The sequence below is a fragment of the Nasonia vitripennis genome, chromosome 3 (genome assembly GCF_009193385.2).
Source record: "Nasonia vitripennis strain AsymCx chromosome 3, Nvit_psr_1.1, whole genome shotgun sequence".
NCBI lineage: Eukaryota > Metazoa > Arthropoda > Insecta > Hymenoptera > Pteromalidae > Nasonia > Nasonia vitripennis.
Genome location: NC_045759.1, coordinates 3,864,478 through 4,108,301, shown reverse-complemented (window position 1 = coordinate 4,108,301; position 243,824 = coordinate 3,864,478). Strand labels below are relative to the sequence as shown.

Below are 243,824 nucleotides of genomic sequence, written 5' to 3'. Positions count from 1 at the left end.
TGAGCCTAAATTATTCGTAGATTTTCACCGCGCCGACTCTAAAACTCCCGTATCGAATTTCATCACATTTGGCCGAGAGGAAAAGAGCAGCGTTAATCCGTGGCTACGCGCGCTGAAACATTCAAAGGCCGAGAAACACCCGCGAGCATTAAAAATTGAAAGGTCTAATAGCGCCCGACTCGCGCATATACATGTATACCTATATGTATAATAGAGTGATTTGATGAGCTGCTGCTGCAGGCGTTATAGAGCAGCAGCAGCAGCAGCAACAGCAGCAGCGTCAGAGAACCGGTGGCTTATACACATATACAGAGTCGCCCCCGGCTTCGCGTCTCCCTTTCCACTGATGCGCGCGTTTCTCGCTCCTCTCGATGAATTCATCTCTCTCTCTCTCTCTCTCTCTACTGGAACTGCGGCTCTCTCTCTCTCTCTCTCCGGGAGACAGCGTCAGAGAGAAGGATAAAAGCCCGCTCGATATTCGCGCGCAGCTTCACAATTGCTGAGGGTGCTGAGGAGCAGTCGAGCTCGTCTACGGAACAGGAACAAAAAAAGTAGAAGAAGAGGCGAGGCGAAAAGGTACAATAAAAGCGAAATAGTAGTCGATCATTTCAATATAATATACGATACTTTATTCTTACGTTGGAAGATATCTTTTCTCGTACAATGCGGCGAAACGCAGTCATCTTCGGTAATTTTTTTTCCCTTCTTCTCTCTCCTTTACAGAGCTATATAACTATGTATATAGTATATCATTATACGTGCGAGCGCGATAGCGGTGCGGCGCTTCTTTAACTTTTTTGTTTCTTTCTTACTTTCTCTCTCTCTCTCTCTCTCTCTCCCTGCACTCACGCACAAACACACAAGAAAAAGACAAAGTATAACAATAATAGCGAGATACGATACAAATGAAAAATGAATGATAGTCCGATGTGGGCGGCGGGCGGGCTCTGGTTAAAATTAATATTTACAGTTTACACTGCGCGCTTAATCGTTATTATATACTTACAATACACACTATAACGTTATATTTACATCGAACGACGCTCAATCGTTATTATGACATATTTTTATTACAAAAGGACAATGGCTAGAGATGCGTGCAATACACGAGTAGATCTATGTATATTATATGTATAATTTCTCTTTTTTACCCCTGATATGACTTAGCTTATAGGCTCGCACACACTTTCCTTTACACTCGCGCTCGCAGACTCACTCTCGCACACAAATCACAAGCACTCCCTCTATTTGTAGCGTGTATCTGTGCGCGTATATATAATATATATATATATATATATATATATAATTGTGCACACATGGCTGTGTATAATTTTCGCAGAAGTGCGGGCGGGTATGTCGTGAGCGACGTGATCCTAATGAGTCGAAGAATTGAGACGTCCCCGGCGCGAGGTGTCTCATTCGGCTATTCTGGCCACGTTCGCTCGACGTCGCCATTGCTCATTCAAATTCTCGTATCTTTATAAGTATATATAACTGAAACGCGCGAGAAGTATAGTCTAGGCGCTGAGCACTCTTCGTCGGACTTGAATGACCAGTAGATCACCAAGGTTTTTTCTACGTATTTTTCCCTCCTGAACACGAATTTCGAGGGCTGGAATGCCCAAAGGTGGTAAGGTAATTTGTTATCAATTAATATTAAACAAAGTTATGTTTTATTTCAAGTATATCAACCCCGCTCTTATAAGCTTTTCTGAAAAAGGCGTTGTTTTCGAGTAAAAGAGTACTAAAATCCGGTCAAAATCGCGATTTTTCTCTCAATTTTTACTCGAAAACGAGGCCTTTTTCAGAAAATCTTATGAGAACATTTTCGATTTAGAATCGTGCAAAGAATCTAAAAAAAAAATGCTATCTGGTTGAAATAACACAATGTTGTTGAATATTATCAATTAATTTGTTACCAACAAATTACCTGACCCCTTTTGGGCATTCCACCCTCAAAATTCGTGTCCAGGAGGCAAAAATACATGGAAATAACGTTAGTGATCTACTGGCCATTCAAGCGGCAAGACTAAAGCGACTTTCGCGCGCGCGCTCTCTCTCTCTCTCGAATTACTACATACGGGGCTAATGGATACACGTGGCGTACGGCCATTAAAATAGTAAATATTTATAATTTCTGTCGCGGAGATGGCCAAGAGGATAGGACGAATGAGAATCGCGCGCGAGGCGACGCGGCGCACGTACGTCCGTCGCGCGTTCGTCATCCCTTGGCATCTCTGCGGTCTTCTCGCACTGTTCCACAGTTCCCCGATGAATTATTATTGCACCAACTCGCGTGCACCGATGCTCGAGCATGCGGAGGCTATTCAAGCGCACTGCCTGCCGCTGCGCTGCTAGGCCATCGCCTGGTACTTGTGCTCCGGGAGGAGGTACTCGGAGCTCTCGTCGCCGAGTCCGGTACCGGCGGCGGCGGCGTTGAAATGATGGTGCGACGCCGCGAGGCTCATGTTGTGGTGGTGGTGATGGTACTGGCCGTGGTGGTAGTTGGCCGCCTGGGAGTGCACGTGCGAGATCTGGCTCTGGTAGTCGCCGTAGCCGGCCGAGCCGTAGTGGTTCTGGTAGGCGTTCGCGTACGCCTGTCCGGCGTTCCACTGGCTGTTGACGGCGGCAGCGCTGCCCGGGCTGGCCGTCGGCGTCCAGGCAAAGTGCGAGTAATCGACCTGGGGCGCGTGGTGGTGGTGGTGCAGCTGGTTGGCGTAGTTTGCGCTGCTGAGGTGGTTGTTCGAGCCCGGGGTCAGGGGCGGCGACGGCGTTGTTACAGTGCTGCTGGCGTTGCTGATGGCGCCCGGGGTCGCTCCGAGTCTCGGGTATCCGGCGGCGACGGGGTTGTTGTTGCTGCTGCTGCTCGCGACGCTCGGCGTCGTCGTGGAGACGAGCGGCGAGTTGGGCCCGGGAGCCTCCTTGGCTCGCGGTGGCGAGCAGGGCGAGGTCCGTCTCGCGATCGCTTGAAGGCTGTTGTTGTTGGCGGCTGCCGCGTTGAGCTGCTGCTTGTTGTTGCTCGCGGCAGAGGCGCTGCTTTGGTTCGTCTGGGTCCGGCCTGCGGATTTCTGCTCGTTCAGGTTCTGCTGCTGCTGCTGCTGCTGCTGCTGGGCCTGTTGCTGCGAGGCCTGCTGGCGGACCTTGGCTCTTCGGTTCTTGAACCACACCTGTAACACGCCGAGAGAAAGAGGGCGGGCGGACCGTTTAGATTAGCCTGTGCAAACATAGGTGTGCGTGTGTGCGTGCGTGTGTGTGCGCGCGCGCGTCGCGAGTACAGCGCATCGGGAGTCAGAGGCCTGCGGGCGGATATGGGCGTAGCGTTTCATCAAATCACGCTGCAGCGACAACAAACAGTGGTAATGGCACACGGGATCGGCGAGCGGGGAAAAAGAAATAAGCGCACGAGGAGGACGGCGACGAGCCCCTTGTGTGTATACGTATGCGCGCCGCAACTGCACCCCTGTAATCCTCGGACAATACCAGAGCGGGCGCGCGCGCGCGTGTGCGTGTGTGTGTGTGCGATGTGCGGCCGAGGGTGCGATCCGTCCTTGTTATTGTTACGGCATTGTCGTCGTTCTTATTATCGTCATCTTTATTATCGCTCGCAAGCGCGCAAGCGCGTTCGGGCATCAATCTGTATTTTCTCTCTGCCTGCCTGCCTGCCTGCCTGCCCCCGTTTCTCGCTTTCCAAACTCCGCGCGACGAGGAGGTGCGAACGAGACTATATACGCGACAGCTGTGTGTTTTGACATCGCACGGCCCCCGCGCGATCGTTTTTTCGCGGAAGAAGCGCTAGATAAAACGGCCCCGACTCGCTGCCTCTGCACAGTGTATAGAGAGCAGCCGCAAGAGAGAAACGCAGCTGCGCGACTTTCTCGACGTCGACGCGGCGGCGACACACGGGGGCTATAATCCAGGAACAAATCAACTGCGCTGCACACGTATACGTTTCAGAGAGCAGAGCGGACGGAGAGGGGAAGTAGCGGAGCGTTTTATTCACGTATAATACTCGTGCGGAGCGGAGCAGAGCAGAGAGAGAGAGAGAGAGAGGCAGGCGCGCCTATCTGCCTCCATAACCGCGTTACACAGACGCTTTCCGCCGGCCGCGTGTCTACACTACACCCTTTCTAGTTGCGCGCTATTCAGAGCGGCTTAACTCGACGGCGCGCGCGGGCCGCGCCGACAGATTTTCCCTGCTTTTGTCCTATTTTCGCCGCGTCCTCTCCTCTCTATACTCCTCGTCGCGCTATATCTTCCCTCCGTGTATAGTGGGCGCGCGAGCGTACACCACGTATAGGCCCACTTTACGTCTGAATTTTCGAGGGAAAAAGTATATAGAAAGAGAGAGAGAGAGAGAGAGAGAAATACTTTTTCGACACTTTTCACGCTCGACTGGGGATAAAACTGGCCCGCTCGGCTGCACCGACGACGACGACGACGACGACGACGACGACACACAATGCCCAGACCGACTCATTCTTCGCCAATTTGCCATTGTCGTGTGCGACCGGCCTCCCGAAACCGTACACTGTGTGTATACTTTACACTGCAGCGTGAAAAAGAAAAATACTCGAATGCCACGACGAGCCATCAAAACACCGAGTGCAGCGCCTGTCATCGCTCCTGTATGCTGTCACTTTCGGCCCTCTCGGTTTTCCCGGAAAATTGCCTGCGCTCTCTTTCTCCCGTGATATTTTTACACGTATTTTCACGCGTGTCATATTCTCGTAAAAACAAAGTCACGTGCAGCGGTACGGAAAGCTTCTTTATAACTCCGTGCGAAACGGAGCGATAATTGAGGCGAGGCACAACGACCCCCGTCTATACACATATATAGATATATGCGTATAGAGGAGAGAAGGAGAATAACGATGATCAATTTGATATCCGACGACGCGACGGAATCAAAGTGCCGGGGCAGCGGCTGTTACGGGAGATTAGCAGTAGCGGCGAGCGAGCCCCCCTCTTATACACTTTTAAATCACGTCGTTGCGTTTTATGCAAATCGAATTTAATCGCACTGCGCGCGTTATAAATCGCGACTCCTCTATAACAAAATTATCGGACCCTTTTTTGCCCAATTTGCCGGAGACACTTTGAAGTCGCTCTTTCTGCCGGGGCTGGATTCGATTGTACCGTGCGTGCGCGCCTGGCATTGGCTATTTTTCCGACCGGGTTAACCGCGCGGTATATAAATGCTTATTTGATAACGAGGGAATTACATTATATATTTTCGGATCGCTTATGCTGGAACGATCAGAAGCGGATTCTTATTTTTCGCGAAAGAAGAAGTTACGGGATATAATTTAGACGTCAGTTTCCACATATACCGACTATATGGTGTGTGTGTGTGTGTGTGTGTATATATGCAGAACGCAATAAGCCGCGGTCGTATAATAATGCAAAAGCCGTCCGACGGCCGCAGCCGTTTACGATCGCGTACGATACTATACAACGCACACTCGGGTTACGATATATTTTTACGGAAAAATATCCTTCGGAAAAATCCGGCAAGCGCTGCGACATCCCCTCGCACTATACGTCAACGCGGCAATATATCACATCACTCCCTCCCTCTTTCTGTGGAAAGTCAAAAAGTGACCGCGGCTAAAAGTCGGAAGCCGTCGGCAATCATTTTTTCCTCTATAATCAAGACAAATGATCGGCTTAAACGCACGCATCTATAGAATAGGAGAGTCAGAAAAAAAAAAATCCCGGCGAGATCATAAAAATTCATTCCACACGGTTATACAGCAAGGGCGGGTGTTATTTTTTCCGTCGGGCGCGCTTGCGCAGAAAGTTCGGGGGCAATCGCGACGATGGAGCTGTTAGAGAGAGAGAGTGAGAGAGGAGCAATAAAAGCGTCATCGCGCGCGCGGCGGCCGCCGGAACAATGGCGCATCGCGCGAGGGTCGTCGTCGTCGTCGTTCTATATCTATAAATATCGTAAATCCGGTGGCGAGTTGCGGGCGCACGAAATAACGCCCCTCTCTATATAAGTGTATTTCAGCGCTACGGATCCACGCATGACTTGAGCCGCCGCAGAAATTAGTCAATCGACAGATATTGCCCTTACCGTGGAATTTATCGGGGAATATTCGTTACGCGATGCGATGTTGCGTGGAAAGCGTAAGAGGAAGAGAGTAAGTGCGCTTACCTGGACTCTCGACTCGGGTAGGTTGATCTTCAGAGCGACCTCCTCTCTCGCGAAGATGTCGGGGTACCTCGTCTTCAGGAATAGAGCCTCGAGGACGTCGAGCTGCGCTCGGGTGAAGGTCGTTCTCTCGCGACGCTGCTTCCTTTGGTTCATGCCTGCAACGAGAGAGAGAGAGCGGAGGGAAAATGGTTAGACTTATAGTATACAGCACAGTAGATATATATATATACGTATACGCGGCGATAGCGTAATTTTCAATGCGCACAGCAGCCCCCTTCGCGAGAGTTGCCGTTGCTGCCTCGTTTTCGGGACCCACGTAATCCGCTTAGGGGGTATGCGCGAGCGGAGAGAGAGAGAGAGAGAGGACGAGTTCAATCCCAGCTGCCGCTGTGGTGTATCGAGCCGACGGTCTTTCTCTCTTGGTATATGGCAAAAACTCGCGGCTCGTGCGGAAAAAGTCGAAAAATTAAAAAATTAAAAAATTTATACATCCCGGAGATAACCGCTGCCAAAGTATCTATTAGACGCGATACGAGCTGAGAGAGTCCGGTAACTGGATATCATCGTAACCGAATTTCAGCGACGGATAAGCGAGAAAAAGTCAGTCGCGCGGTAGGTTCCTGTATAATCCCCGCGCGTTGCACATCCGGCTCAGCGAGCGAGTCTCGTTTTTCAACGACACACACCTTGTGCCTCTAGACTTGTATAATATAACAAATACCGCCTCCTCGGATCTTCGACTGCTCGGCCGCAGCCGATTCTCGAGTGTGTTTACCCTGCAATTAGCCCGCACGCGCCGCACGTGCTGCTCTCACACTCCCCCGCTGTTCTCCCCATCATGAATTCATCGCGCCTCATTGCGATCGATTCCCCCGCATCGGAGTTAAGTGCGTGGTGTGATGCAGCCCGATAGTATAGTAGCGCGAAAAGTGCCTTCGGCCCACTCCCCCCCCCCCCCCCCCGACCCCCACGCTCGCGCGCGACGAGAACAAACATTGACACGCGAAGAAGCTCCAACAAGTGCTGTGTGTAGCAGTGGCGTCTATATATATAGAGGAGCGCGGAGGTAGCCATGGTAACGAGGAGAGGGCAGTTGCGGAGGCTGCCGGCAGCCTGATAAGCGGCTTATACGCGCTCTCTCGACGAAGCCCCGGCCGCGCACTCGGTCTGGCTTCGTTCGATCTATACGCTCTACGAGCCCGCGTAGATGGATACACATAATGGCAATGATAATGATAATAATAATAATAATACACACACACGTCTCGTGCGTCCAGCGGTACTTACGGTACTCACCTTGAGGAAAGGTCGCCACCATGTGCGCGTCGAGCGGGTGACCATGGGGGTGAGGGTGTGAGGTTAGAAACGGTCCGGATAGCCCGGGATGATGACTCGGTCCGTGATGCGGATGGCCCATGCCGATCTGATGATGAGCCGCTGCCGAGTGACTCGGGTGATGGTGCGATACCGCCTGGTGATGGTACTGCGAGCCGACGACCGAATTCGGGGCCCCAGCGGCCGCCGCCTTCAGGTAGCCCGCCATGTAGCCCGCGAGGCAAGCCAGCTCACCCGCCACTTTTGCACGAGAGTCTCTTGCCGCGCTTACCTCTGCTTATCTCTCGCTCGCACTTAGCCTTCTGTCTCTGCTTCTGCCTGCGGACTCACTGGCCCTCGCTGCGAGCTCCTTTTCTCCTGGAACAGAGTGGAAGAGGCGAAAAATTGATATTTGCGGTGATAACAGCTGATACGACGTTAAGGGAGCACGCGAGTCCTATATAGGTTATACTCGTTTCCGAGTAAACACTTGCCGAGAGTCGAATATAGAGCACGTGCACAAACGCGACGGAGCACTTTGATCAATCAACGCTCGCGGCCGTACGACAATGTTGTTGTTTTTCAATGGGGGGAACCCGCGCTCGGCTGTATATTTATGATTGCAAGCTCCGAGAGTTTGCTTATACGAATACGAGCGTGTGTGTCTGTGTGTGTAGCAGGAAAGTCTGCCGGAAATTTTGCAATGACTTGCCGCGAGTTCCCCGAAGTTCGTGTAAACTCACGCGTGTATAGGACAAAGAAAAAGGATTTACGAGACGGTTTCGAGGCCGTCGCAGAAACTGTACAAAGAAATAGCCTCGGCTTCTAACTTACTCGCTCTCGAACTCGGAAATTCCAATCTCAGTCACGCTGTCACGTGTCTCTCCGGGTATGCATATATAGATGTATACAACGACGAAGCCTAGCCGAGCTCTGCACCAGGAAGTCTAACTGGACGGCGTCTCCTAGTCCAGCTCGTCGGCTCGAAAAACGCACACAACAACGACAACAACAACGATAACAACAACAGCAACAACAACAAACAACACTATACTGCTATACTCGGTTGAGGCACTGCCTGAGTCGAAAGTATATATCGGGCGCACAATATTCACGGCAACTCTCTCGTCTCTCCGGACTCTCGGGTGGATGTAGAGGGCGAGCGAAGGAACTCACTCGGCCTCTGCAGACTCGAAAATCGAACTGGCAAGTGTCTCGGCAAGCTGGCCCCTAAATACCTTTTCCGGGCCCTTTCCCCCCTCTGTCCCGCTCGAGCGAGGGTGGGGTAAGTGCGTATACCGTTCGAGAGAGAGAGAGAGAGAGAGACTACCTCTCCTCTCTCTCTGCGGTTCCTCGCAAAGCGGCGGCAACGGCTTGAGTGTATATAGGACGTTTATGTAGGTATAGGAGAGAACAATGCGAGGCCCCATGCGGAGAGAGTGCAGCGCGCCAATCATCAAGTTATAGCCGACAGAGAGAGAGAGAGAGGGGACGCGGGGGGTCGGTAATGCCCCGATGCCAATCGTTGTCGCGACAGAAATTGGGAAATACCCGGTGCGGCTTGCACCTGTGCGACGCACTTGCTCCTTCGGGGAAAAATCCATTAAACGACGAGACGAGAGTCTACTGCATATATATAGGTATATATCAACCGCGAGAGAGGCGTATTCCGCTCTTCACTTCCTTCCTGCAACGCGCGCTTGCGCGAGTTCCTGCCTACTCACCCCGCAGGCTCCGCCCCGCAACGTCTGTACCTATATACTAGAGAGAGAGAGAGAGAGAATTTCCCGGTGTGCCCTTGACGCAGTGTGCGAGCGTTATATTCTCTTTTTTGTTCATAATAAACAGCGGACGAATTTATAGAGGAGAAATTAGGAGGTTTATAGAAGCTGTGCGCGGTAGCCGGCCGTAGATCATCATTAGAGCTCTCTCTCTCTCTCTCTCTCTCGCTCGCGCTGCACGATAATGTATGTGCGACCGCCTCTCTTTCCGAGCGAGCGAGTGCAGGCCATATATCGACTTTCGAATGGCCGCGCGCGCTACCAACAAAGAGAGCTCCGCGAGACATCCTCGGCATGGGCTCTGTATAGTGTCCTTGCTGCCTTGCTGCAGAAGCTCGAAAACAAAAAAGGAGCAAAAGCCTATCTACCTCGGCTCTCTCGAAACGACCAATAACAATAATCGCGTTTCCGCGAGCAAAACAACCCGCATAAATTATCGCCCAGCTCGCGCGAGGGTATATATCGGGGGAGGGGGGAGGGGGGGATTCCCCTTTCGGGATATCGGTATATACCTTTTTGCCTCGACTTCTTTATTTCGCCGCGCACGGCTCGCAAACAGGAGCGAGTCGAAACGATTCCTGCGGCGCGTCAAGTTATAAGAGAGAGAGAGAGAGAGAGAGAACTTTCTCCTCGCGCGGCTGTATCCAGAAAAGATAAATATTGTAAACGTCGTTTACTCTCTGACGGGTAGTACCGTTATAATACAGCTGCCGCTGCTGCAGCGATGCGGGTAAAACCGGAGGACGCGTCGAGAGGCAGCTCATTATGCATAACGATTTTTAATTTCGCGGTTATACACACGTCGCGCTGTATATCTTCCGACATTCGTGCATTGTACGTATAAATTATTATTATTTTGTGCTGAAGAATTGTTGGGAAAAATGGGCGGCGGTCTACATTCTACTGGTACTAGGAAAATCGGACTAATTTCGAGCTTATAATTTATAGCTATAAATTGCTGCGAACCTTTGCACTAATGCGCTGCGCACGTGCACCTTGCGCGCGCACAAGCCCAATAATAAAACAGGGGATTCTTACAACCGTCTGGTATAATTAGAGTCTGGCGCCGATAGGTTTAGAAGCGCAGACGAATCTCGCTATAGAATAGAAGTATGGTACTTTACTCCCACTGTCGTATACATGTACACCTGTGCAGTGTGCCAGTTTGGCAGACAGGGGATTATGGACGGTGCGCGCGTTCGATGAAACTTTCAGGTCGAGGCTTTTTTTAGTTTAGCCCTCGTTTATTGATAAAATTACGTAATGCAATATTAGCGCGCCTCCCGATAGATTGTAGTTTGACGGTGAGATTTTATATGTTGCCGCCTACAATAAAATGCAGCCCTATATAACTGTTTGAATGAAGGAAATTATCGAAAAGTAAATATATCCCTGAAAAATAGTCGAAATCCCGAAATAATATAAACTAAAATCCATCCATCCAACCGACAGTAGACCAAGTCCGTGATCTCCCGGCTCACGGGCCATATATATCTCATCGTCGTATACATCCCTGCCGGTCACAATGTATAAGTACAAGCAAGGCCTATCGGCGGCGAAAATCTCGTCGCCAGCCAGTCGGCGAGAGGCCTGTGGGGAAAATCGATCCGACCACTTCGTGCGGTATACTCGGAAAAGATCGTTTGCGCTCGGTATTAGTGCCCGCAGTTGGTCTCGTTCTCGAAACACAAGATTATGGTGTTGTCCGCTCGTCCCGCGCAAATCCCGACCATATTTCCCGTGCGGTAGATCGAGGTGTCGTAAATAACGTGGGCGCCTTTGCAGGTATACATGCCTCGTGCGACGGAGAAACACGTTCTCAGCTGCGGTTTGAAAAACTAGCGAAAACTCTCGCTACGTACAAGATAAACTCGCGCGCATCGTATTAGCGTTCGATACGAGCGCAAGCGCACACGCGCTGTCAAACGCGATCATCCTTGATATCGAATCGAGCGCAGCCTCGTGTTTTTGAATTATTCAAACGATCCGTTCATAGAGCTTGTCGCTTATCTTTTCTCGAGAGCTGCGTCGCTCGATTAACATGTTTCAGATGCTCGCGATTTAGAAACGCGTGCAGTGTGCAGCGCACTGAACGCACATTCCGATATATATATGGGAATTCAACATTGGGGAAGATGAGCCATGCGCTTCAACTTTATCCACTTAGAGTCTGAAGGCGAAATCCAAAAATCTGTACGGCTAGGATGGAATTATCAGAAGAGAGCTTTAATTTGAGGGCTGCTGAGCTGAAAATAGTTTCTTAAGCCAAAACTTGTCTAGGCTTGAAATTAGTAAAAAATCACGAAGAGTCAGATGTTTTACGATAATCTGCGATTTTTCTCTCTTTTTTTTTAAATTCTTATAACTTTTGATCCGAGCTGATATATATATAGCTGATTGTAAAATTGAATTGCTAATCCAAACTTTTAAACGAAAGTAGAAGAAAGGGACTACAATTTGAGCCCCGGATGGTCGAAATTGACTACTGGGATCAAAAGTTATAAGGATTTTAAAAATAAGAAAGATCGCTGATTTTCGTAAAATATCGAAAGACTAGACAACTTTTGACCTAGGTAACCATTCTTAACCCCCCCAATCCTCAAATTAATTCTTTTTTTTAATACTTTGATTCTATTAAAACACATTTTTGGATTGCGCCTCCTGACAAAAAGTGGCAATTTTCTGGTTTTCCTTAATTTTCCCCGTATTAAATTCGACCAACTTTTTAGGTTCTTTAGGTCACCCAGAACCTGAAAAAGCTTGGGTTCCCGCGATTACGAAATACTTATTTTTTTGCCGGGCACTTTAAATGTATCTAACAAAATATCATAATGAAGAGGCTGTGGGAAAAACTAACAAATTACCCGAAATTTTACTGTGCCAATCCAGTAAAAATGCTGTAGATGGCGCGGCAGCCCAGTGTTACTGTATGCTAGCACGGTAATTTTGATCCTTAATTTCTATGTAATTTTTATTGTAAAATTCTTTCCGTGCACTCAGTGTCTGAAGGCGCAATGAAAAAATGTGTATTACTAAGTTCGCTTCAATTTGAAGGCTGGTGGATTAAAAATGGTGGCCTGGGTAAAAAGTTGTATAGGCTTCAAAATTGCGAAAAATCATGAAAACTTGAAGTAATAAGCTTTAATTTGAGCCCCGGATGGTTGAAATTGACGGCTGGGATAAAAAGTTATAAGGATCTTAAAAATGGGAAAAATCGCTGATCCAAATTTTCATAATTTTTCGCTATTTTCAAGCCTAGACAACTTTTTCCCTAGGCAATTATTCTTAACTCAACAGCCCTCAAATTATAGCTCTCTTTCAATACTTCGATTCTAGTAATGCACATTTTTCAATTGCGCCTTCAGACACTGAGTGGGTAAAGTTGAACCGCATGGCTAATCTTTGTTTATTTTTTAATTCCCATAAGAGAATTTAAAGTGCCCGGCAAGAAAATAAGTATTTCGTAATCGCGGGAACCCAAGGTATTTCGGGTTCTGGGTGGCCTAAAGAACCCAAAACAGTTGGTCTGATAGGTGTGCCCTCAAATTTCAATTTCGTTCACTCAGACCTCCAAAAGTGTCAGATTTTTTCTGGATTTGCACATATAAACGAGATGCTTTTACATAACGCGGTATCTATCCTAGGAATTTCGTATACATTCCACGACGGCGTATGCAAATTCCGACGAGACTGCCGACCTCATCTTCTCTCTCTCTCTCTCTCGGGATTAATTAATCGGCGAATTTGTCACTTTAAACAGAAGTATCCCGGTTAAAAACGAGCTTCATAAATAATCGGTCGCATCGTTGCTTATACACACCGAAAAAAAAGTCAGCGCTTTCCTAAACGTCGCACGCATGCACAGCAGGAAAACAGGTTACATGAGTAATATACTCGGAAAAATAAAAGTACGCCTGATGTTCGTGAAATATCGCGCGGACACAAAGGATATTTCAGAAATCGCGGGCTCTCTCTCTCTCTCTGAGCGATAAATGAAAGGAAGAAAAAAATGCGCCGCGTATACGGGAGCCATACGGGATTATGCGCGTTATATAGCGCGAGAGCATCTCGCTCGGGGAACGGATTAAAACACAAATCACTCAAATAAAATATTAACTATACGGCCTTTATGATCGCGCCGGCGGACCTGTAGCCGCCGCGCAGATGAGCGAAAATATATATTCGATTTCTCGATCTGCTCGGCTCGCAGCTCGTCTGACGTGTTAATTAAATTTTTCGGGTATATATGTGCAAGATAACAATGATCGGAGATAGCATCGGTAGCTATAGCTTCTGCATATAATACGTCTCTCGGTCCTCGAAAGTCGGCGAAACTAGGAGGTTCTATATATACACAGCGGAATTACGTTGTATATGACTTTAGAACGGTACTTTTATTAAGGTGCTTGCATAATTACGTCCCTTTGGAAATAGCTTCTGAGCAGAAGGAGCTGGGGCTACCTATACAGGTACGAGAATTGCGCTATAGCCTATTTTGAGGTCATCTTTTATTGCCGGTTTTATATACCCGAGAATACTATATATAATATCGTGCCTGCATATTGTTCGTTGCGTCTCCTCAAGCGGCGTAGCGCAATAATCACTCGTCTCGGCCCGACGATCATACCAGCGAATCGTTCGAATTTTCTCTCATCCACGCAGCGCGCGAATAATAGGTCTTAGAGCGTGTACTAGAGAGTCGAGAAGCCGTCGTCCTCTCCGATCATCGTCGTGCTGTACAACGACGTATATAATACTCGCTGGAAATCCGAGTTAAGCGTGTCTCCGGAGGGGGGCGAAAAAAAAAAAATACCGAATCCTTCAGCGCTCATAATACCCCCGGCCCACAAATATATCACGATCTGTTTACTCAGAGAAAGATCGGCGAGGCTAAAATCCCTATGTCTGGGTACCACGCTTCCTTCCGACGGGGAAAACCCAAGCGACGGCGGGACACGGTCTCGTTTCGCCGGCTGCTCTCTTATGTTAGATATATACCTACGCTCGTTAAGTAATTTGTCCTTTTCCCTGTATACAAGCCTCGGGCATTGTTCCGCGCGCACCTCTGCAGCAGCGCCGGGTACGATTATCGCGGCGACGGACGACCACGGGATCATCGGCCTGTCCGGGACGTCTACGGACGTCTACTAGTAGCTATATATATATATATATATATATATATATATACACGGGCAAACGCGCGCAGTTGGAACAGGTTGCATACCTGCGCGCGACAGTTCTTGCTATGCGCGCTCTGCGGAAACAGTTAAACTCTGCGGTGGTAGCAAACACCATCAGCGCTAAGCCACAAATCCGGGCTTAACCCGGCACGAGAGAGAGAGAGAGAGACAGAGAGCTTATGAATGAAATTGGTCAAAGTGCCCATAGTCGTATCGCTGCACGCGAGACGATGACCTTCCGGGAATCAGACTTTTCCTCTGAGTCGCGCATATATACTTTGCAGGAGCGTTTGTAACAGTCGCTCGTCGATCAAGCGGCGGTATATAGCGATGCAGGGCAAACACGAGGGAGGGTAAAAATCGAAGCAAAACTAAATTACACGCCGACGGCAGCCAGCTATATAAACACGTCAGCGAGGCCCATTGTCGTTTTTCGGGGCCATTGTTATAGACTATGGCAGCCTCGGGAGGCTGATGCGATGCGTCTCTTGTGTATATATATAGGTATACGTTTTGAGGAGTAAGAGAGGAAACGCTCGGCATAGCTGAGAATAAGAAGACGAAAAAGAGGAGCTGCCGCGAGATCTCGTTCGATGAAGAAATAATCGAAAATCCAAGCCGAGAGAGGAATATCACTTCTGTCCGTCCGTGCTCGTATATGCGTGTGTGCGCGTGTGTGTGAGAACCGTCAAGCTGTCCGCGCGGCCGCGAGACAGCTGAATTTTTAATTCGAAAAAGAAAGAAGGAAACTTTTTTCTCTCTCTCTCGCTCACGCAGTTATACACGCAAGAGCTGCGGAGTCGAGTTTTTCCGTGCCTGTGAGCATCGCGCATGTAAGCACCTATATATAGGTAAGAAAAGTCCCATCTCTCGTCCCGTCGTTGGCGGCGGCTGCGGGATTTCCGAGGGCAAAGAAAGCTTTGGGGAGGATTATAAGAGTATAGTCGAGATAGAGGGGCGATCTCTTCGGGACGATCTCTCTCTCCGGGTTCGACGCCTGCGGTGCCAGGCTACATAAGGTTAAAGGACGCGCTTGGCCGACTCTTTTCACGGCAGCACGCTGCACTACTCGCGCACTTTTGTGGCCGATCTCTCGTCGCGATCGTGAAATATTCCGCCGCTGCCGCCGCCGCCGCCGCCGCTTTTAGGGGACATTAGCCACGGCTCACGCCTCGTCGCTCCCTCTCTTTCGTACACACGCATACGCGCAAGTATATAGCGGCGGGACAAATTTCGACGCTGATTAGGCTTCTTCTCTCGCGGTTATCGGCCCCGCTCTTACACACAATCTCGATTTCTCGCGCCGCGTATATGCGCGCAGGTATATATAGAAGCGACCGCTGTCGAGAGAGAGTGAGAGAGAAGGGGGAGGAGGAGGAGGGAGATGACACATGGGTCGAGTCGTTTGGCCGGTTCGGAGCACAGTAGCGGCAAACAGGCATAAATATAAAATATGTCCCTCCTTTCAGAGCGCTCGCTCGCTCGCTTGCGTGCGCCGTGAAAAATAGAAAGAAGAGAGCAGAGAGCCGCAACGATATCCCGCAGAAATATATATGCCCGGCGGAGGGAGCGAGAAACAGCTCAACACCTTTGTATAACCCCGCGCGCGCGCGCGCGCTGACTCGCGACACATTCCAGCAAGCAGGCCAATTTCTGTAAATAAAAATATACGCGAGCGACTCAGCTCCGAGAGATGGCTGTATATATATATATATATATATATGCTATATAAATGAAAGAGAGGCCGAAACCCGTTTGCCGCCGAGCTTATTATATTCAGAAGCGCGTGCAGCAGCAGCCGAAAAAGGGAAAAAAGCCGACAATACAGCGGTAGGCAGTGGAATGCCGAGAAGAGAGAGAGAGAGAGAGAAACTCGCCGCCGTCGTATAGTGAGCTAGAGAAGCGAGGGCGCGCGGTAAAAGTACCCCGAAAGCGCTAATTGCAGTAGCAGTAGGTATATACAGTGGGCAGGGCCCGAAGAGCCGCCTGTTTTCCTCGCTGGACAATGGGCCCGATTATCGCTCCGTCCGGGGGGTCGCTCACCTATTTTGCAAACTCTCGAGTATCTACAACTCCCCACTGTCCTCTAGCCGCGACGCGAGTCCTGCGTGCGACGACGCACAGCTGCGGCTTAGCCCCCCGTAGTCTCAATGACGTACATCAGCACTCACCTCTCAGCGTTTTCACTGTTACAATGCTTCGCTCTGTATCCGGCCGTGTATGTATGGTTCAGCAGCAGCGGACGCACTCTCTCAGTCCAGTGCAAGCGAATATATATATATATATATATATATATTATACTGATGGGCCACACTCGCGACTCTCTTCGCCTCCTCTCTCTCTCGAGAGAGAGAGATGCGAGTATTGCGTAATAAAAGGACGCGAGACGCGCACGCGGCTTCTGCCTCGTACGAGGATAGCCGATCGACTGCTGGTCGATCGAGCCCGGCCAGAGAGCGCGGTGCACACGCACATACACACACGCTCTCTCTCTCTCTCTCTCTCTCTCTCTCTCTCCTTCAGCTGTACAATAGCGCGAGCTGCTTCTTGGTACCGCCGTGACGAGCGCTGCCGCTGATACAGACACTGCTATACTGCAGCCCCGCGAGTCAGCTCGTAGCTAACTCGCGATCGAAGCAGCAGCCGCGTCTACTCTGGACCGAGAGATGGCCGTCGGGGCCGCGAGTCATTGGCTGCGAGCCGCGCAGAGACTCGAGGCGTGACTCGCTGGCACCGCCCATTTTCCTATATATATATATACATACAATCTGCCCCCCCCCTTCTCTCCGCGAGCCCGATATATACGCGTATATATGTTTTATATATAAGCGCCTTGCTATATACGTATAGCGAGAGAGAGAGAGGAGCCCCGCGGGCCATTAGCATTTTTTTCGAGAGAGCGCGCACCGCGCGGAGGATTATAGAGGGAGAGAGAGAGACGGAGTCTGCTGCTGCAGAGAGAAAAGTGGGCTCGAAAACTGTCACTCGACACCCGACTGCCAGAATCGGACGAGAAGTGTCAAAAAGCTGTCAGTGGGCCCCTGCTCACGCGCGCCTCTCTGACAGGCCCTCTTCTCTTCGTTTCTCTCTCTCTCTCTCTATACACACACAAACACGCGCGCGCGCGAGCATTATAAGCACGTAGGTGGGCTAGTTTGCGCATTTGACACCACACGGCTAATAAAAACAGCCAGTATATACCCACACGGAGGAATGCGGAGCCCCGACTTTTGCTCTCTCTCTCTCTCTCTCTCTCTCGTCTTATTTCTTTTTCCCGCTGATGCAGCTCTCGTCTTCTCCGCGGCTCTTTTTTTTCACATACACGCCCGAATCGACGCTCGGGACTAGTTCACTTTGTTGATTTTTTTTTTGCTTTCCAACGCGCCATTACCCCCGTATACTCGCGAGCATCACAATGGCTGGGAAGGAGGCCGAACAAAGCCGCCTCCCTCTACAGCGCACAGCGCGGCTGCTATAGATATATACACCTTTTTTTCGCCGTACTAATACGTCGCTCTACAGGTATAAAACGCGCGCATAATATACGAGCAATGCTCATCATCTTCGACACGCTCGATTGCCTATCGTAACGAGCGGCGCTTTATACATGAAAGAGACCAATCATCCCATTAAAAGTCCATATAATAAAAGAGCGCCGGGCGCGTGCAGCCCGCCGGAACCCGTGTGTGTACACACACGCGCCTGCAATCGGGGGCGTATACCTGCGGACACACACGCGCACACCCACACCCACACACACACACACACATATATATACGCGGGACTGTAAGCGGATTAGCCGGCCGCGCGCTCTCGCGATGTATACAGATATATACAGAGAGCTGCGGCTGTGTATAAAATATGCAAACAAGCGAGCGCTCGTAGATGACGGCCCGCCGATAAGAAACGCGCGAACGGAGTAGATGTGTCAAGCCCGTACACCCTTTTGGCCTTGCCTGCAGCTCGGCGATGCTCCGCTTTTCGGGCGATCGGACAGCTTTTTTGCGCTAAACGGACGTTTCCGCTTCGACGTGTGCGTGTGCGTGTGTGTGTGTGTGTGTGCGCGCGCGCGTTGTGTGAGAAAATATATAACGCAGAGAAGAGCGAGTATATGCTGACTTTTTCTCTTTATTTCTCAGCTCATTCCGTACAACAGCCACTCGGTCAACTGCCTCAGCTCCGGGCCGTGCTCGCAGTCCGGAGAGTCGGCGAGAATCTTCTTCAGCGACTCCTTCTCCGATGCTTCCAGAGACTCCGTTGGGTTCAGCGCGGTTACCAGCATGCTGGGAAGACTGACGTCGTAGTAGAGGAAAATCTGCGCAGAGGTGTGAGAGGAAGATGAGAATTTTTTTTAAATCTAACTGATTCGTGTGGAAACGAGATAGACCGATTTTTTTGCGCATAGGCGCAGAGATAAGGCCTCTGCGGCCAACCTTATACGCGCCAAATTAAGCTTGCGATCATTCTTCCTGTAGCTTTCGTTACAAACGATCAGTTCGCTGATGATACATAAAGTCCCACCAGTTATACAGAGTAGCGCTAATGCTTCAAAGGTATACAGACCGATGTAGAAGTAACGAGCCTAATACTCGATCCATAAATCGAGCTAATCCGACTCATTAGTAAATATGTATAGTGTGCTTGTATCGGTTAACTATATACGGGCTATTTGTACCTAGATATACGCTTTTTTTATAAACGTCTTTTAGCAACCATCCGACGTGTAAACCTTTTTTCATCGTAAAAAAAAAACAGTTACCTTGTTGAAAAAATTATTGTACACTAGGCATGGGCTCTTTGATCGAGGAAAAACACTGTACATTCCAGCGCAGAAAGCTCGCACTGGCTCCTCGAATTGAAAGCGGACGCTGTTTCTCTGTTGATCGAGTATATAAGTTTGGCCATCCCAAGTACACGCAATTATTTCGTCCGCTCCGTCTCCGGTAACGTCCAATGGACACAAGGCCGATATGTGGTGATCTACTTGCATCGACCTGCGATCACAAATTTCGTTTATTTTAAAAATACAATTTTTGCGGAGAATAAAAGTTTCAAAATAATTTTGTCTTTAGAACATGCGTTGGAAATTTCGTTTGATAAATTATTGACTCGTAAATGACAGATTTTTAAAAATGATAGCCGGTCGGTAAAGAAGGATACTTCCTAATGACATTCGTAGTTTTTTTTTTTTTTTTTCTAAAAATCAGTTATTCACGTGTCGTTATAGAAAATTTAAAAAACACACTACCAAAGTATTATCTCGTCCTTGACCAACATTATGGTACCATCGAGCGTAGCCAGGGCATACGATTTTGAATTGGACCAAGATTTATTGTCTTCCTTCACATTAGATTGCGTATTTACTGTCTGCTTGTGGTCTTCGAATTTGGCGTAATCATCTCTTTTGATCAGATTTTTATCACCGAGGTCCGAAGTTTTGAATGAAGAATGAAAATGACTTTGATCTTTCTTGCTCTCGAATTCTCCAAAAACGATATTACCGCCAATAAGATTACCGTCCACCATATCAACTCCAGACTGCCTATCTATGTCTGTTTCATTGGCTGATGCGATTTCCTCTTGGAAATCTTTTGAAGAAGTCGATCCGAGTAAATCTTGATCAGTCGATGTGCATTTGACATCATGATCAGAAAAATTTGATATTTTAGGTTTGAGGTTTCCTAATATTTCAGTTGATATATTGGGATTCCTCATTCTTGAAATGCCCAAGGTTTGATAATCAACACCACTAGCTGCTGCTTCACTGTTGGTATCAAAGCAATCATCATCCAACTGACAATCATCTGCATTACACTTGATTCTCATAAAAGTTCCACCTGGCTGAGCAACCAACAGTGTTGGTGTGCCATCAGAATCATCTTGTAATGTAACAGTTCCAATTTGATTTGCACATTCCCATTTATTTAGTCCTATCAATTTTCCAGTGCCCAAGTCTGCATTACTGGACCACCTATAAGATCTCACTACTCTGTCTGTTAAGCCAATTATCATTTCATTAGCACCATCTTTATCTACATCAGCTACTAAAACTACTTTTGTATTTGTTGGTATCCTCTGAACATGAACACATTTCATTTTTCCAACTGAGTCATCGGATCGATTTGAATTTATTCTATGATCAAGAATGGCGTTCTCAGTTAAATTCGTTAAATTCAGAGTACCTGTAATTATTCATGGTGAATTATTATTCCAATTGATAGCCAAATTTACAATGAACACTCTAAATGGCCTAAACGTACCTATTTTAAGTTTTGCAAAATTCTGCTCAAAATGTTCTCCATTGTCAGAACCACTTCCTTCAGAATGTAATGTATTTAGACTTGGGTGAACAGAGCGTGGGCTGTAGTAGATGTGTACCCATCCATCCCCACAGATCACAATTAAAGCATTTCTGCCACAATTGAATATATCGCCTATAGCAACGCTGGTTATTAAACCTAGGCCTGTTATTTTTTGCCATAACTCCAAACCCTGTGAAGAAAAGTTATTTGATTAGTCAATTTGATATAGATAATACTGAGTACAAGTGGTAAAAAAATCTTATATAATACCTTGAAAATGTACAAGTCACCCTCTGCAGTTCCAACAACTAGCTCATTGTCACCATCATTGTCAACATCACCGATTGTTAAACCATGTCTAAACAATGTTCCAGGCACATCCCATTGCAATCGCTTTACAAAACATACTGCCCTCATTTTGTTGATTTGAAAAACTTATTAGGCTGCCAAAGCACTTGAACTATTCAGTGGAGTTCGATCATCGGGTACAAAGTTATCCAAATTTTGCCATCGACTTGGTGGCCATACAATGCATGTAGCTTTTGCTGTTATTATATCCAGTGGAATTGGTCCAAATGTATTTGAATCCATAGAGTGTCCCGTATGATCTCCCTCAACCCAGCATTGCTCATCCGGAACCTGGCCATGAAAAAAAAAAAATAGTTAAAATGCCACGACCAGTACTAAGAAGATTAATATAATTTTACTGCTGATCTGACCTGAAGTATTTGTTTTCTATAACCTATTGTATGTATAACGTCACCAGATAAACCAATGACACGTTTAATGAGTTTTTGATTTGGAAACTTTGGTGATTTGAATGTGACAATATCTCCCCTTCTGATATTCTTATCGCGCACAACCCAACGATTTAAAAAAACGTAATCTTCTTGTTCCAAGTCAGGATTTAATGCTGGTTGCATTGAAACTCCCTCAACTCGAGCAACGTAACCGACTTGATTGAAAAATAAAAATCCAACCGGCACACCTATAATTATGCTACGAAGTGTGGACGAGATTCCCATTAAATAAAGAAAATTCGAAAAAAATTGCGATATGCGATACAATTTAAAGTTTTGGACTTCGAAATTTCAAAATAAATAACATAACCTGTTCTTGAGAAAATAGCACAAGATAATTTTGAATTGTGGGGTGAACGTGAAACCAGTGGTGGGCCTGTATTATACGCCGTGTCGTAAATCGTATTTACGACGCGTCGCAGACGTCGCGTAATTTACCCATAATATATTTAATACGCGCGTATCATACGCGTATGAATGAAAAAAAGCAAAATTTAAATTCAAATTTCAATTCTTGAAGAATCGAATTCTAGTAAAACAATTTTTATAAAAAAATAAATGTTTAAATATGAATTTTTGTCAAAAACTATTTATTATAATCAATAATGGTAATACAAAATTACAATAATAATATTGTAGTCTATTATAACTAAAATTATTCATTAATTTTCAATAAATAATATAATTCTAAATTTTTATTTTAGCTGATGCTTGAACTAGAATTCTTGTAGGAACTTAAACAGACAGAAAATAAACTCTATGATGCTTAGAGGTTATAGTTGATTTAAAGAGCTACGAGCTCTACGATTAGAAAAGCTGCTTACCTATATAGGTTTTGTAAACGCAGAAGCTCCGAAACACGTACCTACTACATATATATGTTTTGGAGCTGACACTACTGACTCAAACGCTTGTTATTATGGTCGTCTTAGCTCTTGTTTACATGTTTTATCTTCTTATTTAATAAAGAGACTTACTTTTTATTCAATTCTCATAAATTGTGTATCTAAATTAACTTAATTTGTTGTTTGCGACGTCTACGACGCCATTACGACATATATCATACGCGTCGCATTGAATGATACGCGTATCGCGTTTATTCTCACGTCTTTTACCCACCACTGGGTGAACTGCAGCGGCGAGAAGTGAGAATTGTCAAGCAGCTGTCGAAAATCTAAATCTTCGGTAGCCGTAGACTATATACCTATATATAATACCTATCAATGGCGTCAGTCATCAACATGTCGACGAATTTCTACGTTCTAGTCTAATATTCGTTGATTCTACATATACCTACTTGGACGAAGCGGAACTGCAGACTTTCTTCCGCCGTAAAGTGGCCACGATACTATTTCGAACCGTGAATTTGAGTAACAATAACTGATACATAAAAGTTGAAGGTTATCCGAATCTATTATTTAACCTAGAAAAAATCTGTGTACTTTGTTTACTTCTGAAAAGCATCAGTTTAGCAAATACAATAGCTCGAGTGTACTGTATCGTGAAATAATTCAGACCCGTTTACTAGCTGCTTCAACATGGATTACTTTGTGGCAAACAGTTCTTTAGCTCCAGCGCCAATGGGCATTCAAAGTACTGCTGGTGCTGTACCAATAAAAAATGACAAAGGTATGTATATGGTCTCAACAGAGTAAGTAGTCATGATTGAACATTTTGATTATGTTTTGAAATTACCTTGATTTTTTTTTTATCTGTCTACAGGAGAAGTTAGCATGAAAAAAGTGAAGGTTCACCGATATGTATCCGGCAAACGGCCAGAGTATGCTCCAGATGCAAGTACCGATGGAGAATCCGAAGAGGATGACTTTTTGGACAAAAGACCGTATCAAGAAGAGGATGTTTCAGAAATTCGGGAAGATGAGGAACAGATAAAAACAAGAGAGATAGATGACCCACGATTACGACGTCTAACGCGTGTAGATCGATTAAGAGAAAATGATGATGATATCAGAGTAGAAAGACGAAGGCATATTCAAGAGCCAGAAGTTTTAGTTGCTGACATTAATGAAAAATCAAGAGAGCGCATTAAGCTTGATAGTTCAGAATCATCAGAAGATGAGGAACTATCTGATGAAGAAATCGAAAGAAGGAGAGAAGCTTTGAAACAAAGAGTGTTGTCAAAAAAAGAAGCTGAGGAAGAATTGGTTAAGGAGGAGGATGAAGAAGAGAAATCTGGAGATAGTTCTGAATCTAGTTCAGAATACGAGGAGTACACAGATTCTGAAGAAGAAACTGGACCTCGGTTAAAGCCAGTTTTTGTCCGTAAAAGGGATCGAATAACTGTGATGGAAAAGGAAAAAGAAGCACAAAAACAAAAACAAGCTGAAATGGAGGCCAAGAAATTGGTAGAAGAACGTAAAAAACAAACTCTACGAGTAAGTAAAGTTTTATACAGGCAACATACATTTTTTTTATTACTTAAGTAATGATTAAATTCATAACACCTTTTATTTTTATTCCAGATGGTAGAAGAGTCCATCAGAAAAGAAAGCCAAGTTAGAAGTAGTCAGTACGAAACAGAAGGCAACATTAATGATGTAGTTACTGATGATGAAAATGACGAGTTGGTATATGAATCATGGAAATTACGGGAATTAAAACGTAACAAACGAGATCGTGAAGAACGGGAAGCGTATGTATTTTTTTGTATTTATTTAAACAACATTTTTTCTTGCAATTATTAAATCTGGAATTTGTCATATTATTTCAGGGTCGAAAGAGAAAGATTAGAGATTGAAAGGCTACGCAACATGACGGAAGAAGAACGCCGGCAAGAAGCTCGACTCAATCCTAAAGTTGTCACTAACAAAGCAGCTAAAGGAAAGTATAAGTTCTTGCAAAAGTATTATCACCGCGGTGCCTTTTATTTGGACAAAGACGATACAATTTATAAGAGAGACTTCTCAGGAGCGACTCTTGAAGATCACTTTGACAAAACTGTTTTGCCTAAAGTAATGCAAGTGAAAAACTTTGGTCGAAGCGGTAGGACCAAATACACACATTTGGTTGACCAGGATACAACGCAATTTGACTCGCCTTGGATATCCGAAACTGCCCAAAATTTAAAGTTCCACAATAATCAAGCAGCTGGCGTGAAGCAAGTTTTTGATCGTCCGTCGCTGAAGAAAAGGAAGGGAGACGATTAAAAAGTTTAATATGCTGTGAAGGGGAAGAAAACAGAAGCGTTAGTTGTAAATAAAATTTTAATTCTTAATGATAATAAATATAGCAGTAACGTTTTATAAAACATCACGATTTATAAATGTTTGCTTAATTATTTTAGAAAACTAAATTTCATAGAACCAATTGTTCATTCAGTTCACGGTACACAAAATATTGCGTTTTGTGTTCATAATAGTAACGGAAGACAAGAACATATTATGTATTAGAGAAAAAAAACTAAATGGTTTTTCTAAATTTACACTGCAAAGCATTTTTTCTCTCTTGTATATAAAAGTCTATTATTTATGAACATGAATAGTAACATAGTTATAGATAAGGCATATTCTGAGTACAATTTTTTTTAAGTGTGTTTTTCAATTGACAATGTTTATAACAATTAAATTATCTTTAATAATACATTCCAATAATATAACATTCACACGTATTTTTCACACTCCATGCGCTTAACAGTATTTTCGATACAGTGTGCGTAAAATTCGCTTTTACGCACGCTCCGCGTGCGTTAAAGCACATTTTCCGCCCCTGTATAAAAAAATAACGTTCGATACACGTGCGAAAAGTTGATTCTACACTCGAAATATACTATTAACAATAGCATGCTATAGTATCACATTTGTACATCATGAGTACAGCATGGTTTAGCACTTTAAATATACATAAAATAGGAAACAGACATGATTTTTAAAACCTTTTTTAAAATAAAGTTAAGGATAAATCTTACAAAAAAGTACAAGATTCACGATTTTTACTGCAATATTTAGTATTAGGGCCTAGAGGTATTAAATCAGCAAAAAATTGATGCATAGCGTATTCTTATGCTATTTTCTACTGTATATAAGTATTTATATGTATATAGCAGAACCATGTCTGTTCCCTATTGTATACAAAATAATCAACATACGGAAGTCCTACATTTTGTGCATGTTTAAAAATACAAATATAGTGTTTGAAGAATAAATAACTATTTTGTCCTTAAATATGCAGAAGGTGTAAGACTACTTTTTTAGGATCACTTTAAACTTATGCTGTTGATAGAATCCTAATATAGAAATTTGCAATAAGCATGAGTTGTGTTAGTTCTTATAACGTAAATATTTTAAAGCTTGTTTTGAGGCAGCGCATTTAGCCAATTTTTTTGTTGGTCCGAATCCATGGAAGAACTTTTTTTTGCCATTCACAGTGACCGTTAGAGTGATCATGATTGTAGACGATTTTTCCACTAATTGAGCCAACCTAAGAGTGATACACATTGTTATAAAGCATTTTAAAAGATTATTTATTGAATATCAAAATATTTAAACTTACGAGAATTTTGGGTTGGCGCCTTGAGTTTCGTGAATAACTCGAATAGGCTGCTTAGGTACATTTTTACTAAATAAATCTATAAGAGATACCAATAAATTTTTAATTGCAATGAGAATGTATGATGCAAAAATTATATTTCAAAACGTGACAACATACCAATTTCATTTTTCATCAAGTTATAAATAACTTGCCATACAACTTCTAAATTCTTTCCCGAGTCCAAGAAAATGGCTCCTATCACTGATTCGTATATGTCTCCCAAAACCTTGGGGACATCAACATGCTCTGCCATATTGCATTCTTCTTCTTCTAACAGTACCCACAACAACTGATAAAAAAGTAAATTTATAGACATTAAAATATAAAAACTCAAAATTTTCGTGACTTTATAATTACCTCGTCATCTATCTTATAATTTCTATTTTCTTGAAATTTGACGAATTTGTCGATAAGGTCAAATAGTTTTGGGGCCAATGCTAAAAGAGCAGTGTGCAAACCGTAACGTACAGCTAAACAAGCGAAAGTTATGTTGTTAACCAATGCAGATCTTAGGTCTGTTAGTTCACCAGGACTTAAATTGCCACAGGTTTCATAAATATGAATAGTTAACAGGAAATCTATAAACAAAATATTATAAAAGACTTTAAATAGTCAAAAGTGATGTAAGTTTTGAATGTTGATTTACATACCAAGCACAGCATCTCCTAAGAATTCTAATCTTTGATAAGATGCTGTCTGTCGATTTGGCATATATGATGGATGTGTAAATGCCTATAACAGTATTTAATATTATTCTAAAAATAATCATAGCTTTAAAAAATGGTTAACTTACTTGTAGTAAAAATGCCCGATTACGAAATTTGTATCCAAGTCTTTCTTCCATTGTCTGTGCCCATGGTATATGTACATTAACATCGCCATCGCCTAATTGAGGATTTTCTACTTCTGAATATAAATACTGGTCTACATTCAGACTTTTCGGCAATATTTCAAACCATTTTAAAATTTGTAAAGCGCCTTTTATACCCAAATGCTGAAATGAAATTTTTTCAAATAACGATCAATTAATGATAAATTAAAATTATTGGTACTATATTATACAATAAAAACACTAACAAGTAGGTATGTGCCTATTAATGCCTCAGTACAATCTGATACCGATTTATCCGAGACTACTTGAATACCGAGAAAATGTTCCATCCCTGTATGCGTCACCTTTTCATCACTTGGCCATGCGAGTACTTTATCTTGCATCATATCAGTTGTATTATTTGAAATGCAACCAGAGAACCTTTCTGCGGCGGGTACACGAATTTCGTAGAGTATATTTGCCGAAACCTAGAATCGACAAAAAGGCAAACAATGTGAATATATATATATATATATATATATATATATATATATATATATATATATATATATATATATATATATATATATTTCATTAAATTAATTAAAATAAATTTGATTTAATACAGTTTTTTATCTCTGTAAGTACCTTTTCAGCTCTTAGAATTTGCTGCAAGACTTGATGTGCAGCATATGCAGGAGTAACGAAATTACCAGTCGGTGCAAAATCTTCTACGTGCATCCGACCGGCGATGTTTTTTTGCTTGCTGCAGTAAAACAGATTCAAATTCCCGACTAATTTTCCTTTAAGATGAGTTAATGGACCCTCTCCACAGGTCGGATAAGCTTGATATAAAAATAGTGAGATTGCAAACTTTAGGAATGAATCTCCTAGAGTTTCTACTCGCTCCAAATTGAAAACGTCATTTTTCACTTTTGTAGTCAAGCTCTAAAAAAATATTACACAGTTCATATGATCAGTACGTATTTGAAATGAGAAGAATCAGAAAAAATTTACTGAAATTTTTCTTACCTGCAAAATATCAACAGGACTTGGGCCGTAAGGATTGCTGCTTGTCAGCATTTTTAAAACTGGTGCGGATACTTTCTCCGGAGTAATGTACAAGCTTTTCACAGCATTTTGATATTTCTACAACGCAAATTGTACACGATTTATAAAAGCTAAAATACTTTAAACAAAAATATGCATAATCTTACGAGATTTTTGGTGTCTTCAGGTGTAACGCCGGACATGAATTGACAGTAGTACTCAATATCAATAAGCTGAATCTGTTGAGCGTTTCTATCAAGATCTGTTGGTTCTTGTTCTTTACTCCAGGAGTATGAACTTCTTTCTTGGCTAAGTACTAAAGTATAAAATAAAAACATGTTCTTATTTAGAAGCATTTAAACACTGCTAACAACATTTTAAACGATGGTAATTTTATTTTAACGTGCAATTTTTATCAAACAAAATATAAATAGAAAAGATAACGTACTATCCACCTCTAAAGAAGTATCTGGCACTAAAAGGTTTTCAGCTTCCAGATCTTCTTCATCCATGAGACTTTCGTCAAAAGTAGTATCACTATTTGATTCAGAATTTTGTGAAAATTGATCTACAATTTGCATGGGTTCCCACTTTTTTCCTGCTTCTAAACTACTGATGTGAAGCTGCGCTTCATGAGCAATTTTGACTCTTAATTCTTCTGCAGCAATCAATTGAGAAATTCTGTGTAAGATTGATGGAAGCGTTGTTGCCTTGAGCCAATACAGAGAAGGAAAATCAATCCTATCACAAAGTTCTGGTACCAAATGTTCCTCGAAATCTTCAGTGAGACTTGCACGTTTTCTCTTACTCAAATTAGCTTTTATACTTCTAAAAGTTGAAAGAAAAACATAAATAATAAATAATAAATGTTAAAAATGTAAAATTTATATAATCTTACATCGGGACATACCTTGGTTTTGTACAATTAATTTTGCTAGAAATTGGTTTAACTTCAAGCATAGGTTGTGCTGGATTCTTTATTTCTATGTAATGCCTTTCTTTAAAGTAATGTACATAAGAATTATAATCTGATGTTGGAAAACTTGACTCAGCCTTTAAATATTCACAAACTTGAGTGACGATGTACATGTTTGATGCCCTATAATTCGGAGTGACAAGTGCCAAATCATACTCCGATTCTTTTACCACTAGGTTTTCACTTGGCGATATAGATGCAATGATTTTGTAACGATTAACAATATCCCAGTTAATTTGTCCCCTTTCGTTTACTACAAACATTTTGAATTTATTATATTTATGGATATACTCCTGATTACAACCTATAGATTTTATTGTGTATACTTACTGGGGACAACCAAAAAGTTATTTTCCATATTGCTAGCATCGAAAATCATAAACTCTTTTATCACTTTTAAAATTTTGCTAAATACTAACGTGTGGAACAATTTGAGTTGCTCGATTTCCATTTCAGTCAAAGATTTTAACTGATTATTACTTTTGATATTTATTTGTAAATCACCGATATTCATAAATATTGGGAAACTCGGAATTTCCGGTATTTTTTTTGCCGAAAGTATACCATAAGTCTGTGAATTGGACAATAAATTGTAAAAAACCAAATGCCTATTGTCATTTGGCCTCGGATAATTCGGTTTCATATCAATGATATGCAAATACAGCGACTCATTTGGCTTTGGAAAAGCTGAGCATAATGCTTCTGGATACTGCAACAGAATAACTTTATTAAATTAAATACTACTTAAAAAAACTTTTTTACTTGTACAAGAAATATTTACGATTAACTCATGGTGTCGCTTTTTCGAGTTTGTTCCAGGCATACCATCTGTAGTGTCTTTATCAGCTACATAATACGGAAACAAATGTTTGGTATGCAACTCAATGTCTTCAGGTTTTCTAGGCTTTAAATGATCGTTTAATTCGCCTATTTCATATAATTTAATACACGCTTTCAAAGCAGCTGATCTTTTAGCAATGTCTACTGATTGCATGACATCCCCAATAATAGTGTCGTTTAAAGGAGATATTGGAGGTAGAGTTAATAGAACCTGAAATTCAATAATTCACTGCTATAACAAATGAAGCATACTTTCGAGAATAATTCTTACCCTATAGGCTGACGGACTAACATCTTCTTTGACCCATGTTGGTGTTAACATAATGAATTTAGATTTAACGAGATTTGCACAATATTCGTTAATAAGAGATATGGCTGATTGCTCAGTTATTACACTTATGGTTCCATTTGCATCTTTTACGATATATGGCTGTATAACGTATTGATATAGAAGTGCATCAACATCATTATTTGAAGGTTTTATACGATAATCAGATTTACCATGCAAAGCCTGGAAAAAGCATTAGAAGTTTATTTTGATTTGTTGTTTTCATGCGGGATAAGTATTAATAAAATACCTGTCTTAAGAATCGTTCCGTTTGTTGGAAGGAGCGATATCGACTGATGTAATCATCTTCACTGGAAGCCAGAATGATAAAGTGACTTGTTGAATGGCGGGCCCTTCCTTTACTTTGTATATAGGCCCGGAAGTCCATTGGAGCATAGTAACGTACAATTAATGTACATGAAGGTATATCCACACCTTCATCAACAACATCTGTAGCTACTACACAATTGGCTACGCCATTTCTAAATCTATATTTTGGAAGTGATCACATATTTGTAAAAAATGTTATACACAATCAAAGCTTTAAATTGTAAATGTTTTAATCGCTTACTTTGTAAGAACTTCATCATTCCATTTAGCAATACACACCGTTTCTCTAGCATTTTTATAAGGATTATTGCTGTAACCAACCATATACTGAGGTTTTAAAAATTGGAAATCCTCATCGCAAGAACTTAATTTCTGTAAAGATATAAATTGAATAAAATACAAATTGAACTATCTAATTTACTTTTAAAAACATACCGATAAAAGTTGGTACAAGACTTTGGCAGTGAAACGTCTTTTCACAAAAATAATGCAGCAGAAGTTTCTTTTATTTTCCATATTATTATAAAAAGTTTTTAAAACTTCCATAAGCTTAAGTACTTTTGATGATGAAAATCTAAAATAAATAATTTTGTAAAATTAAATAAATAACTGATGATTGTTATTAAATTTAAGAAAATATACCTCTGAATAGTATCAGGCAATTGCACTTCATTCATTGCATCACTCAATAGTTTTTGTATTTTCACTAATTGTGTTATTATAAAGTCAAACATTGCAATAGCTTCCTAAAATTTAGTATGCATAAATTAAATTTAAAAAAATCACCAATTTGATATTCTAATAATAATAATGTATGATACAAACTTTTTCATCTCCAAATCTTTTGAGGCATTCTAGTTGTATAATGTGCTGTAGCACACTTTCACTTCCACCATACAAACCCATGTCTGTGAGGTGTTCTTCAACATCACTCAATATTCTATTTAATTTTATAGTTTTAGAAACAGGTTTAAAAATCATACTGCTTTCTGGATTTTCCATTCTATTGGGTAAAACAACTTGTTTTAAAATAGATGAAGCGTACTCTACAATAGCAGATATTTCATTCAGTAGACTGATTTTGTGTGGGGTCTCATAATATTCCACAAATTCTTTTGGATTCGTAGCATAATCTGTAACGTAAGCTAATGACTCAACTGTGATAATCTTTGCTTGGAATGTAACTTCTAATTCCTGTTATACATAATTATTACAATTAGAAATTTTATTTGAAGTATAAAATAATTTAATTCATGAGCATTTGAAATTTCATACCCGCAGAGTTGTTTCAATTTTACCTAATGGCACATTAGCATTGAGTAATGAAGCAGACATGGCTAGTACCCTAGGTAGCTTTTCTTTAGGATAATCTTGAAATCTTTGCATTATCTGTCTCATCGGATGATCTTTCACAGCTCGATGACATTCATCAAAAATAAGTAAATTTATTTTATCCAATGATATATATCCATGTGTTAAAAGGTTCAAAAATATTTGTGCAGTCATGACCAAAACCTGTAAGAAAGTTGAATAATGAATATTTAAAAAAAAAAATTCAATGGTTCATAAAACATTGCTCCATTTTGAAAATGCAGACCAAATCCATACCTGATTTGTATTAATTTCTTTGCGCCATTCTTCTTTTGACCAAAAATCTACTCCCATGTCTCCGCTGTATCCTTTGCAAACCAAGCCTGTATGCCGAGTTAGAAAAGCTGTCTGCTGTACCACTAATGCCACAGTATTGACAATGAATATTGTCCTCTTACCACCTTCTGTATATTGTCTGAAAATTAGTATTTTCAAGAATAAAATAATTGACTTTCCATGATTTTTAAAATAGTATGAACATTGCTTATATACCTCTGAACATCTCCACTCAACCTTTTCACTAGTAAAACTGCTATATACGTTTTACCGCTGCCAGTTGGCAAGTACAGAATACTGTTCTGTTCAATGGTTTTTTCGTACAAATATATTTGATAAGGCCTTGCCTTAAACTCTTTCTCTGGAGTTTGATCCATCTTGAATGATGTATCATCGATTCTGGCACTATTAGAGTGTCAAGACTGATTGACTTGAAGGGCCAACAGGAAAATGATGCAACAACGCAGCAAAGCTGAATAAGGTATATAAATCAAGTGAAAATTCAGCTTAGCATGAAAAATGTTGTTCAAATCGAGATAAAGTTTCAATACTACAGAAATGACAATTAGGGTCTACTTACTTAATACTTACAAAAATCGTCTCACCGGCTTTTTAATTCGGAGTATTCCTCAGGAATTTATGCAGCGCAGACTGCTCCGGATGAACACGCGCCTCCTACGTGCAGTCGTACACTGACAAGCTATCGTGTCTCTATCTTGGATCGTGAAGCTTGCGGGATTCCCTCTTTTGCAAAATGCATGTGTAAACTGCACACACCACGTCAAATTGCATCTGCTGATCCTGCGATTTTGCACCAAGTCGACGTTCTATCAAGCTACACAATGCAGGTCGGGACGAGTTTTATGTTTCCCGATTGTTTTCTGCCAATCCAGTCCCTGCTGCTTGCTCCGTAGTTTCTTGGAAATTAAAGTAAGCAGTATACCGTCAGCCGGCATATATGTTTAGTGTTTTGTTTCTGCAAAGAATCTGATGAGAGCGTCCATCCAACTCGTGGCCCGCACGGCTGAAGTACGCCACGGGGAAAAGTCACTCGATCCTAACCTGTAGCGGCTGTAGCTGTCAAGTTGGGTCGTCGATGAACTGTCAAGTTGGGTCATCGATGAACGCGATCTTCTGCTACGGAAAGGGAAAGGGAAAGGCCCTTTCTGCCTCCCGCGCATGAAATTTGTTATTAAATTGATACTTCTGTACAATTATTCTGGAAAGTGTCCGTAGAGAAATTGTGACGTTATATTTCTTTTTTAAAATACTTATGATAGCCTGATGACTGTAGTTCTTGATTGATATACTTTTTCATTTCGAAATCAATTATTAAAACAAAGTGACAAATCTATTTTTTAAAGGTTCATTTAGATAATAAAAGTAAATGCAACGCTCGTATAAGGAATTTATTACATCCATAGGTATACGATCGATCTCAAGATTTTATAATTACTTCTACAGCCTCCAAATACAAGACCGTTAGCAAATTTCTCGCGTTCGACTTTTCATGCGCGGGATGCGCTGATGCGCAGAAGCCAGAAAGGGCGCAACTTACACACCTTTCCCTTTCCGTAGCAGAAGATCGCGTTATATCAGCCTATATTTCGTATAGGTGGCGAATTCGAAAAAACATTCGGCTGTTCGATCTTAAAGTTTTCTCCCCACCCGATATCAAGAAGACATATAAGCACAGCTTTCACGCGCGCCAAACTCTATCATACTTCTATTCTGGAACTAGAGGACGTTATCAGCGAGTCTGTTCATAATATTTTGCCTTCGATGTTAGTGGAGAAAATAGCTCGTCACACAGTTGAGTGTGAAGAATGTGAATTAAAAAGAATTGTTAAGAGCCACGGTGGTTCAGGTATGGCTAAGCTTTGGGTTTGTAAACTCGTACGTTTCGGACCGAAGTCCCGCACCCATCATCAGTTCATTTCTGAGTTTTTTTGTTGTACTTTAAGATTCCAATAAACGCCCACTCAGAGCACCATTCTGAGTCCTGCTTGCACATTAAACTAACTTATGCTATTTTTCCCCGATCAAAGACTACTAAGAGCTATTCCCAGATCACGTTGATCAACGTTCCGTGCATTCAAATCTCGCGCGCGTCTCACGCTACAGCTTAGAACGTATGCGCATGCGCGAGTATGACGTCGCAAATAATTGCAAAATATTGCGATGCTGTATACCTATATATAGGTATACAAGTCGCAAGATGTGCGGGCGCACTACAGTTTTTTTTTTTTTTTTCATATTGTACGCATATGTAGCGTACGCGCACAATGTGTTTCAAGAGTGTTTACTTGGGTATATAAGATATCTATGAAAGATACAACTAGATACGAGGTATTTATTTCGAATGCGTTCGAATTAACGTAACTGATAAAACATGTGACTGGAAGGACTGCATTCCAAAAGTGTAGAAAAGCTTATTTTTCTTTGCACTAATCATTTTTACATCAACAAACATGTTGAGACAACTTTGTAAGTCATATCCACTTTGTGCCAAATATTCTACAAGTCAACTAGCATCAAAACCTACAAGCAGAGTAAATATTTTCATCATTATACATATATTTTTCAATTTAGAAGTCAATAATTAATTGAATATTTTTTTTGTCAGTTACAAATGTTAAGGAATAAACTGAGAGAGGATGCTAATTCTTCCATGCTGGTAGATACTTTTGGGCGTTATCACACTTATCTCAGGATTTCCCTTACAGAACGATGTAATTTGAGATGTAAGTTTTTAAATATTTACTTTGTTTTAGGTTACTTTAATAATAATCATTTAGAAATAATTGTAGATGGATTGTCTTAATTATTGTTTTAGGCACGTACTGTATGCCAGCTAATGGCGTTGAACTTTCTAAAAAAGAAGATATTTTAAAGACTGATGAAATAATTAAGATAGCTGAACTTTTTATAAATGAAGGTGTTAACAAAATTCGACTGACTGGTGGAGAACCAACAGTTAGAAAAGACATTATTGATATTGTTGGTAATGCAGTTCAATGGGTCTACTTAATTTTTTATCCCGTATTTCTTAAGCAAAATATAATTTGAAATTTGTTTTGCTCAGCACAACTCAAGAGTATTAAAGGTCTTGAAACTCTTGCGATGACAACAAATGGCATTACATTAACTCGTCAGCTGCCAAAACTACAAAGAGCTGGTTTAGATTTACTTAATATTTCTTTAGATACTTTAAAACCAGAACGCTTTGAAAAATTTACTCTTAGAAGAGGTTGGATGAAAGTTATGGCTTCTATTGACTTGGCTATACAGCTAGGATACAATCCTGTAAAGGTATTTTGTTTAATTAATAATAGAATTCACAAAACAGGCAACAATTTTGAACCAATAAAATATATTATATTCTTATCAGGTCAACACTGTGATAATGAGAGACTTTAATGATGATGAATTAGTAGATTTTGTAGAATTAACAGAGAACAAACCAATTGATTTGAGATTTATTGAATACATGCCATTTTCTGGAAATGAATGGAATACTGAAAAAATGGTATCATTTACAGAAATGAAACAAATTATTAGAAAAAAATATCCTGAGTTTAAAAAGCTTCCTGATAAACCTAATGACACTTCTAAGGTAATCAATCAATTGCTTTATGAAAATGATATTATTTTAGCATATTCATACTTATTTTTCTGATATTCACATTACAATGCAGGCTTATCATGTTCCTGGATTTGTGGGTCAAGTAGGATTTATCACATCTATGACGAATAATTTTTGTAGTTCCTGCAATCGCTTAAGAATTACAGCAGATGGAAATTTGAAGGTATGCCTGTTTGAAGGTAAAGGAGAAGTATCTTTGAGAGATGCTCTGAGAAATAATGCAACAACCGATGATTTACGCACATTGATACACAATGCAGTACTTAACAAGAAAAAGCAGCATGCAGGTATGTTTTAGTGATCAATAAAATACTTTTTTATCAATATTATATCGTGTATAATAATAAAAGTTTGATCAGTTTGATTGTACATTAGTTTAGTAGGTTGTTTATAGCTCTTTCTATTAATTTGAAATGTTGCAGGCATGCTGAACCTTAGTCATATGGAAAATCGACCTATGATCCTCATTGGTGGTTAATGATAATTGTTGATTTATTTGTTATACACGATATTTTATTAGATGAAATTTTGGACTTATTTTTGGTATGTTGTTGATTATTTGTACAAATATTAGAAATTGCATATGTGTAATTTGTTATAGTTAGAGTTAGAAGAAAAGAGAAACGTACTGCAGTACCTGCTAATAAACTATTCGATTGTACAATTACATACAATCCAATGAATTTTATTGCAAAAGGCTTCCACATGCAGAATCATATTATTAGATTGTATTCATCATTGACTCATGTAGATGATAAAGGTAAAGCTAGTATGGTAGATGTGGGATCAAAAAATCCGAGTAGCCGTACAGCTAATGCCCGAGGCTATATACACGTTGGGCCTGTAGTTAGTCAATTAATATCAGAAAATAATATCAAGAAAGGTGATGCATTAACGATAGCACAATTGGCCGGAATTATGGGTGCAAAAAAAACTTCGGAATTGATACCATTGTGCCATCCGTTGGTGATTAATTGTGTCAAAGTTGACTTGAAATTAAACGAAGAGCTACACAGAGTAGAAATAGAAGCAGAAGTTAAATGTACTGGCAAGACAGGTGTAGAAATGGAAGCTCTTACGGCTGTGAGTATCGCGGCTCTTACCGTGTACGATATGTGCAAATCGGCAGTGCCTTCGGATACGATGCACATATCCGGAATAGAATTAGTTTCTAAAACCGGGGGCTTAAGAGGGGACTTTTTTAGAACAAAATGAACTATGATTGTTGTAGTAATTGTCTTTTTTACTAATCAGGATGTTTTAATATACATTCCAAATGTTTCTTTATATGCAATGTAACAATATTTTAGATACTTAATCAATATACAATCTGTTAAATCATTTATACAAAATATATTTTAATAAAAAAAAAATTGTTAAAAATGGAAAGGCTACGTCAATTTCTTTCTCGAAGGTTCCTCGTGAACTCGTACTTGCAGAACCGAACGTGGACCGCATCTCCACACATTTCCGCTTTCGTCCACAATATTTGCACTAGCAGTGACTTGATACTGACCTCCGGTTCCAGCTCCGGTATTCCCGACATTGCTCATGCAAGGATTATTATTCTGAGCACCCAAAGAGAGCAGAAATTCGCACGAGAAAAAGTCGCGATGAGGCACTACCGTTTGTTCGAGATCACTGATGTTATTATCCTGAAAAAGAAAGCATCAGTGTAAATACAAACTGCAAGAATGAAACAAATAATTTTTAAACAGTCGAGCTCCTCATACCTTTCTGTCCGTGTTATTCTTGGAGGGTGGAGCCGTGGAGATGTTGATAGAGATAGCAGCAACGGACCGGAAGAGCGAAGCTCTTTTCCCGTGCCTAAGAACGCCTTCGACCTTAAGCGATAGTTGACTACCCTGAGGCACGGAGACGGGCTCGCCAAGGACTCGAGGCTGCGGCCAGACGGACAGCTTGACGCTCGTCGTCTGCAGGGTCTGGAAGAAGTAGCGTGGCACGGGCAGCCGCAACTTGCTGCTGGCCAGAAGTGTGACTTGTGATATCAGGCTACCAACCCGCAAGTGGCTTATGCCACTGGTCATGCGGCTCGAGGTCTCGTTGTCGGCGTCGCCTGCTGGGGCTAGTTCCTGGATCTGACTGCAGCATTTGGCCAGCTGCTGCATCTCTACCGTTTCGCCAAAGTGGAAGCTCGCCTCTGTGCTTGGGAAGTTTGTTGAGACTGGAGGCCCGCCACAAACCCTTTGAACGCTGTGTGCTAACAGCAGACACAACTCTTGCAGACTGTAAGGAAGTTTTTGTTAAGGAAAACCCTTTCAATCGTCATTTTTGTCTAGAGAACCCGATTTAATCATTGTACAAGAATTTGAAGGATACGCTCTTATGTTGTTCAGAGAGCCTGGATCCGCGTCAAATGCAGACTGGTATAATTTTTGGTAGTTCTCGGCACAAGTCCTGAGTTCCAACAACGACTTGCGTAGCTATTAAAAAGAAATACGAATTATTCATTGAGTTTGCGACTAAACAATCTATTTCGAACTTGAATTTTGAATCCTCGAAATACCTGGCTTGTTACGCGCCCGTATCTTTGTAATTCGTCTTTGGCTGTGTGAGCTTCGTGAGCAGCAATAGCATAGGGAGGCGCTGTGCACAGAGATCTGCATGAATGTAACAACTGTACCAGAGTTTGCAGAAATTCGCATCTTAGCTTCGAATAATCACAAGCGAATTGCAAACTTCGCAGAGGTGTACTGGCAGCTTTGAAAGAAGCGCACGCACTCGCATATTGAGCTATGGCTCCGTTTAATTTTTTAACAGTGCTATTGTCTGCCGAATCATCTCTTAATTAAAATAAAGGATGGAAACGTTAGTTCAATATCTAATTTTTATATGCATTGGAATAGAGAAATATTATTTAATACTTACAACAAGCAGCTCTCGGCACTTGTTAATAATTCCAAACCTAGTAACCAAAAGTGAAGTTGCTCAGAAGCAACTGCCTCCTTGAGATCCTTAAACAGACGAGTTGCGATTTTGTGGTGTCCGTACCTTGTGGCTCCGCGAGCAATTCTGTATTTGTTCCAATCATCAATAGATTTAGTCACTGAATCAATGGCTTCTAGACATTCAGGATTCCATTCGTAGCCACTGGCTATCATTTGGAAAAGTAACGTACAAAGCATTACTTTTGTATGGGCGTGGGGCGTTTGTTTTAGTTTCATGAGAATATCGGGAAGAAGAGGAAGCAAAATATTATCGCCCAAGCTACCAATAGCACCTAAAGCTTCGCAAAGCGCAACAGCTTGATTATCACTATGTTTGCTCTTGGCACTGGTATTAATGAGAGTGGAACCAATTGCGTCAACGAAAATATTACAATGTCCACGCTGAACTTGACAAAGTTTAACTGCCAATTGTAAGCAAACTTTAAGTTGATATATGTATTTGTCATCTAGTGTCAGAAGCATTATTAAAGATTCCAAACAGGACACTACATCCTGTATGCAGTACACTGGTAAACCTTCTTCATAACTAGAAAAAATAAATATTTTTATTAGAGTTCTTTTTAAATAACTAGATTACGATTATGATGGGACGAAAATTGTTTACCAATAACAAGCTATTCTTGCCCAAATAGTAATAGCTTTAACAGCAACAATGGGATTTGGAGAATAGCATGCTTTTGAACAAAGTACTATAAGCGGGCTTCCTTCTACCATGTTAGCATCACACGTTACAGGACTCTCACTTAGAACCTACGAATATATTATTATTTTTATTCTGTAATTATGATATTATTTTATATATTCAAATTGAAATCTATAATACCTCAATAACGTTCAACGATCTAATGAGCAAATTTTTATTTCCAGCACTATCTTGTAAGAGACTAGTTGTACTATCTAAAAAAATTCAAGAAAAATCAATATAAAATAAATAGGAAAGAATGTCATATTTATATTTTAAATTAAAAATATTACCAATCAACTGTTCCAATGCTCCTTGTGGCCAGAGATGAGCTCCCTTCTTAGCAAGATTGTGTAAAAGTTGGAGAGCGTGTGTTTTTATTGAAGATCTAGGGTCTTCAAGTAAGTAACGCAAAAGTAATGTCACTTGTGCTGGTACATTGATCAAAGTAGCAGAAGCCAAGGTAGTTGAAGCACTCAGTGTCACTCGTACAAATTCATCAGCAGGATAGCTTTCAAGCAATTCCATGCACAGTTCATTTGCCTTTGATGTTTGGTTAATCATGATCAAAGTATTAGTTAATTTTCTTAATGTGAATTAAAAAGCTAATGAAACATTTTTGCTTACCATTGATGCAGTAGAAATATCATGATGCATGTATTGTAAGATAGGTATGAGTTGTAATTTCATTGATGCTGGAGTAGCTTGACCTCTGATCATGTCGGAAATTTTACTGCACATGAAAATTGCAAACAACTTTGATTGGGCAGCAAACATTTGAGCAGCATAAATAGCTGCTTCAACTTGAACCAGATCATGGCAATCCAAGGATCTTCGGATACTGTGGTGAACCTTCAAAATGCAAAAAAGTTGATAATGATTACAACATACAGTTTTTATTTTACGTAAATTTATTGAAATATTACTTTACCTGTTTTCTCTCTGCTATTATTCTAGCAACACTGCCCAAGGTTCTCAAAGTCAGTGCTTTTGCCACAGGGTCATTAGAGTGCATTACACTGTAAATTCTTCTGACAAATTCATCAATATTTAAAATTTTATCCAGATGTTTTTCGCTTTGCTGACAAACGCGAAGTACCCATACTCTCAAAAAGTTGCTACCCACACGAAAAACATCCGCTAGTTTCAATAGAGACGAATTTATCAATATTGGAAATGGATACTTTTCAAACAGCCTAGGAAATCTTACAATGGCTTCGCATTGCTCTCCTATTTTTGTTGAACGTAATCCTATAAAGAATGAACATTTAAAATTAATATTGACGAATTAATTTACCCAATAAATCAAATTATCAGTGAATGAAAATTATACCTTTATCAAGTTCAATAAGAGCTGAATTTGCATCCTGCTCCGGCTCCCCAATAGTTGAATCATTGAAGGCATTCATTCTTACATTGATCATTTCGATAATTAATTTCGAAAAAAGTTATAATTCTTTCCTATATTCGGTCACTAATTTTTCACGAACACCACGTGCTACGAAGTTAATCTTTTGAGGCTTGTGTACCCATTGTGAACCATTGACCATTTGTAAACAAACATTCATTGACTTGTGTTCACGTTTAGACACTTAACCCAAAAAAAAGCATACTAATAAGTGAAACGAAAAAAATATCGTTTTCTTCCAATCATCATGTTTAACATTGTATTTATACAAAGTTTATATTTTTAATAAACTGAGACCGGCAGAGAAGAACGTCGAAGATGTTTCAGAAAGTCGTCGAGTTTCAAGGTGCAAAGTGCAATGAACAACTAATAATATATAATATATAAGCAACAGACGACCGCGCGCGACTATGATGCGGGCAGCCTTTATTAGATCTGATCTGCGCATGCTCCATTATATATATGTACCGCGAAATTCAACAGTGTAGTTTCTATCTTTTATTCGCACTTTTGGCACTAAAAGTAATTTTTTCATAATTATTTGATGAATGAGAATTAAACCAAGCAACTACAGAATAGAAAAAATAATTATTTCTATTCATCTATAATTTACATTGAATTTTAGTTGTAAAAATTAGCTTTGGTAGTACGAGAAAATACTTTCTCAGAATCATCGCTACAACAAAGACAAACAAAAGATATGACGTCGAAGCGAAAGCCTATACCTATATATGCAGTATCGAGAAGAGATCCGAGGGTGATAATAATGACTGCTGAGCGGATTCGAATCTGGCGCCACCAAAGCTAGCAGACCCTTGGCAACACGGGGAGGGTGCGCTGCCCCCGCTTGTGCCCATTTTGGCGTCGTCAGCCGTTCGCGACGACCTGCGGCTGCACTTATATATATACAGTGTATATATCTATATACATATATACACATACAATTAGGACGTTCGGCCAGGGGCAATTAAAGCTCCGCTGCGGTAGCGATAAACGCAATCAGCCTCGTCCGAGAGTAGTGGCTAATCGATTGCGCGTTGTCGAAATTAATTAACTAAAGTAGCGTAGTGTCCGCGGGTGAGTCAGAAAGAGAGAGAAAGGAAAGGTGACATACGCAGTTATGACGAGGACGAGTCAGGTCGCGGACTACCGCAGCCACTTTTTCATCCAGTGCAACGCCGACGAGATAAGCGACGAGCGTCATGCCGTCGAGTCGCTCTCGCAAAAAAGCTCCGTATCTCTGCGTAGTTTTTAAGGAAAATCTGTATTAATCCTCGTTGCACCACCGACGACGCATTGATATCCTCAGCCACTGGTTGCTCGTACAAAAGCTGTGGAGAAGGTTGTAATTTTCATTCTTCACAGCTGGAAAAATGAATGTACACCAGTTGCGTTGAGTTTGATCAAGTGTAGGTTTGAGAAGGACAAGCATCAGCTGAGCTCATCAGAATGTCTGGGGGAGAGAGGAAGAAGCGTGCTGGGGACCGAGGACAGGGATGGGAGGAAGCTGGCGCAGAGTTTTACCAAGAGAGTTATCCTGCTGCTGCTATCGAGGCAGATCTACAGCAAGCACTGCAAAGAGATCCCTCGCATATAGCAACTTTACTGCCAAGCAAAAAGTCACGCGTTGGTAAGTTGCCAAAAAATGTTAGATTATAATTAAACTTGATTGTCTAATTGTGTGGATTAGTTAAGTAATTTGCTGACTAGTTTGTGAAAATGATGATTACTAGAAGAACTGCTTCTAAGAAAGAATTCTTATCTCTGCAGGATTATAGTTTGATAAGCAATATAGCGATAATGAATAGTTTTCTTGAGGCTGAAAGTACTATGCTTTTATTTGTTCTATTTTAATTTTTTGTACTATTGTTTAATGTGTATTCTTTTATTTAGCTACCACTACTGCAAAGCGGGTAAGGCATGAGCCTCGCACTACTTTAAGAAGGCGGACAAGCACACGTTCAAGATGTGCAACAAGTACAGCCAGGCGAATGTCCACAAATGTTCAAGATGCAGCTGTTTCTATGTTACCTGATCTCTCTGAAAATTTGTCTAATGAAGAACGCACATGGGAGGAGATCATGCAAATCAAAGCAATGCCTGTTTGTATGGCACAAAAAATTCAACTAAAAAATCAATTACAAGTAACGTTTAATACTTTTTGATCCGGAACTCATAGTTACTTGATTTATTTTAATAAATTTTTTATGTCTATTTCTAGAGCGCAACAAAGCTACGTCTACAAGGTTTTGATCAGTTGAAGTGGCAGCGCAGAAAAGCATGGCAAACCTTCAGCATAAGGGCCAAAGAAGCATACTCCAAAATGGAGCTTTGGAGCATGAGTCTCAAAAGGATTGGTGGCAACTTTGGCATGGGTATTGTTGCCTACTTCCTCTTCATCAAGTGGATACTATTTCTAAATTTCATCCTATTTGCCATCATCGCAGTATTCCTTATTCTACCTACTATTTTATTGGCGCCTATGCGAGTCGAAACGTGCGCCTATATCAACAATACAGACACAATATGTTGCCCAGAACTATATAGGAACAAGTCAAAAGAACATGAAACCTTCCTGGATTTCTTCCAGGGTAACAATCTCTTTGAATACAGTCTTCTATTCTATGGAGCATATTCTTCTTCGAGTATTCCTAGTGAAGAAGATAGTTTCTATTACGATTTACCTTTGGCCTATATCTGCGTCATGATGACTATTTTTGCTATGAGCCTGGTAGCTATAGTCAGATCAGCAGTGAAAGGCTTTCGAGAAAGAGTTGTGGAAGGTGAAGGGCAGTTTTACAGATATTGCAATCTCGTTTTTGGAGGCTGGGATTACTGTATCAATAACGAAAAAGCTTCGGAAACAAAGCACAAGGCATTGTACAATGAGATAAAGGTGATGACATAAACACTCCATTATTTTATTCTCGAGGGTGGCCTCTTGAACGCATATTTAATTTGTAATAAGTCTTCAATGATTTAATGTTACAACATTTTATCTTGCAGGTTCTTTTGGAGTCGGAAAGATTCGAGGAAGAACGGCAGAATCGCACCAGAGAAGAGAAATTCAAACTGTGCCTGGTTCGTGTCTTCGTGAATGCTCTGGTGCTTCTGATACTCTGCTCCTGCGGCGTCTTCATATTTTACATCATTCGTTTCTCTTTCGACCAGGTTTACTCAGGAAGTAACGCGACCGAGCGTCCGAAATTTAGCGAGCTAACGATGGAGTCGGTCAACCAAATATTCTTTGAATTTCTGCCATATATCTGTATAGTCCTGCTCAACGTCACCGTGCCGGTTCTCTTCCGGCATCTAATCAGTCTTGAGAATTACAGTCCGCCTTTCGTTGTCAAAGTTACACTGTTTCGAACCATATTCCTCAGGTTGGCCTCTCTGGCAGTTCTTCTTAGCAGTTTTTACATGAGAATTGTGGGAAGCGTTGACGAGGATCAATGCACTAATTCGACGCGTCCTCTGTGCTGGGAAACTTTTGTGGGACAGCAGTTTTTAAAACTTTATATAACAGATCTTGTAGGTCAGTTCTTCATGACGTTCTTCGTCAACTTCCCGAGATCATTTATAGGAAAGCATTCCGAAAGTAAATTTTTACGATTCATAGGTCAACAAGAATTCGATTTGTCGAAGCACGTATTGGATATCGTTTACTTACAGACCATTTGTTGGCTGGGTGCATTTTTCGTGCCATTTTTACCACTGTTCGCCATTGTAGGCTCATTTTTGCTATTTTACATCAAGAAATTTGCCTGTTTAGTTAATTGTAAGCCATCGAATCAAATCTACCGTGCTAGTAGATCTCAATCGCTCTTTATGTTTATTCTACTAATCTGTTATGTACTCATTTTAGTTCCAATAGGATACTGTATTGTAAAGATTAGTCCATCTAAATCTTGTGGACCATTCAAGGGTCTTGACTCATCATGGGCCTTGTTAGTGGCTACGTTTTTGCAATTACCTATCTGGATTCGATCAATTCTATCCTTTGTAGGCACTGCTGGCTTTGGAGTTCCAGCATTTCTTGTACTGATCTTATTACTGTATTATTACTATGCAGTATCAATGGCCAATAAGAATATGGTAACGGTTCTAAAAAATCAACTCATTTTGGAGGGACATGACAAGCAATTTTTGCTGAACAGACTGAGCGCTTTCATTAAACAACAACAAGAACAAACAAAATATCATCAAGATCACAGCGATTTTACGTAGATTAATTTCCTTTAATTATGTATATATCTATACAGGGTACATACATCATTATTATGTAGCTAAATGCACATTTGCACTTTTTGAGCTAGTCACTTTTGTTAATAATTCATAAAAAAAAGAAACAAGAAAATATATCTCAAATAGAAAATCATTCTACTGCTTATGGATTAAATTTGATATAAAAATGAATAACCACATTGCTGCTAGGTAGTTAATTATGATCAATCATATATTTTATTAGTTTTAGTATGTTAAGAGATTTATACTGAATTGAATTATTTCAATTTTATTCCTTAATGCACATAATTAAACTTTGGATATAAAAATCTAAAAAATGTATACAATTTATATAACAAAGCAGAAAGTACTATTTGTATTTCACTACTTTAAGTTAAGCGAAATCATTTTTTGTATTTTCTTACAAGGATATTTTCCTACAAATCAATGCCATAAACAAAGTTCAAAAATGAGCATATCTATTATTTTTCTATTTTTATTTAACAAATGCTATTTGTTATTGTTAATAAACAGTGATAAACCGTTAATAGTTTTAATTTTGAGTAAAATGTATGTACAATAGGAATTTCAAATGCTTGTACATAACTTTTTTTATGCTATTATCACATGTAGATTTAATTGTTTTAGATGTAGAATATGTTTTCCAAATAAATCAGTATTCTTAATGTTTTAGCAAAATTATAATATATAAAACAAGACTGTACTAAGACAACAATATATATACATATATATCTCCTTAAAAATTTTTGAAGTATTTTACATGAATCTTGAAACCTCTAGCACAAGTGTACAATTATAAATCTGCTTAGAATTTTGTAGTATTAAAATAATTGCTGTTTGAGATTGTTTAAAAATAGTTTTTTAGAAAGCCATAAAATGATAAAAATGCGATATATAAGATAAATGATGAAGAATTTTCATGTGTCTTGTTTTTACGCCATGGCTCAGAATCAATAAGACATTTGTACTCTAGCTATCCATGATGCTCAATGTCATTAGCTTAAAAATACACAAATCATTTATAAATAGTATGCTGCTTTAAGAGTAAATGTTTCTTTGTGCTTTATAGTGTAAATATAGGATTTTTAAGAAAAAACAGGATGTAGCAAAAAAAAACGGTCTAATATTAACCAATCATATATAAATGAATTTGTAAAACAAGCAGGTAATGCACAAATACTGTGTATTTGCATTCGATCTCTTACATTTTATCTCAAGTGTACACAATACATTGTCCGACAATGCTGTGAGTAGCTATAATTTTTAGGCTGTTATAACAAATATGAAAATGCTCGAGCAAATCATTCATGTTTCAAAAAATGTCTCTAGTGAGATTAATAAAACTTGACTTTCTATTGCTCTTCAAAATTATTCTGCTTATGGAAGTTGATAAAAATTTTAATCCAACAAGCAGACGATTTGAAATATAAGTTATCATAATCTTCTTCTATGAAATGAAGTGTAATAGCGTTTGTAATATTGTAAGCCTATGGATATAACAATTTGTGTAGAAAATGTCATGGTATAGTAAGAACTCTATAACCAATTTCATATTATTTATAAATAATTTTTAACACTTTATTGCGATTTATAAAAATATATTTGAAAATATTATTGAACAATTTAATAACATTTTATAATTATTATCCATAGATACGAAATAAAAAATTATTATCTATAAAAGATTGTCTTAATTTCCTTAATCAGTCATTTGGAAGTACTTTCATCACTATCTTCTGTTGAATGCAGCTGTTAAAAATAATATTTCATTATTGCAAGCTATGAAATATAAAAAAACTAGAGATATAAATTTTATATAGTGGAATTTGAAAATATACATACTGCTTCTGCGATGTCAATCCAATCTAAAGCAGATATAAAAGGATCGTTTTTTGTTGGTATTTTGTCATAGTTCCAATAAGTAAATTGCTTGAACGTGCCAGTTGCATAGATATTACGCTCTGCATCATCATTGTCAGGTTTTTTATATTCATAGAATGTTACACCCGTGTATCCCTCAGGTACTGAAATTATTTTCCCTTGGAGCGGATAGCCTCTGAATGATGATTTTAAATCTGGAAAATAATTGTATTTTTCTATTAACGACTGAATTGAGATGCAAAGAAATGTGTACAAGAAATATTGTCTCGATGATATAATTACAGCAAAGAAGTATGAAAAAAAATAGATAAGTAAAAGCTTACGCTCATCATCGATGTTCTTGATGTAAGGTTTGAAATAAGTAGCAACATTGGCAGTGTCATCGCAGTAAATTTTGCAAGGTACAGAGTGCAGCTCAGGATCTTTCGCTGCCGTCATATCTTCCTTTTTTATATGCAAGTGAATCGACATTTTGCCGTTAACTATAAGAGACAAATTATCTTGGCTTGTTTACACCACACTTTATCTTTGGCACAAACTGTAGCGCGAATGCGCTGGCACTTACTATGCCTTAAATTCACTAACTGCCGGTATATCTATATTCTGCTAAATTTCCCGCGTAAAAGTCTCAGCTCCCTGCGCCATGCTCCCATATTATATTAAGTAGTTATATTATAACATGTATTTATTGAGGTATTTTTTTTATATATACTATATTAAAATAATTTATATAGTATGAATATAAGGAACATACGTTATAAGTATAAGCTAAAAGGGGAGAAAATATAATATTATCTGAATAAATCTGAATGTTTAAGTCTACAAAACCAAGGATTTTGTCATATATAGGGGTACGCAGATAATAGATACACCCGCACACTCGCCTCATGGGAAAAGATCGAGCGAGAAAGCCTCGATCGCGGGGCGCGAAGAACGACCGAGGGCCCTGCAGTGCACGTATATTATATACTAACACATATGCGTATACCTGTCGCGACTCGCGGAGCAAGAGAGAGATAGAGAGCAGACCGCTGGTACCTACAAGTTCCAACGGGGGGAGAGAGAGAGAGGTATAGTGTAGCAGCCTAGCCAGCACCTATATAGGTATATATATACAATAAGGGGAGAGAGAGAGCCGCCGAGAGAGTACAGGTGTTCGCGGCGGCCGGCGACGACGACTCGCGCCGTCTGCCGGAGTACAGCTCCTCAGTGTCGGCCCTGCGCCGTCCGCGTATACACGTCCACCGGCATTCTCTCTCTCTCTCTCTGTGTGTGTGTATATATAATACATACATATACAGAGGTGTAAGCTTATAATCCAACGCCGGCGCGACGCATCGCGCTCGCATACACGCAAGTTTGATCGAAGAACGCAGTGCCAGTATTATCGTTATTATTTCGCTACACATTCGGAACCTCGCGCGAGCGTCGTATCGCATACTTATGCAGCTGAAGATGATGGTTTGCTGTGAGAGCTGTGATTGCGAAGCGTTATAGTGTGCTGTACGTAACAGCGGAGAAAGAGGAGACGCCGGAAATCGCAGTTGGGTATTATGCTAATCAGACGGCGCTCAGAATGCGGGAGGAAGAGCTCGAGATATCACTCAAGGTATGGGTTTGCTCTGTTTCTCTTTTTTCTTTCGAGTGCTTTCACGTGTAAGTAATAAGTAAGCTTTGCGCGTTATTGCCCCGTCGGTTGGCAGGGACTCGTGATTTTCGAAGTCGAGTGCGTTGTTCGGGAGATCGTGACACGAGATTCTTCGGGAAATAATGATGGGACTGTCAAACGGAGAATTTATATTTGGAGTTTTGTGGTGAGACTCGGGCGCCAGCTGACACGCTTGGGGATTGCATGGGAAGTCGTTGGATCGCTATATATCGACGTTGTATTTAGTGAGTGCTTTGATCGTTTCTCCAAAAACTAAGTGATTGTAACTGTTTGCGTTTTGCGGACAAGGGCTGAAACGGTTGGCTAATGCGACATTCGAATTTGCATTCTATTCTGCGTTTTTTGTCTCAACGACGAAACGCGATCGTTTCTAAGAACGACTGTCTGTGAAGTTTTAGCGGAAAGTACAACGTCGACGGGACAATTACAATCAAAATAGGGATACCACCCATAGTTTTGATCGAAAGTTTCACATACCCACACAGAAGAACGTGTTTCAAAAACAATCCATCAATCTCTCTCTCTCTGATCCCGCCTATAAAGTGTCGCCTACATCCTCATACCTACGAGTGTTGCCCGAGGCAGCGATAGTCTGTCTCTCGGGAGCATCGCTCTACAGTCGCGCGCTGGTGTATATATAGCGAAGGTACACACCACAACGATATATCTGTGCGTACATGCACTATACGCAGGGAGAATCTCTCGGTAGTGCAGTCGCGAGTTTGTTTGCCGACGCGGCCACGAGGTTGAGGCCCTTTCCAGCGCTCTCGCGTCCTTGCGCTCGCCCATCGCTGCTCGCTTGATGCGCACTCGCTCTTTTCGTTCTTCGAAACCTGCCTTTGCTGCTGTTTATTAAGTTATTGATGATTCTGTCTGTTTGGAATAATATTGTAATAGACGATAATAGACTTTGATAATCGAATGATTTCGAAAGCGACTCGATGAATTTGTTAAGCCTGTCGGTGAGACCGTGGAAACCGTCGACGATTCGTCGCGGTTTTCAGAAAACGCCTCGCCAACTTACATCGGTATAATAAAACTCGAATCGTCATCCCAGTTCATATTTTCACAGCGAAACTCGCCATTGATTCGGTGATTAATTGATTTCTCAACGTACACTCCGCCAACGGAGAGTATCGATTGCTTCTGCCTCGCAACAATGACACTTCGACATTGTCAACGTTACAAATATACTTATCCAACGAAGAAGTTCGATAGAACTCGCTCTGACAAAATAGCCACCGAATCCCCTCGTATAACCACTACTGCGCATCGCATCGCATCAGGGAGAGGATCGGCGGTGGCGGCGGCGACAGAGGGCAATCATACTACACTCGCGGCAGCGCTTAATAACGGCAATATACTGTCTATACGTATCAGCGCACCGAGAGAGCAGCCGCGCAGGAACACACAGCTCCTTCTTCATATATATATATATTCCCTTGTACCACTGCTTCTTCCTCTCTCGCGCGTGGTATGCGCGCGTTAATTCGCTCCGGCTCGACTACTCCTCTTCTTGCCGCACTTCGGTATACGCGTATCTATCCGTGCGTGTATACCTTCTTCGCGATGATCTGAGCACCGCTATACACGCGCGCTTGGGTGTAGGTATCCGAGTTTTCGCTTGTTTTATTTATTTATTTATTTTTTTTTTTTTTTGTGGACTTTTTGGCTGACGATTTTCTGGCGAGTGCAGGCGTAGCGGAAGCTATGTTTAGCGATTTAGCGATACGGCACATGGGAATGATTTCGCTTTATTCGGATGATGGACTAATTAGAGACAGGTTTCAATGGGTTAAGATGATTTTTTGCTTTTCGTTTTTGCGCTGTACACACATCCGTTGCCGGGGTGTATTCTTCCTTGGCTTTGAGTCTAATCAAAAATTTATTTTCCGCGATAAGCGTCGGGTTTCAAGCATAGGCTGTTATCGAATTAATTAATTTAGTATACTCGGTACTTCCCTATAAACAGGTAGTAACGATCCGGATTCGAGAAAATTACGTCAGTAACGAATCCGAGAAAGAAGCGTAAAATGGAATAAAAGAAGAGCGAATTGGGAAGCCGTCTTGCGGGAAGTTCAGCGATACGTTCATTAACGTGCGTGCGATTCGGAAGTTTTACGACATCTGGGTATGATGGCGAGCAGCCGGTTTCTCGTTTACAGCCACCGCGAACCGAGCGCAGTTTTGCGATTCGGTGATTTTCGCAAATTAAAACAGCTTTTTTGGCTCACTTCTTGTTCTCTCTCGAATTTTATTCGGATTCGAAAAGCATCGGCTCCAGATAAAGTTTATCGCGATCGTAAAGTATACGAAAAAAAATTTAACTGTTTCGAGGATTCAATTACGTTTACAAGATTAAGTAAGACCTGACTATTTTTTCTACATGTGCTCTCATCTATAGAACGCATTCCGGGTCAACTCTTACGACCCTTGCAACGAAGTATAATCGCTAATGGCAGGTATAACAGTAGTATACATCGAAAATGTGCAAATCACCATGTAACATTTGACGTGCAAACCTTGTTCCTACTTTCACGTGAAAGGCTGTAATGTAATGCTAGTTAAAAGGAGTTCAGGGTTATACTTCTCATACGTACGTCAGTTGAAGTACTGACACAAAAGATTAGCACTGGCATATTACTGTTATAACGATGTGCATTAGAGAAATGAAAAAATAGCTGTTATATGCCAGTCAATCGATCATCGATGATTCATCATTGCGTTAAATAAGCGAGAAAAGCGCGACTACAGCATTTCTAAACTCCAATAAAAAATTCACGGCGATAGTTTCTTGTTCAGCTCGAAAAAGCTAATCCTACGTCATCTAAAACTCAAAGGCAACTCACCGGGGCAAAAAACCTCAATCTCTCTTTTTCCGCGCAGCGCGCGCGACGTCTCACCGGATTTTTCCAGCCGCATCGCGGAATTTCGCTCGCGCCCCGGCATTATCTACATAATACTCTTTCCCGCAGATATTCACACGATTAAGCCGTGTACGCATCGCGTAATTAACCGCGCATGGCGAACCGCTCGTTTTTGATAATCTGGGCCCCAAGATCGCGCGCGGCAATTCCGCGTTCGTTATAATAATGCCTGTCGCGCGCGAGCGGCTGTAATTAGAATTGAATTGAAGCGCGCACGAGGACCTGTCGATATAGGTACGGTTAGTACAAGCATATAGCCGTGGAAGAAAGTCGCGATGCTTTTTACCGTGCGCGCCCAGCTGTTTCTTCGAGGCGAAGTTCACGTCTGCGCGTATTAGAAGTACCGAACAATTCGCACTTTTTCTGCCTTTTGCTTTCTTCTCTCTCGAGCTGGTGATGGTAATGGGAACGGGTAGTTGAAAGTCGAATCGTGCATGGTTTATTGTGCTAATATTGAGAAAATCATTGCTTTTATTCGTTCAAAGATCGAAAAATTATTAAAAATTGACCTCGAAAAAGCTTATAGGGCGTGTACATAATTATTATCTGGTTGTACAAGAAAACTTTTATCTGTATCGTATAAAATGCTCCGAATCATATTTGTCATGATGCTAATATTTAATTTGCGTCAGGTATTCTATACGAGAATGGATATTCCGGGTGATGTTCAACGCTAAAAATTATATCGGTTATTATACTTATGCTTTCATTTCGTAATGTTTTGATTTTTACTATATACAAAAATTAATGTAGAAGTACTCACTTGAAAGTCAAAAAATCGAACTTCCGATATCTGCCATTTTGATCTAATTTTCTCAATCTTCTCATATCGAAACTGGATAATTGGAAATCGAAGACTTCGATATTCTCTTTAATATGGTTTGGATTCCTACTCTTAGGGATGGCGACGATGTTTCTTTGCAGTTTGTAACGTAGCACGATTTGAGCAGGAGATTTTCCATATTTTCTGGCTATGCCCTGAACTACCGAATGTTCCAGAACTGGTGGCATGCCACCTGTCTGTCGTTTCCTTCGTCTTAAATGAGTTGTATCAGCTGATCCGAGAGGACTGTACCCTGTGATAACAATACCCAATTCTTTGCAAAGATCATATAATTCTTCTTGTTGTATATAAACGTTTGTTTCTATCTGAAATGTGCGCAACCGCCGTGAATAATGTTAAACATTAAAAATATCCTTAATTTTAGTGAGTGATATGATAAAAATATTTACTTGAAGATTACTAGGTTTGATTTCAGAATTTTCCCATACTCTTAGTACTTGAGTTTTGTTGAAATTACTCAATCCAATCGATTTTGCTTTGCCAGCCTTTACTAACTTTTCCATTTCCTACATAATAATATTTATATTTGAAAGATCCTTTTTATAAGTAAATAAATAAAATGTAAAACCTATGCCTCACTTTCCAAACAGCAATATGATCTGTGCTCGTATCGAGTGCATAAGTTCCATTTTCATATTTCAAGTGTCGAAAATCAGGTGTCCTTTGAAGTGTAAATGGCAAATGAACTAAATACATGTCAACATATTCAAGACCTAAGTTGTTTAGAGTCATTTCTGCGGCCTCTGCCACATCTGAGGGTCGATTAGCTTGAGTAGGCAACTACATTAACATTCTAGAAATATCATTGAGCTAAAAATATAAATATTGAGTGCTAAAATAGTAATCCACTAACCTTTGACGTTATAAACAGATCTTCGCGCTTTCCGCCTGTAGAAAACCATTCCTTTAAAGCTTTTCCGATATCCTTTTCATTTTGATAATCAAATGCTGTATCGATATGTCTGTAACCATTTTTGAGAGCGGCCGGAATGGCAATTTTGACATCTTCTGAAGTTAACTAACAAACGTGAAGAAATACAAATGAATAATGTTAATACTTTAAACATGCGTTATTAATCGCATTATTATTATTTTTTTACCAAATAAGTGCCAAATCCAAGTACAGGTATTTCATTGCCATCTATTAATGTTCTAGTCGGTACAGTTACACCATAACAGTATTGAAAGATTAATAAAAAATAAAAAACACAAGTTTTCAGTACCATTTTAGCAGTTACTAAAACGTTGCATCTAGTTTAGGTAAGATTTTTTGATCGCGAAGAGGATTATTTAAAACTTTGAAAATCGTGCGCCACTGATCTCCTTATATAGCTAGCCAACTGCCAAAGTTGAACATTATCGTAAAAGCAGTATAATAATGCGTGTTTAAGAAAGTGTAAACAATCTGATAAGATTACAAATAATCGTTTTTATCTTATTGATTTTTGTTTTTAGGCACGACCGCGACACGGAAGTGCCTTATAGTTTTATCATCGAAAAATTTGTGAGATGCGATATCTCACGCAATTTTCGACCGATTGGACTGAAATTTTGGGAGGAGTCACAATTTGTTCAATTTTTGCGTGTTTTTTGAATAAAAATTTTGGTGTTACACGGTTATCTCTGAGAGACTCAATCGGGCTAAAAATTTGTGTGCGAACTCCCCTCGTAATAGTAAGGTGTCGAATTTATTTTGGGCTTAATCCTGCGTGTATACGCAGAATGCGGTCACATCCAAAAATCGCTAAATACGGTTTTTCGGCTCTAACTCGAATTCTATGCAATCTACAAAAAAAAGTTAAATAGAAAAGTTGTAGATCTCGAAGAAATACAACTTTTTCCTATTGACGATTTGAGGCTATACATTTTACATAAAAACCTTAATGTAAAAGTTGTAGATATTTTTAAAACACAACTTTTACCATGACAAACATTTTTTCAAAACGCTTATACATAAACAACAACCCTAGAAACAATTTTTGATACATATAATTGAATAACGATTTCGGTGTGACACGCCCTATCTGGCCCAAAAGCTTTAATTGATTGCCTGACGCTCGCGCCAGTAAGGCCGCGTGTGGTGCGGTAGTTTATTTCAAGGCAAGAATTTCAAGCATTTTAGATATTTAAATATAGTTAGTTTTTGATCGATTTGAATTTATAATTTCGATTAATACATGTATAGAAAATATGATGTTGACAATCGATTCTCTTTATTTCTATATGTTGTACAATGTTCATAGATGGAGAAAGAACTGATTAAATCCAGCTTGAAACGTGCAGGCTCCTTCGATAAAGCTTATTAAGTTATTTAATTAATTTTCAGTGTGGCGTCAAAATAAATAAAATTGTGCGTGCGTATGCAGTATTATACATAAATATTGAATACGCAAACATGCTATTTCCTTGAACTGCTTTACATTACATTTTGAATTCAGAAATGTTACCATGCGACATTGCGTGGCCGTGAAAAATATATTTATTCATTTTCCGTTAATTATTCAAAATTCGAGCTTTAATATAAATAAATCCTATACGATGTAAACTAACATCTCTTTTACTTTACTCGCATCGCATAATACAATTGCGTGTCCAGAGTTAAGTCCTTCTATACTGCAGTATGAGGTAATAAAGAATACATAATTCGTTTCTGTTTCGAAATCCGTTGACAAACCCATCACATCACGATATGTGAGTTCAATAACCTGCAGCAATTACGTGTAGCAATAACTCGTACTTGGACATATGTCGATCGAAGAAGTATACGCGTCTGTACAAAGCTCTTGGGACTCGTCAAGAATAGACAGAGTAATGTTCTGTATTAAGATATCGATTCTTCTGTATTCAAAGCAAACCGCACAGTATTGCGGCTGCAGTGGTTCGCTCGATTATGCACACGTAAGGTATAGAATGACGCAGACAATGCGTGCAACTTGTTCATCCCTGCGGTAAAGAATAATATCGAGTGTATTATTCCATTCTTAAAGAAGACTAACTTATCACTTTTTTCAACTCTCTTTCTCCGAATCCAGTAAAAGTATTCCAGCAAGATACATTCATTAAATCGTAAATCTCAAAGTCCATATATCGCTCTCCACAGGTAAATAAAAACTCAGCAGTAGCAGCAGTACGTTCTTCTCTATATACTACTCATAAGCTATATGAGCTTACGCTCTTGGTGTCACCAACATGAATTCAACGCAGCGATCAGTGAACTCTCTCCCATAAGATCTTCTCTCATAGCTTTCTCGTGTACGCACATCGTATAGACCTGACAAATACACTTGGCTTCTAATCATCGATACGTGTAGAAACTCTGGTGCACATGAGACGACCGGTTTTGGATGATGCGCTTCCGTGCATCCTTGGACGCACAGCATCGGGTGACCCACTTATGGTGGACCGTTACGCATCACTCGTGCTCTTCGTTTTGGGCGCGACTCCATCGTTCGGTATTCCCGTACAAAGTAACGTGAATCTACACGACGACGGTATCTTCTCCCTCCTTTTTGAAGAGAAGAGCAATGAAGCTTGAAAATTTATAAGCGAGCTTGATTGGGTTCGTTAATTTTTACGCCGCCGCGGCTTGAAGTGATAAAGAGCTCATGTGGTTTTGGCTCTTTTTCAGGTTTGTTATCTTCCTGTCGGGTGATTTGTGATGATTAGCGCGTGGCGTCTTTTAGATCATTTGTGATGTATGGTGAAACTTGATCCGGAACTTTTTTTGATTTTGAATTCGGGTTCGTATTTAATGTTTATTTCACTTGTACATATGAAGTTTAAAGTACGAGCGACTCTTTTCTACGTAACTTTTAGGATGTAACTGAATATGCTATGAATTCAATTTAATCAATTTACGAGCTTCTGATATAGCTCGATACATCGTTGAACGACTCTAAGACGTCCACGCGTTTCCCATGTAACTTTCTATGAGATAGCGTTTCTTCGCGATTACCGATTCTAGAATCTGGTTCTAAGTAAGTTATCTGCGCAAAAGTTGCCTTCAATGTAATCTCCGTATGGGTGATAAAGTTAACACTGTAATGGACCTGTATGCCATTTGAAGCATCATTCGATGACAAAATTAATCCACCTTGAATAAATAATTATATCCATCGCTATTTCCAGTCGTGTAGCTACACGTAAAAATAAATACCTCTGCAGGCACTGCTTTCATTCTTCAACTCAAATCACACGCCATACCAGCTCGATCTAAAGGATATAATTTGCAAAAAGGAAGTAAAAGGCAAAGCGTTTCATCAAAATCGACTCCTGTGCAATAATGTAATCAATCCTTATCGGCATTTCCGGCGGGCTTCATTGAAAGGAACGACGCGTCGTGAGCATGCGATCATCATAGCCGTCGGGATAGGAAAAGCGCGAAAAAGCCGCTAAACGACACGGTTGGCGAGAGCAGCCGCCGTGACGCTTCGAGTGTCAACAGGAAGACGAGGATTGGACGCTGGCGGGTATATTAAGTCGGTCGAGTGTCCAGTCGCGTGTTGGTCGAGCTATTTAACTTCTCGATTTTCATTCTATTAGCTGTGAGAGCACGCGTTGAATGTGCGATATGGCTTGGATTTGTTTTCAACACTAATATGAGAAATTTTGTATCTAATTTTAAGAAATATTCATACATATCAAAGGTTCCATCGTCGGTGAATTTCCTATACAAATCTCCTAATATATAGCCACAATAAAGAACTATCCGAGATCTGCACACTCGCTTTTAACAGAAGCGAATCGTCCCATAAAAATTACCGATTACCATAATTATTAGCCCCGCGGGCTCGTATACGGCGTGCAAAATCTATGATATTTAATTATCGCGATAAGTGCGCGCGCGAGCTGCACATGCTCGAGACCGGTAAGAGCATCGGCAGAGTCGTAACGTTTCTCTGTACAGGCGCGCAACTTAGCAAGAAATTCCTTTACGATCTCGACAATTTTAAGCTTGATTTTATCATAAGAAACTCTCCGCAGGCGACTGCGCATCGGCGGAGGAAAAATATATAACTTTTTAACGAGTCGAAGGCACGAGCTGTATAAGAGGAGGCTTATAGAGCCAATGGTGGAACCGGTTATATCTTCGTATGCCGCGTAGTGTACGTACGCATACGTATGTGTATAGCGACGATAAAGCAACACAGGAAGAATCCGGTCGGTGCATTTGTCAATTAAGTGGTAAAAGGCCGTTTCTTATTGCTTTGCTTTCGTTCCAGGTGGTGATAGTCGGCAATGGTGCGGTGGGCAAATCCTCCATGATCCAGAGGTTCTGCAAGGGCACCTACACCCGAGACTACAAGAAGACCATTGGGGTTGATTTTCTCGAGCGGGAGATCGAGTAAGTTGAATTGTTCTTTAAACTGCATTGTCACGACGCTCTATGCTTTCTACCACGAAGCCTTAAATAATTATTTCGATCTACTTGTCACTTAGCTATTTAACGAGTTGTACCCACGCCAAGTTCATCAACTCGAATAAAAGCGTGTCGCCGCAGTCTCTCGGCACAGCAAAGCAGAAACAAGTCGAGCGGAATGCAGAGCGATAAGCGCGTTGTTAAACGAGCGACGATTCGTGCAAGGCTACTTTACCACGGATTAGAATTTCACTTTTATTGATATTATAAACGGCGCTAGAGTGAGCAACTTCATTTTCCGCGAAACGAAGGATAGAACCTATATATATATATATATACACACACACACGTTTATAAACTTTGTTTTTTTAAAGAGAAATGATCCACGACTGCTTTCGCTTATAAAGTAGATACTTGCACGGGAATGACGATTAGAAAGTATCTACGCATGAAAGATGTATACCAAACTCATCGACGATATTTTTAGTAAAGTCGAACGTAAAAAAACGATAAATTTCACATTTTATGCAATTAAAATTTAACGCGATAAATATTGAAATTTATAATAAGGCGACGACTCGCTTAGTCACCTTGATGCTCGGTAAAATCGGTACTTCGTTACGAACTATTAGATTCCAGTAAAGAAAGTGCTGAGTAAAGAAATCAGTGCCGACTTTATGGTGATTAAGTATAAAACAGTCTTACTAAAGCTAATTTGAACAGCTAATAAATAACTAATTTTATTTTTTTTTTATAACCCAAGCTATCTACACCAAACGAAAAAAAAAATCGCAAACTTTACTCTCAACTGCATAAAACGAAGCATATAATAAAGCCCATATACGCGACGCGAGATTCCGTGCGTAACAATAACGCTGCGAGCTCGTCTCGTTTCCTCTGCAGCTCCGCGCGGCGCGGCTCATTTGCGGGGGGTTCCCCTATACGCGCTCGCGTCATGAGAAAAAAAGCGCGCGTTTTATGAAGCGGCAGGACGAGCTGCTGCGCTGCGCGGCGTCGTTACTTACTTGTCATACGCATATATGCCCCTAGAGCCAGACTCTCTCTCTCTCTCTCAAGGCGCCGTTAGGTATGTAGTCGAGGAGGGAAAACTCTCGGGGGTCATTTGGTAGCTGTTGCTGCTTCTTCTCTTGCGCGCGATTTTCTTCACTGCACCTGCCTCGCCGTTTCCGCGAGCGTCGGTGCACTGCACCACTGACTCGCCGGAGGAATGTTTTAATCTTAATGCGCCGACGCACTTATTCGCGCTCCTGCTGGATTTATATATAGGATAAATTTAGGTTTAGAGAGAAGATGAGCTGCTTTACACTTGACGAATTTATGGAGTACGTTGGGCTATATACTCGGCTGGTTTATTAGTATAAATGTTATCCCTCAATGGCCGACAATGGCGTGCGGGATTGATATCAAATTTTTCCCTTTCTAATAACCATATACGCGGGGTACTTCCTTTCTCGGATGTGCGACATTACCGATGCGACGTTTTCACAACTTTTACTTCTGTTCCAGTTAAAGTCTCGGGCGAATTTAACGAAAATGCGTACACGCCTCGGCGTCGCGATGCTATATAATCTTAATCAAATAAGATAAAATATAAATTGATATTTTCCCTCGTTACAGAGTCGACGGCGAGGACGTGCGACTGATGCTCTGGGACACCGCCGGACAGGAGGAGTTCGACGCCATCACCGCGGCTTACTATCGCGGCGCCCACGCTTGCGTCCTGGCCTTCTCGGCGACCGACAGAGATTCCTTCGATGCCATTCCCTCCTGGAAGCTCAAGGTTTGACGTTTTGCTTTACGTTGTGTGTCATGTGGGCTTAGGCGCGAATATATTGATGAAATAAGTCGCTAACAATAAGTTGAATGTTGAAAAATCACATTTATTCAAGGAAGAATCGTGGGTCAATTGTAGACCTTTCGGCAGGTTCTGCCCAGTCGACGGTATCCAGGAGGGCAGATTCGCTCACTGTTCTTTTCGACGCCCTTACCATCGATCTCGGCGAACGAAAACGCGAGCAGGAGACTGAACGCGAAAAGCGCTATCCATTTGAAATCCATCTTATAGCCGATATTTCCTGCAGAGAATTATCCAATATAAAAACGATTATTGATCAACTCGTCACTTTCTATAAATGCAATATAAGTCTAAAACACTCACTTCGACGTCCTCGAAAGACTCTGGGTCGAATCTCAGCGTAGTCGCGGTATTTATAAGAACGGAAGACCGACGCAATTGTTACGTCCTGCCTCGGCGTTAGTCGGAAACGCGAGCGCGAAATAATCGTTTTCTTGATAATCCTTATACACATATATACTCGCGCTCGCGCACGTTCTTCCTCTTAGTCATCTCTCGCATATACTCTCCGTTTAATCATCGTCGACGCACCTACTTGCGGTCGACGCTTATCATTTCTTTTTTTTTTTCATCAAAAAAATTCGAACGAGACTTAGTCGTCGGGGAGAAATCGATAAAGCAATAACGCGTAAGAGTCGCACGCTCGAAGGAAAAGCGCGCGAGGAATCCATTCGCGGCGGCGGCGGCTCTCCTTTTTAACTCTCTCGCGCGCGCAGAGTTTCGAGGTCGCGTATACTGTCACGCTGGATCCCCTTCTTCGACTTGTACGCACAGACGCGCGTTAGCCGAGCTGCGAAAAGCCTGTGCGGTAAACTCGGTCGTATGTTCCTTCTTCGCAGGAAACTCGAGGAGGGGAGGAGAGTTTTTGCTCTGGTGCGCCCGTGACGTCGGGAACGTCTACAGCCGATTTCTCGTTGAGACATTTTGTCGAATGATCGAATTTTCATATTGGAGAAAGGATCGCGATTGTCACCTGCTAAATGTTAGGAGGAAACATAACCGAAAACAGGAATTCTATACGAGCGAATTTGCATAGCCAGTTGTTCATCTTATCGTATCGCAGTATACCTATATACATTATCCATACACATTCACGCATACGACGTCGTAACGAGTAGTCGCGAAGCTATAAATGAAGTCGCTGTATCGAGTTTTATCGCAGTTGTTCGGTAAAATCGAAACTATCTACTACTTCTTCGGTATAGATGCCGATAAGCCGCTGTGTATGTACATTTGTCTGGCATAACCGTTTCGATATAATTCAAGCATTCGTAAGCAACAGTGTGATTCGAGTGTGAATTAATGCGCTCGTTTTAGTATTTATTCACGTTGTGTTGTTATTTATAGGACTCAGTCACGTGTGCGCAAAATGTTTTTCAAGTGGATAATGCTTTTTCTCTTAGCCCTCACATTCACCCTGTCTTGCGCGCAAAATTCCACGCAAAGCAAACCTAGGGGCAGATTTCCATTTCTGCGCAGTCATGCCATCATAAGAGTGGGCCGACGATGTCCCAGTGGCAATCGAATGGTTCACGGAGTTTGTAGACAAGTTGTCAATTAGATATTTGTTATTGTTGTAGACACTACTGTACGAATAAAGTTTGTATACTTTTTATGCATCGTAGTAACATTTTTTTAAAGTAATTATTGCTATACTTAGTTTTATATTGACTTCGAATACAAGATTAAAAATATCTCGACACGAAATGTACCAACTCACAAGGTTAACACAAATCTGACCTCTTCTTTTTTTATCGCGAGCCTAATCGCTATGCAATGCCAAAGACACATTTACGTTTTTTAACTTACGTATTTCATCGATGCTTCGATACAATAAATGATCTAGCAATTAAAATAGTTAGTAGAGCAAAAACTAACCGATGGGGAGTAGCCTTAATGGAGTTTCTCTCACGTACTCGAAAAGAGTTCTGAGAAAATACAGGAGTCGTGTACATGGAAACTGGCACTTGAAAGAATGAAATCGAGACTGTAAAAAGTAGTTCGTCGATGTAAAGGTACGAAAAAGCGTAGGAACGATGATAAATTTAGTCAAGTTTCGGATACTGAGTATAGTGAAAGTAAATCGCGGATATAAAAACACTTGTATGCAGCGAAAAAAGTACTCGCAATTAATGTACTGTCTTACCTTTCATTCAAGCGAATTCAATCGATTAATCATTGTTCACCTTTAGCGGTGTACGAATTAGACGTTTTCAACAACGGGATTTCCCATGACCGCGAAGTTCATAGTATCGTTTGACGCAAGATTCGTAGCGATCCGTCATGCATACAAAGTCAAAAGCCATTTACCTCTTTTTCCTGAAGCTCTCTGACGTGTTTCTGCAGTTTTACATTCTTGTATAAATACACCAGCAGATATCCTTTCTACCGTAGTCAGTCCAAGAACCTCGAAGGTATCTCTACTCCATATCCATCGTCAGCAGCCGTAACGAGTATCGAAAACGTTTATTTTGGAGATTTTCAAGATCGACAAGATGAATTTCAAGTGCGTCCTGTTGTTCCTCGTGGCTGTGATGTTCGCTTTCGCATCGGCATTACCTCGTGGAGCAGCAAAGCTACCTTTCTTCCATAAACACCAAGTTATCCATCCAAATCCACGATGTCCTAGTGGATACCGGCTGAAAGGAAGTGTTTGTCGAAAAGTCGTTTAGTGCGTATGCATCGACTGACTGGAAATAGCTAACAGTGCATAAGGAATAAAGACTACTGCCATATACGTATTAATCACCACATGTTTTTTTACGAATTGTAATTTGCATATCTACCATCAAAAGTTTTGTATTTCATTTGGTAAAGACATCACTGAGTTGCTCTAAACTACTTCGATGAAAGTCAAAGCTCAATGTCACACGTGAATCTTTTTTATTTATACTGTAAATAAAATTATGTATGATCAGCATAACTGTGGACACATCAAGAAAAGCTAAGCATCTAACGAATACTAAACTGATTAAACTATCAACATACCAAACATTAAATAAAAATTTTCAATAAAAAAACTTTAATCTATAAGGAAAATGTTGCTCGCCTGTTATTACAACTCAGACATTAAAAACGTTCAAGAATATATACATGTATCTAATCCTGTTGATTATATGCTCATAAAATGTTGCAGACTTGAAATTTCAAACTCGTTTGCAATTTTTTTATTTCCCCATGATCGCAGCATTATCAATGAAGTAATCTTTCCTTTAAAAATCAAGATAGAAAACATCCAGACAGTAATTATACAAAATCAGCTTCCTCAACACATAATACACCGTTTCTCTGTTCGTGATTTTCGTATAAATAGCAAGCTTTTAAAAACACAACGTTCAGTCTTCGACAGACGCTTGAGTATAGCGAAGCTCCATTCCTCTTGAGAAAAGAACACTTTTTAAGAAGTTCTTTCGTTTAAACCACAATACAAGGTATTGCTATAACTTTTACACTAAACGTGTTGAATTGTATTCGGTCTGTTGACCTATTATTGGTGTTCATCATCAGGAGATCAAAATGCAGTTCTTCCGGACACTTCTTTTGATCCTGGGACTAGGATTTTTACTTGCCCTTACAACGGCTGCAAGGCCCCAAGACATTCACAAGCAAGATATAATCAAGGGCAATCCACGATGCCCGCAGGGCTATAGATTAGTAGGGAATACCTGTCGTAAAATTGTAAAAAATTAATGAAATAAAAAACCTTCCCTCGGTACCTGCTTTTGACGTTTTAATTCAACACCGTAAACTGTACCAGCGTATGAATTCCAATAATTATATTAATAATTTTAAATTCCAATCATTTTTGAAATAGCACAGTAAAGAAAAGATAGATTACATACATAACGAATGATGGCTCGCTACATCTAAATATATATCGTCAGACGACTCTTGATGAGTACTGCGGAGGATCTGATTGAGGGTGAGTGTCAGAGTGTCATCCGAAAAAAGTTTGCGAGCCACACAGCGCTGTCGTACCCGTGATTAATGATTCTCCAGGATCTTTACCGCAGAAGCCTCGTACAAACATACTTCACATGTATACGAGAGCCCCTTCGTACATGGACACGTTGTTATTACAAACACGGCATATAATGTTGTTTTCGTAACTGTAACTACATTTATACCGTAATGAAATTACCTGTTGGAAGCTGCTGAGTGTCTACAGCTTATCCATCTCGTGAATTTACGATCAGGTATCTTTAGACTTCCGCGGAAAAACTCACCGATAAAAGTAGAATAATATAATTTTGTCTAACGATGTGTTTAACAAGGCAGTTTGTTTTCATGCCAGATATTATTCTGTGTTCGCAGGTGGAGAACGAATGCGGGGAAATCCCAACAGTTTTAGTGCAGAACAAGATGGATTTGATCGACCAATGCGTCATTGATCCGTGAGTAACGACAGTTTTCTCTTTATTCTGCAAATTTATAACAGCAGAGAAAATTCTTAAAATTCGAATGTTTTTTCCACAGAGATGAAGCGGAAAGGCTCGGTAGGGCGTTGGGCTGCAAGTTGCTGCGCACCTCAGTCAAAGAGGACGTCGGTGTTATGAGCGTCTTCCGACACCTCGCCTCGCGCTGTCTCTACGAGATGCGCAGATACGAAGAGGAAGAGGACTTCAGGATCTACTCCTGTGGCCCGAGATCGCCATCGGTCATTAGTGAGTTACTTTTTGATTTTGTTTGACAAAAACAGCTTTTTATTATCTTTCAATGCACAGATATTTTAGAGAATACTGTTTATGCACAGTGAATTTTCATCGAACTTGTCAATAGAGCGACGTCCAAGTATGCGCGAGAAACATAAATAGGAAAATGAGTAACCAAGTCTAATAACCGTTATAGTAATCTTCAGATGAAATCTTACCTTCCTTCGATTATGAGCAGGTTTTGCTTGAATATAAATCACGCTTGACTTAAAAGTGTATGAAGTTTATTCATTAACTAAATTTTATAACATTCTCAAAAAAAAAAAAAAAAAATGAAACACGTGTAACATCGTTATCATAAGAGATCTCTGATGATGATAGCTTCTATAGCCAAGTGCAAAGTGCATTAACACGCAATTTGAACAACTTCACGCCATTTACACATTTCTTTGGCTTCGAAAATAGAATCAGATTAAATCAAGCATTGATCGACGAGCGTCGGACAGTATACCCAATTTTTTGCCTCCGACTTTTTGCGCGCCGCAATTTTATTCCTTGCCATGGTCGATAGTGTACTGGCGAGTCGTTAGCCGGGACAGTAAAGGCTGGAGTGACCGCAGTTTACGACTCATAATCCGTATAATTGGATGCGGTTCGATACTTTAAAAGCCTGGGCTGTATATCGTACTATGCGTATATTTTAAAAATCTGATAAGACACGACGTAATTTAGTGCTTCGTGTATGCAGCTCATGCGAAAGTCTAAAAGTTACAACAATTTCGCATGAAATGCTTCATTGATAAGACTTGCACGATTATTGATGCTAGAAAATTTTCAAATTAACGCTAGCTTGTATTGATGGTTATATTTTTGCAAAACTGCGTGGAAAAAGGTTTCCTGTGCAGAAAATTACTCCAAACTACCTCGCTCGAATAAAAAATTCAAATGCTTGCCACCTTGAAAGAAAATTCAAATAAGCAGAAAAAAATACGTGAAACGATCCTGTAATTAAATAATCTCGGAGAGGAAAAAATCGAAATTGCCTTTGTATAAGGTTTTCGTAACACAGTTTGCGACTAATTCGCGACGGGCGACAGGACAAAAATCGAAAACGTGCCCCGACGCTTTTTTGTCGAGAGTCGAACGACACGCGATGTTGAACACTGGGAGCTCTTTTCGCGCAGCGATAAAATCGCGACCACTCATTGAAAAGCCGGTAGGAAAAAATTAGCGGTGACTGTAGAGCTTCGATCGTTAGTTCTCGGTCAAAACGATGAGGCTTCAAATGTGTAGGCGCTAATTAGTTTTGCGTTGAGTTTAGGTGTGAAATTTGTTGTATTCTTGTAATTATCAAAAAGAGAAGTAAATTAGGAATTTAAAGAGAAAATTTAAAAAAGTACAGTATCATAGGAGTCAGATTGATATGGTTTTTCACACTTATAAATATTCAATAAAATGTAAATACCCATCTACTATTCATGTATTCAAGCTGTTGTGCTATACCGGTTGCAGGTGTATTAGTCACACTATTCACATTTCGTCGAATGCATATACATATTTCTCTCAAACAGCCTGATTCCATTTGACAATCTCTGGCCTCAATTTTGCCCTCTTGTCTCGGTAATGAGAAATTCAACGTTTGATGAATTTTGTTTGATCGTGCGACCTTTTCAAGTCATTCTTCGTTTTCTCGATCAGTTTTTCTGGCCCAGAAAAAAACGAATATATTCTATAATGATAACGTTTTCATTCACTTAAAAATCGCTTCACGAAACCGACAATTTGCATAGAACAGATCCTCAGTTACTATACAGTTAAAAAATTAACTCGAGAACCAGGTCTTGATTGCACCGCCCGCGCATGCATAGCTAAATACTTTTCAGATTGCAAAATTGCCCACGCAGATACACCTGATACACAAGCACACCAGCAGACACTGTAGGAGGCCATCCTAAAGTCTCGCATACAAATAGAGCACATATAGTTCAAAGCATAACATTAGAGCCTTGCGTTCTCAGCACACATATATAACACTCTCGAGGGCTAGGGGATGGAACGGTATAGATGTTTTCGGCTGGTCACGCAAGCCGACTCTCTCTCTCTCTCGTTATATCGAGATCGCGGCGTGTGTCCGGCAAATCTGGGCCATCGAGATTAGGGAAGGAAGCTTCGTAGTTCCTTTTTGAATCGCCCCCGCAGTGCTCAGCTTGAGATACTTGCTCTGCTAGACTTCTTACTCTTTGCAAATTTTGTATGATGTATGGCTTTTTTTATATACTGTGATCTAAATATAATTTATTTATATTTACTTTTTTTTCAGGTGCCTTCAGTCCGAACGGATCGACGGGTGGCAGGAACCTTGGAAACGGCACAATCGTCCTCCGGGCCACTGGCAAAATGAGGCATCACAAAAAGAAGAATTTCGTAAAAAACGCCTGTCGACTGTTGTAGCCTCTGGTGTATCAACATTTGAATCGACTGTGTCGTCGACGCGCGTAAAAAAGAGCGACTGTAAGCGATCTGTAAATATGTAAATACGCACCGTTTTCTAGGACTGACATACGGAAAAGGAGCTTCTTTTTTATTATATAACAAGATATATAATAACTTTTCTTTTCGATATATCAGCCTCGGTGTGTATAGGTGCTCATTGTTTCTATGATATTTATGTAACTGATTGTAATCGCATCAATGATGTTTGTACGAATGCGAATGTTTGATTTTTATAAATATAGGGTACTGTACGTGCGCTCTTTACAAACGTCAGCGCTGTTATTAACCAAATACATTAGTCACTACAAAACCAATTTTATAGCTATTAAATTTTGTATGATTTTTTGTAATAAATATGTTTATGTACTGACAAAGGGTTTCGGCTTAATTTTAATGCCATCATCGATAAATAATGAACACTGTGTACATTAATTAATTTATTTGACATTTTATTCATTTATTTATCTGTACTTACATCTTTTAATTTCGATCCAACTAATATTTGAGCCAATAAAATTGCTGATATAACCAGTTCAGAAAATGTAGGCTATTTTTCAAACGGTTATAATAAATAATGGCACATAATTTGAAACATACATCTAGTTGACGCATTATTTGAAATGATAACTGTCTTTTCCTTATTGTTAATGACATGGCTTTTTTAAAGGGTTTTTTGTCAAAAAAGGTTGATTTTTAGCATTATTACGTGATGTTTAGAAATTATAGGCAAATGTGACGCAAGTATTTACATTTTATTCAGAATTTGGTTGTTCAAAAATTAGAGTATTATAATTTTTAGTCTGATAGGAATGTTTTCGTGAAATTCATACCTTTTTGTATAGTAATCGGCTAAGGTGCAAATTTAGCATTTATTATTTAAAGTATTTTTTGCATGTACTAATTTTGAAGTAAAGTTGCAAATACCGTTGTTTAAAACTATTACTATTTACTTTTCTTACATGATACAAAATTCATGAAAAAAATTGTTCGTTGATAGGTACGTACAGGTAGCTATAGTCATAAATGTTTACTGGGTATTGTATATATAGATTCAAGGTTATATAAGCAGCATTAGAGTGGTCGAGTTTTAGGGCAAGTTATATGAAATTTCATATTAATTACAATATTTTCAAGCTAATAAATCCTTTACATTGGCATTATGATTTTGTATTACGTTGTCAGACTGACCTGCAGCCTTAGAAAGGCGCGCTCATCAACATTATATTATCCGTACCTCGATATTTGTACTAAATACAAAATTATTGAAAATTTGTTGATTGTATTAAATTTTTAAAACCACTCTCAAAATGAAAGCATATTTTTTTGACAAGAAAAAGTTCAAGTATATCAAAATATTAGCTTATAAGATTACAGTTTTTCAAAATCTAATTATTCTATCAATCATATATAATTTTCATCTTTGGACAAAGATGATAACGTTGATATTATTAATCTAGTTTTTTGTTTAACTTCAAATCAACAAATAATGATGTACCTTTAAATACAAGTATTTGGTGAATGTTATTAATTTATTTTAGAAAATTTATTTGACACATTCTTTGTATGAAGCCAAGCTAATAGATTATAATGTATGTTGTACAAATAAAAAATCCTGTATTTGGAAGTATTTTGATTAGTCATGTAACGTTTTCTCATAAAAAAAATAACATCAGAAGTTTGTCAGCAACATACTTGTGAGGAATGCACTTAATCAGGGCGTTATAGTCGCATCATTTTTTGCTACTCGTTTCTTTTCTTCATCTTTTTTTTAGCAGCACTCATACAGTAATCATTTTAAGTATTAGATGTAAGTGTAAGTTGAAGCCAAGACTTTAAATTTGCTGTATACTTAATGAATTAGCATACAAATCAATGTCAACTAATATACAAATATTATAGAATTAAATACAAGTGCTGTTAAAATAAAAATACTTTGTAAACACTTTGACATCGTTTTAAGACGTTTTGTTCAAGCTTTATCAATATCACATCCTGGTCTAGCAATTTTATAGCACTGATGCAGCGGCTTGAACATAATTATGAATGTTTATCCAAAATGCATACAAGTTTAAGTCTTGTTCTCAAACTAATAATAATCTACTCCAGCGTAATGGTATGAACTTTGTCAATATAGTCTAACAAGCCTTGCAGTCTTTTCTTGATTCTTTTCTGATCATCCAGGGTGCACCCTAAGATAGCTGTTTCAAAAGTTTTGTCAGAGTGTCCCATGCCTTGCGATGAACATGCATTCATAAAAGATGCACAGCGCTGCCTTGTTCCACTAGGATCATTGCGAAGACCAATAACTAAGCTATCTATAAGTCCATTTACCTATATTTTGAGAAAAAAATGTGTTTATTTTTTCATTAAGATAAAATGTAAATTATTTAAAACATCAAAGTTAATTACCTGATGCAAAGCATCTTGTTGTGTATGATCGCGTTGAACTTTAACAAGAACATCAATGGTTAAACATCTCATAGAGAGCCTCTCAGCATATCGTAGTACATCATCCCGGTCAGCTGAAAGCACAAATCAATCGCATCATAATCAAAAACAGAAGCTATTATCAAAGCCATCTCTGATAAGGTGGAAAATGATACCAACATACTCAGTTAAGGCAAACGATGAATAATGAAACGATTCATCATTAAATCACATTCAGCCATGTTCAAGTAGAAGGATTATGAACAGATGATTTTTACTATATCATTAATACTCGTACAAAATTATGATTATCAACGTAATTGTGTATCGGTCACATAACCTCGAAGAAACGTCAACGAAAGTATACAAAAAACGTAAATAAATTTTCAAAATTGCTAGAAAAAAAATGCTCGAGGTTTAGCGATTCTGAAAAAAAAATCATAATGCATCTCGACAAAAGGAAAATCAGCAAACACTAATGAGACATAGGTAGTTCTTGAGCTATTTAACGGTCAATGCACCGGCTCAGCCTACAATAATAGCGCAAAGTCGCAAGCGGCCAGGTGTAAAGAGAACAACAACAACCGAGCATTGTATTTACAGCTTGTAAGCATGGATTCAGACCTAAAAAAATTCCAATCACCCTTTCGTGCGTGTGAATTTGTACTTGAGATGCGATCGGTCTCGAGAGAGACTTCTCGACTTTTCAAGAGAGAGAGAGAAAGACGGAGAGAGGTTATGATGTAGAAGGTTCGCGAAAATACGAGAAAGAGCTCGCGGTGCGTAGGTGGCCCGCGCGAGTTGTGATGTGTACAGTTGTACACCTACTCACGCAACACACGAAGTGAAAAAGTTTGAAGATAAAAAACAAGGATCGTATTCGTTCTATTTGTCTCGTCATTCGGGTTGTTGCTCCGCATCCATATCCTACACCCTGTAAATAACCGAATTAACCAAGACGCGACACTTCTCCGAGTTTTTGTCACAATCGATGAGCAACTTCAGAAGGTGAAAAACCACACATCGAGCACAACATAAACGTTTGAAATCGTTTTGTCGCTGCACACGAGCAAAGAAAAAGAAGCCAACTCACTGTCTTCGAGCTCGACGACGACGTCGTTGTTACGAAGCGTATCGAGGGTGGTCAGCAGTGTGTCCTTTTCCTCCTCGATCCTTATCGCGTCCTTACGAAGCTGCTCGACGTGCATCTCGATCCTGTCGAGGATGCTGACGAGTCTGTCCTTGGGCTTTCCGCCACCGAAGTCGTCCATGCTCTCGATTATGTGAGGCAGCGGACTACTGATAGAACCGCTGCCGGCACTGCCGCAACGTCCACCCTCTTGCTGCTGTTGTTGATCCACTAGGTCCGCAATTTTGAAGCGGTTATTCGCTCCTTACGAGCTTCGCTGACTGAGGATAAGGGTTAGGATTGTGTAAGTACGACGTTGCTGCTTACTCCTGGTGAAGACTTTCCTTGCCGAGCTGTTTCTCGACAAGCCGGCTGCGGTCGTGCGCTCTCTCCCTCTCTCTGCGTGTGTACACTTTGGCGAGGAGGATGACGAGCTCAGCTTTGTTTTACAGACTGCAGCAGCTGACGGTCGTCGACTGAGCGAAACCGCCGGTACACTCGTTGTTTTCACTGCGTTTTCAAGTGTTCTGGAGGTTAGTTCGGGAGATTGACGATAGATAGCGCCAGAAAGGTAGCTGATGACGGGATTCACGGGGTTTCGAGTGAAAAATTAGAGTTTACCTCTAATTCTGAGTAATTTTTTTGGGAAGCTAGAGAACGCAACGAATTTCTGCCTCACTAAAATTATAAGATGACAAGCCCTACTAGTAAAACTGCAACCAGAAACCTACGCATACATGTAGAGTGGTCTCTTTGTTGTACTTGTCCTAAATATCCGGTACTTAAGTATATGGCGGTTAAACGACGGAATCACATTACTCGGCGCATAGTTTTGGAGTTTTTGGAGTTTCTCACTGCGCATTTTTTTAGACCTTCGATTTGTTCGACGCTGTTGTCGAGGACGCATTTTAGTAATTTTCAATAAGACAATTGTATGCTTTGAGTATATATTTACAGCCGTCGTCTTAAAATCTTAAAAATTCAATGAAATTTCGTTTAATTTCTTCACAAGCTACAAACGATCGAGAATATTAAAAATTCGAATTGGTCGCACCGCAAAAGAAGGCCAGAAGAATTCCATAATTTGTTTAACTATGAGAGTCCATATTCGTCTGTTATTATACTTACCGATCACAGAAAAGCACAAGGACAAAAGCTTCGCTGTATACCTATTAGGCGCTCTCTGCTGAAGTGGCCTTGGCTTTTCTGCGCATGCGCGCATTCGAAGGTCACGCGAGCAGCATATCAGAACAGCCGCGGTCCTGCGGATCTCATTTGATTCTCGATCGCTGAAGTGACTGCACCGACAAGTGAAAAGTGATGCGTGCTTAGCCTTTTTATACTTTGACAAAATTTGTGAGCCTGTGAGCTTACTGTTAGCGTTGTGAACAGCCTTGTCAGACTGTACAGTGAAATAGAATTCATGATTTTAAGTGTCGCGTTGTCGGTGTCCCCATGTTTGAACAAAAATCAACCATCGTCGAGGTGAGTCCCTGAATTTTAAAGAAGAAAGCTGATCAAAACTGATAAATGACCTTCTACACTTCCAGCGACTGCACGCAGCACACCCCGAGCTCTACGCCGAAATGATCGGGGAAGCGAGAACCATTCGCGAATTGCTCGAGTACAACCGTCGAGGCAACACCGCGCTCCACGAAGCTGCGGCTCTGGGCAACGTCCAGCTGGTGATTCACCTACTCGAGATGAGCTGTCCCGTCGACGCCAGGAACCAAGATTTCGAGACGCCGTTGATTCGAGCGGCCAAACACGCCGAAAACATAAGCGAGATATCGAGGGTGTTTGCCGTGTTACTCAAGGCCGGAGCCAATCCTCTGATTCGAGACAAAGACAAGCGACGAGCCGTTGACTATTGCTTGGAGAAGGAGGACTTGGAGAGCGCGAGGCTTCTGAGGTGCTACAGTCATAATAGCTCCCTCTGTCAGAAGGTGATTTGTTTACCTTTACCGCGTACACATGTCTTAATCGCGGTCGACTATAACTGTTTGAAAATGCTATTGCAGCTGCTTTTCGATACGATCTTCTTCGACAACTGGAGCCTGCTGAAGAGGATCGAACCCCTCTATTCGCGCACGATGGTACTGGAGTATCGAGACGAGAACGGCGACAGTTTCTTGTACTACTCGGTCACGGCGGGTAACGTCGAGCTGACTCGCTACTTCCTGTCCTGCGGGGTAGACGTCAACGACGTGGGATTTGTCAGTGGACTGACGCCCCTCGTCTACGCGGCCAAGTCTCATCGTCGCACGTGGAAGTCCGAAATTATTAAGATACTGCTCGAAGCCGGGGCTGATGTTACGGTAACCGATACCAGCGGTTACACCGCGCTTCATCTGTGCGCCAAGTATACGAGGGGAGACACGGAAAGTGTCAGGCTCCTTCTCGATGCTGGTATGGATGTGAACAGTCAAAAGGAGGTGTGTGTCTTGTGATCGTCATTTTTCAAGAGGATGCAACGTGCAGCAACGTCTATGTAATATTTGCAATTTTCGTTCTAGTTGTCTCGAATGAGGACGCCTCTTCTCGTGGCTTCCAAAAGGGGCAACATCGAGGTGATGCAACTGCTGCTCGAGCGCGGTGCCGATCCAAAGCTCTCGAGCATCGACGGCGAATATCCTCTGAACTCGACTATAGCCGTTCTCTACCACACTGGACCCGCTCACCGTCGAGAGGCTCGCGTTTACCACAACATCCTGGAGCTCTTGCTGACTTGTGGAGCTGATCCCAATCAGTTCACAGAGCCCAATAAAAACGGCCACTCTTTCAACGCCTTTATGCACATCCTCAGCGTAGGCGACGTCCGACAGGTTCAACTGTTTCTCAACCACGGCGCAGACCCCCGATTAACGGACAACCACGGCCAGGCTGGACTACACTATGCCGCGCACAATCTTGACTCCGATGTCCTCGAGCTTCTGCTCGACTTCTTCGGCGCCGATTGCGCCAAGGAAATGCGACGCAAGTCCCAGCCCGGCCACACCGTCCTGGACATCGCGGTGAAGAAGAAGCATCTGGACAACATTCGGCTGCTCTGCGAATCCGGTGCCGATGTCAACGCCGTCTCGAAGGACGGTGAGACGCCTCTGCTCTACCTGCTGACCCACAAATCCAAAGGAGTCGAAGGTCTCGTCGACCTGTTGCTTTGGTACGGAGCTGACCCTTTCGCGAAAATCACCACCGGCGAGACGGCCTACCAACTCGCTCTGAGGCTCAACAAGCGGATACTCACTGAGCTTGTTCTCCGATACGCTCTGTTGAAAGTGCTCAGACATCTCTACGAGGCCGCTAAAAGCTCTCGCGAAAAGCTGAAAGACCTGGACGCCGAGACTCTTCGAGCTCTGACTCAGGAGGATCAAGTGGCCCACAGCTACTTCGTTAAGTGCGCCGAGGAGCTGAATCGTATGCAAGACATGGTGTTCTACGACAAAGTTAGCTTCCTGGACATACTGGCCTGTAGTCACCGTCGGCTGTTGAGTTACGTCAGGAACGCCGAGCTGGTGTCGGCTTTCAAGAGCTGCATGAATTCGATAGAGATGAAGATTTTCGGGGACGTAATTTGGAAGAGGTTCCACGAGGCCGTGACGGAGATAAAAACTCTGATTGTCGCGACGGAGGTTCTCAAGAAGCAGCTGCCGGTGGGTAATTGCGATCTGGTGGTAGAAAAAATCCTAAGTTATTTAAGTAAGAGGGAATTGAAAAAAGTCGTGCAGGATCGGATGATCCTTTACAGGGACTACGTTTTTAATCCTATCATTAAGCATGTGGTCGAACAGGGCGAGAGATGAACGGTTCATATAGTAGAAATATTGAAAAATGTATACTTACTTTGTTGTTTACATTGTGTCAGATTATGGATGAATGTAAGTCACGTTCAAGACAGAACATCTAATTATGTTTAATGAATTTTTATACCAATGATTTTTATATCTATATTTTATCATTTTTATACATATATTATATTTTTAAGATAAAAATATATATTATTTTAAAAAATTCAAATTTTATTAAATGATTATTCCTTATAAAAATTACACATCAAGCGATTTTGTTCAATGCCTTTGTTTCTGCACTTAAACTGCACGTGAAGATATAGAATGTTAGGTAAAAATACCACTGGTTTTTATATTAAATGTACGCTTTATTTTTATCCTTTTTGTCCAGTATTTATGTAAGTAACAATGAAAATGTCTTAAGCGCTATTCATTACTTTTTCTAGAATAATGGCTAATCCAATACAATAATATTAATAATCGATAGTAAAAATAATCTTTAATAAAATAATAGCTGTAGTTCAATACCCATTTCCTTAAATAGTTATTATAATTTAATGTCTCGCAGATGCGAAAAATATAGTTTTCTTTTTTCCGACAAAAACGCAAAACACTAGTTGCTCCGTTATCTTCGCTTTACACAAGTTATGTTTAAACGCATTTTTCTACGTCGGAAATTAACGGATAAAACAACAGAAATGCTCCATTCGATTTTGGCAAGGTAAATGCATTTCATTTTGTTGCAGCGAGAGAAGGTGCTTGTAAAGTTTGTCTCTTATACAGTCGTCCTGCAAAAATACGGCATTTCGCATTTTCATCGGAAAACGAACAAGAAAGATTTACTAAAATTGTAAAATCAGTGTTTAACTAAACAAAACTTTTTTCAATCAAGTGTTTACTTGTAATATTCACGCAGATTAATTTGTGCTTTGATCATGAGCACTGCATGAAATTTCGACGACAGTTTTACTTACAGCGCTTGAATTTCTAGGCAATTTTCAAAGTGTCGAAAAGAATCTCTTTATACGGAGTAAAAAATCATGAAAAAACGCAGTGAAAAATAAATACCGATTGTGAGATAAACGTATGTACACACAATTAAAAGAAATTCTTTGCCGATGAATTTACATTAACACGCAGCGTGAATATAGTTAAATAATTGATACTCGCAAAGTAAGGAAACTATCGAATATTATTAATAGCTATAATTATTCATTCGCTATACACCAAATAATCACCGTCCCATTTTCTCAATCGCTGTTCATCATTACCTTTCATCGCGACGGTCTCCGTCCATTAATGTCAAAAATGGATAGTCCGAGTACGCACGATACCGTAAAATAATAAACGTATTGACTCTTGCCGTCCTCTTTATATCGTTATTTCAGATTGACCGAGATAGACATGGTTTATGTCATCTGTTAAAAGACAAGAATTTGAATTTTCGCCTTGCAAAAGTCTCGATATCGTCGAAGATAAACTATACAACGTATATAATAATCATACATTATAGTTGAACCCGTTCCGCAGGGCGATGCGATGCCGAGGTTTAATTCGGCACACGCGCCCTAAAATATATATATATATATATATATATATATTCGTCATTTGTGTATACGCTATTTACTTTATAATCTGTTTTATATATAATATACCTTTTTCTCTCTTTAATTCACTTTGAAGATTCATCTTACATCTGCGTATGAGGCTCGCGAAAATACAAAGAAATCATAAAGAGAGAACGCGGCGCCTCCTCGTCTGTGTGTTCTCCTATATCTATAATAATTCTACTTTGACGCTCTCGCGTACGCTACAACGCGTACTATTTTGTTTTTGTGTGTTTTGCCCTTTTTCTAATTATAGTCTTCAATTTTTTGCTTGATGCATTGTAATTACAAACGTTGCAATAACGGACAAAACAAATAGCTTTGAGTGCGTTAATTTTTTAATGCTGGTATTGACGCATACAATGCTTAATTCAAACCGCGTCTTGGCACAAAGTTAACTCAACTACTGAATTGTTTTCATTCTAGTTTGAATGAGACTACTGTAATATTTAAAAAAGAAAACTTGAATAGTAAAACACTTGTCAGCCAGAATGTTAGTTTTTCGATAGACAAAAGGTGCAGTTCGTTAAGCGAGTTAACTTAATTCAAGACCGTCAAATCAATGCAAATGTATCTAATGCTAGTTGCGTGCTCTAGAAGTTTCTCTTTAAAGGTAATTTATTATCAAGTATATAAACAGAAAACTGTAGCTTTTTATCTAAAACATTAATTAGTATTTAAAAAGTAAAACGTTATTCGGTTTAATAAATAAATAAATATGAAAGATTTTAAGTATTTATTAATCTACTTGATCAAACATTAATTTAAACATATATTAACTAAACTCTTGAAAAATAGCAAAATTTTGTATCATAATAATTCATTATGAAAAATTCAATTTATTTAATTTGATTGCAGATTAAATACAATATAATAATAGTAATAATAATATAAAAATACAATATATAAAATAATTAACATACTGCTAAAACTATTAAGTTGCAACAGATCGTACAAAACGTTTCTGTTTTGCTAAGATTTTAGTTACAGTTTTATGTTAATAATGTGGCGTAAATATTACGTATTAACGTCTTCATTTGCTGTGTGATATGAGTTGCTTGTTTTAACTCCAAGATTTTTCATAAATGGTTCGATCGACCCATTTTTATTTTAATATAAAACTATTCCTTCGTTTTATTCGTATACAAAAAATAGCTACACCAGAATTTCATTTTGGTCAATACTTTACAAGATACAACAATTTTTGTTGATGTCGTCTTATATTATTTATATATCTTTTTCTTTAGCACAATAAATCGGGTCAAAAAAAAATAATGATTTTGAATTTTGTTTCTGTATAAATTTTTACATCGTTTCTGCCTTAATTTGCACAAGATTACGTCGATAATAGCAGACGTACAGTTACCTTAGAAATCGGTTTTACAATATCTCTTACATCTTACTTCGAATCTCAAAAAACAGCGTTTAGTAATTTATAGAAAACTACTGCGCATCTTAACTAATACAACATGGATACTGTAATATATATATATTTATATTCTGTAATCATAATCTTGCATATGATCGTATATACTTCATTAGACATGCTACAACCACCTATTGCGATATATACACAATTAAACTTATACATTTTATACAGAAACAAAATTCTCGTTCTATATTGCGTACATAAGAAAAATCTTTAACAAATAAGCATACAACAAGAACCACGGGTCCCTTCATATAACCAATCTACATTCACGTCAGACGATTATTCGGTCTCACCATTTACTTCCAGTCGCACGCAACTAGCTGTTATCCATCCCCACACGCGCAATGATCAATTCTATATTACATTCGAGATTCTCTCGCACGGACCTAGCAGCCAAGCTATATCTCGTCGCAACTATGTCCTTGGGTCGCACTTACTTCACCCTCGTCGCCGGCGCTTCGATCACGAGCATCGCTAATGTTGTTGCTGTTGCTGCTGCTGTTGTTGTTGCTGTTGTTGTTGTTGCTGCTGTTGCTGCTGCTGTTGTTGCTGCTGCTGTTGCTGCTGTTGTTGATGATGAAGCATCGTCATGGCACCAGTTTCGGCCGCTGTAGGCAAGACGACAGTCGATTGCTCGCTAACCTGTATCTGGTGGATCTGTGCCTGTGCTCCTTGGCCCACCTGATGAGGTTTCAAAAAATGCATGACGCGCTTGATTAGTGAGCGTATCATGGCGTACAAGCGGAATGTTAGTAATGTTGCGAAAATGGTTTTGCGGAAAGAGTGCAGATAAAATATAATTGAGAATTCGTTCATCAGATGTGAACGGCGCTAGTAACATGCAGTATGCAATAATAGGATAAGAAGCAAAAATGAACATAGCGATTATCGAATCAATGTACTCACTTGAATTTGAATCTGCTGAACGCCCTCGGGCACGCCCTGAGCTTGCTGAAGCTCTTGCTGCTGTTGCTCAGCCTGCTGCTGGGCTTGTTGTTGAGCCTGCTGTTGAGCTTGCTGCTGAGCCTGAGCATTGTCCGTATTTCCAAGAGGATCGCTCTCCTTGGCGCGCTTTGCCAGATGACTTCTCGCGTGCTTTCGCAAGTGGTCCTTGCGATAAAAAGCTTTACCGCACTCTGTGCATACTTCTGTCTTCTGACCACTGTGGATCACGAAGTGCAGATTCAAATGTTCTTTCCGCTTAAATCCCTGTTAAAAAAAATTGTTGATTTAGTGATTTATTTTTCAGGCAAATAGATAATTGCTAGGAACTGCAAGAAAATATGTACCTTCATGCAAACAGAGCATATAAAAGGCCTGTCCGGGTTGTGTCCAAGCTTGTGCCTCTCAAGATGCTCTTTTCGCTTCAGTCCAGCTCCACAGATGTCGCAAATAAACCGCCTTTCGATCTTGTGGCCGATCAAATGCTGCTCAAGCAGCTCCTTCTCGGGATAAGCCATATTACATTGAGGACAGCAAAACAGTGTCGTACCATCCAGTGCCGTGACGATGCTCACCTGCAAGAGCAATAATTAGATAATTGGCCATTTTGCGTCCTTCATCGATACTGTTTGATGGACATTGCACAGAAACGTTACACAAACAAAGGTATCTACATAAGCTTCACTTACATACTTTTCGAGACTCGAGAATAAAAAGGGTGAGGTAAACGGAATTAAAAATTTGGTGAGTTAAGTATGCATGACACTAAAGTAATAAAATATATATACAGCACTATGGTATAGTTACTATAATGCAGTAAAGAAATAATAATATAAAAATTATTTGTAGGGTACCATTATCAAAATGTAGCTTTGTAAAGTAATTCATTGCTCGATTTACTCTTTATAAGCAGGTATAATAAAATACTATCAGCGTGTCAAGTCAGTTATTTTTTAAAACTGAAAATCAAAAGGCGTGACAATTATTTAAAAGTGTGATAAATCAAAAGTAAAATTAAAAAAGAAATGATCTAATGCCATATGTTAATGTAATAAATTCATAATTTATTTGTCTGATCGGTAATAATTTAAACCACTGGACTATGAATCATTTTCTTTCATAAAAAAAACCCTATATATTATCAATGTACTGACAAAGTTTGAAAAAAGATTATTTTTATATCAAAAAAAGAGAAAGAACTCCAAAAAGTAAAAGTTTACATAGTCTCAGTGTATCGCTTACCAATAAACAAAAATCATACCATCTAAGATAACTTTGTGACGAAATAAAGATGTAAAAGAGAGAACGAAACATAATTCAAAAGGAACGTTCATTCAAGCGTTATAAAGAAGTATTTCTTAAAAAAACACAGCTGTACCTTAAAACGTCTACTTTTGGAGTTTTCGGGTAAATCGACGTAGCTCATCTGTACCATCGCAAGAGTGTGTCAATGTGTCAAAACAAACAAAAAGAGAAAAGACGGATTGAAAAATTTGTGTCTCTCATATGAGCTCGAATGAGAAATGCGTTTAGGGGGCTGTTCAATGTAAAATCATCGTTAAAAAAAATCAATAAAAATTCTGTCAATGAACTGTTAATTAATTGTTAATAGTACTGAAGGCAAGAAAGGCTTGTTCTACAAATCACAAACGATTGAAAGTAAAAGTTCCTAAGCATACAACTCCAATAAACCAACCTACAAGTTCCCATCCTTAAAAAAAAAAACGCAATAACCACCAACTCGAAAGATGATTCCACGTGGAACGGCCCCAGACTAAGCGTAAGAGCGCATGCAATCTCAGCGTCAAAACACCTTCTCTCTTATCTCAACTCGTCCGTATGACTCACCTGGCCTGGTTTGGGCTTCTTCGGCTTGGGTGGCTTTTTCTTGTACTTCTTCTTGCGCTTGGGCTTGACGCCAGGCTCGGCACCCGCTTCCTCGACAACATCGGGTATGATCTCAGTCTCTCCACCGGCGACGGTGATTTGCACGGTCTGGCCTTCACCTGCCGCAGTACCAGCTTCCAGACCGTCCGCGCCGAGAGGACTGGATTCGATCATCGCCTCGCGTTTTATCGTCTCCGCCGAGAACTTGAGGAAGTGCTGCAAGGACAGTGGCAAAGTGCTTGCCGGCAGCCTGCAAAAAATTGTCGCGAAAACGTTAATATCAAATTTTTTACGACAGCTCTGATTGAAAAGGAGATGAAAAAGATTTCAGTAGAGAGTGTTTACCTCGACAAGTACTCGGCGACCGAACCACCGGAGGCTATACTGGGCCATGTGCCCTGCATCTGGGCGATGAATTCTTCGCCGCTCTGGTTACCCTGGTTCTTGACGCCTCCTCGCTTGATCAATGCAACTGGCGTCGTGCCTGCCTCTGTCTTCACCTCGGTCTCCTTGGCTTCCTCGATGCTCTCCCGCAGAATCAAGTCGTGCGGGATTTGCGCCACAACAGTCAGACCCTCCGGCGCACCCGGCAGCTGCACCGTTTGCTGAATCGTCTGCTGAGCCGTGGACGTTGCCGTCGACGTGCTCTGCGTCGTCTGCTCGGACCTGATTTTTTTTATAAGTATACGTTTTTAACAGAACGTTTACACCTTTCATCGCAGTATTTTCGCGCGCATACTCACGTCTGCGTGGTAGCAACGGTGTTCTGCGGCTGAACCTGGATCTGCACACCCTCGGTGCCCGGCTGGCTGTAAGCAACAGTGAGCACAGTGGCAGCCCCTTGAGGGAACTGGCTCAGCGATATCGGAGCCAGGTGATACTTGGGCTGCTCGTTGCTGCTGCCGCTTTGCGAGACGTTGGGGTTGACCACCTGAATCTGAACCGTCTGCTGTTGTTGTGTGCCATCTTTACCGGGCACAGTGATGGGCAGAGTAATGATCTGCTGCTGCTGATTACCGGCGCTCTGAGCAACGGTGAAACCATTGGGATCGACTGGTCGAAGGTAGTGTACACCACCTTCGCCGCCTGATAGGACGCCGACCACTTGTCCTCCCGTCGTCAAGTTCTGGGCGAATTTTGCTGTGGCGAACTGGTGAACCGTCCCCGTGGGCAACGAGCCCGTGGTGAAGCCCGGGAACGGGGTGAAGTTCATTTTGGCGTACTGCTGCTGCTGCTGCTAGTTTAACTGGTGAATCCTTTCAGTCAGTGGGCCTGGAATCGAGAAAAAGGCATTCTTGTTAGATTTTCATTATATTTCGGGGCACGAGTTGTACACGCACGCTTGACTCTCGAAAAGAGCGTCATCCATTAATATCAGCGACGGCATGTTCGGTATCAGTCGGTAGCCGCGAGTACCCTCCTTGCTCGATGTGCCCTCTCCCGAAAGCGCGAACGGAGCAAGATAGAGAGAGAGAGAGAGAGAGAGAGAGAGAGAGAGAGAGAGAGCAGAGGTTCCACCTCTTTTGGATCGTCCGGTTTCCTCCACCACCGGTTTTTCGCGCCTCGTCCTCCTCTCCACGTTTCCTCCCACGCGACGTTGTTCCCTTCCCTTTCCGTTTCGCGATGTGCCTACTTTTCTCGCCGTCTCTCTGTGTACTTATACGCATGTGAGAAGCGTTAGATACATGTATCCTCGCTTGTTGTGATATTAAAGGCAAAATCGTAAACAAAAGTCCAACGTCCCGGCGTCGTCGGCTGCCCTTACGCGAGCCCATTGCGCAACGAACTCGAGTCAATCCCTCTCCGTCTCCTCTCGCTTGACCTTGACCCCGTGAGTGCATTGCACACGCGACAACACCTTCCCCCGTGTACGAACGCGGCATCAGCTGTTCAACAAGTGCTCGTTCTCTCTGTCTCTCTCTCTCTCTCTCTCTCTCTCTCTATCCTTCCCCCAAACTTTTCCGGTGTGACCAACGCGCGCGTCTCGGGTGGGGGTCTTCTCTCGCGCGAGAGAGAAGGGCACGTCGTCGTCGACGGGGGGTGGGGTTCCGCGGTGCGCGCGGGAAGGGAGAATAAGTAGCTCGACACACACAAACACACACACACATATATATATCCGGCGGACGAACGAAGAAGAGAGAGGGTGTCCGGGTGCGAGAGAGGGAATCCCCCATTGAGGGGCGGGGGTGAAGAGAGAGAGAGAGAGAGAGAGAGAGAGAAAGTCAATTGGGCGGGGGTATCTATATATAGCTGTGGGGTTGACTCGGTCGAGCGGGCTTTCGCCCATACGGCGCGGCGACCGCGCGCCAGTCAGCTGGAGTGTGTTCGGAGCTTTGACCGTAAGACTGCTGTTGCGAGACGGTGTCGGGTGGAGTAAGGTCGATCGAGAGAAAGGTCAGATTTGTCGAGGGACGAAGCACATTCGGAGTAAGTTGTGGCTGCCTCCCGAGGAAGATAACGAAAGGGACGGCAAACCGCTGTGTCTGCAGTCGTTGGCCTCGCACGTGACTACTACACACTATATAGTACACGCACGCACCGAGTCGCGGCGAAGAGAGGGAAAGAGCAGCAGCAGCGGAAGCGAAGAACGAGGTGGGGTGCAGAGAGCAGCAGCAAAGTTCGCGATCGCGAGAGAGTAGGTATGGCACAGCGAGGGAATCCCCCACTTCACCCCCTACTCCCCCCATCGGAAGCTTTCGCGGGTGAGCCGGGGGAATCCGGTCTCTCTCTCTCTCTCTCTTTAGTCTGCTCCGATGCACGTGGGGGGATACACCGCGGGATGGGGAGAGGGAGTCGCCGACGAGATAAAAATAGATGGAGAGAGAGAGAGTTGGGTAAACGATTGTTGCAGCTGCAGGTCGGAGACAGAGCTTTGTCGGTACATCGCCTCGATTTGAAATTTCGAAGCACCGAATGAATCGAGCATGTAAGTATTAGCAAGCCGAAACCACGGCGAGCTTTCGCCTCGCGCACGTGGGCATCGTCATATCAGAGAACAGCGACAATGACATCGCACAAAGGAAGGGATAAGTACGCTCAGCTCTCTAACAGTTCGCCACTGACAGGGGGCACGTCCGCCCCACTCCACTTGGCTCTCACTCTACATATACATACCGCGATATCCCTACGAGACGAGAGAGAGAGAGAGAGAGAGAGAGAGAGAGAGAGAGAGAGAGAGAGAGAGAGAGGCGGTGGACGACACACGTAGGTGGCAGAGAGCGAGAGAACTACTGGGGGGTGCAGCATTGGTGGGGGTGGGTGCAAGGGATTACCGTGGAGGGGACCTTTCTCTCTCTCTCTCTCTCTCTCTATCTCGACTACTGTGGGGAGAAAAAGCCGCGGGGAGAGAGAGGTGCCTATGGAGCTTGTATACATGTATAGGTAGAGAGAGAGAGAGAGAGAGAACGGAAAGGAGTCGGGATGACGAGAGGAAGGAGAAGAGAGAGAGAGAGAGAAGACGATGAAGTGGGGTCAAGGAGATAAGGAGCACTGCTGCGGGTGGGAGTCGCGTATAGTTTTCCGAGACGCGAGACCAGTCCGCGTGTCATGCTGCTGCTGCGTTCTACAACGTGCTCTCGCAGCCGTACGTACAGAAGCTTTGAGAATTCTGTGTATACAGTAGGTTTCGAGCTTTCGATATCGATATTTTATTCGTCCTCGTTGCTTTCAATCTTCGTACTTCGACGTTTACGATGAATGAGAAAAAAAGTCAAGCCCGGTGTATGCGGAAAGCGCGAGTAAAACGAGAGAGCTTTAATATTATCGTCAAAGTGACGGCAATATAGCAGCCGGACGGGAAACGTATGAATGAGTGAAAACCGAGTATGGAATATAAAAGCACTCTGGCTACATATGATACGAAACGCAAGTACATCAAAAGAATTTTTTTCAATCTTTTTTTTTTTTTTTCTACTTCGAGCAACTCGCGATATGCAGTTTTATAATCGATCAATGCCGCAAGCGAGCGCGATGCTCTCGCCCATATCCGATTACGGAATAACCTCGACTAATGAAAGCGATTAATCCTGCGGGGCTATGCGCCCTTTGAGCAAAGTTACACGTGGAATTCCGATAACCGAGTTTACACGCGAGAGCAGCTTGGCTCGTTAATGCTGAAATTAATAGTCTAGTGCTAAAAGACAGCGAATCCTGCGTAAACAAAATAAACCGACACACACACAGACACAAACAAATTAAACTCATTCATGCCCACAGCTGACAGCGCATAGCGGCAGCGGCGAGCACACTCCTCTCTCTCCTGACACCCACCCACCACCACAGTCTCTAGCCCACCACAAAGCTGCAGCAGTCGACTGCACAGTCCCTCACTCCTCGGGGTCCCCCACCCACCTGCGAAAGCTCTAAAAAAAAGTCCTCTCTCTCTCTCTCTCTCTCCACTCCCTGCTGACTTTGCCCTGCCAAGTTCAGCCTCCCCCTCCCCTATAACCAGTAGTAGCACGTGTATGTCATCACCCCCCACAAGCAACGGCAACGTCTGGCTTCTCTCGTGTGAAGCAGAGAGTAGAGTATAGTACCACCCTCGATCTCTCTCTCTCTCTCACACACTGCGTCTCCCTCTCTCTTTGGTCGTCGCCTCTGCCCCCTTCTTTTCGCGGGTCCAAGGCAGGGGAGAGCTGCCATCGGCTGGCTTGCTCTGGCCTAGAAGCCGGCAGTCGAGCCGCTATGCGACGCGGTGCAACCGAGGAGCGCGAGCGCGGGGTTTCGCCCCCCTGAGACTTTTCCTGTTACTTGCTTTTACGCGTATACCCGTCAACCAACCGCCCCGGGGGAGAGAGAGAGAGAGCTGGCTCGAGGGTGACTTCGCGGCTCGGAGATGAAGTTCTCTTTTTCCTTTCATTTTTTTTTTTTAGTTTCTTTTAGATGTGAGGGGTTTGAGAGGAGAGTTTGTTTTAGCGTGAATGTCTACTCAGCTTTGTTTTTAACGTGGATACATATCTTTATTTCAACTTTTCAGATTTTTACATTACACAACATCTGCTTGGAAAGCAGCGAATGATGGATATTATTTTTTAACTGAAATTTTATTTATTGGAGGCCTCCCTGACGCTGATACGTAATTCCGGGGTTGTTTTCTCTCTACAAAAACAAATCAATTGCGTATTATCATACTTAAAGTATATATGCGCTGTCTATACATATATATATATAATCATCCCTCTTCGGTTGAACGGCTACGTATCACGACAAGTAGCCGCGACGCGAATGCAACGAACTCGAGCTATCGCGTGTGCCCCTATGAATCGTCCCTCTAATCGATGCCGAGTAAACTAATCTCCCGCAGTCGTTCGAACTTCAGCTTCTAAACTTTACGAAAGCCACACGAAGTAATCGCAGAGCAGTGACAGTTCGGGACGAGTCGACGCGACGGTTTTTGTGACGGTCACGCGCGCACTCTCGTCATACACACACTCTTGCCACATCACTCCACACTCGTTACACAACATACAGGCGAGCATTCGACACTCCTCGAAACGATGTAATGCCACGTATAGCATTTGCCCAAAACATCAAAGTAGAGCACTATCAGCCGGGACAGCAGCTCTCGTGCATCGGAGCAGAGCATGTACAGCAGAGCGCGTGCATCAGAGAGTGGAGGCGAGCAGGCACAGCGGATCACGAGCAGACAGAGAGAGAGAGAGAGAGAGAGAGAGAGAGAGAGAGAGAGAGAAGCGGGAGGGGGACGGGGTAGGGAGCAGCGTGTCGGCGGCAGGGAGAGATCTAGAAAAAGAAGGGAGCCCCGCCACCACTGCAGCAGCGGTAGCGGTGTGATCCCCCAAGAGGGAGGCTCTCCTTCTGCTTCCTCACTACGGACAAGGGAGAGAGAGAAGCAACAGACACATAGAGCGAGAGAGGAAGGAAGGAGCGTGTGTATACGTGTACGGACTACCTACTGCTGCTCCGGGAGGCAGTAGTCCAAGCTAACGCCTCGGCTGCACAGCCCGTGTGTCTGCGGGTCGCTGCTATGGCCGCCTACAAACTAGGCCAGCAGCGACGCTTCGGAGAAAGCAGCCGCGAGATTTTCTCTCGAAAATCCACTGTAACTGCGTGTGTGTGTGTGTGTGTATGTGTGCGTGCGGAGAAGTGTGTTTGCTTACGTTACCATCGAGAAAGACAGACGTATCCTCTGTGTGTGTACACCTGCTGCAGCTGATAAGTCGTTCGCTGTATTAAAATAATGCGGCAATGTTAAGACCTCGACGTCCGCAACTCTGCAGCGTAGAAAACGGAGCTCTCTGCTCCGCCGTGGCGGCACTCGCAAGTGTTCTCGTTGCCGAGAGAGAGAGAGAGAGAGAGAGGAGAGTTGTTGGACGGTCTGCGCATGCTCAGACCGAACGAACGAACGAACAACGCGAACGACTGTGTGTGTAGACTGTAGAGTGTAGTCTTTGCGGCAATATGGCGGCGGGGTCTAGACTGTGGAGTTGCTCCGATGACACGAACTAAGCTTGTGGATCGTTGATGATGATACTGTTGCTCCGAAATAGCGCGGGGATGTGTTGGCGGGAATTTTCGGGCGATATGCAGGGCGAGCAGCTGACTTTTATGGGATCATCAGCTGTTACTCGATCACTAGCTTTGATTCATTTTTTTTTTTTCAGTTAATCGGATAACTATATATGCAACAAAGGAACAGTCATCAAATAGACGTTAAATAGTTAACGACTGCTTCGGTAGAGAAACACGAGATCGATAAAAAAATACCAAGTCGGAGAATGATTCACGCGAAAAAAAATAGAAAATTTCCATTATTGGAGCTCTAGAAATATAATATCCAGCCGATACGTCAATATTAAATTTCCATCAAAGGCTCGAACATTCCATTCCATCAAGCCAAGAAAAAAAAACGCACATCAATCTCCATTGAATCCACGCTTGCAAATCCCCTCACCGTTACTATACGCGCGCATTCGTCATATTAAAACCAGTCGTCCTGCCGCACGAAGACCAAGTGCCAAGATTCTCAACGGTATTATCACACGTACGAGTGTATATAGCGAGAGAAAGGGTCCGTTGACCGTAGCGACGTCGTCGTGCAGTTTTCGGTGTTCAGGTACAAGACGGTTTCTCTTCCGGCCTTGGATCGAGGCTAACGATTGCGCGATAGAACGGAAACGAAAAAAAAAAAGTTCACTCCCCGGAATCATCGTATAGATGAGCTAAGATCTTTCTTCTTCGATTCGAAGTTGCTTAATTGAACGGGTATCAACGGGGCTCAATTGCGATCGTACGGCGTGTGACGAGCGCAATTGAGCAAAAGTGTATATTCCGAGAGCTTAAACGGGAAACATCGAGAAGCAGTTAATTTTTACTTTTTAATTTAAATGAAGTTACACTTGCGCGTATAGGCACGTGGTACAGAAGAAGGAAAATGAAGAATGGCTTCTTGACTAAAATCACCAAACTGTAACAGTTGGAACTGTATATCGAAAAATGAACGGAAGGCTAGAAATTTCGCAAAATCTATACGCGAACGGGACGCACACGTGCATGTGGCGCGCGCCAGATGTACGCAATTTCATGCGGATATGAACGCGACAGCTTTGCCGTATTATGCACGTATATACATAGCGACGGTGAAGAAGGGCGCGTATTACGTAAAATTATTATTTTATCGATTTGCCTCGTGGAAAAAAGAACTGCAGGTCTCGATTTATTATACGCTACGTCCGACGCGCGTTTCATGGAGAAAAAGCGCCGCGTATAATACACGACGGGTTATTTTCGATGCGATGCAGCGGCGATTGATTATTCCGTTGGGTTGTATCGCGTGTCTGCCTTATTTAGAACGTTATAATTATAAGCCGTTTTAAAAATATTCTACAGCGATTTATGTAACCGTTACGATCGTTAGCGACGGTAGAGTAAAAATTTTTCGATGACGAGCCGAGTCATCGAAGAGATAAAGGCGAATCGAAACAAGGAGTCAAATAATGCGTAATAAGCAGTTCTGATTAGATTGCGAGAAATCAGTCTCGACTGTCGAGAGCCGAATATATTCGCCTCGAAGCTGTCGAAGCCTTCGTTGTTTTTCATCGAGCTCTAATGTACAGCGAAACGCCAAGAATACATATATTTACAGTTTATTCTGGGTCAGGGCTGCAACCCACACCAGCAGTGCAGTTTCACGTATATTTTTCTTTTCAGAGATGAAATATAAATGAAATACACGCCGGGCAAATATTTATCCGAAATAGGGATAACGATGACTAAAGCTAGTCCCCGTCACAGCTGACTAATCGCGCGAGCGCTGAATTTGGCGACTTTTTCTTTTGGAACTTCGAATATACGTGCGTCAGTCTTGAAATAGAAATCCCCGAGATAAGGTCACCAGAGTGAGCGAGGATTTCTCCGATCCGATGTCGAGTGAAATTGAAGCAGTGCACGAAAACCGAGAGAATTCTAGAGCGACAGCTAGAAAACGTTTCCTTTTTAGAATCGCTCGATTGGATGTATAAGCGATGATAAAAGTCGTTTGACATAATCTGCGGCATTTTATCTTGTTCGCTCCGTTGCGGGTAAAACCCGGCGCAGCTGTCCCGTGAAAAATCATATTTTATTTATACCGTCGAGCAGCAATTAGGTTCATTTCTCGACTATGACTTTCTAAAATCCTCAAAATAAGTAGCTTACGCGGCGTGAAATCTTAAAAAAAAATCATAATTTTACTTTATACACCTCGATAGCAAACGACAAAAAAAAGCGGGAAAGAAGAAACTTCCTCTCAGACGCGCACATAATGAGCCGAAACGCAGAAAGGGTTTCGCCGGTAGAATAGACAACAATAAAACAGCCTGCCGTAGTATTCCCCCCCATCGGCGTTCCCGCAACCATCGCTGCACGGGAGAGGGAAGCCGAACGCACACACACACACACAATACAAAAGCGTCGACGCCGGCCAAGCGCGTTAACAGTCCGCTGGGCGTTGGCTGTATATTCTTTAATGTTTCACTCGTGTGCATATGTATACAGAGTAAAAAGAGACATGCAACGCATACGCGATCTTGACTGTGCGTAACAGAGCCGGACTTTGTTATCAGCGAGACGAGCAAACGCGGGTAAAGTGCTGTCTTTCGGAGAAACTCGAAAAAGTGTACACGTCAGCTCTCTGCGTGTGTATGCGACGGCCATCATGAAAAACGTTGCTGTACACGTCGCCCCTTTCACGCTTTCACGGCTCGAAAATCCAAGCACACACGCGCGTTACATTCACCGAACACGATTTCACGTCGAACCTACGTTTCCTATTATTTCCATCGTCAGTAACAATAGACGCGAGTGTAAACACCGGAGTACCGAGAACGAAGGCAACAAACAGTTCAGCGTAAAAGGGTCGTGCGGCGAAGCTCGCGGCCGATATTCCAAGAAGAGTATTGCGAACGGCCATTTATAGCCTCAGAGAGCAGGCAGCGAGAGAATCGACGAGCGGCGATAAACCAATATACTTTCGTCCCTATCATAAAGAAGCCCGAACTTTTCGATTGCATAACACTGGAGTTTCCAAAACTGCATCGCACGCAGCTTCGGCTGCGGATGAAAACGTCTCGTACCTATATACACTCCGATCTCGAGTAGGGCCGCGGATCGAGTGTGTGTGCACTGTGCAGTGCGAGAGAAGCGCGCGTACCGTCGGGGGGCTGTTGTTTACACCCCCACCTCGCAAAACACACGCGGCGGCGGCGGCGAGAGAGAAAAGAGAGGGCCCGCGCGATAGCTAGAGAGAGAGAGAGAGAGAGAAGCCACCACCACGCTATTTCCAACCCCACCAAGGGAGCGAGGTACAGCTCCTTCCTTCTTTCTCTCTCTCTCTCTCTCTCTCTCTCTCCTTCTACCACTCTGGTCCGTGATACCTCCACGCGGCTGCTTCTCTCTGCTCTCGTACAGCGCGTACACCCCACCGCGCCGGAGAGTTGTCAAAAGCGCGCCGGATTTTAGTCGCCGCGGGAGTAGAGGATGATGCGCCGGAGGGTAGCGTACTCCGCGAGACATAACCTTAAAAGTGCTCTCTTACCTGCGGCCAGGAGTTAAACACGCGCGCACGATTCCCAGGACTTTCTCCGCGCGTGCACACATTCACAGCGGCGTATAACGATCACAGAGTATTTTCCATTGTTTCTTCGAAAATTAACGATGATAACTGTTGAAAACGAGCAATGATGATTTTTACGTATGAACGTCGGAACTGGAGAGAAATTACACCAGCGAAGAACCAACACCGCGAGCGTTTATGATGTGGCCAGCGAGGCGAGCGTGGCTCTTCTGCGGCAGCACCGCTCGCCTGCACTTTTCTCTCCTCGCGCTATAGCTGGCGCTACTTACGCGACTCTCTATACACCTATATAGGTAGACTGTAGAGAGACTGCTGTTGTGTGCGAGTGAGAGAACGCGCGCCAGAGGCTCGTTTTACGGTGAGTCGGCTACATTCTAACGGTACCGCTGTACCTGCGGACGTGTGCACTCGCACAGATGCTTACGGACTTTTTTTTGGTTTTCAAGTTAATTTCAATTAATTGGTTGCCAGGCGAATGCGAGCATTCTTTTCGAGGCAAAACTGGAGCTGTTGGAAATGCTCGATTATTAATGTGAATTATCGTACTTGACACGGTTACCGCAAAAAAATGTGTACATATAATTTATCCATACGCCTATCGATCAATCGCTATCTCGTCGAGCTCGAATGCAATTAGATCTCGCTCAGCGCAGTGGTAGACATAAAGGTGCTGTATACAAGTACACCCATGATAAAAACCCAGCCAAATGGCCCATTACTTTCGCATTATTCCCAAGCCCACCTATACCTATATATAATCCAATCGACGCGCGGAAAGCGTAATACACCGCAGCACTGACTCGATACGTCAAAATGTATATAAATACTAAATGATACGCGCATGCGCTTTCTCGTGCAAACAGCGAAATTCTTGTCAAAAAAATTTCCAGGAACTACCTACACTAATGCTGCGATAATCCATCCATCATACCGAGGCACACGCAGTCGCGTATCATTCAGACGTCGTTATCACAGCCACGAACTCCTCTTATCTGCTGGTCGACGACTTTCCCACACGGGTTTTATATATATATATAATCAAGTATCCCACTCTTCCGGGACATGCTCGTACCGCTCTTTTCTCATTCGAGTTTACCTGTCTTTTTTTTCGGGTTCGTCGGCCCCGCGGCGGTGAAAAAGAGGGGGACAATGTATGGCACATACGCGGGAGCACGAGAAAGGTATAGGTAGATCGGTGTATACGTGTATAAACGCGCGCGCACACACACACACACACACACACATGCACGGGAGTTTTCGTGCACGCGTTTTCACTCACTTGCTGCTGCAGCGGTAGAGCTATAGATACATGTATTGGTATCTCTCTCTCTCTCTTGAATTGCTTGTGATGCGGTTCCTCAGCCCCTACTACGACGACTTCAATTTCCACCTCTCCAAAGGATGACCAACGCGCTTCGCCAGCCGCACAATACTGTGTCTGCGCTGGCGCGTGAACGGACGTAGCTGCAGATGGCTCTGCTAACTGCTTTCCCGCCGTTATTAGGAATGTTATAACACGCAAGCTGAGCCTAGAGGGCGTCTTTGTTCCCAGCCCCATACCCGTGTTAAATCTCTATATCTATATATATGCTCACGGACACGCTCTTGCATGTGTGAGTTAGGTCACGTGATACACAGACACACACACACACACACACACACACACACACACACACAAAAGAGCGTGCCCGTGAGCATACATATAGATATACATTTAACACGGGTTTGGGGCTGAGAACCAAGACGCCCTCTGGGCTGAGCTTGCATGTTATAACACTCCTAATTGGGCAGTCCGAAGATGTGCGGTGTCGAGAGATCGAACGGATATGGCCTCGAGATGTCGTGGCGGGAGATTTGAATTTCGAGTTACGGTTTGAGCTAAAAGTAGGATTCTTGAGATAATGCAGGGCTCACATATGTTGGCTCTGTGAGTCTGGTCGGGTGTCTGATAAGATTCCAAGTGATATTTTTAGATCTATAATCTGAGCCGAGGTAACCGTAACCGAAAGTTCTGTCTTATCTCTGAGCTCGTTTTATACAAGTTGTATGAAATTACGAAAATTAGTTATAAATTTCAAAAATATATAACGAGAATATGTAGTAGTACGTTGATTTTCGATATTTTATTTTTAAAATAATCTTTCAAATTAATTTACAAATTAATGAGACATAATTGGTGTACTTTATCACTTATTGTAATTTTTAATCTAAATGATAATTTTAGTAGACAAAATACATTTTCTTCGCCTAGCCACTAGAAAATATTCTACACAGTCACAGATTCTTTTTCAAATAAATCACACTTTATCATTAGGATTCGTGTCATGCTACTTCATCGAATAACATTTCTGAATCTTGGCATGATTTATCCTTAGTATCGAATATTCTTGTAAGAACTTCTGAGTGTATACTGTGATTTATTGTTATTATTTGTATGAAATATGAGAAGCGCGAGTTTTCAATGTTTTTTATATACGCAATATTTTTAAGATTCTGCAATATTCGCAATAAATAAATCAGCAATCACGATGTTTAAAATAATAACGTTTCGAGACATTTTGTGCCCTGATTTCCGTCGTCATTCATTTATCGTTCATAAACTAAAATCCAATTGGCAAGCCTTCCGAATAAATAAATGCATTGAGAATTTTCTAGTCTATACAAATCCATTTATCTAGATGATTATACCAACAACTCGAAAGTTGTCAATGCAATTACAAAATTGTATTGCTTTTTAGTGTATGACGGAATGATTTGTGCATTTCCCCCAAAATCACATTAAGAAATACACTTGCACTTTCGCACTCATCGATAAAAAGCGATTCATCACTGGCTCAACAAATGAGCTTGTACTTCTTTTAAGTCACGTCATGGCGAGCAACGCAACGTCAAATACTTAATAACAATCGCATTCAAGAGTTCCTAAGCAACAAATCGAACACTATAATGGGTCTGCAATACCATACTCGTTAATTCTTACATTACTATAATAACTATGATATTCGAATAGATTTTACATGATTTTTTTTTTTAATAATTGTACACTTAAAATTTTAAAGAAGTTTTTTCATTTTGGACTGATTAAGATTTCTTTAAACAAAATTGACGTTTACTGTATTAAAATCTTTGGTTTTTAATAAGTGATTTGGAATTCATCTTGTTCAATGAGTGATTATAACAATAATCTAATAATCAGAAATGAAATAAGTTAATACGTATTACATGTACAATAGAAAAAATAAACTCATTCGTAATTTTTAATATACAATGATCAATGAAAGTTAGGAATCTGTATTATAACACAAAACTTCTTTAACAAGTTATGTGCTAAAATGATTTTTATCTTGCTAGCTGCACATCAAGAAGCTGCTTAGTAGCTGCTGCATGTAATTCTCTATCTAATGTACAAGCACTTGTAATTTTATGACTTTTTTTAGATTTTTTTAGTTTTACATATACATTTGAAATTTGTTCAAAAATGACACATTGAAATTTGTCAATTAAGCAAGTGCAGATTCACAGTTACTTTCTCAACTTAATAATTAATTAGTTTTATATAGCCTAAATTGAAATTCGTTCATTATGCACAAACACATCCACAACAAAATGCGCCTGCACCCGTAATGTCAGTCATAGTGTTAGCGCCTAGGTTCACAGATGTCAATAAAGATTTTCTGTTCTTTGCAGGCGCTCCATGTGTAAGTTATACAAAAGTTTGTTGTTCTCGTAGTAGAAAGGATTGTCAGAGGCACTCAGATCTGGCCTGTATTCCATTGTGTAACTGCTATGACTGGAACTGTAGCCGTCACAAGACGAGGAACCTTGTGATGGCTCTGAGTGATTTGGAGATGGAACAAAACTATGGTTGTTCCCATTCCATTCCAGGTATTCGGATGAACCTTCCTGAATTCCCATATTGTTGAGGTGGAGATTATTTATCCTCTTACTCAAAGGCATGAATTCACCGCTCTCCTCTTCCATGTCACGACCACGTTTTCTGGGAAGAAGAAAGAAATAATGAGCTACTGCAGTTGAGAAAATAATTCGCAATATAAAAGTTGAATCAACAAGGACTTAATCATCATTTAATCAGTATTCAGACAAAGACTAGTCATTATCAAAATTTCTAGGACATTATCAACAAAGAGTTTTCTGTCCTAAGCTTATGATAAACTTATCTGGTTGGAAGCATAAACAATGGTTGCAAAAAATATTCCATAGAATTAAATGTGATGCCGAAACTATCTAAACCACATTGATAAACCTAGCATTCGTGTCATAGATAAAATGTATGTACGTACACTTTGTACTATTGCAAAGATAATTGAAATACTTAAAACATACTTCAGAATAGTTAGATAAAAATCTTTGGCCAAGCCAGTGATAGTACGTAGTTTATCATCTCCAACGCTTTCCTCTAAAAATTCTAAATGGAAAATCATCTTTACCAACAAAAATGTGCCATGTCTAAACCAGCATGACTATTAACTTTACATAGATGAAAAAAACCTATGATATAACAAATTGTCAGCCAGGTTACATCACGTCAACACAAGCAACAACTTGTCCAAGTGTCAGTCCCAGTATCAGCATCTGTGATGAACATTCAATATGCTGCTCTCAAGTGTATAAACAAAGCCAGACAAGTCCTCACAAAAAATAACAAAAATCGATGATCTCTAAATTCAAGGTAAACCCGCTCCAAAACTCCGATCCTGTTAGAAAACTGAAAAGTCAACGACTCGATATTCGTTTCCTTTGTCCATAAAAATCGTCCTCGCCCAGAAAATCTTTTCCAGTCTCTAGCACGCATTCGTTAAAAAGTCGAAAAAGGAGTTGCTCCCAACAATCGCCATGTAGTAAATAAGAACTAACCTGTTAGCCTGAGTCATTTTCGCTTCTCGACGAATCAGTACAAACAAATCCTCAAAAAGTTCTTTGCGCTAATTGAGTCACTTGGTCGTCTGCATGTTGGCCGTCGTCCTCAGAAAATCGGAACAACGCGTTTAAAGAGCTGCTGCTGCTGATGCCTTTCCTTCTCTCTCCACCTATATAATGCAGCGTAGTCACACTGCACGAGTATAGAGTCGATAGACGGTGTAGCTCCGTCTCTTTCCGCTACTGCGTTGTTGCCTGTACAGCTGTCCTCTTCTCTCTTGTTCAGCTCGCGATGCCTTTCTTTTTCTCTTGGGGGACGAAGCACAGCCCATATGATATTAGAGCCGAGAACTGCTGCGTGTGCGTGATGCGTAGGTAGGTATAAGCGTATAGGTCGGCTTTTGCTCTGGGTAAGAGAGAGAGAGAGAGAGAGAGAGAGAGAGAGAGAGAGAGAGAGAGAGAGAGATGGAAGAGGACGTGATGCGACTCGACGGTGCAGGCTTTTGATGGTGTATTTTTGGAGAATTTGGACCTGGGAGCGATGAGGAGGAGGGATATAGAATTTTACGAAATTTGGACAACCTTCGGTTCGTGGTGTGAAGAGCCGATTGGGTTTATATACCTGGATGTGATGATTTTGAGAGGATGCGATATTGTGTGAAGTTTTTGTTTCGGAAGGAAGGATTTTGTTGCTCGAAATGAATTATTATATAAATTTAAGCGAATACCCGGAATGTTATTGTAAAATTAAAATTTATTGTTGCATAAAAGTTGAGAATTTAATTTTTAGAACATAAATGTAAATTTGTCCATTTATATGTTAAATGCCGACTTATGCAAAGTTGGAGATAAGCGCGGATAAAGAAAAAGCAACACAAAGAACCTCAGATTTCCCTCTGCGCGTCAGTCCTGCCTCATAAATTATCTCGCTATTGGTTGGTTTAATTGAAAACTTTCTAGATTCATCATAAAATTCTTGGTAAAGATACCATTTTCATAATTTAACTAAAAAATTAAAAAACCATGGCACCGTTTGCAGATAACAAAATTTAAATTTCGCGCGCAAATTCAACGCAGCAACAAAGAGGGCGCTGATACGTCAGCTAACTTCATTACCGTCAGGGGGTCATTCGCGACTGCGCCGAACAACTGACTCTCTCGCAAGATGGCGAAGGTGTGATCACACGGAGAGCTGGCTTTTTCTTCAGATAATCAACAATATTTCCGATTAATAATTTCTGAATAAAACCGTTGAAAACGCTCAACGCCGAAGAGCTACGAAAGTACGATCTAAAGATTGTAAGTATTCGTTGCTGCAACGATTCGGTGGAAATGTATGGTAACCGTCTCTAAAGTCAACATTTACAGAATTTCAGGTTCGCCGAAAAAGAGAATCGCATCACGTCGTCCTGTGTCGGTGTAAGTACTTGCATCAATATTACACTTATAATTGTTGCTCAATCAGCATCCGACAATTGATTATCACGAGTGCGTGACGTAATAGTTTCGATGATACGACAATCAAAACAGTATGATTCATATATGTTTCTAATTTATGCTTCGGTATGTGTTAGACGCCGAGAGAGAAGCTACATGTCGGTGTATTGGGGAGACATAGGGATTGATAAAAATACTTTTGCGACACACACACAATGGCTATCAGAATTCGGTTCGTACACTTTCCTCTTTATTTGCAGTGACTGATGCCGAAAAGGCAGTTGCAAATTCGGTATCGTCTTCTAAGCTTGAAAAAACATTCTATAAAACGTACGTATACTTTATTATCACCGTCTGTTTGCGAGAGTCTTTCGAGGCTCGATAAACTCGCATCAGAGCTATATGTGGGCACAAACGGCGAATTGTTTGCATTTTGTTGTTTAACCGAAATCGAGGGGTTATCTATATGCCGCTCGGGTTCGCTGTTTGCTCGGCGACATGCGTTTGCTCTTATACGTGCGCGGACGAGTATGGAATTGGATTTGGATTTCGGTAGCTCTACTACTTACTCTGGGTAAGAAATAGTCTGATGAAAAATTCGATTTTTTTCAATCGATAACCCCCCATTAGCTCTCAAACCAGGCAAGTCTTCAACTATTCGACTACCTATATAGTCATCACTTGCAAAACGTCGACTTATTCGAAGCAGCCCGAGTTTAACTTTGGACCGGCTACATCGTCGCGCGACAAAACAACAGCCCAGAAATAACCCAACAGCAACAATCCTTATAAGGCCCTCCTCCCGTGCGATTCTAAAAAAAAAACGAATTTCGTCAGTAATTAATCGTGTCAAGTTCGCCCCTGCCAAACTATGCGCGCAACGAGTCTTGAAATCTGCACGTAGCGTATATATATATATATATATATAGGTGTATATAGCCAGTGCGTAGTGCACCGCGGAAAAGGTTGATGATTCATCGCTCGCGAGACGCCTGCATGTGTCGGGTACATACGCGCGGCTGAATCACACTCGGCTTCGCGGTAACGGCCGCGAAATTCCAAGGAGCTCTCTCGCCGGGAGAGATGGACGATGGCTCGATGATTGAGGTGATTCATCGATTCGTCGATTCCTCGTTTTATAGTGCATGATAGAATTTCGTTAATCAGTAACTTTAAAACGAAATTCTACTGGTTCGGCCGGAAAACTAAAAAAAATATCCGGTCTCTAGATTCAGAAGAGCGGTAGGCCAGAAACGCATCGACGTAATCAGTCCTGCCTTATCTCGGAAGCGAGTTACTTCATCGCCTCCTCTCTCGTTCTCGCTCGCGACATTTGATGCCTTTTTAAGGCAGCTCTTTTCGCCGGCTGCGAATGTCACGCACAACGGCCTCGCCTCGATGCTGTTTTTAAACCGATTTCGTTTTTGGGCTGCGCGTGTGCGCGATTTTTATTTTCTTCTGTTTGCTTGACAAATTTCTATTCAATTTCATTAATTCGTCTAGTATGTAACGTGACGTGAATTCATAATCATTTACACCACACCTATTGTTTTTTCAACAGTGTATTAACGTCCACTAAGCTTGCGTGATCATTGCATAAAATCGATCGGAACGCCAAACCCAATCGCACGTAATTCGGTTATCAAACGAATCGCTCTAAAAGTTCCACCGGCCGAAAGATCCTTTTAAGGCTTAAAAATTCAGGGGCAGCGCATTACCATGATAATAAGTAAGAGCATCGCGTACACACGCGAAGGAGAGAAATCGAGCGTCGACCTCGCTCTTTTCGCTCGGCACACGCGTGACTCATGCCGCCGAAAATTTACTCTTCCCTCGGGGCCTTACGATCACGCGACCGACGCTGAAATGCAACGAGTGTAGATGGTGTTCGATTTTGGACGATATTCCAGAGGGAAATTCAAATTTCAGGAGCGCAGCACGTTTCCAAATGACGAAGCGTGACTCGTCATCGATGACTTAACGCGGATTCTGTTCTGCATACCCAAAGCCACGAGCTTATCGAACTCATACAAGTTGTTCTATGGAAGTTTGCTCGTCTGCAAAAATAAATCAGATCAATGAATCACTCCGATAACTGCGTGCACCCTTATCAAGCGTTAAATATAATAAAATGTACAGGAATAGGCTTCCTCTTTGAAAAAAAAAAAAAACGATTACATTGAATAACGCGAATGACACAGGAGGGAAGGAAGTGACTCAAAGTGGATTTCCAGATTAGTCAAACGGTAAAAGAGAGTAATCGCGCCGATACTGCGTCGCGAAAGTGCGCGAGGCGGTTTCTTCCTTTCCAAGCGATTATTCCGCACGAGAGCTCTCGTGTATGAGTGCTAAAACAAGCTTATGTTAAATTATCGAAGAAACCCCCGCATAATAGCCCGCATCGGCGAATATCCTTCATCCCGTAACATCAGCTGGTCAAGCATCGGGCCTTTAAAAGCCCCCTTGACACGCATTTCGTATATGGCAAAATCCTCGCGTCTCGCGGCTATAATTGGATAAAAAACGCCGCGATGATCGGCTCGCCTCGCGCGGCAGCATACATTCATACGGCCGAAAAGAAAAACGTTTAAATCGCGACTCGCGCCGTTTATGGACTTGCGCGAGCTTTTTTTTTTAAGGGGTTCGATGCTTCTTTTTTTTAGCGACGAGACCAGCCGGTGCCGTGTGCGTCATGTGTCTGGCTGGTGCTTGATGGGGTTGGGGGTGGAGGAGTTTTTTTGTTGTTGTTGGCTCGCGATTTTTCGACGTTAGAGTTACAAAGTGGGAAAATGTTTGCTTGGGTTAAACAGCATTATGGGACGATATACACTAATTGAGCATTGTGTTACGCGCAAAAGAAAGAAATTCGCACTATCGGGCGTTACCACTTGTGACTCATGTGGGAGATAAACGAATATGCACCTTCTTCGTGAGATATTCAGTTTTTATTGTCGTCGTGCAGAAGTGTATCGTAAAAAAAAGCATCGAGTATATGATTCATTACACGGCTACTGTCTTCGAAAGACAATAAAACGACGTTTAATTTAACTCAACGAGACATTAGTCACTTTGTAAACACTATTCGCAACTATTGTTAACCCTACCATACCGATCCACAGGCATAAGTAATCGATACTCGCGAGCGATTCATCTCCCCATAATCGCCAAACAGCCGATCCCAGAGCGGAGTCTCGCGAGAAGAGTCGGGAATAAAAAACTAGGCGCAGCGCATCGAATAATCGCGCGCGCGTGTGACAAACGATTCCGGAAGTCGATGTGTCGATGCCCGTATTTGGTTATGTCGACAGAGGCGGAAGCTGGGATGGATGGAGAACTATGGTACTGCATCGCACCCCGGTTCGATCGCTCGTTGTGTAACGTACACGGCTTTATGTTCGGCTATGGGATCGGTATGTAGTGCTTGGCCATATGCTGATAGGCTTTGATTCTACTTGCTCGCCTCGCGTTTTAATGTATCGGAACATATTGTTGATCGGTGATCGATTAGCGCTTATGAGGAGGAGCTTCTGGGTCAAGGATCGGAAAATCGGGTTTTTGAAGCGAGGCTACTCTTTTCTATGAAATTCGCTTGCGTAACCATTGGGCTGCTGTGATTTCAGGAAAACGTTACGTCTGCCGACCGAACTATGAAATCCCTTAAAATACCTAACCGCGCAACTCTCGCCTAACGCTTACTTAGCTAATTACAATCTCGGCATTGTCAACCTCACGACATTGTCCCAGTCTGAGCTCCTCTGCTCTTTCAACATGGAAGTCCTCCTCCAAGCTAGCATCTACTACAAAAAAAAAGTCAAAGCATATCCATCCTTTCCATGTGCTCATCAAAAAGCGATTATCTGGCTTTATCAGCCTCAGGACGAAGGATACCATCATGGTGTCCTATGCAGCAGACGATACGAGCTGAGCACAGAGAATGGAATATATATATATATATATATATATATATATATGGGAAAGAAGAGGGGAATTCCCGTGACACGCCCGCGCCCGGCTGCTGCTGTCCGGAGTCAGTCGCTCGATAACTTCGTGAGTTCGTTCTGCATGATGGGGGGAAAGAAAGTAAGGCTGTGTATACTTTTGTGTGTGGAGGGTTCGACGCTGCTGGTTTTTTATTCGAATGCTGCGCTGACGTTCGAATGAGTTTTATAGTTCTTCTTTTATGCTTTTGAAGGGGTAGGAAGAGTATTTAAATCGAGGAATTCATCGAGTATAGTTGAATTTATACACACGTTCTACAATTACACAACGCACATAATCGATTCCAGGCGTGATCCTGCCTTATCTATAAACACCTCCAGCGTGAGCTATATAAACCGTCGAATAAACCCCGTTAAATCATCCTCTCCCAGCTCGGCGCTGTCACCATCCAGAGCAATTAGCTTCCAGCGCGCGAGCACACCAGGACTGCAGTAATCAATCAGAGCCACCCCTCGCAGTCTCTCTCCTCTCTCCGTGAATATACTATACATGCTTACTTAGCCACACACACACACACATACGAGAGCGCAGAGTTCGATCCCCCCGGAAACACCAGGGTCAAGCTCGCGCAGAATCCGAAAATTTCGTCTACGAAGCTCTACGGCCTTTCCCTTGAACCCTGATGGCTCGTTCCTACCCCCCCCCCCCCCTTGCGTTGTATTGAGGCTCATCAAGGTTCGAAGCGTGGGAGAGAGATATGCCTGACGAAGCTCCTTTTTTCCCCTGGTATATCTCTGATGTGGGGGAGGTGTGTGTGTGTACCTATATTTCGATGATTTTTCTTCTTTGTTCAAGCATCGCTTCAAGCTTCTGGAAAAATCTTCTTCTCCAAATGCAGCTTGTTTAATCGATATATATATAGAGAAAACCTCCTCGGAACACGAAATATCCTCCATTATATTCGACTTAAAAAATCCTCCAGCCATATATATTCGCAGGACTCTGAATCTGAATACCTCAAACCGGGCGTGCAAAAAGCCGAGAATTCAATTGAATAAACCAGTCCCAGCCATCGGGCAACAAAAAAGAAAAAAAAAATCGCCCACCTCCACACATACGCTGCTGGGAGAAAAATATAAAAAGGGCGACTTGCAGTGAACGTCCTCTGGCTATATCGTGCGTCGCGGGGTGACTCATGCCGAGAGAGAGAGTCGGAGTCGCCCCCAACGTGGCTTTTGGGTGTGGTGCAGCCAGCCAAAGCGTGAGAGGAGAGAGAGAGAGAGAGAGTAGCGTACGATCGATCCGAGACTACCACTGCAGGATGCTGCTGCTGCTGCTGCTGCCGCCCGGCCGGCCGGCAGCGGCAGAAGCAGCCTGGAAAGTGAAAGGAAATGTATATTCGCGTCTGCGGGAGTGAACAATTTTTGGATTTTTTTAGAGAAGCTTGACAGGATGTGTTAGCGATGATTTCTCTCGACGCGATTAGGGATATTTAGATTCGATTGAGAGGTTTATTTTTGTGCTTTTGTTTGTGCGAGTTTCTCTCGATTTGAGAGAGATCTGGGATTTGTTTTGACTCTGTTAGTCAGCCTACTTATAGGAGTTATCTCGCTGATTGACGTCGAAGGAGGCGTGATTTTTAGGCTCGATTTAGTGTATGAAATAATTATTTTTCAACGAATATACCGAGAATAATGTCATAGCTTATCTGCCCAGATGTAATCGTTTCGTCTGAAGAGCCTTTTCTATATCGAGTATTGTTACTATGATTCAAAGCTTCTATCGATTAGGGAAGCGAACCCTTCTTCCTAATAAAACATAGGGCTCTTTTCCTTCTCCTGAAACAGTATTGACTCTGCACTCATATCCAGCACGAATATTACCATCCGCCATACGATGACATGAATCTGAATAGTTATAATCTTATCACTCGCACAACAACTAATCGTCAAATTCCTCATCGCTGACTAACCACCTCCAAAATCGATCGTCCATGCCCCCAAAAACCCATTCAGTTTTCCTCAATAAACTCGTCTACACACAACAGCTTCTATTCATCAGCGATAGCCTTACGTAAACGCCTATATTTTCCCGGCGATTAACTTTTCCGCGTATTCGAAACTAACGCTCACCGACGTACTTCCTGGTCCACACACGCCCATAATACAGACATAGGGCGTGACGCGCATCCGGTTTTTCCGAAATGTCCTCCCGCCGCAGGTACCGCCATGTGCATGTCGACGCGCGCGCGCGCGCGCGCATGTGTGTGTTCTCTAGATAAGATACACACAGAGGCTCATCTGATGCGATATAGACGGAGATCACTATCTCGAGGAGCTGCGCCGCGGACACGTGCGTCTCTGGGATTGGAGAGAAGAGAGACGTCATGTGTATCGCTCTTTGTTCCTGTTTGACGATGAAAAAACGTCCGGTGCGTGGGTGGAAAGCTTGATCGCGCTGTTTTTTGAAAAACGATTTTAAAGGCGGTACACAGGAACGAGCTTCGAACGCGATTATCGTTATCATTAGTCACCGGCGCATACAATAGACTTTCTCTCTAGCGAATATTTCGGCAAACCCATTACGCTTCATCCCTCGAGAGCCAAACGAGCCGAAAGCACGCGAAGAAAACGCGACGATGACCTCCGGCTCGTGTGTCGCGATCCTTATCTTCCGGGAGAATTCGGAGAGTTACGACGAGTCTATAACTGCGTGTACTGCATAATCGACGGCATGACAATGCCGATCGCGATGCGATAAGATAACGCCTCTCTCTCTCTCTCTCTGAATGTGTATACCTATACATATACGTTCCGTCATGCTTTTCCTCGAGTCGATTATTCCGATGTGATGGCTTTAGTGAAGATAGTGTTGGAAGAATAGCGTTTAAGGTTCGATGCATTTTTCATTGATTCGTCTCGCTTGTTTCCTTGTTGGCGTGGTTTTATGCGTGGGAAGAAGGATGTGAAGGATGAGTCTATCTTTCGCGTGAAAATTTACGACACGGATTGTGACCAATAATAATAATAATATTTACTTCGACGATATATAATTGAGTATTGTAAGCTATATGAAAGTACGAATTTGAATAGCACGTCCAAACGTATAATCAGAATGTAATGATCTAATCGCTCGGAATATTATCATACTGGGTTATTTGATAAGGCGTTAAATCTCAATTACCGGTCGATGCTATCGATACCGAGTAAATAACGTACGGTATAATACTATCTTTTTTTCCAAAATTTTCGAAAATAATCGCAAACCTAATACGACCCTCTAAAGCTAAACGACGTTGAACGCAATACTAGCTCGAAGGTCTTCCCATGGAGTATCGAATTTTCGGCAAAAGCCTCCGCTGACTCATCGCCACATCCATAGGGTCACCGGAGATCTGCGACGCCGTTCGGATGTCGCTTCGGTTTTTCGACGAATCGAGCACGTTTAACATGGGCGTCGGCAGCCTAATTACCGCCTCGATGTCGTCGTCGTTATTCAATTACGCCCACAGCGTAGGTGTACAGACAGTATCGTTTCGAGAGACGATAGAGATCGGTATAATCGGCTCATCGAGTCATTGTTTGGCGAACGTAAATAAAGTGGCAAAACTACGCCGCACAAAATTTTAAGAGAGAAAACTTTCTCCACCCACGCATACAGTCGTCGCATTATACCTACGCACTGCGAATTTTCACGACAGTCGCTCTCCTACGTCCCGCGTAAACAATCGACAACAACAGCAGCGGAGAAACTTACAGAAGAAAAGTGAAATTCAGCGATATGTACACACACACACACACACGGAGAAGAAATCCAGTAGTCGTATGTACCCATGCGTCGAGCTCTATTGGAAAATCGTCGCGGGGAAAAATTAGGCCGCGCGAGACTTTCCGGCATATCGCTGCGCATAGTTTGCGCGAGTTTCGCTGTGGATGCGTCAATCGGTATATCGCTTATATATTTCGTCTGGAATGTACAAACTTGGACTAAAAGGAATGTTTTATCAAGGCTGAAATTCACCAGGAAATATCGTGCGTTGCTTCTATAGATAGCCGCAGCGCTTATTAAAAACAAACGCGTGCATTTAATAATCATCGCTTATATCGAGTTATGGCAGCATTCCTTTGCATTACGTACCGCTACTAGCGTCACTCACAAGCAGGAAGATAAATTTCACATTGCGTCACTCGATTAGTCTCAAAATAGACTATATTTCCGAAGAAGCCTCTCGAACGTGGGAGAATTTTACAAAAAAAAAAAACAAAAAAGAAGAGACAAATTACAATGGCAAAACACCTGCCCCATAACTCATCAACGCGTATTCGGCGGTGGCTATAGCAAAATCCAGCGCAGCATCGATAAAAGAAACGAGTATTATATAGTACAGTGGCACGAAGTGGAATCGATGATGACGACGAGTTGAATTCCACGAGGAGGAAGAGGAGGGCCGAAGAGCGTGGAATATAACGGCTCGACAGGTGGCAGGTTGAGAGCAGGTTCTCCTTCGTCTTCTTCTCTTCTCTCTCCTCTTCTTCCGCGTGATCTGTGAGAGAGAGAGACCCGTTTTTCGCCTTGCGGATAGCCAGGATTTCTCTCGCGCGTATGGAGAAGTGCGAGAGCAGCTTCTTGAGTTTTTGGCGTTTCCATAAACTATACATCGCATCATCACCCATATATCAAAAGGCGAGTCTGGCGTTTCTCGATTCACACACCACTTAAAGTGTCGCGATACAATATAAACTCTCCCAGCTAACCCATAGAGAACACATGCTCACACACACGCACACACTCGACGCAGCGTCGTTTCCCACGACCTCCTCGTGATTAACATTGCAAATCGTTAATTACACTCCGCGCATCCGGCTCCCTTCATTTTTCCCATAAAAGCGAGATCGCGAATCCTTCAGCGCTGCAGGTATTGTGTATGTATACTGTTGTCTTCGAAAGGTCGCGGCGAACTTGAACTTGGCAGGAATGTGGAGCGTGATGCTCTCTCTTGGCTGTCGTCGCTTTGATTCGTGGCCCAGACGATGATGCGTCGTCTGCTGCTGCGGGTATTTTAGTACAGAGAGGTTGAATGGCTCGTTGTGCTGTCGTTAAATTATTAGTACTCTTTAGAAGGCGTGATTTTTTCGATGTAATTTAAAAAAAAAGCAAAATTTAACACTTATACAGCTATACATAATACGAGCGTCTTCTTTCTCCTGCAACGAGTATACACGTATACATACACAGCAGCAGCAGCAGCTCGCATTCCTCCGTAATTTATTCGCCGGCAGAGGAGCCGCTGGCATTGTCGGGCCCGAGGAATTTCCTTCGCGCTGCTTTTCCTTTTCTTGTGGATGTATACCGCGAGGATTTCTCGGGATGTCTCGTATTAGACACACACGCGCGCGCGTGTACTCACGGCTTTGTTCGCCTGATTGCTGATGTTTTCGCGAGTGACTTCCAGTGTTTTCTCTAATTGAAATGTTTGTATTACGGATTTTCTGGATTTAAAATTTTTCGAGAATAATCTCGAGCACAATAAAGCCTCCGCTGATATTTTCTCGAATACCTCTCCAATATACATAGCGAAACTCCTCGGGGAATACAACTTCTAACCCGCCGGCAAGTCGTCCGCTATAACCGGCTCTAAACTTTTTACAAAGAAGCCGCAGCTCTCCACCTCCTCGCATTTAACGGCAAACTTTCGACCCGCAAGCACCGCTGCACATCCTTCGCTAATTTTCCTCATTCTAGCTCGCGCCGATAAGCTTCACCGCTGTAATATTGTAGATAGAAAATTCGAAAAATAAGGTACGACCAAGATGGCACACAGTGTAATATCGTGCGCTTGCGTTTATTGCTCTTTAATGGGCCACTCCTCGTAAACTTGTCATTTGTCGGCGAGGCTCAGTTGTAAAAGGCGCATCGTCGTCGTAAAGGCCTTCGATGAGCGTATATTGTATATACGTACCATGTGTGTGCGTGTGCAGAGGAGACTCGAGAGAGCCGGAAGTCGCGTAGCCGTCTCTTTTATTTCGCTTACATTATACGCGCGCGCGCCTTCTTTATTTCAATTCGAGCCTGTCGTAAGGATTTTTTTCGAAGAGAATTTCTCTCTCTCTCTCTCTCTTAAAAATATAAAAGCGTCTGATCGATAAATAGATAAAGAGCTCGCAGCTTTCGTCTCTCCTGCATAAGGTCGTTCGCCAATTAGAGAGAGTCGCGCGCGTTATCGCTTTGGCTAATGCGCACTCTCCTTCGAATCTGGAACGACGGGACGCTCGAGCGACGTTTCGTCTATTTCTTTCTTTCTGCATGATGTTGCCAAGGACGCGTCTTTTCATTTCCGATGCTTGATTTATTTTTCTCTAACATCGAAGTCAGTGTACAAAAATCAATCCCCCGCGCGAAACAAAAGCCTCGTCCCCCCCCCCCCCCCCAACGCCCCGTAAAACTGCTTATTAACCCGTGCCTTAAAATTCCACTCGCGCGAACCCGAGGCATCGAGAGAGACAGAGAGCAATAAAGAGCCCTCTCGTAAAGTGCCTCTGGCGATAATTTTTCCGTCCATCCGTCTTTCCTTCCTCTCTCTCTCACACACTCGCTTGTGGCAGAGAGAGAGAGAGAGAGAGAGAGAGAGAGAGAGAGAGAGAGAGAGAGAGAGAGACCGCAGAGACTCGCTCGGCAGTTCGTCATTTCCGATTGACAATTTACCGAGTGTGCTGTGCAGTTTGTATGTATATAGTAATATTCGCGTGTCGCCTCTTTCTTCTTTACGACTGCGGAGGTCCTCCCCCTTTCCAGAGTCGTATTTATTTTCGTACGTCCTTTGAGGGATGGAAGATTCCTGAGAGACTACGAGCTGAGAAAGCTTTGCTTATTCTTTAGTGCAGCTTTCGCTTTCCTTTTTTTTCGTAAACTCGACATGTATGCATCAGCCGTTTTCTCGCTCGTTTCGGAGCGATCTTGAAAGGTTTCGTTTGTGGCTTGTTCGTTCGGCGAAGCGTTTATTTGAAATTAGAGTGCATTCTTTGGAGAACTCTCAGAGTGAGAGCTGTACAAGTGGAATACATCGTTTTAAGGCTAACTATTTGGATGCAGCTTTGTTACCAAAAATAAATCCATCCGGTACGAGTCACCCAAGTCCATTCAATAACAGAAGATTCGAAGATCCTCGTCGTCTCCCCCTTTCTCCCTCGAAACACAAGGCCTTTTTCATTGAGCCCGAAGCAAGAAGAATTTCCCTCACAGACAATTCATCGTCGGATTATCTCGTTAACCGCGTCGCAGAGGAGAGAAAAAGTAATCTTGCCCCGAGTCATCATCTTCCTTCATCGAATCACGTCGTTTCATCTCTCTTATATCCGTTCGTTCATTCACGCCCTTTACCCACAGCAGAGCTTTTTTCTTCATTCATCGCTGAAGGTTCGTGTGTAGACCACGTGGCCGAGTATAGTACAACTGACAGAAGCAGTAGCGAACGCTAGAACGGGTTTTTATCGCGTTTTTGTGCTGATTCGATCTGGAAATGTAGGCTAGAAAGGTCAAGTCTGATCGGTTCGGCCTCGTTGACGTCTGTGCGCTTTTATCGAATTCGCTATTTTTACTATATATAGAGGTTGATTGATCGGGTGTTCATTTCGAGATAGTTAGCGCTTTGATGATGATTCGGTTATGGTTGGTCTCGTTTAGGTTGTAATAAATGCGACACCAAGGTCGGTTTTTAATTCAATTTGGTGCTTCAGCTTTTTCTTCAAAATAAAAGCAACATCGTTCTGCAATCGATAAAGAATATGGAACCGCACTCTTCGAGCAAACATATATGGTCCTCGCGAAGAACACTGTCCTTATACGTTTCACAAGGTTCGCCACTTGTACGCGCGAGAAAGCTCCGCTGCGTCACGAAAACACAATTACAATCTTATACAACTTGCATCGTTACTTAATTTAGCCAAGATTCTGCGATAAACGTTGAAAAATTTCACATTGCATAAAAACGCGTTTTCACCTTCTCCCCTTATATTTTTAGCCATATCATAACACCTTGAACAGCTGGAGACGAGCGAGCAGCACTTCCTATCCACAGAAGCGCATCAGCGGATGCAATAAAGAAACGAAATAAAACGACGTCCAGACTCGGACAAAGTACATTCTGACTCGCCCCGTGGCCTTGAAAAGTTATAAAACGAAGAATCCGCGAGGTGCAGTATAGTCTTCGATGTAGCGGAAGACGCGCGACACATACACACGCGTGTGGAGATCCCCGAGGCGTGACAGCAGCGGAAACGTGGCTATTTCCAACGAAGGCGCGTTTCTCGAATTCTTAAATGCGCCGTTAAAGCGTGTACAAGCTGCTCCTTTGTTAGGTGCGGGTAGGTCTGCTTCTGGGATTTACTTCGCGCGTGATTAGTGTGGTACATCTGTTAACGCTGCCATGTGATTGTATGAGGGATTTGTGGATGTTGAGAGATTCTTTCTCTTGGTGCAGAGGTTATTTTTCAGGGTTATTAGTGTGAGGATGTTTCTGATTTTCAATTTTGAAATTGAATCGAGCGCCACCTAGCGACGATTTTGCAAGCACGAGAATCTATCGGATCAACAATAGAATTGTCTAAGAGAATCTTTACGCGTGACAATTGACAGAAGAAACAGATATCACTCCATTCGAGCAAAACAACAATCCTCACTTTTGATTCACAAAGCGTGTGACTTTACACACCTCCGATCCATCAGATGAAAACCAAGTTTATTAACAGAAAAGAAACCCATTGAATCCTAGTCTACCGCTTTGTCTTACTCCACTTTCCTCTCTAAACCTCAACGACGCGTACATCCATCACATCACCTAAATAGCAGAGCTGCTGCGTGAGAAATATGGAACAAACTCGTTTTCTTCCATAAGTATACATACAAAAGATCGCTCACGCATCAGGTCCATAAAACGCACTATTCGCACGCGTCTCAGCTGTGCACCTACTCACGCGAACGCGTAACTCGCGCATAAGTATACGGAACTCTTGAGTGAAATCTTGATATGCTCGCGTCGCTGCTCCGATTTTCCATGCTAATATAGAGAAAAAAACGAGCATTCCAGGAGTGCGCAGCATGTGGGTCGAGTTTTTGCGACTCGCCGCTAGGGGGAGGCTCCCAAACACGCGAGCGGATCGCTAATTGACGCGAGAGCCAAGCGACTTTTCGGGAAGAAAGCTGTATACTCACTGCTGTGTGATATGGTGGTGAGGCACGCGAGGCTCGTTACTGCTCTATACCTATACGTATTGGCTGTGACAGGTGGCTGGATTCGATTTTCCCGTGGAAAACGAAGATTTCTCATTTTAGGTCCCAGTTAGGCTCAGCGTGTAAAATATCCATAAAAAAATGTTTCCTCGTGACGTAATACACAGAATCCAGCCTCATTTATGTAGAGCAGGCCGCTGACGTCAGGTAAATCGAGAAATAAATACACGCATCGCGCAAAAGGAGAAACTCGCGCGCGATCGAATAAGGCATCGTACTCTCATTTATTCTCATTTTCGCATTATAATGAAGTCGTTTCACCCGACGCGATATCGGCGTCTCTTCTTAATTTTTTTTTCACTCGTCTCTCCGAGCTCGCGCGATTCCCTCCGTTTAAAGCGTTAACGACACGGAATATATCGCGTCTTTCTCTTTTTTGCGCGCGCGCGCTTTTCATTTTAAGTGCAACGGCTTCCATTCGGTGCACGAGCTGCGGCGATATGTGTGTATGAATACAGTTTCTATAGAGAAGGAATTTGCAAGTTTTACAGTTTTGTAGCGCATCGACGTGACGAAATGCTTGTGAAGTTTATAGTGTGCTGTATCGGGCGATTCGTCGTTTTGCTGCGGCTGGAATTATTTTGCTGTTTGGGTGAAGCTTAAGGAAAAATAAGATTTTTGTTGCGCGTTGCTTGATATAATTTTACTCTGAAAATATATGCACACTGCAGTATAGTTTAATAACCTTCCGTCAGTAGGCGCGATTACGAATCATTTTGCTCGACTCAGCGTGACAAGAGGTCATCGACTTTGATGCTTCTCGTACGAAACGATTTTTCAAAAGTGGTTTTACTCAAACAAATAATCAGTCTTCTCTCAACTCAGCTCTATCAGTTCCAAAAATAGTGCCCGCATCAGTCATTTAAAACACTTCTTCCTTTTCCAGCGACATACACACAAGCATAAGCGGATCTCAGGGATGCTCCGATGGAAGCCAAGGCAGAAAAGTATTAGGACCACTCACACAGCTCACTCTCTCTCTCTCTCTCGTTTAGGTATAAACGCTTCGCTATACCTGTATATAAGACACACAGCTAGACGTGCGCCTTTATTCATGCGCCAGTAGACTTAGGCCAGGCCAAGTGCAGCGATCTCATTACTCTCTCGAAAGTGGGTCGAGCCAAGCGCTGCGGCTCTATACATACGTGTAACGTGAGAAAGATAAATGGATGACTGTGTGCTCGAAGACGTTCGTCGTGATTTTGCGTGTATTAGGGAAGCTTAATCGTCGGCTGACGATTTTTGGGACGATTTATGTTCGGTTAATCGACTGGATTAAACGTCGCTCTCATTGTCGTTTGTTAAACTAGTTTCGGTCGTTCCGTTAAGTCGATAAATACAAGATTTTCGTTCGCGGTTACACAGATAAGATACCGGACGATGTGAAATATTGTTGTCGTAATAGCCGCGCGTGTATCCCTAGATCCATAATCTTAATTTGCTCGATATTTAGCTTAATAGATAAAGTATTAGTTCTCTCGCACTTTGTCCAGCGAAGCCGATCGTTTTACACTATACTTAATTGCTTAAAAGCTGGTAATCAGCTAATTTTACAAGCGAGATTAAAAGCCGCGACGTGATTAATAAACTTATGTAGGTTTACGCTCGCGTTTAATCTGCTTCGCTAGAAAAAAAACCTTGTACGATCTTTGAAATAAAAAAAAAACGCGATTTTACGGTAAAACGGAGAAGGATTGTTTTTAGACGCGATCCGCAACCGATCCACTTTCAGAACAGCTTTCGAAAATCCATAGAGCTTTCGGTGTATCGCGCGACCATAAGAAAGTCGGACGATGTGCGCGCGGACAAAGTCAAATAAATCTGCTTTGATGTATACAGCCAACGTGTATGACTAAAAAAGGCCTGACCTACTGAAAATTTTACGGATCGATTGCGAATTCCTTTGGCGCATTTACCGAGTCAGATCGAGAGGAGAGTGAATTTTTTAAATTCTGACCTATTCAACCGCTCGGAAGAGACGAGTGTCGGTGGAAGCCATAAAGGGAAATTACTAATTATAGCTCCTCTGTATCCAACAATAAACCGTCCGCCTATTGAGAAAAAAAAAATGCTCGTCAGAGAAAATCGATTGCTCTACGAAGTTCAATGTCGTCTCAGCGACCGAAGCTTCTACACATGCTACACTCTCGTAGGCGGCAAGTTTTACGCGCTGTATACAGTCACGTATTGCCCATAAACACGCGATAGTTCATTGCGCTGCAGCAGCCCTTGCGCGGGGAGGGTATTAATTAATGCGCTTAATCGGGACGCGATTGGCGCGTTCAAGTAGACCGTGAACTTGGCGTGTGGCGGCTTGAATTAATGCGAGGCGCACGTGTGCATGTAGGTTTCTCGCGGCTACGGTGTCCGGTGCAAGAAAATGGTTCATTGAAAGTTTGAGATTTTTTCTGTCTCTGAAATTATAAATTATAAATAGTTGTCATGATAAAAATGTAGTATCCTCGTCGAAAGCGAACCACAAGTGGCGCGAGATTACAATTTCCGAGTCGAAAAAAAAGACCCAACCGATTGCTGTATAAAATGTCCGACCGCAAATCGCGACACTTTGTTGCTCTTCGCTTCTCTCGGCGATACGACGCGTCCGTGAGATAGCAGTATTTTTCGAGAAAGTTGAATTTTCGAAATTAACGTGCCAGCGAAGTATCAAAAAAATAATAGTAAAAAAATCAAACGATAATTTTTCGTATATTTTAAAGCTCACGTTTTCCTATGATTATCTCGTCTGTGCGAATTATCATTAGTCAGGGTCGTATGCAAACGATATGTGTTTTATAAATTGTATCGGCTCGCGAATTGAGGCGATAAAATTTTAGGATTTATTGGACGTTGTCCCTGATTTATCGACTGATGGATCGAATTTGCGTCGATTCTCATTTGAATGAAAATGCACAACTGCGCCGCATGACAATGAAGAGTAAAATAAAAATCAAGGCTGTAACAGAAGCAGTACTGAAACAAACAAAAAATGGGTCGCCACGAGATGATAAAAGCCGCCGAATTCAATGGAAATCAAGGTCGGAGTCGTATAATAGGCGAATCCACGCGACTCGAGGTCGTTGGACGGGCTGCGCTCGTTTCGTGTTTATGAAAACGTCGTGCGCTGCTGGCGTTGCGGTTTGAAAGGTGCTCGCTTTGTGCAATTAGAAAAGTTTGTTGCGATGCTTCGGAAGCGTGTATATTACCAGTGTTATCGTTCTGCGGATGCAGCGACGACTGGCTTTTTAAACATTGATTAGTGCGCTGGCCTGACGTTGTTTGAAAAACACTTCTATTCATCATCGTAGTGCGATTTCGTTGTCGCTTTGGTATAATGTTCTTTGTTAATTTCGTACTTGATTGCATTGACGGTAGGATATTTATACTTCATTTTTCCAAGCGATCGAGCACTTTATCTCCAAAATTCGCACAGGAAGCTCGCTTCATTCCAGCCGAATGCGTAATCTCCACATCAGGCGCCAGTGCACATACGCCTGTCCCACATTTTGTCAAAGGCATCGTCGTACGTACAAAAATAACGCGCACAGAGCGCGGCGGCTCCTTATAAAAAGTAAAAACTCGAGCCGATTTTGGAATCGAACTCGCGATCCTGGGCCTTGAGAGGAACCGGCGATCGGAGTCAAGAGCAGCAGTGTATGATGTAGTCAGGGACGTCTGACAATGTTTTGCAGTCGATTTATCAGCGATGCAGTACACAAGGAGCTGCTTGAGTAGTCCGGAGGCGATATCGCGTTTTCTGGGAATCGCGGAGAGATGCAAGGTCTATTTGAATTTATGAATTGGTGGATTGAGATTTTTTTCGGTTGTTGTATGGTCGATTGGGTCTAGCTCTGAGGTCTGATTATGTGTCTATTCTAGGAGTTGGTGTGGTAATTGAAAGATATATATATCGATTTTTTAAATCACGCGTGTTCTCTAATTCAGGGCAATTTTTGCTTATCGTCAATACACGCGAGTGACGTAACTTGATTCATTCATCGTTGTTAGCTGTTCTGAGAACTTGACGAAACTTGTAATTGATTCAAAACCAAATCGGTTAAGACTCTCTTTGTGCGATTAATTGTTCATCGGTATGTATATAATAAGCGCCTCCTTTCTCATACAAATTTTGTTTATACTAAATCACTTTAATACAATAATACATCAGTGTTAATATTGATCTCTCCAAGTGTCCCTCAGCCTCAATTGAAAAACACATCCGACAATGTTGCATAAAGCGTATACACTTCCTCAGTGGTGCGGGTCAACCGCGCTACGTTAAATAAAATGAAATACGATGCTAAAATGAATCGTGACGCAATCGTTTAAGAAGCAACAGTGTATCTTGATCACTGAAAAAATTGTTTTCCCGGCTGTACATCGATTTTTGTACTCCAGACGCTTCGAAATTTTCTTCTTCTCAGTAGCATAGTTCTCGCCGAATAGTTTTTATCTCTAGATCCCGTCCTCGCTTGGCTAAGCGCTATCTGATGTAGCTTACCGGTATAATACTATACACGGCCTACCGGTTGGCCACCTGTTCTGGGTCAGCCGGCTCAGAACTGCAAGGTCAGCACCGCGTGCGCTTGGATCGAGGAGAATCCGGTGTCCCTCTACGCGAGCAACTGGACGATCAATGGATCGCGATTTTATACGTGATTTTTGTGTAAAATATTCTATTCAGACAAAACCTGTTGAATCTTCATCGTTACTTGAGACAGCTCTCAGCATCAGCCTTAAATAACCTTAAAAGCGCAGCATATTCAAAAATGCAAACCCAAACGTAGCAAGCCTTAAAAAAAAATAAAATAATAATAAAAATAAAATAACTCGTTCCCCAAACCTCGACAGCATGCAGTCATCGCCACTAATACACCTCTCGATCGCCATTGGCGGAGAAGCTGTTCGCGGCGAAATCAGACATGCACCTACTGCACAATGCACACGCTATACTATATTTATACGCACACGCGGCCTCAGTCTCGAAAAGCGCAAAACAAAAAGTAAAAGAAGAGCCAGAAAAAGAAACCCCCCCACGTCACACGCATACCAATATATACTTGTATACGGAGAAAGGCCGAGGCATGAGCGGACTTTGCGATTCCGAGTGACCTCATCCTGATGTGTTGTACGTATACATCGACTAACTCATATCTGGGTGTGTAAGTATGCGTGTGTATACACAGCTGAATTATGCGAGAGGAATTCTTTCCGCGCGAGCTATATATAAAACGCACATAGTCGAGAGAGTGACGAGAGAAGCCGATCATTAGATTGCCTTGAATCATCGATGATTGTGTGTACACTTGCTGTACGCGTGAGTGTATAGTTGAGCTCTTATCATCGACGCTATTAGACTACGGGTGTATTTCAGCTTTGCGTTTCACGAGGATGATGATGCTCCGATGCTAACGTATGTGTTTGTGAAAAGGAGTGTGACGTCGGAATGTGACGAGTTGAACTTCTCTATGAAACAAAGATATCCAATTAGTTTAGTTCACATAAGAGCACATAATCACCTATAACATATTCAGTGTCAGCTGCATCATCGGTCAGACCTGGAACTTCATCCGCACACGTTGTATAAGTCATCATCTAGTGAGTAGAGAAAGAAATCAATTCCCTCGGCGCGAGATTCGATCCGAGGCCAGGTCGGTCGCGATTTTTCACGATAAGGTCAATCGATTCCTTCGCCTCGTGACTGACTTTTTGCCGACGCGACGCGCGATCATTCCCGTATTACACACACTTTTAGACTATTAGCTGTTTTCGTCGCGTCGAGAGAAGCTACGTAATCGCGAGAAAAGGAAGATGTGATCGGGTGATTTTTGTTTTTTAGTTAGACCATGGCTCGTCGTATCTGTTATGGTCTCTCAAACGAATTTCTTAATCCAATCAATTTTTTCTCCACCTTCATTAAGTGCTATCGATATTTCATCGCTGTGGATGAAAAACACACGTATTCAATGGGGTTTTTTTTTTCAATCTTCGGTAGCTTAATTTTCTAAAATCTCATTAACGCAAGCAACAAAGTTTCATACACCATGTTACCACGTGCGAGACCTTCAAGGAGCCTCGCAAAAGCCCATCGTCCGAAATCCGGCGTTTTTAGCCTCCCCCTCGACGTCGTCGCGTATGACTCACACAGTAACGTAAATGTGTGTAACGTTCGTCGGCGCTGCTGCATTTACACGACCAGAGACCCCCTGACAAAACATATGTGAAGCAGCACAGATGCCCGACGCGATGCCTCAATCAGACGACGCGCGAGTATGTACTGCTCGGGATTAAAGAAGAGAGGAATTCGAGGGTCTGATTTATATCTGTGCTCTGCGTTGGTTGACTATACGAAGAGGATCGGATGTAAGCGGGGTGTCCCGCGCGTTATTGTTGTGGGAGACGTTGCCTTGGATTTTTGGAAATTTTTCATTGATAAGCCACAATCTTTCGTCAAAAAAAAAAAAAAAAAAAAGAAAAATCCGAAAAAACTATAGTAGACTCTTCATCCGGTCGAGCTTGCTTTGTACGAGCTTCGTTCACACGCGGTTTTGTCAACGGCCTATACGAAAAACAGATGCGTCCATCTCGCTCTCACTGCTATTTTTGGGCCCTCTCGAGCTGCTGCGACGTTTATTTTCATGGGGCCAGAAGATGAGTAGAGGAATAAGCCTTGTTTGCCTGCTACATGATTTTTCGGAAGAGTTTCGAGGGGGTCGCTTTCTGTGTTTGTAGCTATATTTTCATTGAGCGAACATGTGTAAGAGTGTGGCACTTTTCCGGAGTGTCATAGGTGAAGTATTCGATTAAAAATATTCAAAATATTAAAAAAAATTCGGCTCTGGTATTTCGACCAAACAAAGTCGGCTACACCCTCGAAATAATCCACGCCAGACTAATGGCTTAACCAGCGGGTGACTCACCGGTGCAGCTTGCGAATAAGTCGACGTCCAAATATACCGTCCAAAAACTATCCACTATATATATAGTGTATTCCTCACACTAATCAAGCCTCATTTTCGCATCGTCACTCGCAATCGCGCCAAAATCACTATACCAAAGTATACTTATCAAACATCAGGCAAACTCGCGGCCCCATATACGCGACAGTGATCGAAGAACCGCAAGTTCCAATGGCCCGCTATCCCGCAGAACAGCAGCAGCTGCTCGTCTGCCGGACGACCTTGACGGCCAAATAAGGACACCCCTCGCGGAAAGGTGGCCTTGCGTAAGGCCCCCGCACACGCGCCTAGTGGTATTATAACGTTCGATTTCATTTTGAAACAAAATTGCGCCCGCTAGCTCGAGTCTCTCCGTATGTGTATATAACGACTATGCGATGGCGATCGTCGCGCACGTGAGCCAGCGAACTTTGGCGTTATATATATATATATATATATATATATATATATATATATATATATATATATATATATATATATATATATATATATATATATATATATATATATATATATCTTAGTCATCGCGAAATAGAGGCGCCGAGGTTCGCGACTTTTTAGGGGCAACGACGTGGAGGAGGCGGAGGATGATGCGTAATGTTGAAAGTGAAATTCGCGCGCGCGTGAGGCGAATTTTTGTTTGCGAATATTTTGTAGGTGGTGTACTATATAATAAAGCGCTGCTGATGGTGGTGAGAGTTGCGTCGAGGGAAAGCGAGAACGTTTTGCAAGGATACGTGATTTGAGTGCAAGTCTGCGGGTTACGGGAAGTTTGTTTGTTTGTTGGTTGGTTTGGAGTGTGATTTTCCAACTGTTTGCTGTGAAAATTAACGTCGTATGCTTGAGAAGCTTTAAATCTACGGTTAATACAATGTAAAAACTCGGAAAGCTTGAATTTAACAAAATCCTCCTCCTTAAAAAAAAAATTCAATCCACTCGGAATAAAACATTGCACGATAAACCAGCCTCAGCAGCAACAGCCTCGACTTGTATATATATATATATATATATATATATATATATATATATATATATATATATATATATATATAACTACGGGTGCACGTCGGGCTCATCTCAGCGTCTGCGGACGGGCGAGAGAGAGAGAGAGAGAGAGAGCAGGTGCGCCGCGCGAAATCAATACCGGAATACGCACACACGCGGCCCCGACGTACCGCAGGTTCAACGCACCGCGCCTAAGGAGAAAGAGAAAGAGGAAGACGACGTAAGACGGGAATATGCTTCCTGCTGATGCTCAAGCTTATGTTCGAGCGGAGAAAATTATTTAGCTGTAAGATGTGCTGATGTCTCTGGGCGGATAATTCTGATTGCGATTTTCGGCATTTTTCAGCTTTACAATATGATGGGGTTTTTGCTTGATTGATACTTTGTATTTCAATTTAAAGTTCTACGCAACGTACGTAAGTTTTCCCAATGTAAAACTATCTTATTAATTTGAAAATAAACTCAAGCGAGCAGAGAGTCTCGCGGTAATTCCCTTTTACAAACTCCGAGAGGCCACTAGAAGTCGGCCTACGCTTCGTGCTGGCGAAGTAGAAGACGAAAAAGGAGGTCGAAAAATTATATTATCGTCGACGACTGAATAGAGCCGAGGCGCCGATGCTCCGCAGTATAGTTCGCGCGGATAATCTGGATATAATTGGTGGACTTGCGGATGGCTTCCACTGTAACGGTCTTTTGATAATAAAGCGCCGAGAAAAGAGAGACTCCTTTTTCCTAGTATTTCAAAACTCGGGGCTGTAATTGATTTTTGTTCGTGTGTTAATCAGAAAAGCCAAATCTGCAAAAGTCATACGTATGGCATTTAGCGACCGCAGTGGTACGCATATGGATCTCTGTATATGAATATGAGTTGGTTCGATCCACAATCCTATAAATTCACATTTACAGCCCATATCGAGTCCTCGAAACGATTAACATATATAAATTCCGTGTCTCGCGGCTCGATTTCCAAGGCGATCGTCTTTTACATCGCGGAAGCGCGTCGATGCTCGCGAGACATTGTTCCATTTGGAGATCGTTGCCCAACTTTCTCCGTACGAGGAGAGCGCCAAGCGCGCGTGTGCTCTTCGATGACGTGCTCGCGTAATTTTATAAAAATACGAACTGCACGCCATGACTCGCTCGACGTTTTCTCGCTATTTTAATTGCCATATACGCGCTCGCGTCTAATGGACTAGGATTTCGTTGTGTGTTTTTTTTTTTTTTTTAGATCAGATGTACAGCGAAACAGAAAATTATTCCGTTTACAAGCTCGAAGCGATCGATTTAACTGTACGCGTCGTTATGTATAACAAGTACGATTTTTGAATAATTCTCGACGCTCTGCCTCGGAAAACTTGAAAAGACAAAAGCAACGCCAATCACGCTTCTCTCGGCCACATTGCACGGACGAAAAATCCTGGGGAGAGCTGCAGCCACACACACACACACGCGCGCGCGCGCGCGCGTATTATACCTTCTCTCTCCCTCTTTGACATTCTCTCGCCACGTGCTCTCGAACTCTTTTTCCCCTTCTGGCAGATCGATCGATTTCCAGCGAGCATTGCACCGTCGACGTCGTGTGTGTGTGTGTGTGTGTAGGTGGGATGACGCGAGAAGCGCCGAGAAGCTGCTCGAAAAGTCGATGGGGATGCTGGAAAGCGAAGTGAGCTGCGTTGGGAGATGAGAAATTTAGTCGGGTTGTATACCGCTTACTGAATTGATTCTATCAAAGTAATATAGCCCGAAAAAAGGTGATAATCTCAGAACGTCAAACATAGTCCAAATCTTTTCTCAAGCTCGCCAGCACCACGTCGCGCCCTTGAATCTATTTTCAGCGACAAGCTCCTTCGCAGGCCAGGGCGACCCTCCAACTCACTTTCTTCTTCTTACTCCTTCTCCAGCGTGGCCCTCCTCTGACGTATACGCGTGACTGTGTAGGAGAGCGCACGTGCTGCTCTTTTGTCGGGATTTCACGTCGAGAAATTTTCGAATGAAAATATTGCATGTATGCTGCTATCTAGTGACGTCAATCCGTTGAAGCTTCGACGTGATTCAATTTTCGCATAAATTCTCAAACATCGAAGCTATCTCAAAACGTCCAATTTTTTCGATTTAATTATACTCTAAATACACAGACTCCACTTTCTCTCTGTCCTTTGATTATAGGCAAAGTCAAGAGAGAGAGAGAAGGAGCCTCAGAAGCCGGCACAAAGAACCGCGATGGCGAGAACCCCCGAATAGTCTACAGTCTTGTGTGCTCATATATATATGGATGTACACAGGTCCTATCGGAAGGAGAGTAAGAGAGCGCAGAAGAATCGCACACGATGAGATACCGGATAAGGATCTCAAGTTCGAGCCGCCTCTATAGAAAAAAAAAACAATTTTCTTTTTTCTCTCCGTCACAGCTCTCCGATGCAAGTGCAATCTTATTAGATTCAAATTGGCCTCGAAACGACTGCAAACGGGGCATAAAATTGTGATACGTTTCCCGACACGTTTAAACAGCCGTTTCCGGCTCGTACAAACACGAGACGCGAGACGAGTCCACGAGCTTTCTCATCTTATTTTCATTGCTAATGCAGCGCTCTTGGGAGATAGGCGAGTTTGGCCTTATGCCAATCCACCGACAACGAAGCGCGACTCTATACGTTCCTCTGCGCCTTTCTTCCAGGTCTCTGCAGCGATTCTCGCTGTGATTATTTACATTTACGCAAAATTTTCGAAGAAGAAAAATACTCCCCAGCGATTCTCCATACATTCTTCGAATCGCTTTCGTCTCCCGCATCGTAAACGCCGAAGCCACTCAGGTATACACTTACAAAAACGAGCCACCTCCTAGCTATATACAATGCGGGCAGTTTTCGGTTTCGGCGAACGCTGTGTGGCAACGATATCGTATTTCGAACTCTTTAAGCGACGATGCGATGCTCCGCTGTTGGTAACCTTCGATGATTTTTTTTTTGTTTTTTTGCAAGTGCCGATATAGGAAAAAAGTTATTATTCAAGGATTTTTCGTTTTTACCGTTCCTTTTTGCGAATATTGTATAAACGTCGTGACGCGCTTGTGGTAAAAATGAGCTGAGGTATGCCAGCGATAATACGTGAAAAATATTGCTGGCTTGATAAAGAAATACGTGACATTATTAATTAATTATAAATTTCTGCTTGGAGACTTATATCGAGGTTTAATTTTGTATTCAAATGTGAGACAATGTAGTTAATTGGGAAGATTGAGTTTTTGAGGAAGAATTCGAATTAAAAAAGTTCCGGGGTACAACAGGATGGACTATGCTCGCGAAGGAATTTGAATCGTGTACGAAGGCAAGATAAACTTCGTTGAAAAGTCCAACTGAGCTTTCCAGGATTCGTTTGTTTTGAACTTGTGATTTATTGAAAAAGACGAGTAATTTTACCTAGTACATATAGCGTTGTTGTATTATCCGTTACTCCTAATCACACCAAGGAAACACAGGCGTAGAATAACGGTCTAATTAGTTGCGCAATTTGGTTATAAACGAAAGTTGCTTATTACGACAGCAGCAGCTTCAAAAACACTTCTAAATGAATAAAAGCCAGTAGTTAAGCCACAGCTGCACTACACACTCTGCATGAATTTTTAACGAAAACTGCTGCCTCGGCTAGTCAAAAGTTTAATAAAGATAAGTTCGTAACGAGTTTCACTGCATATTACCCAAAAGAGTCTCTCAAAGCTGACTTAATGAAAAACTCTCCTCCTATAGATCGAGCTTTCACATAAAAACCAACCAAAAACTACCACACATACATAGCCTCTCTCCATATCTATGACCAAAACAAAAACAGACCTTGAGACGATACGCGCGTTTGAATTTCGCGGGGGCGCTCGTGAAATTAGCGCTATATACACACTCGAGATGCGCACGAATTCATTGAATAACTTGGCGCTCGTGCCAATTTTCCCTCTCTTTGCCCTCTCCGTCGACGTCGTCGTCTTATTACTCTAGACGCGACTTATTGATTTTGTTACTCGCGGTTTCTCTCTCTTCGCTGGGACGGCGAGTGTGTGAGTGCGTGTGTGTAGACGCGAAGAGCGAAGAGCTTATCTGTTTGTGTGGATTGCGCGATTTATCGCCGCTGCAGGGATGTCGGACGTTTATTTTGGCGGCTGCGGCTTGTTTTTCGAGCCGATGGTCATTAGCTGTTCTAACGATGATTTCGATGTAGTGCCGATTAATTGCTGTAATCCGACACGCTTGACTTTGAGATATTGCGATTTAATTGATTTTGGGTGAAAAACAAAAATTCTAAGGAATTTAATACGGTTACTGATAGTACTACGGATTTTTTTTTTATCTGCGTACGTATTGGGTGACACAAATATGATTCTTTGTGTGTGCCGTCGCGCCGACGTTTCGTTATCAGCACGAGTCTCCCTATCATTCTGCAATCACACGGGAGTCATCTATACTCACACACACCCACTATCTCCGGCGGAATAATATGCCAAAGTCCAGTTTGGCGTTGAAAAAAAAAAATTGATTCTAGTGCTTTTCAATTTTCGCTGAAAAATTCAATTTGTATTGCAAGTTATTATTATAGCTTATTTCATCAATGTCAAATTCACCCCGATGACGATAATGTCATAAATATTCAAGCGGCAGTTACAGGCAGCAATGTAGCTCGATTATTTGCAAAAACTCCGACGATCAATTCAGCGATTATTAATTTAACAAGAAGCGCACACAGTTTAATCGAAACTGATAATACACGAAGTTGAACAAAAAATTGTAATGCGAAAGAGAAACGCCGTCCAGTAGACTGGCAGTGATTGGAGCTAAAAAGAGATAATGAAACGAAACAAAGGAAGTGTATCATTTATGATATTTCAGTAACAACCGGATAGATCTAAATCAACGAGAAGCGCTGCACCCTAATTAAACTCGATCGCTGCGAATCAGCGAAAATTAGACGGGTTATTTATCGGGAAGCAACAATCGAGCCTCGCTGTATGCAAAAAAATTAATTCTTCGAACAACAAGCCCGATAACGCGTGAACAATGCCAACTAAAATATTCCATCGATCGTCCCCGCGACGGGCGAACGAATCAATATAATATAAATCCAACCGCGACCGCCCACTCATAGTTACATAAACCACCTACTAAACACTACCCAGCGCATCCGAAAATTCGCCAAACGAAGGAATAAATAATCTCGCTTCCTCGTTCGGTTTTTTTTTTCGCAACGCAAGACACGCGCGTGATCAACAGCGAGACACACACACACACGTTCGCATAACCTCAATCTGCATCGCACAACCGGCGTGTGTACGAGCATAATACCCCTCTCCTCTGTCGTGACGCAGAGACGGAGAAACTCGTGATCGATCTCTCTCGCGCTTTTTTCTCCCAAAAACGGAGGTGTAATGATGATATTGGAAAAAAAAGGAAGCAAAATTCAAAATTCCCCCGAAAATTCGCAGAGCTCCAAACGGCCGTTACGCTATCGCTAATCAGATGCCCGGCTCTAGGTGGTGCCAGCTCACCGCATCACGTATCTATACACACACACGCGGGCGCTTATATATACTCACACCTACAGCGCTGAGCTCGCTCAGCTATAGAGATATACGGCGTCGTTGTCCGCGTCGCGATATCGTGCAGTTTGAAGCGGCATTTGGAGAATCTAGCCGGCAGCCGGCCGGCCGACCAATCGGAGAGCCGCGTTCGTTTTATGCCCATATATGGCAAGAGCCGAGCGTCGTGGCTGCTACGTAGTGGGAGAGCACAGCCGCAGGGGAAGCTATATAGACACTCGGAGCGCGCGAGGGGAAGCGAGACACGAGTGTATTATGCGCCGCGCGCGGACGAGTCCATGCCCCGGCGTTTCTCGTCTCCGCTGCAAATTTTTCACTCGATAACCTTTTTCCTTCGTGATCGGCTCGAAAATCGATGCTACGCCAAGTTGGGATCCTCGCGAAAATCCGCGAGCCCGATCTGACAGCGTAAAAATCGAGAAATAGCCACGAGGTCCTGGCTCGGCGAGAGAGAGACGGTTCCATAGGGCAAACCCACGAGTGCGAGAGAGAGAGAGAGAGAGAGAGAGAGCGACGGTGGACGAGTCCAAGGAGACTCTCGCCGGTGGTATAGCTATAGCTTCTCCCCCTCGCCCCCCCCCCCCACCTATGCGGTGAGAGCGCGGCGAGAGGATCCGGCGAGTCGCGCGCGAGCCAGTGTGCCGAGAGCCCCCGAGTACGTCAGCTTCAGCCGCCGTCTCGTCCTTCCTCATCTTCTCACGCCGTTATACACTAGCGAGCCGATATCGCTCTTCGAGTTCTACTTCTTCGCAGAAGGTAAGCCCGTGTGTCTCCTTCGAGGATTTTTCTCGCGATGTATACAATTTTTTCTCTCGACATTCGCCGACGAGCTTGATAAAACGTATACAGTCGCGACGTGGCAGGATGTCTGCGAGGGAGAGAAAACGCCGGCTTCGCCGCAGCCGCCATCATGGCAGGGCGTTGCTCTTGCACGCGTGGATGTAGCGCGGCGTATGCGACTTTTTCGACGACGTCCTCGTTTTTGGGACGAAGATTCGTATGGCCGTGTTGGTTTGGAATCGCGCGGTTGACGAGGATTTTTTCGATATTTTTCCGGAAAAGCGCCGGGGCGTATTTCGCACGGGTTTTCCGGTAACGCAGAGGAGGGCGCCGATGATTTGACAGTTGTGCGAGTTTCTTTTGTCCGTTTGTGCAACGCGCTGTATGCTGGGATGGAGCCGCCCGGGGAAATTTTATGGCCTGGTCGTTAAGAATTATCGGGGGAGTTTCGACATTGTTTTCGGTTTAAGCTGATTACGGCAGCTTTTATTGCTTGTATTGGATTATTCGATCGTTTTATCGCCGGTTATATGGACTTACGCTTGTGACTCGGGGCCGGATTTGAATTTTTGTAACGAGTTTCTCAATTATTTAACGCGTCGGTTCATTGCTGTTTAACATAGTTTTTATTTAAACGCGCCACACACACACACACGCACGCGGAGAACGCGCTAGGCCGTTTAGACTACTTAAGCTTCAACAATTAGAGATTAACCTAAAAATGACATTCTCAATTGACCCATGAAACTGTAAATAAAGCTAGCGTGCTTTCATTGTTAATATTATTTTAAAATTTTCAACATTTATTTTCGAGGTTATGTACGCCCATGCAATCAGCAGTTCGTATATTGATTTACAAATTTAAATCCTAGACGACAAAATTCACTGAGCCCTAATAATAATGCCTTGGCCGACAACAAACGCAATTCCCAGTATACAATCATTACACAGTCAAATTCTCCCGTGTCTGGCCATCTCACTACCGCGTTACCGTTGGCCGGCGAGATACTTATAGCAGGTTGTTGCGGCGTGTGCTCTGCAGAGATCAGGTGGTTTTCTTTCGCAGGTGGTCGCCGCCGACGTTGTCTATTATTAGACGCATAGCGTCTTCGCGTATATAACAGAACCACCGGAGAAAGAGAGAGAGAGAGAGTCGTTATACGCGCCGAGGAATGAAGCTTTCCGTTCGGGTTCCTGCTGCCGTAGCCTGATATATATAGCTATACACGCAGACGCACAGTGAGAGGAGTTTCACCCTTTTTTATATCGCGCTCGTTTTGCGCCGGCGAGCAGCTAATGAGGAAGCCAACGCGCTCGGCTGCATTCTTTCGAATATAATACGTGTACTCTGTATATATATATATATATTTTTTTTTTCGTTCCTTCGTATAACGCACGCGTTTAAAGATTGAATTTTTGAAGCACACGTAACGTGTTTACACGCTCGGACGAGTAATTGCGAGCGCCTCGTAATTAAAGAAAGATTAGATTGAGTCAGTCGGCGTAATGACGCGAGCTTATTAGGCCCCGGACGCAGAATGAGTTTGGAACGATTATAAGAGTGAAAATTTCGCTCTGTTGATTCTGTAGTACGCGCGTCATGCACTTTGCGTTTCGTTTCCTTCTTTTTTCAATGGACGTCGGAGCTGAAAAGGAATTTTTTGGGTTAGGTCGTAGGTGAGAGCGTGTACGTGCATCGCGTGCACTTTAAATAGTGCAGCTTAGAATGCCATGAAAGAGAGGGAGTGAGAGAGACTTCATTCATCCTTTCCTTGGCCGAGTTAATGAGTGCCGAGGGAGGGGATATGTGCACTCGCTGTTATAGCGGTGATCTCGCTAATAGGTTTTTACATTCGTGCCTGTTGTTAAATTTCGCTGTTTTAATTTGTATTATTTATCGATGCATTTTAACTCGAATTCAAACATTAAACAAATTTTTTTTGACACTCCGCCCAAGTAATGTGGGAAACGTGCACACTCCTCTCGCACCTGACTCAGAATTTCTCTGAGTTTGGAGAACAAATTTACATGCACTCGTGGTAATCGAAGAAAAACCTCATTTAAATTGCAAACAACGCGGAGAGCGGCTATTCTAATTCCGATTTCCTCTATTAAGCTGCGGCAGGAAATTTCCCACAGTGTACAGGCATTTATCCACGTGCTCGCCGGTGCATCAGCCCTTTACACTCGAGGAGATAGGAATGTCTTACGGGTGTGTGTTCGACGCAACGGGATGCGTCTTCGCTTTTTTTCGAGGAGTTTAACGGGATTGACATCGCTTGACGGTTAGGCGTTTGTTGGTAAACACATATAGGGTAGAATGTTTGTAGTTTTATTTTTGAACGTTACTCGTGCGGTCGACTATTTTTTTAACCTTCGATTGCGCGTGGATATGTCTATCGATTCGTTATCGGAGATTTTTCTTGTTATCTCAGGAATTCGAGAAAAGGTGAGCGTGATGATACGAAGCCTTGACTCGGTAATATTGATTTATTCGGTTTGTACAACTTTATGAATTACGTCAGAGTCGAAAGATGTTTGAATAGTCGAATTGAGTCACAGTTTTTGTGAAATTCGAATAATCATCCATACAAGTTCGAACTTCACAAAAATACTTACGCGTAATTAGCGACTTCTTTAATGCAACAATTTAGAGTCTTGGAACAGCAAACGCACGTCTGTTTCATTTAAAAACCAGAAGCCCGCGAAAATTCACTTCCGAAAACACTGTACAGCCTCGCGCGTGCGCACGCCTCCGGAAAAACACGTTCGCGAGAGTCGAGCGAAAAAAACACAGAAATTAGTCATCAATGACACACACATGTTTTACGTAAACGACAAACAGCTGATACCGCTGTTTTACATTCCTAAGATGAAAATGCAAATAATTCGGCCATTAACGAGCCCGGGTTACATAAATATCGGGGGCGCGATGAATTTGCGCTCCGCGCGATTTGATACCAAAATTAAATGCAATTGTTTAATTCAATGGCGAATTCTTCGGTAAATGATAAATTCCTTCATTCAAAAAGCCAAGCAAACATCTGAAAAAACCCGCTCCTCGCATGAAATCATCATCCTCGATAACGCATCGACAGCAGAAATCTGACGTCTACGTGTCACACACTCGCGCACGCGTCAAGTTCGAGGAAAAAGCATCAGCAGCAGCAGCCACCCTCGCGATAGGTTATGTTATCTCTCTCTCTCTCCTCGTCGCCGTCGCCGTCATCATCGCGAGCATATACTGTACCGGCCGGAGAGTAGGGGAATCAGCTCTTCCCCTACTACGGCGAGTTCTCTTCCATATATGGTAAAGAAAGCCAGGATTGGACGAGGGTTGGCTGCCCTTAGCTCGCGGTGGGGGAGAGCCGGGCGGCAGGAGGGGGCCGACCGCCGGCGCCTCGCGTATAACACCTCGCGGTTCGCCGGCCCGGCCGACATTCTCGCTGTGGTGCTCGACCAGTGCTGAGAGTAGTTGTTCGCTGTACATATTTTTTTTATACACTTACACAGACACACGTCGCGGCGTCTCTGCCTACCTTTTGTACTTTGTTATCTAAGAAGAGTAAGTTTCGAATTTTACTACTGGTGATTTTTTTTAAGGAGAGAGAAATAATCTACGGTTTTTTTATGGTGTGACAAAATTGTGTGGTCGTTTCAGTGACATAATACGAGAGAACCCGTACAATAGTATATATCTTGTGTGGGCAGCATCGAGTGCAAAGTGGGTGTGGAGAGAGATAGATAGAGAGAAACCACTTGCGGCGAGGCTTATTTGGTTGTGACACAGTGATTCCTCCTTTTGTGTATATACTTTCCTTTCTTTTTCCGCGAAACGGCAGCGGTGTTTCGGACTTTCGAATTCGAATATGGAAGGACGAGACGCCGCCGCCACCGCCACCGCCTTCGCCGTGAGTCAAGCGAGCTTCCATTTTCTACGCTACGGGCGTCTGTGCGCGAGGACTTCACCGCGCGCTGTGATTTTTCAAAAAAGTTTCATCAGTTTTTTCACGAATACAACACGATTCGCTCGTGACAGCCGTTTTTTTCTCTCTTTGACATTCAGTGAGTTTCCGTATTTACAGTGTCGTGGCATCGCGTTATGCTCCGGAATCTCGCCGGCCGCCTCTGTTCTCCGAAACGTTTAAAAATTCAAACCGCAGAACTCACGGCTCTAGTCAAGTCCAACTCGTAAAATCGGCTGACCCCATCTCTCTCTCTCTCTCTCTCTCTCTCTCTCTCTCTCTCTCTCTCTCCCCTGCCATAGAGCCTCTATTCCATCGTAAAAAATCGGTCTATTTCGTAGTATTACCTCTCCTTTGTCGGACTTCCGGCAAAAGAGAAGGATTTCTCTCCGCGCCGGCTATCGACCGTTGGACGCCGGGGTTGGGCGGGGCAGGGTGCGGTTTTGTGCCGCCGCCGCGAGCGACGCGCCTAGAAAGTTCCGAGACTCACCGCTTGGAGAGCCTCGTGGCGAATCTCTTCTCTCTCGCGCATCTGCAGAGCGTAATCCTTTCGTTTCTCTCGTGGGTATACCCTTGAAATTCGCACCGGCGGCTCTGCGGGAAAGGTATATCGAGAGGCGTCTTGTCGGCTGCCATTTTATGGTACGGGATATCACGTGACGTGGAGATGAGGTGACGGTTGCTCCGACGCCGGCCGCTTTTTTTTTTACTTTATCGTCGCGTGGAGTATTCGGCCATTATTTTCGCGTGGGTGGCGGTGATAAGGAACTTATCGGAGATTCATTTTTTTTTAAGAATCTGGGATAGGATCGATTGTAATTGCGTGAATCATCCGAAAGTATTGTAGGTCTTTTTGTTCTCTGAAGGAGATGCTGTTTCGATTTTTTTATTGGGAAAATACGCGCGTTTGGGAGACAGGATGATTTGATGAATCATGATTGTTGCAGTTGAAAAATTACTCAGCGAATATTTAATTTCTCATATTTCTTACTGATATATGGTCTATAAAGATTTATTGCAAACTTTGTCTCAAGTTAATTGCAGAGTAATCGAAAGCATTTATCGCGGCTGTTTGAGTTGCTGATAAGGAGCTTCTACCAGGCCGACGGTTCTTTATTTTAAACTTGCGTTAGTTATATACTGAGCAAACCAACGATGCTCCGCTTGAGTAATCTCGTATTCGATGACCCAATTTTTCACCTGCAAACCGAGCCTTGATCTTAAACGTGACTCGAAAATTCATCATGATAATAACGAACATATATACTAAAGTCTTGTTTTCTCTTCTGTTTACAGCTAAACCCACAAACTCACAATGTGCGACGACGAGGTTGCAGCGCTCGTAGTTGACAATGGCTCCGGTATGTGCAAGGCCGGATTCGCCGGTGACGACGCGCCCCGTGCCGTCTTCCCCTCGATCGTCGGCAGGCCCCGGCACCAGGGTGTCATGGTCGGTATGGGACAGAAGGACTCGTACGTCGGTGATGAGGCCCAGTCCAAGCGTGGTATCCTCACCCTGAAGTACCCGATCGAGCACGGTATCGTCACCAACTGGGACGACATGGAGAAGATCTGGCATCACACCTTCTACAACGAGCTGCGAGTTGCCCCCGAGGAGCACCCAGTCCTCCTGACCGAGGCTCCCCTCAACCCCAAGGCCAACCGTGAGAAGATGACCCAGATCATGTTCGAGACCTTCAACACGCCGGCCATGTACGTCGCCATCCAGGCCGTGCTCTCGCTCTACGCTTCCGGTCGTACCACCGGTATCGTCCTCGACAGCGGTGACGGTGTCTCTCACACCGTGCCCATCTACGAGGGATACGCCCTGCCCCACGCCATCCTTCGTCTCGACTTGGCCGGTCGTGACCTTACCGACTACCTCATGAAGATCCTCACCGAGAGAGGATACTCCTTCACCACCACCGCCGAACGTGAAATCGTTCGTGACATCAAGGAGAAGCTCTGCTACGTCGCCCTCGACTTCGAGCAGGAGATGGCCACCGCTGCCTCCTCGTCCTCGCTCGAGAAGAGCTACGAGCTTCCCGACGGACAGGTCATCACCATCGGCAACGAGCGCTTCCGTTGCCCCGAGGCTCTCTTCCAGCCTTCGTTCTTGGGTATGGAAGCCTGCGGTATCCACGAGACGACCTACAACTCCATTATGAAGTGCGATGTCGACATCCGTAAGGACCTCTACGCCAACACTGTGCTTTCCGGTGGTACCACCATGTACCCTGGCATCGCCGACAGGATGCAGAAGGAAATTACGGCTCTGGCCCCGTCCACCATGAAGATCAAGATCATCGCGCCGCCCGAGAGGAAATACTCCGTCTGGATCGGTGGTTCCATCCTCGCCTCGCTCTCGACCTTCCAGCAGATGTGGATCTCCAAGCAGGAGTACGACGAGTCCGGCCCGTCCATCGTCCACAGGAAGTGCTTCTAAGCTGCGACGCCGCTACCCGACACCCGAGCTCGGCGTTCCCACTCACACACGGAGAGAACACGCGAGACGAGAGAAAGAAAGAGAGAGGAGATATTGCAAGAGACACGAAGAGAGAGATTGCAGCGAAGCCAGCGCCTTTTTCGATCATCATCTTATCCCCTTTCGCATCCTCCCCCACACATCAACGTACACTCATACACAAAAATCACACATCCTTGCGTCATTACTGTCATTCCCCTTCCCCCTTTACCCGCTCCTTTCCAAAAAAAAAAAAAAAAAAAATCGGAGAGAGAGAAAAAGAGAGAGAGACACACACGAGGAGAAGAAGAAGAGGAGCCTCTGTCGAAGGCGTACCAATGCAGCACCATGCATTTTCGAAGCGCTGGCTGGCTCTCGAGTGTGGTCGAATCCTCCACGGCATCCCGGATGAGGAACAACCACACTGCGGCGTGTCGTCATCTCGAAGAAGCATCAGCAGCGGCAGCCGACGCAGAGGCGCATCATTCCTATTTCTTATACATTCGCTCCGTAATTGATAAACAAAAAACAACACTTTCGAACAAGCTGAGCAGCCGCTCGTTTTAGCTAGGAACCTCGCGTACGAGTTGTGTATTTAAACCAGCAGAAAGGAAAAAGAGGAAAAATGTGTAAACGATGGCCAAAAAAGGATTAAACAAAATAACATGCATACCTTTGAGTTAAACACAAACACTAAACACGAGCATTGTATAAGCTGCGTTTTCGATTCTTTGTACACGCGCGTTTGTTTGTTTGTTTTTTTAAGGAGAGAAATTTTTTAGCTTTTCTTTTTTTTTTGTTTTTCCGCGTCGTCGCGAGGGCGCAATCATTCCGGACAATTGGTCGGGGGGCGATCCCTCCCGGCCTCGTCGAGATCATTTCCTATTTTATACGGCTACAACACCGAGTTATCGATGAATATTAAGGAATAATGAAGATTGAAAAAAAAGAATAATAATGATTAAAAGGCGAAAACAGAGGGTAAGTGGAAACGAGGCTCCTACTCCAGACTTTTTTATTAATCGTATTCTCAAACTAATATGTAAGAAACAGAATATGCATGCATGATATGTGTAACCAGCTCAATATGAGATGAGAGAGAGGAGCCTCGTTTCCACTCGGACACTTGGAGTGTCCGTACCCCCGCAAGCGTAGCCAAAGTATTATAATTTATTCCCATTGTATTGTGCAAGACCACTCTCACGTACACACGACGTAAAGACTACTACTTTAGACTTATGGGATTATAAAAATAAAAATCTGAAAAACACGCATTGTATCTTGCTTCTTATGCTTATTGAAACAACGCTTTTCTTATAAGAAAAAAAAAACATACTTCTTCATTCACACGTAAAAGACTCTCTTTAACGTTATTCTCCCTTAATGATAATCCTTGATTTCTTTTTCTCTGTCTCGTTGAAAAATGTCGATACTTGCGGAAGATCGAAGACAAAAAAACTTTGTAATTCACGGGATAATTCATCTTTATATCGTTTGATAAATCAAGTCGTTAATTTTCATTTCCGTTACTTTTACCTTTCTGGTTAATTAAGATTTATTTTTCCATATTGATAATTATTATTATTGTCTCTCGTTTTCGAGGCACACACAACACACTTTGTAATAACTACATCCCCCTTTCATTTTGTCATTCATCTATTTGTAATTTATAAGACTCGCGGTTGAACGTACGATAGTTTTTATCTCTAAGGATGATATATATCGATTAGGTTTATACTTTCGATTCAATAAAAGTTATTTTCAATTAAAATACTTGGTTTTCTGTCTGCTACTTATATTCATATATTTTGTGCATTTTAAAAAGTTAAACTTAGCTTTACTTTGTGCCAATATTTTTCTTGCTCGTATATTTCGCAACTTTGCTTAATTTTATCAAGTCTCTCATTAGATACCATTCGAATCATGTTTTCTTGCAAATTTCGATAACGCGGATCCTTACCTTAATTTTGCAATAACGAGTCGATGAGATGGAGGAGATGCGTAAGTATTTTCCGCTGTTGCTGTGCTCGGCGGTGGCAAAGCTGGCATCAAAAGTAAAAACCGTTGCCTCGTGTCAGGAGAACATGAGAGCTGGACGTCGAGTGTCAACGAACTTTAGAAAGTATATGCTCAAGAAGAAGGAGAAAAAGGACTTCCCTTTGCTTTTACCTACTGCAGGAGAATTAGCTTTTTTATAAACAAATAAGAATTATTAAAATGATTTAGTAGAGTTCAAAACTGCCAAAAGATTACAAATCAGTTCATGAAATAAGTTAATTTTTTAATCCGTTTGACAATTTAAACGATTGCAATTGCTTATAAATTTGCACAAAGTTCCGATTGTTAAGAGAATCGCATTCATCTGAATAAATTATCAAGTAAATGCACATTATCATATAGATAAAAATTATACGCTTAAAATTTTTATTTATCAAACATTACTGACTAATAATCGAGTAATCCAAGAAAAGTTCCCATTATTCAGGCTAAAACAAAGAAAATAATCTCCAAAAGCCTAAGTAATGCATCAGCTCAAGCTCACATCACACACGTACGCAGATCAGCTGTTCGCTCTCTACAAGAGTGCATGCAACCTCCTGCATGCTCCTGATCTCCGGCTCCTATCGACAGATTTCGACACTCGCCGCGCAACTATGGTCGGAAAAGTATATACTCTCGGAAGCTCTCTGCGCGATAAACGACTTCTCGACTGGCTCTCGGCGCGTCGCGTTTAGTTCTCGCGAGAATCGTCTGTCGTTTCTCTCGTAAAAAAAAAAAAAAAACGTTCTTCGCACAAGACTCGTCGGATGATACGATTCTGGTCGTTTTTACTGCTGCAGCGGTTGGAAAATGCCCGAAATTAGCAGCGGCGAACAATACTCGACATGGGTAAGTTAATTCTAACGAGTTTTCCATTACACTTATGATTTTGAGGTTCACTGCCTCTGTGCAACACGTCACAGCGTATGTTAGCTTTTCTTTGTCTATTCCGACAGACAGACTTAGAACTGTTGCGACGACAATGGGGTTGATGGACCTTTTTGTTGTTGGGCTTTTGTTTATTCAAGTGGCGTCTTTTTTCTGGCCTTTCGCGATTGATATACGTATATAGAGAGGCGTCAGAGAAAATCCATGTATGCATAGGGCTATCGAACACTTTGTTCTTTTTTCTCTGCTCCACTATTGGCAGCTGTTGCTCATTATTCACTGACGTCTGCTCCGAAGTAGTTTTATATTATTGTTGGCTGTGACGAAGCCTGGAATAAACGCTTGAAGAGTTTGGTATCCTCGAAGTTTATCTTCTTCGAGAGACGATATAACCTTACTTTTTCGGTCGATCTGATAATGTATTTATTTATCTACGCTTCGGAGCGATTACAGCGTTTTTCCCGCTTGCAATGATATAATTTATTTGTTTAACCGTGGGGTGAACTTGTCGATTGTCAGCGTTATCTGTGGAATCTTGAGAATTGAGGAGAATATGCCAGGTAATCAGCTGTTTTTTGTATACAACAAGTGACAAGTATACAAGGAGCTTCAAGGATCTGTCAAATTCTATCATACTGAAATATTATAAGAGATTACGACGAAAAATTGTCAAAAAAAATATATATATAATCAACAATTTTCTTACAACAATTTTTAATTTTGAAGGTGGGACTAGTCTACGTATTCAACCTAATCGTTGGTACTGGAGCTCTAGCGCTCCCAGCTGTCTTCAGTCGAGCAGGATGGCTCCTTGGGTCAGGAGTGGTTTTGATCCTGGCATTCATAAGGTTAGCGCTGAATATTTTATTTTAAAATAATTATGTTATGGTCACTCAATACACTTAATTTTACAGCTTCATTACGGTGACATTCGTTATAGAAGCTATAGCTTCTGCAAATGCCATAATGACGTGGAGGAAGATTCAACAACGTAAAAGAGTAGGTCTCATCCAAGACTCGGCCTTCACTGGACCAGAGTTGGAGGTTTCTATACTTTGACTCGATGCAAACCCAGCTTTATTTTGTTTCTTTTGTTGTTTTGCTTAATTTTTAAGTTACTCCAGTTTTTTCGCTCCCACAACCTAGCATCTGGAGTTACGTAGAAATGTTCTTTTGGTATGTCTTACTCATACATACTTAAAATTTTCAGGCAATGCAAGCTATTGGTGAGTCTGGGCTCTCCAATTCAGACTCTGAAGATACACCTCTAGTGACTCCAGCCCCAAGATCTCCAGAGCGTGCTGGTTCAACGTACCGATACTACGTTATTACCGAAAAAATTGAGATGGGCGAAATGGCCTCTATATTCTTTAGTAAAATGGGAGTGACGCTATTCTATATTTGCCTTGCCGTTTATCTCTATGGTGATTTGAGTATTTATGGAACGGCTATCGCTAAATCTGTAACCGACGTCGCCTGCACGTATTTACCAGTTAATTACACATGTAATGAAACTATTCCTGATTCTGAACTCTGCTGGCAATCCTATGGTCTCAATCGAATGGATGCATACAGATTATTTTTGGTAAATAATTTGTTTTTCTGAGATTCACGAATGCTTTATTTATACCACGATATAGAGTAATTATTTAAACATACTTTTTTCAATTAATTTTCAGACATTATTTGTCATGTTCCTGGGTCCATTCGCCTTCTTCAATGTTCAAAAAACAAAATACTTGCAATTGTTGACGTCTGCTATGAGATGGATGGCTTTTATGATAATGATTATCTATGCTATAAGAAAGTTGATAGTTGATGGTCCGGAAGGAAAACCACGAGAATCCAATTTTTCTGGTAATATTTAAAACCAAAAGATGTATTTATTCATATTATATTGTATTACAAGCAACATTTTTTTCTACAGAACTGCCTGGACTGTTTGGTGTATGTGTTTACTCCTTTATGTGCCATCATTCCTTACCTGCCCTGGTAGCACCAATTTCAGACAAATCCAAGCTCAATAAGTCGTTGAGCTTCGACTTTATACTGATCTCCTTTTTCTACCTTTTACTAGCTCTCACAGGTGCTTTTGCCTTTGAGCAATTAGACGACCTTTATACCCTCGATTTTGGTCCTAGAAACTGTTCATACGGAGAGAACTTTTTCATAGTCATTATCCAGTACTTCCTTGCTCTGTTTCCTGTGTTCACACTCAGCACCAGTTTCCCTATAATTGCCATAACTCTCAGGAATAATCTGCAGTCCTTGTTCCTAAAAGAAGGTGAAACTTACAATTTGTGTCTACGTAAGCTTTTATTCCCAGTGATGGCAGTATTTCCTCCATATTTGATAGCGATGAGCACAAAGAATCTTTCTGTATTGGTGAGCATAACAGGTTCGTATGCAGGTACTGGAATCCAGTATTTGATACCCATCTTCTTAGTTTATAATGCGAGGAAGCAGACTGCCGAAATTATCGGGCAGGGTGTGATTAATAAATTCGCCAGTCCGTTTGCAAGCACTCGATGGATTATCTTTATTTTTGTCTGGGCCGTTGTTTGCATGATGCTCGTATCTCTTAACTTCATTAAAAAGCATCTATCAGCTAGCTTGGAAAATTTTTGGTAAAGTAGAAATTAATAGAACAGGATTAAGAGCTATGACAAAAATTGTAATAGGGTTTTTCTATTGAATTGTCACAATAATTACACAAGAATTTTACGATACAAGCAGATGATGACATATCTAAGTGTTGGTTTGTACCAATTAGATAAGAAAAATATATATTTATGAGTCTGTTCTATATAATTACAATTTTTGTCATTCTTGTTACAACGCACAGACGAAAAATAGTTTACTTTTACTGTGATAGGAGATACAGTGAGAAGATTGAAAAACTAAGACTAGATCCTTCGGGAGATACGAGGGTATGTAAGAAAAAGGGGCGTTCTATGCCTTGCAACAAGGCAAATCTATAATTGTTAATTTTTGTCAAACATCTAAAAAAACATCACGCTTGCGCGTAATGTCACCGACAATAAACTACATAAAGTCTTAAAAGTGGCTTTAAGTGGGCCAAATCGTATATTCAAAACGTATACGTCATTCTTGATTTTTTATTTGTAAGAGTAATGTGAATTATTGTATTATTTATCTCCATTGAAGTGTAACAAATGGACTGTGTATAATATTAGACGTTGCATTAAGGAATCATGTCTTAAAGTTCTATCTGATCTGAGAGCAGAACTGAAATTGCGCAAAAAGTAGGAGAGATACAAATTTACTTGATTATGATAACTAAAGCAGTTATATACTAATTAGAACATTTATTGATTGTTTAAAAAAAGTGAAATATATTTAAAGATGTAAAAATTTCTTAAGAAAAGTGTAATATCAGAGGGAATCAACTTCAACTCCTACATTAAGTTATGATTTCGATGAGGTCGATTCGATGCTTAATAAAATATGAAATTAAAAAAATTATATTTGTTCAATACAATCAAAAATGTATACTAAGGAATTTTTTCATCCTTAATTACTGTGAATGTAATGATTTACCTGCTGTAAATTGCCTGATAAGTTAATGCGAGTATAATTATTATTGAGAGGAAATACCGAAATTTCATATAACATTTTTCGAAACTTAATAAGTCTGATATGGCTATTGTATACCTAGAATATTTATCTTTAATTATACTCTTTTTTAATTGACGTACTATGTCGCATTGTAGTAAATTTAAATTTAAATAATCTTTACCGAATGGTAAAGAGATTACGTTTCCATAATGTTTTTAAAGTATGATAATTTTTTAATTTACTTATATTGTTCCTTATGTTTGTTTGTTATTTTTATATGCTATTTATATGAATACATTCCGTATTCACTTTACATTAATTTAATCTTCTGATGAATTTAAAATTCTCGAACTAGAATCTCATCTGTTTAATCAATGCTAAAATTAAAAAGAAAAGTATAAGTAAATTTGTGAAATGCCCATGCCCAAAATCAATGTCGAACAGTGTGATTACGTTTGCTGTAAACGTACATAAGTAAACCCATTCGAGATTGCGTATTTAGAATAAAGCGTGTATTTTCGAACAACGAAAGTATCTAATATTTAGCGAGAAGTGTATATTGTTATAAAAGGAAAAAAAAATGAAAAAACAATAAATCTTTTTGACTGAATCACTGGTGTATTTTCTTTTAATGTATTATATTCCATCTTACAATTGATATAGACTCAAAAGCGTTCACAGATCTTAACACGAATAGACTTCTTTTCAAATACTCCAACAAGACAAGGTAGCACAGTAAAATTTCCAATAAGCTCCTTCTGCTCGATACATTACTTTTTACATTATCAAACCGATTCAAACCTTTGAATTAATTAAAAAACACAAACATATCGTAGGACAACAATAAATTGGTATTATTGTATCATTTGAGCAGAAGGTCCGATATTTTCACATTTATCACAAACAGTCGCTCGTGCGGTGAGCCCAAAATAATATGACGACACAATGTGTGATGATAACTGATGTTGGTCGATATATAATATAACGTCGAGAATTTGAAATATCTTATTCGCTAGAATCTTTGTCTTTGCTTATCGCTTAAAATACAAACACTCACAAGAAGAAAAATATTTATTCGCATACAATGCACATGCGAAGTAATTTAAGTGTGCAATGAACGAAGCTATTTACAATCTAAGCGGAGTGAGCGTCGATGAAAGAACGAAGTGTATAAATCATATGGATATAATTCACGCGATGAATAGAGGAAAAGGCAAACAAAAGAGGTACTCGAAGCGCGACTTACATCGAGTCGTTGCAATTATTTTACAGCGTTTCACAGCTGCCGTCTTGCAGTAGCAAAAATATTTTACCTCTTTTTGCTCCGTTTCGTGGTGTTGTGCCTTGAACAATTGACGAATCAACTGGAACTGAAATTCCTTTTTATTTTACGCTTTCTTTTAGTCATTCTTACACTTCGCATGATAGATTACAGTAGTTTGATTATTCATATGTGGTAGCTTGTTTTTAAGATTGGCACTTTCGACCTTAATTAATAAAATACTTTTGTTACGTACGATGTTTATTGATTGGGTTTATGTAAATTTTTATGAATTTAATGCGATCATGAGCCAAGTTTGCAAAATTAAAAAAGCGTAACAAAAATCATTAAGGTGTGACTTAAAAGCAGATAGAAGAATTGTATGCCCCATTCAAACGAGAAAGTTAAACGTTTATACTCTGGTGTGTGTATGATCATTTTATTTACTTTTTTGTTTGACATCAGTCTTATCTTGTACTACTAATCGTCTTCTCTTTTTTTAAATCGTTATTAATCTTAGTACCTAATACTTCTCGGTCATTTTCTTTTACGTACTTGTAGGAGATATTTTTGTTTTGATACGCTAAGTTCCTGCCGATGCACCATATTCGCGCATCTCTTTTATTGGCCACCTCGATAATTTCCCCAAATAGAACGTCAAGTTGGTTTTAAAAAAAATCACTAAGGTGACTCAATCTTTTCAAACTTACTCTTAAAAATTACTTTATTTACATTAAAATATCTACGTTAAGCCTGAGAAAACTAAACTCTTGTGTAATATGTGTGTAGGTCTGAAGTGATTTTACGCATGTCTTATTATTCTTAGGCAATTTTAAACTTATCTTAGCCGATGCAGTGCGTTTGTTTCTCGTAATTTATTACCCTCTAATTTTTAGTTTTCTTCGCCTCTTCGCTCTATATATTTACAAAATTCGTGAATTCACTTGAACACATAAGAAACACTTTGTAATTTTCTTTTAGTGCTTTGTAACCGTTGAAAGTTTTCTTTTTTTTTTAACTTTTTTCGCGGTTTGTGATGTATTTTGAAACCAGTGCGATAATAGTGGTAAATAACTTTGAACGTATGTATATATTCAGTCGCCGTAATACCGCCGAGGAATACAACGAGATTTTTAGGTATACTTCATCGAGCTTGTTGGCACTCTATTTTAGCCTCCTTCAAAGAGGAATAACCGTTTAATGGCAAAGTAAACTTTGCTAAATTTGTTTAACAATCAGACTACAATTTGTATACATATAAATATCTGGTCAATTTCAATCCGTATATAATACAATGCTCTAATCCTAAATTTGTTCTAACTCGTCGAGTGATTCTTACACCTGCTGATTATGTTTACTTTGGTCTTTTCCAATAAAAGTAGGCAACGTTTCAATAATTTTCTTTACTCTATCAATAAAACCAAACCTTTCGATCCATTTTTTGAATACGAATTATTAAACGGTTATTCCCGTTTCTCCTCCATAACTCACAGATACGCACGATTATGATCATATCAGTTTTGTGAAGCCAATATTTAAAAAATGTCTACGATAATAAAGTTTCGACGATCCCTACAGAATCTCCAGATATGATTTTCACAAAATTCAATTCACTCCATCGCGTTTCTCGAGTAATTCTCGGCATGCGGACACTTCTCGTCCTCGTGTCCGACGCACTCGATCACCGGGTCGTGCGAACTGTCCCACATCCCGGGTCCGCACTGTTTGCACAGACCAGCCAGTGTGCAGGGAAGCCTGTCCAGCAGGCGGAAGTGATGCAGTAGACCGCGAGCTTTGCGCAGGATCACAGTGCCGTCCATGTACATGGCTAGCGAGCTGAAGTGGAGCAACATCTCGTCGGTGCGCAGGTCTTGGGCTACCACGTCGTCCGCGTAGACGCACATTATGGCCAGGCAGAGGAACAGGTGAAAGTGATCGGTCAGGTAGTTGACCCAGCAGGCTTCCCACATCGTCAGGGCTACGTCCATCGGGAACTCGCGCTTTAGGCAGCTGTTTGTTCAGAAAATCAAGATTATCTTGAAATTGTACTGTAAAAAATAGTTATATCAGCTCGAAAATGAAAGGAGAATCTCACAGAAGTATCCATCGATGGCAGAACAGGAGTTCGAGTGCATCCGCGTGCTTCTCGAGGTGCGCGTAAAAGCTGGGCACCATGATCCTGAGCAGCTCACGGAGGTAGCAGAGGTTCCGGTCCATGTCGACGTCCGTTGGGGTACAGACCGCGACCGATCGCTGCATTAGCCCGGCGAAGCACCAGAAGGCCTCTTGTTCGTCGTTCAGTTCTGCCAGTAACGGCGACAGCAGATCCGACATGCCTTGAGTGTAGCCGAGACACGCGTTGTACACCGCGTAGTTCAAGAGGATGTTTCTGAAATCAATCGAAAGGATCAAGTCATAAATAATTTTCATAGCTCTTTAGAGCGCTATATAAGTTCAACCCACTTCATGACCTCGATGTTCGGATTATCCTCGCCAGCGTAATAAGGATTACCCCGATCCGTCCTGACCACGTCTTTCTCGACAATGCAAACGACGTTCCTCCAGAACTTATCCGCCTCCTCGGGGTTCATCGTCTCCCTACGCCTCTTGATCTCCTCGTACTCCTGCCTCCTTATCGCGTCGATCTGCTCGCGATCGTCGTAGGTGCTTTGGTACGAATAGCAGTGAAGTAGGAACGGCCAGACGAGCTTTCGAAGCGCCGGCTCGAGACCTCCGAAGAATATTCCTTTGCGTAACGCCAAGTCATCCTCGACCTGGCCACGTTCGTTCAGTAGATCCTTCCAGGCTAATGAAGTGATCATCGGGACCTGGCCTTCCTCCGGATGAAGCTCGTCGCGGGTCACTTCGGGACGACATACCATGAAGTGCCTGGAGGAAAAAATTGACCGATCGTTAGATAGTATAAGAGAATTGCGACGCTTGCAGCAGCCTGGTACTCGTGCGCAAAGTTACGAGTCGTTATTACCAGAAAGACTTTTGAATAATTTGTTGCAAAAGGTCTACTTAACCTGTAAGGCAAACTCTCCTCGGTATCGACATTCAAATTAGGATTGAGCAGCTGATGCCACTGGTGGAGCGTAGCCGCGAGCCTGTCGAGTCCACCGTGATGAAAGTGCAGGATCTTGTACTGACTTTCACGACTGGCTACAACCAGCTGTCCAGAGGTGCACTCGGGATCGGCGAAAAATAGTCGCAGCGAACGCATCTGTCCCAGATCGACGGAGAAACGCCTACAGCGATGCGCTCGGCGAACCGCAACGGGCGAGGCCGTCGCGCTTTCCGGAAAGGCCAGGTTGTGCTGCAGCGCCAGCAGCTCCGGAGTCCGCATCCACGTTGGGATTTCTTCTGAAACCAAAGTCTACTTATTAAACGACGATTCAAAATAAACAAACTCTCCCATCCACTCACCATCGTTCGTGATAACGATGGAGAGGCTGCAGGTCGACGTGAGCGACATGCTCCGACTCTTGACGCTTATGTCGTCTCCGTCCTTGACTCTGTCCTTGACCCCGTTGACCTCCTCGCTTCTGGAGTCTGTGGAATCCGACCTGATGAACTGTATACTAGTCGGTTGGCTTCTCCTGGCGCAGTCGGAGGTCGGCTCCTTGGCGATGCTACCGACGCCGCCGTTTCTCTCGATCGAAAGCTCTTTCGGACTGGCGTCGCCGTTGCTCGCCGCCGGCTGACATGCTATGGGCGGAGGAGCTTTCGTTCCGCCTGAGCAGACTCGCTCGCAGTCTCTGCAGTTAACCGGCTCCTTCGCCTCCAGGCAGCCGTCCAGCTTGTCCGGGATTTTCCTTTTTCCTGCGATCGATCAGCGAATTACAAATCGACGCTTCTAGAGCTTTTCGAGAAAAATACTAACCAGGCTCCTCGAGCTGCGGCTCGTTCTCCTTGGCGGTTCCCAGTCTCCTGGATTTTTCCAACGTACTGGGGTGTTTCCTGAGGGTACTGTTGGGTATCCAGCTGAGGTGCAGAGTCGGCGTTCCCGTCGGCTTGTCGAGCTTGCAGGTGACGGTCATGTAACCCGGATGATGAACCACGTCGCACTGCTGGCGCAGCAACGTCGGCGGGTGCACGCACACGTTGTTCTTGCAGAATAGCGTCTCGCCGTCCTGGAAATATGTCGATCTTCGGATATAGCTATGCTATTTTACACGGGCATGAATAGGCCAACAAAATTTCACGCACCTGATACATGGCCCTGAGACTGTCCTGGCAGCTCTCCCCGAGGATGTAGCTGCTGGCCTTCTTTAGTATACTCGGCAGCGGCATAGCGCAGAAGCTCAACTCGCAGCGCGTCTCTCGCGCCACTAAGGCGCCCTTGTGCAGACCGCTACTACCCCCGCTGATGCCTGCACCACCGAAGCCGCAACTGTCTTGCTGATGTTTTGCCATCGTTCACGATAATCCATGTCCTTGCGCGCGCGCGCGCGCTTTCTCTGCTACCTGCGCTTTTCCTATTTTCAAGAAGGAAGAAATTATTTTCAATATTTTTTTTGTTTATTATTGGTAAATTTTAGTGTTATCGAAGCGATTGTAATTAAAAGACAATTTTTCTATAGATTTTCAATGCTGACCGTTTCCACTGCGACTGTACAAGAATAGCACTGCTAGCATATCTCGTTACGTAACAGCTGAATGTCTATAGATACGAACAAAAGCTTTGTGTATTTTCACTCTGAATTCCAACCGACTGTAAAACAGAGACCCCATCTCCCTTTCACTCCGTTCGAAGCCCACCAACTTCGCGAACTGGATATATATATATATATATATATATATATATAGTCGATTAAAACTCTAGCCGACGTCGTTCGGAAGACTCTGACTATCGCGGGGTCAACTCTCTCCGCTACTGTTTCCGCTATTACCACCGCTGCGATGATGATTGCGCGATCGATGACGCTCATCCCTGCAAACGTCATTTGGCGTAATAACAATATATACGCTTATAATGGCGTGGCGCCAGAAGCTTTTCACAGATCTTTAGCGATCGCGTCGTCTGACCGATCCCGGAACGTTACTACTTGTTTTTGTTTTTTTCTATAAACTCTTCCAGAACATTCAAAAGTACTCGAACATCTTGACGATGGCGACGATGCCCCACTCTCAGCCAACATCATTGTCGAAAAAGAATAGAATAAAAAAATAATCCACTTCAAACGACCAAGTCCGCGCACGAACTGAAGGAAGCGCGCGTGGAAAGAGAGGGGAAAAAAAAATAAAGAAATACCGATTCCGCATCGCCTTATCGCCGGCCCAATTAGCCCCGATCCATAAGTTTATTACACGGCTGTACTCACACACACACACACATGGCTGGCCTACTTCCAGGTTGTGCTCGCATGCGAGATTTCAGTGTATGTTTCGTTCCTTAGCTTTCGTACCTATACATACATACAATATGGCTTATTCGAGGGCGTCAGTCGCAGACGATAGACTAGTTCCTGTCTGGCTGTGTATATAACGTATACTTGTACTTGCAGGCTTTTATCGAGTTACGCGCGGCGGATGTGATTTTTGGGAAGACCAGTGCGTGTGTATGATCCGCGATATTTCTTATTTTATTTTGGAAATATTTTTACACACTATAAATGATGTTCTAATTGAGTTTAAATCGCCGTCAGTTTTATTTACAAAGCATCACCCAGCATAAAAATAAAAGTATACTGGCCAAGTCGGCCGTAAAAACCGTGAAAAACGAGGAGGGAGCCGTAAAAAAAAAGTCAGTACATGTATAGATAAACACGGACGCGGTGTAAACTTTCTTAAAAACCCAACTCCCTCTCAGCTCACACACACACACACATACACACACACGCGGGCCTAACGCGGCGCGCAAGTAGATATCCGGCTCGACGTTGAGGGATTTCGTCGTTTCCTCTGCACCCTCTCCGCAAGCTGCACCTATCCTCGTGTTATATATTTATATTCTATCGACTAGCGCAGCAGCAGCAGCTACGGCCGTATAAGCTTCGGATATCTCTTTTTCGAACGTGTCTGCTGGTGCACGCGCGCGAGATCCAGTTCACCCGGTGCGCTTGCGAACATACCGCCTGGAAAATTCAGAGCCGATGCGGCATCGCCGTTTTATTGTCCGAGTAAAAATAAAATCGACCCTTGTATCTCGCTGCTTTTACGGGATTGCGCATAACTTTATCAATCCTGTATTTATTTTCATCGATGGGGTCGAGCTTGGGTTTCGATTGAAAATTTTCCAACAACAGCCTCAAATTTCAATAAAGCTCTCTATAGTAAGCGAAAGCTCCGAAAATTCATATTCGCGCGACTCCCAGGCGCGCGAAAATAAGTCCCAGCGCGGTAATAATCAGCATTTATTCCCTTCCAAATTGACGTTCTTACACGCGGACCCTCCGGAATAACGCTCTCAAGGCTTTCGCCAGATATAGCTATATAAGCGACGCCGGAAAACGATAGCTGAGCACGTATAGTCGCTTCGCAGTAGATAATAACGCCGTATAAACACACACATACACACGCGCGCGCGCGCGCGTATCGAATTTACGGCGTCGAGCTTTTTTTCCCGCGAGCGACGGCTCAAAATTTAGCGTGGGTGGTATTTTCTTTTTGTTTGCATAAGGGGGAGGGGGATGACGCGTGGATGTAGGTTATATATATATATATATATATATATGAGAATTTACATAGGAGGGGTTGGCAGTGCTGCAGTGGAAATTAGCATATAGCCAGTATTCTATGCTGAATGAATTAGAAAACGGAGCATTTTAATCGACAGAATAGGAAATCCTCCGCGTAATCCCAGCGATGCCGTTACGACAAGCGCAAGCTATATACACCACATATAACTAATACTCTTTCGCGCTGCATGAAATTACAGAGCCGATGTGCTGTCAGCCGACAGTAACGAAACCTGACGTTAAATCAATTTCGCCTTGTTCGAAGCGATTTTATGTAAGCACAACAACAACAACGGCAACATAAGGTTACCTATATACATAAACAAGGAAAGCTTCATCGCATCAAAACGAACCTCGACGATCCACATAATCCTCGAGGATCTCGTTACTCCACCCTATAATACTGCAATACGACGAAGACAACGACAACAACAACAACACTACACCACACTGGAGTTTACACAGAGAGAACAGAGTCTGTCTCGGGAGATCAATACATTCGGCCCCCTGCGAACGCGACGGACGGCGAATCGCGACTGCCGTGTTCTACTCTACTACTGTAATACTCGCCGCTGCGCTTCTCTTTCTCTCCTCTATAAGTATATATACATTATACGCTCTGCGCTTCGACTCTGCGTGGACTTATTGATCGGCCGTGTGTATATATATATATATATATATATATATATATATATATATATATATATATATATATATATATATATATATATATATATATAGTCTGCCAACGCCAGGAACTTACGCGGTTATTCGACTTTTCGCGCGCTACCCTCTCGCTTGCCGTATAAGTTAATTTTTTTATTGCTAATGCGACATTTTCGCGCTGAACATTTAAACTTAAAGTGTTCGTAAGTCGCGTCGAGGAATTTAAATGAGCTTGTGCGCATTCTTACGTTAGTTATATATATATATATACTCCTTTGTTGAAGAAATTTGAAATGTTTGTTTGCGCGAAACAAGCTATAGATGTATAAATTTAGCCTAAAACGTTCTCGAACGTATATGTACAACATTGACTGGTAAAGGTTAAAACGTATACTTTCTCGGATACTTTCTTAGATGACCGATCGCGTTCTACTTAAGCTGAACGACACATCGAAGCGATGTACTTTCTTTCGATCGATAGATTTTCCGGCTGATCACTTTATTAAATCTGGATTAATGCCGGATTATTCAAATGTACGTTTGAATTTTGGAAGTTTTCCGATGAAGCTTTCTATGTTTACTCGACCAAATCATACTGCAGCTCATTCGCATTGATGTCTACTACCTATATATACAAGACATTATTCGAGTCACATCGAAGTGCACTTCGCCATTTCCCCCAACCATCAATCGTTTCGGAATTTGCGCGCATTCCGCGAATACCCGCGAGATAATAAACGTCGAGCGTTTTATATCGATGAATTGAATAATTCAAAAGACGCTGTCAGGCGAGATCCTTATATCGAGAAGCAACAAGTTGCCGAGCGTAGAGAAAAAAAAAAAGAAAATAATTTTTACCAATAAAACTTATTTTGAAACGAGCAAAATTCCATCCTTTTAAAAGACTTCAAAACGCAAGGGCGATGACGACAAGGTCGAGCGTGGAACGAAATATTAAATAAGGCCAAAGTCGATAAGGGAGTACGGGAATTATCCGTCGTTCGCTTATAAGTAGAGCAAATGTCCAACGTGTCCCACAGATAGCGATAGTTTTAGGTGTAAACCAGCTGCAATTTCTCACGCTGCTAGATTGGCTTTCACCGCCACGTTTCTCGGCTTTCTCAAGGGGTATGTAACGCAGCATGATTAGTTTGACAATTTATTTGGGCGAGTTTGAATAATTTCATTTGAAAAATAAGAAGATGTAAAAGTGTGAATAATTGAGTAATTGTATGATAAAGAGAGAGAGAGAGACATCTATTTATAATAAATTATTTAATGATTTATTTGAAAAACCTATAGTGTTGATTTTTGTGTTGTAATTTATAAAATTACTCCCTTTTTTCAATTGAAGTCTCATTCAATTGTTAGAAAATCTATAACGCTATCTAAATGAAAAAAATTTGACAGCACAACTACTTGTCAATGAGAAAAGTCTATATACAACGCGTTCACTCGCCTTGGCTCAGTGATCATCCACTTCGACCATGATCTTGTGATCGTTCGCCAGGGCCATCCCCGACTTCGGTCCCCTCTTGATATACGTAATCGTAGAGTAAGCCGAGAAGTGGAAATCCTCTTGCAAGTACCCGTTGACCAGCAGGTACCCGACGACGGCTTCGCCAATCTCTCTGGGAAACTTTGGCGTAGGAACACTGGCTACTCTCAAACTGGCGGCTCCTTTATTGTACCAAGCGTCTAAGAGCTTGAGAGGAGTAAGTCTCTGCTCGCTTTGCACAGCCTTCTGCATGATTTGGTAGAGGTGTCTGCAGGAAGGACCTATGTCCATTTCCTTCTTCTTCTTAGCTTTCTTGCAGTGATCGCACATCTCCTTGCAGTCGCTTTTCGCCCAGGTTTCCTCGAAATGCGTAGCTATGAGGCTTCTCCTGCAGGAGCTTTGATCGAGACAGTAGTTCAGAATTTTGTACAAGTTCTGCAGTCCCACTTTGTCCTGGAATACCATAGTGCTGAGCTTGAATACGTCCATGAGACGATACAGTAAGATGCAGTAGGATTTTTCTCCGTCTCGACCAGCTCTGCCGCTCTCCTGGTACAAGTTCTCCATGGACTTGGACAGGCAGTGATGGATGACGAAGCGGACGTCGGGTTTGTCGATACCCAAACCGAAGGCTATCGTTGCTACTACGGCTTGGTACTCGCCGGAAAACCATTTGGAGTAGACCTTGGTGCGGTACTCGGGCTCCAACATCGCGTGGTAGCAGCCGATTCGTAGACCGCGAGCGCGGAGGTCTGTGGTCAGTTGCTCGGATTCTTTGATCGTTGTCGTGTAGATTATGCCGGATTTACCTTCGAATCTGGAAGAATTTCGATTATGTAAAATGTGCTGTTGATAAATTTTATTTCTTGGCAGAAGAGTTGAATTTTGAATGGCTTACCTGTTTTTTAAGAGGCTTACTATCATCTCCAGGCATGCCTCTTTGTCCGATGGCTTTCTTCGAACCTCATAAAAGAGATTAGGTCTATTAAAGGATGCTCTAAGTACTAGACAACCCTGAATGTCCAGCATTTTTTGAACATCAACGATGATTTTGGCTGGAGCTGTGGCAGTGAGACCGAGAAGAGGAACATCAGGAAACATGGACTTCAGAATTCCTAGGAATTTGTAATCAGGCCTGAAATCATGGCCCCACTGACTGCAGCAGTGGACTTCGTCAATAGCGAAGCGATCCAGTCTTTTCATCTCAAAAGCTTTCTGGAGTTTACTCATAAATCTGTTTGACTTTGCCATGTACTCTGGTGTCACATAAACCAGTTTTAGATCTGATTTATTGTCAACTAATCCCGTCATTATAGCTTTTACATCTTCTTTTGGAGCTTTGGCACTTAGCATCTTGGCATTCACTTTCAATTTGTGCAAACCATTGAGCTGGTCTTCCATCAAGGCAACCAGAGGTGACACAACTATTGTCACACCTTTACCTATCACAGCAGGCAGTTGATAGCACAAACTCTTTCCACCGCCGGTCGGCATGATCAGAATCACATCTTCGTTTGACATGGAGGCATTCATAGTCTGCAGTTGCAAGGGCCTGAGCTCTTTAATTTTGAAGACATCTGTCAGTGCTTTCTTAAGATTCTTTGACCAAGGGAATTTTTCCAAGTCCCAGTTTTTCTTTGATAGGTTGAAACTCTTTTTTAGAAGAGCGTTATCTTTTAGTTTTTGCTTACGATCTAGCAGGACTTTCTTGCGGTCTTCCAACTTCTGTTGTTCTGTTTCTATCTGCCTTAATTCATAGTCAATTGCTGCTATTTCATCCTCTTCAGTGACTGTAATAATAATGAAGAAATGTTTAAAGAATTATCATCACTAAAAGTGAAAAACTTTTTTTTTTAATAGTGCGTTTAGAGTAGAGTCAAACTCTATGTATATCTTTGATTTAAATGCCAAAATATTTCACCTTTGTACTCCTCATCATCGATGACGACGACGTCCTTGGAACTTCCCGCAGACATCTTAATCAGATTCACAGCACATTCATCACATAAAAATAGACTTTACTAATAACTAATCTAGTCTTACAAAAGTACAAATCGGCGTGTTTACATTTTTCTTAGGTTAGAGTTCTCCACCGCCACACCATATATTCCAAAATATATATAGGTATATAGGTACTTGACTATAACTTATCAGCTGATTGTAGTGCAAGAGAACCGGCAGCGGTATTTTTCGGCATCAGTGCGGCTCCGAAGTAAGCTAAGTTTCACAAAACAATGATTATTGCATTTGTTTATTGACGAATCAACCTCTTTAAAATTTCCTTTCCGGTCCTACTCTTTAGTATATTTATTTTTCGCAATCCTCAAAATCATGCTGAAAACCACTCTCTCACTCTGCTCGTCGCGACTAAAAGCTGGGCTGTGCAATGTTTACTTTAATGGTACAGGCAATCTTTCTTGTTCTGAGCAATAACTTTATCTAGTTTTTTGCTTCTTTTGTAGCGTCTTTTAACTAAATATAATATAGTGTTTGAATTGTTAATATAAGGCTGCGATTTGATTGCAGCAAAACACATTCCAATATCAAGGATCAGAAGACTTATCCACAGTTCTTGCGTTTCTGTAGATCATAACAGGATGAAGGTCGAGATTCTTCCTGCTCTTAAGGATAATTATATGTATCTGGTAAGTTATATGTATTTTCTCAACAAAAAATTAAGAACAACTTGGTGTGAATCAATTAACTTCATTTTCTATACTCTTTTAGATCATAGATGAAGATACTCAAGAAGCAGCTATCGTTGACCCAGTGAGTCCAGACCAAGTACTAGCTGCAGTCAAAGAGAATAACTGCAAACTGACCAAGATACTGACAACGCATCATCACTGGGACCACGCAGGTGGAAATAAGTGCTTGAGTTGTTCAGTACCTGATGTACAAGTCTACGGAGGAGATGATAGAATTGATGCATTGACTTGTAAAGTTGGACATGGCAGCGTTATCAACTTGGGAAATTTGAAAATTGAATGTCTTCATACACCCTGCCATACCCGTGGACATATCTGTTATTATGTAACTAAAGATTGTGCTGAGCCAGCTGTTTTTACTGGTAACGAGATAAATGCTCTTTTAAAATTAATTTTCACGTAGAAGAAATCATGTAATTTCTTTTTTTTGTTTAAATTACAGGTGACACTTTATTCAGTGGAGGCTGTGGAAGATTCTTTGAAGGAACAGCTGAACAGATGAACAAAGCTCTTAATGAAATTTTAGCTAAGCTTCCAGATCAGACGGTATATACTAATATTTGCACTACTTTGATAGATATCAATGTCAGTATTCCAATATATTGAATGAGTATTTTAATATTTTAGAAAGTTTACTGTGGCCATGAATACACTATAAATAATCTGAAATATGGACGCCAAGTGGAACCAAATAATCAAGCACTAGTAGAAAAATTGGAATGGGCTTGCTGTCGCCGTAAGAACAATCTTCCAACTGTACCAAGTACAATTGGAGAAGAGAAATTGTTTAATCCATTCATGAGAGTTTGTGAGCCTACTGTTAAGGCACATACTCAGAAGTGTGATCCAATTGATGTAATGGCTTCCTTAAGATCAGAAAAAGACAATTTTAAATGTTAAATCTGAATCAAGAACGGTTTTTTAAAATATTTTTTATTATTATTAAATTCTTTTGTAGCTTAAAGCAATATACAGAAAAAGGTAATAAGTATGCAAGCTTTATATAATTATGAAAATTACGGAGAATGTAACGTTTACGTTCAATAAAAATCAAATTTATTTATATTTCAAATTTCTTTTTATCAGCGCAGTATCCGCGGGAAATTTAAACACAATCATCAATCATGCTTGCACAGACGAATATATAAGATCATTAGAAAATATCAGAATCATCCAATCGCCAATGTCCATCATAATGTATCATGTAGATGCAAAATATCGCATCGCAATAGTGAAAGAAAATAGTCACAAGTTCAATTTTATCAAGTAGTAGCTCATATATAAGCAATCAAGGAAGCGCTACAGACATAGGTTATAAATCTATATTCTGCAACAGAGAGTGCACAAGGTCAAAATGCGGCAATGGTCTCAGTGACGAAATGCGTTGCTTGCGCGATAACGCGGCGCATTTTTTCTCATTATCAAGGTGTCAGCTATTTAAGACGTGATGTTACTTCCCAGTTCACAATAAGACAGCATTGATAGCACAGTGTCTGCAGTGATTCCACTATTTTTTATCAAAGCGAATTTCAAGCGTTTATCAGAGTGTATTTAATTATCTTTGATATCACAAATATTTTGTTATTGTTTTCTGTGTAAACACTTTTTATGAATATTACTACAGTTTATTGAAGTGTTTAGAGCATTTTGACAAAATGAGTGGTAGCTTCAATCCTACAGGTGTGAGAAAAAACCCAATAAGTATTATTTATAGACATCAATTATTAGACCTAAAAAAACTCATTGACACTTGTTGCAGATCACCAGCATGTACGATACAATCCTCTCAAGGGAGAATGGATTTTGGTTTCTCCTCACAGAATGAAACGACCTTGGGGTGGACAGGTGGAGCCGAGCAACGATGAAGAGATTCCTGACTATGATCCAAAGAATCCACTCTGTCCTGGAAATACTCGAGCTAATGGAGATGTAACTTAAATTTCTTTATTCAATATTATTAGAAGACCTTGGCGAGTATATTTGAATCATCATCAAATGAAATATATTTCTAGGTAACTCCAAACTACGAACGTACGTATTCTTTTACAAATGACTTCCCAGCACTTCTGGAAAATGTACCAAATCCTCCAGAGTACGATGATGAGCTGTTTCAAATGGGTCCTGCAAGGGGTACTTGCAGAGTCATGTGTTTTCACCCAAAGTCAAACGTAACAATAGCTCTTATGAAGGTTGACGAGATTAGGGAAGTAATCAAGCAGTAAGTAAAGTTACTTATATTCTATTTTAAAACTACAACCTGCAGATAGTTATATTTTTCATTATTTTGATAAGGTGGATCAATGAAATGATAGAATTGGGAAAGAAGTGGACTTGGGTACAAATTTTTGAAAATAGAGGTGCTCTGATGGGTTGCAGCAATGCTCATCCACATTGCCAAATTTGGGCCAGTTCTTTCTTGCCTAATGAGGCTAGAATTAAGGATCAACAATTGAGGGATTACTTCAGTCGCCATAAAGTACCTCTACTCTTCAAATATGTGAAAAAGGAAATTGCAAAAAAAGTACGTAGTCATTCTTCAATTTTTGTGTAAATGACAAAATTGGTGATTTTAAAATAAATTTTAGGAGAGGATAGTCTTAGAAACACGTGAATGGGTTGTTCTTGTACCTTTTTGGGCTGCCTGGCCTTATGAGACTATGATTTTACCAAAAAGACAAGTTACAAGGATGCAAGAGTTAACAGATGATGAACAAGAAAGTCTAGGAGCAGTTATGAAAACTCTGTGCACAAAGTATGACAATTTGTTTCAGTGTTCATTCCCATATTCCATGGGCTGGCATGGTAAAAAAACATTCTTTAAATTTTTAATGTATTAGAAGGTAGAACTGGAATGAAGTATGTAAAGTAAGCATTTGTAAATTCTATTCATCCAGGAGCCCCTACTGGTCCAGATGTTACAGAGGAGTACAAGCACTGGACTTTCCATGGAATATACTTACCACCATTGCTTCGTTCTGCAACAATAAAGAAGCACATGGTGGGATATGAACTTTTGGCACAGGTTCAAAGAGATTTAACTGCTGAACAAGCGGCCGAGAAATTGAGAAGTGTACCTTCGTTTCACTATAAATATCCGGATACAAGCTTATCATCTGAAGAATTGTCAAAATACATTTAGAATTATCAATTGGTTTACAAACAACAGGGCCAAAAATATTGTATCATACTTTTGTGTAATTAACTTATAGACTAGTATTTACAAAATTGTACAAAGTGTAATATAAAAGTATTCTGGCAACTCTGATCCATTCATTAATAAATAGGAAATTCGGGGTCTATGTTGCGAGTCCATGCGTGAATTCCTCCAGCTATGTCTTTTATTTGTACATCATGATTTGATAGAGAATCTTTTAATATTCTCACTGCTTTTTGAGAGTCATTTCCACGACGACATAGAACAAAAACTAGAAAAAAAGGCAAAAAAAATTATTATTTAAATTTCATAAATTGATAAAAATTATTGAAAAATAAATAAATTGATATTACTATCAGAAACTTCTGATCCAGCCTTATCTAATTCTTTCTTTATGGTAGCCAAACTGTTCTCACTCCTTATTTTCGTGAAGGGAATGTTAATTGAGTCTTCTAAGCTACACATTTCAAACTCTTCTTGAGATCTTACATCTACTAACAAGTAAGGCTTTGATGAAATTTTGCTGAGCTCCTTATACTCATTAACAGTTATCCTTTCATTGGCATTTAATATTTTTAAATTTGGATTCTTATCATTAGCCTTTGCTCCACAAAATTCTTCATAATCAATTAATTTGTGTATTGTAGGATTTGTACCACAGACTGCACATTCTAGGTTTTTTTGTCTTAACTTCAAATTCCTAAAAGTAGTTTCCATTCCATCGAACATCAACAATCTTCCGGAAAGAATTCCAGGCATGTTAAGAATTATCTTCACTGCCTGCAAGGCTTGCATAACACCAATTGTTCCAACAACTTTAGAGAAAAGACATATATGTAAGGGAGAAATTTTCAAATAAAAGAAAAATGAAAAATTATAAATAAGCATTCACCAGCTCCTAAGACACCGCTGTCTCCACAGTTGTTTACAGTTTCTGGTGGAGGTGGTTTTGGAAAAATACATCTGTAACAGGGACCTGAATAATTGTACACAGTCAGTTGGCCTTCGAATTGCAATGCTGATCCAGAAATTAGTGGTTTGCCTGCTATTACACAAGCATCATTAAGTAGATAGCGAGTGGCTACATTGTCTGTTGCATCAAGTATCACATCATATTGTCTTACTATTTCCAAAGCATTACTGCTATGAATCTGAAGTTTGTATGGAGTGATTTTAATGTTGTCATTCAACCTAATGAAAAGAAAATTGATTACAAACACAGATTTTTTGTAAATGAAAAAAATTGAATAGGCACCTCTGAAGAGATTCTGCTGCAGCACCAACTTTTGACGTTCCAATATCTAGGGTCGAAAAAAGTAGTTGTCTGTGAAGATTAGTGATTTCTATGTCATCGTAATCAACGATGCCTATGTGCCCAACTCCAGCTCCTGCTAGATACAACGCAGATGGACAGCCCAGTCCTCCTGCTCCAACTATGAGCACCGATGCATTTTTCAACTTCACTTGTCCTAGAATATATAATTGTTAACATAAACGAGCTAAACGCGAATATATTATTAAAATTTTTTTTCCATCAATTGGCAAACCTTTGACACCGATGTCAGGCAGAAGAATTTGCCTACTGTATCTCGCGATTTCTGCATTGTTCAGTCCATGCGACTGCAGTATTTGTTTTTCGCGCCGCAACTTGGCGAGGTTAGCCTCCTTCTCTCGCAATTTTGCCTTCAAACTAGCTATCTCCTCCAAAAGACTTTCCTCGCTCATGATCACAAGTGCAAATGTCTCACAAAAAATGCTATAAAAGAGATATATAAACTTGAACTTGTAAAAAATATCTGAAAAAGCGTCTCTACGTGCTTGGAACACGTTGTTCGCGAGGCGAACAGCTGATCGCTGCCAGTGCAGTCTGTGTGCTCCGAAATCATACTATATCCTACAGCTCCAAAAGTCACTGGAAATTTTGTTGCTTTTATCATCGTTCTTATGTAATAGCATTGTTTTGCATGATGAAATATTTCACAAATTTAGCATAAAACCATCCCCATTATGTTTTAGAATTGATAATTGATACAACATGGAGCGCAAAAAATTGCTCCAAAATGAATAAGCTCGCATTATTTCAAAATTTTAATAATAAAATGTCGCTTTTGTCACGTTTCCAAAAAATTACCGAAATATCGATTTCGTCAATTCCGACTACAAAAATAATGATCAGAAAAAGAAAAAAAAATCGAAAATCTCCCGCCATCAGAGCCGGCCAATGGCGTCGTCGGAAAACGCGGCCGCGCTCGCGCCACCCATAAGGCACAACAACAAAGAGCGCATCAGCGCCAGTCCGGCAAGAATAAGCGCAAATCGTCCGTTGCCGCCCACAACCTCATGTCAGTCTCCACTCCATTCGAGCATCAGTCGCTTGGTAGCCGTCGTCGCTCGCGTGCGTCCACACCACACCGTACCGTCGTGTGCCTTCATCAATTAACCAACATCGCATTAGCCATCGTGTGTGCTCAGACTCCTCTTGCTTGCGCTGTTGCGTTGCGCTGCATATAAACGAGTCGTGTAATTATGTCCGCTCAGCTGAGCGGTTTTCGGCCGGAGGGGATGAGCTACTCGTCGTCCTAGGAGAAGCCCCTTCGACAGTCTAGATTATCATCGTGTGTATGCCTATATAGATATACGGAGTCTCGCCGTACGTAATACTTACACTGTGCCGTACAGTAGAAAGAGAGGAATAGACGAAGACAGAGTGCTCGTGTCTGTGTGTTGTGGTTTTCGCGCAGTGGACGATATATAGTGTGGCAGATATAAAGCAGTGTATATCATCAAAGTTGCCTCAAAATGGTGGAACCGATCTTCGACTATCAGTTTCGCCTGATTCTGATCGGCGACAGCACCGTGGGCAAGAGCTCGCTGCTGAAATACTTCACCGATGGCAAATTCGCCGAGGTAACGTATCTCTTTGCCAGCCAGAACTTATGTACGACGCAAAAGGAGAAGACACGCGCTTCATATTTTCTCTATACTATACGATGTTTTTCGCTCAACTTGAGCTCTTGATGTTGTCGTGTCGTTTCTTTGTGCTCTTTGTTTATTCGCCCGTTCGAGGGGGGGTCGAACCGGGGTTTTGGGTTAGGGTGCGAAAATGCGAGTTTATTAGGGTTAAGGTTAACGAGCTGACTAGAATAACATTCCCTGGGTGATGGCTGTTGGGGAGACCAGGTATCCATGTGGGAAATTTTGTAAATAACAAAGGTTGACTGGTGTGTTGTTGAGTCATTGGGTGCAATGACAACGGTGTTGCTTCGAGCTCCAGGAAATGCTCTCTTGCAGCAGTGATTTCGATGAGGCTTTTGCAAGCTGCAGGAAATAATATTTGAGCGTTATAAGATACCCTTTCTGATTCCATCGCAAGATTGCGTTTTTACCGTAGACTAATGAATGATGACTGGTTCATTTTAGAGAGAAAGATTTGTAGATAATTGAAGGTAATTAATTAGCTACATTCATTCATATAGTAATAGTAAGTAATATTTCCATCACTGCCATAGCCAAGATAAACTTTTGCAGGTCGCACACTTTGCTACTTTCTCCTCTGAAACTAATTTCACTGTCCAGAGAAAATATTCGACAAGTTTCTTAAAAGATTTCCATCCATTAAAAATAAATTGACATTAGCTGTATTATCTCAGACTTTTAGTACAAAAACTTTAGAGCAAAAGCCTTATCAGCATTGCATTCGATAGCAATTGTAATGACACACGTTGATACAAGCAAAATCCGCATTACGAGTATTTCCAATGTAACACAGGCTATATTTAGCCATGAAGCTGAAGTTAAAGCGCACCACAAAAGAATCCCCAAATTCCAAACACAGATCTTATCTATTTTTAGTCCTACAGAGAAGACAAACACTCCAAAATATACCGCCTTATCACCCCAATTTATCGGCCACGAAAATAAAACCGTAATCTCCCACTCAAACTATCCCTCCGAAAATAGTATAGGTTCACTTACAACCAAAGTCATAAAAACAAATCCTTATATTTTTTTAGAAAATAAAATCCACACGACACGCTGCTCATTCTCACATACGACTCGCATATGCATGTGTGTGTATACGCGAGAGTTTCGTAAATGAGACTTTCGTTGCCTTGACTATACCACTAGTAGAAGTCAAGACGTAATTTCCACGCGCGCGTTTATACCTTTTTACGTGAGAAAGGCGACGACGAGGCCTTTATTTTAATGTAAGTGTATAGTGAGCGCTATTTGCGTTGTTGCTGCGCGTAGGTCTCGAGGATGAATGAAGCGAACTGTCGAGGTCATTGAATCTGTGGTCGGCAATTTCATGTGCGACGTAGTTGAATTTTTAAATTAGAGCTTTTGTAGTCGATATTTTTATTCGGTGTAGATTAACAAATGAGTAAATTGTTTGCAAGTCATCATATTAACGAAAATAACTTTTGTAAATCAATTGGCTCGAAGAGAGCCTCGATCTGTGACAGAAATTTCTCTATTTTTTCCACAATCTAATGCGCATTTGCGCTACGAGCAGAGAAAGAACTATCCGAGATCGAGTTCACTGTGGTACAGTTATGCGTCTAGTGGTAGTAAAGTGATACGGCTCATTTGTTTAGGAGCATCTCTCGCTTGCTCTCTCGACACTTGCGAGCGGAATACGATCCACGAGATGCTGACGTTTAAAAACCATCGACGTTCTGTTAACTTTTTGATTGGCTCTTGTTTCCTTCGGTTTACAAAGTGCGTCTCTATTGATAAAAAAAAATACGGATAGAATACTTTCAGAGACGGTGTTGAGATAAGGAAGTGTGTTGGTAAATAGAGAAACAATTAAGGAGTATCAGTGATTGATAAGATCTGTGGATACAAATTTTTAGTTGATTTGCGATTTCTTTGTTGATATTTTATTTTTTTTTATGTGTAGCCTGAGGCTTCGGTTTGAAATAGTCGTTATACTTGACAAATTTGTTGAGAAATACGTGCACGAGCACGGCTTTATATTTTAAGCATTTTGCTATTAAGGGAAAAACCCCACACCCAGGTAATGCAATAAACCTTTCTCCCGCTGACCGTTTCGAGACGCGCCGTCCCCGGTCCGCGGATTAGGATGTGTCCAGATGTGCAATAAAATGCTTCCGGACCTTTTTTTATATGCAGGCGAAATATGCATCTAAGCTGCAGTCCTCTGCGTATGCAGCCCTCTGCAGACTGTAGCCCTCAGTTCAGCCCTAGCACTCGACGAGGAAAGACCTCTGTCTCTCGAGTCTGCTCTGCGCCAACATTTTTCTTACAACTTGTATTCCTTTTGATATAATAAATACTGATATTTTTACTCTAAAATCGATTGAGTTTATTTTGCTTGATAAATTCAATAGGTTATGGGCCCAGGACGATTCCTACTGCGCATCAGTATTTATTGACAAGCCACGCTGGCTTAGCAAATAGAAAGTATTAAAAGTGTTAGTGTACTTGTGTCTCCGTTTAATTGCAAGCATCCTTTTTCAGTCACGATGTCTGACAAAGAGAGCTTAGAAGTTACAAAGCTTGAAGGTTCGAACAACTACACGCAGTGGAAGTTCGAAGTGCAGATCGCGCTAGAAGGTAAGGATCTATTCGGCTATGTAGACGAAACGGAGAAGAAGCCAGGAGCGGATAAAACCGCCGAACTCAAAGTTTACAATAAATCGGTATCGCGCGCGAAAACGATAATATTGTGCTCCATAAATCAGAAGCTACGATGCAACCTGATTAACTGTACGTCTGCGAAGGAAATGTGGGACAAGTTGAGCGAATTGTACGGCGATACAAGTGCTGACGCCAAGCAAGCTGCTTGGAAGAAATTTTATGCATTCCACATTACCGAGGACGAGACAGTGAGAGTGCAGTTAGAGCGATTCGAGAGCACTGTGAAAAAGTTAAATGAAATCGATAAGAAGCCTTCCGAGGAGGCTATCGTATCGAAATTGCTCAGCAGTCTGCCAGAAAAGTTTGAACTTTTCACGGTAGCTTGGGAATGCACGCCCAAGAATGATCAGACGCAAAAGACGCTCATAGCCAGATTAATCAAGGAAGATAATCGGCTTGCCGAAAAAGAAGCGACAACGCTTGCGCTTCGTGTGAAAAACGCATCGCTGAATGAAGCAAAAAGTGATGTGAAAAAGAAGACGCGCTCCAAGAAAGACATTGCAGAGTTAAAGAAAAGAACTCGCTGCGGAGTGTGCAAAGAAAAAGGCCATTGGGCACGCGAGTGTCCACAGAAAAATTCAGAGAGAAGCGATAATAGTGCAAAAGCAGTGAAAGGAACGACCGCGCTCGTTTGTGATATCACTTCCTCGTACCAGTGCATAAGTACAGAAAGTGGCAGAGACTACTTCATTGCGGACACGGGTGCCGGAAGACACATGACTTTTCGGAAAGAATTTTTCTCTGAAATCAGGCCAAATCCAGTAGGCAGTGCAGTGAAAGTTGCCGATAATCGCTGCATCGACGCGCCCGGAGTAGGTACAATTATAATCCAAGAAAGGCTTAATGGAGTTTTATATGAGCGTGAATTAAGAGATGTGCTCTACGTGCCCGATCTTGGCTGTAATCTGTTTTCTGTCGGATCAGTAAATAGAAAAGGCTTGAAATTTACCTCTGATAATAAGGGTTGTGAGATTCGTGATAAGCAAGGGAATCTCATCGCACGGGGAATCTCTCAAGGCAATATATTCCGCATGCTGTTCAAGGTAAAAATGTCCACTGAGTGCAATGCTGTACGAGCAGATGGACAAGGCACGCTAAATTTGTGGCATGCACGGATGGGCCACGTGAACGTTCGAACTGTTAAGCAAACGTGCGAACGGCTTGGCATCGACGGAATTTCCAAGGAAAATTTCGAGTTTTGTGAGGGGTGTGTGCTAGGCAAGCAGACCCGAAGACCGCATCCGAGCAGCGCATCTGAGAGTAATTACGGCCCAGGAGAAAAGATACACAGCGATGTCTGTGGGCCCGTAAATGTGCAGTCCCCAAGCGGCACACGTTTTTTTATCGTGTTCAAAGATGAGAATACGAGCTTCAGAAAGGTTTATTTCCTGCGCCATAAATCGGAAGTGTTCGACCGCTTTAAGACATTCGAGGCGTTCGTGTCAACGCAGCTAGGGACGAAAATAAAAGTACTCCACACGGATAACGGCACCGAGTATACCTGCGAGAAAATGCAGAATTTCCTCAAAGAAAAAGGTATCATAAGCGAATTTTCGGCCCCCTATATACACGAACAAAACGGACGCGCCGAGCGCGAGATCCGTACACTCGTCGAGAGCGCACGTTCGATGCTGCATGCAAAAAAGGTGCAGATTAAGCTATGGCCAGAAGCAATAAACGCGGCTTGTTACCTGCTGAACAGAGTAATCTCTAAGCCCGGAGAGATGCGCACTCCATTCGAAAAATGGTTTAAGCGGCCGCCCGCGATAAAACACTTCAGAGTTTTTGGATCGGTCGCATACCTGAACGTACCTAAAGAAAAGCGCCATAAGTTCGATCGGAAAAGCAAGCCGGTCATCTTTGTCGGTTATGACGGGGATTCGTCTAATTACCGCCTTTGGGACGAAGCGTCTCAGAAGATTAACATAAGCAGCGACGTTACTTTCAACGAGAGCGATGCACCGAGGACCGAGGACGACGCCGAGCCAGGTACCTTCAAGATTGTGTTTGGTTTTGAGGATGAAGAAGAAGAGCCAGCTGAACCGCGCATTGATAATAACGCAGATCAAATGATTGATCCAGACATGCCAGCTGATCAAATCGCCCCTGACATTGAGCCTGCAGCCGCCGAAGAAGATGCTCAAGAAGGACGACAGCTGCGCGACAGACGTCGAATCCAAGCACCAGACCGATATGGCGTGCCTATCGCTTACCTCGCCGATGTAAAAGAGATGACTTTTGACGAAGCTACATCAAGCGAAAATGCTAGCAAGTGGGAGTGTGCCATGGACGAGGAAATGCAATCCCTTCGAGAGAACAACACATGGACACTGAGCACTTTGCCCAAAGGTAAGCAAGCTATAGGTTGCAAATGGGTTTACACCGTAAAAAGTGACGCAACTGGTAATGCAACGAGATATAAAGCAAGACTCGTAGCAAAAGGTTTCAGGCAACGCGAAGGAATTGATTACTTCGACACTTTTGCGCCAGTTGCTCGCTATGAATCGATTAGGATACTTCTCGCAATAGCTGCAAAATGCGAATACGAGATAATGAAGTTCGACGTCAAGACTGCATTCTTGAACGGCGAACTTCAAGAAGAAATCTACATCGAGCAGCCACCAGGTTACAAGGACAAGAACCAGCCGAATGCAGTACTCAAACTACATCGAAGCCTCTACGGACTGAAGCAAGCACCGAAGTGCTGGAACGAGAAATTCACGAGATTTCTCAAGGAATTTAATCTCGTGAATATCACAAGTGATAAGTGCGTGTTCGTAGGACAAGTGCAAGGTTTGGATGTGTATCTCGCGGTATATGTGGATGATGGTTTGCTTATGAGTGAGAGCGAGAGTGCGATTATGAGTGTGCTTGAACATCTGCAGAGTAACTTAAAAATAACTTTTGGTCGGGCAGATGAATTTCTCGGTTTTGAAATTAAACGCGATCGCGCTCGACGCCTCATAAAGATTAATCAGTCAGGTTACATTGAAAAAGTTCTAAAAAGATTCAATATGCATGAAGCGAACTCTTCCAGTGTACCTGCTGAACCAGGTATGTTTTTGCTAAAACATACAGGACCGATCGACCCTAAAATACCTTATAGAGAGGCAATAGGATCGTTATTGTTCGCGGCGCGGGTATGTCGTCCGGACATTGAATATGCAGTTAATTACGCGAGCCAGTTTCTTAGCTGCTACGGTGAATCGCACTGGCAAGCAGTTAAGAAAATTATGCGTTATTTAACTAAAACGCGCGACTACGGATTAGTTTTCGGAGACAGTGGGAGCTCGCTAGAAATTTCGGGCTTCACTGACGCTGATTTTGCCGGATGCGTAGAGACTCGCAAATCGCGAAGCGGTTATGTCTTCGTTTTGAATGGTGCGCCAATATCGTGGTGCAGTCAATTGCAAAAACTTGTCACGGTTTCGACCGCCGAATCGGAGTATGTTGCGCTAGCGAATGGTGTGAAAGAAGCTATTTGGTTGCGCAGAATGATGAATGAGTTGAACGTAATATGTAAGAAAATACCTATGTATGTCGATAATCAAGCTGCTATTAAAATTGCAAGCAACTCCGAATGTAATGATCACAAGCGATCAAAGCACATAGATGTTAAGTTTCATATGATTCGTGATGTTCTTAATCGCGGCGAAATAGATGTCAAATATGTAAAGTCGAAGGAACAGCTCGCTGATATCTTCACTAAACCGCTGACAAAGCAACTATTTTTTAATTTGCGTGAAAGTTTAAATGTAATCGAATGCTCAAAATAAGTGGGAGTGTTGAGAAATACGTGCACGAGCACGGCTTTATATTTTAAGCATTTTGCTATTAAGGGAAAAACCCCACACCCAGGTAATGCAATAAACCTTTCTCCCGCTGACCGTTTCGAGACGCGCCGTCCCCGGTCCGCGGATTAGGATGTGTCCAGATGTGCAATAAAATGCTTCCGGACCTTTTTTTATATGCAGGCGAAATATGCATCTAAGCTGCAGTCCTCTGCGTATGCAGCCCTCTGCAGACTGTAGCCCTCAGTTCAGCCCTAGCACTCGACGAGGAAAGACCTCTGTCTCTCGAGTCTGCTCTGCGCCAACATTTTTCTTACAACTTGTATTCCTTTTGATATAATAAATACTGATATTTTTACTCTAAAATCGATTGAGTTTATTTTGCTTGATAAATTCAATAAAATTAAACGTTTAATTCACTCTTGCGACAGAACAAGAAATCACATAATTACACCTTAGTCATAGAAAAACCTGTAAGACGTTCATGTTTGTTTATATAATCGAAAATAGGAGTTCAGTAATGTTCAAAATCACGCATATTTCATTATTTTATAGAACATGGCAATATTTCTTCATATCAAACGATTACGTGTATTTATAAACAAATTCAGAAGGCCAATGAAAGATACGCATGCACGTTTGGGAGCAATGACTCAACAAGCGCAACTTCTCTCTTTTTAACGACATGTGCATCGCACTTTACTCACCAACAGGAAATTTCTCATAAAAATCGACCATCATTTTATTTTTACGACTGTACTTTTCGCTGCCGCACTCGAGAACAATAAAGTCATTTCCATATCGTTCGGTTGGAAAAAATTCAATTTTTTCACCAACACACGAGTATGTTATTTTTAATGAATTATACGCTGTTCAATTATAAAACGCGAATCGTAGCGATGACGATATGAAGCGACGCCGTGGAGAGATAGTCTTTGTTTGACACCTCTCTTTTAGCATCTGGAAGCGACGGGCGCAAATAATGTCGTTATACACATTTATGAGCGCGATTTGCAAGTATAATCTATGCTTATTAATTTCCGATGTCGCGAGATTCACTTTTCGTTTCGTAAACCGCGATCAACTTTGTTTTTTGCCACACAAAGATGTGGACAGTCGTTAATTCCTTAAGTATACAGAGCTATTACTTTTTTAATCTACGCATTCGAATGTTTTCATCGGTGATCTCTCAGATCTCCTAGAAACTAGAAAGTGTAAATTATATCGTTAAAGAAAGTTCGGCTGCATTTCGAAGAGCACGAAAACGAACCATGCATTGCATAACCGAAGAATCCGCATCAAAACACACTCGGCCGCATCATATATGCATACCAGCAGTCGAGTGTCAAAATTATGTAAGTCTCGTTATGAACTTCAGCGACTCGTTTCATCTCTTCTCATTAGCGTCTAAACCAAGCAATACCTGACAAAAAGAAAAAATATATGCCAAATAAAAATTAATTTCTGTTGCAGTTATCAGACCCAACGGTCGGGGTGGACTTCTTCGCGCGGCTCATCGAAGTCAAAGATGGCACGAGGATCAAGCTGCAGCTCTGGGACACGGCTGGACAGGAACGATTTCGGTAAGGAATAGTTTTTCTCTTTCTGCCTGTAACGTTTCTTGGATGATCTAATTTAGAAAACGCATCAGCTGATTGGATGTGATTGTCCCTTTGTAGCCTCATTAGGATCTTGAATGTAGTTTCCGAGAGAGTTCGGGGGAAACGGAATTATTTCATGTATACACCTATAGCACGATGCAGTTTATGAGTCACGTCGACGTGCGTAAGATGAGCTTGAAACGTCAGACGGGAATATATACTTCGATTGTAATCAACGCGAGGATGAAATGGCTATAGTGTCTGTGCACTAATGATTCGTGACGTTTTAGATTTTATCTGTCTCGAGTGGAAAAAAGTACGACTTTTTCCACTGACAAGAGCAATTGTTATATTTTTTTTTTTAAAGTAGTATGATTTACAGAAATAGTTTGTTAATAAGCTCATACTGACTAGTTGAATTTAGAATTTCTTTCATATTTCAATGCGGGCTAGTTTAGAACAAAAGTCGCTGAAGTATAATACAGAAACCAAAAATAGAAGCTTTCGCTCTTTGTATAAATTTTCTGCATAATTTATGGCACGTACATGCTGAACTTTTTCGTGAATAGAAAAGGTGCGTTTCTGGCTTTTTATTTGGGATTTCAAGTGTGCTTCGTGTATTTTCGCGAACCGCACTTTACTTCTCTCTTTGAATATCAATTCAAGCTTTAAAAGATCAAATAAGCTTATAAAATAAATAATTAAAACTATATTTAAGTAAAAAATTCTTTCTTCAACCCAAACACTGAAAACTAAATAAAGAATAAATTACTTCCAGGTCCATAACAAAGTCGTACTACCGAAACAGCGTAGGTGCCCTCCTGGTCTACGACGTGTGCAACCGTACGAGCTTCGAGCACATTCCCCGTTGGATGATGGAGGCCCGTCGTCACATCGAGCCACACCGGCCGGTCTTTTGTTTGGTCGGCTGCAAGCTCGACCTTGTGACGAATGGCGGTAGACGCGAAGTGTCTCGCGAAGAGGCCCGAGCTTTCGCCGACCAGTATGGCGTCCATCACGTCGAGACCAGCGCCAAGACCGGACTCAATGTTGAGGAAGCCTTTCGTACCGTCACCCAGGAGGTCTACAATCGGATACAGAACGGAGAGTATAAAGTGGAGGACGGCTGGGATGGAATCAAAACGGGATTCGCCAGACCCGGTGGCTTGGACTTCAATCTAGTCGAGGCGGAACCTGCCAAGAGCTCGTGCTGTTAGACACGAGACTGAGAGACTGTACTGTTCTTCGCTGTGGTTTATTATTATTATTTTTTATTAATTATTGTTTTTGATGAGGAGGTGGTTCGATTTGTGTCCAGAGGAGGAATAGGTGTACCACTCATTCTTAATTTTGCACCTATCCATTGATTGAGCACGTTATGTTGCAATAATCAAGGGTATAATACATTTAAATCAAAATCACTGCGGCTTATTTTATGCTCGGTAAAGATACAATTTTTATACAAGTCTAGTTATTTCAGGGAAATATGACGAATGGATAAATTGTACAAAACGAACAAATTCGACAATGTCAATTAAGAATAAAAATGAGCTCATATCGATCGGCGTTGTTGCGCCCGTTGGTATTATACCACAGACCGGGCGCCACGAGGCTAACATAAAACGGTGTTTGTTTCCTTTTTATCGAAATATACTTTGTGTGTTTGCATAACTATATTTCAGATACGTACAAAACTTTTAATTGTACTAATGTTAAATTAGTCTAAAAATTTATTATTTATAACTTTATTATGTCATAAAGTGCCATTGTTCGATCGATATGAGTACGTAAAAATAAACAAGAATACGTTGTACACAATTTTTTTCTCTGGATTGGTTTTTATCTTTGATGCGTCGAACGAGAAAGACAAAGCGTAAGAATGCATTAAAAACATTGTGCATCAGAGAAAGTCTGAGCTCCAATGCAGTGAAACATGTTTTTTTTAAACACATCAATCAATTGTAACGGAAGCGATCGTCGATCAACTTTTAGATAATCATGTTTTTTTGATACTTGTATGAGATATTTTTTATTTTGGCATGTTGAGCTCTTATTGAGTACTTTTAAGACGTAGCAGACTACCGAAAATTGTGGTGCATTCTTACTCCGTTTTAGACATCTTCAACCTGAGGAAGAGACTATTATATAAAAACATCGATAAAAATGTATAGAAATAAATATTGTTTTCATTTTGTATATAGTTTGTATAAATGGATCAGATAAGAGCATGTACCTAATAAATACAAAAATGATGCATACAGCTCTCGCGAGATCCAGTCGCGGCGCGTCTTCATAATTATAAATTCATAGTGTTACAACATCACGTTCGTATTAAAGTAAAAATCAAAAGTGTATAGCCGCATTGAATTATTTTTCTCTCGGGATTCGGCAACATAATCCCTTGCGTATTGAATTCAGTTTTAGGAAAAACTATTAGTTGGTTATAACTAAGCTAAAACAAGTAAAGCACTGTTAAGTTTTTGTAAAAAAAGTAATTAGTGGATACACAAAAGTGTATATTTTTGAAATCATTGACGTTTTTGAGTTCGGGAATATATACAAATCGAATTCACCGTATAGTAGCAGCTAATTGTATGCAAAGCTTTGTAGAATTTCATTGAATTTAATCATATGAAAAATCGAAAAGCGTTGTAGACAGCACATTTTTTACAGCTTAATTGTAACATTTTTAAACTAATATATTTTATACCTATTGGTCGATACCAATTAACGATTATAGAGCCTGTGAAAAGATAAAGCGAAAATTTGCGAAATTCATGTAGCTTCTATTGCGCTTCACTGTCGCTCAATATAAAAACTGTGTTGTGCAACTATCGGGGAAAATATTGTATGTGATTCAGCAGGAATTTATTCTACTTTCATATGAGCTCGTTTAATTCTATAGGCACAGAAATATTTAAAAAAATTTGATGAATAATTTTTCGGTGACGAAATTATTCTTATAAGTCTCTCTAAATATTATATATTGTATAGAAAAACATATACAAATATTTTAAAACTTAGATTAATTGTTATTAATTATATTTATATTGCTAATAAGTTAACTTAGCAAAAGCAAATGGGTATCAATCCAAGTCACAAAAGTAGGATTATAAGTTGTTGAATCTTGTCCGTAAAAAGCATTAAAATTTAAAATGGATCGTTTACGAATTTACAAATATAAATTACATACAATCATTTTTTCTCGTAGACTACTATATTTAAAGTTGCGCGAATGTCACCATAGAAGACTCGATTGGCTCGCGGAAAAAACTAAGAGTAGAAAGAAAAATGTCGCATTGCGAAGAAGATTTAAACGGTAGGCTAGTGAAAAAAATTTCTTATACAATATCTTCAAGAACGTAAAAAGTTAAGGATTATAAGAATATGAGCAATGTAAATAAACAAGAACAAACCATATAAATACTACATGAATTAATTTAACGTGCGATCGGAGGTCTTGTGCGTTATATGCATACGACGGAGACGCACCTTTGATATTCGCAGGAATTTTTTCGTTCACGCATTGCGTTTGTGATAAACCAAATCAAGAAATACGTCATCGTCGAATATTTTACTCTTGCCAAATTTTACAATCCTCGAACTACTATGATATATTTCCAATTCTTTTTTCGTAAAACTGGTTGTGCATATATATAACGATTCTGATTCTGTTTTTGGCCCGTCAGTCATACATCATACTGTGCGATGCTCAATCTTTTCTTCATAAAGACTGCTTGTATGACTTTAACTTTTTAACTCCCTGCGATGCACGTATAAAGGAAAGACATTTTGATTACTATCCTAAATTACACACACATATATATATATATATATATATATATATATATATATATATATATATATATATATATATATATATATATATTTAATTACATTTTGTAAGGACCTATTTATTTTAATAAAAAATACGTAAGCTTTCACGAAGAATAGAGTTTTTTTATTGCTAGACATCATTGAAAACTATTTTTTAACTTGATTGCAATTAGTGGTTGTTTTTTCAGCAATAATGTGTTTGTCACTGTCAACGTGTTCAAAACGTGTTAATCGAACTATAGTCATCTAATGAATTGCAGACTTTTAGACGGTTCGTATTAAATGAAAAGTTATAATTACATTTTGATATAGTTTCAACTTAAAAGATTACACGATCAGAAGATGTAAAATTATATGATACTTTTAAAAAGATTTATATTTGTACGAATATACTGATGATTTTTTATTCATCGACATTTTATCAATTGAAAGTTTTGAAATATTTTGAAAAACTTGATTTGTTTCGTTGCAAAGTTTATAATCAATAGATATACAATGATTTATGTCAAATCACACATCATCAATAAATTTTAAATAAAAATGGGACACATTTGACGGAATGTATACGAACTTAAGAAGCATTTTTTTTTAAATGTTAAATTCAATTTTCGTGTCACACTATCATGCCTTAAAATTGTTTAAACCATCTATTTTGTTAATTGTCTTGTTATAAGAAACTAAATAAAAAAAGTGAATAGAATTTTTATTGTCTTCTTCATAATTATAATTTACTATTCCTAAAACATTAGAAATAAAGGATTTTTAGAAGATAAATATGCACGCAATATATTTTCATTGTTTTATTTATAAAAGATCGCGTGGTCACATTTTTTTAATTTTTCAAGAAAAACTTTTATGAAGGAGGTGAATGTTAGGATAGTTTCGATCGGATAAGAAACCAAAATTTGCTTCAAATGCATATGTTAATTTTCATATTGATAGAGATGACAAGCTTATTCTTACGTACCGTGTTAATTCAATTGAATTATTCTTAGGGCGCAATAACATAAGTAAAATTCTCTAAATTATATTCTTGATCTCAAATTGATAACCAGAAAGTTTGAATTGAATTAGATGTTTTCACAAAAATGATTAGCAGTGCCCAACGCTAAATACTTTTGGTTTTTTTTTAAAGACATCTACAATGTTGAAAGTGATACACTGAATCTTTGTATTTATTTGTGTACGGCTTAACAAAAATTTATACTTTATTACTGGGCATAAATTTCATGACAAATTTCTTATGAACATTTTAATGATAAGTAATTGAATAACAATCGATTTCTAATTTGTACTGAGCTTTAATGTGTACTTACAAAGCTTTGAAAAGATACTTTATAAAAATAGATAAATGTAACATATACAATAAGAACGCTTTTCGATAGATTTTATAATTTTTTTTTTTTTTAATTTCAATTTTATAACATGATAAATAATTCGATAGATCACATTTAATCGTATACGCCTTCGATCTAATTTTATTTTAATTACCTCTTGTTGAAATCGTATGGATAGATTTAATTTTAAATAAATATGTATACAAAATAAAAAATTTATCGAAAAAATGTCAAACTTTTTGTCGATCTAACAATAACATAACTCATTTGATAATTCTATGTACATGACCAATTATATAAATACATTACGTTACTGCAAGTGCAAATCAGCACTATTTTTTCAAGCATATATATATATATATATATATATATATATTTTTTGCATTACTAAGCGTACAAATTTTTGTAAAAGCCGTAAATTTAGAGATATTCTTATGTAGGGCAGCATTTCAAAATTGGTATAACTAAACTATATCTTAATAAAATAAAAAATAACTTCAATAGCTCTACGTTCGAACCATGCTCTATTTTTTGTTTGTTTTTATTTCTTCCTGTGACCGTTTAAGAAAAGGTAGTCGACGATCTAAACTTATTCTAAATGCACTAAATAGAATTTGTGGCTCGGAATATTATCGGATAATGAGTTCTTCTAGTGTACTTTGCAGAATGTCATTATGTGCATATATACGTATATATATATAGAACATGGCATGATATTTTTTATAATTTTGTCCACGTTACAATTTCTTTTTCGTAGAATGTCGGATAAATATCTGGGCAACAGTCGAATATTTAATTTCTTGCTAATGATATTTCTTAGCTCGCTTACACTTTTTTCCTCTATAACTACTTTTTGTAAACCTAACAGAAGTAGAGCTTTATGATATTGATATAGCTAATATTCGAACTACAGGGTTTTTTTTTATTACTGAATATATTAACTTGGAAGTAAACTCTCTTATAATCCTAAGTTTCAAATATGACTAGAAACTTCCCTATATAACTTTTTTTTTCGTTCTCCTTCTTTATCTCATATCTATTTTTTTGGCAAGATTTTATCCAATATAAATTTACGAAATAGCTGACATTTTTATGTCGTGTTTTCTTATCTTTTTTTAAGAAATACTAAGTTCTTTATCACATAATTATTTTTCTTTTTACCTAGCAAGACTATTGTCTAGCATTTTGTTAGTACACTCATTCTTCCTTCTTATTATTTACAAAACAACTTTTCCGCATGACGATCATCTTAACTACGTTCATACATAAAGTTAATGAGATGTGTTTAACTCTTCAAACCAAAGTTTTCGTAAATCATAAAGATGACACATTCTTCTCTTTTTACTCGTTTAAAAATTATTCTTCGTTTCACGAATTCGAATAATCAATCATTCTTTACTTCTAGTGCATTATTGATTTTTTTAAGAATCTCTCAGTAATACACATCCTTTCATTTTTTTTTTTATATTATTGACAATATAATTTATTTGCAAGTGCAGTGCACTATGTGCACATTAATAATTGATATCAAATGTGCATCAAATTTACGAATAACAACAAAGGGCTAACAAAGCTCTTAAACAGCCATAGTGATATCATAATTTTAAGTTATCGCAGAAATAACATATATTCTACATATTCGATGCTCGGGAAAATCATTGTCAATTCCATAATTAGCTTTTCTTGCATTATTAAAACTTTTCCACAAGAATGGAAGATGCATAAAGAATCCATTCATAATAGAACTTGTAAGATTTAAAGATTTTGTATAAACTTGAATAGTTATGTTTAAAAATGATGTGATTCTCATGTAAATAATGCATTTGTCTATATGTAAAGAATAATGCTTGTATGCATAGATTTTATCGGTTTAAAATTTGTATAAACTTAATTATGCAGGAATGTCAAGAAAAAATGCTATCAGATTCACGTCAATCTAAGCACGGAGCATCAGCTGGAATTTATCAGCATGTAAAATTGAAAATTGAAATATTTTTTTATTCCATTTAAATCGATTGATCTAAGACAACAAGCATCTTTAAAAATTCATTCATGAACTAAAAACATATACTAATATGAATATTTTTTAAAAACACCATTTTCGATCAGTGATCAGAAATGTTGGACAAATCTTTAAATTTCATGCTATCCCTATGGATTCATAGACAACATGGGATAGAATATATTGTAAGATGGTAAAATTTACTCTCTTGATATCGTTTGTAACGCGTGTACATTGTACAAGTACATTTTTCCGTCCCATATTTGTTTCCCTCGCAGTTACACAACTTACTCGTTCCTTTACAATGATAAATCGATGGTCTCATCTAATGCTCTTCATTGCTGTTGACCCGCAAGCGACTCGCATCCGAATAGAATATACTCCTCTCTAGATAACCAAAATGGATTTCCTTTCTGATACTCTGGTGGGGTTTTATCTGAAGATAAATTATATAAATAAATTCTGATTGTCACGTACTTAGTTATGCGTTATTGCGAGTTAGCTACTCACCAGGATGCACAGCCAAAGGCACATAAGTAGATCCCATTGCTACATTCCAGCTGTGAGTGCCTGGACAACTTTTAACCTCCAAGATATGTGCATATTCAGGAAGAACCTTTTTTAAATCTTGCTTTAATCGCAGCTCAAAGCCTGCTAGATCTGTATTTCCGCCTGTGAGAAGAATCCGCGATAAACAGTCTTCTCTTATTTCTTCTGGAAGGCCTTTTGTCACTTGCTTTACTACCTCAGGTAAATCCATACTAACATACATCAGCTCTGGAGCTGTGTATAACTCCGAGCCCAAAGAAATTCTCTGAAATATAGATAACATTGAAACGGAATATTTCCAAAAAACTTTGTCTGCATTGAAATTTTACAATTTGTATAACTTACCCAATCCTTTTTGCAATTTGCATAAGTATCAACTCTGATATCTATATCGACCTTTTCAGCTTTGCTCTGACTGCTTTTATAAAGCCTATCAGATTTGCTACCGAACTCTTCTTTCCTAATGTCAAGACTGAGCCTACACCTTTCCTTAACTGTAGGATAATCCAGGTAAGAAATAGGAATCTCGTGGAACTCTTTTGGCTGCCAGTTCATTGCTTGTTTCAAATAATAAGCTACATGCCAGCCTCCAACAGGTATCAATCTCCAACGTTGTGGTATCACTCTTCCATCAATCACAACAGCTACAGTTGTACTTAAAGCACCGCTATCTATTACAATACAAGTTTCTATGCCCAGCATAGCACATGCTGCCAGTGGTTTGGGGACTAAGCAAACTCTGCAATAATGTAACATTTTGAAACATTATTATACTTAACTGCAAATTGATATATTTCATGTAATTGAAATCAAATTTTTCTTACCTGGCTATTTTTACTTCTTGAAATAGATAATGTAAAAGCTGTTTTCTAAGCAATGGATGGATAGCTAATGGTTCACAGAACATAAGAACAGCATTTGGTTTTCTCAAAGTCTCTGTTAGACCCATTTGACGAAAGAGATGATCAACAAAATCTTTCAAAACTGAAAATGTTCCATCAACAAGTAGTGCTTCAGCTGGATTAAACAAATCTATATTTGGTATTCCCAATACACGTTCTGTATCTGTGCAGTAACCGTTGACTAATTTTTGATAAATAGGATTACATCGAGTGTAACAAGAAGCATCATTGGGATGCTGCTCTAATCTCCTCTTTTCTCTGTACAACTGGACTGAATTACAGAAAACACAGAAGGGACCACTGCGAGGTGGTATTTTAGTTGACTCTGGCTCTGCAAGTTTCAATAATTTTACAATAGACTTCTTGGTCACAAATTTGCTTTCAGTTTTTCTCCGACTACTGCTACTAGGAATGTTTGGCGGTGGTTGTGGATGTGTCACTTGTTCTACATCGTGTGTTTCACTGTTGTATTTGGGAAATCCAAGCATGGAAAAGTGCCTCCTCAAGCCAAAATTTGGAGTGATAACCCAGGTATACTTGTTTCCTATCTCTATAACTACTTTAACGCTGGAACCTTCAACACAGTTCCTTTGACAGGTATAGCTGCTGCAGTTGCAGCACTTTGGAAAGGAGTTCTCATTGCTCTCGTTCAATGTTAAGATCATGTGCAGTCTGTAACACATGGCCTTGAAACTGACGCTGAGCATCTGCAGGCATTTCATGTCAGGAAATTGAAATTGTACTGTCGATATCAGTTGCAACCACTTCATTTTCCTAGAATATAAACAAACAATCATTTGTTACTACTATTCATAACAAAAATATAAAAGAAATGTATAATTAGAAAAACTTCTAAATGTTTACTTTGCTAATATCAGCAGGTAAACACAATGAGTAAATTAAGATCAAAATAGACTTTGCGACTATGTGCAAAAAACAAACTATAAAAAGACCTTAGAAGACACCATTGCATCCCCCAAAGTTCAAAAATCATACAAAACTTGTATCAAAGACTAAAGTATGAAAAGAAAACCTTGTAGACTTTAACCATTGCATATTTACAATTGATACATGCAAATTAAAGACTTTGGTAAAACGCAATATCTATATTGTACACCTATAACCTCGCAAGAAAAACTGACCATAAGTAATCCGTGTCCGAGGTTTTGCGCAGGTACTTGCAGGTACTACCGAAGGCGATGATGTCCGGTACGTCGCATTCGAGCAGGATTTTGATCCAGATCTCCTCGGGGAAGACCGCCGGATCCATCGCGACGTTATCCTTGGGTCCTCTTCCTTTTTACACACCCACGCACCAAATGACGCGGAGGACAAACTGTGCCACTGCGACACACGGGGATGAGAGGACTTACGGGACACCTATTTACGCGGTTAGCATCTCCGATCGGTGCACTGCTGCCGCGAGGACGTATTGCTGATCGCGACGACGACGACCACGACGACTTGACACTCCCCGAAATCCATGAATACACTAGTCAGGTTCAAGGTTACTACGTTAAAAAACGTATCACTGCGTGCGCAACTTACCGTCCGTCGGTCGCGTTTGTTCGCGAAATCGATTTTTTACTGGGCGCCGTAGCGTGAGACGCGCGCGAAATTTGAATGCACGGAACGTTGATCAACGTGATACTGGGAATAGCTCTTAGTAGTCTTTGATCGGGGAAAAATAGCATAAGTTAGTTTAATGTGCAAGCAGGACTCAGAATGATGCTCTGAGTGGGCGTTTATTGGAATCTTAGTAGTACAACAAAAAAACTCAGAAATGAACTGATTTTTGTATCAGATGAATACGAGATACTGCGCGCAAATGTTGCTAAACAAGATGCATTTACATACCTTTTCAAAAACAAACCATTTGAAACAAAACGCAATGGCACACATACTGGTATCAATTAACTGGTAAATTAACGAGTTGCAACAATACATATTGTATCAAAAGTAAACAGTGAAAAACATCTGCCAGAGTAGGCTTAGTTTACAAACAGTACAAAATGGAGCAACGATTATGCAGCCGTTGTTTTCATGCCGCTAGGCACGTCAACGCCAGAAGCGAACATGTATATAGGTATACATTGATACGAACCGTAGCAATGAACGCAATCGATGACATCACAGAGATTTTTATAGGAGCGCGTATACGAACGCGAGGATGATTCATTTCGTACTTAATAGCCTTATATGCATGTACTTGTATGTGGGCTTTGATCATACTCGACTTTTTTTAAATAAATACACTAAGGCGTTCTAAATGGTATCAAAAAATGATCACAATAGTGGCATATTCGTGAGAGAAAATCATAATACTGAATTGTTCAAGAACTTAAAAGTATGTAAGGTAACTTATGAGACGCCTAATAGAGATTTTATGTATGGATTGTTCTTGGCTAGAATTTCGTCTCGTAAATCCGTTACTTTCTTCATCAGTTCCTCTTCTGATAGAGATTCTTCAAAGTCCTTGCATTTGTTCATGAATTCGCGAATAATTTGTTCACCATTCTATTAGATTAATAACAATAATAAAAAAAAAAAATTAAGTTCATAAAAATATTTCGTGTATCCGAATACAAATTATTTTTCACAAGATACTTACATTGATGATTTCCTTTTTCTTTTCCGGGTCATCAGATCCCTCGAAGACTATTCCTTGCAAATCTTCCAATTCAGTTTGCTTTTGCTTTGCAAACTAAAAAAGTGGTTACTAATAAATCATCGTTGAATGTCAATTTGATTAAAAAAAAAACGATACACATACCTCGATCACCTCTTCTGGAAAATCGGCCATTTTGGCAACGTGAATTCCAAAACTTTGATCGCATATACCAGGCTTGACTTTATACAAAAGTGTCAATTTATCTCCAACCATTGCCGTGACGTGGTAATTACTCGCAGTAGAAACGTCTTCAGCGAGCCTTGTAATTTCGTGAAAATGAGTAGCAAATAGGCAGTACGCTTTTACCTCCTTTGCCAAATGCCTGGCAAAGACAATGTAACGATGAATATTAATTTATTTTAAATATTTATTTAATTGACTGGGGTATTCAAAAACTTACTCTGCTATGGCCCATGCTATTCCGCAACCATCATAAGTCGATGTTCCTCTTCCCAATTCATCAATAATTACTAACGAATTAACAGTTGCTGTCTATAAATAAAAATACATCCACAGGTTGGTAACAAATTACTCGAACTCACAGAGGAAAGTTTTGTTTCTTACCCTTATAATTGCAGAGGTCTCAACCATTTCAGCCATGAAGGTGGAGAGTCCTTTGATTTGAGAGTCATCAGCTCCTATCCTAGCCAGAATAGAATCAAGTACAGAAATAGTAGCTTTTGTGCATGGCACAAAACTACCGATGTGTGCCATTAGAGCCGTGACGCCAATCGACCTGATGTAAGTACTTTTACCACCCATGTTAGGCCCAGTTACGATATGGAATCGATCATCTGAATCAAGAAACATTTTAAATCGTTCATCAAATCAAACGCACTTTTTTAAATCTTGAAGTATGAATGGTTTTTACCTTTAGTAAAATGTACATCATTTGCGATGTAATTGACTCCTTCTTGCATCTCTAAGCATGGATGTCTAGCCTGAACAAGATGTAGCACTTGCTCTTCACTGGGTAACATCTCTGGACGAACGTACGTCGTAAGTGCAGTTGCTGCTGCCATGGCAAAAGAATTGAGCACATCAAGAGTTGCGATGACTCCGGCAATCATTTTAATCGTTGGAACGTAGCCACCTATATTTTATCATAAAATAAGTATGGGTAATGCTTAAAAAAATGTAAGTAATGCCTGTTTAACACTGTATCTATTTTTGACAAACCTGCTGTATTTACGATTTCTGCTACTATGTTCTTCTGTTGGGAGGTGTAACTATCATAAGCAGTTGCATAAACATCGTTGAGGTCCTCCAACTTTTTATTCCTAAACCTAACGCCACCCTTAATGGAATCCAGTATTGTGTAGGATTTATTGTTTCTAAGAGACTTTTCTTCTTTTAAAGTGATCCGGAAGTGATAACCGTACTGAGGTGTTGTCTCAAGCTTAATCGATTTACCCGCTTCCATGCCTAGATCGTCGGCAGCTCTGCTCAGCAGCGATTTCATTTTAGCCTCATTCGAGTCCATGACGGATTTTAACTCTGCAAAAATACGTGTACTCGAATTTGAATTCATAAATTCTATATATTATAGGCCTGCATTAAATTCTACGTACCTTTCAACTCATCATCAAACTCTGGTTTTACGAGAAAATCGCCTTTGTCAGCAGCGTCTAAGTCAATCGTTTGCTCTGCCATCTGCTGAAATTTATCCATTTCTTCCAGATATTCTTTCAAGGGATCGAGGAGCATGGTTTTGACCGCAGCGTTGTCCGACACACTATTCAGTTTTTCGATTAAGCCTGGCAGGTTGGTCATGCACTGGTATATCCTGCACAAAAATTTAAGGAGATCAGTTATCTGGCTTGAACCGTTATTCCTCTCGCCTATGCACAACGTTGCGAGAAAGAAAATTATAAACTGAAAAAATGAACTTACTTGTAACACTCGTACAAGCCAGCCTTCTTCTTTGCCAGCTTCTTAGCCAACTGCTGAAGATCCGGTACTCTCCTTAAAAAATCTTCGCTCAATTCAGTGCTCAATGCTGAGTTATCCAAGAAAGTCCCGACAACCTCGTGTCTCTCCTTGATCAGCGCGAGGTCCTTCAGAGGTTGACGAATCCACTGGGCGAGCAAACGTCGACCCTGGGCCGTCCTGCACTTATCCAGTAAACCCAAGATGCTTGAGGTTGCGGCGTTACCGAACGTCGGGGCATCGGGACGTGGCTCTACGTTCAGGGCTTTTATAGCTGCGGCGTCTAAGCGAAGATAGCGACTGCGCTCTATTTCTTCGAGAGTGAATTGGTCCGCGCTGCCTCTGTCTTCAACGAGCTGTTTATTATTATTGATTAGTGCGGTATATGTGCAATGGTAATAAAAATAAAATCGATCCCACTATAATTAATATACTTACATTCAAATATCTGATAAGAGCAGCAGTGGCAGGCATAGCTAGCTGCATGTTCGTTTGAGATAGAGCCTGAGAATTGCGCTGCTGGCCTTTGTCAAATCGTAAAATAACGTTCAGGTCCGTAATAAGAGAATCCGTGCTAAACTCAGCTTTCTTCCTCGGTGTCACGAGAACGTTGTTCCTCTCCATCAACTATCGGACAATTAGCAAATCCCATCATCGTTAAATCGATCTACGTAGATAAAAATTATCTAACCAAGAAAGGTGATAGAGGTACCTCTTTAACAGCCTTAAAGTCTGGATTACTCTCACCACTCTGTAGTATGCACTCCTTCGGCTTCAAGGACACAACTATCCCCTCGAGATCCATGAAAGACTCGTCGTCTTTGAACTCGGACACCGCTATCGACGATTTTATCACATCGATGCAACAAATACCAACGACCTGCACGATCAAACCAACCCATAGTCAGAGTGAATGTAACGGTTACACACTAGTAGGGATAGATAGGAAAGATTTCAAGCACACCTTCGAGGAAGCTTCAGCGCTAAATTTGACGGCGATGACACCAGCCTCGACAGCCACTTCGCTGTTATTGAAGAGCATATCCTCGAACTGAGCTAGATTACCCGGTGAGCCTTTGTACTCGACGATCCAGTCCTGATTCTTATGCGAGCCTCGATTCACGTAGACCTCCACGCGGTACTGCTTGACCAGCAAGAGGTCCCTTACGAAGGTCTCGAAGTTGTTCTTGTTCAGGATAACGCCGTCGATCTTGTTGTGCTCTGTTGGAGCGGATCAGATACTTAGTAGTCATGAGTGAAGAAAGTATTTCAAAAAATAATAATTTTTTTTTTTTTTTTTTTTTTTTATAACCTGGGCCGATCTTCTTGCAGACGGACGTAGTCTTGAACACCTCCTGCGCAGCGAACAAGGCATCGCTTCCGTGCAGTGTGTAATAGTCCGACCTGTTGAAGAACCTTATGGTACTACTCGGTTTCTGAAACAGAAGAAAACAAACTTATTAGAAAATTACTCGTAATTTACAAAAATTTCATCACACCTTAGTAGACTCGTTTATCGCAGAAAGTATATGGTGTACTCAACGTTACGTAAAGTTCAAAGCTCCTCGACATTATGCAAAGCTCGTAGTTTACAACGTAATTTGTAATCGTCGTGAATTTTTTCAAATCAGCGATATAATCGCATCTATTGATGAATAAAGGGATGATTATCGCTGTGAGAGTTTGTAGAATGCAATGTGCTCGCAAGATAGAGAAAGTGCAGTGATTAGGCCTTTCATCGTCCTTATGAGAATATAAACAGAAGTTATTCTCAGAAACATAGATGCACGTGTTTTTAAAGAATAAATCATTACTGCGAGACCTTGAAAGGGCGTATTTTTCAAACCGATAATTTCGGACGTTAAACGCGCCGATACAATTTTTCATGCGAATCAGACACTGCGCACGAGATAGCTTCTTCACACGCAAAGTCGTATCAATCGCTCGGACAAACCGTAACATTTTTAATAAGCCATTTCTCGCGCTGATGCTCGACGAAAGCTGATTGATGTCAAGGACGTCGAATCTCAGGTTTGATTCCGCCTGGCATTCGGTCTACGGATATCGAACAACGCTAGTTTTACAGAAATAAAATAATTTATATTTAGTTCCATCGAGACTGTCATATCATAATACTCGCTATCGAGCTGAAATATAGATAAAAAAGAAATTTTCCTCTCTATTTCGTTAATCTCGCACAACGAGACTGACATATCGTTCAGTCAAAATGACCGAAAATCGTATAATCGTCTTCAAAGCGGATAGAACAGCTTTCGGGGTTAACCCAACACGCGCGAAAATCCGTCCAGTTGTAAAAAGAGAGAAGACGATTTCTAGGTACGCAGACAACAATTTCATTGCGTCTTCTCTCGATTCTAATAAACTCGATAAACGTAGAGGTCGTGCGCCTATCGCGAGGTCAGGCGCCATCGGGTTCCTCTTTCATAGAAATGTAGAAGCATTGGATACGGAGATACGGTTTCCCGAAACCGGCAAAAAAACCGCGACGTCGTTCATTCAGAGATTTTGCGACACGCGCACGCGTATCAATCCTTATAGTTTAGCGTTAATCGTATATAAATTATCACAACTATACAATGCTGTGTCCTCAATAATAAAAAGTCGCGTGAATCGAGGGTCGACGAGAAAGAGGGAAAAGCCGCGATAGCGATTCTGGGAATCGGTTTATATATATTATAATCTATATAATTGGACTGACTGACGGCCTCTCGACGTAAACATTTTTTCAATTATTTATTAGCTGTACGATTTCGTCACATGCGAGTTGTACGAACCCTTTCCAATCCAGAGCGTGGGGTATGTGTTTTGGTTAAAAAAAAAAAAAAAAAAAAGAGGGCAAACCAGCAAACGCTATATTTCGAGCATTAGATTCTCAAACTCTCGCTCTATATCTTTAACGAAGCGCTATCATATACGACTTATCAAACATAGTGACGTCCTACAATAGCACAACAGAATCATTCGGAGAACCAATTGTTTTTCAGGCAGATCGATGACGCCCTCGGTTTCACGACCAAAAATAAATCAATTCTCTCATTGATGTCAAGTGACGAAAAATTTTCAGCCCGCGCCTTTAAGCCGCGAGAAAAATTTGTTTACCGCAGCCGCGACGACAAACGAGAGATATATCATAGCGATGTAAGGTCAGAGGCCGCATCCCTGAGAGAAGGTTCGGCCTATTGGTGCCGAAAGTAGGGTATCGCGGCGAGTGTAAGACAGGCGGAAAAACGAGTACATATGGGAGACGCTTCTTTCTCGAGATTAATGCCGCTTATTGCTGGCGTTTATTTACGGAATCGTATACTGTATATTGCGAGCTGGTTTTTCAGGGCGTTGATTGCAATTATTTGGCTCGGTTATGCAAGATTCGTTGAAAATGTCAAAAAAGGAATCGATCTCTCAGAACTCGGCTCTCCGGGAAATTCTCTACGCGAATCTCGACCTCGCGCGACTATAGCGCAGAGATCTCGATCATTATGCAATTCTGGAAATCCGCTAATCCTTATTTAGATTCGCGCGACTGATGCGCGCGTGTGTGTCATTCACGAGACGACGCGAGGCGATAAACATTGTGCACCCGCACATCCTTGTTGAACGATTTTTACTCAGCAAATTACGCGGTAGAGAATCAAGGCTGTGTCTATGAGTTTTCTTCGCTTTTGCGCCCACTGCTTGTTGCAAAGTGTGCTTATAGCTTTCGGATTCGATGATTCACTCGTCGTACATCGTTTGAATAATTTTTTATCCAAGTTTTAGAATTAAAAAAAAAATATATATGTTTGAATGACCTGTAGCTGTGTAAAATGGAGGAAAAACATGACCAGTCCATACAAATGAAGTCTACGTGACGAGACGTTTCAGACACTTGTTTGCATGCACGGATGCGTGAAAGGCGCGTTAGCGCAAGACGATATTATGCTTTTCGCGCTATAAATACTAGTTCGAGATAAATCGGTTTTCTTCTCTCTCTCTCTCTCTCTTCCATTGTCTACGATAGGATCGAGAGGGAGTTACTTTGCGAATAACAAAGTTTGCAATGTTTCGCGCAGAGATTAATATTTTCTACGTTATTTCACGCTTTGATCGACTTATGCTTCGTTAAAAAACGACTTTATTACATCTAAGTTTTCCGAGGAAGAGAGATCTATTTCAAGTCTTTTTTATGAACGCTTGAAAAGAAAACAGAGTTGTAGGCGTCGTTAGGATTATTTATATCAATTGCGACAGACGTGACTAATCGTATTATTCGCGTCAATTATTCGATTAGTCGACGAAAGGTGGGTGTACTTTGGCATAAAAGAAGAACGAGAAAAAGATGCACCGCAATATTTTCAAGAAATTTGTTTAAACAATCCGCGTGTGTTATAAATTTAAAATATAATAAGAGCAACCATTTTATTTAAAATAAAATAAAAAGGAACGTTTACTAAAATCGTTTTCATTCGCGCGTGTAGTTAAGTTCTCCATGAATCGTCCGTTTTATATCTCGCCAGTCGTGAAAAGGTTTATTTTAAAATCGATATAAATAAACACTATAGTCAGTTTGTTTCTGCGCCGAAAAGAGTGGATTTCGTCACTGTTGACTTCCCGCGGAGCTTAATATTCTGTGGTGTATTGACCCACGCCTTCATTTAAACAATTTCGTGAATATTGTACCCCGTGTTTTTTTTTTTTTTTTTAACAACCGTTTGCGCAGAATAATCCAAGCCCAAGTTGAAGTGTCTTATTCATACGTTCGAAGGCAGCAGCTCTTCTCGAGAATACACTTGTCGCGTGCATATAAGTCTCCGTCCGTATCGAATGGAGCAAGCGTAAAAAAAATACAATGCCGATTGATTTTCCGAAAAAACATGCATCATCGTGTCAAGGTTGCCTGAAGATGAACACAGCAAAAACCAATCGAAACCACTAAAACTGACTAAAATTTCATTTTCCAAATTACAAAGCAATACGATATCTCGGCCAATTAACGCATGAAAAATCAAACAAACTCCTCGCTCTTTCGTGGAATCACGATAAATTATAAACTCTCGAGACGCAAACACTCGTGTATACGTAAAATACAGAAAGAAGAAGAAGAGGAGGAGGAGGCAGAGTGTGTGGCGGTGTGCACTTATCGGCGGCACGACTTGTAGAGGGAAAACCTTCAATGTCAGGGGGCATCCGCGGGAGAGGGAAGGGGAGCCCGGGGTTGAGAGCATAAATGATCCGCTGCTGACCGCCTGACTTACATGTCCGCGAGTCATCCGAGTGAGTGGATCTGTGGAAGAGTGCGAGGAAGCACACTTGGCTATACTGGCGCGCAACTGCGCTCGAACTTTGACCGACGGTCCTTTGGAAGAATAGGTACGATATTTCGCGTCGTTTTATTCGTGAGTATTAATTTTGGTGCTGCGTCGGTGCTATGTATATTTAGGTTGAGTTCAGTGCGGGAAAATCGGCTTATACGCGAGGTGGATTGCATGTGGGTGAGATTCGGTTGCGTGTGCGCGTGGAGAACTCGCATGTATTTTTTTAGAGTTTATTGTAACCTTTGGAGAAAAATATATTGCGATTGATGGGTCATTTTTATTTATTTTTAACAACGGATGAAGACATAGACATTTTTTTCGTATGTCTATTTTAAGCAAGTGTTTTAACATTTTTTTTTTTTTTATGGTAAATAGTTTCTTAGTAGTTTTGCTGAATTAATAATCAAGCGTGTTATGCAGAAACGCGATAAAATAAAATTAATCTCACTTCGCGCGAGAAAAAAAATTCAGATAAAATTATTGTGATTGCGAAAGGTCAGACTTGCGAAACCCTTTATCATTTAGTGCACACGTGCCGCGCGTATAAGCTTGAGATCAGAATAGTAAATGAACTATTTCAAAATACGGTAACGATTATTCGGAATAGATTTCTTCATATTACAATACCATCTTTTTTATTCTATTTTCAGAGACCGACGAAAACACTAACCCCAAGCCGAATCCCATAACAACCACAAAATGCTCGCTCTGGTGCTAGCAGCGGTGCTGGTAGCGCAAGCGGTTCAGGGAGCTCCGACCAACTGTGGTGAGCTCTGCGATCAAACCACGGGTTCCTACGGCCAGTCCTGGGGCTCGCACAGCAGCTACTCCAAGCAATCGAGGTATGGTTCGCACCAAAGCTACTCGAGTGGCTCGAGAGGTCTCGGTGCCACCGGTGGCCGTCTCGAGACCCTCGACGAGAACGCCGTCATTGGCACACCTGGACTCGATCGCCCGGGCACCTGGCAGGACGAGAAGCACTACGTCACCGACGACGGCAAGGGAGAGATGAACTACCGCGCTGGTCAGACCGTGACCAACAACGGATTCTCCAAGTACGCCTCCCACAGCTACAGATACGGAAGCCACGACTCCCACGCTCCGCTGTCCAACTCGCAGATCCTGAGCACCTCCGAGTTCAACAGCGAGCTGCAGAACATTCGCAGCCGCATCGCCAACTTCATGGGCAGCTTCAACCTGGGCTCTGGCTCCCTCATCAACTCTAACACCCTTGAGGACTTCAAGCACAATGCCAATCTGATCACCACTCAGTTCAACGACGTCTGCAGCCAGTTGGACGTGAACAGCTCGATGTATCAGCAGATGCAGCAGGAGTTACAGCAGTTCTTGCGTCAGAGCGAAGAACGTCAACGTCAGATGGAGGCCACCATTTTCCAGACCGCTTCAACCACGAGCACTGCTACCCACGGCTCAATCCATCGCTATCCCGTTGAAAGCAGACCCGCATCCGTTGTGAGGCCAGACGAGAACGCCATCTTTATTCAACAGCAGCAGCAGCGCATCGAAGAGGAGATTTCCCAGATCCAGAACCAGATCAACTCCTTCTACTCAACCTTCAACCGTGTCGACAGCGATGTCAAGTTCGAAGAGAACCTCAACACCGAGGTCAACGTCATCACTCAGAAGCTCATCGATCTGAATCTGCAAGCTGAGCAGAATCAGTCCCAGCGTCAGAGGATCGAGAACATGAAGAATCGGTACGAGGCGTACGTCTCGTCGATCCGAGCAAGGATCGAGGAGCAGGTGCGACGCAACCAAGAGGAGGAAGTCAAGCGTCAGCAGAGACTGCAGGAGATTGAAAATGAAAGGATCAGATTGGAAAACGCCGAGCAAGCAAAGCAGGCTCAGTTGCGCTTGGAAACAGAACGTCTGCGTCAACAAGAACTAGAGGCTGAACGTCAGCGCCATGCTGCTGAGAAGAGACGTTTAGAGGCGGAGGCTGAGAGCCGCAGACGTCTGCAGGCTTTGGAAGCTGAAAAACAGAAGATTGAAAATGATAAAATCAACGCCGAGGAGAGGAGACGCCAGACCGAGAAGCTGCAAATTCAACTTGATCAGCAGCAGCAACATCTGCAACAGTTGCAAGCCGTCCAGACGACCAGGCCTCAAGTGACTGGATCAGTCCAGGTATCCGGTACTTCATCGCTTCATCATACAGTGTCCGGATCATACGGTAGCACTGGAAGCATCGGTTCAACTGGCTCGTATGGCAGCACTGGAAGCATCGGTTCAACTGGCTCGTATGGCAGCACTGGAAGCACCGGTTCAACTGGCTCGTATGGCAGCACTGGAAGCAGCGGTACCTCTGGATCATACACCAGACCTCAACCATTACACATCGATCTGACTGCTGCCGTGAATCGTCTGCAGCAAGATTTTAATAGGATTCAGAACGAAGTGAACAAATTCAACACCTACACCATGAGACTTACGGCCGACAACAAGGTCAATATCGTCAACGAGGCCAAGCAGAGGTACGATCAGTTGCACCAGAACTTGGAGAACATCTGCAATCAAAGCAGCAGATACAACAACCAGAACCTCCTGAACAGCGCTCAAGAGCTGCAGCGTCACTTCGAGTCGCTCTACCAGAAATTCCAAAACGAGGCTGCCAGAACGATAAGCTCCGACTCCCAGGTTTCGGTTTCCGGTGGATACACGTCCTCCAGCTCCTACGGAGCCTCGGGAAGTCACCACGTTGTACACCAGCCTAAGATCACCAACGTCGAGTACTCGCACGAGAAGTCGACGGAGGTTGAAATCGGTTCGTCCAGAAGACCAGCCCAGCATTACGCATCAGGCTCTGGATACAGCCAGTCATCCGGTTACAAATCAGGTTACGGAGCTAGTGCCGACGACATCTACAGAACCGGTGCCATAGACCTCGGTGGCAGTGGATACTCCGGTGGCGTCGACTGCGTAGAACAGCAGGCTGGACAACCCTGCATCATACCGCCTAGGAGAAACCGCAGGAACGTCGGAGGTAAATAGAGTCGAGACGATCAGTGGTGGTGACAAGGACCATGCGACAGACTGAGAGAATTTTTTGTAGCATTGATTTTATAGAGTAGCGCTTTAGAAGATTCTCTCGTTGCAGAAACGCGTGTAGTGTCATACTAATGAAGTAATAACGACTATTGTAAATCGCAGTATATATTATATACGTCGACAATGTAATGTCCGTGTTCTGTGCCGAAGTATTCTCGTTTCTTTTCTTTTCTTTTTTTTAATTCTTGCTTTTTATCACGATGTATAGCTTCTGTACAACCGCTGACGTTTTAGCCGAATTTTGTCATACATTTGTAAACGGTCGAGACTTCGCCATTAACAAGTAACTCATTCAATTGACAACGCATCGACCCTCACGCTTAATTTAGACGAATTTATATGTTTGTAAATTTTTTTATAAGGTTTATCAATAAAAACATGTTACATTATCATTTCACATATGGCGCTTCCACTTATTTCGTTATCCGTCCACACTGCTTTTTCCATATGGTACATTTCAGGTGATTAATAAACATGTAACTGAACAGTAGATACTCAAAATTCATGGGTGTATATTTATTCATCTAATGGAAATCATAGCGTGTATCGTCCATAATGAATCACAGGCAAGTTTTTTTTTAATAATTATTTTATAATCGTTTTAACACACTTTGACTTCACTTCTCGTATTGTTGTGATCGTTAATCAGTTTCTCCCGAACAATAGCTTGTAGAAGAAAATAAAGCATCGGCAAAGTTACTATTATTTTATAAAAAATGAATCATGTGTTTCAGACTACGGCCCGAATTTTGATCAGCCAGAAGACTACTCTCAAAAGTACGTTCTTCCATCCTTAGACGACTACCAATACACCGGTCGCGCCGAACTTCCTCGAGACCATCAGCCCACAAGGAACAGTCAATACAATCGGCAAAGTGGAAGTCGCGGGGCCGATTTGATGAGGCAACAAGGAGAGGTCGATGACTATTATTATAGAAGAGGTCAGCCAGAATCTGAGAATCTGAATCAGCAACATGTAAATTACGGCCAGAACGAGGACTTGGACTCGCTGCAAAGGCCGAGAAGCCAAGACGTCGATGTGTTTGGTCACAGGACTGTAGGACGTGGTCAGTCGGGATCTGCTCACCAAACCGGCGAGTTTACCCTCGAAAAGAGTGGATTCAACGATTATAACAAGCCAACCGAAAGATCTAATTCGAACGTTTTTATGACAACATCTAGGAGTGCGTATGGACACTCGCAACGCGAATCGGACGACCTCACTCTGCAGAACAGCGGATTCAATGATTATCCAAGCGGATCAACAGAACATCCACGGCGAGTCAAGCCAATCAGAAACTATGGACACTCGGGATCTCAAGATTTCACTCTTGAGAACAGTGGTTTCAACGATGGAGTGAGACCATTGGCTTCTGGAAACTTGCAACTAAGTCAGCAGACTGAAGATCTGACTCAGCAGCAAAACAGTTTTGCCAATTCTGCTGTACTCGAAAGACTGGATGACTTTGGGGTTGGTGATCTGACACAACAGGCAGCCAGCCAAATTGAATTTGGGCCTGAGAGTCAGGTGGGAAGAGGCTTCTCTTCTCAAAATGCAGCTAAACCAGAGAGATACAGCTCTAACAATCAGAATAACTCGCAGCAAGGAGGACGCAGGAATGAGCATCCCACTGGACAGTACATTGAAAATTTGTCTCAACAGCATCAGCAGCCTTTTGATAATACACAAGAATTTGGGTCTGATCAATCTGGTAGATATATTGAAAGTGCTGACAGTCAAACTGAAAGAAGCTACACAAGTGCAGAGAACCAGGGATATATTTCCACTATTCGACCCACTGTTAGACCAGCACCAAAGCCTGTGCCAAGATACTCCAGACCCTGGCAAGTCAACAATATTAACAATATCAAACCACAACAAGTAGAAAGTGAGCAGAGATCCAGTGAAAATATAAATGCAGGTATTGAACAATCTTCTACTCCAAAAAGTGTCAAGCCTCTAAGCAGAGGAGATTTACCTGGACAGTCAGAACCAACTACGTCAGAATCCACCACGCCATCGATCTATGACAACATCCCAGTAACAACTGAAAGGCTAAGCACCACTCCAAAACCATACGATGATTTTGATTTTGGACAACATGGACAGTCTGGTGGAGCTTATCATTTCAATCAGCATCATAGTTTTCGTCATAATTTCTCATATACTCAAAACTCTAATTATTTCAACCAGCAAGGCAGTAACACTGATTTAGGTCAAACTATCCAAAATCCTTTAAGTCAACTTGAGACCCAATCACAGACTAATGGATATGGTCTAGACCAGCAATCTACATATAAATTCCGTGAAGAACAATCAAGACATTCCAGATTTGAGCAAACATCGTCAACTAATTATGACTTGAATCCTATAAACTTTGAAAATAGTCAATCATTACAATCTACAAGCCAAAGTGTTTTCAATCAGCAAACTCAGTTTCCATCATTCGAGCAATCTGGTCAATATGGATTTGAACAACAGGAAACTAATCAAAGATCAGAAGATCTCTTAGCTGCTGGTGTAATACCATTAGATGAAAGAAGGCCACTTGATACTTGGCAGGAGAATACTACATCACCAACATTTTGGAAGAAGATAGGTCAGAAGTTATCACACTCATATGACAAGGCCAAAGAGAAGGCAAAGAATATCTTTGGTTGAGATTAGAGCACATGGCAAGCATAACAAGTGTTGCTTACAATCTATTTGCTTGTTATAACTTGACTGTGTGATTACATTAATTTCCACACATGCGTAATAAATCAGAATCATGTATATTTGTCATTATTTCACCCGCAAGGCCTAATTTAAATTTAGTAATAAGTTGTTATTGAATCTTTTGATTGAGTATTAACTAAGCTTAAATCTACGCTCTGTGCATGAACTCAATAGTCATCTTTTTCATGTATGTACACATGCATGTGTGTTTAGTTGTACAACTGTATTCTTAATTCAATGTTAGCAATGATATACCAAGAACAAATAAACAAAATGAAATGCATACCTCTGGCAAACTCTTGAAGAATCTGACGAATCCCTGCTGGGTCGCCGAATCTGTAAATCAAAGCACGCAATAAAGCATTTTTTATGTCTAACAGCATCGCATATCGCAGGTTATAAAATGGCATATATCTACGAACCCATGTCAAACTGTTGCTTCGGTTGTACAGCCATTTTCGCTGGACGTTAATTAAACTGCGATTAATATGTGAAATAAAAGTACTCGATTTATACCAGTCTTCTCTTTCGTAAAAATCGCATCAACGTTTTTCCACAACAAAGAACTCGAACGTGCTCTCTTTTTCCTCGATCCTGCAGCTACTCTGGTTTCCCGCGCGCGCAACCGAATCTGATAAGGTAAGGTTAGATCACGCTTGGATTAGCTTCGCGCGTGCGCGAAACGATTTTGTTCAGTTTACGGTCGACCTCGTGCGAGTGCATGTGTTTTTATAGTTAGTGAACCTTCAAAAGTGAAAATTTTGATTATTTTTTTTTGAGTTTCGTTATTTGAGTTTAGTGCTCTTTGATTGAAAATGTCGAAAAAAAGAAAGGGAAAGAATGAACAAAAACAAATGTCCAAACCGAAGCAGACGAATTTGAAGGGTGTAAACAAACATGAAAAAACAAAGTTCAAACACACTGCTAAACAGTCTAAAATAAAAAACAAACAGAACATTAAGAATAATGTTTTATCAAAGTCTAAGAGTAAACAGAATATCAAAGATAACGTTATGTCAAAGTCTAAAAATAAGAACAATATCAAAGGTAATGCTGCGTCAAAGGCTAATAGCAAACAAAACATTAAAGATGTTAAAATAACTAAAAAAGATAAATTGTTGAAGAGATTAAACGTGAATAGACTGAGCTCGATGCTTCAGGAGAAAGAAAAGGCAACAGACGAGATGAAGAAAAAGAAAGTTCAGGAAGCTCCTCTTTCTTTGCGAGAACGAATGATGGCCAAGTTGAAGGCTTCTCGATTTAGGTACCTGAATGAACAGTTGTACAATAGTGAGAGTTCGCAGAGTAAGAAATATTTTGAAGAAGATCCAGATGCATTCTATGCTTATCACGAAGGCTATAAGCAACAAGTAGATCGATGGCCTATGAACCCATTGGATGTTATAATTGAATCTATTAAGAAAATGTATGTTCCTTCTTTATTTTAATATACATTTACTCTTCAAAAAAAAAAAATAAATAATAAAATAACTAATATAACATTTTTTTAGGCCAAAGGAACATGTCATAGCAGATTTTGGTTGTGGCGAAGCAAAGCTAGCAGACTCAGTTCCTCAAACAGTTCATTCGTTTGATTTAGTAGCTGTAAATGACAAAGTAAAAGCCTGTGATATGGCTAATACTCCACTTTTGACTGGCCGGGTAAATGTTGCAGTATTTTGTCTTTCTCTTATGGGTACAAACTTAGGAGACTATTTATTAGAAGCCAATCGAGTACTTGCAAAAGAGTAAGTTTTAATTTCCTTGTAGTTTCATACACTTATTATTATTATCCATATTAAAAATTCTATTTATTTCAGTGGTATCCTAAAAATAGCAGAAGTTGAGAGCAGATTTGAAAAAATAGATGATTTTGTCAAATTAATGACTTCCTATGGATTTGTAAATACTTGGAAAGATTTATCTAACAACATATTTTATTTCATGGATTTTAAGAAAACCAAGGATGTTCTCAAGAAAGATGTAAAAAAATTACCTGCATTAACCCTAAGACCTTGTTTGTACAAAAAAAGATAATGTGTCTAATATTTTTTATATTTTTATTGATAATAAATATAATAAATACAATAAGCTCTATATATTTTCTTTAATAAAATTAAGATTGTATCATACTAAGTGTGTTTCAAACAATCTAATTTGATGAATGTTTGAAATCACTGTATGACAATTTTATATATGTGCCAGCTTGAACAATACATAATATCTTTAAAAATGCACTGTTCTGATATGCACAAATATTTGTGTTAATAGAATAAAGAGAAAAAACTTGCAGTTACCAATATTTTTTATTATTGCATCATTTCAAATTCAACAAAAAAATTTTGCGTTTCTAAGACATATAACTTATATAATAAACAATCATAAATTATTTAGTTTATCCAGCAAACAGCTGTGTTTTTACAAAATTAATATTAAATATTGTATAAAAAAAGTTTTCGATTTGTATTACAATTATGTACAAACTTTTGTAAATAGGGATAGTCTTACGTATTCACAACTTTGTTAATATCACAGTAAACATTGTACAATTGACATGTTAGTCAAATTAAAATATTGCTTAGAAGTCCAGACCATCTAGCACCTCTTCCACTTCATCTCTGAGATTCTCTACTTTCTCTAGTAAGAGAAGCTGAAATAAATTATTTTTTAAAATTGTTTTTGCACTAAATTATAGTTTGTATATTTGAATGTTAAATTATCTCATACTTTGGCAGAAGATATAATTTGAGAAACTACTCTTCTTGGTAAATGTTCGATTTTATCCATCATATCTTCAGGTTTCGCTTTTGCAATTGACTGCAAAGACTTGAATCCAGCTTTGTATAGTTGTTTAGCACGCCCCTAATAATGCAATACAATAGATTAATTTAAATAATAAAAGTGAATTATAAAATTATGTTGGATGCATAGTATGGGAATTACTATTTTAACGTATGGTAAATCCATTAACGGTTCTAATTCGGAAGCACAGCAGTATGTCAATTTTTGACCGAAAGTTGATAATAAATCCTTGAAGGCCCAAAACTCATCCAACTCGTCGCAGAATCGAACCACAGAAGATGAAAAAGATGAAGCTAAACTCAGTAGGTTTTGGATAGTACCTCGATTCACTTGATATTTATCAGCTACAAAGTAAATAGATCGACGATTCCAAAGTTCGTTAAGCATTAACGTTACGTAGAATCTTTGTACTATCCTTTGATCTACATTCTACAAATTAAAGATATTACAACTGAGATTTTCCAAATACACATAATATTATTTAAAATTTAAAAAAACCTTTGGTGTTATTCCCGCACGTAATCGATCGACAGCTGCTTCATTAATCCCAAGTAATCTGGCTACTTTCATCTGATGAGGAGGTAAGGACATCATCTGAAAATAGATATTAGAAGTTATACAATCAGTAAAGTTCAGTTTATTAAATTGTTGACAATAAAACTTACAACATCGTAATAAACCGTGCCAACAGGTTTCACCTGACAAGCAACATCGTAGGGAGTTATCAGGTACAAGAGGTGGAGGTAGTCTACAAGCACTAAATTAGCTTGTGCTTTTTTTAAGTCTTCATATAAAGTATGAGCACTTTGCAAGTCAATTGACCCTAAAATTATACACTCTTATTAAATCAATGATGTTCGAATTCGTATTGAATCGTAAAAGTATTTTTGCTATTTTGTAGGTACCTTTCATTGCAGCTCGCCCGAGAGGACATAATTCTAACTCTGTACTGTTAACCAGAGTAATGTAGTTCTTTTTCTCCTTTTTAACACTCGTCGTTACATCATCGTTCGAAGTGTTTATCTGCGATGGAAAAATTACAGTAGAATCAAGTTTTGAGAAAACCTCTTTTGTTTGTTTTTGCTTCACTCTGAGAATTCCACTTTTTAAAAGCGTGGTCAAGGCTTTGTCTGTTACTTCTTTGACACTGATCCCAAGTCGATTTTCTTGAACCTTCAGCAGTGTTTTCGACATTATATTGAGTATATCGGCTCTTGTTGTGGCGATGGAAAGAAGCACGGAACTTATGATGAGATTGTTGACGCCACGATCTTTTTCAATATGTAGGGTACTTAGGGAATCATCCATTTTTGATCTTAGAAGTTCACGTACCTTAAAGTTCAAAATTTTTGAGATTGAAAAAAAAGACTGCATTCAAAACTTGAAATTATTAATGAACCACTATACTTTTTCTGAATCTCTTTTTGTACAAATTAGTATGCTCTCGCCAATTTCACTTATACCAGCTCTTCCAGCTCTGCCAATCATTTGTTTGTATCGGCTCATATTCAAAAATTCAGTTCCAACATATGGCGATCGAAAAATCACCTAAAAGAATAACATTTTTTAAATTTTGCATCAAAGGCATTTCAAATATTAATATTGAATTCTTACTCTTCTTGCTGGAAGATTGACACCTGCAGCTAAAGTTGATGTGCAGCATATCACACAGAGTATCCCAGATCTGAAAGCTTCTTCTAATAATCTTCTCTCTTCTGCGGTCAAGCCAGAATGATGATATGCTACACCAAATTTGATAGTCTTTTTTAAAACCGGACAAATACTTCCAGTTTCTGTTTCAAGGGCATTGAGTAACTTGATTTTTTCATCTGCCTTGTGGACTTCCACTGATCTTCAAAATAAAAATAGAAAATGTGTAACTACTCCCTTTTAATACAATCAATAATTTTATGTATTTTTCAAAATGCATACTTCAACAATACTTGCGTTAGCAAAACAGCTACATTTTCACAATTCTTCTTGCTTGAACAAAATATAAGGCAAGAATCCTTTGGTGCAACATCCATGACTAGACCACCTAAGAAATCTGGATCAACTTGCAAAGCTTTCTGTGAATACTGAAAATTTTACATAGTTTAATAATAGTTCTGCATATAAATATTTGTAATATTATGACAAATTTAAGTAAACTAACATTGTATTTAATAGTTTTCTTATCAGTGAATATATTTTCTTCTCGAGTGTCAATGAGCCATATGTTACCTTCACATTTAACATATTCTTTAATAGCAACTGGTCTAAAATTTTGAGTGTACAGTTCTGCATTTAAATAATCAGAAATTTCTTTTAAATTGCCTATTGTTGCACTCATACCGACTATGTGAACATTACCTGCAATATAATATAAAAAACTAATAAAAAGAATTCTATTAATTTATATTTATCTTATACGTGTAATGTAAATTACACATACTATTTACATGCATTACTTTTGTAAGTAAGCACTCTAATGTAGCACCTCTTCCTCCATTGGCTCCTAATAAATGTAATTCATCAATCACAATAATCCCTATCTGAAATTATAAAATATCTGTTTAATTATCAATTTTAGATGAATACATATAATTAGTAGAAATTCTTGAAATTCAAAACACTAAATATATGTACCTCGTTAAGGCGGCCTAATTCTATGAGACAATTAACAATAGATTGTGCTTTTTCTATAGTGCATATGTAAATGGAGTTTTTTTTCCGACGTTTTTTTGGAGGGTAATGGCCTTTCTCGGCTGCATATTCTTCTACTAAAAAATTTAGAGCTAAAGCAAAGGGTGTCAAGGATTGGATCTGAAATAAAATTTTGTTAAATCAAAATATTACATAATTTTTATCTAAAAGATTTGCAATTCTTAATTAACTGCGATTTACCTTTTCTTGAACCAATGCTACAAAGGGTAGGACAAATATTGCATTCTTTTTATTGCAAATGACTTCCCTAAGCATCAAAATTTCTGCAACTAAAGTCTTTCCTCCACTAGTGGGTAGAGCGTAAATGAGGTTTTTTCTCTCATTCAGAGCTTTCATATTAAGACATTCATCTTGCCAATCTGAAAATAAACTTGTTTTTGTAACTCTATTACTAAAAATAAGGCAACTAAATAAATAAATAGCTTACCATATAGTTTATCAATCCCTTTATGCTGCTTTATAAGATTTTTCACTTTATCTGGCAAACCGTAGAACGGGTAATTATAAGATGATACACAATTTTTATTCAACTCTGTGTGTCGTCTCTTGAATGGGATAATTTTATCGCTTTCAGTAGCAAATAATTTATGCTTCAAAAAATTTATCGATTCATTCAAATCATTTATACTATCATTAAGCTCCAATTGGTTTTTCTTGGGTGTAACAATTTTCCAATCTACGTCATCATTATTCAAATTTTGCGTAAATTTATCAGTCAAAAATCTGGATTTATTTAAGTCCTTATCAAACCAAGAGTAATGTGGAGAATCTTCATCTTCTTTATGATTAAAGTCTTCAAATTTATTGCGAACCTGTGCACAACTGATATCGAGCTCGACATCCTTCATAATAGAATCATCCATAGAAAGCAGACCTTTCAACTGATTCTCCTCACTGGTATCGGTGCAGTCTGAGTTGGTTCCTGCAGCAGACTCCAGTGTTAAAGGTAATTCAGACTTGTTAAAAGTTGTATTCCAGTCTTCTTCGTTGAAAGGTGTCATGTTTTTGGCTTTATTTTATCCTTACTACAATTATTTCCACACCTTTACTTCAAAAATTAACGTTTCTGTACATTGTATCGGCGTCATCACACGTACACGCGTGTTTAACGTTTGAAAGGTCGCCTGACCGTTAGGTCCGCGCTCTTTATTATATTTGATGTCTTTAAGGTTAGGTCGTGATGTCACAATGGCGACTTTTGTTTACATTTTTGGCGGGGTGTACGATTTTATTAACAATAATATATAGGTACGGTAATAAGAGACTTTGAATAGTTGTCAGCTTGTATATGGTTTCAAAATAAAAATGTATAGAGTTATTTACTAATTAAGAGACACACATTCATATATGTATAAATCCACTATATATTTGGTTCATTTTTTTCACAATAAATTAATACGATCTTTAAATTGATATTCACTATCTATAGATATATACATATAAAGTTAACGAGAATGGCGAGTTTATTATAATTAAATATTTACAATTATGTACATAACGCATAAAAGCAATGACTAATAATTAACAATTTAATACTCTATGAGAAAGTAAAAAGTTAACTGTTTATTCTTGCAGCATCATTATTAAATTCTATATAGAAAAAGTTCACGATCTTATTATGGTAATACTCCTAACGATTGCAAACAAAGCTGTGCAGCTTCTACTTTGGCCAATTTCTTATTGGGGTTTGCAACTGCTGGCTTATATGTAATTCCATTTACTACCACCTGATTAGTAAATAATAATGAATCGTATCAATTTAGTTTGGATCCTTTTGACAGAATCTTTACTTTGTAAATATTGTAGACTTACCATGAAAAGGTATGATTTTTTTTTATCTGGTCCACATTCACAAAATTCTTGATATCTTGGTGCTCCATATTTACGTTTAGAGCAATATTCTCCCAAAAGGGAAACTGGATGTTTGCCTACAATTAAATATTTGAGTGCCATTAGTTTCAAATTTTCAGATTGTACTTACAATGCAAACAGAATTCAATCCAAATTTACCTTGCAATGTATTGGAGTTGGCTTTATTAGGTACAGAAGGGTTTGATACTTTTGAAAGTTTTTGCATTGAAGCTATAACGTCTTCGTTAGATGCCAACCCACTCTTGTCAAGTTTTATTCTAAAACTGAGTGGCTCTATAGTACCTTTTTTGTGTTTTCCTAAGCCTTCTCCAGGTTTCCAACCCATTTTTAGAAGTAAAGCCATTCCCATACCCCCTGTGACTGGCTGTGCTGTCAAAAGTTGATCCTACATAATTAAATTTTTGTTTAATAAAAAATAAAAACAAAGAGAAAATATTATTTAAAATAAAAATAGCATATTTTTTACCTAATATACCGCAAACAAATCTTTAGAATTGTTTCTGAATGGATTTTAAATTTGTAAATGTCAAACAGGCATTTCCAATTTACTAATTACAAGGTGACAGGCAAGTAAATAAAACAAATATTAATATAATTTTAAATTTCACTACCTGATGTGCCCAAGCTTGGTATCCTGAACTAAGTTCATCTGCTGTAAGTACTTTTGCTCCAGTGCTACCAGTAAACTGACCTGGTACCTGTTTATTTTTTAACCATGATTGCATCTAATGATTATTAACAAAAATATGTAAGTATATAATTAATTACGAATATTTTATACAGATGTAAATGCTTACTTTAGACTGTGCTTCGTACATTTCGTTCATAGCCTCTACGCTGTTAGGATTTTCATACAGTTTTTTCATAGCAGCCCACCTTTGCTGCACTAGAGCATTAACATCCACTGTCTAAAATACAAGTATTAAAATGACATATTTTCATTACAAATTAAGCTATGAGTTTATACTCACTTGATTAACTGAAAAGATTGATTGATGTTGATCTTTTGAGATTGTTTGATACTCCATAACCCCTGGACCTGAAGGAACTGCTTGATACTGTGAATTGGCTTGATACTGTGCATTTGCTTCATACTGCACATTTGCTTGATACTGATCCCCAGCTTGATATGGTATATTTGTTTGGTACTGTGTATTTGCTGAACTTTGAGAGATGGTTTGATACGGTGTTGTTGACTCAACAAAATTACTGTAAAGATCTTTGCTTTCTAAAATATGTAGTATGGTTCAATATTACTTTTAATATCAAATGCATTTACAGTAATTGAAATAATTGTAAGATTTATTGTTTTATAATCACCATTTTTTCTATGTTGTTGCCCACTAGAAACTGGAAACTGCAAAGGCAACTGATTGGTAGTTTTTTCTCTTTTATTATGGAACTGCTTGAAAGTGTAGAGTAGAATTATATTTTTAATAAAGAATCAATATACACGATTTATGTTTAATTAATTGAAATGTACAAACCTGAATGCAGTTCATGATCGATTTTTTATGCTTTCGGTTGGCAATTTGACATTAAGGTTTTGAGGTAATCTAAAAATCTAATAAGTAGCAGGCAGTTTTATAAGAAACAATAGGTTTTTTAGGAAACATTTGTTGGAGTTTATAATCAAAGACAATTAGCACAAATATTTACACATATAGGATGCCCATATACGCGAATGCAACACCTCAATTATACAAATACACCTGCAGTACTGGATCATCTATTTTATTTTGTCTTTAAGGTTAGGTTGTAATCGTCACGACTCGACGTCAGAGAATCTCGAATACCCGCGAAACGAGTGAGCCCACCGGGCGTTCTGTTTATTATGAGCCGCAGAGCAGAGTATTGTTTGTACACAAAAAGTTAACACTGAGCACTTAATTGAGCAAATAATTAATACAGGTCAGGCTAACAAGCATAAGCAGATTATTACTACTATTATCATTAATATCAATGTAAACATCAAGTTTCATGCATGCATTCTCGTTTTATTACAGAATTTTTTCACGAAATAAAAATGCAGAAGTCACAGAGATTAAACAGAGAAATAAAACGGTTAATTGATCATCCACCAGAAGGAATAATTTGTTATGCTTCGGACAAATTAAATCTTTTAACAGTAAATGTAATTGGACCTCATGACAGTCCATATAAAGGTGCACTGTTTGAGTTGGAACTAGAAATTCCTGAGCGTTATCCATTTGTGCCTCCTCATTTGAAGTTTATTACACCAGTGTATCACCCTAACATAGATACTCAGGGTCGTATATGCATGGATCTATTGAAAATGCCTCCTAACGGTGGTTGGAAGCCAACAATCAGTTTAGAAAACCTAATAGTGGCAGTTCAATCTTTACTGGGAAATCCAAATCCTGATGATCCTTTGATGGTTGACATTGCTGAAGAGTATCGTTTTAACAAGACAGAATTTGAGAGAAAAGCAAAAAAGTATGCCCAAGAAAATGGAAAAAACTGTGATTAAAGTTGGTGTTGGAATACTTTTACAAGATATAATTGTGTCTGCTTGTTTTATAAGCTTTGGGCAGAAAAAAGTGATACTTATGACTTTTCATTATAATGATGTAAACTTGTTTTAGAGTTACTGATTGAAGTTTTCAAGATTAAAATACAGCTTTTTAAGAAAGTATATTATGTATTTTGTTTTTTAAAAAACCATGTAAATGTAATATTAATTACATATAGATGCATCAACTTACTTAATTACTTATTTACATTATGTACATAATTGCAGCAATAACTATACAATCGTTCATCAGAACAGTTTAAATTTAGCATGTTTGTTGTTACTTCTCAACAGATTGAATTGTATTCAAAGAAAAGTTGATTTTTTTCTTTCTTAAAAAGTTATTGGCTTCAAGCCATATACTCTATAAAGACTGATTTTTGTTGTTTACTATATTAAACCACATTATTGCAAAAGTCCTATCGATTGCAAACACACTTGTGCGGCCTCTGCTTTGGCTAATTTTTTGTTTGGACTAGCAACTGCTGGTTTGTACTCGACCCCATTCACTTTCACCTGAAAATTTCATAAGCACAATTTTTACAAATCATTTTCAAATTGTATATCATTACAAAATATTTTTTGAATCAATTGTCAACTAACTTTGAACAGGAAGTTCTTTTTGTGATCTGGACCACATTCAAAACATAACTCATATACTGGTGCTCCAAATTTACGTTTAGAACAATATTCTCCCAAAAGAGAAACTGGATGTTTGCCTGTAATTAAATGTGATTAGTAATTAAAAAACTTTTCTTTATATGAAGTAGACTATATTATATAAAAATCGTGTGGGTAGTTGATTAAAATATATACCTTCTAAGGTTTTGACAGCAGGAACAGCAGACTTTGGTATTTTTCCAAGTTTGGCAGCTCCAACATCTTCATTGGACACCAAGCCCCTTTTGTCTAACTTGACTTCTAGTTGTAATGGCACCAGAGTACCCTCTTTGTTCTTTCCTAAACCCTCCCCAGGTCTCCAACCCATTTTTTGCAGTAATGCCATTCCCATACCCCCTGACACTGGCTGAGCCGTCAAAAGTTGATCCTATGTAATTTAATTTTTTTAACAAAAAAAAAAAAAAAAAAGAAACAAATATATTGATTAGAAATTTCAATTACATGTACAGAATTTTTTTTTTTCAACAATGTATGTATGGTGGTGAAATTTCATTTTGACATATTGATATTATTGAGCTATATGTTTAATATACTCTAGGACTAGCATGTTATATCATATATCAGCTTTCTCTTTTAATAAAAAAGCTATTTTAAAATAAAGTTCATAGATTTGAATGTGTATATCATGAAGGAATAGAACAATTTTAATTAAATCCTCGTTAGCAATTTTTGATATTAAAATACTTACCAAAAAGTGAACAAAATTAACACTTCAGGCTGCTGTTGCTGGTCCTTTTCCAATATAGATACGTGCCTGTAACAAACCCTCAGGTGGATGCAGATTGTTGCTAAATACCAATACCAGTTTCATAAATATTTACAAGTGATTTTATATAAATCACATAACTCGATTTGATTAAAAACATCCATTTAGGAGCTGGTATTTGATTTAGCAGTAACCTCACAAAAGAATTGTTGCTAACTAACTGTTTCATCAGTTAGAAATAATCCTTTTGTGTCCGTGCAGACACAGAGTCCACCTCTTGGTAAGAAGTGGTCTGTGCCTGCAACACAGTCTTCGTAATACCAAAGTTATAGACATAACTTTGATATTCCACAAGACTGTACCTGAAAACTTGTTACAGACTTTTGACTTTGCAAAAGGTTTTTTTGCTCTATTTAAAAAATTTTCAAAATAATCTTTTTTTTACAAGGACTTTGAATTTGTAAATCTTTAATCTTTAATATGGATTAAAGATTCACAATATTTAAGTAAGCAAGCTGTAAGAAAGAAATAGATGGATGTATTGTCTTAAATTTCGTTACCTTGCGCGCCCACGCTTGGTGGCCTGAATTAAGTTCAGCTGGCGTGAGCACTTTTGCTCCAGTGCTACCAGTAAACTGACCCGGAATTTGCTTACTTTCTATCCACGATTTCATCTAAAATTTTCAAGAAAATATAAGCAATGTAAATACACAAAAAAATAAATAATGGACATTATTTTTAGATTCGTCTACTTACACCGGTCTGCGCCTTGTACATTTGATTTAGAGCTTGCACATCATTAGGATTTTCTGATAGCTTTCTCATAGCAGCTAATCGTTGAGATACTATAGTACTAATATCAACTGACTAAAATGTAAACATAAAAATCAAATAGATAAATCCAAACATAAGTATTAAATTATAACAGTTTTATAACACTAACTTCAGCAGGGAGTGCTGGAAAGATTGATTCCCGAGGCAGCTGTTGCTGCATAGGCTCCACTGATGCTATAGGTACACTTTGAGGATCTTGACTGTTAGGTTGATATGGCATAACTGCTTGAACCGGCGGAATAGCTTGATAAGGCGCCACAGAGCCAACAGGATGGATAGGCTGAACTTGAGCTTGAGCTTGTTGCACAGCAAGTGGTGGAACTACTAAGGGTAAAGGTGCAGTGTGAATTATCTCTTTAGCAGGAATAAATAACTTTTTAGCTCCGGATTTCGGATGTTTGCTTGGTTTTGCTGGCGTGACTGGGATCCATTCGTTTTCTAAAATATTAATTACATTTCTTGACAAATGTCTGTATACTAATAAAGATAATTACAAAACTTCTTATAACTCACCATTTTTTCTGTGTTGTTGACCACTGGAAACTGGAAACTGCAGGCGCAATTGATTCGTAGCTTCTGCGGTTTTTTCTAGTAACGTTTTTGTGGGTAACTGCTTAGCATCCTACAGCAAAAGTATATTTTTAAATGAAGTTTATATAGAACGAACATATTAAATAGGACAAATTATACGAACTCGAATATTCATAATTATTGAGCTAGGTCGCTCTTTAATAAGGAAAGGATGATGGAAGCCTTTTTCTGATCCACTCTCATCATCAGAGGATATGCTTGACAGTTCACCCATGGCTTCAGATTTTGATATAGATTTACAAAAATCTAAAAAAAAAAAAAATTAGTATCAACCTGTACATCTTTAAGGAAAATAGTCATCATTCTATATTATTGGAATTCAAAATATACCTGTAAGTTCATCAATAGTCTTTCCTCCAGCTTGAATAGCGGCAATAGCTTTATCTTGTTGCGCTAATGGTAATTTGCCTTTCATGATCATATTGATCGCATTGCGCCTAGCAATTTCTAAAAGTTTCTTTTTATCTATTTCTATGCGTTCTCTACAAATGAATAGTCACATTCCACAATAAGTATAAGCAATTATTTTGATGTTGTTTCAAAATTTAAGTCAATAGAAACATACTTACTTTCTTTCTTTACTTCTACTTCGTCCGCGCCACTTATTTTTATTCCTGTCTTCACTGCGACTCTTGTATCTATCTGCATCCCGACCGTGCCTTTCACTACTTCGTCTACTGTCCCGTCGATCTCGGCTCCTACCTCTAATGTGCCTGTTTCGATCGCCTGCGCAAAATAAAAATTAGAATAAATTTAGCTTCGAAAATGGCTTGAGAAGAAATCTTACCGCTTCGACTTCTAGTTCTTCTATCTCTTGAATGACAACTGCGGCTCCTATCACCATGCCTATCTTTGCTCCTGCTACTCTTTACATCCTTCCGACTGCTTTTCGACCTCGACCTGCCGCCTTCCAATCGCTGTTTCTTTTTCTTTTCTTTTTGTTTAAGCATCAATCTAAGATCCGTCTTTTTTGTGATACGGCTTGAGGATGGACTTTCAGAATACCTGCTTCGATCAGAGCGCAGGCCACCTATGTCAGGTGGTGGAGTTGGACTTAATGTTGGTGTTCGGTTGTTGTTTTCGTTAGCATTATTGTTGTTGTCATCGTCACTATCTGTTATCTCACCATCTTCCATACGCTCTGCCTTTTCTTTCTGCTTATTCTCTACCTCTTTGACTGCATTGTTATAAACCTCGCTATTTTTAAGATCTTTTATGAGAATCTTGCAGCTTATAGAGTTCTTTGATTTTTCTGTAGGGAAAAATTATTTTAAATTAACTTTAATGTTATTTCTTTAACATAATTAAAATCAGGTATTAATTTCGGTAATTAATTAACAACGTAAAAAATTAATCACCAAGTAATTTTGGTACTTCAACAGCTTCAGCATCATCATTTAGTATTTTAGATATAGATGATATAGGTGGTAGGGCTGGACTGATTTCTTTTAACTCTGGCAGTTTAGTTTCGTTGTTGGGGTCTACTTTCTCTTTTTTTATCTTCACTGTTTCTACATCATCTGAAATGTAACAGTATGCAATTGATTAAGAATGCTTTCACAAACATACAAAAATCAGTTTTTATACTTTGCTACCTTATTATTGCATTGAAACTTAAAATTTTTTTTACTACATACCTTTTGCCTCACCGCTGTCTTTGGATTTATCTTTACTGGATTTCTCTAACTTCCTAACTTTAGAGCTTGGTTCTCCGTTATCAGTTTTGTTGTCATCAGAATCACGTTTACGTTTTGATTTCTTTTTCTTCTTCTTTTTCTTTGAGCCTGAAGTTTAAAATATATCTCATTAAAGTCTGAAGAATATAAAAGTAAATCTTCTGTTCTAAGTAGAAACCATGTTCAACACGAAAACTACAGTCTAAAAATAAGTCAACAACTTGAACAAACCTCCATTTTCAGCATCGCTAGCACTTTCCGAAGAGTTGTTTTTTGACTTCTTCTTATGTTTGTGTTTCTTCTCTTTATCCTTGCCCTCACTTTTATGCTTATGCTTCTTTTTCGCCTTTTTCCTTTTGCCAACTCCATCCTCTCCGACCACTTTTTCTTTCTTAACCTTCAACTCTGCAGCATTAGTCTCTTCATTCGCACCCTCTGTTTTCTTTTTATCAGCGTTTTTTTCTTCGGTCTTATCCTTCTTCTCCTCGTCGGTGTTACTGCTTTCGGAATTGTTGTCCTCGTTGTCGTCATCGCCGTCCGGTAGATCAAACGTGCTGAAGAGTTCAGTCAGGATCTCGTTGGACGACTTCTCTGGGAGTCCCGGCTCCGGTTTAATTTTCACCGCGTCGACTCCAACTGTTGTTATTAGGTTTGCGATGTCGAACAGGTCGCCCATCGTGAGGCTTTTGTTGGACAGTTGACTTCTAAGACAGATTTGTTGTGTTATTTGTTGTTGCTCTAATTTACTTGTAAACAAAAAGTGTAGGTGGAGCGATGCAGCCCCGCACTGCTAGCAAAGAAGATATAGATCTTAATAGAAGCGCAAATCCCCATCCTAAAGTGAAGTGTCAAATGAGGCACCCCGAGCGCAAGTACGTACGCCGACCACCGCGGCGCGTCAGTCTAGTTTCTTGCGTTCTGACGGTAACATCTCGGGGTTCCTCACTTTAGGATAGGGCTTTGCGCTTCTATTAAAGTCTATCTTCGTTGCTGCTAGTAACTGCAGTCTGCGGGCGTCGCAGTTTTGTAATTGGTCGGTTGTTTTCGGTAAATGTTCGGCAACAGTCAAAACACTAAACACTCGCTTTCCACCAGGATAGTTCAGATTTTGGTCACCAGAGTCCAGATCTCGTTAGGGTTCCTTTCCATTTTGTGACGTCACGCTAAACTGCGCCGCACTAGGCCATAAAGCGACTGGCGCTAGTGTCGTCTCTTCACTCGTCAGTCGTCTTGCAGCTCTCTCGTTGTTCGGATGTGTGATCAGTGTGAACTCTGACGTGTCTTAGTTTGTATAAGCGTAGTACTCGTATAGTAGCATCAACAACGATTCGTAAAAGTGCACTACAGGATGTCTGACACTAAGACGCGCCGTGGATGGGACGATCGTCGAACACCGGAGGATCGACATCATAACGACCGAAAACGTAAAAGCGACAATGAGCATCGAGACCGTGATGAAGGTCGACCCAGAAGAGAGCATTATCGGGACTTCAACGAGAACAAGAGGCACAGAGGTCACGAGAACGACAGGCACCACGACGAGAACAGGCGTCGGGACGACGACAGACCGAGAAACACAGCGGACGATGATAGACAACAGAACAGAGGTCGGGATGGCGACGATAGATTCAAGAAGAGCAACAGGGGCAGAAGGTCTAGATTCGAACAGGTTAGTTAAGTTTTGTTTTAATTATAAAAATTGTTCCAGCTATAAGATAATTACTCGAAAGATAGGGTTACTTTAAAAATTGTTAATAACTGTGGGGTTCAAATTTTCCTCCAGTTTTTAAGTAAAAAATACTACATTCCTTCTTGTTAATAATAGATGTAATTTATTATTTCAGCCTTTCGTAAATAAGGAGGCTTCACCAGAATGGGGTAAACCAAGAATAAAAGATGAACCCAAGTCAACTCCTCAAGAGAAAGAGAAGCCAAATTTCCAGACCTCTGGTAAATTGACAGAAGACACAAACACAGTTAACGGAGTAGTGATAAAGTATGCAGAGCCTTCAGATGCTCGTAAGCCTAAGCGTAGGTGGCGTCTGTACCCGTTCAAGGGTGAGAAAGCTTTGCCAGTTCTCTATATTCACAGACAATCAGCGTACTTGATGGGCAGAGACAGGAAAATAGCAGATATTCCTCTGGACCATCCATCCTGTTCAAAACAACATGCAGCGTTACAGTATCGTCTTGTTCCTTACAAAAGAGACAATGGAACAGATGGAAAACATATTAGACCATACATAATAGACTTAGAATCTGCAAATGGGACCTTTGTTAATGACGTCAAGCTGGAGCCAAAAAGATTTCACGAACTTTTGGAACGTGATGTGATAAAGTTTGGATTCAGCTCAAGAGAATACGTTGTTCTGCACGAGCAGAGCAAAGATGAAGAACAAGATGATGATGTTAATGAAACTTAAGTATGTATATCTTTGTATTGTAACATTCATGTTGATGAAATAAGGTTTCTATTTCATTTATTAATACTATTAAAAGCTGTTTTAAGTATCAATGTACTGAATTTTCATCAACATGTATAATTTTTACCTAAAATCAATATGTAATTGGAAATTAATGTATGACTTCTTTTTTTAGTAAAAATTACATTTTTTGAGTAAAAATGTATTATCTAAGAAGCAAAAAGCATATGTTGAATGACTTTATGGGACATTGTACCTCTTGTTACACCTCATCGATAAAAGAAAGTTTTTCTTAATAAGCATACATTACTGCTAAGGTAATAATGTAGGAGCGTAACTTCTATATACCTTCTATATACCTTAATTTGAAAAACTTTGTGTCCAACATTTGTCAATTTGTTAAAGTTTAAATTAATCGATAAATATTGTACATTATATTTAACAAACTGTAATATATTGAAAATTTAGGTATAATTTATAACTGCCTCTGCTTTATCATTATAAGCTGAGAACGTTGTAGTATCATGTAATTCTCAAGCAATTTTTGGAATAGAGTATTTTTTATGTATTTAGTATTAACAAATAGAGCAACTTTACTGAGTTTAGAAATATATTGCGACGTTCAGCCATCTTCTCACTCACTTGATTGGAAAACTGTTTTTAGTATATTGCGAAAAATGTTTAGATTGTAATAGTAGGGAAAAAACCGTAGTATATAATTTATATACATCTTGAAAAAAATAAATTCATTACAAGTAATAAATGCATCTTTGTTTTACAAATCGACACCATTTCCTTTTTTTATAAAAATGTATTTCAATATTTTACAAAATTTAATTGTCTTAAAACTAAGAATACTTTGGTATACACATGTGTATGACACAAGTTTTGAAATATTCAACTTTTTTTTCTGTCCGCAGACTCATTTGTTTCTAACAAATTGCTTGTCTTTTAAAAAAGTTCGATATGTATAGAACGTATACTTTATTAATTACTACTTCTACAATTTTGTATTGCTACATATTGTTTTAAAAAATCTAAAAAATCGTTGATAAGGGATTCTCAAGCTTAGTTGATGACAATAAAAGCACATTAAAAAAGCTGTGTGTTCAACAACATTTTGGCTTTTTTCAATCTTTTGTATAAATCTAAAAACACATCAACTACTTATGGTTGCGCTTGAGAGTTCCAGTTAAAAAAGATAGTCGATTTAGCTGCTTCACTTTATATTGATAGTAAATCAGATTGCATAATCTACCATTCGATCTTCAAATTTTAAAATTCATCGAATACATGATGTAGATAATATTATAAAATATTATAAATTAAGAATAAACGTTGTCTAAAAACTATACAAATTCGGCTCTTAAAAAATAGATCTAAAACTAAATCGACCAACAACCTCGCATTCACTCTCCTACTTAAAATAATAAATAAAAACCTAAGTCACAGATCAGTCACATTCACAGATTCTGAGTCAATATTTGCGTAATTTACATCGTCTCCTTCGTCTTCGATCTCCGGCGCCTGTCTCAGCATATTCAAGAGTGCACTGTTGATTACCAGTGGAATGTTAGCTTTGCTACCCTGCAAAGTAGACTTGGTTCTCTGCAGTTTCGGTAGAGTAGTCTTGTTGTTACCAGCTGTATTTTCAGTACCTGTCGATTGCTGAGGAAACGTCACCATGGAGTACGAGATTGAGGAGGAGGCGTTGGACCTTGTCTCTTCAGCGTTGCTTCTTTCTGCGTTCAGTCTTTCCCTTTCGTCGTTGGCTATCTTTTTGACTCTTCGCCAGTCGCTCAAAGAGCTCACCGACTCACCGTTGCCTACCAGTCTCGCATACGAGCCAGACTGCTTCATACTGCCATCAGGAGCAGCTTTGAATTTATCCCCTAAGCTGGCGGTCGACGAGCGCTTGTCTGAAATGTTCATCCGGTCGAATTTTTTGTCAGCCAGATTGAGACTAGCCACAGAGCTGCGGTTCCACCTGGGGTTCTCTTGACTGTCGCCTTCGGTTATCGTACTGCTCGACTCGGTGCAGCTGATGTTGTCCTTTTCCGGCGACTCCTCGGGATCTTTTTCACTGCTGCAGATTTCAATGTACCTGCTCTCAGTCTGTTGGGCTGCTGTACCCACGTGCACCGGGATAGATTTTGGAATCTCGTAGGCTGCTCGCGGGTCCTTTGATTCATTGAATTCGAGAGAATCGTTGAGGAACCAGGAGTACTTGGGTTGGATGGCAAGTTTCGAGCTGTCGGAGTCTTGTAGAAGGGATTGGATGCTTAAGTTGTCTCTTAAGTGGTTCGATTTGTAGGCATTACCTGTAATTGGCATTTGATAAAATACATAAATTGTCTTAATTTTCCTAGGCGCGGTATAGGTAGGAAACAATTATTTTACCGTGTACAAGGAACTGGCCAGGGTTAACAGGACTGAGCGTACAGTCCTCTGTACAATTCCTCAAAGCAACGATGTGCTCAAGGCAAGCCTTAAAACTGGGCCTGGAGTCAACTGCGCTCCAGCAGCTGAGCATCAGCTGATGCAGTCTAGCAGGGCAGTTCAACGGCTTTGGCAGACGACCACCTGCTCGCACGTGGTGCAGCACCTCGAGGTTCGTTCGTGCCTGGTAAGGCTGCTGACCTAACGAGGTGATTTCCCACATGAGAACACCGAAAGCCCATACGTCGCTCTGGGACGTAAAGACGCCATCGACTAGCGATTCTGGGGCCATCCAACGCACGGGTAATAAACCTTCACCCTCCTTAAATACATGGATTTTTCGTTATTAATTCAGATAGTACATAAGTTAGTTTTCCCCCAAAGAAATCTACGTACCTTGCGGTAATAGTCGTTCTTGTAAATATCACGGGCAAGACCGAAGTCGCCGATCTTGACAACACGATGCTCGCGTTCGCGCGCCGACACAAGGCAGTTACGACAAGCCAAGTCACGGTGCACAAAATGCAGCTCTTCCAGATAGCGACAACCTCGTGCCACGTCCTCGCACATTGACAGCAGGTCTTGTAGTCGTAGTGCCGCTGGATCCGTCGGTTTTAACGCTCTGCTAAATAAATTTTGTCTTTTAATATTTTTCCTTGCCGTATCTTAAAGTTATAACTAAAAATAGCAACTTGCCTGCTGGTCCTCAAGTAACTAAGCAGATCACCGCCGGCCATTAGTTCGAGCAACAGCAGGGGTGGATCTGTATCCAGACAAACTCCCAATAGTCGTAGCACGTGCTTGTGCTGGAAGTGGCTCATGAGCTTGGCCTCCTGGATAAACTCGTTTTTCTCCTGAGCAGAAGCGCCTTTGCGCAAAGTTTTTACCGCTATCGGGGTCTTCGAACCCGGACCATTGATATCCTTGACGATTCCTTGGAACACCTGCAAATCGGTGAGTATTTGTTAAGAATTTCAGCAACAGTACTGTCTTTTGAGAATTTTGATTTTTTACCTCTCCGAAGGCACCGCTACCGAGGAACTTGGCTAGAGAGATCTGATCCCTTTGAATTTTTGGCAGTAGGGAATCGTCCGAGTCGCCCTCGACTGCGGCCACGTAGAGCGCATTGGCCTCGACGAAGTTACCTCTGGGAATCTCCCTAAGTGTTGCCAGCTCTACATTGGGCTTCGTCTTTATCGGTATCTTCTTTGGATCTTCCTTCGATTTTTTGTGGAATGCTGTTAAGTAAAATTCAAACCAGCTGGTAAATAATCAAATTTTTTGTCAGTGAGATAATGATACAAAATTTGAGATGATTCTTACGACATAGGCAGTAGCAGAAACAGAGCAAAACAATAGTAATAGCCGGAACGCTGAGTCCGAGAATCAGTCCCAAATGCTCCTGGGCAATAACCATCGCTCTGGTCATCTCCGTAAGATCCACAACCGAGCTCATCTCACTCCAATTGCCGAATCCGTAGTCATTCCTCGCTCTCACTCTGAACAAATACTTCTGGTGCATACCCGACTGGACGTCCCAGTTGTTCTCAGTCCCATTGTACATCGGCAGCCACTTGTTCGTCACGTTGTAACCAACATTCTCATCTCCAGAGAACGAGCTAATGGCTGTACCTTCAAGGAAATAATGTAGAACCTGAGATCCTAAACTCCTGGCCGGTTCCCATCGCAGTCTGTAATTTGAGTTCTGCATGTTGACGAGTATCGGTGTACCTGGAGCCGTGGGTATGTCCTCGAGTGTCTGAAAGGTAAACCGGCCGTCGTTTGGCCAGATGAAATCTTCCGAACAGTTGCGATACCTCAACACTAATCTGAACTTGTAGTACTCCTTGGCCTTCAAATTTTTCACCCGGAAAATCAGTCTGCTCCGCATCTGTGCGAACTCAGTGACTACCTGCCATCTCTCGAGCTCGCTGACGGTATACTCCAGAGAGTGGTTAACTATGGAGTCTTTCATAGGCGTCCAGCTGACGTTCAACGCCTCCGAGCTCACTCCGCTTAAGGTCAGATTATTCGGCTCCGGGAGCATTTTCAGAAGCTTCTCTTCGCTCTGGCTGTGCACGTCGGTGAAGTTCTCGGGATAAGCTCTAACGTATATCAAGTACTCCTGACCTGGCAGCAGAGGTTGCAGATAAGTGGACACGTCTCCATCCTTCACTGTTTTTTCGCCCTCGGGTCTAACTCCGTCCACCGGCTTCGCCGATCTCCAGAAGACTTTGTACCTCACGTACTCTGCGTTCCATTGCTTCGGATGTCGCCACTCGACCTCTGCCAGAGTTGGCGTCAGCGACCTGGTCTGCACGTCTCGGGGCTCCGAGGGTACACCTGCCCCTGTTCTAAGGACTAGACCAGGACCGTACTGGTCAACGTTGGCGAACTCCTGATCCCCGTAGTAGTTGGCCAAAGTAAGCTTGAAGCGGTACTCGGTAAAAGGTTTCAGACCCTTGGCCTCGAACTCCTTCCAATAGGTTTGGAACCTTATGCGGTCGTCGTTCTCGCAGACATCGTCACTGATCGTGCGGTTGTCGATGATCTTGCGACACTCGGACACGTCGATAGTGTACAGCGTTGCTGGTAGACTGTACTTTTCGCAGCCTAGATACGCCGCTGGTTCGGGAAGCCTAACGGTGATACTCGTGGAAGTCTTGGAGACTTGTTGGACGCTGTACACTGCTCGTTGCGGCATGAGGCAGTCGGAATCAGGATACGGTTGAAGAGATTTACCGATCGCTCGGATGTATCTCGCGTCGCTGATAGGATACTCCCGTACACGACTGTCCTCACCCGTGGAGGTCTTATCTGCATAATGGATCTTGCCCGATTCCATGTTGGACCAGTAAATGTAGCTCTTATCGGTTGTAAGAGACGTAGGGGGTAGTCCACGAGACGGAGTAACATCCAAAACGAGACTGCAAATGCAGCCCTCGATGTCGGCGATGAAAAGCTGACCCTCGGGGGAGATGAAGTAGACCACCGGACTCTGAGGGTCGGTATTGTCTATCGTGAAGACTGGCTGTAACATAGGACGGAAGAGACAGGAGCAGTCTTCCGTGTGGTTAAAGAACGGCTGGACGTTCTCGCCCGAAAGGTCTGATTGCATGACGAAGCCTAGATTGCTCGTGCTCAGTTCCATCCAGAATAAGTTGCTGCGAAGTAAGGGGGATTAATTTATATTACTTCCTTCCAATCGTTTAACTGACAAAAATGTTTTAGATTTACCCTGTCAAAGGAGCAATGTCAAGATTAACGATTCTTCTGTTCCTCGACAATATCCGCGAGTACTTGTACACTCCAGCCTCCCACACGGTGAGATCCAGCTTCATGATGTGACTGATGCCGGAATCCTCGTAGCTAGACTCCGTCCAGAAAAGATTCCTGGATATCCAGTCAGCGCACAAACTCAAAGCCGTGTTGTTCAACGTCAGGATCTTTGTGATGTTCCTACCGTCAACGTCAGCTGTAACTAGCTCCTGCATTTCGTTGATCCAGTAAATCTTGGATTCGGCAGCCAAATGGGCAACTTCGACTGCTATGTGTCTGGTTATAGTGAGATTTGTGCGCTGGTCCAGATCGACCTTCTTCACGTCCTCCATCGTGGCTACCAGAAGTTGAGGTACCGGATTCTCATTGTCGGTTGAAGTAGAAATCGGATCGGTGTAAGGTCCAGGGCCTACTTCTGCGTAGGCGCAGACTTGGAAGAAGTAGCTCGTGTTTGGTTGGAGGTCATGAACCTTATATTCTAAAAGAAGATTATTTTTATGATATTCTTCTTTCAAAGGATTTGTGCAAAAGCTATGAGAATTTATGTATATCTCACCTAACTCGGAGACTGGAACATTAACGGCTTCGCACAGTTGCACTTCCGTGCCGTCGATTATAAACCAGCATTGAACTGTGAAACCTATAACTGGCCCATTAACGAATTCGGGCATGTTCCATCTAAAAATCATAAAGATACAATAATCAATCTAAGTACGGTGCATCCGTTTGACTTCATTTCTACAACATTGTAGACTAAGAGCCTCACCTAAAAGTAATAAAGTAGTCAACGTGTTCGGCCAGTGGATCCTTGTAACTCTCTACAAAAACCCTCGGATCAGTGGGCTGACTCGGAACGCTCTGTGGCGACCTGATGACCTTGCTGACTTTCGCCGCGCTCTCCCAATAAGTGTACGCCCTGACTGTAACCTCGATCAACGAATACGGCAGCAGTCTATCCGCATTCGCATAGCTAACGCTATTGCGGCTGGTGAACACCGGCTGAGTATCTACATTGATGAGATCGGCGAAGCCGACCTCGTAGAAGACTCGACCGTAGCTAGTGTTATTGATTGGCTGCCAGGTGACGTTGAAGTCGCGCCAAGTACCGACGATCGCTATACTCTCGGGATCGACCGAGTTTGGGCGAACAAGCAAACGTGGAGTTTCCAGGTGGGTAGGTGGTATTGGAGTTTTTAGGGTCAGAGACCGAAGGGTTATGTTTGTGGGAAGATGAGGAGCGAGCGTCGCCTTGTATTTACCGTAGGCGTCGGTGCTCAAGGCAGTGCGTGGAGAAGTGAGAAAGACGAAGTGGTCCGAGAAGTATGAGAGAGAGTTGCCGATCGTGTTGTGAATTGATGACACCTGTGAGCGATTTATAACATAAAATTCATGCAATATTCATTTTTTCATTTTGTAAAATAATGTGAATAGCTCAACTGACCAATTCAGGAATGATCTCGCGATCAATTGGCAGCATATCAGCTGTGAGCGATCGGAAAAGCTTGTAATCGTTCTCGTAATCGCCCATGATCCAGTAGACGAATCGGTTTTCAAGATCCAGCGTCAAACCTGCCACGTGATGACCGTTGAAGTCTCCCTCGTAACGATACTGCCGCCTGTCTTCTCCGTTCAATCGAGCAACTTCTACGGTTCGGCTCGTAGACCAGTACAGATTTGCTTCCAAAGAGTCTATTAACATTTTTTTCACGATTCCTGCCACCACTACTGGCTCTTTGTGCGTACCATCTAAATTTGACCGCAGAATCTAATCGAAGTATGTTTCATTACCTTCTAGTTCTATCAAAGGATATTAACCAGTTTTGATAATTGATACTCACGATTCGTTTCTTCGGATCAGCCCAGTAAATTTTTTTCGTCATCCACTCAACGGCTGCGCTGCTTACTGGGCTCGCAAATTTAACGACGCTCTTCTGATTATTTGTAGTATTGTACTGATACAGTTTCGAATCGTCCCCCACAACGTAAAACAAATCTTGATACCAAGAAATGCCGATTATGCTCACAGCATTATCCTTATTCAAGTCTGTAATATTGACAATACTTTTCATGTTCTGGCCGATTAAGTCGCTCTCCAGAAGAGTCTCATTCGACACCCATAGAATAGACACATTCATCTCTTTTCTAAAAATACATACAAAAAATATAGACATCAGTCATAGTTCTCGATCTGTCATGAATTCTATATTACTTCGATCGTCAACTCACTTGATAGTCTGAACCTTAAAGTCAGCAGACCAAGGGCCATCTCCTGCTTTGCTATACGGAGCAATTTTGATGGTGTACAGCGAATGATCTCTCAAATCGTCGACAGCGTGTTCATGACCGTAGATCTCGCGCTCCTGGATTACCTCACCGTTTATGTCGTCCTCGACAAACAGTAAATAAGACCAGTTGCTCCAGGCACCTGGACTTTGGTCACCCAATAGTGGAGGCTCATGCCACGATATCATCGCTCGTTCAGAGAGGACTAGAGCTTGAAGGTCGCGGGCTGCACGAGTTGGCAGAGGAATCGGTTGCGTTTCCTCGGTCAGGGCATGCAAGCTTATAAAGTTTTCGTCGATTCTAGAACGGGATAATAAATTTCATAAACACGCAAAGTATTTATTTTCAGTTTTTTGCCATTATTTATATTTACCTGTTTATAAGGACATTGTGAAAATATCTATAGTTGGTGGATTCATAACTTTCCGCAATAATTTCCACCCCGTTAGTCCAATAAAATAATCCATTGACTATGGACATAGAAGTTACATTTTTTAATTTAGGCTGCTTTGTGTTGAGTCTGATATCTATTACGACTTTGCCGTCCAACGAAACGGACTTGATCGTGTTCTCCGACTGATACGACACCAGCAAACGTCTGTTGCTGTAATCGACGATAAAAGCGCCCAGATTCAATTTCTTCAAAATTTGTTTCGGCTAAATAAAGACAAAATTATCTGTATAGAATACATCGACTATAATCATTTTTATAAGTATCTAAAAAGCTGTCTTACCTGCACACCCTCATTCTCTAGTTCGTCCAGCTCGACTCTGTAAATCCCGTCCCCCGACATCCAGAAGAGATATCCATTGTACGGATCGACTTGCAGTCTCGTCGGTTCTCCACCCAAGCCCGCAATCAATATCTTTAGATCCTTGCACTTCAAGTCCTCGCACCTGGCGATTCTCCAAAAGCCAGTATCGTCGTCGGTACCAGCTATGTACAACTTTGAGTTAAGCCAGTCGGCCGAGAGGCTCCAAGGCCTCAGATCTGTGCTGTTGGGCTCCAGTAAGAGCTGACTGTTTGAGGTAGTCCCATTGAAGGAGACACGATAGAGACGCTCGGCCGAGTCGCTTATGAAAAATTGAGACGTAGACGTCAGAAGAGCTGTGTCGCGGATCTGTTCGGTGGATCTGTAAAGCAAAGCTGCGTCGACCAAGACGTCTGCACTTTGACGGATTACTGTGTACTCGCTGGTTATGAGGAGGGATGGCTTCTCGGACGAATTAGCTGCAAAATAAAGTTTTTAACGATTTTTCTTTGATTATAAAGAATGTTAAACTAATTTCTTTTTCTGGGCGTGCTACCTACCTTCGGGTTCGAGTAACGTCTTCACAAAAGCCGACGTAGCCGGTCCTTCGCCATCTCCATTCCTCATAGTCAGAGTGACGGAATAGTTAGTATTCGGCTCTAGATTTTGAAACATGAAAGTATCCTGCGAGACTGGAATGTCCTGCAATCGAGCAATCGGAAAATTACCTGTAATCTACTATTTGCAAGCTGCATGCCTTGCTACATTTAAAAAAACTCACTTTCAATTGAAATGCCTCATGGCCCTCCTGTTGGAGTCGTAGGACGTAGGAGAAAAGTGGCCCGTTGGTAAAAAGGCCTTCCTTCCAATTTACATAGATTCTTGAATGGTCGATCGCCAGAGCGCGCAAAATTACCGGCGCCGACGTAGGTGGTCCGCTTGGAAACGTGAGAATCGCTGGACTAGGCTGTGAGAACAGCGGCTCGTCGTTCTGTTCCATTGAATTCAGCAGGATTGCCAGGCGAAACTGAAATATTTTACGTGAATTTTTTTTTCGTCACAATTCAAGATTAAATTTGAGGATAAATTTCAATGCATTACCCTGTATTTTGTGTAAGGCTGTAATTTGTGTACGAAAATCTGATTGTTCCCGTTCCAACTCTGATAATCGCAGTATCTCCAGTCCCCCTCGACATCTTCGTACTTCCACTGGGCGAAATACATGATTTTGAAGTCGTACTGTTTCAGATGACTGTTGTCCCATTTGAGCGTTAGAGACGTCGCTGCATTTGAATCTTCGACTAGAATAGGCGTGGGCGGTACTCCGATGTCAACTGAAAATTTTAATTTCTAATTAAAAAATAGAATACATTCAATCACAATCGTGAAGTTATCTAACGAACGCACAAAGCATCATCACAAAATATACACCGAAGTCTAACCTCGTGTCGAAAAATTCTCCTTTCCAAAACGAAAAAAACGAGCCCAGAACACAATCGTCGCGATGCGAGATGACAAGTAGCCGAAACTCGAGCCAACGATGTCGATAACGAGTCGACCGATCTCCTCGAAATCTTCGAACAAACGTCCGATCAGTTCGATAGACGCTCGTCGTCGCGAGCAGACTTTCAAGGAGTACGAGACTATTCTCGAGGGACTGAAGCAGTCCTTTGACGAACGCTGGAAGCTCAACGTCGCGGCTAATAGCGAAGAAAATGGGACCAAGTTCGAGGATTTTGAGAGATTCAGGACTCTTGGGACTGGGGCTTTTGGGCGGGTCATTCTCGTGAAGCATAAAGCCGACGGCGGATATCACGCCATGAAGATTTTGGATAAGTCGAAGATCGTCAAGATGAAGCAGGTTTATCGATGACTATGTCTAATGACAATAATATTAGAAAAATAACATCTAGCTCATTTTGAAATTCCATCTACAACGTAGGTCGAGCCAACACACAACGAGAAACACATTCTCTGGAGTATACGTTTCCCTTTCGTAGTCTACCTTGAGTACTGCTTTAAGGACAACTCGTACATCTACATGGTCCTGCCATTCATAAACGGCGGCGAGATGTTCAGTCATTTGCGTAAAATCGGCAAGTTCGACGAAGCTCTTGCGCGATTCTACGCAGCCCAGGTCGCTCTGGCGCTCGAGTACCTGCACAAATGCAGCCTCGTCTACAGGGATCTCAAGCCCGAGAATATCCTTATTGATCATGCCGGCTACATTCGCGTCACGGATTTCGGATTCAGCAAGATGATCGAGAATAGGCAAGTGTTGTTCTTTTTACGCTTAGGCATCGTTCATGCCAATTAAGACTTTCCTCCGATTGGTTCTCTAACAGAACTTGGACACTCTGCGGTACCCCAGAGTACCTCGCCCCGGAGATAATCCTCTCGAAGGGATACGGCAAGTGCGTCGACTGGTGGAGCTTTGGCGTCCTGGTCTACGAGATGAACGCGGGCTACTCGCCCTTCTATTCCCACAACCCCATGAAGACCTACGAGAAGATCAGCGCTGGCAAGTATCGTTGCCCGGCTTTCTTCAACGAGGACCTCAAGGACATCATCAAGAACTTGCTCCAGGTCGACCTCACCAGGAGGTACGGCAACCTCAAGGGTGGATCCATGGATATCAAGAAGCACAAGTGGTTCCAGAAGATCGACTGGTTGAAGATCTACAACAGAGCTGTGGTGCCTAGTTTCATACCGCCTGTTAGAAGTCCTGGAGATGACAGTAATTTTGAGAAGTACGAGGAGGAGGAACTGGTCGTCGGTGAGGAGGAACTGTTTGCCAAAGAATTTGCGAACTTTTGAGCGAATGAATGTCATCGACTGTAGATAGTTAACATTAGTGTAAAACGAGTTTTCGTGAGTTTGTAAATAATGTTCGAATAAAACGTGCTTTCTCGCTCTCTCACCTCTCAACTGCTGGTAATATCGACTCAGGGCATTCTGACAACCGATTGTACAGTAGAGTTCCTTAACGGATAGCAGTCTTTGGGTTGCATTCTGAAAAATTAATCAACTATGCTTATTGCTCTTTTTACAGCAAAAAAAAAAAAACGGTATCTTATAACTTACACAAACTTCTTGACAGCTCGAGGCGAGAGCCTGTTCCCATATGACACAGCCTTTGGAGCACTGTAACAACAATGAGAAATGAGTCGTTAAAATTTATATTCGGAATAAGGCGTGTGATGCTTTGTGAGATGGGGGATTTGAAAAAAGACTGATGGAACTGCAATTATGCGGAGATTGATTCTCAATGCGCTTGTACCGGTTCGAGGAGATGATTGACGCCTACGGGTAATTAAGCTACGTGAATTGGCGAAGGAAATTCGATTCTTCAATGATGCCCGTTAATTTCTGCGCTGAGGCTGTTCGGATCGTTAAAGTAGCGTAGATGCTGATAATAGGATGGACAGAGAATACTGAATCATCAAAAATTTAGATCAATTTGAACAAACTAAAAATTTACTTTCACAAAACCCCGCATATACCTTCCGGGCATTGCGCAACAAAGCAAATACCTCGAAAGCCGCGCATCTGACATGACAATTTTGGTGTACACAACACAAACAGCAGCGCATAATAGAATAACGTATAGTCACACGGCAATTGCGCGATTTCCGTCAAAGTTCACGCACTCTTTCACTCGTGCGCGCGCGCGCGCGTGTGTGTGTGTGTACGCGAGGCAATTCACTCGTGGCGCGAAAATTGCCGCTGCGCTTTACGCGCGTCGGCTCGTCCATTCAGCGGCGATGCGGCCATTCATCGGCTCTTCGCTTTTCCGAGTCGCGTTTTGCGTTTCTTTTTTTGCGGAGAAAGTTTTGCTTATGGAATCGAGTGTTTATTTCGAAGCGAAACCGCTGCATAATGCTTTATCGGAAATCGCCGTACGCTTAAAAGTTCATTTCCATTTCAAATTCAAATCGTTTGCGTCGGCGAGTTTTCCTGTAAAAGTCTTAAACCCACTGTTTAATGGCTCGTAAAACGCGGGAGTTTCAAGCTTCTATTTGTCTTTTGTTTGACATTTCTTCGAAAACCAAACGACCAGCAGACACATTGCTCATCATCCCATTGTGTGTGTGTCTTGAGTAAAGAAAAAAACTGGAAACTTTGCAAGTAATACGCACTTCGTGACACAACCTAGTTTCGCGAGCAAACGCGCGACGATTAGCGCGTGAATTGGTGTTTCGCGCAATTACTATAATAATAAGCGCCTCTCTCTCTCTCTCTCTTCTCTCTTCCAATGTTTACTGCTCGAGCGACTCATGGTAATGAGGAATAACGAGATTCCTCGTTTTACGCTCTCTCGAAAAAACGAGCGATAAATTTTTCCGATACGCAAATTTCTGACGCACCGTTGAAACATTTTTTCAGCATATTATAACGTAACGCAAAACCGCAGCTCTAATGCAAATTCTCCAACAATTAACTAGAACGTCCACGCGCGATACCCCCTTATCAGTGCGATTCTCTATCAGCCACGTTTTTTTCTCTCCTAGGACGACGACAACTATTTTCTCTCTTCGCATACAATTGACCGAACGCCGGAAGCCGACGTTCTATTGTCTCAGCGGTATACGGTCCCGAGAGCGGAGGGTCAGCTGTTTTGAACGTTGAAAAAAAAGTAGCCGAGGGGGATACCGACCACGTTGTTTAATTAGCGCAAAAAACGCGGATCCGATCGGAAGCTTTTATCTCCGCGGTGTAGGTGCTTGTGGGAAGGAAAGTGGTTTTTTTTTCGGGGAGTCCCTTACGTGATCGATTCGGCAGCGGAACAGGCAACCGACTTCTGAGGTGGCGTCGTCTGCATCGTCCTGAAAATAATAGATTAAATTACTTATATGACGATAGCTGTTTTGAAACAGTTTTGAAATTATTAAATGAAGAGAAATTTTTTTAGTGCTGTAGTGTAAATATTTTCGTGGCTTAGAATCTTATCAAAAACACTGGGTTTCTCCTTTTAATGACACAGTTTCACAATGAGGATGTTTTCGGTACCTGCACATCGTTTCGAATAGGCGATACTGTAGACTAGAAATATATCGCGTTTCTATAATTGTACAGTTACATCAGCTTGATTTGTTAGAGATCAAAAAGATTGATTATAAATAATTTTCGACACGTGGACTCTACAGTACAACTTTTGAAACAATTATTTCGTATGCTATGCGACGCTCAATAATTAGCTGACATAAACTTATTAGAAAACTCGCTTCAAGCACGCGACGACGTGCAATCAAGATTTCTTCGCGAAATCGCCGTATATTTCTGCGAATATAATATCAAGTGTGTGTAATTTACATTTTTTAACCGCCCAAAACACATTCATCTGTCGTGAAATCAAGCATAAATTAAGAGAGCAACACTTGAATGCTTTCACGAAACAAAGAACCCTACACCCTTGATATACGATGCCATTCATAATTTCGCTAATTAATGCATATTGTTATCGCGAGGTAGGGTGTCTCGACTTTCTTCACAGTTCGCCTCTGGGACCCTTTTTTAAATACTCCTTATGAACGTGTTGTATCTGCCCTCCAACTTTAGATTGAGACGGCACGAAGTATTTAAATTTGCCTGATATAAAGCTCGTGGTATTTGGCTGTAAGTCATGCGCGAAGCTAACGTCATTAATGTTTTTACTGGTTTTAATGACGAATATCATAGCAGAAATATTATTCGTTAATTTTTCAGTTAAAAAAAAAAAAATTCTACGACAAGCCTCGTTTTCTCTCTCACCCAACCTTTAAGCCCACCAAAAGCCATCTGCAGCAGCATCATATTATCAGCCTCTGACGATGCAGACGCTGCAGTATACAACACCGTCGTCGCCGTCGTCTCTCTCAGTTAAGTCGATTAACGAACTACGTGTACAGTCGGGACAAAGAGTCGCCGGTTTCTTCCTCAATTGATACGTCCTTCGTACACTACTACACCACTACTACTCCGGCAATTTTTGTGGCATTCTGTGATCCCTCATACGTGTATTCACACACACATACATCGCGTAGAGTATCATGATCGTACGTATAATATAATCCGAGAGAGAGAGAGAGAGAGAAAAGGAGAAAGAGACGACGAATTGAGAGTGAGAGTTATAGTAATTGCGATTCTCAGAGCGTTTTTGTGCGATGATGATGATATGGATGCGGAGTAGGCGGACACGACCCTCGCGAGATGTTTCTTCTTTTTTTGCGGAGGTTGATAGTACAGAAGGCGTGTGAATTCGCGGGAATACGGGTGAGAACGACGGCTCGGTTTTATATATTGGGGGTTTGTTTGCTTTTGCTCGAGTCAGAGTTTTGTCCTACTGGCGCGGGACGCGATGAGATTTTTTTGGAAGATTCAAATATTGGAGTTTTTTTATGATTTCGAAGAAAAGCGAACAGCTGCGGCGACAATTAAACTAGTTTATAAAATGTGCATACGTAGATGGAGATTGAGCGGAAAAAAGAGTAGTGTGTCAAGGCGAATAACAACAAAGAGGGGACAGAGATAGGTTGGTATTAAAAAGGCTTACATGATTTTACGTTGTAAGAAGAATTGAAAAACTTCGTGTTATTACTAATTCGTTATTGTACAGCTATATTAATGCATACTGGAGAGAAAGCGTAAAAGTTTTCTTTCGGGGAAAAAAATTAACGCATTCATTGATGAGATATACGTACGAAACTACTGTAGATTTTCCAGCCGATAGCTTTTCGCGGAAAAACGGAAATGCATGTGCGGAGTTAATGAATTTCAAGTGTCTTGAACAAAAAACTCGGCTATAAAAATATTCGTTAAAGGATGATAATAGTATAGTGTTGTGTTGTAAGAACGATGAATAGCTAGAAACAAGAGAATACACTTATTCAGCAAAAGATACGAGTTTTGCGCACCTAATATAATATTCGTTTGGCGAAGTAGGTTTCAACTCTGTGTGTCGCGTTGAAAATCCTAACGAACGTATTACCCTCTAATGGCGAGCGATTAGCAGGTGCATTTGGATAATCAGTGACCCCAAAAGAGAAAATGATAAATTAAAGTGTTGCGTTACAAGCCCGCATTATGTACACCTATCATCTCTCTCTCTCTCTCGTGGAAATATTACGCTAAAATAGCGTGTCACCAAAAAAGCGAAACTAGGAGTAATTTACGTTGCATCATTTTCAACAATCATGTGTACTTATCAATTTTATAAAGATAAAACGCCTCCAATAATTAAATCCGTCCGCGACAGACTTGCCGTGCATCATTTTACGGATTTATAGCACAATACAGCGGCAGTAGCCTAGAGCGCGACCTTGCCTATTCAAAAGGCTATCGTACCTCCCATCATTACCTCCGCCTTCCTTTTTTTCTCATACGCGCATAATTTTCCGTCTGCTGCAGCAGCGCATCTCGGCTTTCACCGACGACCGCTAGGTATACTTACGGCCGATAATAATTGTTCTTTCCGTTAATTGCGCGCGTAATTGACGGGCCTCTTCGCATGGAGAGCGCTAGTGTACTACAAGCTTCGCTTTCGATTTCAGCGTTGCGTGATGGCGATCGTTTAGCGATCGTAAACGCTTTATGAACTTAATCGTTGCTATTCGCGCGAAATTTCGTATAATCGTGGCGCTTTTTTCCGTTTATACGAGATGGGATGAGAGAGAGAGAGAGAGAGAGAGAGAGAGAGGAACTAAGGCTAGATTTGATTACGCTCCCGCGTCTGATAAAGCTAATTAGGCCCTCGCGCGCGAGTTTCCGAGGTGCCGCTGTCGCGCTATGATGTCATAGTTTAATGAGCCTTAAATTGGTGTAAGAATGTTCCCTCGTATATGACGGGAGTTCGTGTGTCTCTTTCTGCCAGCCATTCGACGCGGTAAATAAAAAATAAAAACGAACAAAACGTGAATCACTGCGTTGTTAATTCGAGACGATCAGCCTCGAGAGTGAGAAAATTGTGCGAGAGCGAATTCGTGTGCTGTGACGTGTTTTCTGTCTCTGTCTCTCTCCGTTGAGTCGCGGCATTAAAATCGCATTAGCAAAGAGATCTGGAACGAATCGTTATTTTTTCTAAGAACGATACGGTGCGAGAGAATATTTACGTTTTCGGAATACACTGAAGCCGTTCACTGTGTGTTGCGTTTCTTCCACTAATATACAACGAATTAAGCCTATCTCCGATCGGTAATTAAATAACGCGTGTATCTCTTTCTCTCCGACAAGTAAATCATCCAATCGTGGCAATTGAATTGATCGGCCGATAGAGACACCCGCTTGACTCATCTCCATGAGCCCAGCTGATCGGCTAAAGCCCTCATTCGAATTCTAAGAACAAAAAACGAGTATAACAATACCTGATCGTGCTCGGCACAGGCAGAGACGCAACCGTCGGTCGGCCCTCGTTGCGCCTCCTGGACTAGCTCTTCGTCGGGTAGGTAAGCCGACGCCGCCGCTGCGAGAAGCAACAGCCGCAATAGACATGTCACCGACGTCATAATCCTTTTGTGTATGCGAACGTACTGTCCGTTATCGGCTAGTCCTTCCGGAGCTGCTGCTCATCTCCGGCGTTGTCGTAGTCATCTCCTTTTCTCCAAACCCATGACGCTATCGCGTGTGTACTCTAATTTTGCGACGAGTGAATCATGATAAGTACTCGGAGTTTTATCGCTTTTTAATTGATTTACGAGCTTATAACTGGGGGGGGGGGGGTGGGCTCTGCAGTTTGTTGTGAGAGAGAAGATGCAGGCTTTCCCGGTAGAGCTGCAGCACTTGACACACAATCCTACTTCTTCTTGTTGATCAACATTATGCACCTCTTCTCACTCGCCCTCGAATTTCTTCGAATTTCTCCCTTTGTTACTATATTCTCGAGTGCAAACCAACGTTATTCGTTACAACCACTAACTTCACCAACGTTCATCCCGGTATAGAACAGCACAGATCACTCCGCGGCACTTTTAACGTCGAATCACAAAGAAGAAAACTCTCGAGCTCATACAGCACGTGCAGAGCGCAGGGAAGGACGTGAAGACGATGCTTCGTTAGCAGCGCGCTTGGGCCGACTGACGGATGGGCATCAGCAGCAGCAGCCGCGAGAGCGCTGCATGAGCTCGTTCGGCTGTGCGCCGCATGACGGCGACCTCTCTCTCTCTCTTGGTGCTGCCTAATGTTTTTTTCTCACTCGGACAGTAAGTACCGGCGTTATTACTCCTATAATCGTTCGCGCTTCCTTATTTTAATCGTTGCTGGTATGGATTTTGATGGGTTTCATTGTTGTCGGGGCAAGAAGACTAGCGAGTAAGTATAATAGATTCATTTGGGTGGATTGCCAATTTCCAACATTCTTTATTCGTATATGTAAACGATAAACAAACACGAAGATACGCGAATAAGCGTTAGAATAGAATTGTATACAGAGAACACGTTCGATCCCTTGAACTGCGTCGCTTATTAATACGTGAAAATTCTAGGGAACCTCCGTGAAAACGCATAAATTCGAAAAGCCACACGTACACGCGTAGTATGATAAAGAGAGCTAAAAAATGAAAGCGGCTCTTTCACGAATTCACGGAAAGTCTTTCCCAGAAAGCGACGTATTCCACTGCACATACTCACTCACAAGCATCTCGAAATTCTAGCTATATTATACTCTCCCATAAAGCCGTCATAAACGCCGAATATATAAATACGTGAAACAATCTGGACTTTTCTCTCCCGGCGTACAGCGCCTTTTTTCTATACCTCCCCCGTCGTCCCTTTTTTTCTCTCTCCTCTCTCTCTCTCTCTCTCTCTCTCTCTCTCTCTCTCCTACATCTGTTTCGGCTTCTCGTGGGGGTCTTTCTCTCGCTCGAGTAGAACAGATGACAGGTGCCCCCATATATCTCCGTTTCACTTCCTCGTTACGGGCGGCGTCGCGGCGTGCTAGGAAAGTCTCTCTCTGCAGCGATCACGACCAGACCCCCAACACATGGACGCGCGGCGTTTTGGTCTTTCTCACTCTCTCTCTCTCTCTCTCGTCTTTTTTCGTGTACGTGTGGGTATAGGTGAGCGCGTGGTCTCTTTGATCTTGCTCCCTTTATTTTATAAGAGCTCAATTAGGTAATATAAGTGCTATTGAGCTGATTGGCCACGCTGTCCATTGTTTATGTCTGATTATTTAATTGAACGGTTCTACTATACGTATCGGTGAGTGCGTTTTATTTACCTTTATTTTTTCCTTTTGCTTTTGTGCGGAGTATTATCGGCTATGGATAATAAGTCGCTAATTTAGGTACTGGAGTAATGTCAATATTTTTAGGTTATGATTAATTAGAGGGTAGGATTATAACTGCCGCAAAGCCTTGTTTTCAATGAGAATTCACTGTGCGAGTCTTGTATATGCAGCAGATTGAATCTAGTTTACGGACACATTACACGACAGATGCGACTGACCGATGCTCAATTGCCGTAGTTTGACCTGATTTTCAGCGTCGCACGTGAACCCTTTCGGTTTCATTCGCGTTCGAGCCTTTATACTATGCAACCGCTAATGCATGCGATACGCAACGATAAATACAGATTATTCGAATCTTGCCAAATTTTATTGAAACCTCCAGACTCGTGTTATTTCCCATCATTCACACACTCATGAGAACAATCGGAATTTCCCGTGAGTGTGTTCCGCGCGTGACAAGTAAAATATTACACGTAATTTCAGATCACATGCACACGTGAGTATAAATATAGATTTAAATATAGATTTAAATATAGATTTAAATATCCATAAACAACAGTTTATCGCCGATTACAATATGCGCATACACGAGCTGGATAGCGATTACGTTCCATTGGCGCAATTGCGAAATTGAATTTGAAAATCATCGCAAAGGATCGTATCCCCGAGCTCGACAATAATGCTCGGCGCTATTAAGTAACTCGGTGCCTCTTTCGTCGTATTATTCGTGTATGTACTACTGTATATAGTGCTGATGTACTGAAGGGAAAGTCCGGCAAAGGATAAACGAGCGATGACACATATACTGACGTTTATTGTAATACAGCTGCTCTGCCGAGATCGTATGTAACAAGTCCATAGTTATAGAGCGGATTATTTCATATAACTATTTAGTTTTAAAAATTTACAAATTCCTTCTACGCCAGACTGTCAGTCAAGTGTGAATGTAATTATACAGACTTCCGCATAATTCAAACCGATTAAATTCGAAGAAAGTCAAGTGAGCCAATAAAGAGAAGCTTCATCATAGAGAAGACTTCATAATCCGGCTCTGTATAACATTATACATATACATACATATAGTCGAGTTATTTGATGATCCGGCGAGATAGTGCAGTAGTATATACGCGGCATCATGCGGGTTATACACACGACTATATACTACGAGTCGCTGGCCGGTGAAGTGTAATGGCCATTTCCGCAGGAAGCTCATAGGTGACTTGCCACCACAGCCTCTCTCTTTCTACTCGGGCTATATTGAGGTTGAGATTGGAGCTATACGCAATGGATATCGAAATATGTACACATAATCGTTATCTCGTTTTTTCCTAAGCTTCAGCGTTGCGAACGGCGGCTCCTTTTGATGGTGACGCGATTATTATTTTAACTTTTGTTGTTTTAATTGTGACTAATTTATAGATATATATATATATATATATATATATATATATATATATATATACATACTAGATGTTTTAACTGTAAATATTTATTGACTTAACATTAACAAAAGTGTGTTACGTTCTAAATTGTATAATAATTTTACCGATTTTGATAAGCATGCTGTGTTGTTCATAATAGGCAACTATTCTCGAATTTTTCTCGAATTTTAAATTTATAATATTTTTGTTGTTATGATATTGCCTTTGCATTCGAGTCGAGGCCTCGTTAGTGAAAAGACAATGCAACCGTCACGTATGACAAGGTAGTCTTTACTATCTGAAAAGAAGATTCAACAATGTCTTGATTAAATTCGAAGATAACTTGTAGTTTGAATATCAAAATTTAATAGTTACTGATCCATAATTTTCAAAGTTCATAATATAAAATCCCCCAGCTGTTAAAAAGCTGGGCTTGAGGCATCTCATCATCATGAACAGCAATAACATTTTTCCTTTCTTGGACATGTTGTACCATTTAGTAGTATATCTAGAAAAATCAAGTATATTCAATTCGCCATATTCGATTTAGCTAGTCGATTTATTATAATTACGTCGATAAGAACAAATTCTCGCTATGATCAATAACTAATTGTCCTGGCCAGCTGATGAAAAATATGTGAATCATGGCACCGAATTCTATCAGTGTCATTCTTATCAAGTCAATGATTTCTTCCGAGTGTTCGACGATCTTAAAGTTGATTAAGCCATTAGTTTTCGTTTTTTTTTGTTTTATATAAAGACGAACAAGCTGCAAAATCCTGAGAAAAATCATAAGTTATGTACTTACGATAAGTGAGCCAAAGCTTAGAAACGCGACCGTTACGAATATGAATATCAGAAAGGCACTTTGATAAGTGGACTCGATTAGTTCAAGAAATCTGTATCATTCAAATTCATATTATACTAAAATTTGAAATTATATTTGCATACTTCGTGCGTCAAATATACTTAACTCCAAAGCGGATTTGTGTAATTCAATTGCTGAAACCATCACTCTGTACGATTCTTCTTGATTTTTATGCTTCGCTGCCTTCTGCAGCCTATGACTGAAAACATTGAGTCATCTGATTTTCAATATTCCATCTTTAAAATTAAAATAATTCGAAGCCTTACTTAACGATTCCGAATATCCCCAAACTCTGATGTATGATCACCGAGTACGTCGAATCAGTCGACGCAAGCACACTGACGCTTACGACAGCTGCAGTGCAGTAGAGGAAGTAAAGCTCGTAATAATATTCGAAAGGATCGAAAGGGTATTCAGCTTTTGTCACCAAAATTTTTGGCCGTGATTCGTTGAGAGGTAGAATTATGTCCATCAGCGCTGGTAACGCGGTCATCTGGCAAAAGGCAAAACCAGCCACTGCGCAATAAACTGAGGAATGATACACTCGTTGTCAGCAATATGTAAAAATTATTGAAAGAATGAAGGAAAAATTATATAATATTTTTTTACCGAAATAGAGCCAAGATTTTAATCTCCCCAACTTTGAAAATTCTTCTAAAATCGATTGTTCGTACGGATCAGTTATTTCCTTCCAGTTAAGCGCTATTTTCTCGTATAAAGTAATGAACTATAATAGAAAACAATGACGATTTTTCATAGAGTTCAATCAAGTATTTGTATCGATTCCGGTACCTTCTCTTTGGACACGATTGGAACGATAAACTTGGCAATGACCCCACTGCAGTAGCAGAATCCGCAAATGTTCTCTCCGCACAAAGCCATATTCCTTCCACATTGTATGAACATTCCGAGAACCTAATATACGTACGCATTTTAATTATTTCAAAATTACAACAAAAAAAAACAACTCACAACACGACAATTACGTGAGGCAAAGTAACGCTTATCAAAACTGTAAGCACGATGATGCGCCGGAAAAGCTTGTCCCCATCGGGCCTATGGGGCCATAACCCGTTGAAGATATTGAGCTCCTTGTTAATCTTGAGCAACGAGTCATTGAAAGCCTCGTCGACCTCTTCCTTGTTCATTTTGATCAAAATTTTGAACTGCACTTGGTAGTTTTTCGAGTTTTTTTCCAAATGTGCATTTAAAAATTAAAATTGTTTGTCTTTTTTATCAAAATAAAGCGATATCTTCAATCGCCACATTCATTTGAGACTATAGTGCATTAATAGAGACATTACAGCAAATCAAATATTAAGAAAGTGGGATATAGAAGCGCAATTATGAGCATTTAATGTGTCGAGTAGTGATGGGCGTTAATATTTAATAAGGATCATCGCAATATCGCGTCCAAAGATTTTTAATAATGCGGTAAAACCTTTTTATTATACTACGTACAATTTTAACGTTTCACTATGTTGGTGCAAGCTGATGACGATTTGGCAATATTCGACGGTCCTTATTATAGCATGAATAAAAAACTTTTAACCGTTTTTTGTATGGTAATAAAATAAAAGTAAAATACAAGTTTGGTCTCAAACCTGTCGTTTAAAAGTATAACACTCACAACCAATTGCACTAAATTTTTATGGCAGTTGGCTGGAGTTACCTACTATCAAAAGCAAAACAATTGGATAAATGTAGTAGAAAATATAGCTGCTTTATTATATCTTACAGTGGCTTGGTGTAAATACTTTTCAAGTTATATATTTGAAGACAGGGTATATGTGAATTCATATATTTTTGAATGTGTTATGCAAAGTGTACTTCATGATCCACAATTTTTACATTAAATTAATTTATGAACAAACAGCTGCGGATTGGAAGAGCTTGACCAACGAAGATGAAATAAAAATTCTGAAGAAACATTTGGCATTTGCTCGACTACTTGGGATCGCATACGTAGGTGATCGTTGATAAAGTTTAGGTATTTTTATGAACAAATTGTGACAAAGTTCATTATCTGAGAGATTAACAATGTCTTATCATCAAATCGCAAAGCTTTAAAAAAAATATTAAGCTTTTGTTTTTAATCGAGGCATTTTAAAGCTTCCAATAAGCATCAGATATTTTTCCGACTTTATCTTTATAAGCAGTTTGAATATGCGTATATTTCAGGTGTATTATGCAGTGCTTGCTGAATCGGTATTCTATGGGTTTCCGTTTATCACTATTACAATGGATAGCATGATGCCTCTCGAAAATGAAACCCGAATTCGGGTGAAACCTTACCATCCCTATTATTATGACATCATAGATTTACCCGAATATTTTTTCTTGAATATAAGTGATAATGTGCTTTAAATCGATTAAATAAGAATTTGGTCACATATATTTTATACTTTTTTTTTTTTAATATGATTTCATCAGTCAATATAAATTAAGTCTTTATTCATTGTGGAATATTTTATTGTTACAAGTATATAAAAACAATGTATATCTCAGCTACCTCTAAATAGTCAAAAGAAAAACGATGCACCTGTGTTCATATGAGTATCCTTATTATTACTTCCAAAACCACGTCCATTTTCTGCAATGTTGAATATTACTGTCAAGTTAATAAATATATGAAAAAATAATATTCCTTATGGCATTCACTTACGACAAGCAAACTAGTGCTGCAAAACATAACTCTATTCTTAATGATGAATGTCAGTAACGCAATATGACAAAAGGATTTGACGAAACGGTTGACCCTATATAATTTCAATCAGTAAAGTTTAGAAATTATGGTAAAATGCTTGAAAAATCAGAATTTCACCTGACGCTTTCGGCTCTTTTCCGACACTTCGATCCAAAACTCGTCAGATTGGTCGATAAAAAAACTTGTACGTACACAGCTACTGTATAACAGAATGATGTATGAAATTTGTGGTAGTATTGAAAAAATCCCAACAAATATTTAATATTCATCATTGCAATATTCGTCCAGAAATTGTTCAGGGCTTTAGTCATCTGGCAACAAGTAATAAACATTTTTCAAAAACATTCTTACTTTTTTATATCTTCTATTCTCTTCCAGCGATCAATGCTCTATAAAATTGATTAATCAATATGCGACTTCGTTCAATACCTTTTCTCCGAATGCGACTAAAAGTGCATATTCCATTAAAGATTCATTCCGACAGCGTAATCTTTCCTCGAACATTGTTATATTTTTATAAGCTGTCATAACTCTTTTCTCGCTTTTGATGGAAATTTTCAAAAACTATCAAATGTATTAAATTTGCAGAAATGTTAAATTGTTTATTTATTTATTTTTCTCTATAACCAAAAGTGACAAACCTGTGACAGCGTAGCAGTAACCAAACGAGACAGGACAACGATTCGCCTTAATTTATCAATTTCCGGCATCTCGAAACGCGAGCCATGAAAAATACCAATGTCCTCCTTCGTATTAATCCGCGAACCGTCCATCAAACACTCCTCGACGTCTGCCTCGTTCATTGCACCAGCTCCGTATCGTACTCGTCTCATCGAAGTCTCCGTTTGTTTGTACATATCGGTGCTCGGAAACTTGAATCGATATTTTGTGCATCTCCCGCATGTGTGAATAATTCACGCATTTTGCATATAATTATATTGAAACGATCATCGCAATTATCGGTGCAGGTCTATAGAAGCGATTATCTATATGTAAATAAATATCGCATAATTGCGTCCACGAAGTGTCTTACACCCGATGCTGTAATTTGTGCATTTTTTCGAAGAGGTATGCGGGGTCATTACACGAGCAATACACGACGCTTTGTGTGGATGGGACACGTGTAACCTCGGGATAGTTTGATATTCGGGTTTGAAATTCAAGAGTGCGTAAGCGTTCGATGTGAGCATTTTTTTTTTTTTAATATTTTATCCTTAAAAGACCAGATATAGTAAGTACATAAAAAAATCTAATTATCTTTTAAAAATATCTTAAAATAAAATTCATGCCTTCATGAGAAAAAAATCCACTAATCCAAAATTCAAAACTCCGTCATTCTACCGGGCGAACGACCGATTGGCCGAAACATACACCCCCGCACCACCACTCGCGGGCATGCGCGCGCCTCCAGTTTTGTTTCTCACTCGCGCATGGTGTATCTCATCTCCTACATATAAGTACTGCAGCGGTTCTCGTCGTCGTCCTGTCGAGTCCCTCAAAGTTCAAACTAGTGCAAACTTCGATCAACCCCCGAACCATGTCGTCGGACGATAGCCAAAAGCTCGAACTCGAGCCTCCAGCTGACAAGAAGTCCTACGCCGGCATCCCCGAGGCCGACTTTGTGGTAAACCATCGTTTCCTCGACTCGTCAACTTCATAACCTACAAGCGCTGTATATCGCGCGTTTATGCGCTTGTTTCGCGATGATTTTCGCCGGATCGGGTCCGATCGCCGTTTCGGGAACGATTTTCTAATGGGCGACGGGCTGGATTCGATTTTCGAAGGCTCGGGGACGGGAATTCGGTTGAAAAAAAGTTTCGAGCTTCAAAGCACAGCCATATATGGTCACAGAAAAATGCAGTCTCGCGTTTCACCTCTTGCCGAGGGATGTCGATAACAAGATTGACGCTTCTTGTTTCAGGACGATGTCGACGCCTTTATGGCAAAGGAGGAGAACAACGGCTCTTCGGAGAAAGTTCTGAAGAAGCTGGACGAGAACCACAGCAAGTACAAGTTCATGGAGTTCAACCTGGTGAACAAGCGTAGACGGCTGAAGGCTCAGATTCCCGACTTGGAGAACTCTCTGGAGATGATAAAGAAACTCCAGGTGGAGAAGAACAACAGCCACGATCTGGAGACTCAGTTCGTTCTGTCTGATCAGGTGTACGCCAAGGCTGTCATCGCACCCACGGACAAGGTGTGCCTGTGGCTTGGAGCTAATGTCATGCTCGAGTACACGCTGGACGATGCTCAGGAGCTGCTGACAAAAAATATCCAGGCTGCCAAGAAGAACCTTGCTTACATCGAGCACGATCTGGACTTTGTCAGGGATCAGTTCACCACTACCGAGGTGAACATGGCTAGAGTGTACAACTGGGATGTCAAGAGGAGACAAGCCGAGAGGGCTAAATGAAGACTGGAAGAGTCAGAATATTGATGCTATTGTCCATGATTGATTTCTATGACAATTGCTAGGCTAATGATTTTTTAATTGTTTGCTACTAATGTGAGTGAAAACACACACAATAAGGAATGAGTTGGCGATGTGACACTTTTAAGTTGAGGTGAATTTTTGAGCTTGGTGAAGATCAGTGTTGCTTTTATCTTATTGAAATAGTAATGATTCCTTTCAACTTTACATTGACAATATTAAAATTGTTAAATGCTTTCATTTTGTACATAATAAACGATATATTCCATACTCATTAAGGTTATTGATTCTGCAGTTAATTTTGGTTTACTTTAATTTCATGGTTTTACCAAGATCTTTTAAATTTGAAACAATTAGGCTATTACCTCTGTTGCTGTCAATTCAAAAAGCTCATTCAGTGTTTTTCAACAACCCGAGAGATAGAGAAGCTTTATAAATGAATTTCTTTGAATTATTGTTGTGTTAAGAATATTGTTAGAAGCATATGAAGCTGTATGCCTGAGCGGTGGATATCAGTCTTTGTAGTATGTTCAAATCTATTTTACCCCACTACTTTATCATCACTTCTAGCAATACTTGACTTTAGAATAACAGTGATTGCACTGACAATGATTTTAAGTGTTTCATCTCATATCGGTCTCAAACTGCACAAATTATGTATGTACCAATTTACATAATTGTAAACAAAAGTGTAGATCAATTGCAGTGATATAAGGATGTCCAATAAAACGTAATTTAACATTTTTAAGTACAAAGGATGTTTTTATTCCTTAGCATTACTTGCTAAACAGTCTTTGACAGTTATGCCTTGTATATGAACATTGCTATTCTTCCATTTTTACATCTTGACACACTTGAATTTCTCTAATTCAAAAAACTTATTTAAAATAAGTAGTGAACACAAGTACACCTTCTATAGAAAAGTAAATATAGTATAATAAAAAAAGTTTAATCTACTCTATAGATTTAAGATGAATTTTTATAAGGTTGATGACTTGTTCTCCAGAATTACTCTAGTCAATAAGTAATTAATTACTAAAATTATGCGAATGTGAACATTAATTTGTCTAAATATCTAAAATGTAGATAGTCAAAGAGCTAAGCACTTGATAATAAGCTACATTATATATCTTTATATCTTATGTAAGGCACAGTGTTTTCTTCTGTTGGAGGCAGACTTGTCAATTTCTTTAGGACGAATCACGACTAGTACAGAATCACAAGTTAATCAACAAACTGTCTGCCTCACTATGCCGCATTCTCAGACTCCTTCTTGTTAAGTTTCTCCTGCAATTCCGCAATCTGTGACTTGGCCTCAGCTAAATCTCTCTTTAGAGACTCTACCTCCAATGTACTATCGGGCTTGAGAACATCATTGACAGCAAAATGTTTTCGAATATATCTGAATGAAATTTGTTAAGGTACCGTATGCAAAATTATCACAAGTAAAAATGGTTATTATATGCTATGTACGCAACTACCTGATAAAAAAGCCTGTATCTCATTCGTTTTTCTGCTTCTGCTTGAAAACGATAACAGAACAGGTCTTACAATATGATAAATTAAAAAAGGATACTCTAAAGCATCATCAGGTCGCTCGTTCTCCTCGTACAACGACACCAGGACCGTGGTTAAAGCATCCATAACACCATGATGCTCCAGGTACTTTCGAAACTCTTCGCGTTTTACTTCGTTGGGCTACCGAGAAAAACAAAAATACTCGATCAATATTTGTCGTAATCGAGAAAAACCATAAACAAACAAGTTCACAACGTTAACAAAATGTCTGCTTATATGGCAAGGATCTCGTATCTCTGGTTCTTACCTTAACAGTTGTACTGATACTCGACATTTTCATTGAAAACGAAGCACGACGAGATGTATTCGAAACCAAACACAAAAACACTGATTTGCTCGGCTTTTCACCTTGAAAGCGCAGGCGAATGTGTGACACTGATGAGAGGTCGCGAGTGAGCGAGTGCCAGCGAGCTACTGATGGGCTCAGGCTCAACCCTCCCCCCGAGTATCGTTTTTCTCTCTCCGACACACGTAGACACTACACAGTTGCGCTGCGATTCCTGGAATTTGGATATGCGCGTGTGTAATCAAAACAAAGTAAAGCGCAAAACTTTCCACGGCGCTTTGTCTTTGCCGCGTAAATACACGGGCATATGGCGAATTGGGCTCTAGATGGATGATGACACTTTTTCGTTGATGCGATTACTTATACGTCTTTTGTTGCAGTGAACTGCGCCGCTCGTATGTTCGAATAAGCTGTGATCGATTGTTTTTGGAACTCTGGATGTTGTCTATTGATCGTGGATTTACAGACGGTTTTTTGGGCCGGTCTGCCTCGTCAATCGTCGCCTACTGCACCTACAGTTGTGCTTGTGCTTTGTGTGATAATTAATATATATATATGTTGCGAAGGTTAGTTCTCGTCTCTCTCGTGATAATATCGCCTGTCAGTGTGCGCGGGATTTTTAAAAACGGCGATATTTTCTGATTCGTTACTTTATCAAAAGATTACAAAGAATTATAATTGAACTAGTTTCTTATTTTTTTTTATTTAACGTATTTTTCAAAGTTTGGCATGTGAAAGTACTTGAAATTCATTTAAATTTGACTTAAGTGCGGAGTCATAACTTTTTGAAAATTTGTGTTGAATATATTTATTTATCATTGTAACAATCAATGCTTGTATTCTATGCACCAATTATTCACCAGACTATATGACAAGGGTGTTTTGAATACACAGTAGATTTTAGGTTAGATTACTGTCAAGTTGCATCAGTATGGTCTCTCATCAAATCCCATCAAAATAATCAAGTAACTTACGTGAAGATTTGTTGTAAAAGAAGTTTTATGCGCTAAAATATCGTTTGTCTCTTCAAGAAATTATGTTGAACTATAGACAGGGCTTGTTAGTGCGCGTTTTCTTGGCAAGCTTAATTGGACTTGTATCGTTTGTTGGTGATAAAGGCTTGCAGAATGGAAAGAGTGAGATTGTACGGGCTATTTCTGATAACTTGACGCATGCCACTGTTGGCGGCATTACATGGACTCTGGTGCTAGTCTTATCAAAAAAATCTGTGGTGGATAATCTTGGAAGCATTGTTGTTTGCTTTTTTATGTCTTCGTTAATCGATATCGATCATTTCATCACAGCAGGAAGTTTTGATATTAATGTGAGTTACTTGATTTTAATTTTAAAAATGCTTTGAATTGATTTGATATATAACAGTATAAATTTATTTTCTAGGATGCTACACATCTTAATCATAGGCCTTTCTTGCACTGTACGACAATACCAATCACTTTATGGATAATAATGAGTTTGACTTCCAAAATAGCTAATATTCCAGTTTTGATATCTTACGCATGGATGATTCTGGCAAGTTTCATAAGCCACCATGTACGTGATGGGAACAGAAGAGGTCTATGGTTCTGGCCATTTGGCTCAACGCAACCAATTCCATATTACTTTTATTTGATCATATGCATGTTGCTGCCATACTTCATACAGTGGATAATGGAATGGCAATTGACCAAGGAGACCGAAGGCTTGTCATTTGTGAACATTGTTTAATCGTATTATGTAGACAGCAATAGATACACAATAACATTTGTTATAAGTGGTGCATTGATGATATGTGCCTTTGCTATATACCTATGCATACATATTTTTAATACTCGACCAAACAGTGAGAAATTATTATTCTACAATATTCTATTGTAAGTTACAAAATAGGAAGAATATCTACGAAATTGTTGTTCTAGTCTAAGAATATATAATATTTTACGCAATGTATTTTGCACAATAAAAATTTTATAAGGTCTTAAACACAAAATTCAAAATGATATTCTTGACAAACTAGTCCCGTATGCAGCGCAAGAAAAATCAAGAAAAAATCCCGAAATACAGCAAATAAATCAGCTCGAGGCACCGACTCATCGATAAATCACAGGCTTCGAAAAGAGATGGAAGAATAAGGATTGAAGAAGAAAAAGGCCCGCGAGCGCTGCGCATTCCGATCCTCCTCCTGTGCTGCTTTCGCACATAAATATTGTCCTACGCGTAAACAATGAACGACGTTGAGGTGCACTTTTTTGATTCCCGTAAGTTTTTCTTTTTAAATTTATTGAAATGCTTTTCCGTAAGAAAATAATTGTCTCTTTTGTTTAACAAACCAAGATCTTTAGTGCTCACCAGTGCCTCGAATGCCTTCGGAGCAGAAAAGCGCTTGCGGAGCAATAAAAATTCGTTCGCGACCGTTTTTTATAAGCTGTTTAAAGTAGGACGTTATGCATGTAAGACTCGAGCAGCATCAGGCGATTGTGCAACATTGAGCTAATTTAACAGAGCCTCTTGTCTTTTTCTTCGTCAAAGTAATGGTATGACTTTACTTTATTATTCTTACAATAATAAGTCGGAAGTATACTTGAATTAAATTTAATGGTTTATCAGTACTTATTTATCACGGGATTGTTTACTCGTTAAACTTGTACAATGAAATAATTGCTGGAGCAGTCGCGTAATGAATACAATTATTTAATGGCTCGATCGGGTAAATACACACTTATCCAATTACACGCGAATAAAGTGTTACAAAATCATAATTGAACGACCGTTATACTCGAGTGAATCATTATAGATTCGAAAAACAATGACGCAAGCTCTCTGCGAGATGAAATTCCGGAATATCTATAGTTTCTCGCTAACAGCATAAACGTTCGCATCTAATTATAGTGTATGTACAATCATTCGCGCATAATACGCCGACAAAATCGCTCCGTTTATCTTCTGTAAGACAAGTAGCGCAGCTGTTTTAGGTCTTCTTCTGATGGTTCGTGTAATATTTGCTCGAAAAATTCGAACGTCTGGCGGGTTTCGGAATTTACAAAAGAAGCCGCGCGGCTGTCATGTGACAGGCGCGCGTCGAAGGTGTATACAACCCGATACGGCGATACCCGAGATGATGAGACGCATTTGTGCGTAAAAGTGTGTGCTTTAATCTTTCTTTGATGTTTGACGAGCTTTTCGGAGTTTCGTCGACACTTTGCGGTCCATATTGCGTTGTGTTTGTAGAGACTACGTTTGGAAATTATTCCTCCTTATTTTCTCTTACTTATTTCGAGTCAAAAATATTTTCTTCCTCGGGTCTTTCCTAAAAAAGAATCGATCGAACGAAAAAAAGCACACAATCAATAATACGTTTTTAATGAGTTTACATATCAAGAATAAGTTCCTCTGTTTCAATCGAGCCGCGGCGCACAATTATTTTATCTTATCTCGAAAAGCACATTTGCGTACAGTCGCTCGATGATGTACGGCATACCTGCCTGCGTACGCACCTAATAATGAAACTTTAGTATCGCGGATTCCCAGATATGCAGCTCGATGTGATGTAGCCTCTCTGATTCACAGAGTAAACTTTTTTTTTTTTTCATATCGTGCAACATTATATCCTCGAGTATATAGTAACGAAAAAATGTTCGTTCACCGTTTGCTTTGTACGATCATTTTATTATTATTGTCTTTTTTTTTATCTCAGCTCCGAATAACCAAACGCGCGTTATCATCCAGATTCACACCGGTTAACTTTGAAGAAAAGAAAGAAAAATAATAATCGCCGAAAAGCGTCCTCGGCTGTATCAAAAACAAGCCAGTCGTCGTTCACACGCAGCAGGTAGGGAGAGTTTATCGGTATCGCCGCTGCCGCTCGGCACACCTTGCTCGCTTAGTGTTCTTTTAGCGCTCGAGAGACGCGCGCGCGCGCGTGTATATACGTGCACACAAGTGTCAAGTGCTTCCATTAGACTACACCGTGTATTTTTCGGGCTCGTTTGTAGCTCTTTGAGTGTGCACCCGCTGCGGATTTTTTTTCTCGATGGTGATTATTGTATTTTTCTAATATAATAAGTGTGGGAAATCGCGAGTTATTGCTCGACCGAGTATTGTGCGGTATACCGTTGGATCTGTTTACTTTCTACAGCTGATCGTCGCGAAGCCTCAGTGCCGTGATCGAGTTTAGGAGAAAAGATTTGGTTATTCACGTGAAAGTGATGGTCGTGTGCGTTTTGTATCGACGATAAACGATAACAGGTGTATATTATGTACGTAGGGGGAAGAGAAGCGTCGATAAACCTGTCGCGTGTGAATCACCGGGAAATAGAAATGATAAATCCTGAAGGTATTGGAGTAATCGAATATGAGAGAAAAAAATAATCGAACGAAGGAGAAATATTCAGTGCTGTGCGCGCGTGTACATTTTATATTATCTTCGCGCTATCGCGCAACGCTTTTATATATATATATATATATATATATATATATATATATATATATATATATATATATATATATATATCCATATATATAGGCCTTTTCCGACGAGGTCTCTATGTAGTCTGTATTATCCCTGCTACGTGCTTTATAAGTTTGTACTTTGATAACGATTAATTAACGTCGCCTTTGTATACTAAACTTGGCGGATTTTTCGTGAATGAGTCAAACTCATTTTACTATACTGGAATTTTGCGTTATGAAGTGAGTTGAGAAAGTAATAATGAGATTGAGTTTTTCATTGTCTAGCCGTGCTGTGTTCGATACGAAGTCTTTTGACCTAATCTGATAACTCGCCTCAAATTTGATTAATCTCTTCGAATCTGATAACTTATACGATTACGTATAAAACGTTTTTTATCGATCAAATCCACCTAACCGCCTACTCAAGGTCGTCATATCGTAACTATTTTTTCTCTCTCAAAACTCGCCGCAAACGAAATTTCTAACGAGCTCAGCTGCGCGGGCCACTTACACCGCGTGTTTACGCACCGCGACATTATAGCAGACAATACGAACACGCTCGAGTCGTCTGCCACGTGCGAGTCCTTCAAAGCGTGTATACAATGCTATTATAAAACAGGCGTTTCTCGCGTCTATTTTTTTTTTTTTTTCATGTAATTAGGCCGCTCCGAGATGACCAGGATCTGGCGAAGCCGCTGCTGTCGTCGGAGAAGGATATAACCACGGATATAGTTGACTTCTGCTGATTTAAGGATTTTTTTGAATTTCGCGCGCTCGCTTTTGCGAAATATGGTGAGTGAATTATTGTGTCAATGTAATGCACACAGCTTATATATTTTGCACCGTTGGTTTTTACAAAGAAAATTATTCGCTCCGTGCAGCGGTGTCAGGTGTAACCGCGCTTGTGGTCGCAGTGAAAGCTTCGTTAACGAAGCGTTACTGCATCGATGAATTTTGTTATCTAATGAGACAGAATATCGAAGATTTTTTCCTGTTGGGATCGACTTATTCCGATTCTATAAATTTTTTGTTCAATCGCAACTAGGTCCACGAGCAACAATAAAAAAGCAATATTCCAAAATAGAAAAAAACAAACAAACGCGAATCCTCTTTACATTCACTTTCGCTATTCGTTCCATCCGCCCGCTCATTCCTCGATATCCTCGTTACAACTCGGAGTAAAGCATCGGACAAGCGTACGTACACGTTTCACGGCAGTCTAATCAGAGATCTCGGACTTTCTATGCAAATCATTTTCTTATGTACACCACGACCCATCCGCTCACCGTTTACCGATGCTTACTTACTCCCCTTGCGTCAGAACCGCTATATACCGATGCGATAACGATTTATTTGCGCGCAAAAAAGTTCGACGACACTCGGCCTTGCAATTCGTGGAGTTTCGTCTTCTTTGAAACTACCAGTTGACGGATGTGTTTTTTTTTATGCAGCCTTTGTCATTCTTATAAATGGATCGTGAGACAATGAGGATGTAACGTTGCGGGAGTCGCAGCGGATGATGTTGCATGAATAATAGGATTTTATATGCGTTGCGAATTTTTTCCTCTTGATTTTATTTAACCGTTTTTTTTTTCTAAACAAAATCGGAATCGTTTATCGAAAGAAAAATCTCCGCGTTCCGATGCTGCAGTACACAAAACACACGCGCAGCTGCAGCTCTTCCCTCGAATCGCGGAAGCGAGAACAATGACGCTTTGGCATAATATACGATATATATGACAAAACTCGACGCAGCGGCGATGTAAGCCTTGAGATTTCGGGGCGACGCGCGGCCGACTTTCGAAATCGCGGATGTGCGTTAATACGCCTCGGCTCTTCCGCTTTGATTCGCGCGTATAACACAATGTGTGTACAGAAGTGACGAGTCGCGCGAGTTATTGCGATGTCGTATGTGTATACCTGTATAAAGCCTATTCTTTGTATTGGGATTCCGAGAGCAATGATTTCGCAATTGAAAGATAATGATATAGCTTGCATAGGAGTTTCGTTGAGGCATTACTTTTGGGAAGGAGTGTCGCGTTATTGTTTGGAGAAATGATCCTCGACATAATTATAATTGTATACGAAAATTTTCAGGCGACCCTCGAGGAGCTGGAGCTCTACTTCTACATCTCGTGCGGCGTTACGGGCCTCTGCATCCTCGTGATCTTCATCCTCATCGGGGTCCTCTTCGTCAAGGTCAATCGCCTGGTGTCCGACGAGTAAGTATATATACGCATACTCATTTTTACCTGTACACAATGAAACTTCGCGTCTGGATTCCACAACGACGGCGATAAGCCAGTCGAGTTATATCGAATCGTGAAACGGTGATTCATCGCGATCTTTCGCTCGTTTTCCGACGAAATCGCCGGTTTCCGATAAGAGTTTTATTATTATTATTATTATTATTGTCGGAGCGATCACCTTTTTTCAACTTTTTAATCTCGACTCAATTCATTGCAGCTCGAACCAATTGGGAAGGCAGGCCAACATGATGGCCGAGTTCTGCTACACGAATCCGACCATAGTCCCAGGCGAGGAATTGTCGCGTCGGGGCTTCTCCATGTACAGCGGATCCGACAACCTGATCGACGAGTACGGCATTCGCAGCAAGTACTCGGGGCCGAATCACGAGACCCGCTCCAAGTTTTAGAGGACCTCGAGTGATGTAAGTATATGTGAGAAAATTGCGTTAAACTATATGACTGAGATGAGCGAATATTTATTCAATAAGAAACGAACATTAGAAATAAAATCACAGATCCGGGCCGACCCAGCGGTAAAATCAGGAATGAAAAAAAAGCAATCACTACATTTTCGATATCAAAGCAGCGATGACCTCTGCCAGAAATGTCGGCGTCAGCACCGCGAAGATAGCCTTGAAATCCTTCCTGTCCATCAAGTCCTTCGAGTGCTTGGTCACGAAATCGATGACCACTTTCTTCAGATTTTCAGCCTTGCGACACTTGTCGACCAGTGCAAGCATATCTCCAACGTTGTCCAAATCCAGAGCCAAGTGATCGATCAGAGCTCGTTCGCAGACCTCTCTCAGACCTTCTATCTCGTACTTCTCCGCGTGCACCAACAAGTCACGGCTCAACTTCGGAAGCTGCTCGATCTTGCCCGTATAAACGAAGCGCAGCACTTCGCGCATAACCTGAACTTCGACCCCGTCGATTTCCAGCCGATCGTGGCAGCTACCGGCTGTTTGGAAGATGTTCTCGAAGTAGCGGCTTCGATACGACAGGATGTTCTTGTGCGCAGGGAACTTCTTGTCCCCGACGACGATCTCAACGTCGCTGAAGACCGGGTTGTCCAAAAGCTTCTCGAAATCGTCGAACTCTAGCAGACGACGCTCGATCGGTACTTGGTCGACGGCTACCGTGGACTGGTGGCACTGACCTTTGTTGAAGAAAAACTTGCACAAGATCGTCAACTCTTTGTTCGGTAGCAAATCGTTGGCTTCGTCCAGGAGTTGCTTTCTGGAGATGAAGTTTCGGAACACAGCCTCATCGTTGAACCAATCCGTTTTGGAGATAAGTTTCTTCTCGACGTTGACCTCGTCTCCCTTGCCATTGACGAGCGACAGCTGGATGTCGACTTGCTTGAAGGCGTTCTCGGCGCTGTCGTACTCGCAGAGGTAGAGTCTCACCGACACCTGGTCTCTGATGTCTCTCCGGTGTAGCCGTGGGGATAGACTTCCAAAGCCCACTCAAAGGAGTCGTCCTGATCGACGGTGACGAATTTCAGAGACTCCAGGTAGTCACCGTCGGAAAGATGGCAGTACTCGAAGTTCTTGATTTTCCACTCGTGGACGAACTGCTTGACCAGTATGTGGGTTGAGTAGCTGATCTTTGTGATGGGAATTTCTTCGTTTCTTGGATCGTTGGTTGTGGCCATCTTCCGAGGTTTCGATGTTCTTGTTATGATTTGAAAACTTTTGATAGCTTGTCTTTTGTAGGTGATGAAATATCGGGATTTAACTAACTGCCCATGCGTTATAATTTCTAAACTATAGGATAAATATATAATCATTATATTTAAGCTCATCAGATGGAACTCTCGCAATTTCGATCGATCGATTCAGAAGTCGCGAGCGCCACTATCAGAAATTTGAAATTCTCTACATGTTTACGAAATATCATTTCATAAATCTTAATGGCAATCTATATCTAATGCATGACATTTTCTTACAGATAAAACCAGATAAAGGGATATATGTGCTTGCCAGACAAGCGTTTTCAATGTCAAGAGATGGAGGAGGATACATTTGCGGGATTATCGCGGCGACTCCATGTGATTTTTCAATCAGACAGAATATTTACTTTTCTACACGTGTGTAGAACTGATCAAGAATGCTCTGAGAAATTGATGGAAAGGCAATAGGTTGCGTGTACATATTTTACGTTATTTCGTGAAGTTTTCTCTCAAGACACTTTTTACATCGCGATGTGTGATTAAAAATGTCCTTGAAAGACAAACTGACATTCGAACAAATCTGTAAATACTATGTAATATAGAAATTAGAACGCGTGTGCCTCATCGTCGTGATTCTAAGATTAATTTCATTGTTAGCTTTTTAACTATTTGAACCAACAGTGTTGGATGATAAAAATTATTTATGTCTGTCTTGAGTATTAAAGTCAAATTTTAATGCCACGATATAGCTGTGCGTTTTACAATCGGCATAATTTACGGTCAAATGTACTAAAATATTCGTTATTATTAGTTTGTAAGTTATAATTATTAGTCACACAAATTTTTAAATTCGATATTATAAATATGTATGTAATTCGTTATTTGTTAATAAATTGTAAAGTGCCACGTGCACTATAACACAATGTTACATTTTGTGAATTCTTCTTGATTGTCAATATATTAAATTTTACTTTACTGATTTTAACGTTCAAAGATGTAAGCGCAAAATTTTCTACCTTGCCGACGACACGTAAATTAATTGAGCCTTGAGTATAAGGTTTCAGAGGCAGATGTAGAGCGTCGCCACTTGTCAGATCGATTGAATGCGTTCACATCATTGATATCGTGAGCAATTACTAAGGTAATTAAAAAAAAATGTTTATATTATTATGATGAAAATGAAAATGATAATTTACTCTTTACAAAGATTATGGTGGAGAAATTGGAATATTTCTATTTTAAAAAACATATATGCACATTAGAGTACGAATTTTTATTCAACGAAAATTGAAACTGAAATTCAGAGTTTAAAAAATATATAAAAATAATTTTCGCAGTAGATAGAATGGAATTTATTTCGCCAGAAAAATAATAATAGCAAACGAATCCAAAAGTCGCTGAACCAACATATATCTATATATAACCGACTCTGGGGCTGGGCTATATATATATATATATATATATATATATATATATATAAAATAGAGCTCTTGCGCGCGCGCCTAAAAAAGGGGGTTACACGCGACGGGAGGGGAGAACGCGCGGATAGGTCGTAATTGGTATAAAATCATCGAGCAAACACATCGCGGACAAGACAGCCGGTCGGGCCGCTGTGGGCGGCGTTACGTGCCGTCGTCCTGGTTACCTCGCTCGTCGTGCGCCGCCTGCCTTTGCTCCACACGTGTATATATATATATATATATATATATATATATATATATATATATATATATATATATATATATATATATATATATATATATATATATATATATATATATATATATATACATATATATATATATATATATATATATATATATATATATATATATATATATATATATATATATATATATATATATATACACATAGGTATTACTACCGTGTATATATATATATATATATATATATATATATATATATATATATATATATACACACATAGGTATTACTACCGTGTATGTTATACGGTCGAGACGGTGATGATACTCTTGCGCTTTGCACTATTATGCGCGTTTAGGCTCTTGCTCAGTTGCTGCTTCTCCTACATAATTCGACAAGTTTAAAAAAAAAAAAAAATTAGGCCAGGACTAACGAGTAAAATTTAAAAACTCTATAAAGCAACAATAAATCTTTCACGCGAGAATACGATTACAATTTCCCAAGTATACTTGACGGAGATAGACTAGCGCGCGCAACCCTTACTCCCGAGCAAAGTGTTTTCGAAGCGCGCGCGGTATGC

The 243,824-nt window shown here is 40.9% G+C and overlaps 39 protein-coding genes across 81 annotated transcripts; 17 read left to right on the top strand and 22 right to left on the bottom strand.

The window, feature by feature from the left end:
* Window positions 1-606: 606 nt before the first annotated feature.
* LOC100107367 (orthodenticle 1) lies at window positions 607-17,005 on the bottom strand. 4 transcript variants are annotated; one of them, XM_031926950.2, is made up of 4 exons: window positions 16,604-17,005; window positions 7,445-7,849; window positions 6,158-6,312; window positions 607-3,167 (listed from the first exon to the last, which is right to left on the bottom strand). In XM_031926950.2, the coding sequence occupies exons 2-4, from the start codon at window positions 7,698-7,700 to the stop codon at window positions 2,355-2,357; spliced, it is 1,224 nt and encodes a 407-aa protein (XP_031782810.1). In that variant the 5' UTR covers window positions 7,701-7,849; window positions 16,604-17,005; the 3' UTR covers window positions 607-2,354. The 4 variants fall into 4 exon arrangements, with proteins under 4 accessions (XP_031782810.1, XP_032454024.1, XP_008210336.1 ...); XM_032598133.1 differs by having other exon boundaries at window positions 7,454-7,849; window positions 16,604-17,004; XM_008212114.4 differs by lacking the exon at window positions 16,604-17,005 and adding an exon at window positions 8,306-8,690.
* Window positions 17,006-18,540: 1,535 nt separating this feature from the next.
* Window positions 18,541-22,485, bottom strand: LOC100118702 (KICSTOR complex protein ITFG2). 3 transcript variants are annotated; one of them, XM_008212111.4, is made up of 6 exons: window positions 21,454-21,898; window positions 21,005-21,373; window positions 20,693-20,924; window positions 19,681-20,614; window positions 19,192-19,426; window positions 18,541-18,747 (listed from the first exon to the last, which is right to left on the bottom strand). In XM_008212111.4, the coding sequence occupies exons 2-6, from the start codon at window positions 21,149-21,151 to the stop codon at window positions 18,568-18,570; spliced, it is 1,728 nt and encodes a 575-aa protein (XP_008210333.1). In that variant the 5' UTR covers window positions 21,152-21,373; window positions 21,454-21,898; the 3' UTR covers window positions 18,541-18,567. The 3 variants fall into 3 exon arrangements, 2 of the variants coding, with proteins under 2 accessions (XP_008210333.1, XP_031782808.1); XM_031926948.2 differs by lacking the exon at window positions 21,454-21,898 and adding an exon at window positions 22,359-22,485 and having other exon boundaries at window positions 18,552-18,747; XR_004344743.1 differs by lacking the exons at window positions 18,541-18,747; window positions 19,192-19,426 and having other exon boundaries at window positions 20,534-20,614; window positions 21,454-21,907.
* Window positions 22,486-22,620: 135 nt separating this feature from the next.
* Window positions 22,621-25,150, top strand: LOC100118630 (microfibrillar-associated protein 1). Its single transcript, XM_001602503.6, has 4 exons — window positions 22,621-23,163; window positions 23,257-23,930; window positions 24,018-24,187; window positions 24,266-25,150. Exons 1-4 carry the CDS (start codon window positions 23,073-23,075, stop codon window positions 24,699-24,701), a joined length of 1,371 nt encoding a protein of 456 aa, XP_001602553.1. The 5' UTR covers window positions 22,621-23,072; the 3' UTR covers window positions 24,702-25,150.
* On the bottom strand, window positions 24,741-32,966 carry LOC100118589 (endoribonuclease Dicer). 3 transcript variants are annotated; one of them, XM_031926939.2, is made up of 24 exons: window positions 32,656-32,966; window positions 32,281-32,536; window positions 32,026-32,203; window positions 31,693-31,932; window positions 31,243-31,611; window positions 31,060-31,163; window positions 30,853-30,991; window positions 30,659-30,789; window positions 30,338-30,575; window positions 30,031-30,270; window positions 29,701-29,970; window positions 29,250-29,628; window positions 28,854-29,172; window positions 28,392-28,771; window positions 28,111-28,259; window positions 27,926-28,042; window positions 27,542-27,841; window positions 27,160-27,381; window positions 26,876-27,076; window positions 26,733-26,814; window positions 26,440-26,660; window positions 26,200-26,371; window positions 26,044-26,119; window positions 24,741-25,971 (listed from the first exon to the last, which is right to left on the bottom strand). In XM_031926939.2, the coding sequence occupies exons 2-24, from the start codon at window positions 32,439-32,441 to the stop codon at window positions 25,812-25,814; spliced, it is 4,848 nt and encodes a 1,615-aa protein (XP_031782799.1). In that variant the 5' UTR covers window positions 32,442-32,536; window positions 32,656-32,966; the 3' UTR covers window positions 24,741-25,811. The 3 variants fall into 3 exon arrangements, with proteins under 3 accessions (XP_031782799.1, XP_031782801.1, XP_031782800.1); XM_031926941.2 differs by having other exon boundaries at window positions 32,670-32,870; XM_031926940.2 differs by having other exon boundaries at window positions 32,645-32,852.
* A 77-nt stretch (window positions 32,967-33,043) lies between these two features.
* LOC100118555 (molybdenum cofactor biosynthesis protein 1) lies at window positions 33,044-37,093 on the top strand. Of its 6 annotated transcripts, XR_004344744.1 has the most exons (9): window positions 33,107-33,172; window positions 34,338-34,616; window positions 34,691-34,808; window positions 34,901-35,068; window positions 35,150-35,376; window positions 35,456-35,680; window positions 35,763-35,997; window positions 36,133-36,253; window positions 36,312-37,093. XR_004344744.1 is itself a non-coding variant. In XM_032598131.1 (8 exons), the coding sequence occupies exons 2-8, from the start codon at window positions 34,536-34,538 to the stop codon at window positions 36,923-36,925; spliced, it is 1,668 nt and encodes a 555-aa protein (XP_032454022.1). In that variant the 5' UTR covers window positions 33,044-33,172; window positions 33,680-34,535; the 3' UTR covers window positions 36,926-37,093. The 6 variants fall into 6 exon arrangements, 3 of the variants coding, with proteins under 3 accessions (XP_032454022.1, XP_032454023.1, XP_031782809.1); XM_032598131.1 differs by lacking the exon at window positions 36,133-36,253 and having other exon boundaries at window positions 33,044-33,172; window positions 33,680-34,616; XR_004344745.1 differs by lacking the exon at window positions 33,107-33,172 and having other exon boundaries at window positions 34,280-34,616; window positions 36,316-37,093.
* On the bottom strand, window positions 36,933-41,152 carry LOC100118521 (integrator complex subunit 7). The gene is made up of 11 exons (XM_001602418.6): window positions 40,695-41,152; window positions 40,293-40,612; window positions 39,989-40,213; window positions 39,655-39,904; window positions 39,503-39,576; window positions 39,284-39,429; window positions 38,600-39,205; window positions 38,238-38,514; window positions 38,051-38,154; window positions 37,444-37,957; window positions 36,933-37,365 (listed from the first exon to the last, which is right to left on the bottom strand). The coding sequence occupies exons 1-11, from the start codon at window positions 40,783-40,785 to the stop codon at window positions 37,102-37,104; spliced, it is 2,871 nt and encodes a 956-aa protein (XP_001602468.2). The 5' UTR covers window positions 40,786-41,152; the 3' UTR covers window positions 36,933-37,101.
* A 401-nt stretch (window positions 41,153-41,553) lies between these two features.
* Window positions 41,554-46,588, top strand: LOC100118483 (transmembrane channel-like protein 7). The gene is made up of 4 exons (XM_001602391.6): window positions 41,554-42,399; window positions 42,663-42,913; window positions 42,991-43,665; window positions 43,776-46,588. Exons 1-4 carry the CDS (start codon window positions 42,219-42,221, stop codon window positions 44,994-44,996), a joined length of 2,328 nt encoding a protein of 775 aa, XP_001602441.1. The 5' UTR covers window positions 41,554-42,218; the 3' UTR covers window positions 44,997-46,588.
* Window positions 45,479-47,866, bottom strand: LOC100678075 (ribonuclease H2 subunit C). Its single transcript, XM_031926960.2, has 3 exons — window positions 47,219-47,866; window positions 46,857-47,089; window positions 45,479-46,763 (listed from the first exon to the last, which is right to left on the bottom strand). The coding sequence occupies exons 1-3, from the start codon at window positions 47,364-47,366 to the stop codon at window positions 46,722-46,724; spliced, it is 423 nt and encodes a 140-aa protein (XP_031782820.1). The 5' UTR covers window positions 47,367-47,866; the 3' UTR covers window positions 45,479-46,721.
* Window positions 47,867-48,029: 163 nt separating this feature from the next.
* LOC100118406 (ras-related protein Rab-23) lies at window positions 48,030-67,478 on the top strand. The gene is made up of 6 exons (XM_001602329.6): window positions 48,030-48,504; window positions 57,558-57,679; window positions 59,333-59,495; window positions 63,885-63,964; window positions 64,047-64,234; window positions 66,543-67,478. The coding sequence occupies exons 1-6, from the start codon at window positions 48,472-48,474 to the stop codon at window positions 66,671-66,673; spliced, it is 717 nt and encodes a 238-aa protein (XP_001602379.1). The 5' UTR covers window positions 48,030-48,471; the 3' UTR covers window positions 66,674-67,478.
* Window positions 51,930-53,645, bottom strand: LOC100679509 (aldo-keto reductase family 1 member A1-like). Its single transcript, XM_003427282.4, has 6 exons — window positions 53,436-53,645; window positions 53,189-53,353; window positions 52,915-53,115; window positions 52,725-52,841; window positions 52,255-52,640; window positions 51,930-52,164 (listed from the first exon to the last, which is right to left on the bottom strand). Exons 1-6 carry the CDS (start codon window positions 53,559-53,561, stop codon window positions 52,110-52,112), a joined length of 1,050 nt encoding a protein of 349 aa, XP_003427330.1. The 5' UTR covers window positions 53,562-53,645; the 3' UTR covers window positions 51,930-52,109.
* On the bottom strand, window positions 59,575-60,860 carry LOC103316753. The gene is made up of 2 exons (XM_008212097.3): window positions 59,874-60,860; window positions 59,575-59,790 (listed from the first exon to the last, which is right to left on the bottom strand). The coding sequence occupies exons 1-2, from the start codon at window positions 60,022-60,024 to the stop codon at window positions 59,618-59,620; spliced, it is 324 nt and encodes a 107-aa protein (XP_008210319.1). The 5' UTR covers window positions 60,025-60,860; the 3' UTR covers window positions 59,575-59,617.
* LOC100118370 (BAG family molecular chaperone regulator 2) lies at window positions 67,140-70,781 on the bottom strand. The gene is made up of 4 exons (XM_001602303.6): window positions 70,599-70,781; window positions 70,236-70,502; window positions 69,125-69,237; window positions 67,140-69,046 (listed from the first exon to the last, which is right to left on the bottom strand). Coding segments are annotated over exons 1-4 (615 nt in total). The 5' UTR covers window positions 70,600-70,781; the 3' UTR covers window positions 67,140-68,812.
* Window positions 70,782-71,526: 745 nt separating this feature from the next.
* Window positions 71,527-75,108, top strand: LOC100679415 (putative ankyrin repeat protein RF_0381). The gene is made up of 4 exons (XM_003427281.5): window positions 71,527-71,756; window positions 71,822-72,217; window positions 72,293-72,706; window positions 72,788-75,108. The coding sequence occupies exons 1-4, from the start codon at window positions 71,727-71,729 to the stop codon at window positions 74,072-74,074; spliced, it is 2,127 nt and encodes a 708-aa protein (XP_003427329.1). The 5' UTR covers window positions 71,527-71,726; the 3' UTR covers window positions 74,075-75,108.
* On the bottom strand, window positions 74,407-91,449 carry LOC100118297 (transcription factor Sp2). Of its 10 annotated transcripts, none has more exons than XM_008212091.4 (8): window positions 91,276-91,449; window positions 80,671-81,199; window positions 80,273-80,593; window positions 79,889-80,177; window positions 79,419-79,466; window positions 78,388-78,615; window positions 78,005-78,307; window positions 74,407-77,809 (listed from the first exon to the last, which is right to left on the bottom strand). In XM_008212091.4, exons 2-8 carry the CDS (start codon window positions 81,138-81,140, stop codon window positions 77,573-77,575), a joined length of 1,896 nt encoding a protein of 631 aa, XP_008210313.1. In that variant the 5' UTR covers window positions 81,141-81,199; window positions 91,276-91,449; the 3' UTR covers window positions 74,407-77,572. The 10 variants fall into 10 exon arrangements, with proteins under 10 accessions (XP_008210313.1, XP_031782804.1, XP_031782805.1 ...); XM_031926944.2 differs by lacking the exon at window positions 91,276-91,449 and adding an exon at window positions 89,958-90,241; XM_031926945.2 differs by lacking the exon at window positions 91,276-91,449 and adding an exon at window positions 89,958-90,226 and having other exon boundaries at window positions 74,407-77,779.
* Window positions 91,450-92,092: 643 nt separating this feature from the next.
* Window positions 92,093-95,528, bottom strand: LOC116416826. Its single transcript, XM_031926961.2, has 2 exons — window positions 94,872-95,528; window positions 92,093-93,993 (listed from the first exon to the last, which is right to left on the bottom strand). The coding sequence occupies exons 1-2, from the start codon at window positions 94,886-94,888 to the stop codon at window positions 93,657-93,659; spliced, it is 354 nt and encodes a 117-aa protein (XP_031782821.1). The 5' UTR covers window positions 94,889-95,528; the 3' UTR covers window positions 92,093-93,656.
* A 498-nt stretch (window positions 95,529-96,026) lies between these two features.
* Window positions 96,027-132,054, top strand: Arp1 (actin related protein 1). 3 transcript variants are annotated; one of them, XM_032597710.1, is made up of 3 exons: window positions 96,027-96,173; window positions 96,243-96,293; window positions 129,116-131,553. In XM_032597710.1, the coding sequence occupies exon 3, from the start codon at window positions 129,135-129,137 to the stop codon at window positions 130,263-130,265; it is 1,131 nt and encodes a 376-aa protein (XP_032453601.1). In that variant the 5' UTR covers window positions 96,027-96,173; window positions 96,243-96,293; window positions 129,116-129,134; the 3' UTR covers window positions 130,266-131,553. The 3 variants fall into 3 exon arrangements, with proteins under 3 accessions (XP_032453601.1, NP_001157191.1, NP_001157192.1); NM_001163719.1 differs by lacking the exons at window positions 96,027-96,173; window positions 96,243-96,293 and adding an exon at window positions 123,722-123,830 and having other exon boundaries at window positions 129,116-132,054; NM_001163720.1 differs by lacking the exons at window positions 96,027-96,173; window positions 96,243-96,293 and adding an exon at window positions 127,309-127,419 and having other exon boundaries at window positions 129,116-132,054.
* Window positions 132,055-132,891: 837 nt separating this feature from the next.
* LOC100118257 (transmembrane protein 104 homolog) lies at window positions 132,892-137,389 on the top strand. 2 transcript variants are annotated; one of them, XM_008212090.4, is made up of 6 exons: window positions 132,892-133,172; window positions 133,938-134,059; window positions 134,126-134,210; window positions 134,422-134,796; window positions 134,891-135,068; window positions 135,139-137,389. In XM_008212090.4, the coding sequence occupies exons 1-6, from the start codon at window positions 133,134-133,136 to the stop codon at window positions 135,840-135,842; spliced, it is 1,503 nt and encodes a 500-aa protein (XP_008210312.1). In that variant the 5' UTR covers window positions 132,892-133,133; the 3' UTR covers window positions 135,843-137,389. The 2 variants fall into 2 exon arrangements, with proteins under 2 accessions (XP_008210312.1, XP_001602275.1); XM_001602225.5 differs by having other exon boundaries at window positions 132,923-133,172; window positions 134,126-134,255.
* On the bottom strand, window positions 137,387-145,295 carry LOC100118222 (TBC1 domain family member 16). Of its 4 annotated transcripts, none has more exons than XM_016984142.3 (8): window positions 145,088-145,295; window positions 142,264-142,532; window positions 141,938-142,187; window positions 141,481-141,876; window positions 141,081-141,417; window positions 140,515-140,940; window positions 140,147-140,440; window positions 137,387-140,061 (listed from the first exon to the last, which is right to left on the bottom strand). In XM_016984142.3, exons 2-8 carry the CDS (start codon window positions 142,468-142,470, stop codon window positions 139,662-139,664), a joined length of 2,310 nt encoding a protein of 769 aa, XP_016839631.1. In that variant the 5' UTR covers window positions 142,471-142,532; window positions 145,088-145,295; the 3' UTR covers window positions 137,387-139,661. The 4 variants fall into 4 exon arrangements, with proteins under 4 accessions (XP_016839631.1, XP_016839632.1, XP_032454018.1 ...); XM_016984143.3 differs by having other exon boundaries at window positions 141,081-141,414; XM_032598127.1 differs by lacking the exon at window positions 145,088-145,295 and adding an exon at window positions 142,653-142,987 and having other exon boundaries at window positions 141,081-141,414.
* recQ1 (RecQ protein 1) lies at window positions 142,424-148,979 on the bottom strand. 2 transcript variants are annotated; one of them, XM_008212055.3, is made up of 4 exons: window positions 148,820-148,979; window positions 147,797-148,688; window positions 146,860-147,715; window positions 142,424-142,532 (listed from the first exon to the last, which is right to left on the bottom strand). In XM_008212055.3, exons 1-3 carry the CDS (start codon window positions 148,872-148,874, stop codon window positions 146,866-146,868), a joined length of 1,797 nt encoding a protein of 598 aa, XP_008210277.1. In that variant the 5' UTR covers window positions 148,875-148,979; the 3' UTR covers window positions 142,424-142,532; window positions 146,860-146,865. The 2 variants fall into 2 exon arrangements, with proteins under 2 accessions (XP_008210277.1, NP_001154966.1); NM_001161494.1 differs by lacking the exon at window positions 142,424-142,532 and having other exon boundaries at window positions 146,661-147,715.
* LOC100118152 (hydroxyacylglutathione hydrolase, mitochondrial) lies at window positions 146,451-150,802 on the top strand. 3 transcript variants are annotated; one of them, XM_008212082.3, is made up of 6 exons: window positions 146,451-146,528; window positions 148,977-149,110; window positions 149,425-149,543; window positions 149,626-149,968; window positions 150,049-150,152; window positions 150,234-150,671. In XM_008212082.3, exons 3-6 carry the CDS (start codon window positions 149,496-149,498, stop codon window positions 150,504-150,506), a joined length of 768 nt encoding a protein of 255 aa, XP_008210304.1. In that variant the 5' UTR covers window positions 146,451-146,528; window positions 148,977-149,110; window positions 149,425-149,495; the 3' UTR covers window positions 150,507-150,671. The 3 variants fall into 3 exon arrangements, 2 of the variants coding, with proteins under 2 accessions (XP_008210304.1, XP_001602195.1); XR_004227168.2 differs by lacking the exon at window positions 146,451-146,528 and adding an exon at window positions 150,693-150,802 and having other exon boundaries at window positions 149,075-149,299; window positions 150,234-150,587; XM_001602145.6 differs by lacking the exon at window positions 146,451-146,528 and having other exon boundaries at window positions 149,053-149,299.
* A 75-nt stretch (window positions 150,803-150,877) lies between these two features.
* LOC100116573 (probable galactose-1-phosphate uridylyltransferase) lies at window positions 150,878-152,941 on the top strand. The gene is made up of 6 exons (XM_031926957.2): window positions 150,878-151,286; window positions 151,366-151,535; window positions 151,619-151,824; window positions 151,899-152,127; window positions 152,192-152,408; window positions 152,501-152,941. The coding sequence occupies exons 1-6, from the start codon at window positions 151,262-151,264 to the stop codon at window positions 152,743-152,745; spliced, it is 1,092 nt and encodes a 363-aa protein (XP_031782817.1). The 5' UTR covers window positions 150,878-151,261; the 3' UTR covers window positions 152,746-152,941.
* Window positions 152,782-154,651, bottom strand: LOC100118116 (adenylyltransferase and sulfurtransferase MOCS3). Its single transcript, XM_016984144.3, has 5 exons — window positions 154,308-154,651; window positions 154,016-154,229; window positions 153,653-153,951; window positions 153,114-153,575; window positions 152,782-153,031 (listed from the first exon to the last, which is right to left on the bottom strand). Exons 1-5 carry the CDS (start codon window positions 154,483-154,485, stop codon window positions 152,880-152,882), a joined length of 1,305 nt encoding a protein of 434 aa, XP_016839633.1. The 5' UTR covers window positions 154,486-154,651; the 3' UTR covers window positions 152,782-152,879.
* A 408-nt stretch (window positions 154,652-155,059) lies between these two features.
* On the top strand, window positions 155,060-167,243 carry LOC100116540 (ras-related protein Rab-39B). Of its 2 annotated transcripts, none has more exons than XM_016984145.3 (3): window positions 155,060-155,667; window positions 163,692-163,801; window positions 164,598-167,243. In XM_016984145.3, the coding sequence occupies exons 1-3, from the start codon at window positions 155,560-155,562 to the stop codon at window positions 165,034-165,036; spliced, it is 657 nt and encodes a 218-aa protein (XP_016839634.1). In that variant the 5' UTR covers window positions 155,060-155,559; the 3' UTR covers window positions 165,037-167,243. The 2 variants fall into 2 exon arrangements, with proteins under 2 accessions (XP_016839634.1, XP_031782819.1); XM_031926959.2 differs by lacking the exon at window positions 155,060-155,667 and adding an exon at window positions 163,327-163,573 and having other exon boundaries at window positions 164,598-167,092.
* Window positions 167,244-168,441: 1,198 nt separating this feature from the next.
* On the bottom strand, window positions 168,442-173,966 carry LOC107980884. Its single transcript, XM_016983879.3, has 5 exons — window positions 173,589-173,966; window positions 172,369-173,220; window positions 171,890-172,283; window positions 171,506-171,809; window positions 168,442-171,431 (listed from the first exon to the last, which is right to left on the bottom strand). Exons 1-5 carry the CDS (start codon window positions 173,714-173,716, stop codon window positions 171,331-171,333), a joined length of 1,779 nt encoding a protein of 592 aa, XP_016839368.1. The 5' UTR covers window positions 173,717-173,966; the 3' UTR covers window positions 168,442-171,330.
* Window positions 173,967-174,151: 185 nt separating this feature from the next.
* Window positions 174,152-188,649, bottom strand: Msh2 (mutS homolog 2). Its single transcript, NM_001161492.1, has 15 exons — window positions 188,569-188,649; window positions 188,433-188,482; window positions 178,359-178,482; window positions 178,011-178,267; window positions 177,759-177,926; window positions 177,485-177,673; window positions 177,011-177,402; window positions 176,689-176,903; window positions 176,297-176,614; window positions 175,989-176,210; window positions 175,682-175,911; window positions 175,518-175,609; window positions 175,220-175,439; window positions 175,058-175,150; window positions 174,152-174,963 (listed from the first exon to the last, which is right to left on the bottom strand). Exons 1-15 carry the CDS (start codon window positions 188,600-188,602, stop codon window positions 174,808-174,810), a joined length of 2,760 nt encoding a protein of 919 aa, NP_001154964.1. The 5' UTR covers window positions 188,603-188,649; the 3' UTR covers window positions 174,152-174,807.
* Window positions 182,313-185,826, top strand: LOC100301994 (uncharacterized). The gene is made up of 2 exons (NM_001185111.1): window positions 182,313-182,413; window positions 183,009-185,826. The coding sequence occupies exon 2, from the start codon at window positions 183,058-183,060 to the stop codon at window positions 185,368-185,370; it is 2,313 nt and encodes a 770-aa protein (NP_001172040.1). The 5' UTR covers window positions 182,313-182,413; window positions 183,009-183,057; the 3' UTR covers window positions 185,371-185,826.
* LOC100301995 (uncharacterized) lies at window positions 186,424-188,656 on the top strand. Its single transcript, NM_001167688.1, is given in 1 exon segment — window positions 186,424-188,656. A coding segment is annotated over 1 exon segment (1,494 nt). The 5' UTR covers window positions 186,424-186,595; the 3' UTR covers window positions 188,090-188,656.
* A 1,777-nt stretch (window positions 188,657-190,433) lies between these two features.
* On the bottom strand, window positions 190,434-194,930 carry LOC100117966 (helicase POLQ-like). 2 transcript variants are annotated; one of them, XM_003427270.5, is made up of 14 exons: window positions 194,082-194,920; window positions 193,835-194,013; window positions 193,577-193,753; window positions 193,383-193,482; window positions 193,104-193,300; window positions 192,881-193,026; window positions 192,563-192,800; window positions 192,356-192,496; window positions 191,854-192,280; window positions 191,614-191,771; window positions 191,447-191,542; window positions 191,090-191,377; window positions 190,874-191,008; window positions 190,434-190,796 (listed from the first exon to the last, which is right to left on the bottom strand). In XM_003427270.5, exons 1-14 carry the CDS (start codon window positions 194,653-194,655, stop codon window positions 190,725-190,727), a joined length of 2,928 nt encoding a protein of 975 aa, XP_003427318.1. In that variant the 5' UTR covers window positions 194,656-194,920; the 3' UTR covers window positions 190,434-190,724. The 2 variants fall into 2 exon arrangements, with proteins under 2 accessions (XP_003427318.1, XP_031782802.1); XM_031926942.2 differs by lacking the exons at window positions 190,434-190,796; window positions 190,874-191,008 and having other exon boundaries at window positions 191,279-191,399; window positions 194,082-194,930.
* A 70-nt stretch (window positions 194,931-195,000) lies between these two features.
* On the bottom strand, window positions 195,001-197,362 carry LOC107980883 (protein SON). 2 transcript variants are annotated; one of them, XM_016983876.3, is made up of 9 exons: window positions 197,186-197,362; window positions 197,014-197,090; window positions 196,847-196,931; window positions 196,498-196,754; window positions 196,324-196,434; window positions 196,138-196,251; window positions 195,665-195,911; window positions 195,467-195,582; window positions 195,001-195,381 (listed from the first exon to the last, which is right to left on the bottom strand). In XM_016983876.3, exons 2-9 carry the CDS (start codon window positions 197,026-197,028, stop codon window positions 195,271-195,273), a joined length of 1,056 nt encoding a protein of 351 aa, XP_016839365.1. In that variant the 5' UTR covers window positions 197,029-197,090; window positions 197,186-197,362; the 3' UTR covers window positions 195,001-195,270. The 2 variants fall into 2 exon arrangements, with proteins under 2 accessions (XP_016839365.1, XP_016839366.1); XM_016983877.3 differs by having other exon boundaries at window positions 196,847-196,928; window positions 197,186-197,324.
* On the top strand, window positions 196,859-198,327 carry LOC100117887 (ubiquitin-conjugating enzyme E2 T). The gene is made up of 2 exons (XM_003427280.3): window positions 196,859-197,437; window positions 197,533-198,327. Exon 2 carries the CDS (start codon window positions 197,553-197,555, stop codon window positions 198,015-198,017), a length of 465 nt encoding a protein of 154 aa, XP_003427328.1. The 5' UTR covers window positions 196,859-197,437; window positions 197,533-197,552; the 3' UTR covers window positions 198,018-198,327.
* On the bottom strand, window positions 198,169-203,400 carry LOC100117848 (protein SON). 3 transcript variants are annotated; one of them, XR_001728973.3, is made up of 15 exons: window positions 202,779-203,400; window positions 202,509-202,655; window positions 202,230-202,391; window positions 201,659-202,123; window positions 201,441-201,597; window positions 201,202-201,353; window positions 200,975-201,117; window positions 200,794-200,902; window positions 200,390-200,718; window positions 200,203-200,313; window positions 200,007-200,120; window positions 199,429-199,494; window positions 198,876-199,107; window positions 198,663-198,778; window positions 198,437-198,575 (listed from the first exon to the last, which is right to left on the bottom strand). XR_001728973.3 is itself a non-coding variant. In XM_016983875.3 (14 exons), the coding sequence occupies exons 1-14, from the start codon at window positions 203,221-203,223 to the stop codon at window positions 198,465-198,467; spliced, it is 2,793 nt and encodes a 930-aa protein (XP_016839364.1). In that variant the 5' UTR covers window positions 203,224-203,400; the 3' UTR covers window positions 198,169-198,464. The 3 variants fall into 3 exon arrangements, 1 of the variants encoding a protein (XP_016839364.1); XM_016983875.3 differs by lacking the exon at window positions 199,429-199,494 and having other exon boundaries at window positions 198,169-198,575; XR_004227167.2 differs by lacking the exons at window positions 198,437-198,575; window positions 198,663-198,778 and having other exon boundaries at window positions 199,050-199,107; window positions 199,429-200,120.
* Window positions 203,401-203,449: 49 nt separating this feature from the next.
* LOC100678954 (smad nuclear-interacting protein 1) lies at window positions 203,450-205,733 on the top strand. The gene is made up of 3 exons (XM_003427278.5): window positions 203,450-204,216; window positions 204,392-204,970; window positions 205,146-205,733. The coding sequence occupies exons 1-2, from the start codon at window positions 203,896-203,898 to the stop codon at window positions 204,968-204,970; spliced, it is 900 nt and encodes a 299-aa protein (XP_003427326.1). The 5' UTR covers window positions 203,450-203,895; the 3' UTR covers window positions 205,146-205,733.
* A 28-nt stretch (window positions 205,734-205,761) lies between these two features.
* LOC100117773 (proto-oncogene tyrosine-protein kinase ROS) lies at window positions 205,762-222,782 on the bottom strand. Of its 2 annotated transcripts, none has more exons than XM_016983872.3 (21): window positions 222,063-222,782; window positions 218,490-218,549; window positions 216,808-216,867; window positions 216,645-216,735; window positions 214,825-215,057; window positions 214,505-214,750; window positions 214,284-214,425; window positions 213,706-214,202; window positions 213,345-213,628; window positions 212,915-213,271; window positions 212,527-212,830; window positions 212,130-212,453; window positions 211,455-212,050; window positions 211,245-211,366; window positions 210,647-211,166; window positions 208,733-210,573; window positions 208,424-208,647; window positions 208,106-208,353; window positions 207,806-208,034; window positions 207,371-207,731; window positions 205,762-207,291 (listed from the first exon to the last, which is right to left on the bottom strand). In XM_016983872.3, the coding sequence occupies exons 1-21, from the start codon at window positions 222,201-222,203 to the stop codon at window positions 206,417-206,419; spliced, it is 7,755 nt and encodes a 2,584-aa protein (XP_016839361.1). In that variant the 5' UTR covers window positions 222,204-222,782; the 3' UTR covers window positions 205,762-206,416. The 2 variants fall into 2 exon arrangements, with proteins under 2 accessions (XP_016839361.1, XP_016839363.1); XM_016983874.3 differs by having other exon boundaries at window positions 207,806-208,031.
* LOC103316750 (cAMP-dependent protein kinase catalytic subunit beta) lies at window positions 215,102-216,651 on the top strand. The gene is made up of 3 exons (XM_008212078.3): window positions 215,102-215,584; window positions 215,666-215,994; window positions 216,069-216,651. The coding sequence occupies exons 1-3, from the start codon at window positions 215,264-215,266 to the stop codon at window positions 216,538-216,540; spliced, it is 1,122 nt and encodes a 373-aa protein (XP_008210300.1). The 5' UTR covers window positions 215,102-215,263; the 3' UTR covers window positions 216,541-216,651.
* Window positions 222,783-225,589: 2,807 nt separating the features above from the next.
* Or149 (odorant receptor 149) lies at window positions 225,590-227,358 on the bottom strand. The gene is made up of 9 exons (NM_001190771.1): window positions 227,197-227,358; window positions 227,003-227,125; window positions 226,820-226,937; window positions 226,477-226,738; window positions 226,317-226,409; window positions 226,151-226,241; window positions 225,915-226,051; window positions 225,718-225,850; window positions 225,590-225,640 (listed from the first exon to the last, which is right to left on the bottom strand). The coding sequence occupies exons 1-9, from the start codon at window positions 227,356-227,358 to the stop codon at window positions 225,590-225,592; spliced, it is 1,170 nt and encodes a 389-aa protein (NP_001177700.1).
* Window positions 227,359-230,001: 2,643 nt separating this feature from the next.
* On the top strand, window positions 230,002-232,103 carry LOC100117571 (prefoldin subunit 3). The gene is made up of 2 exons (XM_001599441.6): window positions 230,002-230,541; window positions 230,839-232,103. The coding sequence occupies exons 1-2, from the start codon at window positions 230,455-230,457 to the stop codon at window positions 231,328-231,330; spliced, it is 579 nt and encodes a 192-aa protein (XP_001599491.1). The 5' UTR covers window positions 230,002-230,454; the 3' UTR covers window positions 231,331-232,103.
* Window positions 232,090-234,343, bottom strand: LOC100116507 (c-Myc-binding protein homolog). Its single transcript, XM_008212076.4, has 3 exons — window positions 233,174-234,343; window positions 232,925-233,046; window positions 232,090-232,750 (listed from the first exon to the last, which is right to left on the bottom strand). Exons 1-3 carry the CDS (start codon window positions 233,204-233,206, stop codon window positions 232,597-232,599), a joined length of 309 nt encoding a protein of 102 aa, XP_008210298.1. The 5' UTR covers window positions 233,207-234,343; the 3' UTR covers window positions 232,090-232,596.
* Window positions 233,370-242,562, top strand: LOC100679195. 7 transcript variants are annotated; one of them, XM_032598513.1, is made up of 6 exons: window positions 234,141-234,536; window positions 234,611-235,467; window positions 238,320-238,450; window positions 239,756-239,880; window positions 240,125-240,329; window positions 241,858-242,558. In XM_032598513.1, exons 3-5 carry the CDS (start codon window positions 238,448-238,450, stop codon window positions 240,312-240,314), a joined length of 318 nt encoding a protein of 105 aa, XP_032454404.1. In that variant the 5' UTR covers window positions 234,141-234,536; window positions 234,611-235,467; window positions 238,320-238,447; the 3' UTR covers window positions 240,315-240,329; window positions 241,858-242,558. The 7 variants fall into 7 exon arrangements, 5 of the variants coding, with proteins under 5 accessions (XP_032454404.1, XP_016839912.1, XP_032454405.1 ...); XM_016984423.3 differs by lacking the exons at window positions 234,141-234,536; window positions 234,611-235,467 and adding an exon at window positions 235,564-235,743 and having other exon boundaries at window positions 241,858-242,562; XM_032598514.1 differs by lacking the exons at window positions 234,141-234,536; window positions 234,611-235,467 and adding an exon at window positions 236,422-237,038 and having other exon boundaries at window positions 241,858-242,562.
* Window positions 240,471-241,561, bottom strand: LOC103316765 (speckle-type POZ protein-like). The gene is made up of 2 exons (XM_008212272.1): window positions 241,361-241,561; window positions 240,471-241,292 (listed from the first exon to the last, which is right to left on the bottom strand). The coding sequence occupies exons 1-2, from the start codon at window positions 241,559-241,561 to the stop codon at window positions 240,471-240,473; spliced, it is 1,023 nt and encodes a 340-aa protein (XP_008210494.1).
* Window positions 242,563-243,824: the final 1,262 nt, after the last annotated feature.

Bases quoted from the DNA above. Each gene is read 5' to 3' on its own strand.
- LOC100301994 (NM_001185111.1), top strand. From the start codon at position 183,058: ATGCTCGCTCTGGTGCTAGCAGCGGTGCTGGTAGCGCAAGCGGTTCAG.
- LOC100117966 (XM_003427270.5), bottom strand. From the start codon at position 194,655: ATGACACCTTTCAACGAAGAAGACTGGAATACAACTTTTAACAAGTCT. The intron at 193,754-193,834 runs GTAAATCGCAGT...ATTTTATTTCAG, and splicing joins TAGCATTGGTTCAAGAAAAG to ATCCAATCCTTGACACCCTT. The intron at 192,801-192,880 runs GTATGCATTTTG...TTTATTTTGAAG, and splicing joins CTAACGCAAGTATTGTTGAA to ATCAGTGGAAGTCCACAAGG.
- LOC107980884 (XM_016983879.3), bottom strand. From the start codon at position 173,716: ATGGATCCGGCGGTCTTCCCCGAGGAGATCTGGATCAAAATCCTGCTC. The intron at 171,810-171,889 runs GTAAGTTATACA...TCTATATTTCAG, and splicing joins CAAATTGCAAAAAGGATTGG to AGAATTTCTTTGGGCTCGGA. The intron at 171,432-171,505 runs GTGAGTAGCTAA...ATTTATCTTCAG, and splicing joins GCCTTTGGCTGTGCATCCTG to ATAAAACCCCACCAGAGTAT.
- LOC100679509 (XM_003427282.4), bottom strand. From the start codon at position 53,561: ATGGTACTGAAAACTTGTGTTTTTTATTTTTTATTAATCTTTCAATAC. The intron at 53,354-53,435 runs GTAAAAAAATAA...CACGTTTGTTAG, and splicing joins TTGGATTTGGCACTTATTTG to TTAACTTCAGAAGATGTCAA. The intron at 52,641-52,724 runs GTAAATATTTTT...CGCACATTTCAG, and splicing joins TCAAACCTAGTAATCTTCAA to ATAGAAACAAACGTTTATAT.
- Or149 (NM_001190771.1), bottom strand. From the start codon at position 227,358: ATGAACAAGGAAGAGGTCGACGAGGCTTTCAATGACTCGTTGCTCAAG. The intron at 226,242-226,316 runs GTTAAGTATATT...TGAATGATACAG, and splicing joins TTACACAAATCCGCTTTGGA to ATTTCTTGAACTAATCGAGT. The intron at 225,851-225,914 runs GTAATTATAATA...TGATTTTTCTAG, and splicing joins GAGAATTTGTTCTTATCGAC to ATATACTACTAAATGGTACA.
- LOC100118589 (XM_031926939.2), bottom strand. From the start codon at position 32,441: ATGGATCAAACTCCAGAGAAAGAGTTTAAGGCAAGGCCTTATCAAATA. The intron at 29,971-30,030 runs GTAAGAATTATT...ATTGAATTTCAG, and splicing joins TTAGTCCGTCAGCCTATAGG to GTTCTATTAACTCTACCTCC. The intron at 28,772-28,853 runs GTATGTCCCGAT...TTCAACTTTTAG, and splicing joins ATTAATTGTACAAAACCAAG to AAGTATAAAAGCTAATTTGA.
- LOC100678075 (XM_031926960.2), bottom strand. From the start codon at position 47,366: ATGTCGATTCACTTGCATATAAAAAAGGAAGATATGACGGCAGCGAAA. The intron at 47,090-47,218 runs GTAAGCTTTTAC...ATTATTTTCCAG, and splicing joins CAAGAACATCGATGATGAGC to ATTTAAAATCATCATTCAGA. The intron at 46,764-46,856 runs GTATGTATATTT...TATTTTTAACAG, and splicing joins GGATTGACATCGCAGAAGCA to CTGCATTCAACAGAAGATAG.
- LOC100107367 (XM_031926950.2), bottom strand. From the start codon at position 7,700: ATGGCGGGCTACCTGAAGGCGGCGGCCGCTGGGGCCCCGAATTCGGTC. The intron at 6,313-7,444 runs GTAAGTACCGCT...CTCTCGTTGCAG, and splicing joins CTTTCCTCAAGGTGAGTACC to GCATGAACCAAAGGAAGCAG. The intron at 3,168-6,157 runs GTAAGCGCACTT...GGCGTGTTACAG, and splicing joins TACCCGAGTCGAGAGTCCAG to GTGTGGTTCAAGAACCGAAG.
- recQ1 (XM_008212055.3), bottom strand. From the start codon at position 148,874: ATGTCTGCGGGAAGTTCCAAGGACGTCGTCGTCATCGATGATGAGGAG. The intron at 148,689-148,819 runs GTGAAATATTTT...TTATTATTACAG, and splicing joins CGATGATGAGGAGTACAAAG to TCACTGAAGAGGATGAAATA. The intron at 147,716-147,796 runs GTAAGCCATTCA...AAATTCTTCCAG, and splicing joins GTAAGCCTCTTAAAAAACAG to ATTCGAAGGTAAATCCGGCA.
- LOC100118630 (XM_001602503.6), top strand. From the start codon at position 23,073: ATGGATTACTTTGTGGCAAACAGTTCTTTAGCTCCAGCGCCAATGGGC. The intron at 23,931-24,017 runs GTAAGTAAAGTT...TTTTTATTCCAG, and splicing joins GTAAAAAACAAACTCTACGA to ATGGTAGAAGAGTCCATCAG. The intron at 24,188-24,265 runs GTATGTATTTTT...ATATTATTTCAG, and splicing joins GATCGTGAAGAACGGGAAGC to GGTCGAAAGAGAAAGATTAG.
- LOC100117571 (XM_001599441.6), top strand. From the start codon at position 230,455: ATGTCGTCGGACGATAGCCAAAAGCTCGAACTCGAGCCTCCAGCTGAC. The intron at 230,542-230,838 runs GTAAACCATCGT...TTCTTGTTTCAG, and splicing joins TCCCCGAGGCCGACTTTGTG to GACGATGTCGACGCCTTTAT.
- LOC100117848 (XM_016983875.3), bottom strand. From the start codon at position 203,223: ATGGGCGACCTGTTCGACATCGCAAACCTAATAACAACAGTTGGAGTC. The intron at 202,392-202,508 runs GTATGTAGTAAA...GTTACATTTCAG, and splicing joins AGACAGCGGTGAGGCAAAAG to ATGATGTAGAAACAGTGAAG. The intron at 201,598-201,658 runs GTAAGATTTCTT...TATTTTGCGCAG, and splicing joins AAGAACTAGAAGTCGAAGCG to GCGATCGAAACAGGCACATT.
- LOC103316765 (XM_008212272.1), bottom strand. From the start codon at position 241,561: ATGGCCACAACCAACGATCCAAGAAACGAAGAAATTCCCATCACAAAG. The intron at 241,293-241,360 runs GTCTATCCCCAC...TACCTCTGCGAG, and splicing joins CCTTTGAGTGGGCTTTGGAA to TACGACAGCGCCGAGAACGC.
- LOC100118257 (XM_001602225.5), top strand. From the start codon at position 133,134: ATGCCCGAAATTAGCAGCGGCGAACAATACTCGACATGG. The intron at 134,256-134,421 runs GTTTCTATACTT...TAAAATTTTCAG, and splicing joins TCACTGGACCAGAGTTGGAG to GCAATGCAAGCTATTGGTGA. The intron at 135,069-135,138 runs GTAATATTTAAA...TTTTTTCTACAG, and splicing joins ACGAGAATCCAATTTTTCTG to AACTGCCTGGACTGTTTGGT.
- LOC100679195 (XM_016984423.3), top strand. The intron at 239,881-240,124 runs GTAAGTATATAT...AATTCATTGCAG, and splicing joins AATCGCCTGGTGTCCGACGA to CTCGAACCAATTGGGAAGGC.
- LOC100117773 (XM_016983872.3), bottom strand. From the start codon at position 222,203: ATGACGTCGGTGACATGTCTATTGCGGCTGTTGCTTCTCGCAGCGGCG. The intron at 211,367-211,454 runs GTGAGGCTCTTA...TATGATTTTTAG, and splicing joins GACTACTTTATTACTTTTAG to ATGGAACATGCCCGAATTCG. The intron at 211,167-211,244 runs GTGAGATATACA...ATCTTCTTTTAG, and splicing joins TGTTCCAGTCTCCGAGTTAG to AATATAAGGTTCATGACCTC.
- LOC100118370 (XM_001602303.6), bottom strand. The intron at 69,238-70,235 runs GTGAGTTGGCTT...TTGTGCTTTCAG, and splicing joins CGTCGTCGAGCTCGAAGACA to CTGACCGGGATGATGTACTA. The intron at 69,047-69,124 runs GTAATTAACTTT...CTCAAAATATAG, and splicing joins AACAAGATGCTTTGCATCAG to GTAAATGGACTTATAGATAG.
- LOC100118702 (XM_031926948.2), bottom strand. From the start codon at position 21,151: ATGAGGGCAGTATGTTTTGTAAAGCGATTGCAATGGGATGTGCCTGGA. The intron at 20,925-21,004 runs GTATTATATAAG...TTTTCTTCACAG, and splicing joins GTGACTTGTACATTTTCAAG to GGTTTGGAGTTATGGCAAAA. The intron at 18,748-19,191 runs GTAACTGTTTTT...ACCTCTGCGCAG, and splicing joins ACAATAATTTTTTCAACAAG to ATTTTCCTCTACTACGACGT.
- LOC100118297 (XM_008212091.4), bottom strand. From the start codon at position 81,140: ATGAACTTCACCCCGTTCCCGGGCTTCACCACGGGCTCGTTGCCCACG. The intron at 78,616-79,418 runs GTACAGCTGTGT...TTGCTCTTGCAG, and splicing joins CCAAAAGTAGACGTTTTAAG to GTGAGCATCGTCACGGCACT. The intron at 78,308-78,387 runs GTACATATTTTC...TTTTTTTAACAG, and splicing joins TATGCTCTGTTTGCATGAAG to GGATTTAAGCGGAAAGAACA.
- Msh2 (NM_001161492.1), bottom strand. From the start codon at position 188,602: ATGGCTGTACAACCGAAGCAACAGTTTGACATGG. The intron at 177,674-177,758 runs GTACCTCTATCA...ATTGTCCGATAG, and splicing joins ACTTTAAGGCTGTTAAAGAG to TTGATGGAGAGGAACAACGT. The intron at 175,912-175,988 runs GTAAAAACCATT...TTCTTGATTCAG, and splicing joins TGATGTACATTTTACTAAAG to ATGATCGATTCCATATCGTA.
- LOC103316753 (XM_008212097.3), bottom strand. From the start codon at position 60,024: ATGTGTATAAGGATTATCAAGAAAACGATTATTTCGCGCTCGCGTTTC. The intron at 59,791-59,873 runs GTGAGTGTTTTA...AATTCTCTGCAG, and splicing joins AGTCTTTCGAGGACGTCGAA to GAAATATCGGCTATAAGATG.
- LOC103316750 (XM_008212078.3), top strand. From the start codon at position 215,264: ATGTCGATAACGAGTCGACCGATCTCCTCGAAATCTTCGAACAAACGT. The intron at 215,585-215,665 runs GTTTATCGATGA...TCTACAACGTAG, and splicing joins AGATCGTCAAGATGAAGCAG to GTCGAGCCAACACACAACGA. The intron at 215,995-216,068 runs GCAAGTGTTGTT...GTTCTCTAACAG, and splicing joins AGCAAGATGATCGAGAATAG to AACTTGGACACTCTGCGGTA.
- LOC100116573 (XM_031926957.2), top strand. From the start codon at position 151,262: ATGAGTGGTAGCTTCAATCCTACAG. The intron at 152,128-152,191 runs GTACGTAGTCAT...AATAAATTTTAG, and splicing joins AAAAGGAAATTGCAAAAAAA to GAGAGGATAGTCTTAGAAAC. The intron at 152,409-152,500 runs GTAAAAAAACAT...CTATTCATCCAG, and splicing joins ATATTCCATGGGCTGGCATG to GAGCCCCTACTGGTCCAGAT.
- LOC100118406 (XM_001602329.6), top strand. From the start codon at position 48,472: ATGCGGGAGGAAGAGCTCGAGATATCACTCAAG. The intron at 48,505-57,557 runs GTATGGGTTTGC...CTTTCGTTCCAG, and splicing joins AGCTCGAGATATCACTCAAG to GTGGTGATAGTCGGCAATGG. The intron at 57,680-59,332 runs GTAAGTTGAATT...CCCTCGTTACAG, and splicing joins TTTCTCGAGCGGGAGATCGA to AGTCGACGGCGAGGACGTGC.
- Arp1 (NM_001163719.1), top strand. From the start codon at position 129,135: ATGTGCGACGACGAGGTTGCAGCGCTCGTAGTTGACAATGGCTCCGGT.
- LOC100117887 (XM_003427280.3), top strand. From the start codon at position 197,553: ATGCAGAAGTCACAGAGATTAAACAGAGAAATAAAACGGTTAATTGAT.
- LOC100118521 (XM_001602418.6), bottom strand. From the start codon at position 40,785: ATGATCAATGTAAGAATGAATGCCTTCAATGATTCAACTATTGGGGAG. The intron at 38,515-38,599 runs GTAAGTATTAAA...ATTTTAATTAAG, and splicing joins AGTGCCGAGAGCTGCTTGTT to AGATGATTCGGCAGACAATA. The intron at 37,366-37,443 runs GTATGAGGAGCT...TTTCTTTTTCAG, and splicing joins AGAATAACACGGACAGAAAG to GATAATAACATCAGTGATCT.
- LOC100118116 (XM_016984144.3), bottom strand. From the start codon at position 154,485: ATGAGCGAGGAAAGTCTTTTGGAGGAGATAGCTAGTTTGAAGGCAAAA. The intron at 153,952-154,015 runs GTGCCTATTCAA...TCTTTTCATTAG, and splicing joins GCAGCAGAATCTCTTCAGAG to GTTGAATGACAACATTAAAA. The intron at 153,576-153,652 runs GTGAATGCTTAT...TTTTCTCTAAAG, and splicing joins CAGCGGTGTCTTAGGAGCTG to TTGTTGGAACAATTGGTGTT.
- LOC100118483 (XM_001602391.6), top strand. From the start codon at position 42,219: ATGTCTGGGGGAGAGAGGAAGAAGCGTGCTGGGGACCGAGGACAGGGA. The intron at 42,914-42,990 runs GTAACGTTTAAT...GTCTATTTCTAG, and splicing joins AACTAAAAAATCAATTACAA to AGCGCAACAAAGCTACGTCT. The intron at 43,666-43,775 runs GTGATGACATAA...TTTATCTTGCAG, and splicing joins CATTGTACAATGAGATAAAG to GTTCTTTTGGAGTCGGAAAG.
- LOC100118222 (XM_016984142.3), bottom strand. From the start codon at position 142,470: ATGGCAAAACATCAGCAAGACAGTTGCGGCTTCGGTGGTGCAGGCATC. The intron at 142,188-142,263 runs GTGCGTGAAATT...ACATATTTCCAG, and splicing joins GTCTCAGGGCCATGTATCAG to GACGGCGAGACGCTATTCTG. The intron at 141,877-141,937 runs GTTAGTATTTTT...GATCGATCGCAG, and splicing joins GCCGCAGCTCGAGGAGCCTG to GAAAAAGGAAAATCCCGGAC.
- LOC100118555 (XM_032598131.1), top strand. From the start codon at position 34,536: ATGTTGAGACAACTTTGTAAGTCATATCCACTTTGTGCCAAATATTCT. The intron at 35,069-35,149 runs GTAATGCAGTTC...TGTTTTGCTCAG, and splicing joins AGACATTATTGATATTGTTG to CACAACTCAAGAGTATTAAA. The intron at 35,998-36,311 runs GTATGTTTTAGT...AATTTGTTATAG, and splicing joins CAAGAAAAAGCAGCATGCAG to TTAGAGTTAGAAGAAAAGAG.
- LOC100118152 (XM_001602145.6), top strand. From the start codon at position 149,230: ATGCTGAAAACCACTCTCTCACTCTGCTCGTCGCGACTAAAAGCTGGG. The intron at 149,544-149,625 runs GTAAGTTATATG...ATACTCTTTTAG, and splicing joins AGGATAATTATATGTATCTG to ATCATAGATGAAGATACTCA. The intron at 150,153-150,233 runs GTATATACTAAT...TTAATATTTTAG, and splicing joins CTAAGCTTCCAGATCAGACG to AAAGTTTACTGTGGCCATGA.
- LOC100678954 (XM_003427278.5), top strand. From the start codon at position 203,896: ATGTCTGACACTAAGACGCGCCGTGGATGGGACGATCGTCGAACACCG. The intron at 204,217-204,391 runs GTTAGTTAAGTT...TTATTATTTCAG, and splicing joins GAAGGTCTAGATTCGAACAG to CCTTTCGTAAATAAGGAGGC.
- LOC107980883 (XM_016983876.3), bottom strand. The intron at 195,912-196,137 runs GTAGTGAAATTT...TTAATTATGTAG, and splicing joins ACCAAGCTTGGGCACATCAG to GATCAACTTTTGACAGCACA. The intron at 195,583-195,664 runs GTAAATTTGGAT...ATTTAATTGTAG, and splicing joins CAACTCCAATACATTGCAAG to GCAAACATCCAGTTTCCCTT.
- LOC100116507 (XM_008212076.4), bottom strand. From the start codon at position 233,206: ATGAAAATGTCGAGTATCAGTACAACTGTTAAG. The intron at 233,047-233,173 runs GTAAGAACCAGA...TTTTCTCGGTAG, and splicing joins GTATCAGTACAACTGTTAAG to CCCAACGAAGTAAAACGCGA. The intron at 232,751-232,924 runs GTATCCTTTTTT...AATTTCATTCAG, and splicing joins CGACCTGATGATGCTTTAGA to ATATATTCGAAAACATTTTG.
- LOC100116540 (XM_016984145.3), top strand. From the start codon at position 155,560: ATGGTGGAACCGATCTTCGACTATCAGTTTCGCCTGATTCTGATCGGC. The intron at 155,668-163,691 runs GTAACGTATCTC...TTTCTGTTGCAG, and splicing joins CCGATGGCAAATTCGCCGAG to TTATCAGACCCAACGGTCGG. The intron at 163,802-164,597 runs GTAAGGAATAGT...AATTACTTCCAG, and splicing joins GCTGGACAGGAACGATTTCG to GTCCATAACAAAGTCGTACT.
- LOC100679415 (XM_003427281.5), top strand. From the start codon at position 71,727: ATGTTTGAACAAAAATCAACCATCGTCGAG. The intron at 71,757-71,821 runs GTGAGTCCCTGA...CTACACTTCCAG, and splicing joins AAAAATCAACCATCGTCGAG to CGACTGCACGCAGCACACCC. The intron at 72,707-72,787 runs GTGTGTGTCTTG...TTTTCGTTCTAG, and splicing joins ATGTGAACAGTCAAAAGGAG to TTGTCTCGAATGAGGACGCC.